The 281265-nt window shown below is 42.6% G+C and overlaps 7 protein-coding genes across 13 annotated transcripts in view; 3 read left to right on the top strand and 4 right to left on the bottom strand.

The window, feature by feature from the left end:
• Positions 1 to 16591, top strand: part of LOC102786038 (ubiquitin-conjugating enzyme E2 E1-like) — a 16908-nt gene extending 317 nt beyond the window's left edge. For 2 of the 3 annotated variants that reach the window (XM_087835189.1, XM_087835190.1), the window contains exons 2-6: positions 540 to 701; positions 869 to 919; positions 14148 to 14280; positions 14573 to 14720; positions 15915 to 16591. In XM_087835189.1, the coding sequence (XP_087691315.1) occupies positions 547 to 701; positions 869 to 919; positions 14148 to 14280; positions 14573 to 14720; positions 15915 to 16012 (585 nt within the window). In that variant the 5' untranslated portion in view covers positions 540 to 546 and the 3' untranslated portion in view covers positions 16013 to 16591. Of the gene's footprint in view, positions 125 to 539; positions 702 to 868; positions 920 to 14147; positions 14281 to 14572; positions 14721 to 15914 lie in introns of all 3 variants that reach the window. The other variant, XM_087835188.1, reaches the window with a different exon arrangement.
• Positions 16592 to 16605: 14 nt separating this feature from the next.
• nkiras1 (NFKB inhibitor interacting Ras-like 1) lies at positions 16606 to 21525 on the bottom strand. The gene is made up of 4 exons (XM_006808593.3): positions 21410 to 21525; positions 21126 to 21226; positions 20682 to 20923; positions 16606 to 18362 (listed from the first exon to the last, which is right to left on the bottom strand). Exons 2-4 carry the CDS (start codon positions 21217 to 21219, stop codon positions 18120 to 18122), a joined length of 579 nt encoding a protein of 192 aa, XP_006808656.2. The 5' UTR covers positions 21220 to 21226; positions 21410 to 21525; the 3' UTR covers positions 16606 to 18119.
• A 350-nt stretch (positions 21526 to 21875) lies between these two features.
• On the top strand, positions 21876 to 24518 carry rpl15 (ribosomal protein L15). Its single transcript, XM_087835187.1, has 4 exons — positions 21876 to 21979; positions 22721 to 22902; positions 22988 to 23124; positions 24157 to 24518. The coding sequence occupies exons 2-4, from the start codon at positions 22731 to 22733 to the stop codon at positions 24460 to 24462; spliced, it is 615 nt and encodes a 204-aa protein (XP_087691313.1). The 5' UTR covers positions 21876 to 21979; positions 22721 to 22730; the 3' UTR covers positions 24463 to 24518.
• Positions 24519 to 37905: 13387 nt separating this feature from the next.
• On the top strand, positions 37906 to 45463 carry nr1d2b (nuclear receptor subfamily 1, group D, member 2b). Its single transcript, XM_006808594.3, has 8 exons — positions 37906 to 38270; positions 40411 to 40641; positions 41108 to 41196; positions 41460 to 41604; positions 42147 to 42835; positions 43092 to 43277; positions 43355 to 43565; positions 44301 to 45463. Exons 1-8 carry the CDS (start codon positions 38252 to 38254, stop codon positions 44495 to 44497), a joined length of 1767 nt encoding a protein of 588 aa, XP_006808657.2. The 5' UTR covers positions 37906 to 38251; the 3' UTR covers positions 44498 to 45463.
• A 9206-nt stretch (positions 45464 to 54669) lies between these two features.
• Positions 54670 to 171935, bottom strand: thrb (thyroid hormone receptor beta). Of its 5 annotated transcripts, none has more exons than XM_087834982.1 (11): positions 171555 to 171935; positions 104430 to 104493; positions 83031 to 83100; positions 81199 to 81249; positions 65865 to 65965; positions 65634 to 65781; positions 64849 to 65054; positions 63962 to 63988; positions 63689 to 63835; positions 63296 to 63554; positions 54670 to 59997 (listed from the first exon to the last, which is right to left on the bottom strand). In XM_087834982.1, the coding sequence occupies exons 3-11, from the start codon at positions 83035 to 83037 to the stop codon at positions 59756 to 59758; spliced, it is 1188 nt and encodes a 395-aa protein (XP_087691108.1). In that variant the 5' UTR covers positions 83038 to 83100; positions 104430 to 104493; positions 171555 to 171935; the 3' UTR covers positions 54670 to 59755. The 5 variants fall into 5 exon arrangements, with proteins under 5 accessions (XP_087691108.1, XP_087691109.1, XP_087691110.1 ...); XM_087834983.1 differs by lacking the exon at positions 171555 to 171935 and adding an exon at positions 122430 to 123421; XM_087834984.1 differs by lacking the exon at positions 104430 to 104493.
• A 68253-nt stretch (positions 171936 to 240188) lies between these two features.
• LOC148096861 (stonustoxin subunit alpha-like) lies at positions 240189 to 242801 on the bottom strand. The gene is made up of 3 exons (XM_087834675.1): positions 242770 to 242801; positions 240930 to 240976; positions 240189 to 240781 (listed from the first exon to the last, which is right to left on the bottom strand). Exons 1-3 carry the CDS (start codon positions 242799 to 242801, stop codon positions 240189 to 240191), a joined length of 672 nt encoding a protein of 223 aa, XP_087690801.1.
• Positions 242802 to 262638: 19837 nt separating this feature from the next.
• Positions 262639 to 270015, bottom strand: LOC148096860 (protein NLRC3-like). The gene is made up of 5 exons (XM_087834668.1): positions 269964 to 270015; positions 268723 to 268858; positions 266828 to 266904; positions 264857 to 266711; positions 262639 to 263352 (listed from the first exon to the last, which is right to left on the bottom strand). Exons 2-5 carry the CDS (start codon positions 268830 to 268832, stop codon positions 263175 to 263177), a joined length of 2220 nt encoding a protein of 739 aa, XP_087690794.1. The 5' UTR covers positions 268833 to 268858; positions 269964 to 270015; the 3' UTR covers positions 262639 to 263174.
• Between the last annotated feature and the right edge of the window lie 11250 nt (positions 270016 to 281265).

Below are 281265 nucleotides of genomic sequence, written 5' to 3'. Positions count from 1 at the left end.
TGAGATCAGCTTGACAGACCGAAGCAGCTTCCTGGCTCCTTTATCCGAAAGTTCGTTGAGGTGTAGCATCGGGGTTCGACTGCGACATCGCCCCGCCGATGCGTTTCTGCTTTTCCGCTCACAGGTCGGTGTGAGGTGGTGTTTTGGTCCCTGGTGTTGACCAGAGCCGGGCCCGACGGCTCCATCAGTTTCCTTTGTCGCAGCTAAAAACAACAGCCGACATTAGGTCAGGTCACAGAGGGTTCCTCACATGGGGAGGATTTAAACCAGTCCAACCAGTTTACTCGGCCAGTGTCGCTCCAGGCCTGTAATGTGATGGAGGCAGCCATGGCTGCACACTATAGCTTTACATAGATAGAAAACGCCAACCTGTGACAGTTAACGCGTGAATCCTATGAACGTTTCTATGCTTCAGTGCAGTCAGAGCTTGAACTCAGTGGCAGCCGTGGACATGCTAGTGGACAGTGTCAGCTGTAGTAGGTGGATTTAACACGTCAGAGTCCTGAAATGTCATTTTAAAATGAATGCTCATTTCCCAGGCTCGGTATGTCGGATGAAGATTCCCGTGCCAGCACAAGCTCTTCCTCTTCTTCCTCTTCGACCCATCAGCAGCAACAGCAGGAGGCGAACCCCCCAAAGAAAAGGGACAGTAAAGCCAGCATGAGCAAAACCTCCAAACATCTGTCCACCAGTGCTAAGAGGTGAGTGCAGTGGGTGGAGTGGGAGAGCTCCACGGGCGCCTGTGATGTCACACAAGATAAGCTGGCAGGTGGAAAGTTTGTGGTGATTTTTGCAGAGCAGCTTCGTTTCTGGTTGTCGTCGTTCCTCTTTGCAGTAACATTTTACTGACTCCGATCTGATTTTGCAGAATTCAGAAGGAATTGGCTGACATCACATTGGACCCTCCACCAAACTGCAGGTGAGTCGTTTGTAACACCCGGCTCTCTGACGAGTGTTTCTCGTGTTTTAGCTTCTCGATTACAGACTTTATGATCTGTCACAAGTTAGTTTTTCAGTGCACAGAATTCTTTATCACGTTCATGTCGACGTCTGTGTGCGAGAGAGGAATAAACATAAGATGTTTGTGGGCTAACAAACGATTGATGAGCACTTCCTAATCAGATCTGTTTTATTTGTGGTTGTTGAGCAAGAAAAACCAACTTCTAACCTCATGATTATGTCAGGATATCACTGAGTCATTTAAAAATAAAACAACCAGCTACACTGAAAGCAGGCTGTTTCTAGCTGACTGGAGGGGAAAGCTGTCCAGGTGGAGGTCTTTATCTACGGGTGCATCTGTGGAACCTGGAGGTTTGGAGGAGCAGGCTCCTGGTGAGGGTTCAGGTGTCCTGCTGGTGGAACAGCTTGTTTGCCAAATGTCAGACAGGTCTGGCAGGTTTGGCTGCAAAAGTGAATGATGAGCATGAGCTGCAGCTACTGGAAGTCTCCTGCTATTGTTTACATCCTGTATGCTGCAGAGCAGGTTCAGTCAGCACAGAGCTTTGCAGAGCTTCCTTAAGTCTGTTTGTTTGGCGTATCATCATGGGAGGATTCTTCTGTGCTGCTGACGTGAAGCCGGCACAGGTTTTTGTTTTTGTTGACACAGTGAGTACTCGAGCCGAGCCGGGTGCTGGAAGGTACCAGGCTGTGGCTGACGCGATGCTCCCTGCTGCTCCCAGCAGGTTATTGGCTGCAAAAAGGTGTGTGTGACCCTTGTACCCCTCGTTTTTTTCATACAAACCAAGTAGAAAATAGCTCCTCATAACCCGAACACATTATCATAACACATGTTCATGTCAGTGCAGTGACTCATTGTTCTGCTTTCTCGGTTATGCGACTGATCGTGACCTGTAGTTGGAGCTGTTGTAGGAGTGAAATCCTTTTACTCTCTATTATCTGCAACATGTAAATGGTGCATAACAAGACCTGTTTACCCGCTGACCCTTAAACTATGTTTAACTGTTCCTTTAATGTCCCGAGAGCTCATCAAACTGGTCCACACTGGCACTGAACCAGTCTTTGTTCAGCCTGCACCAGTATCTCCTTCAGCCGGTGAGTTGAGGATGTGATGAGCTTTTTATGGGATGGGGACTCTGCTGGGCGTCCAGGGGAACAACCTGGACAAGTGTGTGAATGCTTTTAGCTCAGGGGTTTAAAGTTGATACCACAGGTGCATCGACTAACAATCTGGGGCGAGGTTGAATCCCAGCGACCTTGACCTGGAGGTCAGAGGTGGCTGAGTGCGGCTGGGCAGTGATCAGTCATGTTCCCGGGCTCCTCCACAGCTTCTTGGCTGTTCAGCATCATCCTGTGATTTACTGCAGGTTCAGTCCTCAAGTTATTTATTTTGTTGTGTGTAGAAATAAAGGGTCGAGCACGTCAAAGAGAACAAAAGAAGAAGAAATGTGAGGTGTTTAACATTCTCACCGTGCTCCTCAGATTAGCTTCTAATCTGTCACAATGCGTCTTTGTTCTGACTGAGCTGCTGCTGCTGCTCTCGCTTTGGTTTAGACGATTTAGAAACTTTTCATTTCAGACAAAACTCTGTTTGGTGACATCAGCGACTCTGTTTACACCGACTGAGCAAAATTAAGATGTGTGTGTGTGTGTGTGTGTGTGTGTGTGTGTGGCAAGGTGTTTCTGCGCAGTGTACCAGGGGCACGGAGAAAAGTTGTCGTACCATAGGCACGAGGAGTGTGTGTGTGTCCTCTCAGACTGAATCATTCTGTTCATCATGATCAGTGTGTTTGGGTTCTTCCTGCTTCATTTGGAATCTGCACATCAGACTAGGCCTGTTTGATATAATGATATGTATCTGATGACGATATAAAAACGTCTGTCGTTTCATTTTACGCTATCGTTTGTTTCGTGGTGTCGCAAAATAAACTGTTACAGCAATATTTGTTCATCGTTCTGATGTCACTGTAGTTATTATTAATTTATTAAAGTTCTCTCTTTCTCTTATATTTAATATAACCACAGTACAGACGGACAAGCAACTGTTTTTATGTGTCGTCGTTAGCAACAACGATGGTAAAACCATCGCGTGTCCGCTTGTTTATGTTCCACATAAACCTTTCACAATAAAGCTCAAGATCCTGTTGAGACTTTTCAAAATAAACAGTTTACAGCAACATTTTATCACGTTTTGATGGTCACTGTAGTTATTATTAATTTATTAAAGTTCTCTCTTTCTCTTATATTTAATATAACCACACTACAGACGGACAAGCAACTGTTTTTATGCATTGTCGTTAGCAACAACGATGGTAAAATCATCATGTGTCCGCTTGTTTATGTTCCACATAAACCTTTCACAATAAAGCTCAAGATCCTGTTGAGACTTTTCAAAATAAACTGAATCACGTGAAAGAGCAGATTATTTACGGATGAGAAGTAAAAAAGATGTCAGGTGCTAAAAAATCAACCTTAGACTCAAACGTTAGAACAGGCTTTTCCCCGCAGCACGCCGTGTAATAAATACAAAGGAAACGGCGCCGTTACAACTTATGTCTAAAAATGTGTCGTTTCATGCATCGTTGAAACACTCGACTCCAGCTACACGACGCCCAGTCGAGCTGCCCGAGATTCACAGAACTTACAGAAAATGTTACATTGTTGTGATTTACATCGTTATCAGATGATAGATGTCTTATATCAGGATATGAGATTCTGGTCATATCACACAGCCCTACATCAGCGTGTGAGCCAGCTGTGCGCTGCAGATGTTGCTCACATGCTGTTGAGTCACTTTGTTGTCGTCTCATTTCTGTCAGAGTTCGTCAGCACCCCGTTTCCCCTCTTCAAACGGACGTTGGAGAGACGTCTTGTGACTAGTTCCCCTCGTCGTCAGCGCTCCTCTGTTAACAAAAAGACACTGACCACTGGGAGCGCTGCACACGCCCCCTCTTCCTTTACTGCAGCCGTCACAGGCGCAGCTCCTGCTCTGTGCTGCTTTTATTCACTGTTTCTCTCCATGCTGCCTCTGTGATTTAGTGTTTACTTCCCAATTCTCTCATCCTGTGCTTGCAAACATCATATCTCCTCTTGGGATGTTGCCAGATTCCTGACGTTCCATAGTCGGTGCACAGGGAAGCTGAGGAATGTTTCAGGCTGTGTACAGTAGGGTAATCACACAGCTACAGAAACAGGCAGTTCCTAATGTGAGCCACGTGTACACGAGCCCTCTGTTTAATAGCAGTGGTCATCTCGCTGCACGTGTCTGCAACAGTTTCTCCACAGCTATAAACAAGCTCCAGTCTTTACACGTCCTTCACCTTTGACAGCCTCGTAAAGCAGCGCTGAGCTGCTGCACAGATACAAGTCTGCACATGGAGACTTTCACTTCCTCTGATAGCTTCTTTGGACCAAGTAACATCAATGTGTGACGCATAGTCTGAGCATTAAATATGAACCAGTTTAGAAGCCGTATAAACACATCTGAAGGTCTGAGTGCTGCGAGCGACAGACGGGTTTACGATGGAGGTGGGACTGACCCCGAGCACCTCATTGTTTGCAGGGGTGAAGGACAGGCTGACAATGGGGTCAGACGGGTGTAACAGCCGAGCTGCAGTAGAGGAAGTGAAGGTGGGTTTAAAAGCTGCGAAAGAGAAAGTTTACAAGGGGGAGATGGTGAAGCTGGAAGTAGCAGAGGTGAAGATGCTGAGATCTACAGACTGAAGAGCTTAAGAGGGACGGCTCAGGTGGAGCATTTCAGAGACCCTATCAGAGGTGACGTGGTTTGGACGTGTGCAGGGAGGGATGGTGGATGAATACGGAGCTCCATCCTCCCCTTGTTGATGGGACAGTTAATGAGACAGGAAACAGGCGCGTGAGGCTCTTTGTTTTATAGCCTGTGAAATGTTTTGTGTGGTTCGATGTACGTGTCTGCACGTTTCCCTCGGTTATTGGTTTCCATTTTATTTGAGCCTAAAATAGTTTTTGTTTTAGGACGATGTATCAGTCTGGATCGTTTTCAGTGAGGCAGCATCAGCGAGATGAGATTCGTTTTGCATCGTCTTCATAAAGCAGAGAGAACATCTACAGGCTGATCCGGTGGATTAAGCTGGAGGTTCTGTGGGGAGCGTGGAGCTGCTGCATCTCCTCTCTGCAGTCGTTGGACTCATCAGGCAGCTTATTACAGAGTTTCTGAGCGAAGCTTTGAGTTGGAGCAGAATAAGAGGCTCATTCAAACACGAGCGTTGGTTAATGTGGACTCAACGTGGGCTTTGAGTGAGACAAGAAGGCTGCACAGGTAACAACGCCAGACGACACAGCCTGATACAAGATACACAAGATACTGAGTCACGTCAGGGTTTATTGGAGGTTTATGTAATCCTTCATTACCCAGATGTAACTAATTACAGCTCAGCTCAGCATTAGTCTGGATGAATGAGCTGCATCCTGCCACATGAAGCAGCGTCCCTCCACTTTGTGCTTTAAAGTCGGATCATCAGGTCATGAATGACCCGTCCAGCTCTTCCTGTCAGTGCTGACAGTATCACAATCCTGCCTTTCTTCAGTTATTGAGAGAGAAACATGTGCAGCGCTGTTTCAGTCTGTGCCCAGGATCAGCTGTGATCAGTGTTCATTTGTTTACACAAACAGACACTCGAGGTTGCAGAAGTGCTGCGTGTGGACGCGCTCGCTAACGTGGACGCGCTCGCTAACGTGGACGCGCTCGCTAACAGCAGCGAGGTGCTGCAGTCGGTTTTGTTCTGGAGCCTTTGAACCATCCGGATATTTGTTATGGCAGCGTGGCCATAATAAGAGACTGTGCGCTGCATTTACTTTGTTAGACACACACTGATGTGTCTCAGTTTCAGGGTTCGTACGGGTGCTTGAAATCCTTGAAAATGCTTGAATTTTAATATTGTCTTTTTAAGGTTTGAAAAGTGCTTGAATTTCAGATGTGGTGCTTGAAAGTGTAGCTGCATTTCATTCACCACAAATAACTATCTGATTGAATAGTGTTTAAATAGATAAAGAAATAAAATGAGTAAAATGTAAAAGCAAAGTGTCTCTGCCTGGGCTGCGTTGCACCTCTGTCTGTTTCAATATGTGACCCCGCCCCTCCCCCTAACTGTCGGGATGAGTGCGCTAACATACCTGCAGTCGCTGTTTTAAGTTTGATGGAAAACGACAATGGCGGAGTTTGCGCTCTCCAGTCACATGATAGGTGAGTCCTAGTAAATAATTGTCCAGTACGTGTACGTTACACACGCTAATTTTTAAAATCATGATTATTTTGTGTCAAACTCGCTGGAGAAATGATTGAAATGCACTGAGTGTGATGTTAAACAGTTAGTTATGGAGATTTATGGAACATGCTGTGAACTTAGCTAACATTACTCAGCAGTAATATGAGTTACTTAAGATAAGATAAGATAACCTTTATTAGTCCCACACGTGGGAAATTTGTTTTGTCACAGCAGGAAGTGGACAGTGCAAAAGTTATGAAGCAAAAATTAGAACACAATAAGAATAAATACACAACTGTACAGAATAGAATAAAATATACAATAAGATAAAAATAGAATACAAATGTTTTATACAACTGAGTAAAAATACAACGATGCCAGAAAAGATTATTGCACATGTGTGTGTTTGATCAGTTAAAGTCTTTGTTGTGGAGTCTGACAGCAGACCTGTGAAATCTCTCCGTCCCACACCGTGGGAGCTGCAGCCACTGAAGGAGCTGCTCAGTGCTGTGAGTCTCCTGCATGGTGGGAGATGTTGTCCAACAGCGATGACAGCTTAGCCTCCATCCTGTCACTCACCACCTGCACTGGGTCCAGAGGGCAGAGCAGAGCTGGCCCAGATCAGCCTGTTCAGTCGCTTCCTGTCCCCGGCAGAGATGCTGCCCCAGCAGACCACAGACTACTTTACTCAAGTGAAAGCTTTCAACATTAGCCAGTTACATAACTCGCCAACTTCAGGCTCTCTGATGAACCCTCAGGGTCGACGGACCCAGAGGGTCAGTTTCTACTTGGGTTGAAATAAAACAGTAAAAACTGTTTTCTACGGACAGCGCGAGCAAACACTCTGCTTGGGAGGGGAAAAAAAGAAAAAGTGGGAAAATGTACCATGTGGACCAATCAAAAAATGATGTGGCAACATGTGACATGTGGTTGTTGAGGAAGAGGGGGAAGTTTAGGAGTGACACGGGCGAGAGAGAGCGAGTGAAAGAAAGAGAGAGCGAGTTTTGATACATGATAGATTTGTGTTTGGAGTCAAGTTAGTGTGTTGTCTTGTGTAGTTCGTGTGTTGTGTTGTGTAGTTAGTGTGTTGTCGTTGTTTTGTTTTGTGTGTCACAGTTGCTGTAAAAAAGGCACCGAAGGCAGCCTGCAGTGTAAACGCTGCCTCCTCATGGAGAACAAGTACACAGCACCATAAAGCTTTGTTGTTTGCAAAACTTGTGCATATTGTAACGATGGTTAAATGTTATTTTACAGTTATCTCTGCACACTGTTGTTGTTGTTGTAAGATACATGTGTGGTTGTGCTGCAGGGAGTTAGTGTGTGCAGGAAGGGGAGGGGCGTCTTCGTTGTTGTGTGACTGTGCGGGGCTGAAGTGAGGTGTTGTAGGAGAGTTAACGGCCCGTTTGCCTGTGTTACCGAATAAACGGACAAACTGAGATCCAAACGTCTGGTTCTTGTGAACCTTACAATATTTTATAAAAATGTACAAAATGTACAATTTTTATTTGATTTGTAAAACATGTTTGTGGTTTTTAGTCAAAAATATTTTCTACTCATATTTTAAATTTAGTCTGAATGTAGATAAATTGTGCTGATGTGTTTGTCAGAATGAGAAAACAACAGATTGGCAAGATCAACCGTTTTTAAAGGTGAAATATAGAGAACAAATCAGCCCTGAACACCAGAGGGTTAGAGGCTGAAAGCAAAGCTGTCACCAAGTACTGTTCATATTTGTGTTGCTGCAGCTTCTTTGAGCATTAACTTGGTGCCTTTGGAAGAATTAACGGTAATATGACTGATCCATGTGGTCACTTGTTTCTGTGCTACCAAACTTCCCCGGCTTTCATTCAAAATGTGTTTATGGTCAGCACCGACACATTAAACTACGTAAACATTATAAATGTCTTCAAGCTCACACTGACACAGTACATGTTGAACTGAACGATGTGATGTGTTCAAAGCCTCCCAGTCAGTTCTGTTCTCCTGCCTGTCTGACATGTTATCAGCACAAACACTTTAAAGGTGACGTTAGGACTTCAGCAATAATACAGACAGCGTGTAGTCAAACATTTAGTTAGTTTTAAATGGACTGGTTCTTATAAAGCGCTACAACTTGTGCATTCACTCATTCACACAAGCACATTTGTCTAAGTGCTTTTTTTAGCTAACATTCACACACATTCACACTCTGATGGACGCATTGGAGAGCAATTTGGGGATAATATCTTGCCCAAGGATATTTGGCATGCAGACTGGGGGAAGCCAGGAATCGAACAGGAATTCGATTCCTGGAATCACCTACTTCCATCAGCAGGTGACCTGCTACCACCTGAGCTACAGCCACCCCAATAAAGATTTGTTCACATTTTCTTAATTTTTAAGAGAAATTTGCATTTTGAGTTTATACACAAAAAGCTTGAAAGTGGACCTTGAAAGTGCTTGAATTCGACCCTGAAAAAGGCGAATGAACCCTGTAGTTTGTGGTCCTGTTATTTTGCAGTCAGGGAAAACCTGTGCCACTCCAGACGCTCATCCCATAGCTGATTAAAAACAAGTTGTCAGTTCAGTCACACATCTGTCCTTCCTTCCTTCCTTCCTTCCTTCCTTCCTTCCTTCCAACAGTTAAGAGGAGATAAATTGATGAAACAGGGACCTGTGTCTGGAATCAGTTCAGCCTGAGCAGCTACGACTGCCTGATTTATTTGATTTCACACAGAGTGGAGACACTTTAGATGGAGGTCATTGTGTTGCTGTGGATGTTTGCAGCGTGTCGTCCTCTGCTCCGTGTTGGTTGGACGGCTGCACGTCTGTTAAAGGTCAAAGAAAAACACGCAACAGCTGAAATGTTCTCGCATGTTGCAGAGAGGTCAGCAGGAAGCGCTCCCAGACTGAATGACAACAGTGATGGAGGATTATTGCCCACAGAGGAGGTGCAGCCTCACCGGTACATTTAAGGTTGTGTGATGTGTCGAATATACTCGCTGTATCACGATGGTTACTGTGGCTTTCTCCTAACCATCGAGTGTAGGTTACCATGGAAATATTAAGCTTCCTGCACGTCGTTCTGAATGCATCAATTAACCCCCCTCCCAACCAGAAAGTGTTCTACGCTGCGCTGAGCGTTTCTCAGTCTGGAGTTTGTCGCATTTTGTTCGACATCAATCTGCAGAATATGCTGTGAAAGTATTGCTGCAAAAGGGAGCAGCACGAATGATTCCACCAGCTGAAAAGCTGCAAAATGATGAGTTTTAAACATGTGAGCGTCTCCCCACACACCAAAGAAACCTGTGAATAAACCAGCTGTGATACGAACTATTGCTGAGTCCACGTTATTGTTTATCAAATGTGACGTATATTTGTGCTCTTCTTTTGCTGAGTGTGACGAAACCTGCAGCTTCAGAATCTGTGCGAGCTTTTAGACAGCGTGCCGTTTGTTTGGCTGCATGAAGTCAAGAGTTCATGGCTTTGTTGTTTGTGTTTACATACGTGTTGCAAAACATGACTGCTCTTTAACTGTTTGCTGGTTGTAGAAATGCTTTATATGAGCGTTTAGCTGAGATTCTGAGGTTTCTGTGGTTACCACACATGTTGATATTTACATCAAAAACTTCACTTGATGGAGGCTTAAACTGCAGCTCGCCCCCTTTGCCCCCGGGACTGCAGGTATTGGGGCTCAAGACATTATAACAAGTGTGATTCAATGCAGAGAGGTCTGTTAACACATAGTGAGTGAAGAAGAAAACCCCAGTGCATCATGGGAATCCCCCAGCAGCCTACATCTATTGCAGCATAACTAAGGGAGGATTCAGGGTCACCTGGTCCAGCCCTAACTATATGCTTTAGCAAAAAGGAAAGTTTGAAGCCTAATCTTGAAAGTAGAGATAGTGTCTGTCTCCTGAATCCAAACTGGAAGCTGGTTCCACAGAAGAGGGGCCTGAAAACTGAAGGCTCTGCCTCCCATTCTACTTTTAAATACTCTAGGAACAACAAGTAGGCCTGCAGAGCGGGAGTGAAGTGCTCTAATAGGGTGATATGGTACTACAAGGTCATTAAGATAAGATGGGGCCTGATTATTTAAGACCTTGTATGTGAGGAGCAGGATTTTGAATTCTGGATTTAACAGGAAGCCAAAACAGGAGAAATATGCTCTCTCTTTCTAGTCCCTGTCAGGACTCTTGCTGCAGCATTCTGGATTAGCTGAAGGCTTTTCAGGGAGTTTTTAGGACTTCCTGATAATAATGAATTACAGTCGTCCAGCCTGGAAGTAATAAATGCATGAACTAGTTTTTCAGCATCACTCTGAGACAGGATATTTCTAATTTTAGAGATGTTGCACAAATGGAAGAACGCAGTCTTACATATGTGTTTAATATGTGCGTTGAAGGACATATCCTGGTCAAAAATGACTCCAAGGTTCCTCACAGTGTTACTGGAGGCCAAGGTAATGCCATCCAGAGTAAGAATCTGGTTAGATACCATATTTCTAAGATATCTCGATATATGTCGCCATAAAGCCTAAAAATAGATCTTCCTCATCTCGCCCAGCCCTGATAGGAAGTAATAGAATATCTGTTGTTGGCACAATCTGGATCTTGACTGATGCCTCGTGTCAGTTAAAGGACATTGATGTGGTGAGTTGACAGCAGAGGACGCTGTCAGTCAGTTTCAGTGTTAATGGAAATAAGAACAGCTGCAACAACGAGACAGGAAGTGCAGGTGGAGCCCACTGACATGCTTCCACTCTCACCTTTTGAATGTTTTTTCTCTAGTTTCATATTTGGTCAGGGTCACTACTGGCAGCCTGAGGCGATACCCTGGAGAGGTTAGACATACAGGAACAAAGACAATCATTTGTGCAACCTTTGATTGGACAGCACGGGGGTCAGCTTTGGTTTTTGGTCATTTCAGCTGGAGTTAGAGACATGATTATTCAATGACGTACAATAACTCCTCCTGACATAGATAACCAGCATTTATCAGACGTTAGCCATCAGTTAATCCTGCAGCTTTCACCGATGGGGTTCACTTTGTGTTGCTTGATAAATGTGTTGCATGTCTTTATCCTGTCTTCCTTCTCTCACCCCAACCAATCACAGCAGATGGCCCCGCCCCTCCCTGAGCCTGGTTCTGTTGGAGGTTTCTTCCTGTTAAAAGGGAGTTTTTCCTTCCCACTGTCACCAAAGTGTTTGCTCATAGGGGGTCATATGATTGTTGGGTTTTTCTCTGTATCTATGAAGCGCCTTGAGGCGACTTTTGTTGTGATTTGGCGCTATATAAATAAAATTGAATTGAGTTGAATTGAATTGCTCTGCCTTCACAGCAGTCATGCTGAAATATTGAGGCAGTGGGCCCTGATGTCAACCCAACCAGGGTTTTAATAGTTTTGCAATTTTCATTAGTTTTTATTTTTATTTAGTTTTGACTTCAGATTTTCAATTTTATATCAGTTTTAATTAGTTTTTACCAATTGTTTGCTAGTTTAGTTTAGTTTTTATTTTTTTGAAAATCCTTAGTTTCAGTTTAGTTTTGATTAGTTTCAGTTATAGTTTTAGTCGTGTTTGCAATAATTAAGTGTAACAAAATCCCAGTTTCATCATATCAGTCATTCTGCTCATCCTTGGGTATGTTGCTATTCCAGCTACCATACTGCACCCTGGACAGGTCGCCTGTCTGTCGCAGGGCTAACACGCAGAGACAGACAACTCACATTCCCACCTATGGGTTCTTTAAATAAATAAATAAAGGCAGATGAACAACCATTGATACCAGGCAACTATAAAATGTATATCTTGGCCCCAATGAGACTATTAACTCTCGCAGCACCGGGTGTTCGTAATTTTGGTTCAAGTGAATTGATAAACTTTTTGAAGGTAATTGACTCACACAGTTGTGTAGATATCCCCGTCCTGTTGTCTCGGGATGCATCACGCTGCCTTGCCTGGGGTTAGCTTCTGTTTTCTGGGGATGAGGGTTGAGTGTGCTCCCTTACCTTCTCAAGCTAAGCTAGGTTAGCCTTCTTGTGTGAGCTTTTCAAGTGCACTTTAAGGTTTGTGGGATTTTTTCCCTTTAGAAATGTCCCTCATAATTTGTCTGTTTCCACTACAAGACACTTGCTTTATCCAAAACACAGTCATATTCAAAGTAATCCCAAATTGGACTCTGGCTCCCGACTTTTCCTGACATGATTCTGCGCGTGGACGGAGCAGCGACACAGACGACTCGACTAACGTGCTGCCACCTGCTGGCATAATGAGACACAGCAAGAAAAAAATCTGGAAACTAAACTTCATTTTCACCCTTGACTCTTGTATGACACGCACACATCAATGAAAACTAAACACATTTTTGCTATAAATTCAGTTAATTTTAGTTAGTTTTGTGAACACTCATTACAGTTTTAGTTAGTTTTCCTTTTTTTGTTTTTATTTTTATTTCCGTTAACAAAAATGTTTTTTCACTTCTAGTTTTCGTTATTTCGTTAGTTTTCGTTAACGATAATAACCTTGAACCCAACGATGAGGTATGACAACAAGGGACAGTCCAACAGCAAATACTGCGTTAACTGTGCTGTGTTGCATACAAATGACGCCACAGCAGGTGCTCGTGGAAAAGAGGCAGCGGTGATCTGAGTGATTATGGGGGTGGCTGTAGAGCAGGTCATCTGCTGATTGGAGGGTTGGTGGTGGCTTAAGCTGTCATGTTAAAGCAGGTTTCTCTTGTTACCTGCACTCGCTGTCTCACCTGTCTCCTGTAGTCCAGTCTGTGTGATTCTAGCTGCGACGCTTCAGATGACGATTCCCTCGTTCCAAGTTTTCATTTAAGAGTAAAGCAAACATCAGCCTGCAGAATCATGCAAGAAGGCAAATATTTAGCTCTGATTTAGCTCTGATGATATGACTCATTGTTTTACCTGTTCTTTCTTTAATAGCTTTGTTTTAGTGTGGAAGGAGGAGCGGCTCATAAATGCCCTTCATTGTCCTGTGTCTGTCAGCACTGCCTGACATTTTCTCCTGTCGCCACCAAGAACAGACGCGGTGACCAAATGCTGTTTGTGTCCCTGAAACCTGATTTGTGCGTCACATGAAGTCCATGTCCAGTCGACTGACAGTGACTCGATGGTTGTGATGAGCAGTGATGTGGGGATTACAGAGGAATTAAAAACAGGGCTCTTAGATGAAACAGTTGGACTCGTGGTCTTTTCCACCTCCTCACGTGAGCCGGTTTATCTTTTGATCGTCTGGTTTGTGCACGTCTGTCATTTTGAAAGTTACACAGTTGATGCCGAGTGTTTGTTGCAGCCTGTTGGTGTGAAGTGTAACGAGGAACGACACTGTGACGGTTGGATATACTGATGCTCAGTCCGTGGTCCCGCTGATGTTTCAGGTGTTTCCAGGACCGGCTGTGTCATCTTACATCCTCTGCAAAAACACCAGTGTACTTCTTTATGTGATATAAATGTGGAGATATCATTACTACAACAGTACCTCGTGCAGGCAGAGACGAGCCCAGACATGCCCGAGAGTCGAGCAGGTGCCCCCCCCCCCCCCCCCCCGTGACCATTTAATACACACCTTCACACCTTACAGAAGTCATCAGCCTTTAAACACACAGCACCAGTGTCAGAGGTTCCTGATGAGTGGAGAAACTGCAGCGTAGGCGTGCTCTGACTTCACTGTTTGTAGAACTTCTTGTCTTTCAAGTGCCAGGAAGATGATGTTGTTTTCACATTTGGTGAAATGAAAACTGATGCCAAGTAAAGATGAACAAACCTTTATGAAGGTGTGGGGTGTCTGAGTAACACACTGTGGTAAACTGTGCTGTGATACTGTTTTAGTTTGAAAGTAACCGTTTCATTTCATTCCCAGAGTGAAGACTGAAATAAAACCTCAGTGCTGAGCTTGTGTATCACTGCAGTATCACTCAGTACTTGTTGATTGTGTTCTCCAGCGCCGGCCCTAAAGGAGACAACATCTATGAGTGGAGGTCCACCATCCTGGGCCCGCCAGGCTCCGTGTACGAGGGGGGAGTGTTCTTCCTGGACATCGCCTTCACACCAGACTACCCCTTCAAACCACCCAAGGTGAAACTCTGAATGCTCGCTATTCAAAAGACATGAACTAATGTTTTATCTCAGATTGTTCACTAGAGGGCGCCTCTGTCCTGTGGAGTAGCTACATTAACTAAGTTTCAGACCTCATGTGGAAGCAGTTTAGCCTCATGTGTGTAAGAGTGGGGGGGGTAAAGAAATTAGTGCTGGCCTTTAAACCCACGAGCTGCTGCTCTTCTGTAATGCTGACTCTTGAGTGACTCTTGATTATAACGAGCTGTTTTTATGGCGTTCAGTTAAACCCGTGAGCTTTCTGTGTGATCAGGTGACGTTCCGTACGAGGATCTACCACTGCAACATCAACAGTCAGGGCGTGATCTGTCTGGACATCCTGAAGGACAACTGGAGTCCCGCCCTCACCATCTCCAAGGTCCTACTGTCCATCTGCTCCCTGCTCACTGACTGCAACCCAGGTGAGAGCCTCACATGCTTACAAACTCGGTTAGACTTACAAAACCGAGATATCGAAGCGTCGATCGGGTACGTGGATCAGATCCTGGCCAGTGTCTTCACTGCAGTTGTAGCTTCTCCTCTGACCTGCAGCAGAGCGCTAAGTCATCAGTTTAGATGCACGTGTGGCTTGCTGCAGCTTTACCGTAGTCAAATGAATCAGCAGGTCTGAAAAGCTCGACAGCAATGCTGTTTCTCTCAGTCGCCCTCAGTCATTAGGAAAGCTTCTCTTGTACTTAACATAATGTGCAGTTCTGATACTCCACGGTATGTTCAACAGCTGCCACATAAAAACTGAAAATAGCACCATTTTTATGTGATCCGGCTTTAAAATGAATAAAGACCTTTTGTCCTGCTGTTTTCATGCTTTACACATGTAGGACTTCACAGGAAGCTGTGATACAATGTAACTGATCAGGTTAAACTCCTGTGGCGTGGTGGTGCAGTGGGAAGTATTGGTTTGACCACTGGTTTCTACATCAGTCATGACGTGTAGCTTCAATGGTAGAATAACTGTGAGCGCTCAGTGAGGCAGCATTTCAGACCAGTGCGTGTCCACGGTGAGCACTGTGGAGCGTCCGGGGCCAGAAGGGTTTTATTCTACGTAACAACAAATAAACACACACGACATTCAGCCTGTGTGTGTCTGTGTGTGTCTGTGTGTGTGACCGGTTCATCCCAGACAGGACTGTCACCCACACACGATCTGATATCCTCGTGTTGGTGTTGTTCCCAGATCATCATACTAAAGGTTGTTCCAGGATCAACATTGCAAGTGACCAATCAGAATGTTGTGATGTCATACTTTTGCGACTTTGGGAAAAACCGGCGTAAAACAAAAAACTGTAGTTAAGCTGCGAGAAACCGCCTTTGTCCGCCGATCAACGGACCCTAACCCTTTAATAAACGCTAAGCAGAACTGATATCGTCCTTGCAACATTGGAATTTCATAAATGCACGAATGGGTTGGTGCGCAAAAGAATAACGTCACAATAATGTGATTGGTCACTTGCAATGTTGAACCTGGAACAACATTTTCATGATGATCTGGGAACAACACCAACACGAGGATATCAGATCATCCGTCACCCACACACAGGTCTGCGTGTACAGCTGAGGTGTGTAAATAAAGTAACGTGTTGTTGTTTTGTTGACAGCTGACCCTCTGGTTGGAAGCATCGCCACACAGTACACAACAAACAGACCCGAACACGACAGGATAGCCAAACAGTGGACCAAACGCTACGCCACATAGAGCCGCTGCTGATTGGACGACCGGGAGGCGGATTTGTTTTTAATCTTGGAACTGAAGTCTTCAATCCTGACATTATGTTGTTTATTGTATTTTAAGTTATCCTTTGACTATAATCAGATCTGGCAGTAGCACATTTAGCGTCTTTGACTAGTTCGCCCGTGCTCGACGACGGGCATTAATACTTAACTAGATGAAACGTGTCAGCATGATTCCCAGTCAGTGGTGTCAGTGTAAATTTCCACTTGTATTAAACTTCCAGTTAGTGTTGCGAGCTGCAGCCGTCGTTCACAGGCTGCACGTCTCAGTATTTGTGTGCTGCTGAGAATAAAGAGAAGCTAACGTTTACCAGCATTTCTGCTTCAGCTCATCCACATATTGAAGTGAACGTCTGACGGTTTTCTGTCACAGCGAGCAGCCACTCACACTGGGATAACTGCGCTGGGACCCGAGGGCCGCTCAGACTTAGAGGAAGTTGTTTCCACATGTAGACGTGTTTAGATGGATGTGGTTTGTGTTCTGTACCGATGAAGAGCAGCACTGTTTCTCCCTTTAAGGATTAAACATGACCAACCAAAGCGACCCACTTGTTTCCCATCATTTCAGGAGCTGATAACGTTTTATTCAGTGCATCCTCAGCCTGTTACACAGCAGAGTACGTTAGCTAAGATATTCCACCTCTGTTCTACTAGCAGCACATTAAATGTTATTACTGTTAAAACACTGTAAGGACACGTCAGATCATCCATCACCATTTTCACAAAGAGGCTCAATAAAGTGACAAAAATAAATTAAAAATATTTCCTCTCGACGTCGTCTACAGTTAGAAAGGCAAACGCATCCCTGTGGGATTAAACCGACTGCACGTGTACAGGAAACATCATGAAACATCGCGAGAAAAGGCAGTACCACGACTATTATTGCTACCAGGCCATACTTGACCGCCGCAGTCGTGTCAGAGGACAGGAAGGACGCGGCGTTCACACTCAATGGGAAACGACAGGTTTGTACTGGCTTCCTGTTTCTGAAGGGAGCGCTCAAATCTGAAATCTAACAACAACACGTCTGCTTAATGTGTAACGCTGGGGGTCAAACTCTGCCAAATCTTTGGTTCTCCACTGTTAAGATGGTTTGAACCTCCCCGTGTGATCACGCAGCTTTCAACGCCTGCTTCTCTTCCAGGTTTGGGCCCTGACACCTCTCTAATATTTGGTTCAGTTAAAGTCACCGTCCACGTTAACAGGTACAGACGATAAAGGATCCATCCAACAGAACGTTTCATCACCACAGCAGAGACGTTTCTGACGTTTTAGCTCCAGATGTGCCGCGTGAAGCTCCCTCATGTCCAGACTCCTGAGCGATCATTCGTAGCTTCCTGAAGTTCTTTCAAAGCTTTCTTCAGATCTGCTGTTTAACACTGATCTGTGAATCATTCAAGCACACAAAGGTGCCTAACTCAAAGGACGAACAAGAGCGAGCACAGGTTTAAACCAGAAACAGCAAACCTGCCATCTTTTTCACGAAAAGAGCCGCCTGTGACCATAAACACCTGGATTACTTGGTTTCACTTCAGTGGACACATAATCTGATTATTGTAGCTCATTAGCTAACTACCTGCCAATCATGTTAGCCAATGAGGTGTTACAGTGAGCTCCACCTCTCGCTGTCACCACCTTCGTTTCATAATCCTGACAGCAAAGACACGTCTACGGCTTCATAATGAGACTTGATGAAGTGGTGATGTCACAGAGGCTGCGTCCATCCGTAGTTTCATCAACAAACTTGGCAGACGTCATGATGAGCACGAGAAACTGCAGTCAGAAGAAACTATTTAAATAAAAATACATAAAATTCTTCTGCGCAGAGATCAGTGACCGCAGCAGCGCTGGGAGGATGACCTGGATATTTCCAGCGTGTCGTTACCACTTAAAAAGTTAAAAAAGAAAAACGGTACATCCTGTATCAGAGGAGTTCCTGTGTGACCTTCCTCCAGGCTGTACTCGAAGCAAGCCATCAATTATGTCATCAGCAGACGGTTAAACGAGTCCCACTGCTGAACCGAGATCCCGTCCACGGCGTGCTGCTGGCAGTGAACGCAGGAAGGAGTGTGTCAGATGTCATTGGATGGGGACCCCTTGCTTTTACGTCCAGGCAGCGGGAAGGCCGACTTGCTCTGAGGCTGCGTGAGGCGGCTGGTGAGCTGCGTGAACGGTTCGATGAGCGAGGTGCGTTCGGTGACGCTCACCTCCCACAGCTTCACCTTCTCGCCTCGCGCCCACTGCTGCGCTGCCTCGTGCTCCACCTGACGACGCTCCCGCAGGTCTGTTTTGTTCCCCAGCACTACGACCATCACCTGCACCCAAAACAAAGCCGCGTCACTTTTTAGTGATCGACATTTACACAGGAGGAAACACGAATACATGCAAGTGTGGAATTTTAGAGTCCAAGTCTCTGAAGTTTGTTTTTCCCAAATATCCGCCTGTCCGAGAATATTCGAAAGTTGGACTCATCTACACATTCAAGGTTTTTTTTATCCAACATTATAGAAACATGTTTTTATCTCTGTATATCAACACTGTGTCTACTCGCAGTCAGGAGGCTTCACGTTCGCTTCTTACTGCGTTTCAAACAGTCGATATAAAAGCTCACACCCAGCTGCGACTGTGGACGCTCACTGGAGCTTTTCCCACACATGTCAAATTGTTTCTGGGCGAGATACCCAAATTGCACCCGATGCATCCATCAGTGTACGAGTCTGTGCTTAAAATGCATTTGTTTTAATGCTGCATCGACCTAGCACAGCGCAGGTGTTTCGAAACATCCTTGTCACATGACCACGGCTAACTAAGGTTTTGGTCCATCCCAGTTTGAACATCGACTGCTTTTAGGTTTGGTTGACAGCGTGCAGAACAAACCTGATGACCCTGCAAAGTCACAGAAAGCTTAGCAGTAGCAGCGAAAACACCCACAGTGGAGCTGCTCATGGCACTTTGCCCTAGAGCTGCTCAATTAATCGAATTTTAATCTCGATTACGATCTTTCAACGATCATTAAAAATGACTGAGCCGATTATTAGCCCCTCCCTCGTGCTTTACTCTCGCGCTGCTCCGTGTGGCAAATCGAGCGCACCCCTCTGCATTTTGAACACGTGTCACAACAATTAAGAGCAGCGGTCTCCAACCACGGACCGGTTTATGCCCGACAACATTTTCACGGACCGGCCTTTAAGGTGTCGCGGATAAATACAACAAAATAAAACTAGTACCGGTACCGAAAAAAAGAAAATTTATTCATAACACACGTGAAAAGACCCAGGAAAACCGAGTAAACGATAAAAACGATAACAAAATAACGCTGAAAACCGATAAAAACCCTGAAAACTATACATTTCACACCTGAGCCTCAACTCTCGCGGCCCGGCACCAAACGACTCACGGACCGGTCCGAGGCCCGGGGGTTGGGGACGCTGATTAAGAGGACCCGAGGGAAGCTCGGGAAGCTAAGCCGAAGTTATTTGGAGAGCAGAGTGATGCTGTTGGTTGAAGAGAGGTAAAAAAACTTGAGTGGTGTGGAAACATTATGGGTTCATGAGTCAGACGTGGATCAAGTAGACACAGTGTGTAAACTTTGCTACAGTGTCGTAGCTGCACCACAGAGCAACACTGCAAAGTTCACTAAACATAGAGGTTTACATTTATTTTTATATTGCAAACATTTGCACTGTTATCAGTATTTGCACTATTTTATATTATTTTTTATCTTTAAAGTCATTATTCAACACATTGTTATTGTTAAATAAATATCGTCAAATAATCGTGATTATCATTTTTGCCATAATCGAGCAGCCCTACTGTGGAGGTGCACAGACGCCTCACTGAGGCCTTTGTTTCAACAACACGTGATCCACTAATTTAGTGATCAGAGATCAGGCTGTCAGAATGTGATGGCCGGCGAGGATGACTACAGCGAAGCTGAAACTTAAGTCAGTTTAAAACTCAAATGCTATCAGAGTTCAGGTTTGCAGCTTCCTCTGTGTCTAAAGAACATTCGGTCAGAGCAGATAAACTGTGAACTATGGAGAATAAAATGCTGTAATGTTAAATGTGTCAAAAAGGCTATCAGGCCCTGACGCTACCCTCTCCACCCGTGACATTGTAGCAACATAAAGTAGCTTCTCTAAGTGTTACACATCGACTCCTTTCTCCACCTTTATCTTCCTGTTTGGGTCTGCTCTGTCTGTGCTTTGTTATTTGTGTACTCCGAGGGTCTCTTGGTGCTGCTGCTCATGTTTTTTGGAACAGTGACCTTTTATTATATGCATCTTTAAAACGATACAATTCACTTTTAAGAGCAAACATGTTTTATACTGATAAATGTATAGATTCGTCTATATAAAACCATTCAGATGATTTCTAGCAAGTTTTAAAGACACATCCAAACATGTGTTTCTATTCTCCATGAGGTCCAGTTTACACTGTTTAGCACGAGACTCACTGTAAAGCAGCTAAGAGGTGGAAACTAGAGCTGTTAAGAAATACTCTAAATGTAATTATATTATTTAATCAGGCAAAAACTGGACATCTGCTCACAGACAAAGAACTTGTGAAGTTCTGGGATGATATGGCAGCAATCTGTGCAACGTTTGCCCGAGCAGACTTCAACCCAGCCTCACCTCTTTTTTATCTCTGGACTTATCTATCTCTTTCTTCAGCACGTCCACCCTCTTGAAAGACTCCAAGCTGTCAACACTGTAAACGAGCACAAAGCCATCTGCCACTGAGTAGTAGTGCTTAGGGAGGTCTTGCCCATCATTCAGCCCCTTGGTGTCATAGAGCCTGAGCTGCTCCTTCACACCTCGGTCGGTTTCCACAGAGGCCACGTACACGTCCTCCTGTGTCTCGTTAGACTCTGACCCTGAAAGGTACAGACGGAAAGTAAAAACAGCAAATGAGGATCTTGGCAATGAAGCATCTGAATGCTCTCATGCAGCATGATGTATCAACACCATGTAATATAAATATACCAAACAATTCATGTCCTGGAAGAATGTGCGTATGTTATGCCAAATAAAGAGTGTTCAAAGCTAGCATCACGCCCCTGCACGTCCAGTCCTCACCTACAGTGTGGTTTCCGTACAGCAGCTGTTCCAGAATAGCAGTTTTCCCCACAGCCGCCTGGCCGCACACCACGACTTTACAGCCTTTTCCCATGTCGAGTCTGTGACATCAAGACAGAAGGTCACAGTAACATCAAAACGACCGACAGCCCCTCAAAACATCAACAGACATGTTCACCTTTAGCTTGTACCTAGCTGGCTAAAGCTAGCTATTGTTTAGCCAGCTAGCCGAAATACGAACACGTATTTTTAAATTCTTTGTATGTTTGAGAAAAGTCGCTAACTTTAGTGAGGAAGATACGAGGCTTCCGTCAGGTCTGCAAGCGTAGAACCACGACCGGAGGATCCATTCTGCTGCGAGATTAGAGAGCGACAGGTTCTGTCAGAGCGCATGCGCAGTTCACCATACGTCAGAGAACTCGAAGATCACCAACTTTGCTCGCATATACGTTATTATTTATTTATTCATTTATTTATTTATTTTATCTGTAGAAAATATGAAGGCTGATTAAAGACAAGTTAAAATTACATTTAAAAAAAAGTTTAACATGTTGACTTTGTAATTGACTCTTAATTAATATGCAGTTCGACGCAGTAAACTATGGCTCCGGATTTGTCTTTATGTTTACAAATATTTTTGCTTCATATTTGTAGGAATGAAATCACTCGAAACTGGACAATGAGCGCGTGTTTGACTCTGAAAATTACCACATAAGTGACAAGCGCGAAAAGTCGAAGAGAAAAGAAGACCACATTTCCCAGCAGCACTGCGAAAAGCGGAAGTACGCCACTGCCGTTTTCCTTAAGGCATGCTGGGTACTTGCCCTCTCTCTTTCCGGCTAGTACGCCATCATGTAAGCGAGTTTTTCTGTGCTTGTGACCAAATAGTAATCCGTTAAAATCATCACGTATACCCGTTCATCTGTATCTGTGACTCGGGCTGTAGCTTCGTGCTTTGTTATCGATCTGTCCTCTGTGACTATTTCGTGGAAAAAGGTTAAAGGCTTTGATTAGGATCCTGTGCTTTAGTGGCGATCAGATGCTCTCTATCTGCTAGCCAGGGACCGCTAACGTGTCGTTTCCACTGTGTGATATTTATGTAAATGTAGAGTTCTCGCGTTTGGATCACTGGTCCACGTACGCGGGCATTTCTGTGTATTATGTGGGTATTTATGCGACAAAGAGCCGGCAAACTGCGGTGTGCTGCTGCCGGCTATGCTAGCCTTGTATACAGTTTATGCTAAGCGTGGAGAGGCTACATCTGCTGTGTCGCTTTTTCATTCTCTTCATGTGTCTGAAGCATGGACGTGTTTGCGTAGCCTTCATATTCTGAAGGTGTCCAGTCCAGGTCGCGTCCAGCCATGTGTTTGAAATGTACATGAATCTCTATTTAAAATGTGCCGGACTAATCTTGTAACCTGCAACAGTTCAGTGATTTAAAGACTTGTTAGACCGTTCCTGTTGGGCTCTTCAGTGTAGCTGCCGTAAACGATGTTGCTCTGCTGAGCTGTTTGTTGCACTGTGAAGGGAGATGGCGCCTAACGAGCTTTTAATGAACAAGCTGACAAAAATGACCAAAGTTTCTTTTCTCTCAGATAAGTCAACATGGGGGCATATAAGTATATGCAGGAGCTGTGGCGTAAGAAGCAGTCCGACGTGATGCGCTTCTTGCTCCGCGTCCGCTGCTGGCAGTACCGTCAGCTGTCCAACCTCCACCGTGCTCCCAGACCCACCAGGCCAGACAAGGCTCGCAGGCTGGGCTACAAGGCCAAGCAAGGTGAGTGCCGTGCCTGTGGTTGTTCGCCTCCACGTCTGTCACCTGTCATCATCTATAATTGCATATTTTTGTTCGATCGAAACAGGCTACGTGATCTACCGTGTTCGTGTGCGCCGTGGAGGTCGTAAACGCCCCGTGCCCAAAGGTGCTACCTATGGCAAACCAGTGCATCATGGTGTCAACCAAATTAAGTTCGCCCGCAGCCTGCAGTCCATCGCTGAGGTACGTTCATACCTGCTGCTCCAGCCTTGGTTTCATGAAGCTACACCAAGCGTCAGATAGTTCAGTACTGAATGTGACGTTGAGCATCATGAAGCCTGTTACGCATTTTATTACATTAATGTGAATATTGTGTTAGTAACATGAAAGGATGCCTTACTTTACTGCCCACAGTAGCTTAGTCTGATGGTGGATTAACAATGTTAAAGGTCTGGTTGCCACTCACACCCCAGCAAATAGTTTTCATCAGTGGTCGTATCTTGTTTTGAAACCTACAGAATGATGTGATCTGTGAAATGAAAAGTGTTTGGCTTCCTGTTTGTTTGTTATAAAATATTCTTGGCCAATATACTGAACCCCTCAGCAGTCCTGTATAAATGTGGCGTAGACGCTGCATTACTTTAGTGTGTGCTCTCTGTCTTGATGTAAAACACAAAATTGGCCGCTTACAGATTGGACAGGTTCCCTGCAGAGAGTGTTGAGGGAACACTAACTGCACTGGTCCTCTTCATGCAGCTGGTGGGATGAGTGGGCACATTGGCTTATCCACAATCTTTAATCACCATTTAAAAAAACGTGCATCTGTTTTTGGAAGAAGCAAGAATACTGCACGCTCTCTTGTGCAGCAGCTTTCATAACGTTATCACGTTTACCTGTGATGCTGCAGCTAGCTCTCTGACTGAATGAAACTAACATCACAGGATGTTGGTGTGGAATCTTCTGAAGGAGAAAACATCCAGTGAACGTGTCTGGATGTGAAATGGGAAGTTGCAGTGGTTGGAAGTTATTTTTCCCAAATGAAACTGGCGTTGGTGAGGTTTGAGGAATTCTCAGTGGTGAAGGCTGCTTGCTTTTGTTTTCCTGACGTGAGCACACAAAGGTTAGCGGTGTGGCGAGTGGCTCGGGCAGGTCTGACGTTGTCTGTGGGTTTTGAATATTGGATTTAAAGCTTGTTGCCAACAGGAGCTAGCAGATATTGACTGCTTTAGATTGTGATTACCCTGCTAAGACTAATCGTGACCTTTTTTTTTGTAGGAGCGTGCTGGCCGTCACTGCGGTGCCCTGCGAGTGCTCAACTCCTACTGGGTGGGCGAGGACTCCACCTACAAGTTTTTCGAGGTGATCCTGGTCGATACCTTCCACAAGGCCATCAGACGCAACCCAGACACCCAGTGGCTCACGAGAGCGGTGCACAAGCACAGAGAGATGCGTGGCCTGACATCGGCGGGTAAGAAGAGCCGCGGCCTGGGTAAGGGCCACAAGTTCCACCTGACCATTGGAGGCTCCCGCCACGCAGCCTGGAAGAGGCGCAACACCCTGCAGCTGCACCGCTACCGTTAGAGCGTGCCAGGCGTGCCTGTACATTTACAAAAATAAACAGCTCTTTTTATGGGTGATCTGTGTCGTCTGTTTCTTTGTGCTCTTTACTGATGCTCTATCAGAGGGTTATCACGAGTCCTCATGCCAGACCTGTGCAGGTGAAGACATTCACACTTTACTGGATTAGGAACAAGGTTAATTTAAAATAACTGGGAGCTTTCTGTACCTGTGGCTTCACTCAGATGAGCTGCAGCTCAACGTCTTTGAAAATGTAAGTTAAAAACTAAAGAAAATATCATTTTAAAAGTCTTCAATCATTTGCAATTAGCAAAGATGTGATTAGTCTCAACCCTCACTGAGCAGCAGTGAGTGCACAACAAGAGTTCACCTGGGGTCAAACTGACACCGATGCTCAAAGTTGGTCAAAGAAAAAAAGAAATATATATAGAAACAGGAAGCAAATGATTATTTGTTGCAGTTTTCAAACAGGTTGAATATATTTTTAGTCATTCTGTGCTCAAACATCCTGACTCTGACGTTTGATCATGGAACGACTCAACAGGAAAAGAAGTTCGGTTTTCCTTACGAAGCTTGTGGTTGATCCAGAGCGCTGCAGGTAGAGTCTGACGGGGACTAGCAAACAGAGACCACAGTCCTCCCATGTGGACGTCACCGGTTCCCCGTTAAATCCAGAATCAGATTTAAGATCTTTAACGAGAGCTCGACTGATGTAAAGACTTCACAGTGTTGTGCTTCTGGAGCACTTTGCTGTCAGACTGCAGGCCTACCTGTGGTTGCAAGAGTTTGGACCCCTCACCATCAGTGTTGGGCAAGTAATTAGTTACTAATCACTGATTACATCTCCAAAAAGTAATCCTGTTACATTGCTGATTACTTATTTTCAAAAGTAATTAGTTACTTAGTTGAATAAGTAACAAAGCAGCAGTGTTCCCTTTCAGCCGTGTTCGACTGTTTCTGCATAATCCATCATATGAAACTGAATCTTTTTTAAACTTGTTTTATTAGTTTCATCTTTTTAACTTTATGCATCAACAAATATTAAATTATCTGCAACACTGGAAGAAATGTGTTGAACATGGAAACCTGTTGTCTGCATGTCCCAGCAGATCAATCATGTTCTGTGTTGACACTCTTTCAAATAGATGCGAGTAAAACACAGCAGAAAATCAATAGAATCAAAGACTCAGCAGCTCTGAAATCTACTGCCACCTGTTTATCAGGAGTGGGGCGGGTGGAGGTTTGCCCACAGCGGTCATGTCAGTGGGGGGGTCCGGGGGTTTCTCTGTTGCCGTGGCGGCGTGCTCGCTGCGCGCTCAGATTTGAAGTTTGATTTTTTCGCTGCAGAAAGAAGTTTTGTTCCCACAGAGTGAACAGCAGACGCTGATGTTTGTCACTTTTAACAGATTCAAACTCACAGTAATCTGATTACTTCCACACTTTAAAAACTGCACGCTCGTACTCTCTCCATCACTCCATCCTCGTCTGTTGCTGCCACGGACGTCACAGCGTGCTTACGGGAATGTAACTGTAATGTAACTACTTTTTCTGCAATAGTAATCCCTTACTTTACTCCTTACTTGAAAAAAGTATTCGGATTGTGCTACTGCATATATAAGACGTATCTCACCACACGTCCTCTACTTCCACGCAACAAATCCCAGCTGCTTTTAATGGCGTCCTACAGTCCCAGCAGCTGTGCAGGGAATCACACCTGATATCAGTCACATGTTTACATTTGTTAAAAACTCTAAGGTTCTCCCTCAGGATACATTCTGCTTTGGAAATATAATATATAGCATGTGATGATATATGATGTATGAAATGCACAAGAGGAGGGAATTCTGCAAGAGCTCGAGGCCAAATCCTAAATGTCCTCTAAGAAGTTAAAAGCTCGGTCCTGCTCCGTTTAGTGATTCAGTCTGACGTGCAAGAGACCTTTTCAGGAGTTTAAGATAGATGTTACCTGTAACTGGGCCAGTGTTTGTATTAAATGTCTCGGTCATTTAAGAAAAAAATCCTTAATAAATTATCTCATTCATGCAAATACCAGAAAAATAAAAATTAAAGTTTCATTTGTGCCATCAGGAGTGGACTGATACATAACTAATATACAGCTTACTACGATCTGTGTGCAGCCATAAACATAAAAGCAAAGGTTCTGGATGAAAATGTATCCAGGTCAAACAAGATAGCTACAGTATAGATAAGATAAGGATTCCTTTATTGTTGCTGTACTCGGGCATTTCAGCAGACTAGCACACATAAATTCATTCATTCCTTCCACAGATTAAAATAGTGAATATAAAAGTATAAATACACATAAAATGCAATTCAGCAAAAAACGATATTGCGCTACAGCAGCAAGCAGCAGCCGTCATGTCTCCGTGTGCTGCTCCTAAAAACAAACTAGAGGAAAGACTCCATCTGTTGGTGAAAAGGTGAAATTAGTTTTATGATTAAAAAATGATTAGACACAACAATGCCTCTAATATATGTATATATAAGGAAAGATATGGATATATTTACTGGTGTGGTGTAGTTATCAATAGGAAACTTGTGAAAATACAGTTAAACAGCAGGTAAAATATTGAACATGTCACTGATGTTCTAATGTGTTTCTGGAGGTGTGTTTGTGTTTGCTCGTGTGGTCTGACGTGCATATTGAGTGACATCCCGTTCTTCATCCCTGAGGGTTAATGCGACGTCCACCCACCCTTTGCGAGGTTTAGGAGGAGGCCTGGCTCACAGCCTCTGCTCTAATTATTCCCAGTGGTGTTCTCTTAGGTTGATGTCAGGACTCCACTTCTCCCACACCAAAGTCATTGACCCACAGTGCTTTGTGCACTGGTGCACAGTCATTGAACAGGAAGGAGCCATCCCCAAACCGTTCCCTCAAAGCTGGGAGCGTTAAATTGTCCAAAATGTCTCTGTATACTGAAACATTAACAGTGGCTTTCACTGGAACTATGGACCGACCCCGTCTCCTGAAAAACAACCTCACATCAAACACGTCAAATTTGGCAAACAAAACACTGGATTCTCTTGGTGAAAGAAAGATGATGAATCTAGTTTAAACTTTGAGAACTGATGTAAAAACCAGATAGAAACCAAGTAACTATGTAACAGTTCATGTGAGTCAAACGTTTGAAGACATCGCTAATAGGCAACGCAAGTTTATTTATATTTAACAGCAAGGAGATTCAAAGAGCTTTACAGAGACATTAAAAAACAGAAACAAATAAAAAGCAGGATTTAAAATGAAAAAAAAGAGTAAGTTTTAAAATTTAAGCTTAAAAGTAAAACAGTGTGGATTTGGTGTTTTATTCAAATGCAGCTGAGAACAGGTGAGTCTTCAACCTGGATTTAAATAAACTGAGTGTTTCAGCTGATCTGAGGCTTTCTGGGAGTTTGTTCCAGATATAAGGAGCATAAAAGCTGAATGCAGCTTCTCCGTGTCTGGTTCTGACTCTGGGAGCTGATAAAAGACCGGATCCAGATGACCTGAGGGATCTGGAAGGTTCATACTGGGTCAGGAGGTCACTGATGTATTTTGGTCCTAAACCATTCAGAGCTTCATAGACCAGCATCAGAACTTTAAAGTCTATCCTCTGACGGACAGGCAGCCAGTGTAAAGACCTCAGAGCTGGACTGATGTGGTTGTTTGGTCTTAGTGAGGACTCGAGCAGCAGAGCTCTGAATGAGCTGTAGTTGTCTGACTGATTTTTTAGGTAGACCTGTAAAGATGCTGTTACAGTAATCAAGCCTACTAAAGATGAATGCATGGACTAGTTTTTCCAGGTCCTGTTGAGACATCAGATCTTTGATCCTTGAAATATTCTTGAGGTGATAGTAAGCTGACTTTGTTATTGCCTTAATGTGTTTAGTTTAGGTCTGCATCCATCACTACACCCAAATTTCTCGCCTGGTTTGTGGTTTTTAGGTGTATAGATTGAAGTTCTCTGGTGACCTGTAATCGTTTTTCTTTGGCACCAAAGACTATTACCTCAGTTTTGTTTTTGTTTAGCTGGAGAAAATTGTGGCACAACCAGTCATTAATTTCCTCAATGCATTTACCAAGAGCCTGTACAGGGCCTCGGTCTCCTGGTGACATTGTGATATATATTTGTGTGTCATCTGCATAGCTGTGATAGTTTATTTTGTTGTTCTTTATAATCTGTGCCAGTGGGAGCATGTAAATGTTAAACAGAAGGGGTCCCAGGATGGAGCCTTGGGGAACTCCACATGTGATACTTGTCTGCTCAGATGTGAAGTTACCTGTTGATACAAAGTATTTCCTGTTTTCTATGTTTGAACCAGTTTAGTACAGTTCCTGAAAGACCTGTCCAGTTCTCCAGTCGTTTGAGTAATATGTTGTGGTCATTGTTCCACTGTCTGTATTCAGACATGTATCATTAAACACTTTGGTCAGAGCAGTTTCAGTGCTGTGGTTCTGTCTAAAACCTGACTGGAAGGCATCACATTAACCGAGCGGTCGTCCTGTTCCCGGTCTCCTGCTAGCACTATCATGCAGGACCCTCGCTTGAATCAAAGCGAGTAGCCAGAACAAATATGGACGTTCTGTGCTACCGCTGACATCGTTGGACCATAACCTGATCCTCTGAGACTTTCCATGGTCAACTGGTGAAAAAGGCTAATGACGTAAATACGAGGCCACTTCGTCCCCATTAAAGTACTGGTATGCTGACTACGTGAACAAACCTTCTAGGTCATGATGACAACACCTTAGCTAAAACATTGTTTTCCTGACCTACATAGTGAAAGAGTCACCTGAGAACAGCAGTCAGCTCTCACGTTACTGCCTCTCTATTGGCTGCTCGTAAACTAGTCTGCATAGTAGTGCTAACCCCTGACCTGTCCTGCAAGGCAAAGCAAATCAAACAAACAACCACAAAAGAAAGAAAGAAATTAGAGAATGAGACGGTGCAGTGTGTGTGTTTGTGTGTGTGTGGGGGGGTGTGTTTGTGTGGGGGTAGTCAAGTCCATCCTGATATTTGGAAATGGAGCATTTCCATGTCATGCTAGCTTAAAACGATGCAGTGTGTGTATTTGCAGAGATGTTGCACGATAAACAAAAGCTCCACCCAGGCAGCTCCACCCTCCAGGCCGTATTTACTTTTAATACTTTTATTATATTTTGAACATTCACTGTTCGTTGTTGTTTTCATGTCCTGTAAGGACTTTGCACTGAAAATAATACATTTTGGAAGTCAGATGTAAACGTGAGATCAAACGTGACATGAGTCCCCATGCACAGGTATCATTAACATTACTGATATAAACAACAGCAGTTTTAAAGGTGACAGTTTGACCTGTGGGCTCACAGTAGTGGTCAGATCGTTCCTTTATGCTGATATGTTGTCAACACAAACAATGGCAGTAAGAAGCAGAGCTTTACATGGCGTGATTATTATCACTTCGACCTTCAGAAGTACAGGTCAAAGGTCAAAGGTGACATGATACTTTAAATGTGCCTTCATAATTGTTATTATTAAGATGGATGATTCCACTTTGCACTAGTGCTTCAAAACTTTGTGAACTGTGGTGTTCACAGGCGAACAGAATGACAGATCAAACCCCCCACTCTCTTTGGCGGAGGTAATACTATTCCCCAAAGTTTGATTCTGTTCATCTGGATGTTTTCAGTGGGAGAAACGTTTCGTCATGAGATGAAGGAACTGACCTCTCAGCCCATTGTTCCCTCAGTGGTTTCAGTCATTGTGCAAATGTCCTGTTTAAAGGTTGGAAACCTGCAGTCAGCTGAGACTGAAGACGTCACCTGATGATGAAACGTTTCTCCCACTGAAAACATCCAGATGAACAGAATCAACCTTTGGAGATTTACCTAAATAGATGACTGAGCACCGAGACGTAAACATATTCTTCTTATAGTTATTATCTGTCATTGTTTTTGACTGAATCTAGTGTGAATTTACTTTCATCCTTATTCCCCTTACTGAATTTCCCAGAGGAACCCACCCGAGGGATTAATAATGTTCTATCTTATCTTATTTCCCAAGAAGTCCCCACAGTGGGTGGATCTATTAGATTTGGTGTAAGTTTTACACAGGATGCTCTTCCTTATGCAGTGCTTGTATTTATGTGGGGTGAGACTGGGCTGACCTTAGCTTGTGACCCTCTGAGGCGAGGTCTTTCATGTGTACACTGTGCAGCCAAAACCTATTCAATTCAATTCAATTCAATTCAATTTTATTTATATAGCGCCAAATCACAACAAAAGTTGCCTCAAGGCGCTTCATAGATACAGAGAAAAACCCAACAATCATATGACCCCCTATGAGCAGCACTTTGGCGACAGTGGGAAGGAAAAACTCCCTTTTAACAGGAAGAAACCTCCAGCAGAACCAGGCTCAGGGAGGGGCGGGGCCATCTGCTGCCTAAAACATCATCAGTTTGAATTCAATTACATTTGATTTATATTGCGCTAAATCACAACAACAGTCACGCAGCCACTTCATATGGTAAAGACTCTGCAATGATACAGAGAAACCCCAACAATCACATGGCCCCTCTGAGCAGGTGCTTTGGTGACAGTGAGAAGGAAACATTCATTTTTTTATAAATACAGATTCACAAAACTCATTTCCTTCCTCACAAGATTGATGTTCTTTTTAATGTATTTACAGAACACAGGAGCAGAATGCAAAGACGAATACAAAAGCATCCACAGGTGTTCACATGGTGCCAAACAGTGTTGGTCAAGTTACTTGAAAAAAGTAATCAGTAACTAATTACTGATTACTTATTTTCAAAAGTAATTAATTACTTAGTTACTTTTTAACAACACGATTTACAACCTGAATAGGTGATAAAGCGATAGATCTTTCAGCACAATTCTACTTTTTCTACATAATCATCATACAAAATGTAATCAAATGGAAAAGTCTCTTTTTAAAACTTGTTTTATTAGTTTTAATCTTTTAACTTTATGCATCAAGCAAACATTTAATTATCTGCAACATTCTCTGACTGGAAGAAATTAGTTTAACATTTAAACCTATTTTCTGCACATTCCAGCACATAAAATAAAATATTTTTTGTGTTTACACTCAGTCTTTCAAATAGATGCAAGTAAAACACAGCAGAAAATAAATAAAGTCAAAGACTAGCGGTCCTGTTGCTCTATTTTCACCTGTAAAGCAGGAGTGGGGTAGGCGGAGGGTTACCCTGGTGCAGGTGTGCAGCGGTCAGTGGAAGAATCCGCGAGTTTCTCTGTGAGTTTCCCATTACGTCGTAGCTACTCGGTGCTTGCTCGGAAGTTTAGGGTTTTTTCGCTGTAAAAAGAAGTTTTCTTCCCACGCACAACGGACACTAATGTTTTTGTCACTTTTTATGGAATCAAACTCAAAGTAAGGTCAGTACTTCCACGCTTTAAACGCTGCACGCTCATACTCTCTCTGCACTCGATATATGATCCATTGTTGATCTGCACACAGCTGTTGTCACGAACGTCGCACTCGCTTACGTCACTGTCATGAGACACTCTCGCAGAAAAATCACAGTTTTAGTAACGCAGTAACGCAGCGTTCCTACGGGAAAGTACATTTTCACTGCTATGCAGATGACACCCAGCTCTATCTGTCCATGAAGCCAGATAACACACACCAATTAGTTAAACTGCAGGAATGTCTTAAAGACATAAAGTCTTGGATGGCCACTAACTTTTTGCTTCTTAACTCAGATAAAACTGAGGTCATTGTACTCGGCGCTGAAAAGCTTAGAAATATGGTATCTAACCAGATTCTTACTCTGGATGGCATTACCTTGGCCTCCAGTAACAATGTGAGGAACCTTGGAGTCATTTTTGACCAGGACATGTCCTTCAACACACATATTAAACAAATATGTAAGACTGCGTTCTTCCATTTGCGCAACATCTCTAAAATTAGAAATATCCTGTCTCAGAGTGACGCTGAAAAACTAGTTCATGCATTTATTACTTCCAGGCTGGACTACTGCAATTCATTATTATCAGGATGTCCAAAAAACTCACTGAAAAGCCTTCAGTTAATCCAAAATGCTGCAGCAAGAGTCCTGACAGGGACTAGAAAGAGAGAGCAGATTTCTCCTGTTTTGGCTTCCCTTCATTGGCTTCCTGTTAAATCCAGAATTGAATTCAAAACCCTGCTCCTCACATACAAGGTCTTAAATAATCAGGCCCCATCTTATCTTAATGACCTTGTAGTACCATATCACCCTATTAGAGCACTTCGCTCTCGCTCTGCAGGCCTACTTGTTGTTCCTAGAGTATTTAAAAGTAGAATGGGAGGCAGAGCCTTCAGTTTTCAGGCCCCTCTTCTGTGGAACCAGCTTCCAGTTTGGATTCAGGAGACAGACACTATCTCTACTTTTAAGATTAGGCTTCAAACTTTCCTTTTTGCTAAAGCATATAGTTAGGGCTGGACCAGGTGACCCTGAATCCTCCCTTAGTTATGCTGCAATAGATGTAGGCTGCCGGGGGATTCCCATGATGCACTGAGTTTTTCCTTTCCAGTCACCTTTCTCACTCACTATGTGTTAATAGACCTCTCTGTATTGAATCATATCTGTTATTAACCTCTGTCTCTCTTCCACAGCATGTCTTTATCCTGTCTTCCTTATCTCACCCCAACCAATCACAGCAGATGGCCCCGCCCCTCCCTGAGCCTGGTTCTTCTGGAGGTTTCTTCCTGTTAAAAGGGAGTTTTTCCTTCCCACTGTCGCCAAAGTGCTGCTCATAGGGGGTCATATAATTGTTGGGTTTTTCTCTGTATCTATGAAGCGCCTTGAGGCGACTTTTGTTGTGATTTGGCGCTATATAAATAAAATTGAATTGAATTGAATTGAATTGAATTGAATTGAATTGAATTGAATTGAATTGAATTGAATTAACGGTAATCTAATTACCCTTTTTGCAATAGTAATCCCTTACTTTACTCGTTACCTGAAAAAAGTAATCAGATTACAGTAACGCGTACCTTGTTACGCGTTACTGCCAATCCCTGGTGCCAAAGCCCTCCAGGAGTAGACATCACAGGAAATCTACCAAAACTTAAATTGCAATAAATAAATAAATGAATAAGATAAAAATTAAAGGTGTCACAGCTGTTACTCTTCACAAACAATACTACCCCAACTGTCTCACATGGTGGCAGAGAGGTGATATAACAAAGTGTTCTCGAGTCAGATGTGAGGCCCTGCGTCTGTCATGGTTGAGTTGAGGGCAGGCTTGGAGCAGTGCTAGCAGTTAGACCAACTTTATTGTGGAGTGGGCAGGTGTAAAGGGGCGGGGTTATGGGGAAGTTGGCCAGGCACGAGGGAGTTGGCAGCTGACAGTAATGTTCAATAAAGTGCAGCTAAGTGGAGAGTAAACAGGTAAGGACGGGCTAGCAGAAGCTTTGGCAGAGCGGTGATGTGCAGGTGAAGTGAAATGAGGTCATTTCAGAGAAATCTTGAACGAGGTTCCAGACGAGATGCTGTGGATGAGCCGACCAGACAGGTGAGGGCGAAGCACGTGAAACCACGAGGAGCCAATCATCACCATGACGGTGGAGAAGAACCAGGATATCATTAAAAGATCTGAAATCATACATTTCTACACTGTGTTATATTCCTGAGTGGCTGACACGTGTCTTTGCTGCAGCATACAGCTGTGAGTGTGGCCTCTGTTGGCTGAAGAGGAAACTTTTAATTCTGTTTACAAGAAACATTGTGAAGAATCGGTTTTTCCAAAACAGCTGCCATGTGGTTGTCAAAAGTCCACAGTGTTCATTCTTAACGAGACTCTTTTCTCGTAGGTTTATTGCTCAGCTTTAAGGCGTGCCCCGTGCTTCTGAAAACAAGATGAAGGCGTTCACAAACCGCAACAACGACGCGCTGTAGACCATGCAGTGAGCTGCAGGCTCGCGGGGAAACCACAGAAACGACTCAGATGTTTGTGTGAACATCTTTAACCAAACAAACAGAACAGAGCTGTGATCAGAGGGACAGAAATCTCCATCACACATGTTTAGTATGTTTTAACTCTCGTTTTGACTCAATGCTAAGTGAGTCTGACAAAGCTGTGACTCTTCAGTTTTTGAATGTTCCAGTAAATCTACGTGCTTCATATGCTGTAAGCAGTAGAAGTGGTTTAGAGTTGGATACAGCTGTTTTCATATGCATGTAACGGCTTGGTTCATTTACTGCAGGATGCAGCAGATACACTAGTACACTGCTGTGTAACAGCAGAGATTTGTGCAAGTGTCACACTAGCTCTTGGTAAACCTCCACCAACACCAACCCACAAAAAGCAACCCACAGCTGATAAAACCAAAAGCTTTCATGTACCCTAACGCACAACCCAGTCATACAACGACGCATTTAGTCATTTATTCCATCCACGTTTTTCCGCTTATCCACTTTAGGTGTCAGGTGGGGGGTGGAGCCTATCCCAGCTGCCACCCTGGACAGGTTGACAGTCTGTCACACAGACAACCATTCACACTCACATTTTGACTCACCAGTTAACCTGTCCTCACTACCTGCATGTTTGACCGTGGGAGTAAACTCCACATGTAAAGGCCTCGGCCAGATAGACGTAGATGGTTCTTACCCAGCGCTTGCCTCATTCACCCTTTATACAAGCACTTTTTATAAGCCTTCTCTGTGTAAGTGCTTTCTAGCTAACATTCACACGTTCAGGGATGTTCGGCATACAGACTGGTGCAGCCAGGGCTCAAACCAGTTAGCTTTACCTCCTGAGCTACAGCCAACAAGGTCCTTGGATGGGAGCCTTCTTGCTGTGACTTAACAGTGCTAACTACCATGCCAATGGGCTAGCTACTCATTTAAGTATAAAATTAACATCTCTTTGTTTTCAGTATCCTGTGGGACAACTTTGTGAAGTAATAGCTAAACAGTTCTTGTAGCTGTTCAGTCCTCGATGGCTTCAGCTGTAAGATGTTGGTGGGCTTCCTCACATGTTCTCCATTTTTACTGGATAAAGATCGTGACTCTTAAAGTCAAAGCTTCTACTTTTTTCTCTTTGACATCTCTTTGTTAGGTTGCTGTTTTGCTGAAGACTTCGTTTAGTGAAAGACGTTCTGAGATTTGCCTTTTGAAGCTAATGGGACCAGTTTCGTAATATGATCCCATTAAGTTTTTATCTTACAATATGAAGAGTTGTCCACGCAGCATTGTTCCAGTAGCCTTCTAGTTTGTTACATAATCACAGAGTGGTTGCTTTATCCTTCAGCTCCTTACAAGCTTCGTCCTCCCAGACTACAGACTAATCTTTGTTGGTTGGCCAGCCGGGGAAACATGGTCATCACGCCCATCATTTGTACAAAATCTAAATGCTTTAGTGACGGTTCTGTATCATTCTCAGCCTGATAAAGATCACCAACAGAGGTGCCCACTCAAACCAGATTGTTATCCAATCGCAGAACACGAGTTCCTCAACTGTTAGATGGGCTGGTTTGCAGTTAGAGCCATGCCTGGAAATCAGCCAGGGCGTCTTAATAATTCTTAAACATGACTTCATTCTGACCACTTAATGCTTGAGTGTCAAAATGGGGATTTTTTTAAAACCCTGTACAGACTAAACTTGTTATTACTGCTCTCATTTATAAAGTTGTGTTTCATCAATATGAACATTATACCTAACAGGTGGATTTTGGGACAGTATGTCCTGGTTTCTTAACATAAAACTCATTGCTGCAGCCAGAGGCAGCACAGATATGGTGCTCTTAGACCAGGGGTGGGCAACTCCAGGCCTCGAGGGCCGGTGTCCCTGCAGGTTTTAGATGTGTCTTGAACCAACACAGCTGATTTAAATGGCTAAATTAGCTCCTCAACATGTCCTGCAGTTCTCCAGAGGCCTGGTAACGACCTAATCGTGTGATTCAGGTGTGTTGACCCAGGGTGAGCTCTAAAACCTGCAGGACACCGGCCCTCGAGGCCTGGAGTTGCCCACCCCTGTCTTAGGCTACGTCCACAGGATGATCTGATATCGTCGTGTTGGTGTTGTTCCCAGATCATCATGAAAATGTTGTTCCAGGTTCAACATTGCAAGTGACCAATCACATTATTGTGACGTTATTCTTTTGCGCACCAACCCATTCGTGCATTTATGAAATTCCAATGTTGCAAGGACAATATCAATTCTGCTTAGCGTTTATTAAAGGGTTAGGGTCCGTTGATCGGCGGACAAAGGCGGTTTCTCGCAGCTTAAGTACAGTTTTTTGTTTTACGCCGGTTTTTCCCGAAGTCGCAAAAGTATGACATCACAACATTCTGATTGGTCACTTGCAATGTTGATCCTGGAACAACCTTTAGTATGATGATCTGGGAACAACACCAACACGAGGATATCAGATCGTGCCTTAGGCTATGTCCACACGTACCCGGGTATTTTTGAAAACGCAGATTTTTCTACGTGTTTGCACCTTTCGTCCACACGTAAACTGCGTTTTTGGTCACTGAAAACTGAGATTTTTAAAAACTCCGGCCAGGGTGGACGGGATTATTTTTTAAAAACGAAAACGGAAAATCTCTGTTTTCAAAAATACCCGTGTACGTGTGGACGTAGCCTTAGACTATTTTTTAGTTTTAGTCCCCTTGTTTTCCAGTGAGTTATCGGTTCTGTCAATAGTTTGCTAACGTAAACGAATGTAAGTCTAAGAGCCGTAACAAACCTACTGACCCTGTGATGCCACGTTCTGGCAAAATGGTGCTAAACGTGTTCTAAAAAACGTTAACTTAAATCCAGCTTCCCAGAAACTGTTGCATCTACGTCAGCTTTTAGAGCTCCATGGTGTAAATCAGCCTTTGTAGTGTTTCACGACTGCTTTAAAGTACCAGTGTTTTCACTTTTCAGACGCAGAAGATATTACATCTTTTATACTAACGGTATCAAACTCTTTGTAGCGTGAGTGGACCGGGGCAGAAAAAGCTTTGCTCAAATGAACCGTCCATTTACAAAACAGATTGAAAAAATGTCCATTTCTCTAGATTCAAACTTGAAGTTGACTTTGAGAAAAAAAAGATATTATGTTGCAGCTGAACTATATGTGAAACATTTTAAAGAGTAATGCTGGTGTCCCTGCACGACTGTGTTCAATCTAATCAAAATGGTCTTTTCTGCAGGTTTTAGACTTGCAGTGGGCCACAGTGGAAGCTTTAGCAGGAACATCAGTGTCACATAGATAAATATAAGGTGTCCTGAAACTTTTGGACTTCACTGAAATGTTTCAGCATATAATAAACGCTATCAGGAGGAGATGCTGTGTCGCAACCCGCTCGTCTTTTCTGACATTGCCGAGTATCTTTGCTCCGTTTCACTGGTGAAAGTATGTCAGTGGGTTACATTGACACAAGTGCAAAGCTGCAGGGAGGGGAGGGCGGAGTCAGTGAACTGGGTCACATGGTTTTCACACTGATCGCTACTCGAAACAGAGCAGAAAGCCGTCGCGCACACGCCTGGACTGGAGCTCCAGGAGCGAGTGAACACTGCACATTTGACCGTCGTTGAAGCCGCTCTCTGAGACGCCGTCGCCTCGGCCGACTTTCTGGTTGTTTTAGGGGGAAAGTACATCTCCGCCGGGCTGCTTGTAAAGCCGAGCGTAGCGTGTAGGGTCTGAACTAGGCTTCTGTCTTCGGTTCAAACTTAAAGACGGTTAGTTTCTCTTACTGGGACCAATCAGCGACTTTTCAGTTGCTGAACACTAAAGCTGAGAAAACGGCTTTGGCACCGAGGTAGCGGAGGAGGAAACCCCCAGACTCACAGGACATGGAGTCCACCAAAGCTGGTAAGTACGCCTGACAGCGTCTGCAGCCGGTGACGGGGGGCGTACTGTACTTCCCTCCTGCCTTTGGCTTCACTCGAACCGGAAAAGTAACACGACCGGTCACATCCTGACTGTATTTCCTGACTATTGTGGACTTTCTGTCGAACCCACTTGTTACTGTAAGTGGGTTAGGACCACCGTGGGCGGTTGTTGTTACACCAGTGTTTGGCTTCCGTGGCACTGCAGTCATCTCGGCTCACATGGACCCGCCAGCCTAGCCATGTGCACTTGTGTTTACGCTCCCCGTGCGTCTCAGCTCATTGGCCGCGCGGTGCAGTGACGTAGGCGTTGCATAATTTCTCCCAGCTCGAAGTGTGCAGTCTCGCCGTGGATACACGTGAGGCCTCTTACGGCAGCGCGAGCTGACCTAGTTTTCCCGGGGAACGCGCATGCGTGCTTCAGGTGGGGGTGCGTTTAAACCCCAACATCAGCGGCTGTAATGCTTTGCTCATGCGACGGGGGAGGCTTTTTGTGTAAGAGCCGTACGTTAGTAACATCATTAATAATAAACGTCGCGTTATGACCCGCTGTGTTCAGTTTCTATGTTACCATTGATTAAAAAAACAACATTGAATATAAAAAAATAAAAAACCGGAAGTCCACAGTTGTCTTCGTTTGCTCAACGCTCGAGCTCATCGTCTGTCCTGCTGACAGCACTCGAGCTAAGATATTTCCCGAGGGCCGTAAACGCAGCCTCAGCTTGTATAAAATGATCTAATTACGCACAGTTAGATAAACATTAGAGCTGGAGACGGTCACTGTGTTACTACTGTGTTAGTTACACGTCTGACTCACAGTTTCCTGTTTCACTCATGATGCTGGACACACAGTAACCTGATAATCCCATGAACCAAACCTCATTATTGAAGTATTCAAAGAGGCTGCGTGAGTCACCAGGTCTGTGACACGTCACGTCACAAGACCAGTTTTATATATGTAATGAAAACTGTATAAATGAAGGCATGTATTAGATCTGTTTTTACGGCTGTGAACGACTGAACTACATACACACCCCTGCCAGGCTGACATTATGTAATCGCTGTTACCTAATCAAAGAACGGGAGGAAGAAATCAGGTCAGCCTGTGCTGAGGGCGGAGCTCCCTGCTGCAGCAGCCTGTCTGCGGCGTTTACTGGCCCAAGAAGTGTTTGTCGTATTCTCGTCTGCCCTCTTTACCTTAAGCTGGTTGGTTTTCACACAGGGAAGGTGTCTGTAGGGGGGGGGGGGGGGGATAAGCGCCACCTACAGAAACCATGGCGACATCGCAGCATTCAAACAGGGCTCAGGTTATACCGATGAAGTAAACGATGTAACTGACAACGAGCAAAAGACACGCACATCTGCTAGCTTCTTGTGATTGCAGTAGAGTGAAGATGAAGAGTTTCCTTTTTGTCCTAATGCAGAAAAATCAGTAAAGTTTGATAAAGTGCACATTAAAAACAAATCAGAAATGTTATCAGGCACGAGATGGACCCATTACTGAGGCGTCTCTGTCAGGCCCTCAGCTGAGCACGGGGTGGGTCCTGAACCACACACTCATCCTCTCATGGTTGTGATGGAGGAGTGGTTAGCCTGGGTGAGCGTCCTTATTCACTCTAATAAAGACCATAATTGACTGAATGGATTCATATGACCTGAGAGTAAAGTGAGGAAAGCATTTACAGAGGTCACAGGGTCACGAGGGCTGTTCTTCTGGTCGCAGACCATCAGACCAATACAGGTTTAAGGTATCGGCTTCACTTTTCAGGAGCTACATTCATCTTTGATACGTCTATTTTCCTCATAAAATAAATGAGAAGTTCTCAATTCAATTCAATTTTATTTATATAGCGCCAAATCACAACAAAAGTCGCCTCAAGGCGCTTCATAGATACAGAGAAAAACCCAACAATCATATGACCCCCTATGAGCAGCACTTTGGCGACAGTGGGAAGGAAAAACTCCCTTTTAACAGGAAGAAACCTCCAGCAGAACCAGGCTCAGGGAGGGGCGGGGCCATCTGCTGCGACCAGTTTCAGTGCAAGCTCACACAGTAGGCTTTGAAAGCTTCGTTGTTACCCTGTTCTCACCGTTTCCTCCCCTCTCTGCTGATCGCTCACCAGGAGGCGTAATAGCCTACATCAGCTCGTCCAGCTCTGCCTCCAGCCCCGAGTCATGCCACAGCGACTCCTCCAACGGCAGCTACCAGTCGTCCTCCCCACCCCGCGGGTCCCCGCCTAGCCGCGGACAGCCGAGGCAGCCGCTCGACCCCACGATGGCCGTAGGAGGCCAAAACCTGCCACGGACTCAGAAAGGTGGACGCTCGTCGTCCACAGCAAAGACTGGCATCACAAGTAAGTTGGACGCTCTCGTACGTGTCTTCAGATGCTGCCTGTGTTAATTCTGGGAATCAGTGAGAGAAGGCGTCAAAGACCATCATATGAATCAAACATCTCAAGGACATTATTGGAATCTGCCCAAAACAAATGTTGACATTTTAACTTCCAGGTCGCTTGTTTCAGCCCCGCCCATCGGGTTATCATATAGCCCGACGGGCGGGGCTGAGATATCGCGAGCTCTGGGACGTCGGGCTAGTGATTTTGCGAGCCCTGCACATAATATAGCACAGCAGGTTATTTGAGCGTGGTTTAGTTTCCTCTTCTTCTTCTATACCAGGACTGATGCAGAGGGTTTGGGGTTTTTGTGAGTGGCGACACCTACTGTTCAGGAGGAGCGCCGGCGTAATGACTCGGTGACCTCGTTGGGAATAGTCGTTTTTTTTTCAGATGAACTGTAAGAATTTGTTTTTGTATTTCTCAGAAATCAACGGCCTGGTGCTGCTCTGTAAAGTGTGCGGTGACGTGGCCTCTGGATTTCACTACGGCGTCCACGCCTGCGAGGGCTGCAAGGTGAGGCTGCCTCTTTGATACGACGCAGACACGAGCGCTGCGGCGTCTTTGGTTGAAGTGGGTCACTTTAGCCACTGACTGAAACTAGTTCAGTCTTTATTTATATCTGTTACCCATCATGCTTCACGGCGCTGCGTGGCCCAGTTAGCTGGAGAACAGCGTGCTACATACCACAGCGCTCCTTAGAGGGCAACACACAATCAGACAGTTACAAGTCAAACTGTAGAAACTCAAAAGTAAGCTGTGTCTGTGCACACACTCAGGGCTTCTTCAGGAGGAGCATCCAGCAGAACATCCAGTACAAGAAGTGCCTGAAGAACGAGAGCTGCCCCATCATGAGGATCAACAGGAACCGCTGCCAGCAGTGCCGCTTCAAGAAATGCCTGCTGGTGGGCATGTCCAGAGACTGTGAGTACCCGCTCGTTCACCGACTGTGTTTGCTGAAGAGGTTAGCGAGGCTAGTTTCACAGATTAGCGCTCAGCACGGCGTTTTCTAACACGTAGAACAGGTTACGGCCAATTTCAAGGCTATAAAAGCTAATAAGTGTCATTTTCTGCTCAGACGGTTGGTGGTTAGATTCCCCCGTCTGCTCGTTTGAGTGTTAGCAGAGAAACAACGCACCTGTGTGACTGCGTGTGAATGGAAAATGAGGCGTTCTGCAGGAGAGTTCAAAAATACAACATGAATAAAGAAATGCACACAAAGCTCCAACTTTTAATGGAGCGTTTATGTTATTTTAGTTTTAATAAGATTCATTAGTCCTTTAGGCTCAGTCAGTAATGACAGAGATGGAAACGGTCCAGCATCGCTGACTGTGGGAGGACGGAGTTTAATAACGACGTAGTTAAGGTGGAGACTGGTTTTATTTTGAAGGCAGTAATGATGCGGTGTGAAGCTAACGGGTGGAGCAGAGTAAGATAATCACGGAGCTTCTCTTCTCGCTCTTCAGCTGTGCGCTTCGGCCGGATCCCTAAGCGAGAGAAGCAGCGCATGCTGCTGGAGATGCAGAGCGCCATGAACAACATGATGAACAACAGCCAGCTGCAAAGCCAGCTGTACAGCAGCCAGAGCCTGCCCGTCGTTAAACCGCTGCCAGCCAGCGCCACCGAGCCTACCTCAGACGACGCCGTCCCCGCCGCCTCCCGCTCTCCTTCCTCCTCGCCTCACTCCAGCCAATCAGACTCCGGCTCAGACCCAGAACCCGCCGCGGCGATGGACACCAGCCCCAGCTCGGCCTCGCCCAGCGCGTCGGACAGCAGCGAGGAGGAGGTGATCGGCTCGGTGACCAGGGCCCACCAGGAAACCTTCATGTACAACCAGGAGCAGAGCAGCCCGCCGTCCCAGGCCTCGCAGCCCGCGAACACCCTCGCCAAAAACCCCACCGACAACCAGACGCAGGAGCGGCGGGACACCTGGGACCGCCGCGAGAGCCCTGTCACGGTGGCCCGCCACTCCACCTTGAGCCTTGACCCCCAGGGGCAGAAGGTCAACCAGTGCCCCTTCGGGCTGTCCAGGACGGCCGCCACCAGCCACTTTCCAGCATATACACACGGAGCTTTCAGGGCGCCGCCCACAGAAGCCTCCACCAACGCATCGTGCAGCTTCGCCCTGTGGAGAGGAGGCAACAGGATGCATCTGGTAAGCTGAACAGAGGGCAGTGGATGGTAACAGTGTAGGCGAGACGTTAAAAATCAACGTAAAGGTGCAAAAGCTGACTTTGTAACATAAAAAGCCTTTAAATAAGTGTCTGTTTGTAGTTTGGACAGATGCTCCTGCCTCTGTGTGCATGAACAGCTGCTGTTAGAGCAGAAACAAACTCGTTAGTGAAGTCAGTGAAAAGGTTTCAGAGGTGTGGATGCACTCGTGTCCAAACTGAGCACGCTCTGATCCGCAGGTTTGTCCGATGAACACGTCGCCTCACGTGGACCCTCAGAAGTCCGGCCACGAGGTGTGGGAGGAATTCTCCCACAGCTTCACCCCGGCTGTCAGGGAGGTGGTGGAGTTTGCCAAGAAGATCCCAGGCTTCAGAGAGCTCTCCCAGCACGACCAGGTCAGCCTTCTGAAGGCCGGCACCTTTGAGGTAATTCATTGAAGTTTCTTGCGTATCGTCGTCTTGTTCAGTCTGTCTGTAGTAATCTGGCTCTCTGTGGCCTGCAGGTGTTGGTGGTTCGGTTCGCCTCGCTGTTTGACGTGAAGGACCGCACCGTCACCTTTCTTGGAGGGAAGAGGTACAGCGTGGACAGTCTGAGGGCCCTGGGGGCCGGGGACCTGCTCAACTCCATGTTTGACTTCAGTGAGAAGCTGATGAACCTGGGTCTCAGCGAGGAGGAGATGAGCCTGTTTACTGCTGTGGTTCTGGTCTCTGCAGGTGGGTGATCAGACCATCCACTGATAACGATGCATAAAGTCAGTGTTTGTGTCCAAAAGGATGAAAACAGGTAGAAAACGTTGTTTTCCTGCCTGAGCTGTGACTGCACGGGCTTAATGGTACAGAGTGGCGAGTTGGCGCCACCTGCTGTTGACTGAGCTCAGCTGTTTCTGTGTAAACACATTAAACTAAGTCAGGCTTTAAATATTCCTCTTTGGTCAATCGTATGCTGCAGAGTCCATCGTTGTAGTATAGTATTAAGTTGTAGTATTAAGCTTTGCTTGTTCCATATTCAGTTTTTCAGCAAAACGTGTTTGAGTCCATAAGTATGGAACACCAGGACTGCCATGAATTAATTAAATACACCATTAAATAATTAATTAAATGTGGCAATAATTAATTAAATAAATAGTTATGACACATGTAATTAATTAATTATTGACACATTTAATTAATTAATTAATGGTGTATTTAATTAATTCATTATGGCGTTCCTGGCGTTCCATACATAAGAAAAGATTCATTCTTATATCTGGAGGAAGATTTTATTTTTCAATAAATATTAACGTTAGCCGCGACCTTGTTCCCGTTTTGAATTTTGGCCCACTGTGTATTTGAGTTTGACACCCCTGCTGCAGAGTGACAGTCCGTCGTTGTCATCATCACAAACACGTTAACCTGACACGTTGTTTGCAAACGTATCGCTAACCGAGGCCCCTCCTCTTCCTCTCCCAGATCGATCCGGCATCGAGAACGTGAACTCCGTGGAGGCCCTGCAGGAGACGCTTATCCGCGCCCTGCGCAGCCTCATCACCAAGAACCACCCCAACGAGGCCTCCATCTTCACCAAGCTGCTGCTCAAGCTGCCCGACCTGCGTTCCCTCAACAACATGCACTCTGAGCAGCTGCTCGCCTTCAAGGTCCATTCCTGAACTTTCCTAAAGTACTTGACGCCCTCCGCCCCCACTTCACCTGAAAACATTGCACCTGAGACAAAAGCAGCCCTAAAGGCCGCCCGGAGCACCAGCTCCACCCGACCACGCCTGCACGGGCCTTTGGGTTTAGCTCTTTGTCTAAAAACAAGTGGAAGTTGTACTGTAGGGCGCGACGGGCTGTGTGACGGTAACGCACAGACTCTGACTGGTGTACATGTCTCTCGTGTTTGTGTGTAGCAGCTGTACAAAGATAGAAGCACTTTCCTGTTTAGTGTCGTTGGTATGTTTGCATTCATAGTGCAATATGTGACTGCTTCTGGCTCCTGCAGAACGAAGTCTAAACGGTTCCCTGCGTTCGTTAAATTGAACTGGTGCTGGATGAAAAACACGCTGGAGGTGACGTTCTCTTTAAAAGCAGCTGAGTCTGTGCAGGAAAGCCGTCTTCAGTCGGAGCAGCAGGGAAATCTGAACGTGGCGAAGCAGACGCTTGATTTCATCCACGTGTTCGTGCCATGATCTGTGTTTGTTTCTAAGTTATTTGGGCATTGTGACAAATCGAACGTGTCCGAGTCGCTCGCTTCACTGAGATCAGGATAAATGAAGACTTTGTCTTCTTTCTCTCGTGACGTCTCCAAGAGTCTGGACAGAAATGTCACCTCGTAGTCGCCAGCAGCGTCTGCACGCTTCGTTACACGTCTCTGCGTCTTTACAGACTCTGTTCTGCAGCTGATGCAGGTCCATGTATGATGATTTCACATAAGTCTGATTGTAAAGTGTTTGTAATGTAAAGACAGGAGCAGAGCTGCTGGGGAAACACTATCAGCCTTTTATTCTCCGACTTTATTGCAGTGACATGTTCTGAAAGGATGCAGTATGCATAGATTTCTATAGAAATATATTATCATATAAACATAACTGTATGTGTATATATATATAATATGAATGAATGAATAAATTTTCTAAATGGTGTACAAGCTGTGGTTATTTAACACGTGTCCCGATAATCATTCAATTCAATTCAATTCAATTTTATTTATATAGCGCCAAATCACAACAAAAGTCGCCTCAAGGCGCTTCATAGATACAGAGAAAAGCCCAACAATCATATGACCCCCTATGAGCAGCACTTTGGCGACAGTGGGAAGGAAAAACTCCCTTTTAACAGGAAGAAACCTCCAGCAGAACCAGGCTCAGGGAGGGGCGGGGCCATCTGCTGTGATTGGTTGGGGTGAGAGAAGGAAGACAGGATAAAGACATGCTGTGGAAGAGAGACAGAGATTAATAACAGATATGATTCAATGCAGAGAGGTCTGTTAACACATAGTGAGTGAGAAAGGTGACTGGAAAGGAAAAACTCAATGCATCATGGGAATCCCCCGGCAGCCTACATCTATTGCAGCATAACTAAGGGAGGATTCAGGGTCACCTGGTCCAGCCCTAACTATATGCTTTAGCAAAAAGGAAAGTTTTAAGCCTAATCTTGAAAGTAGAGATAGTCATGACGACTGCAGCTGACCTATTTGCAGGAAAATGTTCTCTTCGGCAGTTAAGAGGCTTTTTCCTCCTCGTCTCCATCCTCTGACCTGTGACCTCTGACCTCTGACCTGCATCTTCATTTTCAAAATGCATCATGAGGACGGGGGAGGCCGAGGAGCTGTTCCTGAGCATGATTCAGATAATCAAACTTTCTGCTTGTTACTGTTTCTCTGTGATTAAAAAAAATCATGTTTTTAATTTAGAAATATAAAAAAATATGCACACTTTTATCTAACAACACGTGCAGCTTTAGTGCAGTTTGAGTAAAACTGTGATCTCTGAAGCCAGCGACCAGGGATGGGTATCGTTTAGGTTTTATCCGATACCGGTGCTCAAACCGGTGCTTAAAGAATGGAGAACACAAACTTTGTCCAAAAACCTCTCATGTTCAGCTGTTTTTTTGTAAAAAGATAACAATGTTAGCCTTTTCTGCAGCTATGGGGCATATATGGTATCACTCTTGGCTGGAAGCAGCTTAAACAATGGAAAAAACACAAACTTTGTCCAAAAACCTCTCATGTTTAGCTGTTTTCCACTTTTTCTTTGGTCATTTTAGCCTTTTTGTCCAGGGTGAAGGGAGTATCTGCCATCAAACAAGAAGACAGCTGCATGTAGCTATGATGGTGTTTGCTAGTTCACCTTACATGCATTAATGTAATAACGTGGTTAGCCTACTCAACGTAAATTACACACGAACAACATGAAGCTACTCACGCAGAGAAGAACGGCTGCTGCTGCATCATCATCCTCATCATTTCTGCTACACTGGCAGGGCTAGGGGCCAGGACTCTCCTCTTCGGGTTTTTGGGGGATGTTGCTAACTCCGGGTCGATAACAGGCACCACACCCGCAGTAGATGTGCTCGGTGTGAGGTCTCGCAGCAAGCTATCAAATATGGCGCATTTCTCGGCTTTTAAAAAAACGCTATGCGTCGCCAGGTGTTTCATCAGATTTGAGGTGTTACCTCCTTTGACAGCATCACAGTATCAGCTTAAAGCACTTGTTGCAGCTGCTGAGTTTGCATCTTTTGCTGTGAAGTACAGCCAGACTTTGACCGCTTCGCCTTGGGCATTTTTAATCTGTAGCTCTGCTCTAAAAGAACGTACGTACCTGGACCCGCCTACTATCCTCGGAAACGTAAAATGATTGGCTAGAATCTAAAGTGTATCACAGCTCAGGGAAAAAAAAGCACCGAAATGTGCGCTGCTTTTCAGTCTGGTTACTACCGTTTATGTCAGAACCGGTACCCATCCCTACCGGCGACACAGAACTCAGTTTGATTGGAATTTTAATCACACGTGAATATTCTCTTCTACTTATCCTTATCTATTATCTACTATTCCTGGGGGCTGGAACCTGTCCCAGAGTGAGAGGCGGGGCCACACCCTGGACAGATCGCTAGTTAGTTGCAGGGACAGAGAGACCGCACTCACGATCACCAGTTAACCTCACCCCACTAACTGCACGTCTGTGGGAGGAAGCCGGAGTACCCACACAGACACAGGAGGGAGAACGTGCAAACTCCACACAGACCCCGGCCTGCGACGCTGAACCAACCGCCTTGCTGCGAGGCAACAGCGCTAAGCAGAAATACTTGGATGACGATACTTCCTGTGGTAACCGCGACTGATTTAAAGCAGTTTCAGCTTCACGATTGTACGAACTGTTCTGGCCGTCTGAGCTGGCCTTTCTTCTTTTAAACAGTGTACTGGATCAGCCACAGGTGTGTCATGTGATTTATTTCTAACGACATGATGAGGGAAGAACAGACATTTCCTGTCAGTCAGCTGTCCTTCTGAGCCTGTGAAAATGGGAGGTTATGTATAAAAATGCCTGTAATTCCTAAACAGTTGAAATAAACGCCTCAAATTAAAAATGAAACTGCATTTTAATCACATTGATGAAATACAGATGCAAAATCACACTTTTATCCTCTCCTGTGCTCTAGAAAAGTAAAACGTGTGATTGACCAATAGCTGATTAATCATGTGAAAGATTCAGACAAGAGTAGAAATTTCAGACGGTTTTACTCGATGCCTCGAGGTGTATCTATGTAATTCTCTCTTAAAAATGCAGCACTGAATGAAGGTTTGACTATGGCCTTAATACGTTCTTGTGACACAGAGGGATTCAGTAACAAAGTAACAAGTAAAGACGACGTCTGAACCAAGTCGTGCTTATCATCCATCAGCAGATGGCAACAGAGCAGCTCCGTCTGCGTCCCTGGCTTCCAGGAGTGGCACCGAGTAAACAGACACTAACATTCACTCGACCAAATCACACAGAGCTCCAGTGTTACCACCGAGTGATGGTGGTAAAACTCAGACCTCTGTCTGCGATAATCAGTGAGAACCATCGTCTCCACCCACGTGTCCGCTTGATTGCTGTCCTGTAAACAGAGCAATCTGAAACCTGTTCAAACATCGTGTGTTCACTTATGACTTCACAGGACAAGAGCTAGACTCTATTAATGTAGTTCCGTGTCTTTATATTTTCTATTTTGCAAGGAAAACAGGAAATTAGTTCATAAATGTATTGAAATGTGCAGACACATCAATGATAGTCAATTCAATTTTATTTACACAGCACCAAATCACAACAACAGTCGCTTCAAGGCGCTTTATATTGTAAGGCAGACCCTACAATAATACATACAGAGAGAAAAACTCAACAATCATATGACCCCCTATGAGCAGCACTTTGGCGACAGTGGGAAGGAAAAACTCCCTTTTAACAGGAAGAAACCTCCAGCAGAACCAGGCTCAGGGAGGGGCGGGGCATCTGCTGCGACCGGTTGGGGTAAGAGAAGGAAGACAGGATAAAGACATGCTGTGGAAGAGAGACAGAGGTTAATAACAGATATGATTCAATGCAGAGAGGTCTGTTAATACATAGTGAGTGAGAAAGGTGACTGGAAAGGAAAAACTCAATGCATCATGGGAATCCCCCGGCAGCCTACATCTATTGCAGCATAACTAAGGGAGGATTCAGGGTCACCTGGTCCAGCCCTAACTATATGCTTTAGCAAAAAGGAAAGTTTGAAGCCTAATCTTGAAAGTAGAGATAGTGTCTGTCTCCTGAATCCAAACTGGAAGCTGGTTCCACAGAAGAGGGGCCTGAAAACTGAAGGCTCTGCCTCCCATTCTACTTTTAAATACTCTAGGAACAACAAGTAGGCCTGCAGAGCGAGAGCGAAGTGCTCTAATAGGGTGATATGGTACTACAAGGTCATTAAGATAAGATGGGGCCTGATTATTTAAGACCTTGTATGTGAGGAGCAGGATTTTGAATTCTGGATTTAACAGGAAGCCAAAACAGGAGAAATCTGCTCTCTCTTTCTAGTCCCTGTCAGGACTCTTGCTGCAGCATTTTGGATTAGCTGAAGGCTTTTCAGGGAGTTTTTAGGACTTCCTGATAATAATGAATTGCAGTCGTCCAGCCTGGAAGTAATAAATGCATGAACTAGTTTTTCAGCGTCACTCTGAGACAGGATATTTCTAACTTTAGAGATGTTGCACAAATGGAAGAACGCAGTCTTACATATTTGTAAGACACGTTGATGGTTTGGAGGAAGTAATTATTGAAGTTAACTCAGAAAGATCAATTGGAGAAAAAGAGTCTAACTTAACATCAATGGAACTAAGAGTAGCTGTAGATAATATTACATCTGTGGGATGATTATTGGTAATTTTTTCTCTAATGATAAAAATTTTATTTGTGAAGAAGTTCATGAAGTCATCACTAGTTAACGTTAAAGGGATGGTTGGATCAACAGAGCTCTGACTTTTTGTCAGCCTGGCTACAGTGCTGAAGAGAAACCTGGGGTTGTTCTTATTTTCTTCAATCAGTGACGAATAGTAAGCTGTTCTGGCTTTGCGGAGGGCTTTCTTATAAAGCAACAAACTATTTCTCCAGGCTAAATGATGATCCTCTAAATTTGTGACACGCCATTTCCTCTCCAGATTACGAGTCATCTGCTTTAGGGTACGTGTTTGAGAATTATACCACGGGGTCAGGTACTTCTGATTAGAGACCTTAGTTTTCACTGGAGCTACAGTATCCAGAGTCGTACGTAGTGAGGAGGTGAAATTATTAACAAGATAATCGACCTCTGTTGTTAGTCAGGATTTGCTATGAGCACCTTTATTCTTCAGCACAACCTGAACTCTCTCAGGCAGGGTTCGGGTTAGCTGTCTTTAAGCAGCCTTCAGGAACAACGCTCTTGAGTTTCACTCCAAAGTGCTTCTTTGTAGGTTGGCTACATTTTGCTCTCTCTCTGTGATCCACACTTCTTCAGGGACGCTGGCTCCCTCAGAGTGCTCCACTGTCTTTGTGTTTGCAGCTATTCTTTTATTGCATTGGAATCATCATCATTGCCAATAAGGTGATTTCCAGATGGTCTCACATGCTGGATCAAAATCTGGCTTTTCTGTTTATAACTGGGTCAAACTATGAAAGAGGCTCCACCATATTTTATACACGACTGTAGACCTTCACCTTCCCTTGTCCTCACTCACACATATTGATGACAATTCAAAACAAACATTTAAAATTTGACTGATTAGTTATAGTGTAAGGCAAACCTCAGCCTATTCTCCCCGTTTCCCTTCGCTAAGAATGACCTCTTGACGGCCCCCCTCCAAACGAGACCATACCTTATAGTTCTACAGCAGCAGGACCGTGATCACCCCAATTCTCATGGACTTCACTTTAAGACGCTCTTCAGTGTTTTTTAGGTCTGATTTTTTTTGTTCTCTGCTTGTCTCATTTTAAGTACTGCACAGCTGCTGACAGAGCTCTTTATGCAGAATCACCTTGCTGTTGCAAAAATACTATGTTGTGCTTGTCAAGCACTGTGTGATATTTAAAATATATTTGGGATTTTATGGAGATTCACCTAAAGAAATGGGAATAAACTATATAATTTTAACGTTGTCCCTCGTGTGTAGACAACACTGGTTCCTCTCTTACATTAAATTCCTGTTTTATGCTTTAATGATCGATAGGTCAGTGTTTAATGGTTTAACTAACAACAACAAAGAAAACGTCTTTAAATCATCAGGAACAAGAACTGGAATGAAAATTAGGAGCCAAAAAAAACATTGAAAGACCATCAGAAAGCTCAGGGAAATATTACTTAAGACCACTTTTTACATCCATCCATCCATCCATCTTCATCCGCTTTATCCGAGGCCGGGTCGCGGGGGCAGCAGCCTAAGCAGAGAGGCCCAGACCTCCCTCTCCCCAGCCACCTCCTCCAGCTTATCCGGGGGAACACCAAGGCGTTCCCAGGCCAGCCGAGAGATATAATCTCTCCAGCATGTCCTGGGTCTGCCCCGGGGCCTCCTCCCGGTGGGACATGCCTGCAACACCTCACCCAGGAGGCGCCCAGGAGGCATCCTTGTCAGATGCCCGAACCACCTCAGCTGGCTCCTTTCGATGTGGAGCAGCAGCGGCTCTACTCTGAGCCCCTCCCGGATGGCCGAACTTCTCACCCTATCTCTAAAGGAGAGGCCAGTCACCCTGCGGAGGAAGCTCATTTCTGCCGCTTGTATCCGCGATCTCGTTCTTTCGGTCACTACCCACAGCTCGTGGCCATAGGTGAGGGTAGGGACGTAGATTGACCGGTAAATTGAGAGCTTCACTTTTACACTCAGCTCCCTCTTCACCACGACGGACCGGTGCAGCGTCTGCATTACTGCAGCTGCAGCCCCAATCCGTCTGTCGATCTCCGGCTCCCTTCTCCCATCACTCGCGAACAAGACCCCGAGATACTTGAACTCCTCCACTTGGGGCAGGAACTCATCCCTGACCCGGAGTGGGCACTCCACCCTTTTCCGGCTGAGAACCATGGCCTCAGATTTGGAGGTGCTGATCCTCATTCCCGCTGCTTCCCACTCGGCTGCAAACCGTTCCAGTGCGAGCTGGAGGCCCTCACCCGATGAAGCCAACAGAACCACATCATCCGCAAAAAGCAGAGATGAGATTATGAGGCCACCGAAGTGAAAGCCCCCCGCGACTTGGCTGCGCCCAGAAATCCTGTCCATAAAAATTATGAACAGAACCGGTGACAAAGGGCAGCCCTGGCGGAGCCCATCACCCACCGGGAACGAGTCCGACTTATTGCCGGCAATGCGAAACAAGCTCTTGCAACGGTTGTATAGGGATCGAATGGCCCGTAGCAATGGGCCAGACACCCCACACTCCTGCAACACCTCCCACAGGACACCCCGAGGGACACGGTCGAATGCCTTCTTCAAGTCCACAAAACACATGTAGACTGGTTGGGCAAACTCCCATGCACCCTCAAGTATCCTTGAGAGGATGAAGAGCTGGTCCAGTGTTCCGCGACCAGGACGAAAACTGCATTGTTCCTCCTGCATCAGAGGTTCGACTAGCAGACGAACTCTCCTTTCCAGCACCCTGGCATAGACTTTCCCAGGGAGGCTGAGGAGTGTGATCCCCCTGTAGTTGGAACACACCCTCCGGTCTCCCTTCTTAAAGATGGGGACCACCACCCCGGTCTGCCAGTCCAGGGGTACGCAACATTGTAGAGGCGTGTCAACCAGGACAGCCCTACAACGTCCAGAACCTTCAGGAACTCGGGGCGGACCTAATCAACACCAGGGGCTCTGCCACCAAGGAGTTGTTTAACTGCCTCAGTGACCTCACCCCCGGAAATTGGCGGGTCGTTCCCCTCATCCCCAGACTCTGCTTCCTCCTCGGAAGACGCGTCAGTGGGATTAAGGAGGTCCTCGAAGTATTCCTTCCACCGCCTGACAATTTTCTCAGTCGACGTCAGCAGCGCTCCACCAGCACTATACACAGTGCAGGTGGAGCACCGCTTTCCCCTCCTGAGACGCCTGACGGTTTGCCAGAATCTCTTCGAGGCAGTCCAAAAGTCTTTTTCCATGGCCTCTCCAAACTCCTCCCACACCCAAGTTTTTGCTTCAGCCACTGCCCGCGCCGCATTCTGCTTGGCCTGTCGATACCAGTCAACTGCCTCCGGAGTCCCACAGGCTAACCAAGCCCGATAGGACTCCTTCTTCAGCCTGGTGGCTCCCTTCACCTCTGGTGTCCACCATTTGGTTCGGGGATTACCACCACGGCAGGCACCAACCACCTTGCAGCCGCAACTCAATGCAGCAGCTTCGGCAATGGAGACGCTGAACAATCAATGTCCCCCGCCTCCCTCGGAATGCTGTTGAAGCTCTGCCGGAGGTGTGCGTTGAAGATCTCGCGGACTGGGGCCTCTGCTAGTCGTTCCCAGCACACCCTCACTACACGTTTAGGTGCACCGGGTCTGTCCAGCGTCCTCCCCCGCCACCTGATCCAACTCACCACCAGGTGGTGATCAGTTGACAGCTCAGCCCCTCTCTTTACCCGAGTGTCCAGAACATATGGTCATAGGTCTGGTGATATGATTACAAAATCGATCATCGACCTGCGGCCTAGAGCATCCTGGTGCCACGTGCACCTATCGACACTCTTATGTTCGAACAGGGTGCTCGTTATGGCCAAACTGTGATTAGCACAGAAGTCCAATAACAAAGCACCGCTCGGGTTCAGATCAGGGAGGCCGTTCCTCCCAATCACGCCCCTCCAGGTCTCGCTGTCGTTACCCACGTGAGCATTGAAGTCTCCCAGCAGGACAACAGAGTCTCCAGGTGGAGCACCTTCCAGCACCCCCCCCAGGGACTCTAAGAAGGCTGGGTACTCCGAACTGCCACTCGGCGCATAAGCGCAGATGACAGTCAGGACCCGTTCCCCGACCCTAAGGCGCAGGGAACAAACCCTCTCGTCCACCGGGAAAAACCCCAACGTACCGGCAGCAAGCCGAGGGGATATTAGAATACCCACCCCAGCCCGCCGCCTCTCACCAGGGGCAACTCCAGACTGAGACAGAGTCCAGCCCCTCTCCAGGAGACTGGTTCCAGAGCCACTAGAGGTGAGCCCGACTATATCTAGCCGGTAACTCTCAACCTCACGCACCAACTCAGGCTCCTTCCACACCAGAGAGGTGACATTCCATGTCCCTATTGCCAGTCTTGGCAGCCGGGGGTCAGTCCGCCAGGGCCTCCGCTCCTGGCCGCCACCCGGCACACAATGCACCCGACCCCTATGGCGCCTCCTGCGGGTGGTGGGCCTGCGGGAGGATGGGCCCATGTCTCCTCTTCGGGCTGTGCCCGGCCGGGCCCCATGGACTAAGGCCCAGCCACCAGACGCTTGTTCTCAGGCACCCTCCCCGGGCCTGGCTCCAGGGCGGGGCCCCGGTAACCCTATCCCGGGCAGGGTAAACTGTTCCCTCGATGTTTTCTTCATAAGGGTCTTCTGAATCGCTCTTTGTCTGGTCCCTCACCCAGGACCAATTTGCCATGGGAGACCCTACCAGGGGGCAAAAGCCCCCAGACAACATAGCCCCTGGGATCCCTGGGACACACAAACCCCTCCACCACGATAAGGTAGCGATTCACGGGGCAAAATTAAAGCAAAATACAAAAAAAGATGGGCTCAAGTCTTTTGCGCAGCACTGCGCATTAACCTGTGTTTCATAAAATGGGCGCACAGTGAACCATTCAAACAGCCATACAGAGCACCTACAAAGTCTGAATAAGTGAAGACACCAAATCAAATTCTCTCAAAACCATCTTTATTCTTAAGACCCAAATCACAAATTCTGCAATCATCCCCCGTCAGGCAAAATCAAAATCATCAGTCCTCCGAGCTGAAAATGTCCAACAGCCGTTTGAGGAACACAATATTCTTTGTTCTACCTTTTTTTCTGCCACAGATTCACTTTCACATTTCTCTGCACCTCCTGGCCGAATTCCCGGTTTGCATTAAACAGATGACTTAAACAAGAAGACACTCAAACACACAAGGAGAGAAGAGAAATCTGTGCCGACTGTGGATGACCGCCTCCTTGTGACCACGCTGTCCCTAAACGTGCTCATGTGTGGTTTCTTTTGGACGTGAATCCAGCTAATTTAACTGTTTTTATCATTTGTTTTTTTTAAATACGTCTCCATCAGACGTGGAAATACATTTGAGAGCAACACTGTATCTTTTTAACACTATGCAAAAACAATATGTTCATATTATGCTAACATCTGTAAAAAAAATCTGCAGTCTGAAAATATACATCCTTTTCCTTTGTACTGTAAAATAGCTTCTCTATGGCGCAACTCTTGTTATTGGTTGTAACTGAGAAACCTTACGAGCAACAACTCACGGGAGAGCTCACGACCAACGTTCACCTCCTCAGGTAAAATAAACGTGTTCCTAACCAGCGGCGAGCAATGACGACGTTTACGTGCACCACAGCTCTGCGTATGTGCTCAGTGAACACAGCCAGGATACAAGATTCCCAATTTATAGCCGTCCCGCAAAAAAGGAAAAAAAAGTGAAACTATGTATCAAAGTGTAAAAAAACATGTCGATTATTTTGGATTAAAGCTGCATTCATCATCCTGCTGTGAACTATTTGACTGTTGCAGATCTTTGCAAGTTTTAACTCCTTGTTTTGGTTTCACTTCCTCAGTAAAACGCTCAGATAACTGATCAACATGCCAACAAAGTCATCGGGAGAACCCAGAGGAACGTGGAGGAGCTGTCAAAGAGCCCGGCTGCTCTTCAGCTTTTTAAGCTAAACTTTCAGGATTCATATTAGAGCGTCCACAGACTGAAATAACTTTACAAGTTTGATGATATATTACTACATCAAGGCCATCATTTGCCTCAACCATAAAACTGACAGGTTTATTGTTATGAACTGCTCGACTTTATTACATTTATGAGTGAAAGTATTACTGACAGAAACCAGGTTTTTATCGAGGTCACCGTTTCAAACTGTTTCTTCTTCATGATTCCTGATTATTGTGTTCTTCAGCAGTTCTTTAACCTGCATTAGTTTTACAGTATCTATGTGACTTTTATGATAACTGTGAGATGTCTCTACCTTCAAGTTCATTCTCTGACAACGGGGCTGGCTGCACAGACAGGCTGGCTCCATCCATCCAATCACAGGGCTAGGCTTTAGATACAGTACTGTGCAAAAGTTTTGAGCCACCCTTGCCTTTATGTTTTGCCTCCAACGAGTAAGCCTGCAACGCTTTCAAAGCGTTCAAACTGTATGTTTAGCATGAGGGAGGTGGTCTCAGTAATCCCCTTGTTGTAGCTGAAGTCAGCAAATTGAAAAATGCAACAAACTAGAAAGTAAGGAGGAACACGGGCTGATGTGAAAGAAACTGACGGCTGTCGCTGTCCTGATCACACAGTGGCTCATTTTATGCTTATGATGAGTATCCTGAACATGAAGCCACAAATATCATCAGCCTGTTAAAGAAACCTTTGTTCAATCTAAAGCACGCTACAAAAACACATTAAACATAGAGCTGTTAATCACCTAATTTTGGACTTTCAGTGGTTAAAATCTGTGCAGCTTTCTTAGTGTCTCTTTACCTGCACAGGAAAACAGAATCATCTGCACAAACTCGGGAACTGTTACATTTGACAGCAGTAACAAAGTTCCAGTTTTGATTCCCAGGCCAAAATTCCCTGCTCATGAGGTAGCGGCTAATTACAGCCCAACAACTATCCTGGTGGAGGCCTGGCAGGCCAAATCAAGAGCAAACACAGCTTTTTGTTTTCGGGCTGCATAGTTGCTGCTACTTTAGCTGAATGTCTGAAAAGTTACTCTGCCAAATTCCTGAGACTAGACTAAAAGTCTTTAGTTAAAAAAAGACGTGAAAGAGAGCCTAAGAACCGGGAACGTGCAACAACAAACCATGTTTACCGCATAAAAATGATGCTTTTTACATGACTTTGTTCAATCTGCACGTTCTAACCAACAGAAGCACACCAAAGGGACATTGAGGTCCTGAGCTGAGATCCTGGGACTGTTGGGTTGAACATTAGATAGTCAGCTAACTTCTGATGTGTTTGTGCAGCCAGCCCCTGCTACTGAGACATGAAGACATTCATTTCATTAGAAAAACAGCTGATGTTACGTTAATGAGTGTAGCACGTTGATGTTGGATGCGCGTTCTGACAGCTTTCGTCAAAGGCTTTCGTTGGCTGCAGACGCAGCGGTGCATGTAAACGTGGCCAACCGTTACGTTTCTGAATGGCTCCGTCTCAGCGGGGCCCGGCCCGGCCCTTCACGACGACGGGGACCAGCCTGAGCTCGGGTGCCTCTCCCTCTGATTGTCTGTGCATTTATCTGTACAGTTTGCGAGGTGTATATGTGTGAGGTCCGGGTCATTCAAACACTGCAGCAATTCTATTGCTTTGATAAAAAGGCATCACTTCACAGAAATGAGAAGAAACAAAATAAAATACAAGCTGCTTTGAGGAGTAGTGTGAAGCTCGAAAAAGCGACATATAAAGAGTCGAGGTCTGTCACATTGCAAACGGCAATACCGTACTGAGGCTTTTCCAAGAAACGAAACAAAACCAGAGGCTACAGAACGAAGAAAGAGCTCTGCGTTTCACAATCTCACCAGCCTCGTCAGCTTGGTGGTGGCGAAGCGTACAGTTTACTTGGCCTCCGAATGCCACCGGTCGGTCACAGTCGTGGAGTCGGACCCATGTGTTATCTGTGTGAGCGACACACCAATCAGCCACATCACTAAAACCAGTTACAGGTGAACACTGGTAAACCCTCCCATTTACCTCCAACCGAGGCAGACAGAGGCCCATGAAAACCACCAGTACCCGAGTGGGACCAGCATCTGTGCCAGTCTTATTGTTGTGGCTGATCAGCTGCTGCACAACGGCTGCACTGATGTAATGTGCATGTGTGTTACTGTACTATATGCCGGGCTCTTATTCACACATGTAAATAACAATACGCTTCAATCAGCCATAGCCCCAACTCACCATAGCACCATGACTTCACTGTTTTAATAGAAAGTCCACGTCCACTCACGGAGACACAAACAGAAAAAATGGTGACTAATTACTTGCTTTGAGGCAACATGGCTGAGATGAAACACTGAAATCTTGCTGGTCTTGAAGTTCCAACCGCAGACAGCGAAGAGGACAGCCTGTGTGGCAGGACCGACAGTTCATACTCAACTAAGGAAGTGGAGGGAGGATGCAGTGAGGGCATTGTTCACCTGGTTTTGGCACAACATGCAGTACTGTGGCACACAGTCGATCCCGGCCTCAGTGCCGCCGTGTGACGAGTCTCCGGCGCGACGAGCGGCTCGTTTTAACGCTGCTTCTGCATTCCATTCGCTGTCGCTCACGTCTACGTCGCAGTTTTGGTTTCGTCGTTTCCTCGTTTTGTTTCTTGTCGAAATAAAGACAAACAAACAGAAACTCGAGCAAGATTTTTTGCACTGTACAGGTTTGAGCGCACAGAACCTCTGCAAGTTAATCTGTCAGAGTTGCATATGAAATGCTTTGAGGTTGTGCTAATTAATCAAGTCTATAAAGTATCAAAGCACCGGTCATATCATGTTGTCTAACAATAAGTCCAAAGGCATTTAACAACAAGCGAGAGACACTCTCTCAGTTTATTAGTGTCCACACTCTGATTTCATAAACATGCTTTGCTTTCAACCAGACACAAAGATGCTTCCTGCTCATAAACAGCTGACGTTTGACTATTTTGGCCCGTATATTTATGCAATATCCTGCAAAATGCCACATATCATTTTAAGGGTGAGTAAGTAGACTTACTGTTAGCTGAAAGCTCAGTGTGTGTGTGTTGTGTTTGCAGCGTGCACTGCCACCGTGTGAAGTTTGAGGGGACTCAGACTAGTGTCCTTAGATTTGTGCGTCATGCAGACTGTCGGTTTCTCCTGTGTAGCTCTGCCTCGTTAAGGTTCGCCTTACCTAACGAGCCACTTTCCTCCAATAGGACGGCTTCGGGAAGCCTGGCTCAGGACGAGCTCTACTGCCTGCAGCAAACGAGTGTCACAGAAGGTGCGAGAGAAACCTTTGGAAACCTCGATTTAATAGCAGCAAGTGCTGCGATTGTTTTTCCATATATTTAAATGATTTGAAACTTTGGTCATGTTTAATAGGAACAATCAGCATTGCAACATCAAATGAGAAAAGACACACAGGTCCGCTTTAATATCGCAAAATCCTGCTCAGGTTTCTCGCTCGGAGCGCGTCTCGAGCTGGCGTTTGTTTTTCCGACAGCTCTGGAATGCAGCGTTGCAACTTAACCTCGTAATGTGCGGCTGCCGAGAGACCTGCGAGCTGCCGTCCGTTAGAGTATGCGTTTTTAACGGTCACAGTAGGATGGCGAGGCACCGGACAGACTGGACGCTCACCGGATGGACGAAGGTTGATATATTAATGCGGTAAAGTGGAGCGGGTTCGCTGACGGCGTCTCGTGTCGTGGACGAGGCGAGCAGCCGAGTATTTAACATAAAGGAAGGAATATACAACGTATGCTTGGCTTCTAACGAACAGACAAGTGTTGATAAGATTACCATGAATGAAAACAAAAAACCTAGAGTCAGATCTGAGGTGAGATGTTATATCCATGACAACAATGACAGAACAAAAAGCTATTCACATGTACCCGCACTGTCAGGAATGGTTTCATCCAAAAATAGACCAGAGAGCTACTCTAAGGTGGAATGAAGTGACACTCAGTAGTGCTGAAGGTTCGTTGTGACGGGCTTCTGCTGGTTCCACCCTGAGACCACCAGGGTGCCCAGGCGCACACACACACGCACACACACACAAATCCACTGGTCAGTCCTCGAAGACCTCCAGAAACAGAGGAGGGAACAGCTCGGTGGGACACTCCACTTTCATGTGGAGGAATCGGCTGGCGTGGCAGGTGCCGATCATCCGCAGGTCCGTCACCTTCATTAGCAGCTTGGGCCAGAAATGTGCCACTTTGTGTTTGCGGTAGTTGATATAATGTTCAAAGGCCAACAGGAACTCCTCTTGGCAACGCTCGATTCGCTCCACACTGGTTAGGCCTGGACGATCTGCAGACACAAGCACACCGACAGTGTTGTTATGCAGCGTCCTGCAGAGCTCGTTTGTCCCTGAGGAGCAGTGCTGAGAGAAACCTGATAACAATAGGAAGGATGGCTTACAATAGCTTGATTACAACTCACAAGGCTCCATCTATGACTGATGTGATTATGTGTTTGGGATCACTGTCACACTGCAATATGAAGATCATCCCAGTTGGATCCAAATCTGACTTAACAGGATCTCTGGCTGCAGTCCCAGACCACGACACATGTCTGCTGTGCGGACGCTCCCTCACCTCCTTCCACCCAGTTATTGTGTATTTGGCATATCTGAGCCTATTCCTCCTGTTTCCCTTACTTAGGCATCACTTTTTCTTCTGTGATGAAGCCCTGTGCATGAGGAAGCAGCCTCAACACGACTGTCAAACACTGTTCTTCTTCTTCTGTCCTCGTTGTTTTTAAGGTGCACAGTTTCATTTAAAAGCTTGTTATGGGGAATCACCTGGTTGCTGTATTTGTCAGTTCCTGTATTATTTGGGATGGTTTGGAACAAACGTGGTGGAGGTGGGGCTCTGACCAGGTGTGTGGATATATCTGTAAACGTATATCTTTATACGTGTTACTGAGGTTATAAAAAAATCCATAAGAAATGATGATGAAGAACTTGTGATGGAGACGGCATGAACAGGAGGTGGGATTAAATGAGCTCATGCTGCTTCCTGCTCGTTTTTGAACATGTAAGTTATTTATAATTAGGGCCCTATTGTATCTGCTCCGTTTCTTCTTCTTCTTATTATTATTATTATTATTCAGGCAAAACAAGGGCCTTTTTGAGGGCCTAAACATGGTCAAAAACTCATGTGCCGGGGGTGCGAGGGCCCTCATAACGCTGCTTGCAGCTTTAATTATTATTGTTTTGTTTGTTTTTTCTCTGTTGTTGTTGTTATACTATTTAAACATGTCCAAAATAAAGATCCAGGACAAATACACCGTGTTCATGTGTGCACACACTGGGTCATGCACTTGAATGACTCTCATGTCATTTTTGACTGAAAACGAGTTAAACACAGGCGCAGCTGTGGATACACTACAGCATAGGAGTCAAACTCTGGCCAAATTTGGCCCACAGCCTAATGACAATTGGCCCGCGAAGCCAAAATTATTATTATTACTATCAGAGCTGGCCTACTGGTATTATACAGCTAATATATATATTGTTTAGTATTAAGCTTTGCTTGTTCCATATTCAGTTTTTTAGCAAAACATGTTTGAGTCCATAAGTATGGAACACCAGAACTGCCATAATGAATTAATTAAATACACCATTAAATAATTAATTAAAATGGGAAATAATTAATTAAATAAATAGTTATGACACATGTAATTAATTATTTATGTATTTCACATTTTAATTAATTATTGACACATGTAATTAATTAATTATTGACACATTTAATTAATTAATTATTGACACATTTAATTAATTATTTATGTATTTCACATTTTAATTAATTATTGACACATTTAATTAATTAATTATTGACACATTTAATTAATTAATTATTGACACATTTAATTAATTATTTATGTATTTCACATTTTAATTAATTATTTGACACATTTAATTAATTAATTATTGACACATTTAATTAATTATTTATGTATTTCCCATTTTAATTAATTATTGACACATTTAATTAATTAATTATTGACACATTTAATTAATTATTTATGTATTTCACATTTTAATTAATTATTGACACATGTAATTAATTAATTATTGACACATTTAATTAATTAATTATTGACACATTTAATTAATTATTTATGTATTTCACATTTTAATTAATTATTGACACATTTAATTAATTAATTATTGACACATTTAATTAATTAATTATTGACACATTTAATTAATTATTTATGTATTTCACATTTTAATTAATTATTTGACACATTTAATTAATTAATTATTGACACATTTAATTAATTATTTATGTATTTCCCATTTTAATTAATTATTGACATATTTAATTAATTAATTATTGACACATTTAATTAATTAATTATTGACACATTTAATTAATTATTTATGTATTTCACATTTTAATTAATTATTTGACACATTTAATTAATTAATTATTGACACATTTAATTAATTATTTATGTATTTCCCATTTTAATTAATTATTGACATATTTAATTAATTAATTATTGACACATTTAATTAATTATTTATGTATTTCACATTTTAATTAATTATTGACACATGTAATTAATTAATTATTGACACATTTAATTAATTAATTATTGACACATTTAATTAATTATTTATGTATTTCACATTTTAATTAATTATTGACACATTTAATTAATTAATTATTGACACATTTAATTAATTAATTATTGACACATTTAATTAATTATTTATGTATTTCACATTTTAATTAATTATTTGACACATTTAATTAATTAATTATTGACACATTTAATTAATTATTTATGTATTTCCCATTTTAATTAATTATTGACACATTTAATTAATTAATTATTGACACATTTAATGAATTAATTATTGACACATTTAATGAATTAATTATTGACAGATTTAATTAATTATTTAATGGTGTATTTAATTAATTCATTATGGCGTTCCTGGCGTTCCATACATAAGAAAAGATTCATTCTTAAATCTGGAGGAAGATTTATTTTTCAATAAATATTAACGTTAGCCGCGACTTTGTTCCAGTTTTGAATTTTTGCCCACTGTGTGTTTGAGTTTGACACCCCTGCCCTACAGTGTCAGTTATTATTTATTGCAGTACTCACAATTATTTTTCTTTTTTGGTACAAATAGTACGAAACAAATTTTTTAAAGATGATCAATAAACACAAATAATTAACTTTCTATCCCAAAGCGACTCGTTGCCCTAACAGCAGTGTTATCTAAGCGTCAGTGGATACTGTGAAGTGTCAGGACAGATGGGTCTGCACCATAAAGAGTATTGATCTTCAATGAGAGTATTACAGAGAAATGCCAGTGGAGCCAAAAACAAGCCAAAGCCCCTCACAATGATGACGCTGATTAATTGATTAAACTGTGGTTTGATATAGATTTCATGTCAAAACCAAGTATTCACACAAGCTGTGCAGCTGCAGATTCGCGCTGTTCCCTGTAAGCCGCCGTTACCAACCGTGTAATAAGAACGCAGTAACACCGCTGCGCTAAAACAGAGCGAGACCTAGAAGAAAGAAAACCCTTTAATAACCTCTTATGTACTCGGTAAGTGTGCACTCAGGCGATTACCGGATGAAAGCAGGATAACAGCTTGCAGAAGAGCCACCTCAGAGTCATCCAAGTTAAAGGAGGACAGTGACACGCCAAGGTCAAAGATGGCGTCTGAGACTACGCCCAAGCCTCCGTTCTTGAGCTGACCTCGTGTCACTGCCATCTCGCCGTTGAGCGTGAGGGTCTCGCTTTCTGGATCGTAGCGAACGGCAGCTCGCAGCGACATGATCTCCATGCAACAGCCTTTCAACAGGATGATCTGGTCTTCACAAGGCAGCTGGTTAAAGAGAAGAACGGCTTATTCAGGGACAGTTACGTCAAAGACTGTGAAAAATTCATATTCAATTTAAATATGCAGCTCTGTAACCACTCAGTGACACATCCACAGTCACCGTTTCCACTCAAACCCACCTCACAGAACATAGGCAGTTTTTTGGCAAAGTCCACCACTCGGGTTATGGCAGGGGTGATAATTTTTGTAAACTGACTGAAGGCTTCTATGTCCACTTTACTTCCTTCAGGTGCATTTTCCGTGGACGCTTGACCAATATCCTCAGGCTGAAAGAGCGAGGAGTGGACATCAGCTGGTTTCATCGCATCATTTGTCATTTACCATCGTTTTACACGTAAATGGCTAAAAAAGCCGTCGTTAGGCTCAACCGAAGCGTGTGTCTGCTGTCTTACCTTAGTTTCCTTCACCCCCGCTGCACTCTGGTCAGAAGTATAGAATAAATTACATGTTATTTCATTAAGAAGCATTGCTTCCTCGACCTGTTGGATAATCAACAGGAATCGTGAAGTTTCAATGAAGAACCCGTTTCAAGCCAACTAAAATAAAACAAGTTAAAACTGAAGACAGATGAAAGAGTGCGCAGACAGAAAACAGGTAAAGACAGAAATAGGACACGAGTTTCCACAGCAAGACTCGGGACCACGCATCGAACGGGTCCTCGGGAACGCTCTTCGTTGGATCTTTGAATGCGACCTGGTTACGTTTTCAACACTTTTTGAAACCCTTCTTTTTTTGCCAAACCCTGCCGATCAAATAATTCTGCGATTAATGAGCGTTCCCTTTAATCGTGCCATAGAAACTCAGTACAACGCCAACAAACAGCTCCGGACAGAGTAATCAAACTTAACAGAAAAAGCAAAATTAGTCAAAAACAGAGTGAGGTGTGAAATCAAAAGCTACAAACAGAAAGAGAGGAAAATTAAACAGCACGAAAAAAAGCAAGTCATTAGTATTAGCGATTAAGAGTTGCAGCTCGGCAAAACATAAGACAAGAGTAAGATGTTCCAATATAAATTAGTGCTGCTGCGTTGAGGAAACACTTTTCTCCATCGTCCAGCTAATTCTCCCCACTCTACAAGGAGATACAAAAAAACACATGGACATATTAACATAGGGAACAGTGGAACAATGGTGGAAGAGGAGGAGACGGGGACGTGAAGGGGGCTGAGATGGGCGGGAGGGGGAGGTAGGTGGGGGTCGGGGGGGTTGGTGGTTTGAACGAGGCACAGTAATCGATACAATCAAGGCTTTGGTGAGGAGGAGGAGGACGATGTCTCACCAGGAATTTCCGCTTCTGCTTCCAGTGGTTGCCCTGGGCGTTTGTGGCCATGTGGGCTTCGGTCACCATGCGGATGAGGTCCCACTCCTCTTGGGTGGGCTCCAGTCGGTCCCACGCCGTCTTCTGCAGTTCCTCCTTCCGACGGCGCTCCCGGTTCTCCTCGATTAGCTTCCGCTTGGCCAGCCGCTTGCTGTCATCCAACACCACTGGGGCAAATAAAGGGGGTCAGCAGGGGGCCAAGGGAGGCCAAGAGAGTAGACGGGAAGGAAAAGGAAAGAGGGAGAGGAGGGGAGAGGGTAGGGGGGCATAAAATGATGACTCGGTGAGTTGTTCCAACACGAGAACACGACATCCCGCTGAGGTGACACGTGTTCATGATTGTTCTTGTGTTTTGAACCGTTTCATGTTTTGGACTTTCAGAAAGCTCACGCTCAAAAACGATACAGATACAATGTAGCAGGAAGCTTTAGAGCCACACATGGAAACAAACTTTCCATTGGATGAAAAATGTGAAACAATCAAACAACACGTGAATAAACCATTATTTGTTTTTCCATGTGGTGAAAAATCATCACTGCGTTTATTTGGAGTAAATATATTTCAGGTGATGACAAACCCTTTAAATGCAACTTTTCTTTGTTGATTTTGTTACTAATTCTGCACTTTCTTTATAAATGTTTGTTTTTGTAAATAAATGTCAGAATTCGTTTTTTCCAATTGAAGAACAGGAGAAATTCAAAAGTGACATAAAAGATGACAAACATCCTGTTGCTGAGGCCACTCACAGTCTGTTGCCATTCCCACTGCGATGCACTTCTTGAAGCGACATTCCTGGCACTGGTTCCTGGTCACTTTGTCAATAACACATTTGCCCTCGTACTTACAGGCATAAGTTGGATTGAGATTCTTCTGGATGGTCCGCCTGAAGAATCCCTGGAAAACAGAAGGCGACGTGATCAGAACGGGGAGACGGCGAAGGCCGACGGAAGCTGAGGCCACGTGGTCACATGGTTTACCTTGCAACCTTCACAGGTAATGCAGCGATAGTGGTAGCCTGTAGCTTTGTCCCCACACACTACGCATAGCTCATCCTTGTCCAGGTAACTTGGTATGTACCCTAGAGAGGAAAGAAGCAGAAACTGGATTCATTTTAAAAATAAGTCAAGTAAATTTGACGACTGGCGTTCTCAATGTTTTTCCAAACACGTTCATTTTTTATTAGATTTTAATTAAAATTGGGGCGATGTACTATTCTTTGCACAGTAGTAAAAAATAAATGTATACTCACACACACACATATATATGAATGAATGTGTGCATTTGCATAAAATACACACTACATGATGTAACATGACCCCCCCCAGGACTCAGCAGTGGGCACGTCTGTCGCTGGCCCCTTCTTTATAATATTTCTTCACTTTGTTGAGATTTGCAGCTCTGCCACTGCCTTTCAACAGAGTTGAGGTGTAGATTTTGATCAGGCACCACTCCCCCCAAGGCCGAGCCTCAGCTTTAGCTTGAGTCTGGGACACTTTGGTATACAGAGACGTTCGTGGTCAGCTCAGAGACTATCAGGTATTCAGGTGGCTGCTAAACGAGTGGCTGCTAAACGAGTCCGAATCATCACTGCTCCACTGCTGTCCTTGACAGTTGCTATGCAGCATTTGTGCTGCCCTGCTGTGTTTGGTTTTCTCCAAACAAGGTGCTTTATCTCCAGACATCGCTGCTTTGCAAAGTTCTCGAGGTGTTGAGGTTTGTTCCTAAGTCTAAGCCACGCTGTCATGTTATTTTAGAGGCTTTCTTCTGGCGATAGTTGTTCAGTCTCTTTCTAATTCTGCTGCTATGAACATGCTAACTGAAGCCTGTAGAGTCTGACATGCTAGTCTTGGAGTTTTGGCATTTTCTGAATATGACCATGGGGTGAATTTGTTGAGACCTGGGAACCTGTGGGATCGTTTTAGTAGTTACCTGAATGCTCTAGTCACACTTGCTAACAGCAGAGTGTGGAGTGGCAGGTAAACTCTGATGCTTCGAACACACAAATCTTTGGAGACTCTAATATTGTGGAGTCTATCTAGATTGGGTTGAGTGAGTTCTGTCACCAGGACAGCAGGTTAACAAACTGATCAATATCTTTTGTCAGCCTTCTGTTGCCTCAACAGCAATCAATAAGGAGCCCCGTCTACCTCAATCAAACACAGCAACAGGCCCTGATCACAGACCAGCGCACGAGGCCTTATGTCCTGGATTTATGCTCATCGGACTTAATTCGAAAATCCCAGACATCATTGATCGACGATCAAGAAGGACCAATTATCAGTTTGAGCAAGTGTATTACAAGTCTGTTATATTATAGACACACACACACACACACACACACTAACCCAGTTAATTACAGACAGTGGAGACTCTTTAAGTTACTCGCAACTTCAACAACTTAACTTGAGCCCGTCCGAGCTGCAGCTCCAGCCCCTCAGGTACTTTGTTAAAGAGCTAAATAATCACAGCCTGCATGTCGTACCTTTTCTGTGCGCACTCTGCATCCACCGCAGGTGTGAAAACTCAGGTTTGATCTCGGGGAAGTACTCAGGCTGGTGGAAGTGACTGAGAGGGACCTCCATGCTGCAAAACTCACTCTTAAAAACAGAAGGACCAGCGGCGTAGGAACACGAGTAGTGCTGGCTGGGGGACCAAGCCTGCTCCATGCAGGGTGGATGATGAAGGGGCTGAGGCTCACAGTTGCCATACCCGGACCCTTCGTCCGAGTACATGCAATATTCCCCACCTCCCTGCACCGGATAGCTCCCGACGCCGGTGTGAGGCATCTCGTACATGTCGGGAATGCAATAGTTCATGATGAAGACCTTCAGCAGAGCACCATAAAAACTTCTGGGTCTACCCGGAGAACTATCTGCTCTCAAAAAAGAAAAACCTGAGCTGGCATCAAGCCACGAAATGAAGAAAATAGCTCCTGATCTAAAAGGACGTGATGGAGTTGACCGTACTTAGGAGCAAACGCTTTATCCAACAAATCCACAGACCACAAACAACACCTTGCAACTGCCCCACCCGCCACCACCCGGCCGAATTGGGAAGCAGAGATTTATGACGACATAGGGCTCTAATCTTACACTTCACAAATCCGTGATGTACCACAGACAGTGGCGATGTCACAGATTAAGACATTACATGATGCACCTACTGTAAGAAACATCTAAAGCTGGTCCACGAAAACACAAATGGTCAAAAAACCTGACAGAGGAGGCGTCGCATATGATACAAGAATGATCTTAACCGCGATCCTTTCCTAACCTCATAACCTTTACATTTTGACCATTGCTTATCCTCTGGGTATTTTAACAGAACCGACTAACAAGTTCCCTTAGGTCAGTTTATTCTTGAAGCCTCTTGGTGAGTAAGAAGGTTCTAAGAAGGGTTTGAACACATGGCCCTGATTTTTCACCAATAAGACTCTAATGTGTATTTAGATCCTGCTGTGCAGCTTATGGAAAGATGGGGCACATATTAGTGCAATTATTTGGGATTTACTTAGAATAATGAATACCTGCACAAAAACCTGAATAACATTTTGGTTTAGGTCAGCAGCTAAATCAAATTCAGGGATCGCGCCATGAAAAACTGTGCACATGTAAATGTACAAAATAGCACATTTATTGTCTTTTGTTGCGCAAAGAAAAACATTTAGTGTGGAAATTTGTAAACCAAAAGTCCAATTTTTTGTTTTTCTTGTCACTTTTAGACTCAACTAATTGTTATAGAATATATTTGGAATATATTTATATCTCTATATATCTATATATATAGATTTAAACAATGAAACATTGTGTGGTCCGTTTCTGTAAAGGCACTTATTAATCCCAGAGAGGTTACGCTCAGTCATACCAATGAGGCGTCCTCGTCAATAATGACGACAGCCTTGAGATTTAAATGCATTTAAACAATATTTTTTCACACACACACACACACGTTTGCTGTGACCCAATTTCATTTTAATAGTTACTTTCACTTAACTTTGCACTTTTTTCCTGTTCTGAAAACTCAAATTTAGAGACAAACAGAAACACTTTTTTACAACAGTTAAGAAAAAAACAAAAACTGATGTACTGAGGATTACTAGAAAATCGTATTTGTATATTTGTAGTTAAAAAATTATGGAAACACTTGCAAAAAAATACTAATTTTCACTGAAATACACTGCCTGATTCTTGGAGAAGGAAACGATGCAGCGACGGTGAGCGGAAACCAAAATCAGGGCCCAGTTATAACATTTAAAGTGACAAACATGTCCACCTCTGGTTGGAGGGACAGTCTGACTGTGAAGCGTTCGAATGTCAGTCTTATTAGTAGCGCGACAGTTCTGCGACGTCTACAAGCTTTAAAGAAAACTTTTTGGTTACACAGTAGCAGCTGTGCAGATTTAACGCCTCACTTATTGTGCAAAGTTTAACCATGAAATGAACAGATTTCCTTCTCTTCTGAAGCAGAGCTAATATAACAGCATCAAAGCTTGTTTATCCGTTTAGATTATGACAGAAAGCACGAGGTCATGGTACCAGAGACTGCTCCCTCCGGGTTGGGGAAAGTGGCTGCATCTATGCAAAGACATATCTTAGGATCTTATTCAGGAGTGATGGGAAGGTGGAGTGAGAGGTGGACTGGCAGATTGGTGTGCGTCAGGTTGGCAAAGGAAGGCAAAACTTTGGCCATGAGAGAGAGCCAATGACATCTACAGGGACTGTGCTGTAGAGCAGCTGCTCCTCCATGTTGAAAGGTCTCATGTGATGTGGTTCAGGCATCTGGTTAGGATGGCTCCTTTTGGAGGTTTCTCAGGCAGACGCTTAGCTCGACTAACTATCATAGTTTACTTAACGACTGACTTGGTTGTTTTCTGATGATGAGGCTTTCCAGACACCTGGAATCACAATTAAAATGGGAATGGTCAAAAATTCCCATAAACCAATTTCTAGACCTCATGGAAAACCTTCCCAGAAGAGCTGAAGGTGTTATAGTGGCAAACAGCAGGTCAGCATCATTAGAAAATATGAATTAAGAATGGAAGTCACTGACATTAATATGCATCTCGAGGCAGATGACCAAATATTATAGTTCATTTATGAATTACGGTAAATTATCATTTCATGTCAAACCATTGAAACTCTGCATGATGCCACGGACGAGCTTTTAAAATAAAAATTATTTTTTCTTTTAATTTAGCATCACCAATGTCTGTAGTTAAGACTCACCAAAAACAGTAGACCACCTGAAAATAGTAACAGTGCCACAATCACCTGTTACAATCTGTTAAAAGTCTGTTTTGGTATGTTGCATATCCATCCAAGTCAACCAAAAGATGTCATCTCTCCAGCGTATCCTGGGTCTACCCCGAGGTCTCCGCCTGGTGGGACATTACTGGACCGCCCCACAGAGAAGATGCCCCTGGTCATCGTCCCATCCCAACTACCTCCTGTCGACACAGAAGAGCACGGACTCTACCCCAAATGTCTGGACTCTACAGCCCGTCTCTGTGGGTGAGCACAGCTCCAGTACAAGCTGGCAGTCATGACTCCATGAAACAACAAAACCACGTCATCTGCCAGAGCTAAAACTGAACCAGACACCATGTGCCCATGACTGTGCTTACAGTTCTGTTCATAACAATGATGCAGAGCATTGGTGTCAAAGAGCAGCCCTGGGAGAGTCCAACACCCACCAAGAACCAGTCAGACCAATGCAGACCAGACTGGTGTTGCAGGGACAAATAGCTTGCAACAACGAGCATGATATCCCATACTCCCAAAGCACCTGCACAATAACTGAAGGGATGTGGTTGAATGGTACTAGTACGACTACTCCCATCCACGCTTAAATATTAGAGGTGGGAATCACCATACATCCCACGATACGATATTATTGCAATGTTTAAAATATTTTGCGATATTCAGATTCTGTACATAAAGGTAAACTTTATCAATATTCATTTTCTCTAATATCAAAGTCTCACACTCAGTCTTTCTCTCATTTCAGTTTTATTGTTGACAAACTGAACGGTTTGTATTACAGTCTAGTCCAACTTAACTGAATCAACCATCTGGTACAATTATAGCTATTCTGAACTATGCAGTTTATGAAAACTATGCAGCCCCTTCAGCAACTGAAGAATTTGAAAGTAAATTAAAACAAAATATAATTTTACATTAAATAAAAAAGTTTTAAACTTAATTAAAATAAAACATGTCTTAAATTAAAATAAGTAAACTGTCATGTTTATTAAACACATTTGGACAGTGAAGGAATGTCAGGATTCTTGCTCAGAAAAAGGATCAACATGCTCTGAAGTCAGAGCACAAAAACCTTTTTGTAACAAAGTATCGATTTCTGCTGTCCCTGTATCCATACATTATTAGAAACAAAATATCACCATGCTACACAGTATCCATTTTTCCCCCACCCCTATTAAATATCCTTGACAGGATGAAGAGCTGGTCTCAGTTTCTGTGACCGAGACAAAAGCTGCTTCTCTGAGGTTTGAGTACCAGGTGGATACTCGTCTCCAGCACCCTGACATAGTCCCAGGGAGGCTGAGAAGCACGATCCCCTGAAGCTGGTACACTTTCTCCCATCCCCCTTCTTGAAGAACTACCACACCGTGTACCAAACTTCACACTTAATTTTATATTTAATCAAATAGGTAAGAAATAATATTATACATCTGACACACAAGACATAAACACGTGTAACAGACGTCTCCCATCCAAGTACTAACCAGGCCCGACCCCGCTTAGGTCCTGAAACCAGACAAGCTCAGGGTGGTACGGCGGTAAGCTGACAGATGTCCAAAATTATTACATTTTAATCTGAAACGTGGTGGTGGGAGTAGAGAACCACTTTTCTATGATTTTAATTTTAAATATTTTTATATTGTCTATTCTGTAAAACAGTCAGATTGTCTATTCTTATTTAATTCACTTAATGTACAGAATTCACCTGCTTGCTGCTACTACTGCACATTCACCCAATGTGTATATATATATATAATGTTCTTCCTCTACCCATTTTTGCACATGTCGAGCAGCGTGTCAGGCTACATTTCACTGTGTGTTATACTTGTATAACTATGCATGTGACAAATAAAGAACCTTGAACCTTACATAAAATAATCCTCATATACTGTAGCATCTACACGTGTGTACGACCAGCATGAGTAAAGAGTTAATGTGGAAATACTAGAAAGCTTTGCTGCTGTGCTAAAAGAAAAACGATCTACTGTGTTATTAATAAACTTTCCTCATTAACATTTTTCTCTTTCTCTGTAAAAGTCTTCTGGATGTCTGCCTCTCTGTGACTGACCTTGACCTTGATTGTTGTTTATTTATGGAAAGCTCTCTAAGTGTTAATTGGTTCTTCATTAAAGACAGGAACAACAGATAGAACAGTTACTGTTAAATACAGGCGGCTGTCAAAGAAACACAAACATGTAAGACTCAAAGATTTCTTATTTAAATGCTGGAAAACTCCTGAGATCAGCTGGAGATCAGTAATAATAACAACAACAATAAGGCTTTAAAGACAAGTGATAAGTAATATTAATATATAGCTAAAATAGCTGTCGTGGAGGTGAGTTATAAAGCTGCTTTATTAAACAAAGAGCAGTGAGTGCGTAATAAGATTGAACATTTTGACTTGTTCTGTTAAAAATACGTTTCAGCGTTTGATTGATCTGCCTGCACGAACAGTTACAAAGGCTTATGGTGGGATTAGCAGCTCCATTAATGTAATAAGTGTGAGTGTGTGACCAGTAGATGTGATCAGCATGCAACAGCTGGTAAGAGGCTGGTCCTATGAGGCAAATCTTCTTGCAAAGAGGGCTTGATACCAGTTTAACTTTTTGATGAGGTGATGTCCTGGTCCTGAACTAATCTTGTTTGTAGTTTCTTAACAACTGTTAAGCGTTTGTCAGACAGAGTTTAACGCCTGTCAATAATGAAACAATCTGTTGTCTGAGTGGATGGTGTGACTGTCTACGCTTGTTTCTATGCCAGACTTTTAGTGACGAATTTAATTCATTTGTCACATTTTTTAATCTCCAACTCTTTGTTTTCTTCGTCACATAAAGTGAAGCTTTATTAGTAAAACTGTTTAAATGCAGTATTAAAACAGCATCAATAGAAAATCACCTTAATATGTGCATATGACTCACATAAACATTCATTATAAAGTAAACAAATTATATTTATTAAGATATTTAAATATATATTTATTTAAATATATATTTTTGTCACTGAGCTTTGAGGAGACAATACAGCAAGTGCAGCAGATCTGAAAGCACTTATGTCTATATTAAAATTAAAATATTAAAATAGAGAAAGTTGATATGGTAAAATGCTCAGATGCCCGGTGTGTCACTGTTAGTAACTGGAAACAACAAGTACTACGGTTGATCTAAAAAAGGAACATCTACAGTAACTTACGCGCCTCTATGAATTTTCCTACTTACCCGGGGTGCTCACATAAATGCCAGCTGTCTCTTTTTTCCTCCCCTATGTAAAAAATACAAATACAATCCAGCATGGTCTCTAATAGACGACTCGAGGTATTCCTGCCAACAGCTGAAGTAACCAGCGAGGCCTTTGACCGCGCCGTGCACCTACGAGGCTTCGCTCCCGGCGGCTCTTTGCCACACTGGCCCTGCGGCGGGCTTTTGTACATTCCCTCCCTTGATCGTTTGAGGACTCGGGGGTTCAAAGCTGGTCATGAACAATTTTTGGGTGTGAGGAATCTCTTTTATCCAGAGGCCCTCAGTTAACATGATCTCCAGTGCCAGTTGTCCCTGGCTACTCTTTGTTACCTGAGGAGGCCACATTAGTTGGTTAACCTTTCCCTTAAAGTTCAGGGTAAGCTGAGGGGAACAACAGAAGGCTACCCTCAGTAAAGGTTAAAGTTGGAGAGGATTATCCGGCACTTTAGGATAAGGTGGGTGAACTTGTTTTGAATCCTGCTCTTGCTTTTTTCTCATTATAAATACTGTCATTGCTTCTCTACACAACTCCACAAGGATCAGACGCCCAGAACTGCAAACATTTGCTGAACGAATCATCATATTGTTAAAGAAATATCACCTTGTTTACGAACACGAATCACAGAATTTAGACAAACTTGTAGGATTGTGTTTATATTCCACAACCTGATCCTGTTATGAGGGATCGAGTGCAGATCAGCAAAGTCCAAAAAAGGTTTTCCAGGCGAGACAAAAAATGCTTTCAGCACCGTCTAGAGAGGAGCGACTGCTGAGAGGCAGTGTGCAAAGCATCATGGGAAGAGAGTTTAAGAGCCAAATATTACTGAATGCAATTTTGCATAATACACAACTGGAAAATGAAAACAAAGATGACAAAAACATTTCAGGTAAACTTAAAACGCTCCACATTCAGGACATGATACAAATGCATGTGGGGGCAAAGGGGGGGGGGGGGGGGGTCATTTGTTTTTGTTTACGTTTGGAAAAATGGAAAAGTGATGATTCATATTATTCATTCAGAAAGAATACAATCAAAGCTAAATCTGCAAAAGGGATTTTTCTTATTAAAGCATCTGTCTGCGTGCTTCATGTGTTAAAGGACAACTCTTTAATTTGGAGTTGAACTGTTTAACTGTGCGCTCAACCTAATTTCCAATTAAACATTCGTTCCATCTGCCATCAGTTCTGGCTTTTAGTCCAAAAGAATCATGAAAACTTCCTGTTTGACGCTAAGACGACCTTTCAGGAAGTGGTGATAGTAAGGTAAGGGATTATAACCAACCAGACTGAATGCAGCACAGATTCCAGGTGAAACTACTAAAAGTGGTGATACAGTGATGCGTGAATGCAAACTCTTTAGAGTCAATGTTTCTGCTTAAATACGACCTGAGACATCCACAGGTTTACAGAAAACTGTCACAAAAAGTAGACAGAGAACAAAGTTAATCAAATAAAAGAAAAATGTTACATTATTTCTTTATTTATTGGGAATTAAATCTACATAGGATTTATAGAAAATATAGGAAGCTCCAGGATTAGATTTTCACTTAAAACTAAAGTCAAAAACAACAGAAAGTCAAGTGTGAGTGGATGCCCAATTTTTATTAAAAATTGATATTTAAGACTTATAAGGAAGTGAATTATGACATAAACAAAGGAGATTTCTGAGAACTTCATAAATGGGCAGTTTTTGCTCTTTTTGGAATATGTATATATGTATATATATATATACATATATACATATACATATACATATATATATGTATACGTGTATATATATATATATATATATATATATATATATACTAGGGGTGCAACGATACACAAGATTCACGGTTCGGTTTGATACTTTGGTGTCACGGTTCGATATTTTTTCGATACAAAAAAAATGTTCATGCCTTTTTAATTTGTCATTTATTAAAGTTATAAATATATATTTTAACTCAAAAGTACAGTTTTTAAATTTAATGTTGCTGAAACAACAAAGTAATAAAAAATAAATCTATCGGATGGAGAAATCCCTCATCTTTGGAAAAGAGAGTTTATTACAGAGACATGGCTCTTTCCAAAATAAAAGCTATACTATACGCTTCTTCTGGGCTATATTCTCAGCAGCATATTAAACATATCAGGTCCCCATAAGGAGAATCATGTGCTAACGGCTGTCTAAATGACTCGGGTAAAGTTTGTAGCATGCGTGCTTGTTGTTTTTGTCTGCTTCCACTTGTCTTTGCTCGAGGATGATGTCGGAGTAAATGTGCAGTCATATTTGTTGTGTTCCCACTAGTGCTGTCAGCGTTAATCTGAAATGAGGTTAACGCCACAACACGGCAAATCTCCGTTAACGAGCTACCGCGGATCGCCCCATGCGTGGGGCTGGACGGCCAACACGTTAACGAGCTAACTGCACTAACACACTAGTTCCCACCCATGTAATTGAGCATTGCTGGCACATCCAACATACTGTTTTACTTTAGTCCATGACGTGCTTACCTTCAGGGTCATACGTCACATGAAAACCAAAATAGTTCCAAACGCCAGATCTGAATGAGGGTGGGGGAGGTTCAATTTGCCATGTTGCAACGAGAGCTTAGCTTCTGTCTTGCTAGCTTGCCCTGAGCTCAGTGGATCTGTGCTCGACAGTGCAGCCTAGGCAGAGTAGTCGAGCGCAGATCCACTGAGCGCTCAACACAGACAGCATCGTCAGAAGAAAAGTTGTTCAAATGAATGAAAAATTTTGTATTGTTCATACATATGCGTACAGAACCGAAAGCACTGTATCGAACGGTTCAATATCGATACGAGTATCGTTGCACTCCTATTATATATATGTATAGATTTTTTTTTTTGATTAATTGAGTGAGCCGAAGCATGGCTACTGTTTTCTGTTGTGTCCACAGTACCTACAGAAAGAAACATCTACCTTAAGTCAGATCTGTGAATTTGAAAGGATTAGACAGCACGGTGCATTGTCATTAAGACACAATGTGAGTCAAGGACACTGCATGTTTCCGTTCTAAATGAACTATTTGTGAAGGTGATATTAAGTATATTAATAGTAGAGATGGCACGATGCCACTTTTTTATGTCCGATACCGATATCATAAATTTGGATATCTGCTGATACCGATATGAATCTGATATAGTGTTTTTTAATCAATAAAACTGTTTTTTTAATATCTTCTGCATTTTGTATAAGTTCATACTCAAGTTTAAATAAATAACAACACTAAAGCTATTCTGTTATACCTGTATGTAAAAAATACACTGCACCCAAAATATTTCATAGTTCAGCAACACTGATCAATCTAATAAACTTAAACCTGCTCCATCCTCCCTATTCTGGTATTTTAAAGAGTACTTAGCAGAAATATTAAACAACCTAACTAATAGGGTTGCAAACTCCCAGCAGATAAATAAATAGGGAACCACCCCCCAACCTCATGATGATTAATCAACGTAATCAACTTTAATTTAATGCACATGTAAAAAAAAAAAAAAATGCATAGAAATAAATTATTTTTCAAGAATAATTAAACAGATTCAACATCTTTCTTCAACAGAACTGCAGACTGCACAGATGGTTCCCAAAGGAAAAAGTAGTATAGCTTACTAGGGTATATTAGACTTAACAGTTACTATATACAGTAATGGACTTCTATACATTTTACATCAGATTAAAACTTTGGGTGTAAGAGTCAGATAATTATTTATTAAAAGCTCGACATTTTAAATGAGAATAAGAAAGAAAAGTATGTCTTTGTGCCCCCTTTTCCCTGTTCATGCCCTATCGGCCCCCCTGGCTAAACTTTGCTAGATCCGCCCCTGCACAGTTACGTCAGCTGTAGAAAAAGATCCTGGTGTAGAAATAATATTAAATAAATTCTAACAACAGCTGATCAAGCTTAAACGTGCTGCTGTTGTTCAGCTGCTGGTTTCCTCTTTCTGGTGCAAAGTGGGACAAAAACAAAGAAGAGAGACGATCAGCTGATCATTGATCAGTTTATGATTGAAGCAGCAGCAGGAGAGAGAGAGAGAGAGAGAGAGAGAGGCAGTCGCTCCATATATCGATTGTTAAGCTTAACGTGGGAATGCTTTACAAACATTCAGAGATGAACTTACACACTTGCTTTACTTCTCTCTGGGAAAACTTCCTCAGAGATGAAATGCTGGTTTGAGGCTACAAACACACACAGCTGCTCTATCACGTGACCACACTGCTGCAACGTGCTACGGTTATGAGCAGAGTTACGCCGTGTCGCAGGTTTTGTGAGGAGCTTTTTTGATATTTAATGGATCGATTACATTTTTTATTTCTCTCTGATATCCGATCCAGTAATTTATGTCAGTATCAGACCATCTCTATTAGTCCATCTCTAATTAATACACCTAGTTCTGAGACTTAGGATAACCCCATTATCAGCTGTTGGGGGATCACTGTGAACTCACAGCACAGATTAAGCACTGTTGTGGGAATATCCTTTAAGACATCACACGGTTTTTGCAGAGTTGGCTGCACATGCCACGATGACAGATTCAAACACATCCCAAAGGTCCTCTGTTGGGTTTTAATCATGTGACTATGGAGCCGTTTAAGTATGATGTTCAAGAGTCCAGGTGGAGATGATCTGAGCTTTGCTACAGCGTCTTATCCTGTTAGGCTGTTTAAATTATTGGTACTAAGGGGCCCAACTATCCCCCTCACCATTACGTCACCACGAGCCACTGACAGCTCGCAGGACTCATCCGTGCTTTGTTATTCACACTAAATCTAACCCCACCCTCTGAATGCGACAGAGTTACATGGAGAGGATAAAACATCGTTTCATCAAGCATGATGGAAATGCAGACTGAAACTCTTCCCTGCTCGTGAGGCCTTGCTGTCCTGCATAAAGTTCATTCATACTGGAAGTTTGTGGTAACAAGCATAAGTCAGATCAACCAGATTAACCAGTGTGTTGGGGACTCACCAACACATTTGGATTTCTAAGAAGAACCGCGGGTCTTTAACTCAAGTGTAAATAGCAGTTTTCTTTTTTCAGTGATCTTAATCGTTAGCATATGGAAGAAATTTAACGTAGTTCTTGAAGATGATTGACACGCTGAGGTCATTTGAAACTTTATTTTATAATTAAAATTTGACCTTACTTAGACAGAAAACCCCAGATGACCCCCAATGAGCAGCACTGAACCTAATATAGAGAAATCTACCCTCTGTTTCTAGTTCCTGTCAGTACAGAGGTTTATTCTACTCTACTCTACTCTCGCTGCAGCATTTTGGCTCAGCTGCTTATCAGGAACCTTAAAAACCCCCAAACCCTGATAATAAAGATTCCTCACAGTGTTACTGGAGGCCAAAGTCATGCAGATGTTTCTACAATTTTTAGGGCTGTGATGAATTCTGAATCCTCTTCTAATAAACCACTGTCCTGCATTTGATCAGTTACTTCAGGAACTTTAGAAATAAAACAAAGACTGGCCATGTTGCTGCTTTTTAATGAACCATTTTTAAGTTCTGGTTCAGTTACCAACACCTTAAACCCTGAGGTACATGACTCTTTATCAGAGATGAAGCATCAGTTAATGACAGAACCTGTTTGCGTCTGATGTCAGCAGGGGTCTAAAGGATGCTGATGGTGAGTTTGAGGTTAACTCAGAAAGATCATTTAAACTGATTAATTTAACATATTTAGTTAAATGTTTTCATCATTGATCAGTAGGGTCTTAAAAGACAGACTGAATTCAATAGTCCACGTATAAGTGATTCACTCTTTGGAGCAGCTAAGAGACATGCAGTTAGTGGGGATGGGTTCACTGAAAAATCTAAATTGCCCACAGGTGTGAATGTGAGTGCGACTGGTTGTCTGTCCCTGTGTGTTGGCCCTGCGACAGACTGGCGAGCTGTCCATGGTGGACCCCGCCTCTCGCCCTGTGACAGCTGGGATAGGCTCAGACGATGGTGATCTGAGCGGATGAAAGAAGTTCCATGCAGGCGTGTTAAACTGCAACAGTTTGAATATATGTTCAATGAATATTTCAACAACGTGGTGCACTCTTATACAAAAAAACACCCACTGACCTGTAGCTTTATTACAAACATGTTTAAATGTAACTTTAAAAAGAACAAAGACTTCTCTTTGTAAGCTTGTATCAGCATCAGAGTGTAACAAAGTGATCTGGTCACACGCACGGTGGTGAAAGCAAACCAGGCTGGTGTCCATAAACGCAACAGGGATTTAGTGTTGGTAAGAACTCACCATCAAATCTATCACACGATTACTTATGAAAGGAAATCAATGTGTTGCCGTGGCAACGTCTGAACCTGACTGAGATGCTTTCATACAGAAAATGATTCCTCGTTTTACTGCTGCACACTTTAGTTTTCACACATGGCTTTTGCTGCTTTCCTTCATTTCTATTAAAGAAATAATAATAGGATATGATAGGTCATGTGATATATTAGGTCATGTGATATGATAGGTCATGTGATAAGATAGGTCATGTGATATGATAGGTGTGTTGTTATCATCTGAGGTTTTTGACTTTAGGAGCTGCTAATGACCTGATGATTTGGATTACTTCCTGATATGTGAACAATGAGCACACACACACACACACACACACATTGAACAGCACTCTGTAAGGAGACACTTTAGAGCCTGATGTGTTGTCATAGTTGCTGACGCAGCGTTTCATCTGTGCAGCAGTTCGTCGACTTCTTCAGCTTCCAGCGGGTGTCAGGGCTGCGTTGCTGTGTTGGTATATGTGCAGAATGTGGTCAGCACTGTCTCAGGAGGAAAGCTCCTTCTGAATATAATAATAATTATGGGATCTTTATAGATTTTCCATGTGCACTCATGCAACCCTGTCGCCTTTTAAGGACATTTCTTATCACTCCTTAAGCCCCAAGATGATTCCAAGCTACAGATCCTGCACAGCTGCTCAGACTCTGTTAAAGCTTGGATGGCTGACAGCTGTCTGCGACAGACGTTTGTGCTCCTGACAGTTTTGTGTCTAAGGTAACAGAAACCTTTGGTGCCCTTGCATACGTCTGCTAAACGCTCGGTCTCTGGGTAACTTCACACTTTTGATGCTCTTGTCAAATCTCTGCATCCTCTTGTTTTTAAACCACTTCAGAAATATTGCCCAGTCAATCCCACAGTGTCACACTCTGAACTAAACTGTTATTGGTGCATATTTCATCACATGTGTATCTCACAAGCCAAATGTCTCCAGCATGCTGCGGCGAGGCTTCTTCGTCCTCACATATCACGTTTAGAGCTCTGCATGGAAAAGGACCTGCACACATGTGAGTATGTGCTCAGCAGGTCCCTGGGTCATGTGATCAGGGCTGTGCATTACACTGAAAATGACCCCAGACTCTCTGTGGGCTCTGCCACACAGCTGAGTCAGCTTTTTAGACTCGTGTTCGACTGACGTTTGTTTTCAGGGTTCTGGTTAACGGTGCAAATAAAGCTTTACTTACTTTATTACTATTGTTATTATAATTACAATAAGTGAAAGTCCCACTTTTTGAAAGCAAACTCTAAATGAGCTGATGTCCTTCAAAAAGAGCAAAATGTTTAAACGTCTGACTTCAGTCACTCTACGTGTTGTAACGTGATGTGTGCAGCTTCCCAACACCGGTGAAACTGAAACGACTGGGATGTGATTGATTTTGAACTGAATCTACACTAAAATGTTCTTCAATCAAATAATTTTGAAGCCCTTTCGAAGTTTTTCCTAAACAAACCCAAAGCTGCGCCATGCTGACAGGAGAAGGAAACAGTGTAGAGAGGGAGGAGAAATATTACCATTTTGAATGGCCTCATCTTTCCAGCGGGGGGAGCATTTTTCTGCTGGCTCTAGAACAGATGGGAGAGGCACGTTAACACACATGCTGCTCTGCTTCGTACATGAACTTAAAAGCTTTCAGAAGTCGTTCTAACAGAGCAGCAGTTCATGCAAAAACTAAAACAGCATCTCAGATACCGAAGCGGTCGTTGAGCTTATACGCTGAATGAAAGCTCGAGTTTATTTTGTCAGTGTGATAACATGTGAGTGTGTCGGCTATGCAGGGATGGCCGGGTCGCTGAGGTCGCCAGGCTGGTTAAATCCAATTCCAGCCGCGCTGACCTCACTGATGTGAAGTAAATAAATGCAGAGCTACATCCTGTCTTGGCTGATAGGGCAGCATGGCTGCGTCCTGCCATCTTCACATTTCTTTGGTTGACTTTTGATGCTTTGATTTGGCCGAATGAAGCGGTGCTGCTGTGTGAACAGGGATGGACCACGTTATAGAAATGATGGTTCATATGTGTGTGTGAGAGGATTTTGCCATGAGGCTCAAGCTGAGACCTTTTCACAGTTTAACACTGATCACCTTGATTAAAACATTGTTATCACTCTAACACAACGTGGACCTCTGGTGGTGACAGCAGACTATCACTGTCCAAGTGTAGAGTTTACACTGTGTGACATGCAGTGGTCGGGGTTTTGGTCACTGATCTCTGCTGCTCGAGGGGCTTTCCTGCTCCGAGTGTGAGCATCGTCTGTCACTTACAGCTACCACGTTAAAATGTTAGGTTATTGAGACCTGACCATGTTTTTAAAGACATTTCCAACAGATACAGTCAATCATTTAATAACAGGTCAGGAAATGGAAACAGTGGATTATTTCTAAGACCAACACTGATATTTGTGATTTCTTGTTCACTAGCGTTTGTTATGCGCTTGTTTCTGTTTCTTTGCTATCGTAATATGAAAATGTTTAAAAATAGGTTTTAGAAAAGTTTCATGGTAACGCAGCAGCAGTTTTAACTGCAGCTATGATACGAATCAAGTTCCTGTTGGTGCAAACTCATTTGTTGTACTTTCCAGATCCCTTCTTGTAAACGGACGGTCATAATTCAAACACTTAAACTTATTATTAGGTCTCGACTCCCTTTAGCTTCCTCTCTGCTTCCACAGCTCGTAGCACTGTCATGCAGTCGGTCCTGGATCTGACTCAACTCTGTCACACTGTACACGTTAAAGCAAAGATTATCTTAATGGAGTTGAACACTACTAATTTGATCCTGAACTGCAGTAAAAACTGATTTTTAAAGAACTGTTAGGAGTTAATATCTCAGTAGTTTAACACCAGGCTGAATGACTGACTGCTGTCACATTATGTGTAGAAGCTGTTCGCCGCCACAGCAAACCTCACACTTCATTTCTGACCTCGTTGCCGAGCAGCTGACAAATAAACTGTGAACCAGAGGTCCTGATGTCAAACCGGCTCAGTGAGAAGTGACACAAAGTCAAATATGTTTTTACTTCTGTTGTCTAACACAGTGTAATGAGAGTACTCGACGTTGGATTACTCGCGCTACAACAGTGCTAACCTGTGCTAACCTGTGCTAACCTGTGCTAACCTGTGCTAACCTGTGCTAACCTGTGCTAACCTGTGCTAACCTGTGCTAACCTGTGCGCGTGTACTTAACGTTGTTTCCCTGACGTGATCAGAATCAACGCGTAAAACAGAGTGTTTGCTGTTTTTTTAGTTTTCACATCAACTTTCACACCAACTAAAAACATAGAGAATAATCAGACTTTTCTTTAGGTTCCATCATGTTTGGAGTGAAGCTGGCAGTGTGAGCCTTACCTGACATACTGGTGGGGCTTCAAGGCAAAGACGTCATCCTCAGAGCCTCATCAGACCTCTGGGTTCCTACCTGTCCAAACACAGAAACAAACTCTCAGTCGTTCTTTATCTAACAGAGCAGCTTCACACACATCACAGCTCGTCATTTTAAAAACATAAAGTGTACAGGAGTGATCACCCAGTGTTTCTGTCATCGTTAGATTAAATGAAACTCTGCACAGGCTGCAGGATGACATCTAGTGGTTACATGCTGACACTCAGCTCAGGTATCCTTTCTTTCCCTCTGAGGTTTTGTTAGAGTGCACCCGTTTTTATCGTTGACTCTGTTTTCCTGGGTCTTTTCACGTGTGTTATGAATAAATCTTCTTTTTTTCAGTACCGGTACTAGTTTTATTTTGTTGTATTTATCCACGACACCTTAAAGGCCGGTCCGTGAAAATATTGTCGGGTATAAACCGGTCCGTGGCGCAAAAAAGGCCGCTGAGCTAAAGGTTACTCTCAGTAGCAGTTCTTATTTGCATGATGTGATCATGATTTGATGTTTCCTGCTCCTTTATGTAAAATAGGTGTTTATAACGCATGCAGCACTTAAAACAACTGCACTCATGCAACAACTTCATGTGCCAACAAAGATCATGTGACATCATCACAATCATGGTGTCCAACATAAGGCCCGGGGCCCAAGACTCCGCCTCTGCCATCCACACGACACCACAGAAGAGAAACACAAACACTTAGACGAGAGACAGGGTTTCTGTTGTCCATCATCTACTATAAAATGTATGTTTTTGTTCGTGTGGTCTCACAGTTAATTAACTAAACTGGGGGAGGAGCTAACTGTTACATCGTTATCATGTAAAGAAACTGTTATATTAAAATATCTGAGGGATTAAATGTTTTACACTGACAGGATGACTCATCCTTTGAGCTTTTAATGCTAGAATGACTCACAGGCTTAACAGCCAACGAGACCAACAAGGACGCACACAGAATGTTAACTTCACTATTTGGCTTTTAAAATTCAGATAATGTCTCTTTTCCTTTCACTGGGCGACACATCTGATAAACAACTGTCAGTGCAACGGTTTAATAAAAATGAATATTAAATAAATGAATCAAAGCCACAGCAGCACATCCACAGTGCAGCACGCTGTCTGGCTGCTACTGTGCCTGACCCAGGGTGCAGCTGAAACTGTAACTCGCTACAGTAAGACGAGAAAGCAGGAAGCTGAACATCCTTGAGCAGCTGTCCTCAGGACGCCGCATACGCATCACACTTTCCTGTAGCTGAAGCCACAACAAGAGGACTCCACCTGATTGAAGGCCGCTCTCTGCTCACACGAGCGTGTATCCTCTCACTGCACGCCGATCAAACCTCACGTACTGTCACCGTGCTTTAAAACATCCACACCTGACACTCGCACAGCCGATAAAAAAGTGTCAGCATGAAATATCTTGAAGGTTTATTAATAAAACGATTGGAGGATGCAAATATCATCATGAACAGGTCAGGGTGCAGGCTTCAACACATTGTAACTAAAAAGAAATGAATAAAAACTGAAGTCAGGCAGAGGTCAGGTCAACTATGACATGATTAACACACTGAACACGCGTGTGGGATTTCCTGGATCACCAAAGGTCTGCAAACAGGAATACTGAGTGTATGTTTCCTGGGTGGTAGGTGCCTGAGGTTACGTGTGGTGGTAACACCTTTTGGTCAGGCCCTCTATACAACCTGCACTTAATTCATTATATACCTGAAACTGTTGTGTTAAGCAGTGGTAGACCGAGTATTAAAACAGCCAATCACGTTCCAGTTTGTAACTCTATACTCTGTTTCTAAAACTCATTCCCAAAAAGCTCAGGAAAAAAAATCAGATGCCTCACAGCAGCGGTCCCCAACCCCCGGGCCTCGGACCGGTACCGGTCCGTGAGTCGTTTGGTACCGGGCCGCGAGAGTTGAGGCTCAGGTGTGAAATGTATAGTTTTTAGGGTTTTTATTGGTTTTCAGCGTTATTTTGTTATCGTTTTTATCGTTAACTCTGTTTTCCTGGGTCTTTTCACGTGTGTTATGAATAAATCTTCTTTTTTTGGTACCGGTACTAGTTTTATTTTGTTGTATTTATCCGCGACACCTTAAAGGCCGGTCCGTGAAAATATTGTTGGGCATAAACCGGTCCATGGCGCAAAAAAGGTTGGAGACCTCTGCCTTACAGCATTATGGGAAACTTTGCTTCAGTTTGATATTTTTTTTAACCCTAAAAAACATTTAATATGACAGAACAGCTGTGAAGGCCTCACAACTGGATCCATCCTACCACAGGTCTCTGGCTAAAACCTTTTTAAAAAAGAAAGATGGAGGAAAACAAAAAGCTTCAAACCAGCCAAGAAAATGACTATTAACCTAAGCAAACTCTTCCTGCGGCACATTTCCTCCATAAACAACCTTTTAACCACAGAAACAACAAACTCAAAGTGGAATAACCAGTTCAACAGCAAGCAATAACCCTGATCAGATATGCTAGTTATCAGTGTCTTGGGTTTAGTACAATCGATCAATGATGTTGCCTCTAATAAAAAAATAAAATAAATAATAGAACTATGGATAAGACTAATATGACACAGTGAGGAAACATGGTGGTATGAGGTGTGAAAGTAGCAGAGCTTAATGAGTCTCTTAGTAAATGTCGTGGTGAGCGGTGCGGAGGATGATCCATGATGGATAACAGTGGTTCTACCACGGTCTTGTTTCTGCTTGGATCATCGGACTAATAAGGTGACATCACTGTGACAACTTCAGTTCAGGTACCAAAACAACTTGAGTTAATATAAGTGCAGATCTGAGACTGAGAATGAGTCTGTTTGTTGGATGATGAATTTTATGCTGTTGATAGTGATGCTTAACAAACCCCTGCTAGAGTCTTACTCTATATTTATACTATGTATTAACAGACCTCTCTGCATCGAATCATATCTGTTATTAACCTCTGTCTCTCTTCCACAGCATGTCTTTATCCTGTCTTCCTTCTCTCACCCCAACCAATCACAGCAGATGGCCCCGCCCCTCCCTGAGCCTGGTTCTGCTGGAGGTTTCTTCCTGTTAAAAGGGAGTTTTTCCTTCCCACTGTCGCCAAAGTGCTGCTCATAGGAGTCATATGATTGTTGGGTTTTCTCTGTATCTATTATTGTGCGATCTACTGTACAATATAAAGCGCCTTGAGGTGACTTTTGTTGTGATTTGGCGCTGTGTAAATAAAATAGAATTGAATTATATTTAACACATAAAATGTACGGACACCGTGTTGGAGTTACTGGTGTGAATTCTGTCACCCTGGAAATGTTTTCCACTGAAATTTCCCTTTTTTACATTTACAGCGGTCCCTCGTTTATCGCAGGAGTTATGTTCCGAAAATAACCCGCGATAGGTGAAATCCGCGAAGTAGCCAACTTTTATTATAGATGCTTTAAGGCTGTAGAAGCCCTCACTGCACACTTTATACACTTTTCTCAGACAGGCAGGAACATTTTCAAACTTTTCTCTCTTGTACTGTACAGGAGATACGACACGAGATTGATTGACAATGGTCTACAGCCAATCAGGACGCAGAACACAGTGCGCTTTAAAACAAAAAAGAAAAGAAAAAAAGAAACAAACATAGAAAACTGCACAAAAAAAATCTGCGAAACAGCGAAGCCGTGAAAGGTGAAGCGCGTTACAGCGAGGGACCGCTGTACCTGATATTATGTAACATTTTTAAGTTGTTACACTGGAACAATTTTCAGTCACAGAAGTGTTTCAACTCTGGCTTTGATTCATCTGATACTAAGTATAAATACAAGAGACATGAAATTCTTTAAGCAGGAGAATTTAGCATGAAAGCTGATTGTTGATGTCAGTCTGGCACCTGCAGCTGCTGCCTGGCTCAGCGGCACGTCTGCTCAGCCTCTGACAAACTATACTGGACCTGAGTCCTTTACTCCCATATTGAAGGAAACCTTGATCTTTTTAGACAGATGCTAACGCTAACCTGTTGAATAAGCGCGAGCTAATTTCAATGTGACTTCTGTTAAAATGACTGAAGTCCTCTGTGAAATAACAGCCGCCTGTGTTTGTGCCCTTTTAGCATGAGGGCACAATGAGGCTATGAGAGGGAGGCTGGGTTAAGACATTCGATTGAGCAATCCAGTGGCATTAATGAACTAATGGGCTGCTGTCAGTGCTTGTACATCCAGAGCGCAGCAGCCCTTTAAACTAAACTTAAACTAAACTAAACTTAAACTTAACATGAAATTTCCCACTCGTGGGACTAATAAAGGTATCTTATCTTATCTTATCTAACCCATCAGCCCAAAGGGTTGTCAAATGCCCAGTATGCCAGGTTCCCAGTCCAGCCCTGGACTAGGCTAAAGATGTGATTGTGTCACATGAGCAGGTTCCTTAATGGTGGAGGGTTATGGTGTGATGTTGCTGTGTAAGTAAGTGATTGATTCCTTTTATGTAAATGCAGTTTGGGTTTAATGGACAAATGTTATACAGTGACGTTCCAGGAGCATCCAAACGGGTCATGTTTTGTTTTTTAAAAACATGATGCTGCATGAGGAAATGCATAATGTTCATTCGACAGTCACATGTACTGCACTCTTCAGAGGAAGTATTTGAGACAACCTGATGTGTCCTCAGTGCTCTTTATGACTTTCTATAATTACAATGTCTGCACATTACTGTCCCGACTTCCACTGCAGGCAGCATCAGCTGCGATAGCTGAGAGCAGAACAGCCTACTAGACACTTTTTCTACCTGCTTTTGAAAAGACAGAAGCACTGCTACCGGGATGGAGCGATGATTTCTCATATTTCTCTGCTTGAAGTGCATGTGCAGGTATTGATTTTTACTCTTGAGTTTCCTGGAACAACTAAACGCCCCACTGAGGTCCTGAAAGAATCAACCTTTTGTCTTTTGCTTGATGAAAATGCACCAACTTGTGATGATCATCAATTTAAACTGTAGCCTTTTGTTTCTCTGAGTGTCAGGTTGTGTACAGAGTGCTACACAAACACCATAAATAAATGTGAAATTCTCTCATAGCTGTACTTTCATCAGATAACTGAAGTCAGAAAAGTAAAAACGCTCGGGTAGGGACACAACATGCTAATGGCTTCAATACTAGGAGTGCAACGATACTCGTATCGATATTGAACCGTTCGATACAGTGCTTTCGGTTCGGTACGCATATGTATCGAACAATACAACATTTTTAATTTATTTTATCAACTTTCCTTCTGACGGTGCTGTCTGTGTTGAGCGCTCAGTGGATCTGCGCTCGACAGTGCAGCCTAGGCGGAGTAGTCGAACGCAGATTCACTGAGCGCAGCACAAGCTAGCGAGACAGAAGCTAAGCTCGTTGCAACATGGCAAATTGAACCTCCCCCACCCTCATTCAGATCTGGCGTTTGGAACTATTTTGGTTTTCATGTGACGTATGACCCTGAAGGTAAGCGAGTCATGGACTAAAGTAAAACAGTATGTTGGATGTGCCAGCAATGCTCAATTACATGGGTGGGAACTAGTGTGTTAGCGCAGTTAGCTCGTTAGCGCAGTTAGCTCGTTAGCGCAGTTAGCTCGTTAACGTGTTGACATCCAGCCCCACGCACGGGGCGATCCGCGGTAGCTCGTTAACGGAGATTTGCCGTGTTGTGGCGTTAACGTCATTTCAGATTAACGCTGACAGCACTAGTGGGAACACAACGAATATGACTGCACATTTACTCCGACATCATCCTCGTGCAAAGACAAGTGGAAGCAGACAAAAACAACAAGCACGCATGCTACAAACTTTACCCGAGTCATTTAGACAGCCGTTAGCACATGATTCTCCTTATGGGGACCTGATATGTTTAATATGCTGCTGAGAATATAGCCCAGAAGAAGCGTATAGTATAGCTTTTATTTAGGAAAGAGACATTTCTCTGTAATAAACTCTCTTTTCCAAAGATGAGTGATTCCTCCATCAGATAGATTAATTTTTTATTACTTTGTTGTTTCAGCAACATTAAATTTAAAAACTGTATGTTTGAGTTAAATATATATATTTATAATTTTAATAAATGACAAATTAAAAAAGCATGAACATTTTTTTGTATCAAAAAAATATCGAACCGTGACACCAAAGTATCGAACCTAACCGTGAATTTTGTGTATCGTTGCACCCCTATTCAATACGTATGGTGGATTTAAAGATCACATGTGTTGTGCTTCAGCTTGACTGGGCTGATGGAGACCAGGTTTGGGAAAATCCAGACCAAGACAGAATCACCCACAGTTAGGCCAATACAGTCGAACACAAAGATGAATGAAACTCAAATGGGCACCAAAGTCATCGAGTTTCAGATGAAAGCAGCTTCTGTCTGTTGGAGTCAGATTTGAGCCACAGCTGGAGTCAAATCACAATCATGTGATCTCCGGTCACAAAGTGAAACCGTAGTCAGTGCATACTGTCCTTTACAGATGTCACACCTCACGACTGCAAGCACACTGAACTCTGTTTGCTTGGAAGCTAGGTTTATTCGAGGGTTTGCACTGCTGTGAGGCTGTGTTTTTCCTCCTGTGGATGAAGACAGAGTCGTTTTCTGAAGACGACGGGTCTTATTTACAATCCTAAATAAGCCTTTGTGTATATTTATCAGCTATAACAATCAGACCCTTACGAATTGATTAGAGCCTTAAAAACATAATGATAAAATCTTAACTCCTGTGCTGTGGTATGGTTTCAGCATCAGTCCTTGTTCATGGAGAACCTTTGGTGAGGGTGAGTACTGCTGCTTTTCCACAATCTGAAGTCTGAATTAGGGATTCGATAGATTTCCATGAATTACTTTCAGTTTGCGTGTAACATGGAAGTGGACACTGTGTGACTACTGATGGTGTTCGTCTTATTCAACCTTATCTTATTATTGGATATTTTACTGTTGGTGTTAAAATAATTTCTTCTCCAAAATGTCCAGATAGACACGCTAACAAAGCAACACTACATCAGGTACCATTACTCTGAAATGCTGGTTCTTACTCTATCAAAGCGTTTTACACAACTTACATTCACCCATTCTTCTATGCTGCTTCCTGTCTAACATTCACACTCCGATGGACGCATCGGAGAGCAACATGGTCATATTTGGCATGCAGACTGGAGCAGACTGGGATTGAACCACCAACCTTCCAGTTAGTAGGTGACCTGCTCGACCACCTGTCACTTACAGCCAGGCCACAGACACATCTGAGGCAGCAACAGAGGGAAAACAGAGTGGCTATAAAGAACGAGATGTGACTTACATGTATGTGTTCAGAGTCCTGAGGTAAGGCAGGAAACAGGAAATAGGCCTGTAATAGGGCACATGCTGTACACTTCCTCGCTGCTATCATCCAAGGACCAGATTAACTGATAGTTACTGACGAGTACTAAATGAGGCTGTATACACTTCATTGTCCATTTTTATTTCCTTTATACTTTTATATAAAAGTTCAGCTGATCTATGTCTGAACTTGTAACCTTGTTCTCTCAGCATTGAATTGGAGAATTGCAGATTTTAACTGCTGAGCATTTTAATTTCCCTTCATTATCTTCATTGTCTGTTATTAGTTAGTTTTACTTATTTTCTTCCAGTGTAATTACCTTGTAAAACCTTTAGGCAGAGGGTAACGGATACGCAAGAGACACAAAATAAATGAAAATCATGCTCGTGCATCACCATGCTCCACTTTTAACCCTTTAAGACCTACCATAGAACCAAGTCCGCCAGAGCTTATATTATATGTTTACATGCTGTGGAGCCATTTTTGGGAGCATTTCAAGTTGCTATACATCAATACAACCATTATAGCCCAGATTTTAATAATATGTCTGCATTAAGTGCATAGTAATTACATAAATTGCAAAAAAGTACAATAAACTACAAAAAAAATTAAAATCGTTTTTGTTTTTTAACATATATTTCTAGTTAGAGAAATTTAAGAGGCTTATCCCTCAAAACTGTAAATACAAAAAAGTTGCACAAAATAGTTTCCCACCACAGGAAATTTATTTTGAGTGTCTTCATAGTTTTATTTTTGAAATACACCAATTTTTACACACTGCAGGAAAAACGAAAATAAATATTATAATGCAAATTTGCAAAAAAGCAGCATGTGCATCAAAATAAACTATTTCCAGCAGTGCAATATGAATCCTAAGCATCCCAGAAACGACACAGAAAGTCATAAAGTCAAACATAACTTTTAAAAACACCAGTATAGGCTCATGAGGCCCTGATGGTAAAAAAAAAACTACAATTCCGCGAAAATGACGTCATTTCCGGTTTCGGGCAGGTCATGGCAGACATGCAAAGTTCGCTGACGTCTATTCCAACATAGGAAGTGTTACAAACAGCTGATCGGATCGGCAAAGCCCGTTTTTGGAATATTATGTTTTTGTTGCTGCAAGTGCTTTTTATGCAGTTTTTGCAAAGTTATATGTGGAAGGAAACTGTGACCGAGGACAAGCTGATGGCATAAGATGTAAGTACAACTCCTCCGGTTTCATATGCAAAACAAATTATTGTGCTAGCTCACGTGGTTGCAGAGCTACCGGGATTTAAAAAATAGTTATGCAAAACAGAGAGTGCTGCTTGACCGGCTTTAAAGGGTTAAACAAGTTTTCTATCTGATGTACCGTCACCACATACGTCCTTCAAACCAGACCCAGCTGACAGAAACTGAAGCTGCATGAAAGTCTGGATCAAAGGTTTGCTGCACACACTTAAAACTGTTGTTGTGGTGTTTAGCTAACAGAGCAGCACAGAATCATACATTTCCAGGTTTGCCTACATTAACATTCATGCCAACTTTTACAAGTGCTGAAATGTAAACATGCCATTACTATCATGTTCATAAGCACGTTCACTATCAAAGTGTAGTTTGGTCACACCTTAATTCATTTCCTTGTACTGTTGTGCAGCTAATTATTCTTTTGGCAAGTTCAGTAGCCCGAGTCTCGGTTTGCTTTGGTCAGTAGCTCCTTTTCTGTGTCTGAGTTGGCTACCAGCACAAAAATCAATCAATGATCAGGTGTCCAAGTGCAGTAATTTATGACCACCACTACATATTTCTACTTGCAACTGTCCATCCATCTGTTATCTTCCACTTACCTGGAAAGTCTCCAGTACTCAGGAAGCATCCTTACCAAACCCACCTATTAACACAGAGGAGCAGCGGCTATACTCTAAGATCTCTCTGGATGTCTGAGCTCTTCACCCTATAACTTAAAAGTTTGCTCACTTACCAAGAAATGAACAATCTCTAACTTTTAACATAAGTTCAAACTGTATATCAACCAAAAATCCACAAAAAATAATGATACCAAAGTCATAATTTGAGTATCATTACTACCTTTGGAGAAACCGTGTTGACAAGCACGTAAGACGTTTCTTGTAGTTGGTCTCTGGCCCACTCCTCTTTATAGGAATGAAATCTTTCAGGTTTCTTGGCTGTCGCTTGGACATTTGAAGCTTCAGCTCTCTGCACCTACAGACCTGAGGTCTGGAGACTGGCTCGGCCACTCCGTCATGGCTTCTCTGAGTCATTTGAATATTCCCTGGAAAGTTTAAGTTGGGCCTATACCTGAGCTTTCTTAGGCACATGACCTGGTGGATGCTGCAAGATTTCAATTCATTAAGGCGTAGTGTGTTATCAGTTTTTGGTTGTAGTCCCGACTGCCATCATTGAGATCACTGATGAGGCTCAACCCAAGCGGTTTCAGGCTGATCCCTGACATGAGGTAAGATTTTGTATGGAGTCAAACCAAAAGCAATTTAAAGTCTTTTTTTCTTCCATCTCTGTTGTCACAGTTGTCACTTTTTCACCAAGCTTCTTGCTTCTTGTGGTCTACAATGTTTTTCATTGACTTTCTGGTCTGACCATGGAGGTGGGGAGGTTGGAATGGAAGAAGTCTGTGGACAGGTGTGCTTTATGAACACGGAGTATTTCTAATTGATTGATTGTAATTGTTGGGCTATAGGACATCACTAAATTTTCTTTCATTTGATTGAATAATATGCAAATGTAATGTGCTTTGTCTGCACTTTAGATTGATATTTTGACTCTCTCCATTACAGTGACCATTAAAAATCCGAGTCTGTTAATTGTTTTGGAAGTGAGCAAAGTTACAGACTCTCAAAGTGAATCTCGACCAGCGCTGCTACCAGGGAGCTTCTTAACTAACGCAGCGACCTCTGTCAGTGTAATAGATGTGGCTTTCCATGAGTTTTCAGGCTCTGCTTTCTCTATACTGGAGGTTTTGCCTCGGATCATCAAAGTGCTTTTTCCACTGCTCTACAATATCCCAAATCTGGGTCACCAGTTCTTCCCTCTGGCTGAGCACAGCCTGAGCCAAGCCCTGGTTTCCCTTCCTGAGTCCACGGAGAGCTTGCCAGAACAGGGCTCCCAAAAGTCTTCTTCTGTGACCTCCTCTACCAAAGCTGACGTCCTTTTGGCCCTTTAATACTGTCGCTGCTTTCTTCAGCTTCAGCTTCGTCTAGCAGCCGCCCTGCCTTTGATTTAACTCACTAGGCAGTGATCAAATAACAGGCCTGCTCTTATCAGATGATACAGCAGCAAAGTCGATCATTGCCATGTAGACTATGTGCACATCTTGTGCTTGAGCATGGTGTTTGTTATGGCTAACCCATGCTAGCACAGAAGTCAAGATTTGGATCAAGCAGACTCTTCCTTCCATCATGCATCTCCAGGTCTGTCAAAGTGTTAAAGTCTCCCAGGAGAACTATGGAGACTCCAGGTGGAGCCTCTTCAAAGATCCACCAACACCCAAATAAAATGTCTGTGGGTGGTGCATCCACGGAAATATCTCACGTTTTGACATTTTCGAGCAACAACACAAGCAACAAGAATTTCCCTCTTTTTTCCATGAATTGGCCCACTGGTGTAGTCAGTGTGACTGAAGTTGTGAGAAATATACTTCTTCTGTTTTTTAATTACCTTCTAATTATTCTGTTATAGGACATCTCATTTTAACTTTTCTCATTTTAAGGGTTCATGCATCAAATATTTGAACTAAGCATGGAAATAAAGGATTTAAAAAACAATGAAGACCTCGTTGTTGTTTGTTGTCACAGCCCATGTGGCCTCACTTGTTACTTGTGGCCTTATGTGAGAGTGAGAACAAGTAACAGCTCTCTCTTCACCACACCACACCATTACAGTGTCCAATCTCGCCGTCATTTCCCATTTATCCTTTTCATACTTGTGAGCGTCCTCCAGATACTTGAACTCTTCTGCCTCGGACACCAACACTAGGGGTGGGGAAAACTAGATACTGTGTAGCATGGTGATATTTTGTTTGCTAATAATGTATCGATACAGGGACAGCAGAAATCGATATTTTGTTACTGTCATGGCCAAACCCGTGGCCACACTCTAAAGTTGGTAACTTTTGTATTTTCATTCTTCATTTGAACATAGTAATACATTTTAGTTACCAATAACTTTATTGATTGGTTTGGATACATTTGTCCTATTTGTAAGCACATTTAGTTTACTTATGTATTCATACTTCATTTCTTTGATTTCTGACTAACCTTTGTCTTTTTATTTCTTACCTGCCATCATCCCTGGGAGTTGCTGGACAAAAGATGGTAGCCAGGGTTTGAAACCATTAAATACAAAGAGGGATAATTGGACCACACCACCACTTCCTGCTGAAGGGGAGAATGTGTGTTTTCTTTAATTTAAAAACAAAGTATTTGTATTTAATTAAATATTTGAGTTTAGGGTTTAATGGGGTTTTTGATTTTCATCTTTGGTGTTTAGTTTATTAAGAAACTAGATTGTACTGCATCGTTTGTGATTTATGATTGTGTTTGTTTGTTACCCCTCATGTGTCACAATGGTCTGATCAGCCATTATATAAACCCTTTAATAACCACCTAAGTAATAAATGTATATATATATATACACTGTCCAAATGTGTTTAACTTATTTTTGGCAGCAATAAACATGACAGTTTACTTATTTTAATTTAAGACATGTTTTATTTTAATTAAGTTTAAAACTTTTTTATTTAATGTAAAATTATATTTTGTTTTAATTTACTTTCAAATTCTTCAGTTGCTGAAGGGGCTGCATAGTTTTCATAAACTGCATAGTTCAGAATAGCTATAATTGTACCAGATGGTTGATTCAGTTAAGTTGGACTAGACTGTAATACAAACCGTTCAGTTTGTCAACAATCAAACTGAAATGAGAGAAAGACTGAGTGTGAGACTTTGATATTAGAGAAAATGAATATTGATAAAGTTTACCTTTATGTACAGAATCTGAATATCGCAAAATATTTTAAAAAATTGCAATAATATCGTATCGTGGGATGTATGGTTGTGCAAATTCCCTGCTGACTCAGCCTCAGGATGTCTAGAGGCAAGAATCAAGCGCACCAGTGATCATGTGCGCATCAGGCAGAGGGAGAGTGAGAGACGAAAAGCAGCAGCAGAGCATGGCAGTTGTATCGCAGTTTGTGTGATTCCGTGTGCGTTAATGAGACTGTAAGTGTTATTACCTTTGACAGGTTAACTGGTATGATAATAGTTATAGTTGTTTGTGTGTTTGTGTTGTTTGTTGTTCAAGCTAAAGTTATGCCTCAGTACACTGCTATCATGTTAGTGGGTTTATTTAATTATTTAATTAATTAGCACTAAGTTAATACCAGTGGCCAGAATCTCCTCCAATGACTATATCCCGCGGTTAAAGGATTCGGTTGTTTATTGTTTAGTTTAGCTGTTGTTAGCTTGCCACATTCTTGCCTTAGTACTAGCAACTGGGAAGATATGTGCTATTTAGCTAACTTCTGGTCTTACGGCGACCCCTTGTGGACATAGTAAAATATTGCTGTGTCTGAGTAGATGATGTGTTCTGATTGTTGCTTAGTTATCTTTGACCCTGCTAATTATAGTATTACCTGTTTCTGTTTCCAGACAACCATGCTTATAGTCACCTATACTGCATCTGCTACAATTATAAGTTCATATCTGGCTGTATCACAGTTGGATTTATCCTGGCAAGCCCTGCTGTAACCAGTTCTTCTGTGAAGCTTCATTAAAGACGGTGAACTAAACTCCTGGACTGCTGCAGTCTTTCTGACCGAAGACTTAGGCCAGACTTGTATACCCAGCACTTCCAGTATAAATATATTCTACAAGTATGGTGATTCCCACCTCTAACCAACACGGAGATGGCATGGGGAATTTTTCTGTCTGAGGACGATGATCTCAAACGTGCTAATTCTCATTCTGGCCGCTTCATCTGCATACATCAGACATGAGATCATACGGCCACGAAACACAACACCTTCAGCCTCAGGCTGCCCCGAGACAATCTGTCCACAAACATTATGAACGTAATCAGTGAAAAAATGTTAACAGAATTTTCAAATGTTAGAATATCTGTCACAGATAGGGGTGATAAAACAGTATTCCTGCATAAAATAATAATGGGAGCATAACCAGTTACACTTGTTGTATATGAGAGCTTAGCCTGAGGTTTAAGTATAGTTTGCTGCTAACTGCTTCTGAGGCAGGATTGTCAGTTTTAGTAAAACAAACGCGTAGCTTTCATAGTTCAACCATAGTTCAACCATAGTTCAACCATAGTTCAACCATAGTTCAACAGTTCATCTCTGCACTGAATTTGTGTCGCTTGACAATTTAAACTAATGCACAAAACAGACAAATACATGATAATAAAAATGATAACTGCTCTAAAGCCAAATGTCAGCCCTGCCCAGTCTTCAGTTTACCTCCATCATGCATCATGAATCAGCACCGACGAGGAACAGTCAACAATAATCGTCATATTGACCAACATGCATCTTATTTGAACTGGCATTTAGATAAGAGTCCATCTTCATCGGGCAGCCACTGCGCCTGGAGCTCTAATACTTGATTTACAAAGCTGCAACACACAATGCAACGTGATACACGCTCATCATCATGGCAACCTGCATCACACACGGCAGAGCAGATGGTGCTTTCATTAAAGAATTCAAGCTGACAGAAGAATCAGCTGAATGATCAAGTCTCCAGTGCACTTATCATATTACATTAAGTTCTCTGTACACAGAGGCTGACCACGGTGTTTTGCTATACTGCGTGCACCGTGAGTTGAGTAGGTCCACATAATCTACTGGGAGTACTGGGACCAATAAGTCATGCTCAGCAGCAAGAGCACACTCATCATGGATGACAGCTGGAGCTGCCAATCACCTGCAGACCCATGAATGATGTTTGGTGCCTAAAGTCATCATCAGTAAATATTCCTATTTAAGTGAAACCTTTTTATTTTCACTTACTAATCTCCTCAGAGCAACACAACCCATCTGTTAGGCTTCATTTGAATAGACAGACATTGGCAGGCGAGCTGACGCACTGGAGCTGCATCGGTTTATCACGCCGACCTGCATAAATGGTACTTGGCCCTGAGTGCGGGGTTTATTGTTGATGTGAGTACGGCTGGCAGCGGGAGAGCTGCGGCCACTGTGTGTGTACAGCAACCGTGTGCATAAATCGTGTGGCGAATAAAAGATGGACATGTGGTCAGGTCTGCTGTGCATTCACTAAAGTGGTGCCGAAACCCAGGATGGGGGCGTGGCAGCTCCAGGACTGGGCCAGCCAAGGGAGGAGCTGGCCAAAATGGTGGCCACGCAACAGGAGCAGGCAGCGGTGTCACGCTGCAGGACCAGACCGAGCGTCATATGGAGGCGATTAAGAATCTGGCAGCTCGGATCCAGTCCTGGCCGCCACCGCCGCCACCCCACCAGCGTGGGTGTGGAGGAGGTCCGGACTGTTCAGGCCCCCGTGCAGGCCCCCAGGGTGCAACCAGCCCCACTCCTCGGGGTGGGAGCGGCTGGGGCACGGCAGGTGCCTGCACCTTGGATTGACCACAACCACGCCCGCCACACAGTCACGTGTACAGCAGGTAAAACAAGTACTGTACACGTCTTTCATTTTCTAAGTAAATGTATTTCTAAAGGTGCCTCTGACCTGAGATTCTCACCAGATGCTGGTAACACGACGCACATGCATTATCAGGTGTGATTTCGGCCACATAAACAGTCCTATAAACGCTGAGCTTCAGTCCTTCCACAGAGTTTCAGTGTGAGCTGATTGGCTGGGCCATGCTTTATGTTCTTTCTGTAAAACCAGCTGAGCCCTCGGATGTGTGGGATCATTGAAATCAATCATTGTTTCAGCTTCATCATCCTGGCAGCAGATTTTTATCAAGACTGTCTCAGTACACTCTTCATTTTTATTATTAACATACAATAATATACATAATGACCAATGTTCCCTCTAAGCTGCTGGCATGCTCTCTGCGCACAGAAAATCTGCGTTGTGCACACAAATTTTTTTTAACCTGAATTGAAATTAAAATCAAAACTTTAACAATTTGTCATGAACAGCTGTGTGCAGGAGGGAATAGGACCCAGGGTGCAGACAAACTCAAAACAGCTTTAATGCTAAACTCAAATGCAACATAACTGGATATATCAAAATAAACTTACACCGGAGGACTGACAGAACACACAAAAAGATAAACGGTAGATCACGACACAAAGAAACACAGAGAAACAGAGAAACACAGAGAAACACAGGGCTTAAATACACAGAGGGAGCAATCAGGGAGTAACAGGAGGGAAACACAGCTGGGACAAATCAGGCCTAACGAGACAAAGGAAGCTAAACCAGATACATTAACATCAGACATAGACCTTCAAAATAAAACAGGAAACATAACACAGACTGAACTAAAGACACAGACTCACATGCAGGCACTGCAACAGAGGGAACAAAGACATGGGACCAGGACAGACACAGACTGGACAGCAACTAAGGATTACACAGAGACATAAACCATAAGACAGAGGTCGCCAACCCCCGGGCCTTGGGCCGGTACCGGTCCGTGAGTCGTTTGGTACCGGGCCGCGAGAGTTGAGGCTCAGGTGTGAAATGTATAGTTTTCAGGGTTTTTATCGGTTTTCAGCGTTATTTTGTTATCGTTTTTATCGTTAACTCGGTTTTCCTGGGTCTTTTCACGTGTGTTATGAATAAATCTTCTTTTTTTCAGTACCGGTACAAGTTTTATTTTGTTGTATTTATCCGCAACACCTTAAAGGCCAGTCCATGAAAATATTGTCGGGCATAAACCGGTCCGTGGCGCAAAAAAGGTTGGAGACCGCTGCTATAAGACAGAACTCTAACAAAGAAACCAAAGAATAGAAATGATAAATAATACAATAAACTCAAAACCCTGGGTCAACGACTATCCCAAAGTCCAGCCAATGATGCGATTCACATTCGTATATACGCAGCTAATCAACGTCACTGACAGCCTATGACAGCGTCCTTATGTGCGACACCGATGTTTTAGCAAAGCGGCTGATGTGGAGTGAAGCCACGTTAATGACAACGTGTACAACCATTGGAGATGTGAGCAGGACAGACGGAACTATTGGCGGGAAAAGTGTGGACTTTATACCAGTTTTTAAATTGTGTTGATCGGCCACGTAAAACCAGAGTTATGATAAAATATCTGCAATGTTTGGTTTTCTTCCTGAATACTGTCGTTGTTTATATTTACTGCAGGAAGAAACGGTGAAAACTGCGTTTTATAAGGAAAACGCTCGAAAGCCTGTGAGCAAAAACAACACCAAAAAAACCCCCGCCTTTCCTATTGGTCGAAAAATGTACCATGTGGACCAATCAAAGAATGATATGGCAACATGGCATTTAGTTGTTTAGGACGGAGGAAGTTTTAGGAGTGACGGCGTGTTTGAGATGTGAGAGATTTGCGACGTTTAACACAAATCTTGTGTAGTTAGTGTGTAGTTAGTGTGTAGTCTTGTGTAGTGTAGTCAATAGTGTTGTTGTGTGTCAGAACAATGAGGCGACTGCTGAATGTTACAGGTGTTACAGCAGTGATACATCTGCTGTTGTCAGGCCTGCAGGTATCAGGCTGTTGTTCTCCTTCATCTCATAGTGGACAGAAATTATTTTTTGGAGTGGCACAAATAATTTGTGTGGCATCAGATTTGATGCAGAACAGCTGATTGTTCTGTAAATAGTTTGAAATGTTTATTTAAAAACGCCTTGGCTGCATTTTTAGGTAAACAGCTGCAAAAAACTTTGTTGTTTGTAACTCAGTTACTTTTTTGAAGAAGTAACTATATAATTAATTGCCCAACACTGGTCATTATTTACTGTATTTGCAGACAGAGTTACAGACTCTCTCCCAGACCACAGACTCATCATACAAGTCAGAGCTTTATGAAAGAAAAGAAAGTTGTGTTTTCAAAATTGGAGTTTAAATTGTTTTTACTTCCAATAGTGTTAACATGCTACACAGGTCATGAACAAGATTTATTTAATTTTCATTGTAAGTGGGATAAAGTAGTCTAACATAAATGCTGTAATTTGATTACTTTAATAAACATGTAACTTGGATGATTCGATGCTGGCGTGACCACAGTGCACACGTCTGCTGTTGCTCAGTGGTTCAAGGGACGCTCAGGGAGTTTGTGTGTTCAGACACATGAAACATTAGAGGGAACATTGATTATGACACGTGTCAGTGTCGTACGCTGAAGAACAGCCTCACACTATGATGTTCCCACCTCCAAACGTCACTGTTGGTGCGGTGTTTTGGGGATGAGGGCCTTTTGACCCATGACCATGGCGAGCATTACAGCATCCAAAGCGTTCGGTTTTGGTCTGATGTGACTATATTCTCCCCGTGTCTCACAGGCTTGTCTAAGTGCGATGGATCCTGCATGAGTGAGCACATGTACAGGCCCTCTTAGCTGAGTGCACTCATCGTTTCCTTTAAAATAATCTGTCTTCCTGTTTCTTGTGTGACGTGTTGGTAATGAGACACCTTCTTACAGACCTGCTGGTGTCATGACTGTCCTGCCTGTTTGCACCTCCCTTTCTTCATGTGTTCAACACTTCCCCCGTTTCATTTCTTATTATAAGTTAATTTATGGACTTGATTTCTTTGGATGGGTTGTTTCCAACGTCTGATGAGAATTTCACATCAATAGCACCTTTACAAATATGTAATACAAAAATATTTACTTAGAAAACTGTGTTCTATATGTACTGTTGCATTTCCTGCTTGCAATATACTGTACACAATGCTGGAATGGCCACAGTTTAATTATATGTTGCAGACGTCTGTGTCTGTAGCTGGTGGCTTTATATAACTGTCTGACTGAAATCTGTGTTTCTTTTAATTAGAGGATGTTAACATGCAGCTAGTGCATAGTCACAGACAGCTAGTGCAGGGAGACATTTACTGAACTATTTACTGGGCAGTAGCATCTTACCCAAGGAAACCTGGCATGCAGACTGTTTTCTTTTTTTCTTTTTTACTTACTTCTGAAAACAAAGCCTCATTTCTGCTGTTCAATACTGAACAAATTTAAACTTTTTAAAATTATGCAGAATTGCAAAACGCTGTGTCTGTAAACCTCTGTAACTTTGCTAGAAAACCCAGAGCAGGACAACTGCCTTCATGTCGTTCTGTGTTTCTTCAGTTACTTCAACACAGAGGCGTCTGCTGTGACGCTCACACCTTTGATAAAGTCTCACAAGTGTCAGCTTCCTTTTTATAGATATAAACATATAGATATGTACTGATAAGTGATCAGAATTATAATATTTCTGACTGTCAGAGGCAAAATTTCCCCGAATCGAATCAAATCGATTCCAGAAATCAGTGAGGACACCAGCCCTACTTTAGTGAGGAGCTTAACTTTCAGATCTGATTTACATGAAATGTTATCTGACAGAATTATTGTGAAGTACAGCCAGAGCTCAGCATCACAACCTGCTTCTTGATTAAAACCTTTTATTGATTTAATAAAAAGAAACTGGGTCCCTATAATTTCACTCTTATTCTGTTTCATCATTGCAAATAATATCAGCACATCACTTATCCAATGAAATATTTCAGTCATTAAATCCAAAATGCAGTGTACTCGGAGCTCTGTAACCATAACTTCATTAAATCAAGTGACAGCTAATAATTTGCATTTATGAATCAGTGATATGGTAAATGGTTCTTACACAGAGCTTTTCTGCTCAAAGCCCTTCATACAGCATGCCTCACACAACCCCAGTTCTTCCTAACATTCACAGTCTGATCAGCGCAGAGAGTAACGGGACACTTGGACTGGAGCACAAAGCTTTCGATAAGAAGCTGAGCTGCTGTCTCTGAGCTACAGTGAGAATAAAAGAGAATCAGGAATCGTTTGTTTTTATATGTTTTCATATGTTTGATGGCCATCTCCTCCTAACCTTAGCATCATTGTTCAATGTGCAATGCAGCACTCCAGCCCAGCGCCCTGCTACGATGAATAAAAGCTTGTCTAATTAGCAGGCTTGTAGCACAGTAGCATAAACCAGCGGACTTCCACCCAAACGAGTTAGCTGCAGCTCTTTGTAGACGCGTGTCTGTGATTTGGATTTTTGATCCATGTTTAAACCAATGAAACCAAAATGACCTTCAGGTTGACAGATTTGCTCCACTGTATAGTTTCAGTTAAAATATGTCCTTTCACAACAACCAAGTATAAAATATTGATGCAATTTGTCTGAAAAGAGACACTGAAGCAAATGTGCCCTGAACTCTTTTAAACGTCCATCAGGGACGTCTGTGGCTGCAGAAAAGCCTCATTGTCCTGCAGACAGGAGAACAAAGCTCTGTGCCTTCAAATGTGATGAGTCCATGTGCTCAGTCTTACTATTACACACAAAGTCTCTGTGTTTGTTTCTTCAGGTGTATCTTCAGGCCCTGTGGGGGAAATCTCTATTTGATCAACCTTTATAATGACTGACAAGTAAGGTCTGTGTACAAGCTGCCACAATGAAGTCTGGGCTCAGACATAAAGACACAGTGAGGGAAATAATTATTTGATCCCCAGGTGAACTTTAAAATTTGCTCATTAAAAAAACAAAACCAGTCTGTAGTTTTTAATTTAGAGAGAGGGACAGAAGATCAACACAAAGCAAAGAGCCAGTATTCGATCTCCCATCGACCTGTTACAGTCACTCTTGATCTCAGCTCATTCTGGGTCCACATGATGAATTTCCTCCACTCCAACCTCTCCACCTATCACAGACCAAAGCGCGGTCAAAGGACACCAGGGACAGGATTGGTATTTGGCTTGGTAGAAAGCGCTACGGTCAGATGAAACCACAATCAAGCTCTCTGCCACCGACTCAAGCAGATCCGTTTGGAGGAAAGAAAAAGCCGAGTATGAACACAATCCTCACAGGGTGGAAATATGCTTTGGAGCTGCTTTTCTGCCAAGGATACAGGACAACCTCACCGAGGGGCCAGCGGACGGGGCCACGCGCTGTAACCCTGGAGACGGGGAATGGATGGGCCGTCCAGCATGACGACGACCCAACATGTCAACATCTGGTATGTAGAATAAAACTTTTCTACATGATGGTCAGGAAAGAGGATCATCCAGGATCGACCTCGTGCATCACATCTGATCTCAAGACACCAAAGACTTTGTGAGGAGACTTTACAACAGTTTCAATGCTTCTTCTAAACTGTCTCTGCGCTGACCACATGTCCTGGGCCCATCACAGCTCCTGCATTACTCGTGCAGTGACACCACAGCTGTTGTCAAGCCTTTATTTTGTTGAATGAACTGCAGTGCTGACACAAGCACACCTGTCTGTAGTTCATGTCTTCATGAAGAATGCAGCAGGACTGTTATTATTATTATTATTGTTATTATTATTATTGTTATTATTATTATTATTATTATTATTATTATTATTATTATTATTGTTATTATTATTATTATTATTATTATTATTATTATTATTATTATTATCAGGACTAGATTTGCTTTTGTGGTGGAAACACAGTTAGTTCATTTACTGCTACAGATGATCAGACTGTTAGTGGAGAAACAGAAGAAGCAGGTAAACATGACAACATCGAGTTCTTCAGCTGATGTATGTCTTTATTTACCACGTACACACACACACACACACACACACACACACACACACACACACACACACACACACACACACAGGCAACAAACAGAATAAACAGAATAAACTGAGCCTGCTGTGGCACATAATGACTTAGGCTAAGATATAAACAAAGATTTGAGTTTAATTATGTGTGTGTGTGTGTGCGTGATGCTGTGTGTGTGTGTGCGTGATGCTGTGTGTGTGTGTGTGTGTGTGTGTGTGTGTGTGTGTGATGCTGTGTGTTGGCATTCTGCAGCTTGCAGGACTCTGACTGTGCAAAATGAAGCAACATGAAGGTCTTACCAAAATAAGTCAAGTCTGACTCGGGGCCGTGCTGAGGAGCTGCTGCGCTCCCCCAGAGAAACACCTACGAAAACACAAAGAAACACACACTGAGATCTGGGAGAGTAACGACAAACTAAGATGATAATCACAGTCTAGCTCCCAGTAGGGTCCCAGTAAGACTTTGAACATTGGAATTAAATATTTAACTAAAGCGTAGGTACAGCTGAAACAGACACAGTGTGGGAAACTCTTCCCTTCTATCATTTGGATTTCCTTTTTGGACTGGCTGCATGAAATGGATCCATTTGTCTTTTTTCTCTGTGTCCAGCCTTGAAGTCAACAACGGTCGTGAACATCACAGTGATGACAACACAACATGTGCAGGGAAGCAGAAACAAATCATTTGTTAACTTCATGCTGAGATCACGGGAAAGATTAAAGAAGCTGATGAGTGAGAGGAACACATTCATGCCTCTGCAATGAAACACTAATCACCTGTAATCAGACTTACAGCTGATGTTCTGTCTGCAAACAGGAGTGTGTGTGTGTGTTTTTCACATCTGCATCTGCACTGGGAAACTGCCACACTTTCATCTGACAGTAATTGTATTAATTCTGCCGTCTATTCACAACAACAGTGCACAGCCCTGATTAGTATGTAGTGTCTACAGATTTCATGCACATGCATGACTCTGAGCTGCACATGAATGAATATTCATGTGCAGCTCAGAGTCAGCTCAGCTCTGTTGTGTTAGCTCACTGTTCGCTGCAATCACAGGTGACAACAATTTATTACAGCAAGTTATTATAAGGACAACATATATATACTCGATATATCGAGTTTTTAAATATATCGATATATTTTTATACGAGATATAAGATCTGACACTATCGTTTATATCATATAGTCTGTGTTACGTTATAATTCTACTTGTGGAGTTGCAAGTTTGCCTCTCTTTGCCTCACCCATCGCTTCACCTGCAGGCAGCACAAGACGGACACGGCAGCTATCAAAGAGGAGCTGCTCGGTAAAAAGAAAACATTTGGAGATTATTATTTTAGTGCTGGTAGCGTTAATCTCGTTAAAATGACGTTAACGGCATAACTGCATTAACACGGCAAATCTCTGTTACCGCCGATCGCCCCGTGCGTGGGGCTGGACGGCGTCAACGGGCTGACCGCGCTAACCGTGTTAACAGTTAGCGTCTTTTTAGTTTACATTTTGGCTGCACAGTTGTGAGCTCTTTGTTATGCACAAAAACAACATAGTTTTATTTTATTTATGCAGCATTATTATTTAATAAATGCTGATAATTTATTTTCTTCATGCACATCTGCGCTGTATGCAGGGCTCGCAAAATTTCAAAATCCCTGGTAGCCCTTTGGGCAGGGACTCTTCAGTTTTTGGTAGCCCAAAATAAATTTAAGTAGCCCGAATAAAAAAGAGCAATTTTTTGATTGATGTTTTGTTTCCTGTTTTGTTTCTGTTACAATATTATACATTAAAGTATAATATTGTAACAGAAACAAAACATTAATCAAAAAATTACAACATTGTATAAAAATTACAATCATCATCTCAAATACTTGGTTCTAAGTGAACAGAAAAAGCATTGACATATATTTTTCCTTCCTACGATAGCCCGACCGGCAGGGCAGAGATAGATTCTGGTAGCCCGACTGGAAAAATTGCTAGCCCCGGGATGTCGGGCTAGCAATTTTGCGAGCCCTGGTATGTTAATAAAAGTGCCTGTGTGACATCTGGGACACAGCTTTGTTTAAGAACTCTCTGTTTGTTCTTACTTTATGGTAAGTAAAAATATCGAGATATATATCGTAGATCGCCATCCAGCTAAAGAATATCGAGATATGAATTTTGGGCCATATCGCCCAGTCCTAGCTGCAGCCTTAGCGTACTTTCCACTTTTATATACACTCAGCAAGTAAAAGTCCTGCTTTAGGATCATATTTGTAAATTAAGGCTTGTAGAACTCATTTTTAAAACTTGCTTGCAGCAAACATTCAAAGCAGGAATGAAGTTGGTCCTGGAAACCTGTGACTTGACGATTGCTCATTAGAGAGCACAGGGAGAGGACACAGTTTAATGACATGTAGTCGTGGTGTGTTCAGTGCATCACGGGGAGACGGACGAAACGTATAATAAATTGATCGTTCAGAGTCACCTGACCACAGGGAAGCAGTCTGATTATTGGCATTATTAGCAGAATATAGATCTAATATATACCTGTTGGAGCTAATGAAATGTAATTACAGCCATGGCTGCGTCTTTGGCTGGTTGATAATCCAGAGTGAAAGACTGATGCTGTGCTTCGAGGATGCTGACACACGCAGTGTTGCCAACTTAGCGACTTTGTTGCTATATTTAGCGAGTCGCTAAAAAAAGACGTGAAAGTGCATATCGCTTTTACTCTCAACAAGCAGCGGGTGCTGTAACGCAGTCAGTTCTTCTTTTACTCTTATGCTGTTTTGTGGATCAGGTTTAAAACTACTTATAAACACACACACAAAGTAACTCCACCAGAGTGCCTATTTCGGGTCACTTTTGCCGGTCCAAGCCCGGGTAAAGGAGCAGGGTTGGAATTGTGACATTACAAAAAACAATAATTGCTAAAAGAAATTTAATTTGTAGTTCTAAATAAATTCTAAATGCATTTAGGACGTTTTTTGCTCACTTTATGTCTCTTCCACGATGTTATTTCTCTCTCCAACAACGTAGGTTACAATTACATTAGCATGACCAATTATGCAAATTAGGCGATGACGTCATTTAGCGACTTCTAGCGACTTTTAGGACAACCAATAGCGATTTTCCTTACTGAGGAGTTGGCAGCACTGGACACACGTCTTATTGCAACTATAGGACAAATACGACTGTTCACCAGCAGGTTCAATCATGCACATGTTATTGTTTGGCTCTGAGCTGCTGTTGAAACTGTTATTCTTTGGTTACGTCGGCTGATATAAGCGGACACGGCTTCTTTCTCACAGCCATACTGAGGAAAGTTATCTGTGAAGCTCACATTGTTTTCTAGACAGACAGCTGTTGGAGGATGACCTGCGGCGACACGTGTCGTCACTGGTCAAACTGGGCAGAGAGTCTGACCTTGTTCTGTCACACAGTGATGCTACTATTAATGTTAGTGGTCACTGATTGAACCAGGTGGTGTCATTACTGCTGAATTATAATTCTAATTTTACTCATTTTACATTGATCCATTGATCCAGTAGTTGGCCACAGGAATACTCTGGTCATTCAGTCTTTAGTGCCACGTTTGTAAGGATAGTGACGCCAGAATGTTTCCTGGGCAGGTGAAGAAGGAGAAACCCATTTAAAAATGGCTCATGGCGGTGCATCGAGGGCTTCGCCGTGCTGGCCGCCCAGCTCGGTGCTGAGGAGGACCGAAAGACATCAACATTAGACTGTCTCTAAAACGTCTACACTGACTGGTAGGTAGGTGTTCATTTTCTATGTTCATGTCAAAGATAACCTGCTGTGGAGAAGGTCAGGTCTGCAGAGTTACTCTCCTGTGTACATCTGTAAGAGTGTAAAACTGCAGTTCAATCCAAAGCTTCAGACTTTGGCTCCCTGCTGGATTTGTTCAGCTTTATTACAAACGTCGTGTTCATGACCTCAGCCTGGTGGAGCCTACAGCGTGTTTGGACTTCAGCTGTGCCTCATGTGACCTGGAGTCCTCTTGGACTGGTTAATGTCAACAGTCTTTGTGGTGTAGTAAGAATAAAATCTAATATATATATTGTTTGTATGAAATTGCTCTACTTTGTGAAACTTGAAGCTACAACTACAGTTATAGCGTCTGTGTACATATGGGCCCGGAGAATTCTGCTTCCAAAATATGTTCAACAAACAAGTGTTTGTGGACCGAGGGCCATCTGTTGTTAGTCAGGAGTGCGTGTGTGTGTGTGTGTGTGTGTGTGTGTGTGTGTGTGTGTGTGAGAAGCAAAGACATGACAAGAAGGTGTGTGAGTGTGACTGAGGGGGGGAACCCTAGACGATACGCTCAGTTTCCATAGTGATCGGAGTTATATTTGAAGATGTGACGCACATTTCAACATCCACTTTTGCCTTTTGCTGTTAGTCATCTTCATGAGTTAAATGTGTGAAAGGTTTACAGAGAAGAAAAGTGAGATAAGAGTGACCTTCTCTCTGGGCCTGGAGAGAAAAGTCAACGAGGGCTTTGATGAGCTGTAACGGTTGTGAATGGTTAAACATCTGTTGATCCTCCATTGATAATTGATTGCATTTATATAGCGCTTTTCTAGGCACCCAAAGCACTTTACAATGCCACTATTCATTCACTCTCACATTCACACACTGGTGGAGGCAGCTACAGTTGTAGCCACAGCTGCCCTGGGGCAGACTGACAGAAGCGAGGCTGCCATATCGCGCCATCGGCCCCTCTGGCCAACACCAGTAGGCGGGAGGGTTGATCCCAGGTCGAAACTTTATGCTTACAGCCTGATGAGTACTGAGTGCTCAGTTCCTTCACTATTAGCTCGCAGACTCTGTGCGCTCTGACCTACTGTGCTTTACACAAGACCCAGGGATCTACTCTGCAGTGTCCTGTTCCTGAATGTCATGTTATGCAACATTACAACATTTTGGAAGAAACCAGTTTACAGACCAGAGACATACTGGACAATCAGGACGCCTACACAACTTTTCTGAACCAATCTTGATCAGCGGTCCCCAACCTTTGTCGCTCCACAGACGGTTTCATGTCAGACAGTATTTTCACGGACCGGCGTTTAAGGCGTGGCGGATAAATACGACAAAATAACAGATACGATAAAAACTGGTAATTTGTAGATATAACAATAAACGCAAATTCAGTGTGTAAATGTGTAACTTTATTAGCAGCGTCCTCCTGAAATGCACCAACAACACTGAGAGTAACATCCTCCTCTCTGCCCCTTAATGCTCTCTGGTCGCTATGGTAACGCGTAAGCATTTCTTTCAAAATAAGACGCACAACTACAACACGGGAAAGACCCAGGGAAACCGAGTTAACGATAAAAACCCTGAAAACCATCAATTTCACACCCGAACCTCAACTCTCATGGCCCGGTACGAAACGACTCACAGACCGGTGCCGGGCCATGGCCCGGGGGTTGGGCACCGCTGAATTAAATGACCTTTGAAACATTTTTTTTATCAATCCTGAAAAGAACGCAAAAAGGAAAAAAAGATGCTCTCAGTACAAACTCTAGAAGCAAAACTCATCATTCAATTCAACAGCTCAATAAAAGCCCTGAAAAGACTTTTTACAACAAGAAAAACGAACAAACAATAACAAAAGGAGTTGAAGGCGACTAAACTATCTCTATATTTAAACTGTGGTAACGGATGAAGAATGGGAACCACAGAGACGCAGTAATCTGATTAAGAATGAAGACACATAAACCTTATAGGAACTCTGAATGGACAGCGAGAGTGTCATGGGCCAATGACAGACCCAATCAAACAGCGAGAACCACAGTGAGTTAGGCTGGTCACCCTGAACAAACCAGCAAGTGAACATGCACCAACACTGACGGCACTAAAACTGGTTCCTAATATTGTGGCAGCTCATAAGAGCGCAGCAATCTGCTAAAAGTCCAGACACTCCAGGAACAAACAACATAGAGAGCAGCTCATCAACCCAGCCCTCAAACTTTCCGAATCCCAGTTCGATGACATATCTGAATGGGATTGGACTCACCGAGAGCCCCGCAGCCTTCTTACACCATGTCTACCAACATGTGATTGTCCTACATTAAGTACTGAGAACACTGTAAACCTGGAGTTGGAGTCACTGTGTGGTAAAAACCATGGTGTGACCAATTTCTGCATTATGCTCTCGAAAAATAGGTTTCCTATTTGCACATAGTGACATAATTATAATACCAAGAAGAGGCCAGTATCAGTCAGTACTATCAGCCACGCTTAATATCTACAGCTCCAGAGGAGACAGTGTGTGGATGGAGTGCACACACTAAGACATGGACATGCTAAAAATATATGCAGGCAAGCATGTCATGCATCAGTTTGCCTGCTGAAAGCCCCACGTGCACTCACACACGTGCACTCACACACATGCACTCACACACGTGCACTCACACACAGACGCCTCCCTTCGAGCTCGCTGCTGCCTTCGCCTCTGTGAGCGAGCGCGGGTCGCGTCAGGACAATACCCCTGCATGCAGACTGTTTGCAGCCATAGCGTGTTTTTTTCGCCTCATTTTTTCAGCCTCGTGGACACTGAGGGGCCAGAATGGGGAAAACAGGAGGGAAGGAAAGAGTCCTTTTCAAATTGATGACAGCAGTGAGCGCTAAGGGAAACTATTGAAAGGAATATATAAAGCAACATCGTAGCATCTACCCGCCACACAATCCTCTCTCCAACATCAAAGTGCACACCCATCTTGAGCTGACAGAGCTCCAGATCACTCCAGTGCAGGCTGGGTACGAGAGGACAACTAAGGACATAAGCAAGGGACTTTAAGGATACTGCAGTAAGCTGCTCACAATGGAGGGAGAAAGGAAGAAAAGAGCGAGAGAAAGCTGCAGAGGAAGGATGGGAGACGAGATGAGAGGAGGGGGGGCAAGATACTGGATTAGTGAAGGACGGGATAAACTAAGCACAAATATATCATTTGGAATGAACTACTGCTTCTGCTACTCCCTAAATATGAACAATTACCTAGATTATTTCTACCATACCATTACAGGGCGGCCAACCCTAATGAAACGTATGTCTTCACACACAGAGGATCTCCACTTAGACGTATAAGCCACAGTTTGATCTGTATCTCCTTCAGCCTCATGTCTTTTTTTTGTCTGGCACCTAAAGACAGTTAAATGGTAAATGGCCTGTATTTATATAGCGCTTTACTAGTCCCTAAGGACCCCAAAGCACTTTATACATCCAGTCATCCACCCATTCACACACTGGTGATGGCAGCTACATTGTAGCCACAGCCACCCTGGGGCGCACTGACAGAGGCGAGGCTGCCGGACACTGGCGCCACCGGGCCCTCTGACCACCACCAGTAGGCAACGGGTGAAGTGTCTTGCCCAAGGACACAACGAACGAGACTGTCGGAGCCGGGGCTCGAACCGGCAACCTTCCAATTACAAAGCGAACTCCCAACTCTTGAGCCACAATCGCCCCACTCGGTTAAAGTACCCAGTGTCAAACGATTCACCCCAAACACAGAGCAGGTCTCTTTAGACCGGACAGAACTACTATCCACACGGGAATACATGTATAAAATAATAAGAATGGATCAATTAATGAAAGACCAAAAAATGAATAATTAACTTCCAGATTTTACTTTGATTTGATTAGTTTTATCTGTTTACATCGATTTCTGCACAGTTTGATCTTATTACATGTAATAACGTCATAAGATGCCAAAGACACGCAGGTACTGTGGTGTAAAAAACAGGATCTGATGAACTGATTGTCCTACAGCTGCTGATCGTATCTTTTAAACGTTTAGCCTCTTTTACACTGTCCGTCGAACCTTGTTTACACCGTTTTACCCGGCAGTGTTGTTAACATTGACCTTGTGTGCCAGCTCGCTCTTTTCGGTCCTGCCGCTGGCCTTTAACAGTCCAGCTCCACAGCTCCGACACAGCAGCATATGCTGGATGTTGCTACGTGAGATGGAGGAGTTGTGCGCGCACTGACATAGAAGTGTGAATTATTTTTCTGTTGATTCTGAGGATGTATGTCTGCAGCTCAGTGCAGTGACAGTGTTAACAACGTTACCTTTGTATCATAAACAGCTAAGAATACGGTTCAGTCTGGTTGGGACAAATGGATCCAAATTTGCGTTTTGATGTTTTTTGGCTTGATCACGACCTGCAAGTGGGAAATGACACATCGTTTACCCACTGAACCAATTACTTAAACCTGTTTTCACTCAGCTAATCATGGGAGCTTTTCATTTAATGCTTCTTCAGCTGATCATGCCTCAGACCCACCGGCCTAGAGAACGGTCAGCAATCTCCCGACAGCCCCTGCTGCAGGCGCCTGCCGTTTGCCTGGAAGTCGCCATTTACAATTTGTGCTAGTGTGTCCGCCGCAAACACAAGAAAGTCTGCCTTCAAAGTAAAAGGTGCACCTTTTATGTTTGGTTGCAGCCACTGGTTACCGGTGGGTCACTGACCAGTCTCTAGGCCTGTGTGAGTGAGGCTTCAGCAAACTGTTTATTCACAGTGACTCCCAGCAAAGTCCAGCAAACACCACCAACTGGTTGGAGAATACAGCGTTTGTTCTGCTGTTTCCTGCCTGTCTGTAGGCCTGTGAGACTTGGAGCTTAAATTAAAATAAAAAATGATAATAAAATACAAAAGTTAGAATTTTCTTTTTTGATGTAAAAATTATACAGAGTCACTCAGCCTCCCTGGGAAAGTCTATGCCAGGGTGCTGGAAAGGAGAGTTTGTCCGCTAGTCAAACCTCGGATGCAGGAGGATCAATGCGGTTTTCGTCCTGGTCACTGGACCAGCTCTTCATCTTCTCGAGGATACTTGAGGGTGCATGGGAGTTTGCCCAACCAGTCTACATCTGTTTTGTGGACTTGGAGAAGGCATTCGACCGTGTCCCTCGGGGTGTCCTGTGGGAGGTGTTGCGGGAGTATGGGGTGTCTGGCCCATTGCTACGGGCCATTCGATCCCTATACAACCGTTTCAAGAGCTTGGTTCGCATTGCCGGCAATAAGTCGGACTCGTTCCCGGTGGGTGATGGGCTCCGCCAGGGCTGCCCTTTGTCACCGGTTCTGTTCATAATTTTTATGGACAGGATTTCTAGGCGCAGCCAAGTGGTGGAGGGCTTTCGCTTTGGTGGCCTCAGAATCTCGTCTCTGCTTTTTGCGGATGATGTGGTTCTGTTGGCTTCTGTCACACTGGAACGGTTCGCAGCCGAGTGTGAAGCAGCGGGAATGAGGATCAGCACCTCCAAATCTGAGGCCATGGTTCTCAGCCGGAAAAGGGTGGAGTGCCCACTCCGGGTCGGGGATGAGTTCCTGCCCCAAGTGGAGGAGTTCAAGTATCTCGGGGTCTTGTTCACGAGTGATGGGAGAAGGGAGCCGGAGATCGACAGACGGATTGGGGCTGCGGCTGCAGTGATGCGGACGCTGCACCGCTCCGTCGTGGTGAAGAGGGAGCTGAGTGTAAAAGCGAAGCTCTCAATTTACCGGTCGATCTACGTCCCTACCCTCACCTATGGCCACGAGCTGTGGGTAGTGACCGAAAGAACGAGATCGCGGATACAAGTGGCAGAAATGAGCTTCCTCCGAAGTTCGGCCATCCGGGAGGGGCTCAGAGTAGAGCCGCTGCTGCTCCACATCAAAAGGAGCCAGCTGAGGTGGTTCGGGCATCAAGGATGCCCCCTGGGCGCCTCCTGGGTGAGGTGTTCCAGGCATGTCCCACCGGGAGGAGGCCCCGGGGCAGACCCAGGACACGCTGGAGAGATTATAACTCTCGGCTGGCCTGGGAACGCCTTGGTGTTCCCCCGGATAAGCTGGAGGAGGTGGCTGGGGAGAGGGAGGTCTGGGCCTCTCTGCTTAGGCTGCTGCCCCCGCGACCCGGCCTCGGATAAAGCGGAGGAAGATGGATGGATGGAAATTTTACAGAGTATAAAAATAAGCAGTATAATATGTCTGGTGTATCAGCTTCTATGTATTTATTTGACTACATTTAATTACATGTCTAAATAAACTGTCTGAATAAGACTCCGCGCCCTGAAGTTGTTGCACTTGAAGCAGCGCCTAACTCAAGTACTTGTTATTGTTAGCTTAAAAAAAGTACGTCAACACAAAGTAAAGAACTAGTTTATCACTGACAGCCAGGATTAGCTTTAACTACATCGATTTAAACAGAAAGCAGAATTTAAACACAGAGCTAATCTCCACAGCTATGATTGGTCACATCGCTCAGGATGTCCTCACCATCACCACACAGTCATCCTTCCTTTTTAAGAGAAAAATGAGACTGGATATACAGAGTAGCTGGACAGGACGCACAGCTGCACAACGTGTCAACGATCCATTGGGTTGTAGATAGAAGATCCACAGTTTTCACGAATGCATTTACAGCATGCAAAGCCCCTGTTGTAGCACCAAGTACTACTGTCAGCATGTACTCTGTGTTTCTTGTTTTGTTTAAGATAGCACACTGAAATAACACCCAAATTCAAAATTTGGGATGGAGAGTATTTAAGACTGATACTAAGATGTGAGTCAGTCAGGTTACTGGTATTTGTGCCATTATCTACTATTAAACCATCTGTTGGATCATTTAATGCAGCTGTTGAAAGAAAATCTGGCAGGTGGGTCGTCAGAAAGGACGGGGCGCACCAAATGTTGCAGGAAGGTGTGTGGACGTCCTTAACCCTTTAAAACCGGTCGGAGCGGGCGCGCTCTGTTTTGCGTAACTATTTTTAAATCCCGGTAGCTCTGCAACCACGTGAGCTAGCACAATAATTGTTTTTGCATATAAAACCGGAGGAGTTGTACTTACATCTTATGCCATCAGCTTGTCCTCGGTCACAGTTTCCTTCCACATATAGCTTTGCAAAAACTGCATAAAAAGCACTTGCAGCAACAAAAACATAATATTCCAGAAACACGCTTTGCCGATCCGATCAGCTGTTCATAACACTTCCTACATTGGATTAGACCTCAGCGTGAACTATCGCATGTCCGCCATGACCTGCCCGAAACCGGAAGTGATGTCATTTTGGCGGAAATGTAGTTTTTTACCATCAGGGCCTCAATGAGCCTATACTGGTGTTTTTAAAAGTTATGTTTGACTTTATGACTTTCTGTGTGGTTTCTGGGATGCTTAGGACTCATATTGCACTGCTGGAAATAGTTTGTTTTGATGCATATGCTGCTTTTTTGCAAATTTGCATTATAATATTTATTTTCGTTTTTCCTGCAGTATATAAAAATTGGTGTATTTCAAAAATAAAACTATGAAGACACTCAAAATAAATTTCCTGTGGTGGGAAACTATTTTGTGCAACTTTTTTGTATTTACAGTTTTGAGGGATAAGCCTCTTAAATTTCTCTAACTAGAAATATATGTTAAAAAAACAAAAACGATTTTCAATTTTTTTGTAGTTTATTGCACTTTTTTGCAATTTATGTAATTACTATGCACTTAATGCAGACATATTATTAAAATCTGGGCTATAATGGTTGTATTGATGTATAGCAACTTCAAATGCTCCCAAAAATGGCTCCACAGCATGTAAACATACAATATAAGCTCTGATGGACTTGGTTCTATGGTAGGTCTTAAAGGGTTAAAACACAGACACACACGGGGGCATAGATGTTTTTAATCCCACCTCTGCACAGATATCGGTCCATATGACTTTTTGCATGTCTTCAACATATTTCTCATCGGCATTACAAATCAGCTGTAATGTCTGTCACAGTATGTGTGTTCAAGCAATACGATGGGTAACCAGCCTCATACGTTTGATTGTAACAACCAAATTACATAAATACTACAGAGTACTGATGTACTCTAAATGAATTAGTGTCACATTTCGGTAGCAGAGCACACTGAGTTTAGAAAAGGAATAAAAATGAGACCATGTGACCGCGTGTTAGAGAGCAACAAACACACCGGCTGGAGAACAACAGCAGTACCGAGTGTGGTTACGAAAGTCGACACAGACAACGCTGTCTGCAACAGACCATAGCTGATCATAGCAAGACAATCAAACACAAAATACAGAGTGCAGTGTATTTGACAGCCTGTCTGCAATATTTAAGAAGAAGAAGAAGAAACTTGTAGTGAGGCATTGAAAGCTTAATGACTTTTTCACTGTGTTTGCAGCATTTTTAGACTGGCTGAAGTTTCTTAGTGCTGTTTACTCAGAAAGAAACACAGTTTATGAGACGTTTGTCCAAACCCTCAGTATGTAACCATCATTCAATACTGTAACATGTACATACTGCCAACAATGAAACGTCACAGAGCTGTCAGAGACGGAGGCTGGCGTGGTTTCTGAAACGGAAACAAAATGCTTCAGTGGAGAAATGTGGACGTACTGTGGAAGAAAGAAAAGTGGATTCATTCTTTCAGATCCATGGAAATATGGGAAAGGATCCTGCTGCCTACTGGTACCAGGTACAGGTCAGAGACGAAAGTTACTCAGGAACATCTGAAACATGTTAGAATAATGTTTGAGTCGCACAATCATTCACTGGATTAGTCCGATGTGGTGGGAAGTAATGTTGAGTCTTCTTCTACACAGATTACAGGTTTATCCAGAGGAAACGCTGAGCTGTCGGGGTTCAACTGCAGCTCTGGAATGGGAACAAACGTTTCTTCCCAGTAACAGAACATACTCGCTCCGCTCTAACTCGGCAAATTGTTGCTGATGGAAAACACATACTGGGTTATATGGTGAAAGATTACAAATAACAAACTGCACCTTTGTTAGCAGGTTATATGTCCTGTCAACCTTTTAATCTGAGCTAGTCTTGGTAGATGAACCATCACGAACATGAACAGTCTGTGTTTGTTCATAAAATGAAATCCTGTTGGCAGTTTATGCAGAACTATCAGTGCAAAACAACCACAGGACCAAAAGCTAAAGCATAAATAACTGCAAGCATGTGACACCATAGCTTACAGTCACAGTTAGCTTACAGCCAGCGTGAAGTCTGGGAATCTACCCAACACAAAAACATGAGGAGAGCATGTTTTTTCATTATATGAACACAATGTACATTAAAAAACATTATTTCTGCTGATAAACAACAATAAAGTCCTCAAACAAAAACTTCTGCTGTTACTTGTGTGCAGAAAAAAACTGATTTGAAGAAAGGACCTTTGGACTCGAACTGCTGACTTTTTTTTTTTAGCTCCTTTCATTCTGTAATTGTTTTATGTAAGAGCAAAGACAACCAGTAATATCAGCTCAAAGTCTGTTCACAGAACATGCTGCACTTTGACCTACGTTATAAAACACATGGGTAAGAAAAACAGGGTCCAAGGGCCAGAAATGCTCTGTGGAACAAGTCTAAGCCGGGCCTGCGATCATACAAGGAAAACTAAACATTTATCAGCGTAGCAAGAAGGACGGCGCCTACCCAAGGCATCACCGGGCAAATGGCAAGACAGACCCCGGAAAGGAGGCCAATCTGCTGCAGCGCTGACACAAAGACATGACACCTGTGGCCAATCAGCAATGAACCAAATGCCATGTATGACTTTGCACTGTAGAAGGAAAATCTCTGCTAACTCCACCATCATCCAGGCTAGTGCTGCTCGATTATGGCAAAAATGATAATCACGATTATTTTCACTGAAATTGAGATCTCAATTATTTGACGATATTTATTTAACAATAACAATGTGTTGAATAATGACTGTAAAGATTGTCAAAAATAATATAAAATAGTGCAAATACTGATAACAGTGCAAATGTTTGCAATATAAGAAATAAATGTAAACATCTATGTTTAGTGAACTTTGCAGTGTTGCTCTGTGGTGCAGCTACGACACTGTAGCAAAGTTTACACACTGTGTCTACTTGATCCACGTCTGACTGAACCCATAATGTTTCCACACCACTCAAGTTTTTTTTACCTCTTTTCAACCAACAGCATCACTCTCCTCTCCAAATAACTTCTGCTGAGTTTTCCGAGCTTCCCTCGGGTCCTCTTAATCAGCGGTCCCCAATCCCCGGGCCTCGGACCGGTACCGGTCCGTGAGTCGTTTGGTACCGGGCCGTGAGAGTTGAGGCTCAGGTGTGAAATGTATAGTTTTCAGGGTTTTTATCGGTTTTCAGCGTTATTTTGTTATTGTTTTTATCGTCTACTCGGTTTTCCTGGGTCTTTTCACGTGTGTTATGAATAAATCCTCTTTTTTTCGGTACCAGTACTAGTTTTATTTTGTTGTATTTATCCGCGACACCTTAAAGGCCGGTCCATGAAAATATTGTCGGGCATAAACCGGTCCGTGGCGCAAAAAAGGTTGGAGACCGCTGCTCTTAATTGTTGTGACACGTGTTCGAAATGCAGAGAGGTGCGCTCGATTCGCCACACGGAGCAGCGCGAGAGTAAAGCACGAGGGAGGGGCTAATAATCGGCTAAGTCATTTTTAATGATCGTTGAAAGATCGTAATCGTGATTAAAATTCGATTAATTGAGCAGCCCTACTCCAGGCTCCAGTCGCTGACCATTATGCTCTGCAGCTTCTATTTGTTTTGGGTTTTTTTAATGTGTGACCTTTTGCTTCAACCAGGCGCAAAGAAAAATGTTACCCAGCCCTTCCCCATTCATCTAGAACAAGCAAAGAGTAGGAAGTGATCGAAGCACTAAACTGAGACACCTATAGGAGAGCCCACACTTGTGTTGGAAAGACAGGCAGGGACAGGATAGAAAAACGGTAAGCTAATAAGTAAGATGGGTGGCAACCTTCCCGTACCAAAGAACTGGATAAACAAGCTGTTTTTTCATGGCGGTGGATGCTTGGTGGAGCATTTCAGGCACCGCAAATCCAACAGACACGTAAAAACAGAGAAAACGAGTAAAACGAGTCAGTTTGAAAAAAGGTTCATGGGGAGAAGGCCGAGCTAAAACTAAAGTAAAGAACCTCTACGAGTCATTCACAAAGTGTTGGTTTGACTTGTGTTCGATGAGTGCCAAAGCCTGCCTGACTGCAAATAGGTCAGTAATGGTCAGCCTACGATTTTCTCCACAGCTCCTCCTCTGATTGGGTCGTTTCCATGTCTCTGGGGCAGAAACCTGGATATCACACAAACACAACCCCTGCTTTTTCTAGGAGCCCTGCCAGATTTTAGGAAGCACATGTGTACGCACACATTTAGCTATAACTCTCCACAACTTTACATGCATTTGGTTGCACAACAGCTCCCACACACACCCAGACAAAACATTCAGTATCCAGTCTCATCACATACAAGTATGTGAACGCGATGATGTCAGGATGAAGTGTGTACTTCAAACCCTGGAAGATCTGCACGTTATTTTCAGGCTCAGAAAAACAGCTGTACAGTTAATGCTGGTCCTTCACGACTACATCAGATCTCTGTGCTCTTGTCTGGAGACAATCGTTACAGTTACAAGAAAGACTTTGTCAGGGACACATGCAGGAATGGACAGCTGCCACTAACCAGTCTTTGCCCCAAGGTCAGGACAGACAGTTTACTACACAGACCTGTAAACGAGCCTTTTATTCAACTTTGCCCTGCTGTTCTAATGCTGTACAAATATTGTATATAGGTCACGTTTGACTTTAATGTCAACATGAAATCTGTACTTTTGACCAACAGAAAACTGTCCTCACATCGATAACCTCCAGCCTGAGTCATAGATGTACTTGACGAATGTGGTGTAACGAAGCTGTTTTGTTGTTGTTGTCTTGTCCTGCATGCACTGGCCTATAACAGCTGCTCCTTCACCAAAGTGACTAAATGCCAATAAATGTGTTGCTGCTTCCTCTGGCAGCCGATCGTGTGCTTCTGACCTCGATGTGTCTCAAAGCAAACGCTTCAGTGGTCTTTACTGGCACAAAGCCGTACTAATCATCCCCTCTCTTTGTCAACTACCTTTAACAACCCATAGCTTCTTGGTACGAGTCATCAACTTTATCCCACTGTAGATACTACACCTTTGTACTTCAGCCTAGTTCTTAGAAATCTGTACGGGTACGTTAATGTTAAACCTGGAGCTGTTTTGTGGTTATTGACATGAGGATACAAGCCCTACAGGAGTCTCTGCTTCATTCTAAAGTATGGCATTAACTAAGTTAGCTTTAGTTTTAGATTACAACACGTTGTTGGGTATGAAAACAGTTTACCTTTAGTTGTTTTATAATGAGCTGTATCGCTGTACAGTTGTCAGTTGACAATCTGTTAAAATCATGTATTTTGTGCTGTGGTGGTCAGTGTTGGTCAAGTTACTTGAAAAAAGTAATCAGTAACTAATTACTGATTACTTCCCCAAAAAAGTAATCCAGTTACTTTACTGATTACTTATTTTCAAAAGTAATTAATTACTAAAAACACGATTTACAACCTGAATAGGTGATAAAGTGATAGATCTTTCAGCCCAATTCTACTTTTTCTGCATAATCATCATACAAAATGTAATCAAATGGAAAAGTCTCTTTTTAAAACTTGTTTTATTAGTTTTAATCTTTTAACTTTATGCATCAAGCAAACATTTAATTATCTGCAACATTCTCTGATTGGAAGAAATTAGTTTAACATTTAAACCTATTTTCTGCACATTCCAGCTCATAAAATAAAATATTTTTTGTGTTTACACTCAGTCTTTCAAATAGATGCAAGTAAAACACAGCAGAAAATAAATAAAGTCAAAGACTAGCGGTCCTGTTGCTCTATTTTCACCTGTAAAGCAGGAGTGGGGTAGGCGGAGGTTTACCCTGGTGCAGGTGTGCCGCGGTCAGTGGAAGAATCCGCGAGTTTCTCTGTGAGTTTCCCATTACGTCGTAGCTACTCGGTGCTTGCTCGGAAGTTTAGGGGTTTTTTCACTGTAAAAAGAAGTTTTCTTCCCACGCACAACGGACACTAATGTTTTTGTCACTTGGAATCAAACTCAAAGTAAGGTCAGTACTTCCACGCTTTAAACGCTGCACGCTCATACTCTCTCCTGCTCAGACGCAGGAATAAGTAGTAGGATTTAAGAGTGTAATAACGGACTGAAACAGAAGATGGCAGCACTGCATGTACAAGGATGCCAGCTGCCGTTAAACCCCGAAGAAGAAGAAGCTGTGTCCCAGAATTCATAGCGCAGCCCAGCTCAGTTTCCAACAATGGCGGCAGCTAGTTAGTTTTAATATTACTCTTATTATTCTTTCTGGGTCACAAAATAAACGTTTAACATATTTTCAGGCGAGAATGTAGCTGTGTAAACCTCAAATATCTGCTCAGTTTATCAAGACACCACATATTTTCAAAAGCGCTCCGACGTTTTCGGAGCCGTCTGTTAGCCACTAGCTCGATAGCTAGCCGGGGGCTAGGCTAACTAGAGCCGTGAGAACACCGGACTCCCGCTAATCGTTTTCAAACCCACCGCCGTCTTTCGCTACTCAGGTTAAACATGATATATAAGTCACTTAGATAACTTAAAATGTTATTGTTTGGCTTTTTTAGTATTTTATTTGTTCCTGAGTAAATCGGTTTGGCTGAGATTAAAGTTTTAGTTTTTACACAGCTGAATAAACATCAAGCAGACAGCTGATTATCAGAAGTGTGAGATGCTCGAGAATTTACTCCGGTGTCCCGTTATATTTTAGATAGCAAGGAGTTTATTAAACTTCACCGAAACAATCTGCAAATTTCATTAAAATGTAATAAACTATCATCTTGTCTTTATTGTTAGTTAGCACATACCTTAAACACTTAAAGCTGTAAGCTAATGATAGTTATATAAGAGCAGATGCTGCTGGTGCAATAAGCTGTACGTTTTATGTCCAATGGATGATGATCTGATTAGTCGACTATCAAAATAATGGTTTGGGGCAGCTCTAATTCTAACCCAGTACTCAAAGTGCTTCATACAACATGCCTGAATCACACAGGGACTTCTTTCTACACTTCAATCTAACATTAAACACCATCATATTCAGCTTTACTTAGATAGCTCCTCCCAGTGAAGATCTGAGCCTCTTCATCTCTTCCACCAGCTCAGCTTCCTGTCTTTTCGTTAAGTGCTTTTTGTTGATGGAATTACAGATACAGAGAGGGACTGTCAGTACTGGCATCAGCTTCATTTTACAGCAGGCCAATGAGCCAAAACAGAGTGTGGGTGCAGTAAAAGCAAGTAGATCCCCATCAGTCACAGACCGCGACATTACTGAAGCAGCATCAGCCCCATTTGCTCCTGGCCAGCAGATAATCTAGTGATTCCTCCATGATAGTTACTCTGAAAAAATATTACTTTATTAATCGATTTAGTTTGAGTAAGCGAGCTCATGCCTGCTGTGTGAGCCTTTAAAGAGGCCCCATGTATTCTTTAGACGGCACCAATGATGTGGATGATCCATGACATGACTCCGATCTCTCTTTGGTGAAGTGTGCAGCTGATTTATTCACTGAGATGGACGTACAGTCTCAGACCAAAGCACAATTTGAAGACGATCATTAATCTGAGCAGAAACAGACAAAATAAAAAGACATTATTACAAAAACGGTGCTAAAGATCCAAATGAGGGTTTCTTCACATGAACCTTTCAGTCTTCTTCCCCTTTAGGGGATGAGCAGATCACCTGCCATTCTGTCACACCAACCCTCTGCTTCATCACATGCATGAACCTGTGCTTTGCACTTACTATTTTACTCCTGCTGCCATTTCCATCTTCAGCATCCTTTGTGCAGCAGATCCACTTTCCCTCCTCTGCATGTCCAAACCAGTCCAACCTTGACTTTGTCTCCTCTGATGTACTCTTTCATTATTGTGTCCTTCCCAGTCACCGTCAACAAAGAGCCCTGCATGTTTTCATACTTGGATCGTGCTTCTCATGAGATTTTGTTTGGACTGAAAACTGATTCTGGATCTGGGATTTTTTCTGATAATGTAAAGTGTGGTGAAGCATGCTGGTGCTGTGGTAAGCAATGCTGCCTTACAACAAGAAGGTCCTGCGTTCAAATTCTGTGTGGAGTAGGGATGGTTATCGTTTAGGTTTTATCCGATACCGGTGCCAAACTGGTACTTTTGAAACGGTGCCGGTGCTTAAACGGTGCTCAAACCGGTGCTTAAAGAATGGAGAACACAAAATTGGTCCAAAAACCTCTCATGTTCAGCTGTTTTTTTTGTAAAAAGATAACAATGTTAGCCTTTTCTGCAGCTATGGGGCATATATGGTATCACTCTTGGCTGGAAGCAGCTTAAACAATGGAAAAAACACAAACTTTGTCCAAAAACCTCTCATGTTTAACTGTTTTCCACTTTTTCTTTGGTCATTTTAGCCTTTTTGTCCAGGGTGAAGGGAGTATCTGCCATCAAACAAGAAGACAGCCGCATGTAGCTATGATGATGTTTGCTAGTTCACCTTACATGCATTAATGTAATAACGTGGTTAGCCTACTCAACGTAAATTACACACGAACAACATGAAGCTACTCACGCAGAGAAGAACGGCTGCCGCTGCCATCATCATCCGTCACCACCACACCCGCAGTAGATGTGCTCGGTGTGAGGTCTCGCAGCAAGCTATCAAATACGGCGCATTTTTCTGCTTTAAAAAAAAACGCTATGCGTCGCCAGGTGTTTCATCGGATTTGAGGTGTTACCTCCTTTGACAGCATCACAGTATCAGCTTAAAGCACTTGTTGCAGCTGCTGAGTTTGCATCTTTTGCTGTGAAGTACAGCCAGACTTTGACCGCTTGGCCTTGGACATTTTTAATCTGTAGCTCTGCTCTAAAAGAACGTACGTACCTGGGCCCGCCTACTATCCTCGGAAACGTAAAATGATTGGCTAGAATTCAAAGTGTATGACATCTCAGGAAAATAAAGCACCAAAATGTGCGCTGCTTTTCGGTCTGGTTACTACCGTTTATGTCAGAACCGGTGCCATCATGGCACCGGATACCGGTACCCATCCCTAGTGTGGAGTCTGCATGCATGTCCCCAAGACTGTCCCAGGGTACTCCAGCTTCCTCCCACAGTCCACATACTGTTAGTGGGGTCGGGGTAACTGGGAATCTAATGTGCGAGTGGTTGTCTGTGTCTCTTAGCCATGTGACAGACTGGAGACCTGTTCAAGATGGGGTGAGATCTGTAGTGGGAGAGGTGGAGGTACACACTGGAAACTCAGTGGAATCAGAGATAATACGTGTGCGAGCAAGAAGGAGACCAGTGGAAAGGTGAACACGTGCAGAGCAGAGGCAGTGAAAGCAGATACACGTGTCAACGAGGGCTGCACGATTTTGCATAAAATGAGAATCACGATTTTTTTGCTTAGAATTGAGATCACGATTCTCTCACGATTTTCTTTCCCAGTATAAATATTTATTGCACTTATTAACTGCACATCAACTTTGTAACAGTTGAGACTGAACATAAAAACAATAAATAAACATAAAAACAACAAATGTCTCACATTTTGTCGTTGCAGCAAAATGTTGTACTGCTTGAAATTGCGTCTCCACCGTTGCTCGACACTGCGTGTATAGAGCAGGTAGTGCAACAATAGAAAAATAGTTGCGGGACGGCACTGTGTAGCGTTTGTCTAGGGTGTTGATCATTTTCCTAAATCCCTCGTTTTGCACAGTGTTGATGGAGCCATATCTTTGCTCAGGTGATAAGTGATAGCCTCCGTAACTTCTTTGTGCCTGCGGGAGTTTGACGGGTATAGGGAAGCGCTGTATAAGGTTCCCGTTATTGATGTTTGGGTGGTTGACCGGGACGGATTTTCTCCTGTCACTTCCTCGTCATCCCTGACGTGCTCTCCGTTGTTTTTTCCTGCTAATTTTAGCAGCCAGCTTCTGTATCACGTGGTATAAGCTCCGCCCTCGTCATTTGTTGAGCAGGAAGAGTGAGCGCTTGTTTTCATGCAGATTACGTCCCGGATCAAAATGCGGTACAATCGTCGTCATCTTTTTTAAATCGTTGTCATTTGAAAATAAGATCGCACATAAGTATGAATCGAGATCGCGATTTTCTAACGATTAATCGTGCAGCCCTAGTGTCAACCATCTAAAGCATCTGAAGAAGAGACTGTCGGCAGGGTGGAGTGGGTGGACATGAGTGTCAGGGGTGGCTTGTGACAGACAGGATAGTGAGACCTGCTGTGATATATGTTTGGAGACGCTGGCACTGATAAACAGGAGGCCAGTTTGACAGAAGATTTTCACTTGGAGTGAGCGGGACAGACAGAATTAGAAACGAGGATATCAGACAGACTGCTCAGGTTGAGCAGCTTGGAGACAAAGTTAAGATCAGGCTGACTGATCTGAACATGTGCAGCATGCAGAGAGCTGTATGTGACACTAAGACAGGAGAAAGGATACGGAAAGCTTCATATGGAAAATTCATGGATGTAGTGGAAGAGTTCATGCAGAGGGCTGAGCTGGAAGCTTCTGCTGTGGCAGCCCTAAAGGGACCAGCTGAAAGAAGACGACGATGATTACTGAGAAATTTCTCCTCGTTTGCTTTTTTTAGATAAAGAAAGAAAACTCTGCTAATCTGTGTTAACAGAGATAACTGAAATGAATCTGATTTATTAAACACAAAATTAAATAATGACATGTTCAAAACAATAAGATAGTTTAATAAGTTCTTTATTCTATTGTATATAGTATTTTATTCTATTATGTTTTTCTTAACTTTTACTGCTTTTAAAATTGTACTTTCTGCCGTGACCAGAACATTTCCCACGTGTGAGACTAATAATCCAAAACTAATAATAATTATCTTAATAAAAGCCTCCATACGTTTATTATCCTAAAATATAAAACAACAGAAAAGATACTTTTTATTCAGAATTAATGAAAGAAATGTAAATATACTGAAGTGGACACAGTAAAGTAAAACAGTTACATTTTTAACTTGAAGCCACTAAAAGAAGTATAAATGAAATGAAATAGTCATCATCATCATCATCATCATCTGTGTGGATGGAGCTGATAACACATTTGTCTAAAATGTAAATCGTCTCCGGCTCAGACATGAAGCGGATCCTGTAGCAGTCGTGTCAGGAACGCTACCCGACCTCATAATCTACCAAACGACTCTTTCAGGTGTTTTTTAAACTCTACTGGACCAATCAAAGTGATTCATACAACTGCATTCATCCTTTTGTGCTTTCTAACATTCACACACTGACAGATGTATCGGAGAAACTTGGAGTTAGTATCGTATCCAAGCATATTTCCCACACAGACTGAACCCCCAACCTGCCAGGGTGTAGATTACCTGCTCTGCTCCACCCTCTAAAGTGGTGACTCTGGAATAAGACATTTTAAGTGACCACATTAAAGTGGATTTAAATGGGAATAACTAGGAAACCTGATCCAGATCACCTGAGGGAGCTACCTGGACAACAGCTGATGGTCATTCCTTGGACAGCACAGGCATTACATGTTTTTTAAATCGCTCCTATTTACTGAAAGCTGAACGAACTTCCTTAGAAATATCCACTATTAATTAATTCTACATCTGTATCTGCAAACGACAACGTCACAACTGCTATGATTAGAAGAACCTTTGTGTTCCTCTTACAGTCGTTGACCTCACCAATCCCGTTTGATCAGAAGCCATAACAGCCCGACTGTTTCCTGTGTGGGTGTGGTCTGTGCTCCTCCAGGCTGAGGTACCACCCTTCAATGCAGCTGACTCCTCTCAGCACTGAGGCCTGGGAGTGTGGAGCACTTCAGTCCTTACAGCATGCTGCAGGTTTATGGCTGCTCTGTGGTGAAGAGCGTGCTACACTAACTACATCCTTCTTTAGAAGTTTTTTTTAAGCGTTTCTCTTTGCTTTTGAAAACACAAACAGGCTGAAGGTGTGTTTGTTTCCTGGGTTTTGATTTTGCTCTGATTCTGCCTCCTCGTGTCCTCGACACTCGTTGTTACTTCCCGTATCCCCTGGACATCCATTCTGGAGAATGTAACAAAGACATATTGAGTCATATTTCTGGATCTGCGGCTAATTAACCCTTTAAGACCTACCATAGAACCAAGTCCACCAGAGCTTATATTATATGTTTACATGCTGTGGAGTCATTTTTGGGAGCATTTCAAGTTGCTATACATCAATACAACCATTACAGCCTAGATTTTAATAATATGTCTGCATTAAGTGCATAGTAATTACATAAATTGCAAAAAAGTGCAATAAACTACAAAAAAATTGAAAATCGTTTTTGTTTTTTAACATATATTTCTAGTTAGAGAAATTTAAGAGGCTTATCCCTCAAAACTGTAAATACAAAAAAGTTGCACAAAATAGTTTCCCACCACAGGAAATTTATTTTGAGTGTCTTCATAGTTTTATTTGTGAAATACACCAATTTTTATACACTGCAGGAAAAACGAAAATAAATATTATAATGCAAATTTGCAAAAAAGCAGCATATGCATCAAAATAAACTATTTCCAGCAGTGCAATATGAGTCCTAAGCATCCCAGAAACCACACAGAAAGTCATAAAGTCAAACATAACTTTTAAAAACACCAGTATAGGCTCATGAGGCCCTGATGGTAAAAAACTACATTTCCGCAAAATTACGTCACTTCCGGTTTCGGGCAGGTCATGGAGGACATGCGATAGTTCGCGCTGACGTCTATTCCACCGTAGGAAGTGTTACAAACAGCTGATCGGATCAGCAAAGAGTGTTTCTGGAATATTATGTTTTTGTTGCTGCAAGTGCTTTTTATGCAGTTTTTGCAAAGTTATATGTGGAAGGAAACTGTGACCGAGGACAAGCTGATGGCATAAGATGTAAGTACAACTCCTCCGGTTTCATATGCAAAAAGAATTATTGCGCTAGCTCACGTGGTTGCAGAGCTACCGGGATTTAAAAATAGTTACGCAAAACAGAGCGTGCTGCTCTGACCGGCTTTAAAGGGTTAAGGGACTGCAGAGACTGAGAAGAAATCAGTTCTGACCTGAGAAGGGTGGAGATAGTGCCAGGGCAGAGCCAGCCTCCAATTAAGACCAAAATAGAAAAACAAACATTGAAATCAACGGGCTCTAATGTGTTATTAGAAGGCAAAAAGCTGCTTCTGCCACCAGCCTGATGGCTGATACAACATGTGTGTGCTTTGATTGTGATCTGCGATCCCAGCATTTGGAAAATAGCTTCACAATATGTTTCTCACCCTTGTTTTTTTAATCCAGCACTTCCTTCATTCCCTGAGCCTTTCGATCGCCTCCTTCCTGCACATAGTTTGGCAGGCGCTTTGCTATTTTCCCTCTCCTGCTCAAGGACTGTATCCACATCAAATTCTGCTTTTGTTTTTACATCAATGGACCCAAACTATTTTTTTAAACTAAGAAAACAAACAAATAAACACCTAAGATATTTTTTCTCACACGTAAAATTATTAAAATGTCAAATTTCAGCATTAAAAAACAAAACAAAACAAAACCTGGCTTCAATTCAATTTAACTGTATTTATACAGCCCCAAATAAAAGCTTTGTGTCAAGCAACTTTATATTGTAAGGAAGAGACCCTACAAGCAAGCACTTTGGCGACAGTGAGAAGGAAAAACTCCCTTTTAACAGGAAGAAACCTCCAGCAGAACCAGGCTCAGGGAGGGGCGGGGCCATCTTCTGTGATTGGTTGGAGGTGAGGGGAAGAAGAAAGGACAAAAAACATGCTGTGGAAGAGAGACAGAGATTAATAATAACTAATGATCAAATGCAAAGTAGTGTATAAACACAAACAGTGAATGATAAGACGTCAGAGAAGAAGAAACAGCCAGTGCATCATGGGAATCCCCCGGCAGCCTACGTCTATTGCAGCATAACTAAGGGAGGATTCAGGGTCACCTGGTCCAGCCCTAACTATATGCTTTAGCAAAAAGGAAAGTTTGAAGCCTAATCTTGAAAGTAGAGATAGTGTCTGTCTCCTGAATCCAAACTGGAAGCTGGTTCCACAGAAGAGGGGCCTGAAAACTGAAGGCTCTGCCTCCCATTCTACTTTTAAATACTCTAGGAACAACAAGTAGGCCTGCAGAGCGAGAGCGAAGTGCTCTAATAGGATGTTTAATGTGTGCGTTGAAGGACATGTCCTGGTCAAAAATGACTCCAAGGTTCCTCACAGTGTTACTGGAGGCCTGTCATGGGGGAGGAGGCTATTCGGGCTCAGATGACCCGGATAGCCATGGCTAACCCAAGGTTTCTGGATTTTTTGCCTGAGGGTTAAAGAACTTTGTTACCGCCTCAACATGCTCTAACTCGCCATTATCACCACAGCCCTGCGGAGACTCGCCTGCCACGACCCAGCCAGAGGTTGACGCCACGCTTCTGCTCGTCTTGCCTGCCAAGCCACGTCCACGTCCAGCATGGCTGTTTCCGGGGCCTGTCAAAACAGCCTGTCCACGGAAACCCACCAGACCACCTGAGAGGTCACGTCCACATCCACATTACCGTCGACCGCCCGGCAAGCCACCCGAGGGGTCTTGTCTACGCCATTGACCACCAGCCAAGCCGCCCGAGGGGTCTCGCCCATGCCCACGTCGCCGTCAGCCAAGCCGGCCGAGTGTGGCCAGCCATATCTGCTTCACCACTGCCACCTTCCACGTGGTCGGCCCCCTGACCCATTGAACTATGAACTGCTGTGCTGTCAACCTCCAGGTCGACCCCCTGATCCGCCTGACTGTGGACTCCTATGGCCTTGTGTTTGGACTGAGTGCTTCGGTTTCTGTGTTTTCTGTGGATTTGTTTCAGGCCCTCCATCCTAATTTGTACCATTACTGGATAAAAGTACATAATGAGATTTACAGAAAACGTCTCTTTTAATATTTCCCAGTGTACCCATAATTTCATTTAACATCAGCCTGTGCTGACAGATAATGGCTCTCTAACCCAGAACAGATGTTTTAGTGAGGTAATAGTTAATAGTCAGAGTTCATTTCCAATAATACAGGGCAGCTTCTCAAGTCTTAATGAATGTACAGTTTCCTGTAATAAGGCAAATATATAAGAAATGTGGAGCCTTGTATAGACGTTAAATATTTCCGTAAACAGATACAGATGAGCTATTTCACCATTGCTGTGCACAGCCAGACCTGCTCTGTCTGTAATCACTCTGCAAGAGGAGATTCCAGCAGACAACACCTGTCCAGTGGAGCTGGAGAGGGCTCCTTAACTCATCAGCAGGACTGGTATCTTCTCTTTTGTGCAAGAAGGAACAGAATGATCACTACTAGGGGTGCAACGATACTCGTATCGATATTGAACCGTTCGATACAGTGCTTTCGGTTCGGTACGCATATGTATCGAACAATACAACATTTTTAAATTTATTTTATCAACTTTTCTTCTGACGGTGCTGTCTGTGTTGAGCGCTCAGTGGATCTGCGCTCGACTACTCCGCCTAGGCTGCACTGTCGAGCGCAGATCCACTGAGCGCAGCGCAAGCTAGCAGACAGAAGCTAAGCTCGTTGCAACATGGCAAATTGAACCTCCCCCACCCTCATTCAGATCTGGCGTTTGGAACTATTTTGGTTTTCATGTGACGTATGACCCTGAAGGTAAGCGCGTCATGGACTAAAGTAAAACAGTATGTTGGATGTGCCAGCAATGCTCAATTACATTGGTGGGAACTAGTGCGTTAGCGCAGTTAGCTCGTTAGCGCAGTTAGCTCGTTAACGTGTTGGCCGTCCAGCCCCACGCACGGGGCGATCCGCGGTAGCTCGTTAACAGAGATGTGCCGTGTTGTGGGGTTAACATCATTTCAGATTAACGCTGACAGCACTAGTGGGAACACAGCGAATATGACTGCACATTTACTCCGACATCATCCTAGTGCAAAGACAAGTGGAAGCAGACAAAAACAACAAGCACGCATGCTACAAACTTTACCCGAGTCATTTAGACAGCCGTTAGCACATGATTCTCCTTATGGGGACCTGATATGTTTAATATGCTGCTGAGAATATAGCCCAGAAGAAGCGTATAGTATAGCTTTTATTTTGGAAAGAGACATTTCTCTGTAATAAACTCTCTTTTCCAAAGATGAGGGATTTCTTGATCAGATAGATTTTTTTATTACTTTGTTGTTTCAGCAACATTAAATTTAAAAACTGTACTTTTGAGTTAAAATATATATTTATAATTTTAATAAATGACAAATTAAAAAGGCATGAACATTTTTTCGATACAAAAAAAATCGAACCGTGACACCAAAGTATCGAACTGAACCGAACGGTGAATTTTGTGTATCGTTGCACCCCTAATCACTACCACAGTCGTATTAAAGGATGTTGAGCAGGAAATTCGCGTGACTGTTTAATTCAATTCATGCAATTTTATGAAAATGAGGGCCAGCAAACACAGGAGAAAATGTTAAAAATGTCACCTTTAGATTGTATCAAAAGCACATTAGTTGTAACCTTACTCGTAGCATTGAGCTTCACTGCTTTTGTAGCAGCAGCTGAACTGATGGGAATTTACTATTGAGAGTTCTTCTGGATGATAAGGAGGTTTGAAGTTTGCCGAGCCATAGCAAGTACATATAATATGTGTCAGCCATATACCATTTAGTGTTATAAACAACCTCTTCTGCTGTGGCAAACATTGGATGTCGTCTCTCAACATGAAATGCTTTAAACAAATTCGTTTGAGCTTCTTTCAGGTCTAAATCCATTTCGCCTTCTGTGCCGGCACTTGAGAGTGAATAATGCATCCCATCCTCCAGAAGATGGCAGTAATACTACTACTGCACTGAAACCTTAAACCCAAAGTGAAACTGCAGCCATTAAAAGTTCTGAAATTCAGTGCAAACCATCAGAGAGAGCTAGCATATCACCATATACCATCACACAGACGTGCCCGAAACACCTGAGCTAGGAGGTCCATCCTAGTCGAACACACAAACTGCCTCAACAGGCTTCTGATGTAGAGAAGAGCAGCAGCACTTCCCTGAGTCCCTCCCAAATGACCGAGCTCCTCACCGACATGCTTTGGAGGTCACCTGCTTGCATCAGCCGTCTGATTCTGTTGCTACTGGATTGTTGGAGTCAGGCGAGCGTAGGAACCATTAAATCTGTCAAATTCCAACTGCCTTCTTTTCTCATGAATAAGAACCTGAGATAATGTCCTCTATTTAGAGCACCACATAATTCCAATGCAGAGTGGGAGGAACAACTCATCGTCTTTCCAAAGAATAGTTTTTAAGCATCTTAATAAATCCACGTTATAGAGATTCACGTCAGTTTGATCACATATGCTCGTAAAATTAGGATGCTTAAATTACCAAACGATGGAAACCACCACAGAGAACTCCCCTCAAATATGCTCCTGACAGATTGTGCATGAATTTTCTTTGGGTTTTGAAACAAGTTTTGACCATTCAAGCAAAAGTCATATTATTCTTAAAAACAATTCCTTTTTCCAACCCATATCCTCTTGGAAGTGACTACAACCACTCTGGCAAGATGTAACTCATTCAAGGCATCTTGGAGCCCCGACAAAAATGCTGGTTTTAACCACAACACCCAGTTTAGGAAATCTGGAGCACATCATAAAAGTAATGACAGCAACTGCAACAAGTAGGACAAACGGGTCTTTTTTAGTCAGCGTGGATGTTCAGTGTTTTCACATTACTTGTTTAACCTGAAAGCTTTGTGTCACTCTTTCAATTGTGTGTGTGTGTGTGTGTGTGTGTGTGTGTGTGTGTGTGTGTGTGTGGCCAAACTAGGGCAGTAAGTCCAGCTGAAGCCTCATGCACAGCTGCAAGTCTAGAAGAGGCCTTTGTGTTGGGCTACATTCACGGCCCCTGAAGGAACAATAAAACTGTAAGTCACTACATAAGGCAGGGTGGTATAGCAGAGTAATGAGCACATTTTGAATATCTAAAGCCAAGTGTAAGGTCTTCACTGCTGTCTTCCCTGATAAATATCCCCATTATCTCATTCTACATTAGTGCTGGGTCACATTACTGCCTCCCCCGGACTCCCAGCCAGGGAAACTGCTCACACCATCAACATCAGCGAAGTTAGGTTTGCTGGTAGTGTGTGAGCTCGTTTGTTAGTTGAGGAAATTTGACTGTGCCCAATCTTTTCTTGCCAACAGGCTGCCAATAGTAATTCACATTTGTATTCTGGTCTGGTGCCAATTTGTTTTCATCTTCCTTCATGAAAAACAACAGTTTGATCACTTAAAAGGGAGTGAGTTGCAAACATAAGCAATTTTCGCTCTAATCTTTGTCAGCTGCATAGAGTGCATCTGCACAAAAAGGTGACATTAGGCTAATAAGTAGACCTTGACTGATTAACTTTCTTTAATGAAATGGAAAATATGGAGGGAAGAAAGTTCAATCCAGGCTATAAAACCCATCCCAAAGGCTCATCTCAGCAAACTACAAAGACACTAAAGAGGTTTCTCCATATCTTCACTCAACTACCTGGAGTTTTGGACAGTGTTAATATAAAACCCCAATCTCAGAAATGCTGTGCAAATGTAAATAAAAACACAAAGCAGTAATTAGCAAATATTGAATCCATATATGAATCTCACAGAAAGCACAGACAATGTATTTCATGTAAAATGTTGGCTGATTTTCAATGTGATGCAGCAACATGTCTCAAAAGTTTGGACAGGGCTACAAAGGCTGGAAATACACATCTACAAGAACATTTTCCAACTCTAACTTTGATTCTTTGGCAACAGGGTATTAAAATAACTGAGTACAGAACGTGTATCTTAAAGAGGCAAACTACTTCAGAAGCAGATTAGCAGAGATTTAGAAATATGCAAAAACTCCCAAAATTCAGATTAAAATACATCAAATATTTGGAATCTACAACAATATCACAAGAACCCAAGAATCTAGAGGAATCTGTGTGCACAGTGGACGAGGCCAAAATTCAGTACTGGATGCCCATGATTGGGTCCTGAGGGAAAAAAGCATTATTCTGGAATGAAAAGACAAATATGTTTTTCTTCTTTTAATGCACAAAACTGTTCTACGGTCAAAGGAACTAAAATCTGATTTTGGTGAGACATGGACGCTGCGTCCCGCAGGCTAAACAGGAGGCTTGTTAGCGGCACTCATTTCAAAAGCCTGCATGTTGGCCGGTATGAGGTTGACAAGTATACACAGGTTTCAAAGCAAAGTATGCTCCCATCAGATTACATCTTTTTACATATGTCTGCATATGTCAGCAAAACAATGCTAAACCACATTTACTACAACAGCATGACCTCATAGTAGAAGAGTCGTGGTGCTGGAATGGACTGCCTGAAGCCCAGACCAAGGGTGGAAATTAAAAACTGATGCAACACAACACAGCCTGTTTTCTCCAGGACCGCAATTCCTTGAATGATGCATTTCAGCTCCTTATGGCCTTTAGATGATCCGAGGTCTTTGATGACCTCTAATTTAGAGTATTTTGTGCCTACAGTAAAGCTATCAGTCTTGCTGCCGTGTCGTGTATCTCACGGTTGTCACCTCGTTTCCATTTTTTCATTTTAAAACTGCCGTTTAACGTAAAACCTCTTGAGAAGCGTGTTTGTTTCTGCCACCTGCTCAACTCCACAAATGCAACGCCACATTACTGAAGTTACTGCTTCCTTTTAAAGCCCCTTTTCCATTAGCACCTGCTCGGATCGAAGCTGCGTGGTTGTCGCCATAGCAACGCATCCAAGCGTCCTGTTACGCAGTTAGTAAGCGACACAAACGCTACAAAAAAGATGGACGTCGAGGCGACGACACACCTGCTGCTCAGTCTGTGGCTTTGTGTGCATTGGTTTTTTTTTTCCCCTCGCTGCCCAGTTTCAAAACTGGCCGTTTAAATTTTCGTGAAAGAGACGCGCTCACGACTCATCGAGTGACGCTACTGACGCCACATTTTAGTACCTGCTCGGATCACATGACGGCATTTAGAGCAGACTAGCAGCAACTCAGGCACATTGCTGCCCCCAGCAGGTCAGGAGTCATTGAACTGTTCAAACTTAAACCCACCACGGTGGTTTGTGCATTGTTCAAATTTACACGCCACTTTATAAATTTTACCCGCATTTGGCCAGTGGCGGGTGCTAATTTCCACCCCTGGTCCAGATCGTTCACATATTGAAAACATTTGGAGTATCATGAAAGAAAATTATGACCACGAGCGCCCAGGACTGTTGAGAAATCCGTCTCAAACCTGGAACAATTCCTAACTGTTTATGGATGTTTATGCTAAAAGAACATAGGATGCTAAACACTGGTAACAAACTGTACTAAGACATGTTGCTGCCATCATTTCTAAATACTTTAACATTTTTATTAAAATTACACATTTTCTCAGTTTGATTTTTCCATTGTTCAATTGTGAATAAAATACTGAGTAAAAAACAAACAAAAACTGAATACACTGATTAACAATGTATCAATACACCACAAAAATTACTGATCTGCACTTAACTTTAAAAACTGATCATAAATTGATCAATTCTTAACTGCAGGTCTCCAGTATAAAAAGACACTACTACACTAGAAGTACAACTGCAGTTGGTGAATAAAAGTGCAAGGTTTAAACACATGCAGTATAATATTATATTACACTAACGGGATGTTATACAGGTCACATTAATCTGTCCTGTTCTACTCTCCCCCATTCATGAACAAGACATCGAGATACTGCAGCTCTTCCACCTGGGCCAGCCCCTTGTCCCTGACCTGAAGGGCTTAATCCACCCTTTTCCCAGACACCTATGTCACACCTATGCCACACCTATGTCACACCTATGCCACACCTATGCCACACCTATGCCACTCCTATGCCACTCCTATGCCACACCTATGTCACTCCTATGCCACACCTATGTCACACCTATGTCACACCTATGTCACACCTATGCCACACCTATGTCACTCCTATGCCACACCTATGTCACACCTATGTCACACCTATGCCACACCTATGCCACACCTATGTCACTCCTATGCCACACCTATGCCACTCCTATGCCACACCTATGTCACACCTATGTCACACCTATGCCACTCCTATGCCACTCCTATGCCACACCTATGCCACACCTATGTCACTCCTATGCCACACCTATGTCACACCTATGCCACACCTATGCCACACCTATGCCACACCTATGTCACTCCTATGCCACACCTATGTCACTCCTATGTCACTCCTATGCCACACCTATGTCACACCTATGTCACACCTATGCCACACCTATGCCACACCTATGTCACTCCTATTCCACACCTATGTCACTCCTATGCCACACCTATGTCACACCTATGTCACACCTATGTCACACCTATGCCACACCTATGTCACTCCTATGCCACACCTATGCCACTCCTATGCCACTCCTATGCCACACCTATGTCACTCCTATGCCACACCTATGTCACACCTATGCCACACCTATGCCACACCTATGCCACACCTATGTCACACCTATGTCACACCTATGCCACACCTATGTCACACCTATGCCACACCTATGTCACACCTATGCCACACCTATGTCACACCTATGTCACATCTATGTCACTCCTATGCCACACCTATGTCACACCTATGCCACACCTATGTCAAGTAGTTTCCTAAGGTTACTGCTGCTCAGATTGGGACTCGTAATGTCATAGCCATTGTTCCTAATGCCATTAGGAACAAGTTGACAAAGTCACAAAAAATGGACCCCAGTTGGTGAGATGAAGGTTCAAGTACTCTGAAAATTCTGCTTAATTTGTATTTAAATGAACATATACAAACAAACATCCTTGGCTGCATGTTTAATTATAGAAACACAGAATACCTTCTCAGGTGCTTCAAGAGTTTGGGGTATATTACACATTCATACAAGCCAGTCAGTGAGAGCTCGGTCGGCATTGCTGCCAACCCGATCCCAGTGGGTGTTGCACTTCGTCAGGCCTTCCCCTTTGTCACAGATTCTAGTCATAATTTTTATGAACTGTAGGGGTAAGTGGAGCAAGGCTTCTGTTTTTTAGGCTCAGAATTTTATCTCTGCTTTTGTGGATGCTGTTGGCCTCGTCAGGTGATGACCTCCACACTGAAGTGGTCTGCAGAACAGTTTAAAGCAGCAGAGATGAGAATTAGTCCAAGTGTGAGGCAGGAAAAGGCTGGAGAGCTTATTCTGGGTCAAGGACAAAATGTATGTCAGGGCCTGATCCCCGATGATCTATGTTCCTGTTCCACGAGCTTTGGTTAGTGACCAAAAGAATTAGATTTTGGGCAAAAGAGGTTGAAATCAGCTTGGAAGGGTGTCTGGCCTCTCCCCTTAGAGACAGGGTGAGAACTTCAGTCACTCTCAGCTGGAAAAGCCTCCGTCCTCCCACCTGGATAAGTTGGAGGAAGTGTCTGATGAGAGGGAGCTGCGGGCTACTGTGCTTAAGCTGCTGTCCCTGTGACCTGGCTGCAGTTAAGTGGAAGAAAACAGACGGATAAAAAGGTGGACGAATATGCTAACCCTGCAGCCACCTTTCATGCCAACAACGGACAAGGAAGCTAAATGTTTCTTCCCCACACTGTGACAGCTGAACTGGTGCGTGGATAAAGCCTTAATGGGTTTAAACTGGTGCTCTGCTGCCATGATGGCGACTGAAATCATTATGTTATTGCAGACCACCACCAGGGAAAATGATTCCCAACCTTCATGTTCCCACTATAACGAAAACTCACTTGCTTCCACCATTATAACCAAATCTGAGTGTCTAATCCACGCTCACAGGTTCTTGTCAGGCACACTCTCAGTGAAGTGCAAACCACAGAGGACGAGCAGATATAAAACCAAAATGGTGCAATAACACTGTGTGTGTGTGTGTGTGAGTGTGTGTGTGTGTGTGTGTGTGTGTGTGTGTCTGTGTGTGACAGACAGAAAGGGAGTCGGCTATTTCAGTGCATTATAATTTCAGAGAGTGCAATGAGTCAGCAGAAGAGGAGAGCAAATGAGGAGAGGGTTTAAAAGAGAGAGACTACTAGGAAGGATGACAGATGGCTGGTGTAAAGGAGAGAGGAAAGGAGGCAAACTAGGCAAACTACAGAGCAGTGCTGAATAATATCCAGAGTCCAGAGGGCCCTTTGAAACAGCAGGGTGATGAAACCTCCTGTGCTTGTTGGCGGTGGAACAGCCCAGGGACCACGCAGCTCTGAGCGCCACAGCCAAGCTCTTACATAACAGGCAACGGCGCTGAAAGCTCCCATTGCAGCACCTCTTAAAGGTGAAGGCACATCAGCCACGAGCCAAAAAGACGGACAAAAGCGCCTTTCTAGCGGCACATCTATGGTTAACGTTACATGTTAGTTACACTTGGAATGGAAAAAGTGTACGAAGCTAAGATAGGAAAGAAGAACGTGAGTTTGAATATGAAGCTGCACAGTGTTCAGTAGATGTTGTGAAAGCATATTTATACAGCTCCTTCCACTGTCCTTCAACCTGCTCTACAACATATACGATTAAAAACGCATCACAGTGACACAGCTACCAACACATTTGTCACCATTACAAACACACATATATGTATCTGCATACATAGGAAGAAAATACAAAAGCCTGAAAAACAAAGAACAAATCCCTGTTTACATTTTGTACAGCTGGGTGAAAAACCCAATAAAACAACATCCTGCTGCTTTGTTTTGTTTGCTGTCTTCTTCAGTTTAAAGTATCCACAGTGTCTCAATGGAAACACTCGACGCCATTTAAAGGTCTTTTCACACCTCGTTACATTTGGTCTGTTGATACGTTTGTAAACTTGTAGCTTTATCCCAGGGTTTTCTTCTCAGGGACAAAAACAGGAAAATGTGTCACTACACACCACATTTAGTCCTCTTATTGGTCAGATTTGTCTGTGGCAAGAGAAAGAAAGGCGGGTGCTGTGTCCCAGAATGCAAAGCATCCCTGGCTACAGGATGGCATTGAGCTAAAATACACCAGATACCTGGTGGACGGCTCAAACCCCATCACACTATAAACCAACCGCTCCACAGACCACCAAAGGGTCTCTGCGTGGGTCTTTTGGTCCACATCAAAGTGCAGTCCCCACGTTCACAGGTAAATATGGCCTGTAGTGCTGTTACAGTGCACACCTAATACTGACTTTTACTGCTGAGCCTTTTTATGGGCTCAAAATGTACTCATAAATATTTTATATATACTTGTAAATCAGGATTTGTGTGTGTAAAAAAGATTTGTGTGTGGACTTAGCCAAAAAAACCTGCAAGTTACAAGCATGGATTTTGACCCTATTTTTCTTCCTTTCATCTGATTGGTCAATGTCATGTCAATCACAAATGTAACAATCCAATCAGAGAACAGATGGGTTTGGCTGTCGGAGGGGCGCTTTTTTGAACTGCAGGTCCTTGAAGGGAATAAATGCCCTTTTACATGCCAGCCCAGCGTTTTCCTTCATCACCACGAAGGAAAACAGTCTGTGGTCGTCCAAGTTTGGTGATTTTTGTGTCACAGGTCTACGTGTTTAATACAGGGACTTCCACAGCCTTTTCAACAGCGCTGCGGACCGCGGGGCGGGGGGGGGGGCAGTGTTTTGGAAATGAGAGTCTTCATTACAAAGCTTTCTTCGTTATTAATTAGCATACATGTTTTTATTGAATATTTGAAGAACTAGCAAAACTCTTGTAGAGGACATAAAGTCAGAGATAGAAAAGACAAGGAGCAGGTGCATCTAGTACAGGTAGAGCTGCTGCAAAACCCCACAGGGCTCAGCAGCCAGCGCAACAAACTCTGGATCCTTTGCTTTTAGTTAGCAGTTAGCATTAGCAGCACATGCTGCGTCCGATGTGAAAGGACCTTTATGCTGCGCACTGTGACTCACAGCAATGGTCCCGGGTCTGCCCTGACTTTGTGTTAAACTAATCCTAAAGTAATAATGGTGTTTCTAACCACTGATATAGCACAACTTTATCCTTTCAACAGCTGCTGAAGGTTAGGGGACCTAGCTGCTATCAGATATTTATATAGAGATCCTCCAGCTTCAAACTGTATCACCCTTCAAGGACCTGCAGTTCAAAAAAGCGCCCCTCCGACAGCCAAACCCATCTGTTCTCTGATTGGATAGTTACATTTGTGATTGACATGACATTGACCAATCAGATAAAAGGAAGAAAAATAGGGTCAAAATTCGTACTTGTAACTTGCAGGGTTTTTTGGCTAAGTCCACACACAAATCTTTTTTACACACACAAATCCTGATTTACAAGTACAAAATATTTATGACCACATTTTGAGCCCATACCTTTTCATTAGTAATGATACGCATCACAGAATATGACAGACTTCACTGAAACTTTCAGGACTGAGCACTGAGGTGGATGAACACATCAACTGTTGACCATTTGTTAATACCAACAACAACAACAACAACTAGAATTATGATTATTATTATACAGTATTGTAGAAATATACAAGTGAGCTTATTTATCGTTGATTGATTATTTTGCCTCCTCAACAGGTGAACTGAGCATGTGCAGTACAGACAGAGGCTGTGATTATATAAACTGTGATGGACATCTTTCACAAAGATGGGGCAGATTTGTTGAGGTGCAACCTTTGCTCACAGATTTGAGCAGATGACCCGCAGACTGTAAGGCTGCTGCACAGCCCCACACAAAAGCATATTCGTAGTTGTGCTCTGGCTTTGTTTAAGGGCTATTATATAGTGATATTCACCTACTTGTTTATTTAAAAAGGTAAACGGTGTCCTTTTAATCTGACTGCTTTGGCTAAGCCTTCTCTTTAACTCTAACAGTAACTCCATTACAGCCTGTGCTGGAAACACAATTCAGAAAGACGGTTTTACTGCACATCACATCAGGTAAATGTTGAACTTTATGTGCTAGAGAGAAAATTCAAGAAAGAGATTCAAAGATTTGAGTTATTTTGTAAATTTACAGCCAAAAGTACAAAATGAGCCCAGAACAGTTCGTTCTGTTCAACAGAAAATCTCTGGTTTGGGATAAACTGACCAGTCTAGACAAATATATACAGGTCATAAACAGTCATGCACATCAACAGGTAACAGGAATTTTACATCAGGTCCATTCTGTGCCAAAGCCAGAGACATCAAGCCTCCCTAATGGTAGTGAATCATTAGTAATTAGCTAGAGCAGCCAGCCATGTTGCTTGTGGTTAATCAGTATCCTCCACATCCTTCACAGCTCTTACAGACTGGTACCCAGTGGGTTTACTGGGTCTTAATACCCTCTTAACGCTCTTACCCTGATAGTCCATGTGGTACTGATACTCTACAAGCATAATCATGTGCCTTCTTACCCCTACTCACCCAATCACACCAAAGAGCAGCACAGTCAGGGGCAGAAAGCAAAAATGAAGGCTTTTACTTCTCCTCTCACTCCATCGCCATGAATAATTCAACTCCATCTAAGCCCGAGACCATTTTTTTCTCCAACGTTCCCTGAAGCATGAAAAGACAGCGCAGACTCCACGGTGGCTGCCAGGGGGTTCATAAGCTCCTCATACCTAACATAAATCCACTCCTGATTACAATAAGATCACATCAGGCCACACAACCAGAGCACAGATGTGCATATAGTGTTTAAAAGGCACACAGGGCCCTGTGTTATCTGCTCAGGAATACTACAGAAACTGATAAACCACGTGACAAATCTGCTGACAAAACAGTTCAAGTGATTCTACAAAAACAACCCATTTAAATATCAGAGAGGTGAAAGTGACGGGTTAAATGATCTGAGCGGACCAGCAACTCCCGTGACCTGAAACTGAAGAGTAAAAAAAACCTTTCCAACTCATCCTTTACACTCGAGCATCAACATATACCACGCAAGCAAGAAACTCAACTCCAAGCAAATTAAACTTGAATATGAGGAGATGCTAAATGTCAGACTTCAAACTTTTTACCATTTTGCACAAATGTCACATTCCAGCTGGAAGCCAAACAACCATCGAGGACAAACTCAAATTAACAGCAACACACAGAAATCAAATGGGAATATTTCTTGCAGCACAGCAAACACAACACCTGCCAGCTGAGGTGCTCGGTTCTCCTTCAACATGAAAGGAATGAAGAAAACTTACCTGTGGTGGTGTCAGTGGATGGTTCCCATTATCCAATCACATAGAAGAAGAAAGAAAACAAACAGACATCAGTTTCTTGTGTCAGTCAGCCCTCCTGTTTCAGATGCATAACCTCACTCGCTGCATGACAAATTATTCTTTGCTAAGAACTCGGGCTGTGCGATATGATCAAAATCTCATATCCCGATATAAGACATCTATCGTCTGATAACGATATAAATCACAAAAATGTAACATTTTCTGTAAATTCTGTGAATCTCGGGCAGCTCGACTTGTGTGAAGTGTTTCCAGCTGCGCGTCATGTAGCTGGAGTCGAGCGTTTTAACCGATGCATGAAACGATACATTTTTAGACATAAGTTGTAACGGCGCCGTTTTCTTTGTATTTATTACACGGCGTGCTGCGGGGAAAAGCCTGTTCAAACGTTTGAGTCTAAGGTTTATTTTTTAGCACCTGGCGTCTTTTTTACTTCTCATCCGTAAACACTGCATACTCTTTCATGTGATTCAGTTTATTTTGAAAAGTCTCAACAGGATCTTGAGCTTTATTGTGAAAGGTTTATGTGGGAAATAAACAAGCGGACATGCGATGGTTTTACCGTCGTTGTTGCTAACGACAACCCATAAAAACAGGCGCTTGTCCATCCGTAGTGGTTATATTAAATATAAAAGAAAGAGAGAACTTTAATAAATTAATAATAACTACAGTGACCATCAAAACCATGAAAAAAATATTGCTGTAAACAGTTTATTTTGCGACATCACGAAACAAACGATAGCGTAAAATGAAACTATGTTTTTATATCGTCATGCGATATATATCGTTATATCGAACAGCCCTACTAAAAACGATTGGCTTTGGTCAAAGAAACCAGTTTGCTTATTCCAATGAATTGAGCGTTAAATACTAGGGGTTCAATGATCCTCGTATCGATATTGAACCGTTCGATACAGTGCTTTCGGTTCAGTACGCATATGTATCGAACAATACAAAATTTTTAATTTGATCAGCTTTTCTTCTGACGATGCTGTCTGTGTTGAGCGCTCAGTGGATCTGCGTTCGACTACTCTGCCTAGGCTGCACTGTCAAGCACAGATCCACTGAGCGCAGCGCAAGCTAGCAAGACAGAAGCTGAGCTAGTTGCAACATGGCAAATTGAACCTCCCCCACCCTCATTCAGATCTGGCGTCTGGAACTATTTTGGTTTTCATGTGACGTATGACCCTGAAGGTAAGCACGTCATGGACTAAAGTAAAACAGTATGTTGGATGTGCCAGCAATGCTCAATTACATGGGTGGGAACTACTGCGTTAGCGCAGTTAGCTCGTTAACGTGTTGGCCGTCCAGCCCCACGCACGGGGCGATCCGCGGTAGCTCGTTAACGGAGATTTGCCGTGTTGTGGCGTTAACGTCATTTCAGATTAACGCTGACAGCACTAGTGGGAACACAACGAATATGACTGCACATTTACTCCGACATCATCCTCGTGCAAAGACAAGTGGAAGCAGACAAAAACAACAAGCACGCATGCTACAAACTTTACCCGAGTCATTTAGACAGCCGTTAGCACATGATTCTCCTTATGGGGACCTGATATGTTTAATATGCTGCTGAGAATATAGCCCAGAAGAAGCGTATAGTAGAGCTTTTATTTTGGAAAGAGCCATTTCTCTGTAATAAACTCTCTTTTCCAAAATGAGGGATTCCTCAATCAGATAGATTTATTTTTTATTACTTTGTTGTTTCAGCAACATTAAATTTAAAAACTGTACTTTTGAGTTAAAATATATATTTATAATTTTAATAAATGACAAATTAAAAAGGCATGAACATTTTTTGTATCGAAAAAATATTGAACCGTGACACCAAAGTATCGAACCGAACCGTGAATTTTGTGTATCGTTGCACCCCTATTAAATACATTTATGTATACATAAAGATATCTTTGGACCGACTTTGGACTAATATCTTCTTCAAAGCCCAACCCAACTGACAGGCGCCAAAACCTGAAACATTTCATAAGCAGTGAGACATGAAAATTTTCCCGTGAAGAATATTATTATCAAAAACATAATTCTGGGTTACAAGAGACAAATATCTTCAGAAATCAAACTTCTGAAATATCAGTACTGGCGTTGGCTGTCTGGTAAAGGCGAGCTTTGTGCAGCTGCTCTGCACGCGGTGAACAGACAGCACATCTATGATGAAATGCTGCCGGCAACAACAGTGAAGGAAGTGTGTGTTTGAACCCCACCACACAGGGTTCGCTGCCGTGGACGAAGCAAACACGTCTGTTTGTAGTAAATGACAGATATAACATTTTCCAATCACAGTCGGGTTGGTACTCATTTATTACTTATCTCTGCAAAAACTGATGATGTAATAAAGCCTCCATTTGTTGCACAACACAGTTCTTCATAAAGGAAGCTGCACAGCCTGTCTGTCTCGTTAACACAGTTATCGTTGTGGTCGCTTAGTTAACATTATATAAACGGGCACATTTAGATGAATAAATGGATCCTGACTGCAAGGAAAGAGTGAATTGAAATGAACATGACTGCACCACTGTACGTAAAGCACAGCGCTGCTCCTGCCTCCACTCACTCCACAAAAATAACTATTTGTTTTAATCTGCTGAAGTAAACACATTTCCAAAAACAATTTCCCTTTCTTGAATGTTTCACCTTGAACAGGCTCGATTATCAAACTCCTCAGGATACTGACGTGCTGTTAGAAAAGATTGTAAAGTCAGCGTCCCGCTGGCCATCTTTGTCTTTTGTAAATGAAGTCTATAATTTGAAAGTGCTAAATCCCTGCGACAGTATCTTCCCACACACTTTGGTTAACAGAGCTGTCCCAGTTGAAAGCGAAAAGATTGTATAACGACAACAACGTTGTCTGTTACATTTTTGTGGTAACCCGTTTCTTCAGAACAGATATCACAACAGAAATCTCCTGGAGTATTTATTACCGTCTAACAGGCTTTACAAAGATTACAACTGTAAAAGTAATCCCAGCAGAAGCTTAACGACACATGCTTTATCAGCATACTACTCACTGAGGATGTCTCAAGCTTGACAGCACTGATTAAGTTTCAGTGGCAGTCATTTACTTCAGTTTATTTACTGAAGACCAGTAAATAAACTAGCTAACTGGAAGAACTTAAGGGATACACGTGGAAAAGAGCCATCATCAACGTTAATAAGTAAATATCTGCTCACTCCCTTTCTTACATCATAAACTAGGGTTCTTCATAAAGGACAGGAAGCTGTCCCACAGGCTACATGGTCCTGATACACAAATCAACATTTCATTTGCTGTTTTCATTTATGTCCTTTTTAGTTTGCATTAAATCCCGTAACACAGTGGATAAGGTCGACTACAAAGAAAGAGCCACAGAGCCAAGAATGATTAATTCACGCTTTACTTTCTATACACGCTCATACACGCCAAACTTGTTTTTAAGTTACAAGGCGTTTTGTCAATATTTGCCCAATAAATAATGAAGCTAACCTTGAGGGCCGTGGTGGATGTAAGCCAGGTTTGAATGGACAGTTAACACGACCCCACTCTACGTCCCTACTGAGAATTTATTTTAAAATTTGAGCCATCATGTTTCCTGACAGAATTATAACATGCAAGCACAAACAGACGCTACCAAACGCCTCTCTGGTGGAGGTAATAGACGTCTTTCTACCTGAGGCGAGCGCTATTGTAATTTATTGATGTGCTCCAGGCTTTTTAGGAACATTAGAAAGCTCTTCTTTTGAAGTTTGCTGCCTTTTATTCCATTCTGTCAACACTATCCCAAACTCTTCAGTACCGTTGAGCTCTGGGAAAGCCAGTCCATGACAATGTTCCACTGCCAACAGCTAAAAGCTCTTTGGGAATCACATTCTTACACTATGGAAAAATACTGTTTTATACCTGTCAAACTAATCTTTGGGAGTGTTCATTTAGCCAAAGAAACGTGTTTAATGTACCTAAAACCTTGTAACCAAAAAAAGAGATCTTGACTATTTAAATATCCAAGTTAAGACAAATCAAATAAGTGGTTTTATGTGTAGATAAAACACTGGTTTAGTCTTTGAGGCAGGTTAAACACAAACAAAACAAAAAAGGAGCCAATGTCCAAAGACTTCAGGAAGTCTGGGGAACAATTGGCCAAGACCACAAGTTACTAAAAAAATCTGTTTTTTTGGAAGCAAAATACAGAGAAATGAGTGTCTCGAGACTTTTTGCACATTACTGTATAAGTCCATGAGCTAAACTACACTTAGAAATGTAGGTGTGAGGTACTTGGCTTTCCAAATTATGGTGTGATTTAGCAGCACTAGCCTATCTAGATGTTAGCCTTGCAGGTTTTAGGAAGAACAACAAATTACAGAAAGCTGACAACAACAAAAACAACCGGGTGCATACAGACTGAAACTACAAACATCAACAATTCTAAAACATGGCTGTAGGGGCCTACATGCAGTTTACTTTGAAATGTATGCTTTTATTTTGATAGTGCAGCAAAAACAGGAAGTTAGGTGAGAGGAGATTGGAGCCACATGGTTTTTTGTCCTCGCAATCTCTCTTTTGAATTGAGCTTCATAAGTTTTCATAATTTGGAAATCTGTTGCTGTGCACCTGTTTGGACTTTTGAAGTAAATATTGAGAAACTATCAAGGACTGTTGGTTTTTTTTGGATATGGAAAGAGGGACTAAGAGGAGCGTCAAGCTAAGGCTCCATTTGCAGGAAACCTACAACGGCTACATCTTTTACTTAATGTATCCAATCTGGTCGTAAAGTCTGAAGTCACTAGCCGTGTCTGGGCCTCAACTCCGCTGCAGGTCCATATATCAAACGTTCACTGTGGCATTACTGGGAGTTGAAAAACTGTCTAAAGTCTTTCATCTTTAATAAAATGATCAGCGTTCTGCTCTACCAGGTGTAACAATTGATTTTAACATCCAGGCATCCATGAAAACGGAATTTATGACATTTAACGGAGTTAGAAGTTAGCAGGAAGTTAGCTCGCTAGCTTCTATCTAAATACAATATAGCATGTCCTGACTGCAGGGTTTTGGAAACAAATTAAAATGTACAGCTCTGTTATCACTTCCAACATAAATGAAGACAGAAAACTAAACAACAGTGATGTTTGTAGGGTTACTGAAGTTTGGCTAGCTGGTATATAATGATGTGCTACGTGACCGCTAGCGACACAGCTATGTTAGCATAATATAAACAAGCTAACTTTTTTTCCCACTCGATAAAAGTTAACGTGAGTGTTCTCGGTGGTCAGGAACAAATGTAATCGCATGGCAGGATGCTGTAAAAGGACCAAACTTCAGCCAGGAGAACAACTGAGATAATCCATCCACAATACGAGGTTAGTCATTCATATACTGCTGCATGGGCTGGGCTGTAGCTACATGCTAAGGTCTTAAAAACTGAGCTTAAATAAATGATTAGCGGTAATAAAAGCCGAGGGAGGTCAACAGTGATCACTGACTGTTTTAGGAGCTTTTTGAGATTAAATAGAAGAAAATACAAAACATTAAACATGTTAACAACACAAAAGCCATATTAAACGCAGACTACTTTAGGCCCGGAAGTAGGATTCGTCACGTCATCACTTAACGACCGTATAGCACTTCAATGTTTTCTTTGACAGTGTGTGTGTGTGTGTGTGTGCTTTCTGCAAGCTGTTGCAGTTTAATAACTTACATTTGTATGCTGCACAGTAACCTCTGTGCTCAACATCAGTGTTTTTAAAATCTACAGGGGTTACACTTAAAGAAATGTCAAAGAACTTTTTCTTTCCAACAGAATAAAGGACACATTAGTTCTGAGCCATTTTGCTGAAATGCTAATTAAAAACCACCCTGGAGGCTAAGTAAGCGGAGAATGCACTGCTCAACTGTTAGAAAAGGACAAAAGCCATAGCCTCATATGACAGCCTCAGTAAACAGGACGTTCATTTAAATTAATATATATATACGTCTGCAGAGACACTAGATAGACAGACACTACTTTCCTGCTAATTTGCTTAATTTAAATGATTAGGCTGAATGATTGCACAGAATCATCTTTAAGGAGCTTAAACAAGAAGCACTGGGTACACAAGTTTGTCCTTTGGTCAGCTGGCCATGTGTCACTTTACTCTAACACAGCTGACCTACAACCACTCCAACTACTGTTCTGTTTACTTTCCCTGCTTGTTTTCATCCTACTGCCACAGAGAGAGAGGCCACATGTCTGCAGGCAGGTAGGCTTAGGTAGTGACTGCTGCACTGCAACATCTTCATACTCACAGGTAACCACCATCGACTGACATGTTCACAGGTGATTAGCAAGGGCAGCAACATTTAGTCAAGCAAATGATCCAAACTGTTGAGTGACTCAAAATGATCAGTCATCATAGAATATTTAAAGCTTTGTGGTTTCAGAAGAAGAGTCAGGCTGTGCTTTCGTAGCAATGCGGTGCACTGTTGTCTAATTTACATGGTTTGCAACTGAACATGACATCTATTTATCCCATTTACTCCCAGTTTTATCAAGGCATCTACAGTACACACACACACACACACACACACACACACACACGGGCTTGTACCTGGATTTTTGGACGCCTTGCATAGGTTACAACCTTTCCTAGCACATTCCCAGGAAAACTAAATCTAAATGTTTCTGTTATTTTTATTATTATTTTCCAAATGATTACACTTTTTATTGAGATTTTCAACTTCCATATTCATTTCCTGTATCAAAGGAAAAACCAAAGCAGGTTTAGCTCAAATAAAACCACTTGGAACTAATCGCAGTGAAAAGGTTAAGGTGTGAGGCCAAATCTGATTTGCTCTCAATCCAACATTAAGAGCAGTTGGAGAGCCGCGACAGAAGCACCAAAGCCTTTTGTTTACTTCTCAGCCATTTCCTCCAAATCTGGCTGAGTCATCTGATTACTTGGATGCCTGTAAATCTAATTAGCCTTATGTCTCTCAAAACCCCAGTTACTGAACACTGACACTGAGAATTTTCTCTCCCAGTATCCCAGCAGCACCAGTTTGGTCCTTTGGAATTTTGATACATTTTTTGATTAATTACAAAAATACATTTTGTCACATCTTCATATTTTATTTCCTGTTCAGCCGGTTTTATAATGAAAAGACGCCCACACTCTTCCTCTGCGCCTCGCTGTCATGTGCACTTTCTTCTGATTGGCTGGCTCAGTGATGAGCTGAGGAGGGGGGAGCAAATGCAATACGAACAATAAAACTTCTCTGAAGATCATAATTAAATGAAATCCTTTTAAACTGTTTAGTCGGCTGACTTTACACTTAACTTCTCAGGAAACTTTTCTCCAAGTGAGCCCTCACCCCTTTAAACCTGTGGACTTCACTTCCTGTTTCCTGTTAAGGCTGTGACACGATCACAGAGCGATCAGCTGTGATTTAACAGAGATGATTCTCCTCTAATATGAGAAGCAAAAGAAAATGACATTGTTTACATTAGAGGTCGTTTGGGTCCAAAGTGGCCCATCCTGTGGCGGATCCACTACACTAACAGCTCTGTGACCATGCAGAGAGGACGTTTAAGTGGATGCTAGACTGCCGTCAATAAGCATTTCTACAGTAAACTTTCTCTTACATCATGCTGCTCAAACATGACTGCTACAACTCAAAATGCATCATTTGTTTTATAATACAAGGTAAACTGGCTCCCAATGTGATGCTTGACTTCCGCCTCAGTACTCTGAGGTCAAATAGATCCAGTCTGCAGCCCGACTGACAGACTGATCACCGATCAGCGTCTCGTGATCTGCAGTCAAATATCAAAAGAATGCTCTCTTTCCCACATGTCCCGCCTTTCTGAAAAACTACCCAATAAAAGGCAGAGAAAATAGTTTGTTCAAGTTTTTTAATTTCTCTGGTCTCTTTCTGTTGAAGGAAGCTATACTGTTGCTATTACACATCACCTACTGTTTCAGGAGTAGCCAACAAACCTCCTGACACCATTACAGATGATACGATTTCTATCTGACTCAACAACATGCAGTTAGTGGGGTTAGGTTAACTGGTCAGTCTAAAGTGCCCGTAGGTGTGAATGACTGTCTCTGTGTGTTGGCCCTGCGGCAGACTGACGACCTGTCCAGGGTGGACCCCGCCTCTCACCCTGTGACAGCTGGGATAGGCCACACTGAGGTTCAGAAGGTTCTTGTCCATGCATTTGTGTCCTCACGTATTGATTGTTGTAACGCTCGTCTTTCTGGGCTACCAAAGAAAAGTTTCAGAGGTCTGCAGATGGTGCAAAATGCAGCTGCTCGCATTTTAACAAGAACTGGGAAATGTGAGCACATTAGCCTGTACTGAGATCTCTGCATTGGCTACCTTGTCAGGTTCGAGCAGATTTTAAGGTCCTGCTGCTCACCTACAAGGCTTTAAACGGACTGGCACCTTCATACGTCTCCGACCTTTTACCCCTTTAGACTACGTCCACACGTACACGGGTATTTTTGAAAACGGAGATTTTCTGTTTTCGTTTTAAAAAATAATCCCGTCCACACGTAAAGGCAGAAATGAAGGAAAACGCTGCTAGGAACATGCCAAAGCAGCAGGTGGCGCTATATTCCTAACCGTGCAGAAATGTTGGCCAATCAGAAGTCTAGAAGCCTCGGTGGGAAAAGTAAACAGAGCTGGGGCATAGAAGCAGAACCGAGTCGTATGTGTGGAGGGACAGTAACTGTGTGTGTATATGTAAGCATTTAAACACTGCAGAGACAATTAACAGTAACAGTATTGTAGAAATTCATTTCACCGAAACAATAATGTGGCGCACAGTGTGACGTCAAAAAGGCGCACACCTTTGACGCTGCGTTTTCTCCGTTTTTCTCGTCCACACGTAAATGCAAAAACTGAGTTTTAGAAAATCTCCACCCTGGCCGGAGTTTTTAAAAATCTCAGTTTTCAGTGACCAAAAACGCCGTTTACGTGTGGACGAAAGGTGCAAACGCATAGAAAAATCTGCGTTTTCAAAAATACCGGGGTACGCGTGGACGTAGCTTTAGTTTCCATCCCGTGCTCTCCGATCTCAGGACTCTGGCTTTCTAAAGGTTCCTAGAGCCAGAAAAAAGACTATTGGAGAGATTTTTCCTGTTTCTGTGGAACAACCTCCCTCAAGATGTTAGGCAGGCTGCTCTGTGGAGGTTTTTAAAACTAAGCTGAAGACACATTTGTTCACCCATCTTACAGGTCTTAATTCTGTGGCTTTTAGATTTTAGATTTTTACTGTTTTTAACTTGTATTGCTATGTATCGCTTTTATTTATTATTATTATTATTATTATTATTATTATTATTATTATTATTATTATTATTATTATTATTATTATTATTATCCAGTCATTGCTTTCATTCTAGATTTGCCTTCACATTTGGTTACAATTAAATAAAAACATTTGAATAAAGTCATGATTGTTTATCTCGAGCACTGTTTACCACGACGCCTCGTCACTGGACCTGCAGCGTCCCTCTCTCTCATCCTCTGTCCACATTGTTCCACACCGGTCCATTTCAGATGCTCCATATTGTATTCTTGGCCAGAATCAGACCCATCCTAGCCTCACTGTTCAGTGCAGCTGTTTCCCTGCTGCTCTGCAGCCAACAACCTGCCCGGACCTTCATGGGTTCTGTCACACATTCCCCCGTTCTGGCTTTGTCAAGTTTCCATCTGCCCTGCGTTCACCCCAGAAGTATGTATTTATCGTCTACCTGCAGACAGGCCCAAATATACATGGATCTGTCATAGCCAGCTAGCTCTGGCTCAGATAATCGCAGCCTTCAGATCACAATGTGTGTAAACAATACAGGTCGCTAGGAAGTTTAGCATGTTAGAAATGTTCTTATACCTTAATTTATATTTCAATTTGAATTGAATTACATTTTATTTATGCAGCACCAAATCACAACAACAGTTGGCTCTTTACACAATAAGGTAAAGACTCGACAATAATACAGTAAAAACAGACCGTTGGTCCAGACATCTATGAACATCCTGATGAGTTTATGGGCTTTGAACTTTTACTGAATAAAGTAAGAGCACAACTGATCTATATCTATATTGTTAAGGTGTGTATTATTCATTTACACTTTGTCCCATCAGTCAGATCAGAAAAATAGTAAAGTCATGGCTTTATAACGGGACTGTACCAATGTAGAAACATATATATTTATTTTTTCAGGGTGGGAGAACTCCACACAGAAAGACTCGGCCTGATGGTGGAATTGAACTATATATACACACTTACTTACTCTGACTTTGTACTATTCTATTATGAATGACACTGGCAGGAAGTCTGGTCAGAACTGAGGGCACTGCTGTACATGCAGCCAAACATACAGATATTAAGCTGCTGCTGAGCGCAAACAGCCAACAGCAGAAAGGCAGAGCACGAGTGGCTGAGGCAGTGAGCCAAAACAAAGCTGGACGAGCTTTAAGTTTGAGCGTCCTTACATGACCCAGCCGGAGTTTGGACTCGGCTAAATGCACTGAGACTCAGAAATCACACTGAAGTAATGATTCGCTTCAACCGTGGAAAAAAACTCTTCTGGGCAAAAATGCGAGTCATGCAGAGGCAAACTCAACAAGCCTCAACCTTCCACTGTTACCCACGATTACTATGATTTCCTACTATTACACATTAATGAAAAAGCGCTTCATTAATCAAACTCCTCTAAACTAGTGGAAAATAGAAATGTTACAAAACACCTACAGGAAGCTCAGTCACGTTTGGCATTTAGTAACTGACCCAACAACACAGCAGCAGGCTGTGCTGTCTGTTGCCGGGCCACAGCCTCGTCAGCTCTCTGTAAAAGAAGACTCCTTAATGTTTCTGGGCTTCAACATTTTATAACATTATGTCCCAAATATTTGGGCTGTGCAATGTTGGAAGAAACTAAATCTTCTACAACTAAACACTTAACAGACTGGTTGATGATGTTAGCACAGGCTGTCATACAGGCTGTCATTTTCATTTGGATTTTGCAGGATATTTAAAAAACACTTTCATCCTGCCATGTCTTATAATAAAATATACGTACGCTTTTTTGATAAATGGGAACATCAGCTGACCCGATGTTCATGGAGTCACTGCTCATAAATGAAGCCGATGTATTTGTTTTCATATCATTAGAAAGAGTTTCTGAGGGCTCAGATCAAGAGTCAGGAAAAAGAAAACATACTTGGATACTAATTGGTACAAAAACTAGATACAAGATACTTGTTTGCAACAGTATCAACACCAACAGTGTCGTGTTGGCCTCCTCCAGCCGACACACAACTTTGCAGAGCACCACTGCAGACAGACGCTAACAGCAGGCGTAGCTAGGTTTTGACATTTTATAAAAACTATTAAAACATCAATAGTTCTGAAACAAAACCAACATATGACCGGCGCTAACATTAGCCACATTAGCATTAGCCACATTAGCATTAGCCACATTAGCATTAGCCACAGCAGTTACTCGTGTTATGCTCGTGTTGTTTAGGACATAAAGATCCAGCATTATTAGCACTACTACTAACCATAACTTGAGGGGGAGAAGAGAGTGAAAGAAAACTAGGTGCTAATCTTTAACCAACAAGTGACTGAAATTACAAACACAACACAACCAAATCCAAAGAATAAGGACACCGCCGTTGGGTGCCTGAAAGAGCCTAGCCTGCTGGGAGGAGGACTACCATCCTGGAAGAAACCCAGCTTATATCGGCCCAAACACATGACGTCATCTCTTTTAATAGATAAAATAACAGCCAATAACAACGAGCCCAGAGTCGTGAAAGATTGTTAGTTTCCAGTTTCATATCTCTACCAGCAGATTTCTTTTTCAGTCGTTTCTTTGAAAGCGTGTTCTCTGTAAAGCTCCTTCATTCGTTAACTCTTGTCTATGACAACATTTCAAGTTCCTGTAACTGAAATCAACATTTCTGATGTGAAACAGACATTAAACCCATTATTTTAAAGGTTTCATACACTTTGATTACCTTGTTTATCCAACCCAAACACCATACACTATTAAATACAACAAAACAATGCTAAGATCCCAGTTACCAATTTCTTTGTATAACCAATAGCATATATGCAAAAAACAAGATTCTTCCAGTTTCCCCTAAACTGCAGTCAAACAGCTGAAATACATCATGTCTGCAGGGAGATTCACATGCAGACAAAACAAAGTTCAGACACTTGCACAAGTTTCAACCCTTTGGTCTTTTTTCATTCACTGGTTTTTACTGCTTTGATCCTTTGATCCTAACATTGCTTTTACTGAGGCTGCAGCTTGTGGCTGTCTCTCTTGTTTCAGCGATTTTCCCTTATTAACTTGTCTTTCCAGCTGGGCGAGGGTTAGTGCCCAGTTAGGTTATGAACACTGGTCCACCTACACTTTACTATGGGGAAGTTTGCGTCCACACTTACGGTGAGGAGCTCCAACAGGAACGACATGTTAGCGTGTAGCTGTGAGGGTGTTGTGTATGAAAGAGACCAGCTTATAATCCGACATGTGTCACTGACTGACCAATTATCGCTCTGTGCTGTGAACACTGACGATTGGACGGCTCAGTTTTAGGGTCACTGCTGGTAGCATGAGGCCTGGTCCTGCTGAGGACCGTGCCATTGTCAGCAGGTTTGCTGCACAGTCTCAAGAGAAGAGCTTCCACGGGACAGGCAGTTAGTCGAGCTGCACAGAGCCATACAAGCTGTTTAACCCACCAGTGGGGTCGCTATTTGCTCCAGAAACCAGACCCTACAAAATGACCACATGGCAGCGTGAATATGATCAAATAGTCAAACTTGAGGGTGTCCCGAGGGCCCGACGTCCTCATTGGCCCTGTGAGCACTGCCCAGCACTGGTATTGAGAATGTGCAGGTCCACCAGTGGCTCCCGCTGCTTTCCACAGACAAGAGCAGCTTCACCCCAAGCACAGGTGACAGATGTGACGGGGTCTGGAAAAGCCGGAGAGAACGCCATGCTCCCTGGCTCAAACGTGGGAGGCCGTCCCCCAGGACACATCTGTCATCTCACCAGGAGCATGCCCCAACCCCACAACACGCAAGCACGTGGGGGCCACACAAAGCGCGTCTTTGAATTTCGCCCTGTTTGTTAGTAATTTATAACTCGGCTGCATCAGTACCAATATCCAGCTTTACTCTTCACTGACATGTGAGGTGTCTCCAGTCTCCATCATCGTCCAGCTGATTATTACTCCACGTTTCCAGGTTGGTAAATGAATAATTTAACCCTTTATATAATGCCTTTGGGTAAGCTGATGTGTTAAGGATTAGAGTATTAAAACGTAAAGTATTACTGAAATATCTGCTAAAAACACAAACCAATGTAGTTCTACAGATTCAAAATCCTGCTGCCTGACGACCAACGGCACCAACGTCTGAGATCTAGCTGACTCGTTCTGCACATCTTTAAATGCGATAACGATGTTTCTACTTTTGTGTATTTAATGCAACTTAACTGGGTCAAGAACTCAGGCTGCCTGTGACCTTGTATATTACTGAGCACCAAAGCATCAGTTTACCAGGAGTAATATAAATGCACAAAAAAGGAAATATGATCCAAACTAGGGTGAAGCAGCAGTCACGCCCTGAAGCTGCGTGTCTATGAAAAATAGGACTTTTCCAAAGGCTTGGTGGTTTCTGCCTGTTCTTCTGTCCTGATGAGGCTGATGTTAAATAGACAGGGACTGATACAGTATGAATACTCACATTGACACTGCTCATCAACACTTACTGCTGTTCCTTTAGTTCACAATAGGCCCGTAGCTATTAATAACTTTAGTAACTGAGTATTATATCGATTATGACACCGACTAATCTGATAATACGTTTGTCTTATTAATGAGCAATACTAAACATTCAAAAGCGAAATAAACTGTTCATTGGTTTTTGTTCATTTTATATACAGTTTTTTTTAATTTAACCTTTATTTATACAAGTAGTCTCACTGTGTCTCGTTTACAGGACAGACCTGTTTCAGACAAACATGCTTTATAAAAGTTACACAATTAAATCCTTTCACTGTTTATGTGCCAAAAACATCATTTTTATTTTGAAGAAAATATTTTCTGAACTTAAAAATAGCGCAGTGGAACTTCTTGGAATCTGTTCCTATATTAAAAGAAGCAAAAAAGAATTTTTGTGTGAATCTTTTGTGTCTCCAGGATGAAAACAAATAGCAGCAGATGGAAGCAGCTTTCCTTCACGCTGGAGCTTGTTAACCAGGCGCTTTGATTAGGGACTCCTGGCAGCTGTTCTCAGTAAAGGCCTCAATGCTGATTATAGTTGAGAACAAAAAAAGTTTCCCTTCACACCACTCGAGCTCATCGTCTTGGTAACGGTTGGGCGTTTTGCTTTTTGCAGTTTTAAACTACAACAGCATCTTCACAGCTGCTGCTGTGCGATCACACATTCGGTTGAGAGAACGCGGAGCTGCTCGGGCTCAACGTCGCACTCTTCATTCAAAGGTTTGCTCCTGGATACTTTTCACCTGCATGTCTGTGCAGATGTGGGTGAAACACATGCATCATATGAAGCATCAAGTCACTCAATGAACCATTGCAACCCAAGAAATAATTACAGTTCTGTTACAACAGCTCACAGTGAGTTTGAACGAGGCCCCTCTGAGACACACCCCAGCCTACGAGTATTAAGAGAACAAGCCTGTAGGCAGGTTTACAGGGAGCTGCCAAAACCTGACGTTATGTGTCAACTAGCGCTGCCACAAACGATTATTCTGATAGTCGACTAGTCACCGATTATTTTTGCGATTAGTCGACTAATCAGATCATCATCCATTGGACGTAAAACTACAGCTTATTGCACCAGCAGCATCTGCTCTTATATAACTATCATTAGCTTACAGCTTTAAGTGTTTAAGGTATGTGCTAACTAAAAATAAAGACAAGATGATAGTTTATTAAATTTTAATGAAATTTGCAGATTGTTTTGGTGAAGTTTAATAAACTCCTTGCTATCTAAAATATAACAGGACACCGGAGTAAATTCTCGAGCATCTCACACTTCTGATAATCAGCTGTCTGCTTGATGTTTATTCAGCTGTGTAAAAACTATAACTTTAATCTCAGCCAAACCGATTTACTCAGGAACAAATAAAATACTAAAAAAAGCCAAACAATAACATTTTTAAGTTATCTAAGTGACTTATATATCATGTTTAACCTGAGTAGCGAAAGACGGCGGTGGGTTTGAAAACGATTAGCGGGAGTCCGGTGTTCTCACGGCTCTAGTTAGCCTAGCCCCCGGCTAGCTATCGAGCTAGCGGGTAACAGACGTCTCCGAAAACGTCGGAGCGCTTTTGAAAATATGTGGTGTCTTGATAAACTGAGCAGATATTTGAGGTTTACACAGCTACATTCTCGCCTGAAAATATGTTAAACGTTTATTTTGTGACCCAGAAAGAATAATAAGAGTAATATTAAAACTAACTAGCTGCCACCATTGTTGGAAACTGAGCTGGGCTGCGCTATGAATTCTGGGACACAGCTTCTTCTTCTTCGGGGTTTAACGGCAGCTGGCATCCTTGTACATGCAGTGCTGCCATCTTCTGTTTCAGTCCGTTATTACACTCTTAAATCCTACTACTTATTCCTGCGTCTTTCAGGATCTTACAAAGCTTCAAACGACGCGTCGACTATTAAATCAAACGTCGACGATTTTGATAGTCGACTAATCGTGACATCCCTGGTGTCAAAGAGGAGTCAGAGACACACAGACAGCACTGCTTTTGTTATGCCTCACTACAGTGCTGTGGTTGTGTAAAACATAGAGCAGTGGATAGGATCAGGACAACAGTAATGTAACTTCTTGAGATTTGAGTGCCCAAACAAAGGAGTACTTTGGTTGTCTCGGGCAGTGCTGTGCTGCCAGTCTAGTTGTTGGTAGGCAGCAAATGTTAATGCTGCTGCCTTAATGTTAACCACAGCTTCTCCTTTAATAGTGACTTCCCATCAAAGGCCACTTAAAGCCAATTTTAACACCACGTTTTTCACAGCTTATAATTTGCAATGCCAAGGTGTGAAGCATAATCCCACATGTACACGAGTACCAGACCTCTTAACATTGTTTTTTTAATGAGCACACTCAGCCAAATGCACATTATTTCTAAGCACGGAGCACAAATGATACTGACGTTCTTCTCACTCGCAGCAGTGATGTTTGATAGCGTGTGGCATCACTGTGTGTGTTACAGTGTAACATCTAACTACAACATTTTATTTTCTGATTGTTTTTCATGAAAAATAACGTGTAAAGGACACGTTTCACCATTAAAATTCAACGAACTTGCTACACTTGATAACACGAGGGCGCATGTCTTCATGACTTCACAGGTTGGACAGTTGTGTCTGCATGTGAGCAGTTGTTTCTGACAGCTGCAGAGTACAGTATGTACAGCCAGGCACAGCAGAGTTTGTCAAGACTTATTCCTCCTCGTCACTATGACAGATTCACACATTATGCCAACCAAATACTTTCTATAGACAACGAGACCGTGAACAGGGCGAGACCTACATTGCCAGTATTATGTAATCAAATCCTGCAAACGTAGCACTTGTAATGCGGGAAAATCCCACAAAATGACAGCAGTCTTATTATGTTCATGCTTTCTCTCCGTCCCTCGTAGGATCCCTCAGCCTTTGATGTTAAACTGAACAGGGACTCAAACCAACAACCTCTGGCTTCATTTCAATGAAGAGCCCCATTATTTGTTAACACACAGACAGAAACTGTCCAGTTACCCCCAAAGTGTAGAAATGCTTCCACGGGGAGCACAGAAGGGGAAGTGTATGTCAGGCTCAGATTAAATAACACATGGACTCATGTAGTAATAAAAAGAGTGTAAAAAAACTAAATGTACTGTTTGTTGCAATTATGAAGCAAGAAAAGAAAATCCCAGAAACAAAACCGAACTTGTCCCAGTGAAGCTGCAGCACCCAAATGAACAGACGAGATCTTTGCTGATCAGCTGACAGCTTTGCACGCCATTGGCAAAAAAAGCAGAGGCAGGATTTCTACCCCTCGACATTTTAATAGCAAGCAGACGTTTGCAGTGATCCGTATTATGAAAAGAAGTTTAGTTGGAGCGTTTTAACTTAGCAATCAGAGTTCAGGCTCAGATCCAGCTGAGCATGTTTGCAGTACTGAAAGAAAAGCAGCCAAATATTAGTGTTAGCATAAGTGTTAGCTTTATTAACTGTTGGAACACCTGCAGGTGACACAAAGAGCTCGTTACAGATGTGGCAACTCTGACAGGTTTGCTGGACTGATGTCATCCAAACAGACACTAGCTGTGCCTGACGTCACCCTGCCTGCTCACACACTGCCTTTAACCTTTGCTATGTTAGGTGAGATTCCAAAGGTAAACATCTTGTTTACTTGACGCCCTGATAACGACCAATGCGACACAAAGGTTTGTGTTTATGACCAGTTCCTGCCATAAAGGACATCATCAAAGACCCCAGTCACCCATCACATGGACGCTTCACCCTCCTGCCCTCTGGGAGGCGCTACAGGAGCCTCCGAACTAAGACCACCAGGTACCGGAACAGCTTCTTCCCCACAGCTGTCAGACTCCTGAACTCTGCCTCCTCACATCTGACCCACGTTAACACATGGACTGAACATACACACACCCACAACCACCTACACACACACACATGGACAACTGTACCCTCAAACACACAATAATAACATGGACTGAACCACCACTCACAACCACCAGCACTTTATAGCCTCTTAACTGCACTACTGTATAGCTCTGTGTAAATAATCATACGATCATTTTTAATCCTATAACTGTTTATAACCTGCATAGTTCACATTTCTGTATAGTTTCATATTTATATCCTGTTCACAGCCTGTACATACTTATAGTTATAGCATATTCATAACATACTTCATACCGTGTACATTATAACATACCATAATAGACCCATTTCTGTAATATACTCACATATCTATTAGAGGTGGGAGTCACCATACATCCCACGATACGATATTATTGCAATTTTTAAAAATATTTTGCGATATTCAGATTCTGTACATAAAGGTAAACTTTATCAATATTCATTTTCTCTAATATCAAAGTCTCACACTCAGTCTTTCTCTCATTTCAGTTTGATTGTTGACAAACTGAACGGTTTGTATTACAGTCTAGTCCAACTTAACTGAATCAACCATCTGGTACAATTATAGCTATTCTGAACTATGCAGTTTATGAAAACTATGCAGCCCCTTCAGCAACTGAAGAATTTGAAAGTCAATTAAAACAAAATATAATTTTACATTAAATAAAGTTTTAAACTTAATTAAAATAAAACATGTCTTAAATTAAAATAAGTAAACTGTCATGTTTATTAAACACATTTGGACAGTGAAGGAATGTCAGGATTCTTGCTCAGAAAAAGGATCAACATGCTCTGAAGTCAGAGCACAAAAACCTTTTTGTAACAAAGTATCGATTTCTGCTGTCCCTGTATCCATACATTATTAGAAACAAAATATCACCATGCTACAAAGTATCCATTTTCCCCCACCCCTAATATCTATATTATTGCTAATATACATTGTAATATATCCATATCATGGCTAAAGCACTTCTGGATGGATGCAAACTGCATGTCGTTGCCTTGTACCTGTGACATGTGCAATGACAATAAAGTTGAATTCTATTCTATTCTGCATCTCTGCAAACACTGACAGATTTGATCTTCTAAGCAGCTGCTGCAGCACGCTCCAGCTGTGTCCGAGCATTCCTGAGCAGAGTGGCAACACCACTATCTGAATTCCATAAAAGAACACATAATCGGAGCGTTTTGGACACAAACTGCTGCATTAGTCAGACTTTTAGTAACTGTCAAAGATGTTGCAGCAGGGAGGAAACGTTAGGAACAACAATCCCGACCATAGTGAAATGCAAAATGCAACAGTTCTGCCATGAATTAATGAAATCCACAACACGTCCATAGAAGCCCGTGCTGGGTTCACAGCGATGAGGCTTCAGCTGTCTTTTGAAGATTTCCCAATCGCACATCCCTGAGGCGTAAAGCTGAGCTTTAACTACGGTCAAGAACAGCAGAGGTTTGCAAAGAAAGAGCCAGTGTGATGAAACACAACATCTGAGCCATCAGCTGGATGCTTTGATCAGAGCACAGACAGATGTGGGATATATGAAGTATCAGGTACAAGAAAAAGAGCCGAATGTTCAGACTCGTAGAAAAGCTGTTCCTGAGCTTTGTCTCTGTCAGCTGTTTGGTTTGTACAGAAACTCAGTTAATCACTCAGTCATCCAGGGAAACTGTGTTTCTACAGAAACATGAAACACTTTATCAGCTTTCTTTCATCCTGACATACTTTCAAGTGTTTTAACGAGAAAACTAGCTGCCACTAGTTTAAAGGGTTTACAACCTACAAAATACTGCGTGTGTGAGTACTGCTTGCAGGTCTCGCCTTCAGCTTCAACAACACGCCACATCTACTTAGGGCAATAAGTAAGAGCAGCCAACAGTGAGACAACAAACCTAAGGCTCAGACGTCACCGTGCCACTTACTGCTGCTCACTCAGGTCATTGCTGAGCTGAGGCATTCATATTTTACCAGCTTCTCTCAGACACACGGAAACTTCGTGAATGTGTTGATCCTGAAGAACATTTAAGGCATCAGCTCACTGACGAGAACGAGTGCAGGAAAGCTGCGTTCATGAGGATGGAACTGAGATCAAAACCTTTTTAAAAACACAACACAGCAGGTTAAAGCAACAACGTGGGACCACAGGGAGGTTGGGACTGATTCACCACACAGGATCATCTCTACTATGCTCCGGCTCATCTGACTCCTCAAGGCCAGTTAGTGAGTTAGTAGGACAGGGCGATGAAATCAAAATAACTTTCCCTCTATAGAAATATGAGAGACTGTCATAATAAAGTCGACACAACTCGTTCCAGCCACATTGTGACAGACGCAGCGCGCCATGAAATAAAGACTTATTTAGGTAACTGTTCTGAGCACTGCTCCAAGCATTCGACTCCAGGCACACGACGCTCAGCTGAAAACACTTCACACAAGTGTCAGGCCAAAGTATGGGAGGAAACCCACAACGTGGCCCAGTACACAGCAGCAACACACAGCAACAACACACAACAACAACACACAGCAACAACACACAGCAACAACACACAGCAACAACACACAACAACAACACACAGCAACAACACACAGCAACAGCGTGTCCAGAGACAGACGGGCTGGTTTCCTGCACGGCGGCAGTGATGACAGCTCGTCTGAGAGCTCAGCTGTGCATGTGCGACAGATGAGGAGCGTTTATGACATTTTTGATGGTTTAATTGAAATGTAAAAAAAGAAGAAGTTACAGAAAATGCACGGCACTGATAAATATGTAATTATTGAGATAAGAACTGACTTACATCAGGATTCTTTTCTATTTAAAGTCAGACACAGAAGCAGAATAGCGTCCTCTGCTACTCTGATGCAGGTACAGTTTGTGCCTGAGCAGAGCGGACAACAGCTGCAAACCTCTCAGCCTGAGACAGATAAGCTTTATTATCATTTATTGATTCAGCCTGACAGTCCTCAGTTTTCTTTATGCTCCTCTTCGTTTACGTCTCACAGTTCATTGAATATATAGAAATGCTGTTATGTACTAATATCTACATGACTTATTTGGAAGTGACCGAAGAATTTAGTTTTCCATTTTCTTTGTTTTTGCTCAGAATTTATTTATTTTAACATTTATTTTGTTCAACTTCTATTTTTTATATTCAGAATTCTGTGATGTTCCACATTTATCTGTAACTGTTTCACTTTGGACAGAAAATAAATCATATTTAAATCAAATGAGTTAGACTTCACTTTGGAGTGAAAATGAACTTTCAAGCTTTCCAATCATTTGATTTATAGGAATTATTGATTCTCATTGGCTCCGTTTTGCGTCTCCTTCATCACTAATCAGCAACGAGGAAATTCCACTCATGCAAATGAATCTGATGCTGTGCGTGTTTGTGGAGGTACGCTGCTTTCTAGGGCTGCTCAATTAATCGAATTTTAATCTCGATTACGATCTTTCAACGATCATTAACAATGACTGAGCCGATTATTAGCCCCTCCCTCGTGCTTTACTCTCGCGCTGCTCCGTGTGGCAAATCGAGCGCACCTCTCTGCGTTTCCAACACTCGTCACAACAATTAAGAGCAGCGGTCTCCAACCTTTTTTGCGCCACGGACCGGTTTATGCCCGACAATATTTTCATGGACCGGCCTTTAAGGTGTCGCGGATAAATACAACAAAATCAAACTAGTACCGGTACTGAAAAAAGAAGATTTATTCATAACACACGTGAAAAGACCCAGGAAAACCGAGTTAACGATAAAAACGATAACAAAATAACGCTGAAAACCGATATAAACCCTGAAAACTATACATTTCACACCTGAGCCTCAACTCTCGCGGCCCGGTACCAAACGACTCACGGACCGGTACCGGTCCGAGGCCCGGGGGTTGGGGACCGCTGATTAAGAGGACCCGAGGGAAGCTCGGAAAGCTCAGCAGAAGTTATTTGGAGAGGAGAGTGACTGCTGTTGGTTAAAGAGAGGTAAAAAAAACTTGAGTGGTGTGGAAACATTATGGGTTCAGTCAGACGTGGATCAAGTAGACACAGTGTGTAAACTTTGCTACAGTGTCGTAGCTGCACCACAGAGCAACACTGCAAAGTTCACTAAACATAGATGTTTACATTTATTTCTTATATTGCAAACATTTGCACTGTTATCAGTATTTGCACTATTTTATATTATTTTTGACAATCTTTAAAGTCATTATTCAACACATTGTTATTGTTAAATAAATATTGTTAAATAATCGAGATGATCATTTTTGCCATAATCCAGCAGCCCTACTCCTTTCTATTTGTCACGATTACACATATTACACACAACACTCTTCTTAAAAGTAATGCAGTAATCACTCCCAGGGAAAAGTAATTCATTACACTACTTGTAACGTTTCATGTTACTCTGTGAAACACACTCATGATTTAACAATATAAACCTGAGGCTGCACCCTCACACACGTCTCTAAGATCTTAGTGAAGCTGATCGCACAACGTGAAACTGCACAGCAGCACACAAAGCTGATCGACAGTGATTCTGCTGTAGGAACCTGAACAGGTAGAAGAGGCTGTTTGTTACCTGTTGGCGTTCAGGCTCTGCTGCTCGTGTTCAGCATTCACTCAGGTTTCACTCTGGGTCCTTGGCTAGCTTAGCTTAGCGTTAGCATGCTGTCTGTGCAGATGCTTGCTGAGAACCAAAGTTGTGTTAGCAGCACAGTGCAGTTGTTTCTGTCCTGGATGCAGGACATTTACCGTTTATCGTGTCCTTTTGTGCAATAAAAAGAATCCATGCTTTGGCCTGTATCGCAATTTCCCTCCTCTGACACGCCAACTGAAATCAGCTGATTGCAGCACGAGTGTAAGACCTGATAGGACGGACACTTTGTTTCCCCCGTGTAGTCACAGCATACCACGGCCCAGCTGCTCGGGCCTAAGCAAGGTTCTGTTGGACTACGAGCTCTTACCAGAGCCAAACAGGAAGCTCCATAACAACAGCTGCCACATCACTGTGTTCAGTAATAAACAGACAGCAGGCAGCTAGCTCATTTTAAAGTGGATACCAGTAGCCTGTCTAAAATCCTGTTATACCCAAACATCACAGGATCAAATAACAGTAGTGATGTAGCAGATGACAGATTCTCCCTGTCACTGCACACATGCTGTGGCTGTGCAACCATGAAAGCCATAATGCAGCGATTAGAGCCATCGTTCATTTGACATGTTGCACAAATTCAGCATTTCATCAGCTGTAATCCTCCCTCACTGACCGAGGGAAGTGCCGTCAAACCCGCCTCAGTGTGGACGTTTGGGTCCCTGAGCTCCCCGTTGATGTGTCACCAATCTAACACCTGCAAAATGCATGAGAAGTTGATTACAGCCAGACAAAGCTGTGTCTATTAGATCGAATAACCAGACAAGCTCTCCTTACAAGTCCCAGTGCTGGACGGCTCGGACAGCATGAACTCGTGCACATTACTGAATATTGAACATTGCAAGACAAATGAAGGTAACTGCAATAAATTATTTTAGGACGGGAGAGGGCACATTAGGCCTCATGATGACACAATCATTCATTTTATTGGACTATGAGAGTTTCAATCACGACTTCCTGAAGAGGAAATTAAACCCTGTGGTGAGCCTTCAGGCAGCTGGCTGAAGAAGTCCAGTATATTTATCCATCACATCGAGCTTCATATCAAAATGTGTGCAAATAATCATGTTAAGTAACCCAGTGGCAGCAGCAGGTTGACATTTGTATTGGATCAAAATGACGTGGTTCGCTGTTCTACGTAAAAATGGTTTGTTTGTTTTTTCAGCCCACACACCAAAAACTACATTAACTTACATTTAAAGCTTTAGCCCATTTTAGCAAAAGATGGGTTTATTTGAACAGTTTTACCATTTTTAAAATACCAACGGGTCAAAATGTCCCCTTAACAACAACAATTAAAGGTTTTTTAGTGAAACTCTAAAGATAAACTTCACAGAAACAGTGATTTGTTTTATCTCAATATCAACTGATATGAAAATAAAGATTAGAGAATAATTTTCCACATCACTCAGCCCATCCAGCGTACATGTCGGTACCACTGCATCATTGTTTTAACTTTGCCTTCTGTCAGCTTTGAGCTTCCAGACTGTGTTTACACTGAAACGTGAGTGTAACTGTGCTGTGACAGGATCTCTTCTGTAGTGATCTTGTAAGTCAGTTATTGTAGTAGGCCATGGTTAGGTGCAGTTCAGTTCTTCTCAGTACATGATGATGATGATGATGATTGATTCCTGGACTAATTCAGGGACTGGAGTATTGATTTTAGGCCGTGATGAAGCCCTGACATCCAGCTCTCATCTTCCAACACCGAGCTCACCACAAAAACAAACTAATATCTTAAACTCTTGGCTTAAGATATCAGGCCAACAATTGCACTTAATATCTTTTCAGCTGTCAATAAATAGATAATAAATACAGGCTGATCCAAACGTTTCTGCTACCACAGAATCACATTTTCTCTTTAAAACTGATCAGTTCATATCTGTTGGAATGAAACAAGGTTATGACATAAGAACCATAATGAGGACTGCACAGCTTCAACCAAGTGTGCATGCACGTGCATGTAAACACACACTCTGACCTGCAAAGACAACAGCACTCAGAGCAGGAGAGGAGCAGGTGCACAGCACGGGTTTGAATGGCCAACTGAACCTTTGAATGAGACAGTGAAGGCCTCCATTACATCATCTGAGTAAGGGCAACCTGGTGAAGGTCATCCTAAGTGTTTAATGCAGGGACACTGGAGACTCTGGAGATGCACCAATCAGACGGCCAGAATCAGCTGATTTCACCGTTCCTGGACCGGCGCTCAGCCTCCCATATGACTATTTATAAGCCAGTCTGTTTCATCCATGCACAACACATGCACAGTGGCACGAGCAAGTAGCCTCACACACACACATGCACACACACACACACTAACATGTCCTTAGCATGGCATTTCCTCATTGTGAGCAAAGACACAAAATAACTTGTTTGGTGAAGTAAAATGCTGAAGTTGCCTGGACAACGACTCATTTTCAGTTACAATTGAACCTCCTCCCAGGAGCAGGTGACTTTATTATCTGCTGTTTCAATGAGAGGAGATGCTTTCAATTAGAGCAATCTGGGATACGTTTAATAATTTATTTTACAATGAAAATGAGATTTTGCATTAAAGAAAATAGAATTTCTTGGTGTATGCTGTCAGGTTTATTTCTTAGAAAGACAACTGGAATTTATACACTTTATACACTCAAACAAATTTACAATTAGTGCATTTCCATGAACGCTGAATTTCACTCCAACCCAGACCAAACCAAACGTCTCATTCTGAGAGCAAAAATGATGATTACGACTCCCACAGCATGGTGGCACCAAAAACAATCAGGCCAAAGTAATAAAAGAGTTAGCTAAGATACTGAAAGTATCCAAAGACTTCGCACACACCACACTCAATAAATTTAACATAAGCAGAGGAAACAAGAGAAATGTGCGTTTTAGCTGCACACTGGATGGGTTTCAATTAACCAAACAGTCCTTTTTTTGTCTACAGCAGCGGTCTCCAACCTTCGTCGCTCCACGGTTTCATGTCAGACAGTATTTTCACGGACCGGCGTTTAAGGTGCGGCGGATAAATACGACAAAATAAAAGATACAACACAAACTGGTATTTTGTAAATATAACAATAAATGTGAGTCGAGCAGAGCGATATGATCAAAAATATTTATCACGATATACATTTGAAAATTTGCGATAACGATATAACTGACGATATAATTGACACGAGACAAAATACTTTACAACTCCACAACTTTATTAGTGCAAAAAAAAAAAATCAATGTATTTTCACTTCAACAAGCAGCTGTTTTTATGTGCATTAAAGTTATATAAAAATGTAACAGTGCAAATTCCTCGCTGACAGTTTAACCAAAAGGCATTTCCAGTGGAAACTGGCCGACATATCCTCAGCATAACCATGTATAATATCCACAAAACTTAAAAAGAGGTTATACACACACAATACGGTAACATTATGTTGAAGCACAGTACGTATCACTCCGCGAGGCTCCGCCTACGATAGCCGTAATGCTCCGACAATCCATCAAGCGGTGCGGCTTCGTAGCTTAGCAAAGTCGTACTGAAACATTTGACAGATTTTCGAGCGCCGTGCACATAAAATCGTCTCGAGGTCAGTAAACACAACCAGAGTTCATACATAAGGCACACGGGATTATAAGGGGCTCTGTCGACTTTCAGAAAAATCAAAGGATTGATTTTAAGTGCGCCGTATTTTCCAAACAACACGGTAATAACGACGGCCCGCTAGCATGCGCTACCAAAAATAGTGCTTTGTTGTGTATCTGACGGACGAAAGCTAAACCAGTTCCACCACTGAAGCTGCAGCATTTTTACAAACCAGTTCAGGTTCATCTGTTTCATTCAACGATCCACTTTCGCTCTTCTCATTCTCCATCGCCGCCATGTGCGTATGAAAACAAAGGCACTGCGCATGCGCGTGTTACCCATATTCTATCGCCATATTTCATTTTCCTATCGTTGCCCAAAATTACACCGGTGTTACCGTGAACGGTGATATAGCCCAGCCCTAAACGTGAATTCAGTGTGTAATTATTTAACTTTATTAGCAGCGTCCTCCTGAAACAATATTGAGAGTAACATCCTCCTCTCTGCTCCTTAATGCTCTCTGGTCGCTATGGTAACGTGTAAAGATTTCTTTCAAAATAAGACACAACTACAACACGGGAAAGACCCAGGGGAACCCAGTTAACGATAAAAACCCTGAAAACCATAAATTTCACACCCGAGCCTCAACTCTCACGGCCCGGTACCAAATGACTCACAGCCCGGTACCGGGCCGTGGGGCGGGGGTTGGAGACCGCTGCTCTAAAACATCCATTTTCCTCTCATTCTTACCGTTGCCTGGTGAGATACGATGATCTGGTGGCAATGGAAAGTGGCACCTAGCAAAGCTGTTTGCAAACAACACAAATAAAAGAATGCACGACCAACTTCAAGCAAATATACTGTGAGATGGTGGGACACCGATTAGATTTATTGGCACTGTGCAAACATGAAAAGAGTAAAAGTCTAAAACCAGAGGCAACCACAGCTTCAATAAGCGCTGTGTGCAACTTCTTCACATGATCATTAGTAAAGGAGGTCGAGTGCGAACTGTCAGGTAAAGCTAGCCAGTCTGCCACAGCTACGCGCAGTCATCTGGGAGCAGTTTGAGGTCTTCGGTGGTAAAAAAGTCAATTCGCTCCCATTAGATTCAAATAGTATATGTGGTTCAAATGTGGCTTGTTTGCATTAGCTGCCCATTAACTGCGTACGCAGATGAGTTCACGCAGTCTTGCTGTGTGAACTCATCACAGGGGCTTTGTTGGCTGGTCTGTAATGTTATTGCTCATTGTTAATAATGGACAAACAAGAGACTGCATCACAGTTTCCTCAGAACTTGGAAGTGTTTTCAGTCCCGAGTTTGTGCGTTCAAAAGAAAGCTTCTTAGTAAGGTAGTAAGGCATCACAGCATCAGACTCGTACTGCTGAAGTACATGATAGAGCCTGGTCAGTGCTTATTTAGGGAGTCGCAAACAGAAAAAGTGGCATTACTGTTTATGTTCACTGCCACCATCTTGGATTGTTGGTAGTGTTGCTCTGACTTCCCAAGTAAGAAAGCCTATTCAGACTGGGAACTCTGAAATTCCACCTTCTGAATTCATCTGGTTGATAAACACGAGTGTGACCCAGAAACATGTCGACTCTACAAACAGGAACATGCACAGTCACTGAGCACAGTAGCACAATAGTGTAATGCTTTACACAGTTGTCTAACATGCAGAAGGTCCCTGGCATTGCATCAGGAAGAAATCGGGTAGAATTATCTGCCAAATCAAATATGCAGAGCCCCCTTCTGAATAATGCAACAGCTGATAGAAGCTTCTTAGAAATGAAATCTGCACAACACCTTTGATCTCTCAGAATTTTATTACCAGACTTGTCAGAAACCAACTTAGCGGCGCGCCATATTACGCCTCAGCTTTCCTTTATTAGGGGACAAAACTGACGACTGTCAAGGCTCCACCTTAAATACATTCAAACAGGTTTCAACAGGTTTCAACGCACACAAATGCTTAACAACAGCCAACCGACACATCGCATCTATTTGCTGTAGCTGGTTCTGCTGCAAACAGTGCAGATTAGATATGCTGATATCACGAGTGAATACTGTCCTCGCACGCTCTCGCAAAACGTCGCAAAGACACAATGACCTTAAATACCATTCAGTCAAAACCACTGCTTCCTTTACTTTCTCCCTTTTCAAAATAAAACGTGCTTGAAAATGTCTGTTAATTCTGAATTTTATAATTGAAATGATCTTTCCATGTTTTGCACAGAGGGCAAAGTTTTCACTCGGATTAATGATGTCACTGTTTACTTGGAACAACAGCTGCAGTCATATAGTAAGTGCTGTGCAACATAAAGCCTCTCACCACAGCATCAAGGCAAAAACGAAACAAAAACAAAAGAACACAAATTCCCACAATCAGCTGTCTCGCTCAGCCTTCCACGCGTTAGCCCCCCAACAGTGCGTGAAGGAATCACTACAGCTTGTTAAACGAATATCGCACTACGGCGAGGCACATAGGACAGGTGCTGTTTGTAAATAGCTTAACACTTGGGAACGACTCTGTCCACTAGAGCCAATCATCCAGCGCGCCGACTCTAAGTAACCCCAAACACTAAAGTCGCTAATGCACTGTGGAAGGGTCTGCTCGTTTTACACGCCAGATGTTAGCTGGACACGAGTGAAAGTTCCTGTTGTTAAACCGAAAGCAAAGGTTAAGGCGGAAATCTCGGCGACATACATGCATTTAAGTCAAGCGACAGAAGTAAACCGAGCCGTGCTCACTGCTCGTGGGATACTTTGAGCTATGAAACGATAACTTGGGCCCGAAAGCAACTCCCTCAAGTCTTTATCAAAGCCATTCCGGGGTACGTGCTGTTCTGTTTTCCTGACAGAACCTCGAGCCAAATATCTGACAACTGCGCGGCCTCAGCTTTCTGTTGACATTAGCCAACTATGGAAAAACGCGGATGAAAGTTTCTGCATTATTACAAGCAAGTGTGCAATTCGGCGACGGTAAAACACGCCGGGAACGGAAGAAAACTTTAACTTTTAGCGAAATTCTCCTTTTATTCGTGCTGCCTCACTCCGACAACACAACCCGCCGTGGACGCGGGGAGCAGCGTCAGATCGCTGTTATGTTTAAATATTTGTTATGAAACGTCGCTGTTTCAGAAAGAACTGCGCACCGAACTGCTGCACAGAACCCCACAGTTCTGCTGAGGTCCAAGTCACGTTTGTCCACGAACCAACAATCCCGCGATTAGCACGGCGCTTGAATTGCACGAATTGTGAATGAAGTTCGTTATACGCCGTCCCTTCATAGGACATGAACACATTTGCGGCTATGTTAAAAATTAATATGAACATTAGCTTAGGAAGCGCGACGCACCGCGATTTAGCTCCCACAGTGGCGCACAGCTAGTTTTTGGAGAGGCTGCTGTTAATAGCGAGACTGCTGTCAAAAATACCCCCAACCCCACCCTCTAAAACAAACATACCGCATATGCAAGACGAAGCCCGTGTCCAAATATCACTCGGAGTCCCAGTGGGTGTGCATTCCGCCTCAACTGGAACCAGCGTTGATCTCCGTCGGTTAAAGTGAACGGGACACAGCGCCAGGGTTTAACCTGAAATGACCCGCGCCAGTGCAAATCAGGCGAGGTCTATGCGCGCGGAGTGGGCTGAGTGCAGGCTGAGCTAACGGTGTGAGCGACTGTGTCAGTGTTTGCTCTGGACGCGGAAAACTTCAACGTGGAAGCGAAAACAAACGCTGAAAAGAAACAGCTCGGACACATTACAGACGACACAATTGCAGCTCTGCGACTGAACGCTGTGGGGAATTAGAGAGCAGAGCAGGAACTGAGCGAAATAAGCCTCGCCCTTATTACAAACTCCAAGTTTTTTTTCTCCTCGCTCTTTTTCGATGGCGGTTGGCTGCTGGTACAGTAGGCCCGCCCGGTACATGAGCAGGGCAGGAAACGCTGCTCCGGCTTGATTCTGCACTCGTGTGAGCTGGGCTAACACACTACTGCTGCATATACGCAACACTGGCCTAAATACAGCACATGTATTGGACTCTGTTCCGCTTTAGTCATCTTTGCGTCACTATAGATACATCAGAATGCAAGTTGTGCATGTGCACACAAGTATGTAACAAATGCTTTATGCAGAAACATGAATACTGTTTCTTTGTTTCACATAAACTATCATTTACTCGATTCATGATTTCATGTGTGTGGAACATTAAGTAAGGTTGAATTTCCACAGCAATGCTCTTGTTTTCACAGACTGCAGCAACAGCAGTGAAACTATTAAAGTATAAACCACTGATGAAAAGAAGGACGTTAATCTGGCTGTGTCATAGAGAATTAGGTCGAACTTGAATGTCAAAATACTGTGATGTAATAAATGTGTGACTTCAAAAGTTACTCTGTCTACCAGAAATATAACATCTTGGGTTTTTCCTCGCTGCTTTCCTTTTGGCGGGGATCCTCCTCACCGTGCCAGGTGGGTGGGCAACCCTCCAAGTTGTGAGTGTAATGACTGGAGCACAAGGCGACATCGGATTTTGAAATCGACACCACAGGTGGATCTACTAAAGTCTCGGATGAGTTTGAATCTCAGTTACCGCAGCCTCAAGGTAAAGGTCAGAGGTCGAGTTTTCTGAAAATCTGGTGAATGTGAACATCTGAGAACGAGACAATGCAGACATGTGAAATTATCACCAGGTTCATCTCAGGTACTTTGATGTCAAGTAATGAAAATTACTGCAGGGTTTCACATTTATACCACAGGTGCATCTACTACGTTCTTAATAGTTTTAAATACAATACAACTTTATTTGTATAGCACATTTAAAAGAGCAGCGGTACACCAAAGTGCTTTATAATAAAAACAGGAAAATTAAGACAATAAATAAAAGAATATTAACAAAGTACCACATATGTCATCAGGTTAAAGGCACTAATTATACAACAATAAAAGGGAATATAAGAACAAAGTTACTAAGAACAGATATAGCTAAAAGATAAAGTACATAAATAAGAAATTGAACCAAATATAAAACAGGGACGCTAACTAGATGGAAAAGTTATGTTGAATAAATGAGTTTTTAAACAGGATTTAAAAGATAAAACGGAGTCTGACGCACAGATAGCGATAGGAAGGTTGTTCCACAGATTCGGTGCAACCAGGGCAAAAGCACGGTCACCCCCAGATTTAAGTCTAGATCCAGGCTGAGCCAGGAGTAATTGGGCTGAAGACCTGAGGGCTCGCCCAGGGACATGTAGACTAAGAAGATCTGCAAGATAACGAGGGGCTAAATTATTTATAATTTTAAAGGTGAGCAACAATATTTTAAATTCGATGTGATGCTTTATGGGTAACCAATGCAAATCAGTAAGAACTGGGGTGATAGAGGCTTTCTAGTGCCAGTCAGGAGGCGAGCCGCAGCATTGTGGACAAGCTGAAGTCTGTGAAGGAGAGCGGAGTGAAGACCAAAGTAGAGGGAGTTACAGTAATCCAATCTAGAAGTGACAAAAGCATGAATGAGCTTTTCAAGATCTTTGTGAGGGACATAGTGCTTAGCCTTAGCAATAAGGCGCAGCTGGTAAAAGCTAGATTTGATTACTGAAGACACTTGTTTGTTAAATTTGAAAGAGCTGTCCAGCAGGACACCTAGGTCACTAACTGAGTCAGACAAAGAAGTAGCAAAGGAACCAAAGGTATCAGCTGATAGGCCCCGGGGGATATGGTTGCCAAACACCACAATCTCCGTTTTCTTTTCTTCAGGGAATTGTCTGAAAGCCATTCTCTGACTTCTCTCATGCACTCGAGGAAGCAGTGCAACGAAGGAACAATGTCGTCATCCTCTAATTGAAAATAAATCTGTATATCATCGGCATAGAGGTGATAAGAAATGTTATATTTTTCAAAGATTAAGCCTAGGGGGAGCATATATAATGAGAATAACATTGGGCCAAGCACAGAGCCTTGGGGCACACCACAGCATAAGGATGCAGTTGAGGAAGAATAAGTAACCAAGGTAACGGAGAAAGACCTGTTCAAAAGGTATGATTTGAACCAGTTAAGGGCTTCGCCCCGAATGCCCACAGTGCGCTCTAACCTCGTTAATAAAATATAATGGTCAACCATGTCAAAGGCTGAGGACAAATCCAATAAGACTAATACAGCAGACCTGAATCAGTAATTAAGAGAAGATCATTAAGGACTCTCAGCAAAGCTGTTTCAGTGCTGTGGCGTGGTTTAAAACCAGATTGAAATTTATCACAGATGGCATCCAGGTAAGCCTGGAGTTGCGAGAGAACTATCTTCTCTAGGATTTTGGAGAGGAACGGAAGTTTGGATATCGGCCTATAATTAACGAAATCACAATGATCAAGACACCTTTTTTTAAGAACAGGTTGCACTATAGCATGTTTAAAAACAGAGGGAACGTAGCCAGAAGACAATGATGAGTTCATTAAAAACAGAATACTGGGCCCAATTACATCAAAGCCGTCCTTCACAATGCGAGACGGAAGAGGTTCATATGCAGAACTAGTAATTTTCAGTTGCTTGACAATTTGCTTAAGTGCACAGAGTGACACTGGCTCAAACTGATGAAAAGTTGAAGCACATTCTCCAGTGAGAGCAGGGCTCACCACTAGGGGGAGTGAGGATTTGAGAGATAGGATTTTATCAGTAAAGTATTTTAGAAATTGTTCACAGAGAGCTGAGGATGGGACCATCGGCATATCAGGGCAGGGATTAACCACTGAATTAAAGATTAATTAAAATGAATATTTTGCAGGACTGAATATTCAAACCTTGGACAGAATTCTGTCTGATCACAACTTGACAGGGACGATTCATACAACTGTAAATGATCCGTTAACCATTTTAAGACTAAGAGTCAGTGACATGTGGGTTTTGATTAGTGATCAGTGTAACTGTGGTTTGTACAAAAGACTTGGTTTGGCACTTATCACAGCGTTCACAAGGCTTTTGCTTCTAGTGAAGTCGTGTTTGTTCTTAATTCCTGTAGATCACTTCAAGCATATAGTCAGATGGCCTTACAGCGCAGCGTTTTTAAGGTCTCATTTTCACTGATGAGAAGAGTCAGCCTCACTCCAAAGCTCCAGTTTGCAATTCTTGTAATTATATTAAACCAGCTTTTTTTCACTTCTACTTTCACACTCTTAACCTCAATTAGTTGACTTGACTTAAACCATTTAAAGCTTCACCTGCTGCCTTCTGGCAAGAGGCATTCAGGCCAGACTACGAAACAGGCCGTCAGACTCCTGAACACTCACACACACACACACACACACACACACACACACACACACACACACACTCACACACACACACATGTACCTTATGTACCTTCATACATTTCATTACCTCAAGTACCTTTTGCACAACCCGCTGTCATTATTGCACTTTCCTGTTACACTGTTGTGCGCCTACATCGTTCTGTTCTTTCTGGTGTTGCACACGTGCACTTTCTGTCGTCCTGTGTTGATTTACGCCGTCTTTTCTCACTGTGTTCTGTACCACTGTATGTGGTTGAAATCACAATAAAGCCATTTGACTCTTGACTCACATTTTTATACAAGACGAAGCTACATTTGTTAACTGGATGCAGTAGAAAAATCATCATCAAATGTTGCTCGGCTATGAAGAAAAATGCACCGATTAATAAAACATTTTCAACTCTGTTTGAGTTCAAATATAATCTAAACATACAAACTTAAAATAGTTTAAACAACACAAAACCTAAAGACTACAGGATGGTTTTAACAAGTGAATGGCATATACAGCACATTTGTCCACCTTCCAAAGTACAAAATATAAAGTTTGAATATCTGGTCCAAGCAAAGAAGATCAGCTCAGCTGACCATCTGCCTGGAGATTCATTCTTCATGGTCTGTATTTATTTTTACTCTGATGTGGAGTTTCATGAATGATTTGAGTAAAATGAAGTATATTTTGAACTAGGGCTGGGCGATATGACCCAAAATTCATATCTTGATATTTTTTACCTGGACGGCGATATAAGATATATATCTCGATGTTTTTTTTAAAGCCATAAAGTAAGAACAAAAAGAGAGTTCTTAGTCAAACAGAGCATAGATGTACATAAAATTTACTCAAAAATAAATTATGAGCATTTATTAAATAATAATGCTCCATAAATAAAAGAAAACAATGTTGTTTTTGTGCATAACAAAAAGCTCACAATTGAGCAGTCAAAATGTAAACTAAAAGACGCCAATCATAGTAATAAAGACAGATTTCACAGCTGCTCTGTTCCCAACTTCTACTGTGTGACTGACAGCATTGAGTTTGAAATCCTCTTCGTAACCACGTCTCTTAACAGGTGCCATTTATGGTCCTTATACACAGTAGGGTAATATTACGTTGAAGCACAGTATGTATCACTCCGCGAGGCTCCTCGGTCGCCGTAATGCTCTGACAATCCATCAACCGGCGCAGCACCGTAGCTTACCAAAGTCGTACTAAAACATTTTTGACAGATTGCTGAGCGCCGTGTTCCACATAAAATCGGTTCGCGGCCATCAAGCACAACCAGAATTCATACATAAGGCGCACTGTCAACTTTTGAGAAAATGAAAGGATTTTAGGCTGTGCAGCGCCTCTGGGCTGCATGGCGTTAGCGTGGTTAGCTCGTTAGCGTGGTTAGCTAGCTAACGCGTTGACGGCGTCCAGCCCCACGCACGGGGCGATGCGCAGTAACTCGTTAACGGAGATTTGCCGTGTCCATCTTGTGGCTTCCTGCAGGTGAAGCGATGGGGGAGGAGGGGGAGTTGTGTTCAGTGAAGGAGGGGCGAGTAATGTTGCGTAAAGACAAAAGTGGACGAAAGAGAGGCAAACTTGCGGCTCCACAAGTGTAGTTATAACGTAACATAGACTATATCGATATAAAGGATATTGTCACATCTTATATCTCGTATAAAAATATATCGATATTTTTAAAAAACTCGATATATCGCCCAGCTCTATTTTGAACATGGCGAGGCAGTTTAGAGCAAGTAAGGAAAGCGATAAGTAGATGGCATCAGCAGACTGGTACTTTATTTCCTGGCATCTCCATCCTGCCATCTTACAACAACCCCAGTTGTCAAAATCTTACAGTTTTACACACACCTGAACCTCATTAGTCTCTACCATGAAGAAATAGGTTAGACCAAACAATGCAACCTAAACAAAGAAACAGGAATAAGATATTCACCCCATTGACAAACACATTCACACAGCTAAATGGTCTGAAAGGTACAACACTGCATAAACTCAAAGGCTACTTAAAACAAACAAACAATACTATACAAAAGGAAAAACCCTTCGTTTGGTTGTACCCAGTGAGGCAGTCAATGACATGGTGACCCTATATAAACAGGAAGTGATGGGTCAGCCCCTCCCACACACCTGTTTTGAGTATATGACCAGAACAAAGGGACAAACAAAGGTAAGTATAAACAAAGCAACATAAGCAAACATCATTTACCAGACATTTACCTGTCAACACAAGACAATTTAAATCACCTGAAGGTTGAGTAGTATTAGCTCTAAAAGCAAATGCATGGATGTAAACTGTGCTGCCACAAACAAACCCAGGATGGTATGTAGAGCAAAGTTACACCAGCAGTGCCTGAACTAAAGCATTATGGCCAACTGTAAAATAACATGGGAGAAATTATCAATATGTTTAAGGGACAAGTGGTAGATAAGTTCAAGCCTACCACTTTGTCACAAGCATCTTAGGAGGCTGACGACTGCCCTGTTTATGCAATTTTATGCGAGTTCTCAACACGCTGGATCTCTGCATTGGAGGCCGTGATAGCAATGTTAGCACAACTATCAGACAACTTTTTTGGGAAATACAGTTGCTTTAAAAGTAACAAATGTCCATTAAAGTCGATGCTTAGGAAGGTTTCCAATAGCAATGTGAAACGATTCACTGGAGTTGCTGTCACTTGGTATTTCTATCACTATGATGTTGGTTAGCCATCACCAGTTTGTCCGCCTGTATCTGGAAGTCCCACAGGATCTTGGCTTGGTCATTCTCCACCACCCTAGGGGGGTGCTTGGACTTGCAGGCCATACTCGGCACAAATGTCCCTGTATATTATGCCGGCCACTTGGTTATGGTGTTCATTCTATGCCCTGCCTGCTAGCATCTTGTGTCTTGCTATTATGTGCTGGATTGTCTCGGGGGCATCTTTGCCTGGTGTGGTAGACCTCAGGCTCTATAGATCTTGTTCTTTGAGCTTGTTCTTGTGCTATGATTAGTGCCTCTGTGTTGTCTTTCAGCTTTGTCCAGCCACTGGTGGGATTTCCTCAGATCAGCCACTTCTTCTATTTGCCAGCAGTAAATATAATGCTTCCAGCAGCTCCTGAACAATGTTCCCTCTAATGTTTCATGTGTCTGAACACACAAACTCCCTGAGTGGCCCTTGGACCACAGTGAGCAACAGCAGACGTGTGCACTGTGGTCACTCCAGCATCGAATCCATCCAAGTTACATGTTTATTAAAGTAATCAAATTACAGCATTTACATTTATGTTAGACTACTTTTAATTAACTGCTTTAGCCCACTTACAATGAAAATTATAAAAATCTTGTTCATGACCTGTAGCATGTTAACACTATTGGAAGTAAAAATAACTTGAACTCCAATTTTGAAAACACAACTTTCTTTTTTTCTTTTCTTTTCTTTATATAAAGCTCTGACTGTATTATGAGTCTGTGGTCTGTTAGAGAGTCTGTAACTCTGTCTGCAAATACAGTAAATAATGACCAATGTTGGGAAATTAATTATATAGTTACTTCTTCAAAAAAGTAACTGAGTTTTGCAAACAAAGTTTTTTGCAGCTGTTTACCTAAAAATGCAGCCAAGGCGTTTTTTTAAATAAACATTTCAAACTATTTACAGAACAATCAGCTGTTCTGCATCAAATCTGATGCCACACAAATTATTTGTGTCACTCCAAAAAATCATTTCTGTCCACTATGAGATGAAGGAGAACAACAGCCTGATACCTGCAGGCCTGACAGCAGCAGATGTGTCACTGCTGTAACACCTGTAACATTCAGCAGTCGCCTCATTGTTCTGACACACAACAACACTATTGACTACACTACACACTAATTACACACTAACTACACACCAACTACACACTAACTACACACTAACTGCAGACTAACTGCACACTAACTGCACACTAACTACACACTAACTGCACACTAACTGCACACTAACTGCACACTAACTACACACTAACTGCACACTAACTGCAGACTAACTGCACACTAACTGCACACTAACTGCACACTAACTGCACACTAACTGCACACTAACTGCACACTAACTGCACACTAACTACACACTAACTGCACACTAACTGCAGACTAACTGCACACTAACTGCACACTAACTGCACACTAACTGCAGACTAACTACACACTAACTACACACTAACTGCACACTAACTGCACACTAACTACACACTAACTGCACACTAACTGCACACTAACTGCACACTAACTACACACTAACTGCAGACTAACTGCACACTGACTACACACTAACTGCACACTAACTACACACTAACTGCACACTAACTGCACACTAACTGCACACTAACTACACACTAACTGCAGACTAACTGCAGACTAACTGCACACTAACTGCACACTAACTGCACACTAACTGCACACTAACTACACACTAACTACACACTAACTGCACACTAACTGCAGACTAACTACACACTAACTACACACTAACTGCACACTAACTGCAGACTAACTACACACTAACTACACACTAACTGCACACTAACTGCACACTAACTGCACACTAACTACACACTAACTACACACTAACTGCACACTAACTGCAGACTAACTACACACTAACTACACACTAACTGCACACTAACTGCAGACTAACTGCACACTAACTACACACTAACTACACACTAACTGCACACTAACTGCAGACTAACTACACACTAACTACACACTAACTGCACACTAACTACACACTAACTGCACACTAACTGCACACTAACTACACACTAACTGCAGACTAACTGCACACTAACTACACACTAACTGCACACTAACTACACACTAACTACACACTAACTGCACACTAACTGCACACTAACTACACACTAACTGCAGACTAACTACACACTAACTACACACTAACTGCACACTAACTACACACTAACTGCACACTAACTACACACTAACTACACACTAACTGCACACTAACTGCACACTAACTGCACACTAACTACACACTAACTACACACTAACTACACACTAACTGCACACTAACTACACACTAACTGCACACTAACTGCACACTAACTGCACACTAACTGCACACTAACTGCACACTAACTGCACACTAACTACACACTAACTGCACACTAACTGCACACTAACTGCACACTAACTGCACACTAACTACACACTAACTACACACTAACTGCACACTAACTACACACTAACTGCACACTAACTACACACTAACTACACACTAACTGCACACTAACTGCACACTAACTGCACACTAACTGCACACTAACTACACACTAACTACACACTAACTGCACACTAACTGCACACTAACTGCACACTAACTACACACTAACTGCAGACTAACTACACACTAACTGCACACTAACTGCACACTAACTACACACTAACTACACACTAACTGCAGACTAACTACACACTAACTGCACACTAACTACACACTAACTGCAGACTAACTACACACTAACTGCACACTAACTGCACACTAACTGCACACTAACTACACACTAACTGCACACTAACTGCACACTAACTACACACTAACTGCACACTAACTGCACACTAACTGCACACTAACTACACACTAACTGCAGACTAACTACACACTAACTGCACACTAACTACACACTAACTGCACACTAACTGCACACTAACTACACACTAACTGCAGACTAACTACACACTAACTGCACACTAACTGCACACTAACTGCACACTAACTACACACTAACTGCACACTAACTGCACACTAACTACACACTAACTGCACACTAACTGCACACTAACTACACACTAACTGCAGACTAACTACACACTAACTACACACTAACTGCACACTAACTGCACACTAACTACACACTAACTGCACACTAACTGCACACTAACTACACACTAACTGCAGACTAACTACACACTAACTGCACACTAACTGCACACTAACTACACACTAACTATACACTAACTGCACACTAACTACACACTAACTACACACTAACTACACACTAACTGCAGACTAACTACACACTAACTGCACACTAACTACACACTAACTACACACTAACTACACACTAACTGCACACTAACTACACACTAACTACACACTAACTACACACTAACTGCACACTAACTGCACACTAACTACACACTAACTACACACTAACTACACACTAACTGCACACTAACTGCACACTAACTACACACTAACTACACACTAACTACAGACTAACTACACACTAACTGCACACTAACTACACACTAACTGCACACTAACTACACACTAACTACACACTAACTACACACTAACTGCACACTAACTGCACACTAACTACACACTAACTACAAACTAACTGCACACTAACTACAAACTAACTGCACACTAACTACACACTAACTACAAACTAACTGCACACTAACTACACACTAACTGCACACTAACTACACACTAACTACACACTAACTACAAACTAACTGCACACTAACTACACACTAACTACAAACTAACTGCACACTAACTACACACTAACTGCACACTAACTACACGCTAACTGCACACTAACTACACACTAACTGCACACTAACTGCACACTAACTACACACTAACTACAAACTAACTGCACACTAACTACACACTAACTGCACACTAACTACACACTAACTGCACACTAACTGCACACTAACTACACACTAACTGCACACTAACTGCACACTAACTACAAACTAACTACACACTAACTACACACTAACTACAAACTAACTACAAACTAACTGCACACTAACTACACACTAACTACAAACTAACTACACACTAACTACACACTAACTACACACTAACTGCACACTAACTACACACTAACTACTCACTAACTACACACTGACTACACACTAACTACACACTAACTGCACACTAACTGCACACTAACTACACACTAACTACACACTGACTACACACTGACTACACACTAACTGCACACTAACTACACACTAACTACACACTGACTACACACTAACTACACACTAACTACACACTAATTACACACTAACTACACAACATTTGTGCTAAACGTGGCAAATCTCTCACATCTCAAACACGCCGTCACTCCTAAAACTTCCCCCGTCCTAAACAACTAAATGCCATGTTGCCATATCATTCTTTGATTGGTCCACATGGTACATTTTTCCACCAATAGGAAAGGCGGGGTTTTTTTTGGTGTTGTTTTTGCTCACAGGCTTTCGAGCGTTTTCCTTATAAAACGCCGTTTTTACCTTTTCGTCCCGCAGTAAATATAAACAACGACAGTATTCAGGAAGAAAACCAAACATTGCAGATATTTTATCATAACTCTGGTTTTACGTGGCCGATCAACACAATTTAAAAACTGGTATAAAGTCCACACTTTCTCTGTCAGTTGTTCCGTCTGTCCTGCTCACATCTCCAATGGTTGTACACGTTGTCATTAACGTGGCTTCACTCCACATCAGCCGCTTTGCTAAAACACCGGTGTCGGCCGCGAATGAAACGGCTCTTAGAGCCGTATCTTTGACGTGAACGACGCGAGCCGTGGGTTTCTCTTTCTTTCTCTCACCCTCTCTGTCTCACTTTTTCCTGCTTCACTCCGCACGCGAGCCTTGTACTTTACGCTGGGCAGAGGGGGGAGGGGCGGTAGTTACACTCAGTAGCACAGGAACAGAGCGGGAGGGAGAGAGAGAGAGAGAGCCAAGGACAACAACGTCACATTATAAAGGTATAGTAATCATCCACAACTATTTTCAGTTGCGGATGATAAAGGATTCAGAAAGTTTATTCATGCAGGTCCATATGACAGAGAATGTGCATCTTCTTTTTGTTTTCATATTTTAATTTATATTTAATTGTGTTGTGGTTTGCAGTGTTTTGTGTTGTTTCACTTTCAATTTATTTAAAAGGGAAAAGCTGAAAATGTAAATAGTTAAAAGTTGAAATGTGAACAGTTGGTTTTTGTATTAAATTATTTATTTATTACATTTTATGTGGAGTGAATAAATAAAAGTATATTTACGGTGGCCCCTAAAGACAAAACAAGTACAAACTCTGAAACACGCAACAACTCAAAACACGTACAAAACACAACAGAAGTGCTCCAGGATGCTAGGGCGCAGTGTTGAGCTTTTGTTACCTAGTGGCTACACAAGCCAGCAAGTACCAATGACCGGATTTGGTGTGTGGTAGTAACAGGTAAATGAACATTTAAAAAAAAAAATTATTATAATATATATGAGTGCTTGTGTATAAATACACAAACAAGACACATATGCTTTCAATTGTGTAATTTAAGTGATCTAGGTAGCTCTGTTTTGAAGTTCAGTTCATGTTAGAAATGTGTTTTGGAGTTTGTACGTGTTTTGTCTTTAGGGGCCACCGCATATATTTATATAAAAACACAAATAAAACCACTTTTGTGCATAGTTTTATATTATTGTTGTTAATAAATTAATTAAAGCAACAAAACAACCTGAAGAGCCGGTTCTCCAAAAAGAGCCGGAAATTCAATTCAATTCAATTCAATTTTATTTATATAGCGCCAAATCACAACAAAAGTCGCCTCAAGGCGCTTCATAGATACAGAGAAAAACCCAACAATCATATGACCCCCTATGAGCAAGCACTTTGGCGACAGTGGGAAGGAAAAACTCCCTTTTAACTGGAAGAAACCTCCGGCAGAACCAGGCTCAGGGAGGGGCGGGGCCATCTGCTGTGATTGGTTGGGGTGAGAGAAGGAAGACAGGATAAAAGACATGCTGTGGAAGAGAGACAGAGATTAATAACAGATACGATTCAATACAGAGAGGTCTGTTAACACATAGTGAGTGAGAAAGGTGACTGGAAAGGAAAAACTCAATGCATCATGGGAATCCCCCGGCAGCCTACATCTATTGCAGCATAACTAAGGGAGGATTCAGGGTCACCTGGTCCAGCCCTAACTATATGCTTTAGCAAAAAGGAAAGTTTTAAGCCTAATCTTAAAAGTAGAGATAGTGTCTGTCTCCCGAATCCAAACTGGAAGCTGGTTCCACAGAAGAGGGGCCTGGGAAATCCCATCACTAGTGTCGCACATAAGGACGCTGTCATAGCCTGTCAGCGACGTTGATTAGCTGCGTATATACGAATGTGAATCGCATCATTGGCTGGACTTTGGGATAAGGTGGCATCGTTCTGATCCCATAATTGTTAAAGTTTTAATTTAAATTTTAATTCAAGTTTTGTTTTCTGTGATTTTCTGTGTGCAGAGACCGTGGCAGCAGTGCGCGATTGTGCACACGCGCAGCTTAGAGGGAACATTGCTCCTGAGTCTACCCTGGGGTGCAGATGGACATTTTTAAATTCATGCATTGAGTGGCCTTGGAAATTGGTAATTGCATTAAATTCTAATTTTGCTAATACATTTGGTTCGAGTAGTTGCAAACTCAAGTCAGGTTGTAGAGTATAGACTGCACTGCATCTACCTGTCATTAGTACCAGGGCCGTGCAGAGAGGTTTAAAGGGGCGGGTGCTCAAAGTTAAAAAGGGGCACATTGAGCCAGGCTGAATAACAACAACACACATTCATCAAGAATCTAATATGGGAAGGTGCAGGGCTGTGTTGATCTGAGACTGCAGACATTAAAAAGTCCATAGGAGAGATGGTAGCTGATTAAACAAGTGTCATGAGATAATAACAAAATGCAGAGATTGGTGACAGCGCTTGGAACCATAAGGCAACAAAAAACTGTGAGGAATAATTTAGGCTCTGCCTGTGAATCACTCTTTGCTTCTCTTCTTCCTTCCATCCCATCATCTCATATATCACTCTCCACTTGCTGTCTATCTGAGAACAAGGCACAACTTGCTATTGCAATAAACTATAATCTAATTATCCACACCTAACAACTCTTGCACTTAATGATGACAGAAAAATGTTATATCACTGCCTTTAGTAGCCTCACACAGCTCCTACTGTTTCCTCCTCATGTCCTTACCAGCCATGTCTGGACAATGTTATATCATGAGTAATATTTTTTTTAAAAATCCATCTAAATAAAACACACACATGCACGCACACACAGGGACATTTTAGACCTTCTTCAGAATACTGTATATACTATGGGCATCATGGTGCTGATCCAGAATCCTCACATTATTATTTATTACTAGAGCTACAATAATAAAGCAATGAGGAGGGGGAAGTAATAAATATGAAATAATGTATTTATGATGATTCCATTTGTTTCACTATCCACTCTGTGCAGGGCAAAGCTTATTACATTTTAAACTGTAGAGATACAATCATTTTACTGCTGTAAAATCCTAATTTTGTGTTATTTAAAATATAAATCTAATATAATCTGCTTCTTAATGTATATTCTTTAAAATACAGCGTGTGTTTTTTAATATAATTATAATACTGCATAATTATGTGGACATGCATATTAGATCGTTTTTTAGTGAAATATAATCCCTCCAGAAAGGCAGGAAAAGCTCTGTAACTTACTTTAAAACTAAATATGTTCTAAAAACTTTAAAACTAAATATGTTCCCTAAAACGGTGACAGAGCTACAGACCCATGACAGCCTTACACAGGTAGCCAGCAGCTATGACCAGCACTAATTGTGCAGTTAATAAAAGGACAGGTAATGTTTGTCACGCTGTTGCACACACAGCACGCTCGTTTGTTTCAGTTCATCAGTTGCAACAAGACAGCTTACCAACGTGTACGTAATAAGCTAATACTCCTGTGTGCTTTACACTACAGTGTACGCTGTACACCTACTTACTGGTTTTGTCGCATCAGTCTGTGTCTCTGAGTTAACTTGTGTTTCTCCTACAGCTCTGGACCGCAAAAAATGCGCGTGCTCTTTGTGAGCTCATTCCCGGCTCGTAACCAGCGCGTTCTGCCGTCAAGGGCGATCATTGGTTAAATGTGATCATGTGACAGATGCAAGCCAGATCCTTTTATTTAGCAAAACTGTGATTAATAGTTAAATATTATTGTTGAGGGGCACAGACAGGACTCCGCACACACACACACATTAAAAAAAATATTTTTTTAAAAAAGTTGCCTCAACAAAAGGGCACTTTGGGCACCCATCAGGAAAGGGGCGGGTGCTCAAGCCCCTCTAGCCCCCCCCCCCTCTGCACGTGCCTGATTAGTACCACATTTAGTCACAATGTCAAAATCACAGGTGAAGTGAATAATCTTGATTATCTTGTCACAATGTTATGTTGTATATTGCTGAAGACCAAGCACGTCACCCAAGCATACTCAGTGACGGTGGTCACTTGAACCTGTAAGGAAATACCACTCACCACAAAGAAACATCCCAGGGTTTGGGCCTAGCATCTGCATCACAATCTGATCATGCAATTGATTTGATTTATTCATTATTCCAGTGAATAATCAGATAAAAATACTTGAGCAATAATAAATATTCAAAACAAACCCTTTGTATTTACATGCCATATTTGATGTTATCTTTTTAAAGAATACATTTTCTTAAATTAAAAAAAACAACAACTGATAAATAATTAATTCATTGTCCATCTTAAAATCCTTCAGGTCAGTGGCTCAGCGTATGTGACCTGGCAGGACGTGGACGTGCAGGCCTTGATGGCCTAAATGGGCCAGACTGGCGTCGACCCCAGGCTGCTCGGGTGGAGCACGTCTTAACGGCGTGCAGCCCTCCAAGTTGAGCGGAGCAGGTCCTGGCGGTGTGCAGGTCCGTGGCACATGAGCTCGGGTGAAGTGGGACCCACCACCTTGGTTTCTGGAGCAGGTGGCAGTGTGGAGGCCGCAGGAGACTGGACAGGCTCAGCTGAACCCCAGCCTGGTGAAGCAGGATGCTGGCTCTCCTGAGCCTCCAGCTGCCACAGGAAGAAAACACGGCTGTGGAGGATTGGCCATCTTCTTCCTGGGATCTGGTGCAGGTGGCGGGACTGGTCGAGCAACAGCTGCCCCCACCCAAAGAGCACGTATGGGTGCAGGGATGGGCTGGGTCCTGACCGCCCTCCCCCTAGGAGCCGACGCAGGAGCTTGCTGGGTGCCAGCCACCTCCACCCAAGGAAGAAATACTGGTGCGGGAGAGGACTGGGTCACAGCTGCCCTCGCCCTGGACACAGTTGCAGGGACCCACCAGACACCAGCTGCTTCCACCTGAGAAATGGGCACAGGTACTGAGTAGGACTGGCTTACGATTGTCCTCACCTGGGGAGCCGGAAATGACTGAACACCAGCTGTTCCTACCTGAGGAACTGGTACAGGTGCATCCGAGCTGCCCAGGGATCAGGGATACAGACGGACAGGGAGAAAGTTCAAGCGGGACTTCAGATTAAAGCAAAGTCTCTTGCGAAACAGTTTTTAGATTCCCAGTCCATACATTCATGTCTGTGACTGATTTGAAGAGACAGAGAGAGCTCCTGGAACACGGAGGCACTAAAAACAAGAAACACCAGGACGGCACAGAGACATTAACAAAATGGTGGCTTCCCTTAGCCAAATTAGTATAAGGCACCGTTCATCCTGTATTTAGTGCCCAGAACACGTCTGTTCTTTGCACAGCTGCATTTCTGTGGAGGGTTTATAATCAGCACTCTAGCCTTCCACATCCCAGGACCAATCGGGGCGATCGGAGCACATTCTTGACTTCCAGGCAGATATTGCTTTGGCCTCTCGAGATCTGTGTTCGGCTGCTAGTCTATTCATTACACCGCTACCATATTCCCACGCTGTCCATCTCAATACTGTCATCGTTACTCTAGTCCAATCATCTTCCCGCCTTCTTCTTTGAGTCACAGCCTCCGTTCTGCATGGTTTAAATCTGTGCTCTCTCTTATTCTCCTTTGAGATTCACATGTGTGTTTAGAGAGCGGTACTAAGAGTCAATGACGAATACAAACAGAGGAACATTTTCCTGGGCTTTTGTCCATTGACTGTCTGTGATTCTCGTACCAAGGTCACGCTGCCAGGCCTCTCTCAGATAGTCAAGTGTGGCAGTTCCATCCAGTTGTGACAATGCATTGTGAACTTTTGTTATTAGTCCTTTCTTGAGTGGATCAAACTGAAGTAAGTTATCTAAGGCACAGTCTGGGGGCTGATCTGGAAAAGATGGAAAATGCCTCCTTACAAAGCTTCTGATCTGTAAGTATTTGAAAAAGTCGTTACTGTGCAAGTCAAATTTTTCTTTCAGTTTCTGGAATGTGGAAAAACCCTTGTTGATGAATAAATCCTTTATTGAGTGCAGCCCTGTGTGGTTCCATTGGAGAAATGAGATGTTTGAAAGTGATGGTGTGAATGTTGCGTTATTCATGAGTGGAGTTAGTATGGAGGCTTCCTTCCACCCGTAATGTTTCCTTATCTGTGTCCAGATTTTAATTGTATGAGAGACTACAGGATTTTTAAAGCCGTGTTTAGGGACAGGGAGAGCTGAATAGATCATAGCCTCTAATGAGGAGGGGTAACAGCTTTCATTCTCCATCGTTGTCCAGTCGGCCCCCTTAGTGCACAACCAAAACGACATGGAACGAACATTACATGACCAATAATACAGACGGAAGCATGGCAACCCCATCCCTCCCTGACATGTCGGCCACTGCAGGTAGCCTTTCTTGATTTTTGGGTTCTTTCTGTTCCATATGAAACAGGATATTTCTAGTCTAATTTATTAAAAAAGGCTTTATTAATCACAATAGGGATACACTGAAATAAAAATAAGAATTTGGGAAGAAAATTCATTCTAACAATGTTTATCCTCCCTGCTAGTGGAATCGGTAGATTAATCCATTTGTCTATGTTATTTTTGGTTTCATCATATAATTTAGAGAGATTATGTTTGAATAAACCATAATAATCCTGAGTGATATTTATTCCAAGATATTGGAACTGATTAGAAACCCGAAATGGTAAGGTATTGAAACTACTTGGTTTATGCAATGTCCGAGCATGGCACAGTTTAAAAAGCGGTTTAAGGAGATGGTTTTTACAGGGTACAGGGAAGAGGTAGAGATTTGATAGGGTGTTCTTGTCTAATATTTTCATGTGTGTGCGGGTGCACGGGTATGTTGGTATGGGTATATATATATATTTGTAGGTTGTGTATCCTTTGAGGTGTTAATGGGGTTATTGAAAATGTGTATATGTGCGTATGTGTAAATACGTATGTATGGATAGATACAAACATATGTATATATATTAAAAAAAAGAATAATAATTATAAAAAAAAAATAAAAAAATACACATTACATATAATGTGATTGCAAGGAGGTATTTCTGGAGTCTATAAATTACTAGATAGTGGAAAAGGGGTGGGATTAAATAAGCTCATGCTTCTTCCTGCTCCTTTTTGAACATGACAGATATTTGTAGTTGTGGTTGCTCGTGTTCTTTTTTGTTTTGCTTTGTTTATTTGTCTCTTTTAATTCTATGTTGTGTACTTTTTTAACATGTTCAAAATAAAGATTCAATCAATCAATCTATTGCTTTAGAGTTGACTGGGAACACCACACTTTTAGATAAATTAAATTTGTATCCTGACACTTCTCCAAAATTCTGCAAAATTTCCATGATGACTGGGACTGATTTTGCAGGGTTAGAGATATACAGTAGTAAATCATCTGCATAAAGCGAGACTTTATGTTCTGCTTTTCCCCTTCTGATTCCTGTATATTCGTCTGTTGAGCGCAGTAGAAGAGCTAAAGGTTCAATAACTAATGCAAAAAGCAGAGGTGAGAGAGGACAGCCTTGTCTTGTTAAGGGATTCAGATTGAAATAGTCGGAGTGGACATTGTTTGTTTGTACGACACATTTGGTTGGATGTAGTTTAACCAGAGAATTAAATTTAGGGCCAAATCCGAACCTCGACCCTGTCGAAGGCCTTCTCTGCGTTCAAAGAAAGCAAAATTTCAGGATCAGGATTATGCTTGTCTTGCGTATAGATAATGTTTAATAGTCTTCCAATATTAAAAAACAGCTGCCTGTTTTTAATAAATCCTGTTTCGTCTTGAGATATAATTGTTAGCAGAACCATTTCCAGGCGTGTTGCCAAAATCTTTGCAAGTATCTTATTATCTACATTAATTAAGCTGATCGGTCTATATGAAGCTGGGTCTAAAGGATCTTTTTCTTTTCTATAGATCAAAGAAATGCTTGCCTGATATAGAGTCGGCGGTAGGGCTTTTTTGTCCAGCCCCTCATTATATACTTCTAGTAACAGGGGTGAGATATGGTCTTTAAAGGCCTTGTAAAATTCCGAAGTATAACCGTCTGGACCCGGAGCCTTGGAGTTCTGTAAATTATCTATTGCTTGCTGTATCTCTTGTATAGTTATGGGTTTTTCGAGTTGTTCTACTTTGTCTGGGTTGATCACAGGTACATTAAACTTATTAAAGAACATCTCAAATAGTGCGGGGTTCTTTTTTGATTTGATATAAGTCTGCATAGAAACTTTTGAATGTGCTATTCATCTCCTTTGGGTCCCTCGTTATTTGTCCCGTATTGTTGTGAATTTCTGTGATCAATCTTGTTGCTGCTTGTCTTTTGATTTGTTGTGCTAGAACTTTACCCATCCTTTCCCCCTGTTCATAATATTTATATTTTGCCCTGGTTAGAAGCTTGACTGTTATACATCGATTCTAAATCAGCTTGCAGGGACAGTTTCTTCTTGTGCCGCGCCGTGTGTTGTCTGTCTACTTCCTGTATCTTGTCTTTTATACAACTTTCTTCTTGTCTTTGTTGTTTATTCATTAAACTTTTCCGCAAAATTAACTGCCCCCGAATGTACGCTTTTAGCACTTCCCACAAGGTAGACTTGGTGATATCTGGAGTGTTATTAATTGACAGGTAAAAATCAATTTGGTTCTTAATGTCTTCTATCCCCTGTTTATTTGATAATAAACTATTATCAAATCTCCATATCTTTGTTGTGTGATTGTACCACATTAGGATTCTGACCTCTCCACGGGTCAATTATTCCATAATTTCCCATAAATTCCTGGATGGCCTTTGCTGATTTAGATATTTTGGCTGGTCTACTTGATGATCTATCAAGGTTAGTATTTAACACCAAGTTAAAATCACCTCCTATGATTAATTGATGAGTGTCGATATCCGGAAGCTTTGATATTAACGACCGTATAAATTGCTCATCGTCCACATTTGGAGCGTAAATGTTTACTAAGATAACTAAATGACCATAAAGTTTGCCAGTTACGATAACATATCTACCCTGAGTGTCTGGTAGTATTTTTGCTGCTGTAAATGGTACTGATTTTTTGATCAGTATGGCTGTGCCTCTGCTTCCTGCATTAAACGTAGAGTGAAATATTTGTTCTATCCATTTGCATCGTAATCTGTTGTGCTCTTGTACTTTTAGACGCGTTTCTTGCAAAAAGATTATGTCCGCATTTACTTTTGTTAAGTGAGCTAAAATGTTTCCTCGTTTCACTGGTCCTCTGAGTCCCCTACAGTTCCATGTTACAAAGTTGACAAGATTTTGTGGCGCTCTTTCAGCAGAGGTGCCAATAGTTATTAACTGTTACTGGATGGTTGATGGATCTTACTCTGAGCTTTCTAAATGTGATCCTATGAAATTCACAACTTGAACCAACCTAAAGAACAACCTCATGAACTCAAACCAGAACCCTTTCTTCATTTGCAGCAAAACTGAGCTGCAAGTGGAAAAGAAAAGAAAAACACTTTTTGTCCAGCTTTTCACAGGCTGTAGACATCAGACTTACCGCCAAACTCCTTAAGATTGTCTATTATTATATACTATTCCCTCCCGGGTCATGTTGTTTGTAGAGATGGCACCCACTATCCCTCCTTGTCGGTAGACGTGGCTGGACTCTGGACGTGGGTACTGACAAACTCTGCTTTGCACGGATCTGTGAATGAGTGCTTGGCATTGTTCACCGTTATAGTCAGCTTCGCGGGGTAGTACAGACTTCCGCAGTTTCCCTTTCACGGGGTTGAATGATGCTCGACGTTTGCTGACCTTGGGATTCATGTCAGGGAAGATGTGTACAGGTATTTCTTTGTAGAAGAGGCGGCCTTTTTCCCTGGACAATCGCAGAATCTTCTCTCTGTCAGTGTAGTAGTGCAGGAGTGACGCCCACAAGTGTATGGTCACAATTGTAATTTTTTGTGAATTATCTTGATGTAAAAGATCTGATTTTATGGTGGTATTGCACTTTTCATTTAGAGTTAGGGACAATGTAATTGCGTGGCATTGCCACAAGGGGGAGATAGTGGTGAGTGCGATAGGCCGTTGCAACGCTTCTCTGCCTCAGGCGAGGAAGAGCCTGCAGACCGAACGCAACTGATGTCGCCTGTCTCTGCTTTTCTGTTAAAAAACAGGTCAGTAGTTCAAGTTTGTTCGCTGTAATGTACATATAAAGGCAAGAAACCTTTTTCTGTCTTAGTTTAAAGACCGCGAATGTTGTGTGAGAGTGTGTTTTCACCGATTGAGAGAAAGCTAACTTTACCGCCATTTGTAATGGAAGCCGCCATTTCACTCGTAGTCTAAATAGGTAGCTGGTCTTATTACCTGTTTTATTTTGTGACAAATGCAGCTCTTAGACACTTCTTGTATCCTGACATTATTGGAAGTTACAGTTGATTAGGACCTACCCAGTTCTTATGTGTGAAATGTAAATAGTCTGATGTATACTGTTTGTGGATGATTGTAAACATTTTATGAGCAATGGAAGAATATTTTTGTTTATTGGTTAAAAATGTAATATATTGTTGAATCTGTTAAAGTATAAAGAAAGTATAACGGCGACATAAGCAGGTTAATTGCAGTGTTAATGGTGCTGCACAGAAATATTTTTGATGCTAAAATGCAGTAGAATTGGTTACAGATTTACTGTAAAGGACACTCATACAATGATTATTTTGTAAGTTTATTCTTGCGAGAGTGCAAGGTAACCAAAAGGGTTTGAGCTATGGACCTAATTGAATGTGTTTGTGTTGTTAAAAGAGAAAGGTGTGTGTCTAAATGAAAAGAAAAGGACGTTAAATTCTGTTAATAAATCAGACGAGGAAGAGCCTGCAGACCGAACGCAACTGATGTCTCCTGTCTCTGCTTTTCTGTTAAAAAACAGTTTAAAAACAGACCCCATCGAAGGCCTGTAACATAATTTTGGTGGCCCGTACGGGGATCAACATGCTACGAGGGCGACTGCTGATCCTTTAATCAACGAACCCGAGACAGCCATCACAGGGCAGGCGTGTTGGAACAGCAGACGTGCAACTGAGGCAGCAGCGGGACCTGTGTCGAGGAGGGGAACCCCTGCTGGAGAGGTGACAGGCTGCGTGTTTGAGCTGACTGCACTGTGAGGAGTTGCTAGCCAAAGAACACACAATGGAGGACAGTGAACGAAAAGAACTGGCTTGGCAGATCAGAAAGAGTCTTTATGCACTGACAGCAGAGGAACTCTTCCAGATTGCTACAAACATCACAGCAGTACCTGATGTGGACCCCGCAAGTGTAAGACGTGGTGATGAGGAAAGTTGTTTTGATTATGTTTGTGCTTATCTGCGCTGTAAGACATTGCTTGACTTAGAGGATCAGGGGTTTTCACACCTACTGTTGTTGAAAAATGCTATTATTCATCTCATTGATAGTCGTACCGCTGAAGTATCTCACCCTGTAGTCTCAGAGGAAAATGTTGTTACTCTCAAAACACTTAAGCACCCTGAACAGAGTGATGTACTTACCTCAGCTATATTGCCTCATGAGTCTGTTAATCCTCAAGTAACAGAGTATGAAATGCTAAAGGCTAACTACGAGGCACTTGGTAAAAAGTTAGCAGATTTACAAGTGACATCCGCAACACAAGACACACCCACCCATCCACAGTCACCCCAGCCTCGAGCTGAGAGCGTGACAAACAGCCGCTCCACCACAGACATGCGACAATCTAAGCCTGATCACATGGTTTCCCTAAGAGACCTGCCATTTTTGCAACGCAGAGAGTTTAAAGTACACGGGGGTCAGGTTGGGGACATTGCATCTGACATTAGCTACCATGGACTGTGTAAGCAGATTGAGGAGGGGCTCAAGGTGAAGCACACAGAGGGAGAGATCATTCAAGGTGTGCTCCGTATTATCAAGCCTGGACAGTTTAAGGACATGTTGATCAGTAAAGATGACTTGACCCTCATTGAACTCAAAAGCTTACTACGTTCACACCTGAGTGAGAAGAGTGGGAGTGAGTTATTTCAGGAATTGTTGAGCACTAAGCAACATGACCATGAAACTCCACAACAGTTCCTCTACAGGATGATTGGACTGAAGCAGAAAGTCATGTTTGCATCCAGGCAGGACAACATGGACGTTGTGTATGAGACACGTACGATCCAAAATGTGTTTCTACGCACCATTCATCAAGGTCTTCTACCAAAATATAGTGACATTCGTAATGAAGTCAAGCCACTACTATCAGACTATAGTGTGCCAGATGAAGCCTTGATAAGGCAAGTGAACAAAGTGTCAAGTGAAGAGAGTGAGCGACAGCGAAGACTGGGATATTCCACTCGACAAAAGGTAACACACGCTCATACTGCTCAACTTGAACCTGCTAAAGACACTGAAATGACTGACTGTAAATCTAAGAGTAAGAATAAAGTCATAGAAGAGCTGGCTGCAAAGGTGGAAACCCTGACCAAAGTGGTGGAGTCTCTCACAGCCAGTCAGGCTCGTGAACCTACTTGTCAGTGTGCACACCCAAAGCAGAAGCCCAGACAAACTGCAAAACAGTTTGTTCAAACGAAGCCAACACAGAAGCTCTAGTTGGCCTCCTGCTGATATACACACTCCCAGAACCAGTGGACAGCCAGACCCAAAATCACCAGGTATGTGCTCAGAAGAGTTTGCTCATGTCAGAAGTAGTTGGGCGACCCTTCCAACGAAAAATGCAGACACAGGGGCAAGTGAGAGAGTGGCAGAGCTTGTTGGAAAAACATGGAAAATCAAGTGTTACATTCATAGCTGTGCAGTGGACTGTTTATTGGACACGGGTGCACAAGTGAGTCTCATTGATCGCCAGTGGGCAAAAACCTACCTCTGACCACAAACTCCGGCCACTGACAGAACTTATTGGAGATAAGGCTCTTAGTGTGCTTGGTGTTAATGGCCAGCCATTACCCTACGACGGCTGGGTGGCCGTGATGGTGAGTCTCCCAGAGAATAGTGACCCAAACTTGACTGTACAAGTCCCCTTTTTAGTAAGCAGTGTGCCCATGGACTGCCCCCTGATTGGTTTCAATGTAATTGAACAGCTGATACTGGGGCCAAATGCTAGTACAAACCTCATACCCACCATTGTGGGCCTCCTGTGCAGCACAATGAACCTCCAGGATGATACAGCGACGGCACTGGTCAACTTCATCCAGACCAAGCTTACCAGTGATAACGGGGTCAGCCAGAGTGTCCTAAAAGTGGGCCTGCACGATGTAGTAATCCCAGCTGGTCAAGTTAAGTATGTTAAGTGTAAAGTCTCTTCTACAGTTGTCTGTACATACACTAAAATCAATTTTAAATGAAACAACTCAGATGTGTTTGAAGTGCAGACTTTCAGCTTTAATTCAGGGGGTTGAACAAAGAAACTGCAGAAAAATGTGAGGAACTAAAGCATGTTTAACACAATCCCTTCATTTCAGGGGAAATGTAGAGGAAAAATTAGAAAAATTAAATAACCTCATTAAATTAATTAAATAATAAGATTGTCAGCTGATAACCAGCTTCATGCGACCGCTTATCCTGGTCCCAGTGTTAGGGTCAGTGAATCCAGTTAACAGAAAGATATCCTGGATATACTTGACTGACTTTTTAGACTCAAGATTAATAATCATAACAAAAATTATAGTCTAACATCCAGAAATCTGCACGATGTGTTTCATTATGTCTAACAAGCCTTGTACAGTTAAAGCTAACAGTTACTACATGACTGAAACACCAACATTATCTCTTTTATTAAAACATGCATATTAGGGCTGGGTATCGTCACTCATTTCTAGAATCGATTCGATCCACGATTCCATTCAATTTGATTCAATTTGAATCGGGGAAATTTTGCCTCAGACAGTCAGAAATATTATCATTCAGATCATGCATCAGTACATTTCTATATTTTTATATCTATAAAAAGAAATCTGACACTTGCGAGACTTTATCAAAGGTGTGAGCATCACAGCCTTTGTGTCAAAGTAGCTGAAGATAAAACAGAAAAACATGAAGGTTTTCCTGGCCTGGGATTTTATACAAATATTCTGCAGTACATCAAAAATGAAAGAAAACCATTAATGAACATATGAACATGACCTGATGCTGCTGACATGAAGCAGAGCAAAGCTACAGAGGTTTTATTAGAGACACAGCTGAACATTTTGCAATTTTGCATCATTTTAAAAAGTTTAAATTTGTTCAGTATTGAACGGCAGAAATGAGGCTTTGTTTTCAGAAGTAAGTAAAAGAAAAAAAAACAGCGGCCGACAGGCTGTAAGAACGGTAGACTTGTGCATAACAAGCAAGCGAATAATGCAGAAAACAGATTTTTAGACGGGAAACTGTTCTTGAAGTACAGAGAGAGAGAGAGAGAGCTGTGCATGAAGTGTGATTTTATCCTGGTGGCAGCAAAACAATCAGAGTGAAGTCATGACGATGTTTATGTGAAGCGTAGTTTGGATCTGCTTTTGCTGCTGGTTCGGTCAATATTGTTTGGAGAGAGATAAACTAACAGCTTTAGAATCGGCGCAAAAAGGGCGTAAACACAAAGCGCCGACCCGCCGAAACATCAGAGTCAGCGAGCTGTCGGCTTTCAGCTCGTGTCCGTGCAGTCAGGTGAGAAAGTCACAGCTCACTGATTCTGATGCGTCGGCGGCTCCGCGCTTTGTGTTTACGTCTTTGTGCAGAATCCGTGTTCCTGCTCTCATTTACTGTTTTAGCTGTTTGGTGGTTGTTGAAATTTTGGGAGGTTTAACCTGAGATTCTGGCGTTTTGGCCAAAAGAAATTTATATTAAAAAATCGATTCAGGATTTTAATGAATCGATATCACGTTATCCAAGCCAGAATCGATTTTAATCGATAAATCGATAATCAAAACCCACCCCTGATGCATATACACGGGTCACACTGCTTATTGAACCCCCCCCCCCCCCCCCCCCCCCCCCAAAGATCAGATCTGAATCAGACAGGTTTTTGTTTTTTGTTTTCAAAGTTTAGACTTTGCTTCTATTGGACTTTTTATCAGTAACACGTGCTTACTTTTTGCAGGAACAGTTGAAACTAACATAAATAACTCAAGAGCTGATCGTCAGCAGGGGGTTTACAAGTTGTGTGCCACGTTGTCGGCGGTATAAGCTCGACCACTTGCAAGGTGAGCTGGCAGACATCACTGAATTCATCAGAGATGATTAGGTTCATTTTGACAAAGTGAGCAGATATTTAACCTCCTAGGACCTGGCGTCCACATATGTGGACATCACATTTTGGGTTGTTTAGACCAAAATACTCAATTTTGCTCTACAAGGGCCTGATGTCCACTTACGAGGATGTTATACTGCCACTGTGCTATCGAAATTTTAGACAAATATCCTCATATGTGGCTCTCAGAAACAAAAATTTGGTAAAAAAAAAAAAAATGTGGTAATTCTTTGTTTTTACATTCATCAGGTCCCAATCAGCCCAAATATCAAAGAGAAATTAAAAATGAATGCCACAGAGGAGTTCGGGTCTTAGGAGCTTAAAGATGATGCCACTACATTCTTGTCTAGAAGATATTAAAGTGTATTTGGTGACACACAAGAAAGGGTAAAGTTTAAGTATAGTTTGGGTCCACACATGTCCAAACCCTGGTGTGTAGGCCTACTTAGCTTTGAGAAATTGTCATGCACAGCAAATCCAGCATGTCCAAATTAACACTGTCAGATTTGATTTCAACACTTTTAAAGTGTCTATATGGGTCCACACCAGAGAGTGTTAATTTAACTCTTTTTGGAGAGTTGGTATGTTAACTCTGATTTAGTGTTAAACACCAAATCTCTCTGGAGTTGATAATTTAACACTTGGTGTTAAGAGTTTATATATTAACTCTCAAAGAGCATTTTAGTTTAACTACGTAAGAGTTATCTTCTAATTAATTCTAAAAAGCGGGAATTTTACTGTTCTGAACTTCTAGAAATTTCTTTTGGAAATAAACATTTACTAAAAAGACGCAATGGTTTTTGAAAAACATTTATTCTGAACTGGGCACCACAATTTCAAAACATTTTCTGAAAGATGTAACAGTGTACATGTTCGCACTTTCATTAGAATTTCGTTTATCAAAAGGTCTGACATAGGTGAGCTGGTAAATGCAAATAACAGCATTCTCATCACTTATTTCAATAAATACAAAATACAATATGCATGTCCTTCATTCTTCACTTTGTGGAACTTCAACGCACTTCTGCTCTCCCCCATATTCCATCTTCACAAGCATATCCTATGTGGAGATTGAATAAAAATTAGTTGACACTAATTAATGGCACAAATCAATTGCAGCACAGTAAAAAAAAAAGGAATCCTTTTTGAGCCATTACTTGTGTAAAGTATTTTCCCAAAAGACAAGGACACAGACAACAGGTAATACTGAACTAAATGTAAAACCTCAACCTTTTTCATTTTTACCTAAACCGTGTGTACAAAACTCTGGAGGAATCTAAGTGCTAACGTAGAACTCAGTCGGGACTCGGGACGTCTGCTACTGCTGTTTGCTAGTTTTTTATGGGAGATCGTTTTCAGGCTTCAAGTAGCACCATTATATCAACATTTCACATTCTAGACATTGTTTTAAGTGTATTTGACCAAGAAATTTGACTGAAAATTCACATGCAAGCTTTTTTTCAAGGCTGTGGTATTTGCCCGCAAACAATACCTTTCAGCTAGCTAAAACAGAATATTATGCTATCACCGAGCAACATGGCTAATGCCTTTCACACAGCTTTGTCTCAACTCCAAAGAGCCACAGAAGTAAAAGCTAATAACAATAATTGAAACAATCTTTGAAAACATGACTTACCAAGCATGGCAAACAACTCAAATATGTAGAGCAAAATGTTCTGAAACGGCTTCACTTCAGCTTCGATCGGAGCCGTGCAGGGGGCGGAGTCTGTGAATTTACTCTATTGGTGTCATAGCCCCTGTAGGAGTTCAGAGTTAAGAGGTCAAGAGTTAATGTTTCCATTGTAACACCTCCAGATTTGAAATAGAAACACTCATTTTTAACACTCGATTTTAACTACTATCATTTTACACCTCAGAGTTACATTAAAAGAATGTGACTCTACTTAGAGTAAAATTAACTCTAAGACTACTAACACCAAAACATTTAACACTTTTGAATTTGCTGTGTGGGACCGGGGTCTGGGTGACCCAGGGCCTGTAAGAAGTTATGGACATGTGTGTTTTTGGTGCTGCTGTCTCCTGTTTCCATGTTTGTGTATCTAGGTGTGTGTGTGTGGGTGTGTCAGCCAGGAGCCTGGCCACACCTGTGGAGGAGAATTACTCACACCTGCAGCTGATCAAGCCTCGTCAGAGGAGCTACTTAGGAGTGTGGTGGAGCTCTCTCCGATGCTGGATCATTGCGTAACTTCACGTTAGTCTCTTGGCAAGTTAGTTAAGGTTAGTCTGCCGCATTGTGGCGTTGCTGACGGCTGCCTCTTCTTTATTCCCCAGGAGGAGTGTGGAGACGAGAGGGCAGCGAGCACGGGGTGCTCAGACACTGAGGAGCGGAGACAAAGAACACTAACACTGGCAAGAGGACATGTCAGAGTCGGGAACGCACTGGGGATTTATTGTTGTTTGGAATATTTTGCATCACTGTAAATAAATGCACTGACCTCATCAAAGAGTCCAGCATTTGGGTCCTCCTTCCCCTCATCATAGTCTGCCACGCAGGCCGTGACAGAAAAGCCCACTAAAAGAACGCCCACCAGACCAAAGCAATGGTTTTGACTTGATCAGCATTAACCCCGCCCCCTGACTTTGATGGGTGAAGCTGACAAATAAAATGTATTTATGAAAACCGATGCAGGGCCAGGAGTAGCAACGTGAATTAAATAAATACATCATTAAAAAATTCATTAAATGTGTCAGTAAAATAATTAAAATAGAAAACAAACCAATAATTGATTAAATATGTAATTAAATAATTTGAATTGTATATAAACAAATAATGAAACATTTTAAATGAAATTAATGGATAATTCATTATTAATATATTTCTTTAATTAATTATGTACATTTTTTAATTAATTACTGAAATAGTTAATTCATTAGTGATGTCTTTATTTAATACAACCATAAAATTATTGTCTAGTTTACATAAAATCAATTTAGGACATCATTATTAAAGGTTAAATTATGATAATGAATACATGCAACTATAACTGATGACATTTACATAAAAATGAGGATTTCTTGAGCTAAAGCCAAAGTGCTGACTCATTTGGCATGTTACTCTCAAATGTTTTCCCTAATAACAATAACATAATTACACTTTAGCCACAAGAGGGCAGCAGCATTAATATAAGTCGCATGTATATAAAGGTACAGTGATTATATTACAGTGATTTTGACAAAAACAAAACAGAAGTTGATGGCAGTGTGTTTTTCCATGACACGATAATTACGCACACCCCACTTTGCAGTTATTTATTTGTAAAAAATGTTTGGAATCATGTATGATTTTCGTTCCACTTCTCACGTGTTCACCACTTTGTGTTGGTCTTTCACGTGGAATTCCAATAAAATTGATTCATGTTTGTGGCTGTAATGTGACAAAATGTGGGAAAGTTCAAGGGGGCCGAATACTTTTGCAAGCCACTGTAAAGTTCACTATCAGTAGCATCATAGCATCCACCCAGCTGTATAGAAACTCCGTCATGCTAGCTAGCACGCAGTACGAGTTATTGTAACTGACTGTAAAAAGTCAGCACAAGGAAAATAAACTCCACCTAAACTTGGTATATATCTGACCCAGATAGACTGCAGCTCATAACTTCTTACCTGAAGCCGCCTCGGGTCTCTGCTCCTCCTACCTCCCCTTTCCCTCATCCACCTGCTGCCTCTGTGGAAGCTCCGCCATAGCCACCACCAAACAACTGACTTATTTTTACACATCGACCAGCATCCGGCCAATCCACCACCTTTCATTGTTTATACCGTTACAAAAAAATAAAAAAACATCATCGGCTCATAAAAACGAAAAATCACCATCGGTATGCCCGATGGCCAGTCCAGCTATGGGCGTGCCATCAGTTAACCCTTCACGTGGCAGCTGTAACACGCGTGCCCAGGGTTGCCGACCCGTGCTCTAAAGCATCTCATTTGGATTCCTGAGATCAAATATATTTTCCTTTGGGTTTGTTTTCTTTCCATTTGTGGCTTTAATGTAGTGTTACATCCTGTTTGTTTGCTTCCATCTGTATACATGTCCAGATTCACTGTTATGTTTCTATTCTTACATTGCTGTGTGATCACTGTTCCCTCTGCTAACTGATTTGACCTTTTGTATCGTACACTGATACTTGTCATATTTGTATCTGCGCCTAAAAGATAAAAATAAAAAAGTTTTCCATGCTGAAACACAGCTCCACCTCCTGCAGTTCTCCCTCTGAACCACTAGATGTCTCTGTTATCTAAATGAAGACGTGCAGCACAGCAACCACAGCAGCGCTCAGATCACACGTGTCCTGTTATTATGTATAAAAGCATGAAACAGGTGAGACAGGTGGGATCAATATTAATGTTGTGGAAATATATGAAAAAGCAACAGAAGAGACAAAACATTTCGTGTTTCTAGAAAGATCTTTCAGCTCATAGCTGCTCACAGACTGTATTTACAAGTGACAAACTGCAACTCTACATTACATCTACAGTATATATCAAATATATTCTGTATTCAAATCTATTGAGTGATGTTTGAAAGTCTTTCCAGGTGAGTTTGATCCAGGAGGGTCTGAAGCCAGAGTCAGACAGAGACTGTGCAGAGACTGTAGAAGGACAGAGCAGCAGCAGAGCAGTCCAGATACACTGATGATCCTCTGTCAGATCCAGAGGGACACACAGGGATGATGCTGGACTCTACATTGTGTCTGACAGTGGAGCTGTTCTCAGAGCAGTTCACTCTGCAGCACTGACAGTCATCTGCACTTCATTCCTCTGTCAGTCACTGCTGGATGAAGCTCTCCTCTCCACCTCCCAGTAACATGGCCCAGTCAGAGCGTCTCTACACACAAGCTGCTGCTGCTTCAACCTCTCTGGATCATCAGGACACAGCTGCTCCTCTCTCAGCACACACACCGTCCTGTTTACCATCATCACCACCTGCAGAGAGAAGAAGGAAGAGCAGAGGAGATAAACGAGTGTTTCCAGAGACTCTTCATCAGCTGTCAGTCAGTGATGCAGCACATCCAGTATAAAGAGCAGCAGGGACTTCAGTGCTGGGACTGTACTAGGACTCATTGTTGCTTCACTTTTTCTAATCTTTGGATTTTTATTGAAGTTGATGGAAATGTTTTTCCCTCCTAGTTTGAGTTTGGACTTTCATTCATTAGAAGAACCTTGGTGTGTCCACTCTGAGCTCTGTAGGAACCCCAACAACAAGCCCAACAATCCAGATGGACGGTTCCAGCTGTTAACTGGAGGAATTCCATCCAAACATCTGCTCTCACTAAATTCTTCCTCACCTACAGACTGTGTTCTTCACTGCTTTAAACTTGGAAATCAATGCAGTCATTGGTCTGCGTGCTGCTTTGTTCAGAGAGCTGATTGGCTGTTGACAGTGTTTGATCAGAGCGTGTCAGCCGTTACTATGGTGACCATAAAGGTGACAAAAAGGCAGAAACAGGAAGTGTTTGTGTCCAATCCTGAAGCCTGTCACCGTTCTCCTCTCACAGCTTCACTGAGAAGCTGCAGCTTTACAGGAAACACTGGATCTTTGTTTCATACTGACTGTGTTTAGTACAATACTGCTGACAGCACCACCCACTCACTCCATCACTCTACTTACTCCAGAGTCTCCAGTCTGTAGTCTGGACTCTTCTTAAGATCAGACAGCTGCTTCACATCTGAACGCCACAGGTGGTTAAGTTGTAGGTACAGCTCTCTCAGATGGGAGGGGTTGGACTTCAGTGTTGCTGCCAGATAATCACAGCTGATCTTTGACAAACCACAGCGCTCCAATCTGTATAAAGAATGAAAGATGTAAGTTTATTAGACAAAGTGCTTGAAATCATTCAGTGTTTCATCATCTGTTCAGAGCTGAAGAAGGTTCAGAATGTAGAAGTTTAGAAAATGGAAACTCCAAACAGCTGAAGCCAACAGGAAGCAGCTTCAAACAGGAAACTGTGCAGAGTTTCAGACTATATGTCCTGATGCAGCCAGTTGGATTTTGGAGATTTGAATCTCTGTTCTGTGACTAAGTCCTTGAATCATTTCTTCCAGTTGGTCCAACAAGACAGACTAAGTATTGGACATGTGTTGTGGCTCCATTAGGGGAGCTTCTAAATGTGATGTGATGGCCCCTCTGGGTCTGTCAGGTCACAGCACTGAAGAGAGCTCAAACTGGGCACACAGTTGTTCCAGTCTGGACCAAAGACTCTATACTGGGACTGAGGGACTGCTTTGACTGCACCCACTGGGACTTTTTAAAGGCTCATGTTCTCACTTAGATCATCGATTTCTACTGACATTTCTTTCTGGGAAAAATGGGGATTACTTTGGAAACAGGAAGTATTTTCCCCAATAAGCAGCCCTGGATTAGTAAATCACTCCAACATGTTCTCAGGCAGAAGAAGCTGTCTTGTTATGAGGGAGAGAAGAAAAAGATTGAGGCACAGAAACTTGTTGAAAGAGAGATAAAGCAGCTAAAATCAGGTGTAAAAGTAAAGCAGAGGATGAGCTGAATAAAGGACACTCAAGGCTGGCTTGGAAAGGAATGAAGTCCATGGTGGGGATGCAGAACAAGGAGCAAAGATGAATGTGATGCTGAATCAGCAGAAGACTTGGACTCATTTGATTCCAGCTTTGATATCATTGATTTCAATGAAGAGCTTTGTGATTGTAGCAAAGGGCTGGTAGCTCTGAGAGTCCCACTGATGAGGTGTTTGTGTGGAAATCTCTTAGTGGGACCAAAGAGAGAAAAAGCCCTGGTCCTGATGCTGTGGGAGGGAAATGATTGAAGTGTGCTGTGAGGAACTGACTGGGAGATTTTCACACATTTTCCAGTCCTCATTGGAACAACAGGAAGTTCCCAGCATATGGAAACAAAGGTTAAGTGTCCTATGGCACTCAGTGATGATGGTGCTGTGGCCCCACCACCTCCACCTCTTTGTAAAGGAACTAACTGGAATCTGAAGCTTCAAATGGAACTAAGACTTCCTCCACTAGGTGGCAGTGTGTGATGAGAAAGTGTTAGTGGAGCTGGCCTGGAGTCAGAAACAGGAAGATGCAGGATTTGGGCTGAAATGGGGAAAAGTGGTTCGCACTAGTGCCTTAAAGCAAGAAGGTTGTAGGTTGAAGCTTGTTGGCCTTTCTGTGGAGGTTGGATGTTCTCCCACAGTCCAATGAAATGCTGCTTAGGTTCATTGGTGCTTCTAAATTGGCTGTAGGTGTGGATGTGAGAGAGTGCTTCTCTGTCTCTCTCTGTTGGCCCTGTGATGGACTGCTCACCTGTGCAGGTGGACCACGCCTCTTGCCCTATGACAGCTAGGGCACAGGCTGCAGCCCTGTGAGCCTAAGCTGAATAAACAGTTAGCAAAAATGATCCATAGATGGCCTGAAATCCCCCAGTTAGCAGTTTGGTAGATAGCTATGACATGCTAATCCCATCCAGCAGCTGTATTCTACCTGTAAGCTGATCCCTGCTGAGCCAAAGCACTTTTTCATATACAAATTACAACCTTTAATAGAAACCTATTGGTCAGCATCTTATTAGCCTGCTGTTAGCTTCATTCCACAGAAAACTGAGAGAAACTAACAGAGTTGATAAAGAATAAAGAGAAATGTGCTGATTTAAAGCCTTTGAAGTGCTTCAGATGATCTCTGTCCACTTCTGTCCACTCATTCATTCATGTAAGCTTTCTAATGCAGCTTTGATCTTCACAGTCTGCTTCATGAAACTCATTCTAACCCTGAATGTCAGAGTGTTCCTCCTTCTCTTTCCCATCATTCATGCTGGCAGTGGAGGAGATTTGGATGTTGGACTGTGTTTTGGATGATGTGTGTATGTTTGTGTTGGACTGCTGTCTGTAAAGCAAACGCACATTTTGCTTTGGATTTCAGTGTCACACAGACTTTAAGGTGGAATGAAGAGATGGAGAGTTTCACAGTGAATTATCCAGTGGAGGATTTTTCTTCTTCTTTGAAGGTTTGAAATGTGAACATTGTTCTGCTGCAGTCAATGGACTAAACCAGAGAAGAAGAAAACAGACTTTACCATGAAGATCCTCAGTGTGGATCAGTATAATATCAGCCTGATGTCTGCAGTTTAGTGTCAGCACAACTTTCACATCATATTCATCTCAGCACAACTAAAACATGCTGACTGACCTCAGAGTTTCAAGTTTACATCCTGGACTCTCCAGGAAACCACACAGATGCTTAATTCCTGAATCCTGCAGGGTGTAGTTCCTGCTCAGGTCCAGCTCTCTCAGATGGGAGGGGTTGGACTTCAGTGCTGCTGCCAGATAATCACAGCTGATCTCTGACAAACCACAGCGAGTCAATCTGTATAAAGAATGAAAGATGTAAGTTTATTAGACAAAGTGCTTGAAATCATTCAGTGTTTCATCATCTGTTCAGAGCTGAAGAAGGTTCAGAATGTAGAAGTTTAGAAAATGGAAACTCCAAACAGCTGAAGCCAACAGGAAGCAGCTTCAAACAAACACAACAAGAGAAAAAACTCTGAATGTTTCACATTAAAGTCGTACATTTCTCATAAAAACAGGACAAAGACTTGAAAAAGTCGTGTTTTTTCCTTCCAGGAACCACAAGGCTTCACTTTTAAAGGTGAAGTGTGAAAGAAATGGACATATTTGAAGTCCAACACCTTTTTCCAGTCACATTATTAAAGCAGACAAACTACAAGCTCATTTTCATTCCAACAAGTCATCTTCTGACCTGGACTAACAACACTGGTCTCTATGTGCAGCTGGCTGTGAGACCAGTGCTCAGGGAGCGTCTACAAAGTGCAACACTGAAAGAACATCACACACTCATTTGCTTCCATCATCCAACCTGAAGAGGAAACAGAGACGGCTCCCCTTCAAAGTAAAAGCTGCTCCTTTTGGACACAGTATCAAAGAAAGTCTACAGTATAACATAGAAAAGACAGAACAAAGTTTGGGTTGTTTTTAAATTGTGCAGAAATGAAACTACACTAAGCTCAATTATGTGACAGACATTTCATCCCATGTCAGTTTGGCCTCATCCTGGGCCGGATTATCCAGCACACACTCTGACCACAGGCCCAGGGGCCATGCACAGCTGGGCTCCATCCAAGAGACAGGAAACAAACCAACACAATAAGAAAAAGCACCATGTGATCTTCTTACATCTTCAAGACAAACACAGTAAAAACATGAGCATATTTGTTTCCTGATAAAATGATGTGACAGGTAGAACAGAGTAAAGTGGTGGTGTTACAGCCTTTCTCCCCTCTGCTGCCGAGGCTGTTAGTCTCTCCCAAACTCAGCTACAGGACTTCCACATGAATGAAAGCAGCAGAAGTGGCTTTACAAATGAAAGAGGAAGAGGAGAAGAAGAGGAGAGGGAGGCCACCCTGACCATCACTCCAGCTGAAAACATCACACTTCCATTAAAGTTGGTGAGAGAATGTTGAGCAGGATGAGCTGCTGGCTAATCTGGAGGCTGTAGCAGCAGCTCACAGTCACCGTGGATTTCCACTCATGAAAAAGCTCTGGCTGCTTCATTTCTCATCTCATATCAGAGACTTTAAAGCTTCACTGAAGCTGTACTGTGATGCTTCCATATTCCAGTGAGGCCTCCATAATGATTTCAGCTGTTCTGTACACACTGTGTGCCCTGTATGGCTCAAAGTCTCTGCAGCCTGTTTTTATCTGCTATCATCAGATCTTCATCATCCTCATTCACATCCCTCACACACTCTACAGCCTCATCAGCACTGACTTCATCTTCACTGACTGATGGAGCACAACATGAACCTGTGGAGGCTGAAACACTGTCCTGTCAAACATCTCCCCGTCACCACTCCACTTCTGTCAGCCTTTAAATGAACCCTGCTCAAGTCTGTCACTTCTGTTTGGAGCCAAAAGGAAAAACTGTTGTTCAGTCGTTTGGAAAGACAACATTTCTGAAAGCACTCAAACTTCTTCACATTTGTCTTCAGACACATCCTGAACATTTAGGAACTAAAGAGAGTTTCAAACATCAATCAAAGACCTGAAATATAGAAAAACAACAACAGCCGCAGTCAGTGAACTCACCTCAGAGTCTCCAGTCGACAGTTTGGACTCTCCAGTCCAGCACACAGAAGCTTCACACCTGAATCCTGCAGGTTGAGGTTGAAACTCATGTCCAGCTCTGTCAGATGGGAGGGGTTGGACTTCAGAGCTGAGGCCACAACTTCACAGTGAGTCTCTGAGAGTCCACACAGAGTCAGTCTGTGATGATAGAAAATATAAAATGTGTTATTATAAAAGCAGAAAATCTGCATTTTCATAACATTTCATGTTAACACTCACCACCTTCCTGCTGCTGCTGCTCTGAACGGAGGCTCAATACTTTCACTTTCACTGCTGCTCCCTAAACACAGAGGATGCTGGGACTTGTAGTTTTGTCCTTCCGGTGCGGTCTTCCTCTTTGTTTGTTTGTGTTTGTGTTCAAGTTATTTCGATCATGTAAACATCAACAGAACACGTGAAGCCACACAGAGTTTGTATGTCGAGGTGGGTAGGCGGGTTTGAGGGTTTGGGGAGGGGTCAGAGGGAAGAGGTCTCTCAGTCTTGACAATCCACATTGATGGCACAAGAGCATCTGGCTGCAGCCATTAGGCAAGGATGTGGAAGCTCTCCGTTGTTATTCATAATGGTTGTGGAGATGCTGCAATTCTAATTAAAAACAGCAGCGTTGCCGGAATTGAGATTATGGATAATTTTTTAATAATTAGTCAACTTGCGGATGACACTACTCTTTTCTTAAAAAATGAACATCAGATTCCCCTGGTAAAACAAATAATCACTACATTCTTAAAAGCTTCAGGCTTCAAGTTCAATTTAAATAAATGTGAACTATTGGCATTAAAGGAGTGTCATTCACAATTACTGTACGGTATAAAGGTGAAGAAGGAGGTCAAATATTTGGGCATCACAATTTCAAAAGATCACAAAGTCTTAGAAAAAGTAAATATTTCAGATAATGTTGACAAATGTAAGACAATCCTAAATAAGTGGTTACAAAGAGACATCACAATTTTTGGAAGAATATTATTAACCAAAATGGATAGTTTATCTAGATTTATATATCCAGCTTACTCTTTATCAATATCAAATAAAGTTATTAAAACAATTAATAGCTTGAATTTTAATTTTATTTGGAGGAATAAGTGCCATTATATATCTAAAGATGATTTGGTTAAACCATACATTGAAGGTGGTGGAAACACAATTGACTTTGATATAATGAATGGTGTTTTGAAACTTAAATGGTTAAAATCCTTCCTAAATAATCCACACTCCATTTGGTTTTTTATACCAAGTAAGGTCTTTAACACACTGGGGCAGGGCTGGACTGGGACAAAAAAATCGGCCCGGGTATTTTGACTAGAGACCGGCCCACCAAAAATGTGACGTCATTCAGGGGTAAAACCGCAAAGGATTCTGGGAACTTGTGGCAAGAGGTACTAGCGCACGCAGGCTTTCAATTGAAATCAGTTACACAGCGATAAAAAGAAACACAAAAAATGGCAAGAAACTGTTGTATTATTAACTGCAATAGCCGGTATTTGCCAAAAACTGAATGCTCGTATTTAAATTGCTATAATGACTTTTATATAACCTTTATTTATGCCGTTAAAAAAATCGAATTAACATTAAAAATGTCCTTTGTAAGAAGTAGTTGGACAGCAGAAATGGTTCAAATATTACAATAGTTCTGTAAAAATATTTAAAGTGGGGATAAAGGACCGGATTGGTTATAATGTAAGTACAATAACACAGAGTTGTAAAGATACTTGAAAAAACAGATAATTTTTTAATTCCATATATAGCCCCTTTGTAAACGCTGTTCACCGAAGTCTATTTACCAACACACGTAAAGATATTACACATAAAAAATACACGCAAAAATTGGAAATCACTTTTTGGCAGGCAATCACTTTTTGGCACAACACCTGTTGCATGACAGCCACGGGAAAAGACATCGGTTGTTATCGGATTATGTCGTGGAAGAGAAATTGTTTAAGCCATGTTTCCGAAGTGACAAAGAGCCGACGGCTGGCCTGGATATACCAAATATAACGTCCCAGAACACTCCAGCTCACATGTTAGTCTGCTCCAAGCATTCACACAAAGGTCAGTGTTTTGTAGTAGTTAATACGTCATTTTTCATAACATAATTGGTGATATAGGTCACAAGCAAGTCTGGCGCTGAACAGAAATTGTTGCGCTGTGCTCCTTTGTTTATTGTGCATAAGTAGTGAATTTTCCTGACACAATATTGCGTTTCGCTTCTGTTATTACCATGGTACATTGACAAAAACGTATACTTTTATTCACAGGGTAAAACAGTTGTTTTGTATCACTAATAGCCCAGTACGATTACAGCATACAGTATTATTGTCACTGCTACATTTCTGTAACGAACCAGAAATTATTTCCACTACTAATTAATTACCGTTGAGCTCGAAGGTCCTATTAATAAATGGTTAACGAATGTGTGTTTATGAAGATGATTTCTGAGACTGGTAAACTTATGATACGTACGATGGTCTTTCGTTCTACACGGTTCATTTCAAGGTCCTGTACCCATCCGTCGGTAAACTGTACCTGGGCTTGTTGCAGTGACCTGAAGTTACTAAACTTCATGAGTGTATGCACTCACTCCAAGAACGTATGATTATAAATATGAGCGTGGTGAAAGTTGGGCAGCACGCTGACGTATTTTGTCCCTCTGTGTGCTCGTAAGGGTCTAACCCTTTCACTCCTTTGATTTTTTCCTCGTATCTTTTCTTTGCTTTTTCGTCGAGTCTTTGTACGGACTGGCATTGTTCTCCTTCGTTTTGTACATTCCTTTTTTGGGGGGCAAAGAAAAACCAAGAAGGTATTGGAACCGGAGAATGAACGTTTTGCGGTGCTGCAAATGCTTGCATTTGATGCGGTACTTGGATTGTTTTGCCACGAGTTCCCGGCATGCAATGCGTGAAAGTCACGTGGTCTGTCAATCGCTATAGGAAAAACCATAAAGCCTTTGCATGAAAACAACTGCTTTGATGTACACTGCCTTGTTGGTATATATGTATCAATGTAATAAACTTAAACCTACACCATTCTCCCTATTCTGGATTTTAAACAGTACATAGCGGAAACAAAAAGACTGCTTGGTAGAGTTAACCTCCTGAACTATCTACAACACATGGTAGAAACCTGAAATTAAGACCAAGAACACTAGAGGTGAGACATGATCATTAATTAATATTAAAATTAATAAATGACAGATTTAGGGATATTTTCATAAACTATTTATTTACCAAAACAATACAAAACAGCATGGTAGCACAATATATTTTTTAACACAGCAACCTTCAACTATGAAAGGAGACAGAGAAAGAAAGGTGAGAAAGAAGAATAAGAATAACACTTAATTGAGTTTTTGATGGCATTTTACACACAGTACTAATACAGTATCTAGAAAATATGGGAAAATACTGGCATCATATGCAGTACTTACTTCTGAAGAAATTATATGGGACCCTGAAAAACAGGACACAAGTGAAAGGCCTCCACCACTTGCTGATGTTGCTAAATCTGTGGAAGCTATGCCATAGCTACCACCAAACAATTCAGTTATTTTTACACATTTGGCAGCGTCTGCCTGAAGGGCTTGTTTCTTTTTGGCCCTATTTTTTTCTGCACCTCCTTTCCTTTTTTTGTTCTCCATTTTCTTTAGTTCGTCTATAAGATTGCTAAACAAGAAGGCGGGTGCATCCGACCTCCTCGGCTGTAATTGGTCCAGCCCAGAGTCGATCATGACCAATTGTCTGTGAAGGTTCTCAGTCATCAAGGTCATCGTAGTCAAAGGAGCTTGCAAAGAAAAGCGTCTGGACTTCTTTAAGTTGCTTGAAGACGTTTCACCTTCATCCGAGAAGCTTCTTCAGTTCTTAGAACTGAAGAAGCTTCTCGGACCTAAGATGTAGACAAAGCAGAGTTGTTCCTAAGAGCCTGCGCCTTGGATCCACTGTCAGGGGATACAGAGCAGACTTGATTCTACAGAGAGCACAAAATCACCTTTTAAGTGAAAGGATAAGACAGGTCCACTTCACTATAGATGCCCTCCAGATCAAGATCAGCCAGACTCTGCAGGAACTGGAAACCCTTCTACCCTCTCCAATCTTAGAAGGTTTAAAAGTTTGTGGACAAGGCTCAGCGGGCCCAACACTCTAAAGGAAAAGAAAGACAACGCAGGAAATTTCACACCTTGCTTTCAAAAACACACACTCCTCATTCTGAACCTACACAACCCAGAGATGAAAACACACCTGAAGACAGTCAGGAGAAATGGGTGAAGAACTTTTCAGACAGGAATCTCACTGAACCTGAAAAGAGAGTATTAGCCAAAGGACTCAATTTTGCCATTTCTCCACAACAGTTGCTCATAGTGGACCTCATCACAGCCACAGAATCTGCCATACGGATTAATAAATTATCACAGACAGAAGCAGAGCAAATCAGGATGAAAGTCTCAGCCACCCTCTCTAGTGCCAAAGTCCCTCCGTCCAACCTCACAATACAGGAAAAGAAGGCCGTCGCTTCCCTGAGCAAAGACCACAACATCACTGTTTTACCAGCGGATAAGGGAAGATGCACCGTGGTCCTAAACACTACAGATTACCATACAAAGATCACTACTCTCCTCAGTGACAACAATACCTACGAAGCCTTAAAGCGAGACCCCACAAGCAGCTACAAAAAGAAAGTTATAGCTTGCCTTCAAGACTTGGAAAAGGACAAAATCATTGACCGCCTTACATATCACCGCCTTTACCCAGGGGATGCCATACCCTGCATTTACGGACTTCCTAAAATCCACAAGGAAGCTGTCCCACTCAGACCCATAGTCAGTAGCATAAACTCAGCCACTTATAACATTGCAAAACACCTTGCTACCATCCTTGCTCCTCTCGTGGGGAACACCCCACACCACATCAAGAACTCCACCTACTTCACCGACAAGGTCCAGAAACTTACCCTGGATCCAGATGAAACCATGGTGTCCTTTGATGTAGTCTCTCTCTTCACGTGCATACCCACCACGGAGGCAGTGGAGACTGTCAGAAAACGACTACAAGAAGACAGCTCCTTGGAGGACAGGACCAACTTCACACCCGATCAGATCTGCACACTATTAGACCTCTGCCTCACCACTACATATTTCAAATACAACGAAGGCTATTACAGACAAAAACATGGCTGTGCCATGGGCTCCCCCGTGTCACCTATTGTAGCCAACCTTTACATGGAGGAAGTGGAAAGGAAGGCTCTTGGCTCTTTTAAAGGAAGAGTACCCAGCCACTGGTACAGATATGTAGACGACACCTGGGTCAAAATCAAGACACAAGAAGTGGAATCCTTCACTGCGCACATCAACGCTGTGGATAAAAACATCAAGTTCACCAGGGAAGACACAAAGGACGACTGTTTGCCTTTCCTGGACTGCGCTGTGCACATTGAAGAGAACGGCAACCTCAACATCGAAGTTTACCGGAAGCCCACACACACGGACCAGTACCTCCTGTTTGACTCCCATCACCCTCTGGAACACAAACTTGGAGTAATCAGGACCCTACACCACCGGGCAGAACATGTTCCCTCTAAGCCTGAAGGGAAAAAGAAGGAACACACACATGTAAAGGAAGCACTCAAAACGTGCGGCTATCCTAAATGGGCGTTTTTAAAGTCAGCAAAGAGGCACAGAAAAGAAGATCAGACACCAGCGAGGGAGGATAAGAAGGACAGACGCAACAACATTGTCATCCCCTATGTAGCCGGTGTATCAGAGAAACTCAGGAGAGTTTTCTCCAAGCATAACATCCCGGTGTACTTCAGACCCAGCAACACACTCAGACAAAAACTGGTTCACCCGAAAGACAAAACTCCAAAACACAGACTTAACAATGTGGTGTTTGCTGTACAGCAGCGAGGAATTCCCAGACCTCTACATCGGAGAGACCAAACAGCCACTTCATAAGTGCATGGCAGAACACAGAAGAGCCACCTCCAAGACTCAGCTGTCTATCTGCACCTAAAGGTCAAAGGTCACTCTTTGAGGATGCCAATGTTCACATTTTGGACAGAGAGGACAGATGGTTTGAAAGAGGAGTGAAAGAAGCATCTATGTCCACTGTGAGCGACCATCTTTGAACAGAGGCGGTGGTTTACGACACCAACTCTCTGCCATCTATAATCCAGTTTTGAGATCCCTCCCCAAACCCTTAACGCCCACTCACATCCTGGGCCATCTGACCTCAGGAATTCGCGTGATAAGGTGGGGCCAGGTTTCACAATGAACTCACCTGAAACTCTGGCTGATTGGGACCCACACCCAGTTTCACACCTTGACTCAGGCGATTAGAGGATCATCAGGGGGTCCTTTTGTCCCTCTGTGGGGGGAAACTCCCACTACGTTTATATCTGGGACTCTCCACCATTTGACCTTAGAACTGAAGAAGCTTCTCGGATGAAGGTGAAACGTCTTCAAGTAACTTAAAGAAGTCCAGACGCTTGACCAATTGGCCAATCCAACACCTTTCATTATTTATACCCTTCCAAAAAAAAAAAAAAAAAAAAAATCGATCGGCCCATAAAAACAAAAATGGCCAGTCCAGCTATGGAGGGGCGGTAGTTACACTCAGTAGTGATGTGCGATACCACTGATTTTCTTTCCGATCTGATACCAAGTAATATTCAGGGTGGTATCGACGATACTGATCCGATATCGATACTTTGTACAAAAACATATTTTATTTATTGTATCTAAAATGATAGCGTCATAATGATTACAGGACATCAGATTACTTGTTCTTATCACTTAATAATGTCGGGTTCATCATATAGAAATAAAAAACTGAAGTTGTGCTATTTGAACACGTTGCCTGCCTGCAGCACTAAAGGACTCAGAGACGTCTGTCTCACCCTAGCAGCACCTGTCCCTGTCCCCCTCCTCAGTTCGCCTCAACATACGCTCGTCATATTCTGTGATATGATTTACTTTGAGGTGTTTGACGAGGTTAGAGATGTTGCCACAACCATACATGCCAACCCTCCCGATTTTTTCTGGGAGAACACCGAATTTCAGTGCCCCTCCGGAAAATCTCTGGGAGCCACCATTCTCCCAAATTTCTCCCGATTTTCCACCCGGACAACAAAATTGAAAAACCATATCGCAGAATTCATAGCAAGGCCCAACCAATTCCAGTTTCCAACAATGGCGGCAGCTACTTAGTTTTAATATTTCTCTTATTTCTCTTTCTGGGTCACAAAAAAACATATTTTCAGGTGAGGATGTAGCTGAGTAAACTTCAAATATCTGAGCCGACCGACACATCGTTTTCAAACCCCCGCGGTCTTTCACTACTCGGGTTAAACATGATATACAAGTTCAATTCAATTCAATTCAATTCAATTTTATTTATATAGCGCCAAATCACAACAAAAGTCGCCTCAAGGCGCTTCATAGATACAGAGAAAAACCCAACAATCATATGACCCCCTATGAGCAAGCACTTTGGCGACAGTGGGAAGGAAAAACTCCCTTTTAACAGGAAGAAACCTCCGGCAGAACCAGGCTCAGGGAGGGGCGGCCATCTGCTGCGACCGGTTGGGGTGAGAGAAGGAAGACAGGATGAAAGACATGCTGTGGAAGAGAGACAGAGATTAATAACAGATACGATTCAATACAGAGAGGTCTGTTAACACATAGTGAGTGAGAAAGGTGACTGGAAAGGAAAAACTCAATGCATCATGGGAATCCCCCGGCAGCCTACATCTATTGCAGCATAACTAAGGGAGGATTCAGGGTCACCTGGTCCAGCCCTAACTATATGCCTTAGCAAAAAGGAAAGTTTTAAGCCTAATCTTAAAAGTAGAGATAGTGTCTGTCTCCCGAATCCAAACTGGAAGCTGGTTCCACAGAAGAGGGGCCTGAAAACTGAAGGCTCTCCCTCCCATTCTACTTTTAAATACTCTAGGAACAACAAGTAGGCCTGCAGAGCGGGAGCGAAGTGCTCTAATAGGGTGATATGGTACTACAAGGTCTTTAAGATAAGATGGGGCCTGATTATTTAAGACCTTGTATGTGAGGAGCAGGATTTTGAATTCAATTCTGGATTTAACAGGAAGCCAATGAAGGGAAGCCAAAACAGGAGAAATATGCTCTCTCTTTCTAGTCCCTGTCAGTACTCTTGCTGCAGCATTTTGGATTAGCTGAAGGCTTTTCAGGGAGTTTTTTGGACATCCTGATAATAATGAATTGCAGTAGTCCAGCCTGGAAGTAATAAATGCATGAACTAGTTTTTCAGCGTCACTCTGAGACAGGATATTTCTAATTTTAGAGATGTTGCGCAAATGGAAGAACGCAGTCTTACATATTTGTTTAATATGTGCGTTGAAGGACATATCCTACGGTGGCCCCTAGAGACAAAGCACGTACAAACTCCAAAACACTTGCAAACTCCAAAACACTTGCAAACTCCAAAACACTTGCAAACTCCAAAACACATGCAAACTCCAAAACACATGCAAACTCCAAAACACATGCAAACTCCAAAACACTTGCAAACTCCAAAACACTTGCAAACTCCAAAACACATGCAAACTCCAAAACACTTGCAAACTCCAAAACACATGCAAACTCCAAAACACTTGCAAACCCCAAAGCACATGCAAATTCCAAAACACAACGGAAGTGCTCCAGGACGCTAGGGGCAGTGTTGAGCTCAATTTGCAAAATAAACGGCAAGTTTGTCTGTATGGGACGGTCTAGTCTCCGTCGCGCTTCCCAGGTTGCCTAGCAACCATGATACTAACCGCTGGAAACGTGTCATACAACTTTGTTTGACAGAAATGAAGGAAAACATATTTTGTTCATTTGTTTGTTTGTTTCTACAAGAGCTTTGTGTGATTTGATAAGTATCTGAGGCTGAGACCACAGGACAGTAAAACATGATTTTTGGGCTTCATTTCTGTACCGAACAGTCATTTAAGATTAGTTAGTAAATAACAATTAGCTAATGTTGTTCATGAGACTAAAGTCATATCACTTTGGTAATGTAACTATAATATGGCCAATATTATAGTTATTATATTAATCATTATGAGCTATTACAGCAGTGAACAACTCTGTGTCAAATACTGAGCCTCAGTACAGATTCAAGTTGCAGTTATTTATATGTCTTATCACCTTAAATCTTCACTCAAAGACAAGTATCTTTGACAGTGCATATATAGGTGTATCATATATAAGAGACAAATGTTGTTCCTTCAGTATGTTGGCATTACTAAATTTGGCTCATTGCTTACATATATTTTTAAAAAGAAAATGTACAAGCTGTGATAACTGTTTCTGATAAAATGAAGAGTAGACTGATATATTGAATATTCCTTTATTGGGTGAGAAAATCAGACCATGTCATAACTGCTTTAAGTCATACAGAATAGATATCAGAGCCTTACACAGGCTGACTTCTGCTAAATGGGTCAAACTGGGCAGAAAGTATACAAACACATAACATCCTTATAGAATATGATGTAACACTATAGATCAACTTACCTCAGAATATATAAAGCATATAAACAATTACAGCAATATGATGCAACAAACACAGCAGTGCTACTAATCCAAAATACTCAAAGCTTCATAGAACTGAAACAAACATTTATTTTTAGGTCCATTCTGCTGCTGATACATACTTTAGGTTTCTGAACATTAAACTTGTTGCTGCCTTTCATAGTGTGTAACTTGAAGGCCCTGAGTACTTTCTCCCACACTGAAAACACTGGAATGATAAAATTATTTGAACATTACCTAATAAGACTGATTCAGGACAGACAATTAGTTATGTTAAACTTTCCTAGCAGTCCTTCACAAACAGGGAACAGTCTGTCTATTCTCTCCATCTGTCAGCTGCTGCTGGCTCTTCCTCCTCCTCTTCCTCACACACTGCTGAGTCCTGGTGGATCATCAGTGGTGCAAAGCCTCACAGATGATATGCAGCAGTGGGTCCCTCAGTCTGTCCTCACTCTGGACACTTGCAGTTGTCACACATGGAAATCAAATGTGTGGTAAGCTGCAGGATTCAAACACACGTGTAACTTATAAATACATGTTCATACTTTTATTCCACAATCAGAGAGAAAGAAAAAGAGAGAGCACAAAACAGCACAAAAGAAGGAGGATTGTGTTATTACGAAACGAGAAGAGTTCCCAGATGGTACAGTGGACACATGTGTGACTGCTGTGATTAAAGCATCTTTCTTTCAGCTTAACGAGTGAACCGTCAGCTCGTTCAAACACACGTTAAAGTCCGTTTGGCTCGACACCACCGAACAGAGGCAGCAATATAACAAAGCTAACATTAACAGTGCAGTGAATCCTGCTTGTGCCGTGATATTCAGGACTGCAAACCGAGCAGCATCACTGACTTTCAGCTTGTTGTGTTTGTGGATATATGATTGACTTTAATTATCCATAAAATCATCACATTCTCTGTAAGATTAAAGTCAAATATTGAACAGCGTATATTTTGAAGTAAAGGCTTTAAAACCAAGTTAGTACAAACATCGCTAATGTCACATAACTTTCCCGACATGTGGCCAACAGTAATGTTTTAATGTTCTTCATTATAAAAAACTTTTGCGCATAAATAAGTGACATAATATTCAGTACTTACTTCTGAAAGTTTACTCTTCAGCGGCTCCGCTTCCGCCGTTTTTTTCGGCAAAATTATCCACACCACAGCCGCTATGAAATCTGGGATATGTTGGGCCATGAAGGCTACACCGACCCATCCTTAAAATTCAGGGAAATTAAGGACACATTTGAGGGCCGCCTTTGAATTGGGACAGCCTTCGTCATGTCGCTGTGACGTAATCGGCCTTAAAATGCGGCCTTTAAGGCTGCAGACCCCAAATCCGGTCATTGGTACTTCCTGGCTTGTGTAGTTACTAGGTAACAAAAGCTCAACACTGCCCCTAGCGTCCTGGAGCACTTCCGTTGTGTTTTGGAATTTGCATGTGCTTTGGAGTTTGCATGTGTTTTGGAGTTTGCATGTGTTTTGGAGTTTGCAAGTGTTTTGGAGTTTGCAAGTGTTTTGGAGTTTGCATGTGTTTTGGAGTTTGCAAGTGTTTTGGAGTTTGCAAGTGTTTTGGAGTTTGCAAGCGTTTTGGAGTTTGCAAGTGTTTTGGAGTTTGCATGTGTTTTGGAGTTTGCAAGCGTTTTGGAGTTTGCAAGTGTTTTGGAGTTTGCAAGCGTTTTGGACTTGCAAGCGTTTTGGACTTTGCAAGCGTTTTGGAGTTTGCATGTGTTTTGGAGTTTGCATGTGTTTTGGAGTTTGCAAGCGTTTTGGAGTTTGCATGTGTTTTGGAGTTTGCAAGTGTTTTGGAGTTTGTACGTGCTTTGTCTCTAGGGGCCACGGTAATATCCTGGTCAAAAATGACTCCAAGGTTCCTCACAGTGTTACTGGAGGCCAAGGTAATGCCATCCAGAGTAAGAATCTGGTTAGATACCATATTTCTAAGCTTTTCAGCGCCGAGTACAATGACCTCAGTTTTATCTGAGTTAAGAAGCAGAAAGTTAGTGGCCATCCAAGTCTTTATGTCTTTAAGACATTCCCGCAGTTTAACTAATTGGTGTGTGTTATCTGGCTTCATGGACAGATAGAGCTGGGTGTCATCTGCATAGCAGTGAAAATGTATGCTATGTCTTCTAATGATGCTGCCTAGGGGAAGCATGTATAATGTAAACAGAATTGGTCCTAGCACTGAACCCTGTGGAACTCCATAATTAACCTCAGTGTGTGAAGAGGACTCTCCATTTACATGCACAAACTGGAGTCTATTAGATAGATATGATACAAACCACTGCAGTGCAATACCTGTAATACCCACAGCATGTTCTAATCGCTCTAATAGGATATTATGGTCAACAGTATCGAATGCTGCACTAAGGTCAAGAAGGACAAGCACAGAGATGAGTCCACTGTCAGAGGCCATAAGAAGATCATTTGTAACCTTCACTAAAGCTGTTTCTGTGCTGTGATGAACTCTGAAACCTGACTGAAACTCTTCAAATAAACCATTCCTCTGCAGATGATCTGTTAGCTGTTTGACAACTACTCTTTCAAGGATTTTTGATATGAAAGGAAGGTTGGAGATTGGCCTATAATTAGCTAAGACTGCTGGGTCTAGAGATGGCTTTTTGAGTAAAGGTTTAACTGCAGCCAGCTTGAAGGCCTGTGGTACATAGCCGATTATTAGAGATAGGTTGATCATATACAGTGGGGCAAAAAAGTATTTAGTCAGCCACCGATTGTGCAAGTTCCCCCACTTAAAATGATGACAGAGGTCAGTAATTTGCACCAGAGGTACACTTCAACTGTGAGAGACAGAATGTGAAAAAAAAATCCATGAATTCACATGGTAGGATTTGTAAAGAATTTATTCGTAAATCAGGGTGGAAAATAAGTATTTGGTCAATAACAAAAATACAACTCAATACTTTGTAACATAACCTTTGTTGGCAATAACAGAGGTCAAACGTTTACTATAGGTCTTTACCAGGTTTGCACACACAGTAGCTGGTATTTTGGCCCATTCCTCCATGCAGATCTTCTCAAGAGCAGTGATGTTTTGGGGCTGTCGCCGAGCAACACGGACTTTCAACTCCCGCCACAGATTTTCTATGGGGTTGAGGTCTGGAGACTGGCTAGGCCACTCCAGGACTTTCAAATGCTTCTTACGGAGCCACTCCTTTGTTGCCCGGGCGGTGTGTTTTGGATCATTGTCATGTTGGAAGACCCAGCCTCGTTTCATCTTCAAAGTTCTCACTGAAGGAAGGAGGTTTTGGCTCAAAATCTCACGATACTTGGCCCCATTCATTCTGTCCTTAACACGGATCAGTCGTCCTGTCCCCTTGGCAGAAAAACAGCCCCATAGCATGATGTTTCCACCCCCATGCTTCACAGTAGGTATGGTGTTCTTGGGATGCAACTCAGTATTCTTCTTCCTCCAAACACGACGAGTTGAGTTTATACCAAAAAGTTCTACTTTGGTTTCATCTGACCACATGACATTCTCCCAATCCTCTGCTGTATCATCCATGTGCTCTCTGGCAAACTTCAGACGGGCCTGGACATGCACTGGCTTCAGCAGCGGAACACGTCTGGCACTGCGGGATTTGATTCCCTGCCGTTGTAGTGTGTTACTGATGGTGACCTTTGTTACTTTGGTCCCAGCTCTCTGCAGGTCATTCACCAGGTCCCCCCGTGTGGTTCTGGGATCTTTGCTCATCGTTCTCATGATCATTTTGACCCCACGGGATGAGATCTTGCGTGGAGCCCCAGATCGAGGGAGATTATCAGTGGTCTTGTATGTCTTCCATTTTCTGATGATTGCTCCCACAGTTGATTTTTTCACACCAAGCTGCTTGCCTATTGTAGATTCACTCTTCCCAGTCTGGTGCAGGTCTACAATTCTTTTCCTGGTGTCCTTCGAAAGCTCTTTGGTCTTGGCCATGGCAGAGTTTGGAGTCTGACTGGTTGAGGCTGTGGACAGGTGTCTTTTATACAGATGATGAGGTCAAACAGGTGCCATTCATACAGGTAACGAGTGGGGGACAGAAAAGCTTCTTACAGAAGACGTTACAGGTCTGTGAGAGCCAGGGATTTTCCTTGTTTGAGGTGACCAAATACTTATTTTCCACCCTGATTTACGAATAAATTCTTTACAAATCCTACCATGTGAATTCATGGATTTTTTTTTCACATTCTGTCTCTCACAGTTGAAGTGTACCTCTGGTGCAAATTACTGACCTCTGTCATCATTTTAAGTGGGGGAACTTGCACAATCGGTGGCTGACTAAATACTTTTTTGCCCCACTGTATAAGATCGAAGAATTAATCAATGGCAGGACTTCTTTGAGCAGTTTTGTAGGAATGGGGTCTAAAAGACACGTTGATGGTTTGGAGGAAGTAATTATTGAAGTTAACTCAGAAAGATCAATTGGAAAAAAAGAGTCTAACTTAACATCAATGGAACTAAGAGTAGCTGTAGATAATATTACATCTGTGGGATGATTATTGGTAATTTTTTCTCTAATGATAAAAATTTTATTTGTGAATAAGTTCATGAAGTCATCACTAGTTAACGTTAAAGGGATGGTTGGCTCAAAAGAGCTCTGACTTTTTGTCAGCCTGGCTACAGTGCTGAAGAGAAACCTGGGGTTGTTCTTATTTTCTTCAATTAGTGATGAGTAGTAAGCTGTTCTGGCTTTGCGGAGGGCTTTCTTATAAAGCAACAAACTATTTCTCCAGGCTAAATGATGATCCTCTAAATTTGTGACACGCCATTTCCTCTCCAGATTACGAGTCATCTGCTTTAGGGTACGTGTTTGAGAATTATACCACGGGGTCAGGTACTTCTGATTAGAGACCTTAGTTTTCACTGGAGCTACAGTATCCAGAGTCGTACGTAGTGAGGAGGTGAAATTATTAACAAGATAATCGACCTCTGTTGGGGTAACGTTCAGATAGCTGCTCTGCTCTGTGTTGGTACAGGGCATTGACGATGATAACAGTGGCTGGATTATATTCTTAAACTTAGTTACAGCGCTTTCAGAAAGACATCTACTTTGATAAAGTCCACTCTCCACTGCTGCGTAATCAATTATTGTAAATGTAAATGTTATCAAGAAATGATCAGACAGGAGAGGGTTTTCAGGAAACACTGTTAAATGTTCAGTTTCTATGCCGTATGTTAAAACAAGATCTAGAGTGTGATTAAAGTGGTGGGTGGGTTCTTTTACATTTTGAGAGAAACCAATTGAGTCTAACAACAGATTAAATGCCATGTTGAGGCTGTCATTTTTAGCATCAACATGGATGTTAAAATCACCCACAATAATTATTTTATCTGAGCTCAGAACTAAATTAGATATAAAGTCTGAGAAATCAGACAGAAACTCTGTGTAAGGCCCAGGTGGACGATAGATGATAACAAGTAAGACTGGTTTCTGAGTTTCACAGCTGGGGTGGACAATGCTAAGCATCAGGCTTTCAAATGAATTAAAAGTCTGTCTTGGTCTTTCATTAATTAATAGACTGGTGTGAAAAATTGCAGCCACACCGCCCCCTCGACCTGTGCTTCGAGATTTCTGGTAGTTAGAATGACTCGGGGGTGTTGATTCATTTAAACTAACATAATCATCCTGCTGCAACCAGGTTTCTGTAAGGCAGAGTAAATCAATTTGTTGATCAATTATTAAGTCATGTACTAACAGAGACTTGGAGGAGAGAGACCTAATATTTAATAATCCACATTTCACTGTTTTACTCTTTGGTTCAGATGTGGATACTGTATTGTTCTTTCTTTGTAAATGTTTAAGTTGTTTGTTGCTGGTTTTTAGTTTGTTTTTTGTCTTTTTGGAAGCAGACACAGTCTCTATGGAGATGGGTTTTTGGGGGGGTAGCAGGGGGAGAGAAGCTGCAGAGAGGCGTGTAAGACTGCAACTCTGCTTCCTGGTCCCAACTCTGGATAGTCAGGTTTTGAGGGGTTTAATAAATTTGTCAATATTTCTAGAAATGAGAGCTGCTCCATCCAAAGTGGGATGGATGCCATCTCTCCTAACAAGACCAGGTTTCCTCCAGAAGGTTTGCCAATTATCTATGAAGCCCACATCGTTTCTGGGACACCACTCAGACAGCCAGCAATTTAAGGAGAACATGCGGCTAAACATGTCACTCCTGGTCTGATTGGGGAGGGGACCAGAGAAAACTACAGAGTCCGACATTGTTTTGGCAAAGTTGCACACCGATTCAATATTGATTTTAGTGACCTCCGATTGGCGTAACCGGGTGTCATTACTGCCGACGTGAATTATGATTTTATTGAATTTACGTTTACCCTTAGCCAGCAGTTTTAAATTTCCTTCAATGTCGCCTGCTCTGGCCCCTGGAAGACAATTGACTATGGTTGCCGGTGTCTCTAGCTTCACATGTCTGAGAACAGAATCACCAATTACCAGAGTTTGACCCCCGGCGGGTGTGTCGCCGAGTGGGGAAAAACGGTTAGACACATGAACGGGTTGGTGGTGTACCTGGGGCTTCTGTTTAGGACTACGCTTCCTCCTCACCGTTACCCAGCCGCCCTCTTTCCCCAGCTGCTTGGGGTCTGCCGGGGAACAGCTAGCGGGGCCTACGCTATCTTCGGCTGCACCAGCTACAGGGGCCTGGCTAGCTAAGGGTGAGAGCAGGGTGCAAAGCCGAGTCTCCAGATCAGTAATCCTGGCCTCCAGAGCTGCAAATATGCTACATTTGTTACAGATATCATTACTACTAAAGGAGGCCGAGGAGTAACTAAACATCTGACACAATGAGCAAGAAAGTGCAGAAGGGACAGGTGAAGTAGCCATGGTGCTAACGGGTCGGCTACGAGCTAAGCTAGCGAAACAGTACAGAGACAGTGAGTGAATACTTTGGCTATAAATTAGGTAGTGAGTACACAGAAAGTGTGCTTCGGATGAAGCACGTGAAGATTATTATACTGTGAAAAAAAGAATGTATTTAAAAGTTGTTAATTAAACTGCTAAGCAAATAAGCTACTCAGAAACACCACTGTGTTTGAGCAGGAACAGGAAGCGATACTATACCACAGAGCGAGTGAACACCCACATCACGCCGGCCGGACAAGTCACTTTGATAACTTAAAAATGTTATTGTTTGGCTTTTTCAGTGTTTTATTTGTTCATGAGTAAATTGGTTTGGCTGAGATTAAAGTTATTCGATTAGATTAAATTAAATTTAACTCTATTAATCCCTTGGGAGGGTTCCTCCGGGGTTTTCACACAGCTGAATAAACGTCAGACAGAAAACTGATTAAACAGAAGAGTTTACTTCAGCGCCCGGTTATATGTTAGACAGCAAGGAGCAGACGGCTCCTTGCTGAGCTTCACTCCACCGAGTTTCACTCCACCGAGGGAGCTCGTGACGTACTACCCGGCTTTCTTTAGACCGTGAAGGCCGGGTCCTCAGGTGGAAGCAGCCTCTGAATTTGGACACCCCCGCTGTTTCCGGGCCAGCCAATAATAACGGTGATATTTAACGTATTTAACATATTTTATCCGATAAATAAACCCTGTAAAATGTATCCCCCCCCCCCCCCCCCCCCCAACAGCCCTTTTGAATGTCTCCCTAGTATGGCCACAACACCTCACTTTTGGAGCACTTTTTTGCCACATGTATCCAAACCACGTCTCAGCTGTTTGTGGAGGTAAAATAAGTCCACACACGACGCTCAGCCATTGTTGTGAGTGCGCACACCAAGGGGCTGCGAGACATGTATACAGTCGTATTTCGCACATGACTATGAAAAGCGGAAGAGGAAGTAGTTCCTTTGAATGTAGACAATCCGAATGTTATAGTTTCTTTCCACTGTGTTCCTGTTAATGAGTTAACTACAAATTTACTCTAAATTACTAAAATATCGATATTTTCATGTGAGAATCAATTCTAGAACATAAATGACTGGTATCAGAGGAATCGATATTTCAGGATCGATCCGCACATCACTAACACTCAGTAGCACAGGAACAGAGCGGGAGGGAGAGAGAGAGAGAGCCAGGGACAACAACGTCATATTAGAAAGGTATAGTAATCATCCACAACTATTTTCAGTTGCAGATGATAAAGGATTCAGAAAGTTTATTCATGCAGGTCCATATGACAGAGAATGTGCATCTTCTTTTTGTTTTCATATTTTAATTTATATTTAATTGTGTTGTGGTTTGCAGTGTTTTGTGTTGTTTCACTTTCAATTTGTTTAAAAGGAAAAAGCTGAAAATTTAAATAGTTAAAAGTTGAAATGTGAATAGTTGTTTTTTGTATTATATGATTTATTTATTACATTTTATGTGGAGTAAATAAATAAAAGTATATTTACAGTGGCCCCTACAGACAAAACACGTACAAACTTCAAAACAGTTACGAACTCCGAAGCACGTAAAAACTCCAAAACTCCAAAACACGCAAAAACTCCAAAACACGTACAAGCTCCAAAACACGTACAAACTCCAAATCATGCAAAAACTCCAAAACACGTACAAACTCCAAAACGCGTACAAACTCCAAAACACATACAAACTCCAAAACACGTAAAAACTCCAAAACACGTACAAACTCCAAAACACGTACAAACTCCAAAACGCGTACAAACTCCAAAACACATACAAACTCCAAAACACGTACAGACTCCAAAACGCGTACAAACTCCAAAACACGTAAAAACTCCAAAACACGTACAAACTCCAAAACACGTACAAACTCCAAAACACGCAAAAACTCCAAAACACGTACAGACTCCAAAACGCGTACAAACTCCAAAACACGTAAAAACTCCAAAACACGTACAAACTCCAAAACACGTAAAAACTCCAAAACACGCAAAAACTCCAAAACACGTACAGACTCCAAAACGCGTACAAACTCCAAAACACGTACAAACTCCAAAACACGCAAAAACTCCAAAACACGTACAAAGTCCAAAGCACGTACAAAGTCCAAAACACGTAAAAACCCCAAAACACGCACAAACTCCAAAACACGTACAAAGTCCAAAGCACGCAAAAACCCCAAAACACGCAAAAACTCCAAAACACGTACAAAGTCCAAAACACCTACAAAGTCCAAAACACGTAAAAACCCCAAAACACGCACAAACTCCAAAACACACAAAAACTCCAAAACACGTACAAACTCCAAAACACGTACAAAAGACAACAGAAGTGCTCCAGGATGCTAGGGCGCAGTGTTGAGCTTTTGTTACCTAACCCTGATGCACCCGCCAGGGGGAGAGCGGCGGGGTCGGGGGATGCGGGTCCCCCGCGGAGGGACGGAGGGATGGAATGAGGAGGTCGGGGTCGCGAGATCCCCCGAGTGGATGGGGGGGGGGGGGGGGGGGGGAGAGAGAGAGAGAGAGAGAGAGAGAGAGAGAGAGATTGGTGGTCGAGAAACACCCCGGCGAAAGCACAGCGTGTCGCGTGGCGAGACGATAAGACCGTGGATGGCGGGTACTAAGTGTGTCGGGGTTTGGTTACGGAGGCGGCATCCGGGCGCGTGCTGTACTACAACAACAACAACAACAACTCTGGCAACAAGGTGCCAACGTGAAAGAAAAAGACGAAGAAGACAATGTCACGCACTAGACCGTGGGAGCCAAAGAGCACAAAGGTCGGTACAGGTGGACCGCTTTCGCCGGCGGTGTCATCGTCGTCCTCCTCCTCCTCCCGCTCACCATCACCGTCGCCATCACCATCACCATCGCCATCGCCAGCGCGTTTGGCGTACGCGGGGTGGGTTGCGGTCGCTCCGTTGTTGCGACCGGCCACGTTTCGTTATCGAGGGCTAGGGGTCGAGGAAGACCAAGAGCAGCAGCAGCAGCAGCAGCAACAACAACAAGAGGAGAACTCGGAGGAGGAGGAGCAGGAGGAAGAGGAGCAAGAGGCTGAGGGGGACGACGACACGACAGCCTGAACGCTCGCAGACGAGGAGCGCTACCGGGAGGATCGGGAGGAGGAGACCGAGGAAGAGGAGCAAGAGGCCGAGGGGGACGACGACTCGACAGCCCGAACGCTCGCAGACGAGGAGCGCTACTCGGATGATCGGGAGTCGGACGAAAACGATGAGGCGGCGGACCACCAAGGGTACGCGGCCACAGAGGATCACGGTTACGAAATGCCGTTGCAACTTTGCCAGGACGGCGGCTCGCCTCGCGAGCCGAAAGGCCGAGAGGAGGACGAAGAAGAAGCAGGCGCCGAACCGGGGCGGGGGGTTTCGGAGCTTTGGCAAGAGGACGCCGGCCATGCCGCAGGTGGCGTTCATGATCGTGGGCGCGATCGCCGCCGCGGCGCTGTCGGCGAAACTCGCGATGCAGATGTAGCCGATGATTATGACGAAGAAGAAGAAGAAGAAGAAGAAGAAGACTATGAAGAAGACGACGAACACTATGAAGAAAAAGACTGTGGAGGAGAAGGAGGAGGAGAAGAAGAAGAAGAAGACGACGATGACTACGATCTCGACCCGCGAGGACGAGGAGGCCACACCGAAGAGGCCGTGGTGGCGGCGCGAGACGAGGCCTCCTCGTTCATGGCCTACTTCCCGCCGGACATCGAGGACTTGGTGATCGCCATGACCAACCTGGAAGCGGACAGGCGCAGGCCCGCCATCGACGGATGGAAACCCATGGGCTGCGTCGAGTTCCGAGCCTACGTGGGGCTGCTCGTGCTCGCCGGCGTGTACAGGACCCGGGGAGAGGCCTGCGAGAGCCTGTGGGACGCCGAGAGCGGCAGGTCCGTGTTCAGAGCCACGATGCCGCTCAAGACCTTTCGAGCCTACTCGAGCGCGCTGCGCTTCGACGACAGAGAGACCAGACCAGCCAGGCGAGGCGGCGGCGGCGGCGATAGCTACGACAAACTGGCCCCTATCAGAGCCGTGTGGGACGAGTGGTGCGCGAGGTTGCCCGCCATGTACCGCACGGGACCGGAGGTCACCATCGACGAGAGGCTGGTGCCGTTCAGAGGTACGTGGTGTGTGTTGCGTGTGTGTGTGTTGCGTGTGTGTTGCGTGCGGATGAGAGGAGGAAGAGGAGCGGGAACGACGACAACACTAGCTTTCTGCTATTGTCGTCGTCGGGTTCTGCGTTTCTGCTTTTACATGACTTTATCGTCCACGCTTGCACGTGTGTTCTCTGTCAAACTCACGTCTCTCTCTCTCTCTCTCTCTCTCCATCTCTCTCGCCATCAGGAAGGTGTCCGTTCAGACAGTACATGCCCAGCAAACCGGCCAGGTACAGGATCAAGATATGGGTGGCGTGCGACGCGCGTTCCAGCTACGTGTGAAAGATGCAAGTCTACACCGGCAAGCCCGACAAGCGCGGCCCTCCCGAAAAGCACCTGGCCACTCGAGTGGTCGTGGACCTCACCGAGGGATTGACGCCGGGACGCAACGTCACCTGCGACAACTTTTTCACCTCGTGCGAGCTCGCCGACAGGCTCTATCGCGAAAGAGGCCACACCGTGCTGGGCACTCTGCAATCGAACAGGCCCGAGATCCCCAGAGAGCTGCGCTGCGTCAAGGGCAGGGCCGTGGGCTCCGTCGAATCCGTAGTACTCGGCGGCTCCGCGGGACGAGGAGGAGGAGGAGGAGGAGGAGGAGGAGGAGGACAAGGGCCCGACACGATTATCCTCTCCTACGTGGCAAAGAAGAACAAGAACGTGCTGCTCCTCACCACCGCTCCTCGCTACCACCACCACCGCTCATAACACATCATAACACAATCATCATAACACACATATGCCCCGAGGGGGGTCACCAAGACCCCCCCCCCCCCCATCATCATCATCATCATCATAATCATCATCATCATCATCATCAATACCATCCTAATAACAACACACACGCCCCTCGGGGGTCATCACAACCCACGCCCCGAGAACAGGCGGGCGCACAAGGGTTAAAAAATATATATTTTAATATATATGAGTGCTTGTGTATAAATACACAAACAATACACATATTCTTTCAGTTGTGTAATTTAAGTGATTTAGGTAGCTCTGTTTGGAAGTTCACTTAACGCTAGAAATGTGTTTTGGAGTTTGTACCTGCTTTGTCTCTAGGGGCCACCGCATATATTTATATAAAAACATATATAAATAAAACCACTTTTTTGTGCATAATTTTATATTATTGTTATTGATAAATTAATTAAAGCAACAAAACAACCGAAGAGCCTGTTCGGAGCCGAAGGACCCGGATCTTTTTAGTGAGCCGAGCCGAAAGAGCCGGTTCTCTAAAAAGAGCCGGAAATCCCATCACTAGTGTCGCACATAAGGACGCTGTCATAGCCTGTCAGCCACGTTGATTAGTTGCATATATACGAATGTGAATTGCATCATTGGCTGGACTTTGGGATAAGGTGGCATTGTTCTAATCCCATAATTGTTAAAGTTTTAATTTCAATTCAAGTTAGATTTTCTGTGCGCAGAGGCCGTGCCAGCAGTGCGCAATTGTGCACACGCGCAGCTTAGAGGGAACATTGCTCCTGAGTCTACCCTGGGGTGCAGATGGACATTTTTAAATTCATGTATTGAGTGGCCTTGGAAATTGGTACTTTCCAAAAAATAAATTTTGCAGGGATTCAGCCCACAGATAATTGCATTAAATTCTAATTTTGCTGATACATTTGGTTCGAGTAGTTGCAAACTCAAGTCAGGTTGTAGAGTATAGACTGCACTGCATCTACCTGTCATTAGTACCACATTTAGTCACAATGTCAAAATCACAGGTGAAGTGAGTAATCTTGATTATCTTGTCACAATGTTATGTTGTATATTGCTGAAGACCAAGCACATCACCCAAGCATACTCAGTGACGGTGGTCACTTGAACCTGTAAGCAAATACCACTCACCACAAAGAAACATCCCAGGGTTTGGGCCTAGCATCTGCATCACAATCTGATCATGCAATTGATTTGATTTATTCATTATTCCAGTGAGTAATCAGATAAAAACACTTGAGCAATAATAAATATTCAAAACAAACCCTTTGTATTTACATGCCATATTTGATTTTATTCTTTTAAAGAAAACATTTTCTTAAATTAAAAAAACAAAACAACAGATAAATAATTAATTCATTGTCCATCTTAAAATCCTTCAGGTCAGTGGCTCAGAGTACGTGACCTGGCAGGACGTGGACGTGCAGGCCTTGATGGCCTAAATGGGCCAGACTGGCGTCGACCCCAGGCTGCTCGGGTGGAGCACGTCTTAACGGCGTGCAGCCCTCCAACTTGAGCGGAGCAGGTCCTGGCGGTGTGCAGGTCCGTGGCACATGAGCTCAGGTGAAGTGGGACCCACCACCTTGGTTGCTGGAGCAGGTGGCAGTGTGGAGGTCGCAGGAGACTGGACAGGCTCAGCTGAACCCCAGCCTGGTGAAGCAGGATGCTGGCTCTCCTGAGCCTCCAGCTGCCACAGGAAGAAAACACGGCTGTGGAGGATTGGCCATCTTCTTCCTGGGATCTGGTGCAGGTGGCGGGACTGGTCGAGCAACAGCTGCCCCCACCCAAAGAGCAAGTATCGGTGCAGGGATGGGCTGAGTCCTGACCGCCCTCCCCCTAGGAGCCGACGCAGGAGCTCGCTGGGTGCCAGCCACCTCGACCCAAGGAAGAAATATTGGTGCGGGAGAGGACTGGGTCACAGCTGCCCTCGCCCTGGACACAGTTGCAGGGACCCACCAGACACCAGCTGCTTCCACCTGAGAAACGGGCACGGGTACTGAGGAGGACTGGCTTACGATTGTCCTCACCTGGGGAGCTGTTCCTACCTGAGGAACTGGTACAGGTGCGGGGAGGAGCTGCCGAGGGATCAGGGATACAGACGGACAGGGAGAAAGTTCAAGCGGGACTTCAGATAAAAGCAAAGTCTCTTGCGAAACAGTTTTTAGATTCCCAGTCCATACATTCATGTCTGTGACTGATTTGAAGAGACAGAGAGAGCCCCTGGAACACGGAGGCACTAAAACCAAGAAACACCAGGACGGCACAGAGACATTAACAAAATGGTGGCTTCCCTTAGCCAAATTAGTATAAGGCACAGTTCATCCTGTATTTACTGCCCAAAACACCTCTGCTCTTTGCACAGCTGCATTTCTGTGGAGGGTTTATAAACAGCACTCTAGCCTTCCACATCCCAGGACCAATCGGGGCGATCGGAGCACATTCTTGACTTCCAGGCAGATATTGCTTTGGCCTCTCGAGATCTGTGTTCGGCTGCTAGTCTATTCATTACACCGCTACCATATTCCCACGCTGTCCATCTCAATACTGTCATCGTTACTCTAGTCCAATCATCTTCCTGCCTTCTTCTTTGAGTCACAGCCTCCGTTCTGCATGGTTTAAATCTGTGCTCTCTCTTATTCTTCTTTGAGATTCACATGTGTGTTTAGAGAGCGGTACTAAGAGTCCATGACGAATACAAACAGAGGAACATTTTCCTGGGCTTTTGTCCATTGACTGTCTGTGATTCTTGTACCAAGGTCACACTGCCAGGCCTCTCTCAGATAGTCAAGTGTGGCAGTTCCATCCAGTTGTGACAATGCATTGTGAACTTTTGTTATTAGTCCTTTCTTGAGTGGATCAAACTGAAGTAAGTTACCTAAGGCAGAGTCTGGGGGCTGATCTGGAAAAGATGGAAAATGCCTCCTTACAAAGCTTCTGATCTGTAAGTATTTGAAAAAGTCATTACTGTGCAAGTCAAATTTTTCTTGCAGTTTCTGGAATGTGGGAAAACCCTTGTTGATGAATAAATCCTTTATTGAGTGCAGCCCTGTGTGGTTCCATTGGGGAAATGAGATGTTTGAAAGTGATGGTGTGAATGTTGCGTTATTCATGAGTGGAGTTAGTATGGAGGCTTCCTTCCACCCGTAATGTTTCCTTATCTGTGTCCAGATTTTAATTGTATGAGAGATTACAGGATTTTTAAAGTCATGTTTAGGGACACGGAGAGCTGAATAGATCATAGCTTCTAATGAGGAGGGGTAACAGCTTTCATTCTCCATCGTTGTCCAGTCGGCCCCCTTAGTGCACAACCAAAACGACACGGAACGAACATTACATGACCAATAATACAGACGGAAGCATGGCAACCCCATCCCTCCCTGACCTGTCGGTCACTGCAGGTAGCCTTTCTTGATTCTTGGGTTCTTTATGTTCCATATGAAACATGATATTAAGGAGTCTAATTTATTAAAAAAGGCTTTATTAATCACATTAGGAATACACTGAAATAAAATTAAGAATTGGGGAGAATATTCATTCTAACAATGTTTATCCTCCCTGCTAGTGGAATCAGTAGATTGATCCATTTGTCTATGTTATTTTTGGTTTCATCATATAATTTAGAAAGATTATGTTCAAATAAACCATAATTATCCTGAGTGATATTTATTCCAAGATATTGGAACTGATTAGAAACCCGAAATGGTAAGGTATTGAAACTACTTGGGTTACCTATTGCTTTAGAGTTGACTGGGAACAGCACACTTTTAGATAAATTCAATTTGTATCCTGACACTTCTCCAAAATTATGCAAAATTTCCATGATGACTGGGACTGATTTTGCAGGGTTAGAGATATACAGTAGTAAATCATCTGCATAAAGCGAGACTTTATGTTCTGCTTTTCCCCTTCTGATCCTCGCATATTCGTCTGTTGAGTGCAGTAGAAAAGCTAAAGGTTCAATAACTAATGCAAAAAGCAGAGGTGAGAGAGGACAGCCTTGTCTTGTTGAGCGATTCAGATCGAAATAGTCGGAGTGGACATTGTTTGTTTGTACAACACTTTTGGTTGGATGTAGTTTAACCAGAGAAATAAATTTAGGGCCAAATCCGAACCTCGACCCTGTCGAAGGCCTTCTCCGCGTTCAAAGAAAGCAAAATTTCAGGATCAGGATTATGCTTGTCTTGCGTATAGATAATGTTTAATAGTCTTCTAATATTAAAAAACAGCTGCCTGTTTTTAATAAATCCTGTTTGGTCCTGAGACATAATTGTTAGCAGAACCATTTCCAGGCGTGTTGCCAAAATCTTTGCAAGTATCTTATTATCTACATTAATTAAGCTGATCGGTCTATATGAAGCCAGGTCTAAAGGATCTTTTTCTTTTCTATAGATCAAAGAAATTCTTGCCTAATATAGAGTCGGCGGTAGGGCTTTTTTGTCCAGCCCCTCATTATATACTTCTAGTAACAGGGGTGAGATATGGTCTTTAAAGGCCTTGTAGAATTCCGAAGTATAACCGTCTGGACCCGGAGCCTTGGAGTTCTGTAAATTATCTATTGCTTGCTGTATCTCTTGTATAGTTATGGGTTTTTCGAGTTGTTCTACTTTGTCTGGGTTGATCACAGGTACACTAAACTTATTAAAGAACATCTCAAATAGTGCGGGGTTCTTTTTTGATTTGATATAAGTCTGCATAGAAACTTTTGAATGTGCTATTTAACTCCTTTGGGTCCCTCGTTATTTGTCCCGTATTGGTGCGAATTTCTGTGATCAATCTTGTTGCTGCTTGTCTCTTGATTTGTTGTGCTAGAACTTTACCCATCCTTTCCCCCTGTTCATAATATTTATATTTTGCCCTGGTTAGAAGCTTGACTGTTATACATCGATTCTAAATCAGCTTGCAGGGACAGTTTCTTCTTGTGCCGCGCCGTGTGTTGTCTGTCTACTTCCTGTATCTTGTCTTTTATACAACTTTCTTCTTCTCTTTGTTGTATATTCATTAAACTCTTCCGCGAAATTAACTGCCCCCAAATATACGCTTTTAGCACTTCTCACAAGGTAGACCTGGTGATATCTGGAGTGTTGTTAGTTGACAGGTAAAAATCAATTTGGTTCTTACAGTCTTCTATCCCCTGTTTATTTATTTATTTTATAATAAACTATTATCAAATCTCCATATCTTTGTTGTGTGATTGTACCACATTAGGATTCTGAGCTCTCCACGGGTCAATTATTCCATAATTTCCCATAAATTCCTGGATGGCCTTAGCTGATTTAGATATTTTGGCTGGTCTACTTGATGATCTATCAAGGTTAGTATTTAACACCAAGTTAAAATCACCTCCTATGATTAATTGATGAGTGTCGATATCCGGAAGCTTTGATATTAACGACCGTATAAATTGCTCATCGTCCACATTTGGAGCGTAAATGTTTACTAACGTAACTAAATGACCATAAAGTTTGCCAGTTACGATAACATATCTACCCTGAGTGTCTGGTAGTATTTTTGCTGCTGTAAATGGTACTGATTTTTTGATCAGTATGGCTGTGCCTCTGCTTCCTGCATTAAACGTAGAGTGAAATATTTGTTCTATCCATTTGCATCGTAATCTGTTGTGCTCTTGTACTTTTAGACGCGTTTCTTGCAAAAAGATTATGTCCGCATTTACTGTTGTTAAGTGAGCTAAAATGTTTCCTCGTTTCACTGGTCCTCTGAGTCCCCTACAGTTCCATGTTATAAAGTTGACAAGATTTTGTTGCGCTCTTTCAGCAGAGGTGCCAATAGTTATTAGCTGTTACTGAATGGTTGATGGATCTTACTCTGAGCTTTCTAAATGTGATCCTATGAAATTCACAACTTGAACCAAACTAAAGAACAACCTCATGAACTCAAACCAGAACCCTTTCTTCATTTGCAGCAAAACTGAGCTGCAAATGGAAAAGAAAAGAAAAACACTTTTTGTCCAGCTTTTCACAGGCTGTAGACATCAGACTTTGTTTTTTTTTTTTTTTTGCCTGTCCCGTTTGGCTCCTTTGCCATCAGAATTATTGTCTAAAGGCGAAGAAAGATGCCCAACGGATTTTCTTTACCAAATTGACCATCCCAGCTTTGCCGTAATGGTCCATTTGATTCACCTTTTATTCTTTATTTTATTTTCACTTGCTGAACACGGGACAGACTTGACTGGGGGAAAGAAAAGGGAGAAAGAAAGAGGGAAAGAAAAACAGTTGAGAAGAGGGACGGGGGAGAAGGGCAAAAAACAAAAAACAGAATAAGCAAAAAAAAAAAAAAAAAGAAAAAAAAATACATGTATCGATCACCTGGATCACCTGTTGAGAAAGAAAAAAGAAAACAAGCAGAAGAAAACGAGAGTAATACAATAAACAACATCACAATGATATATGGGAATATGACAGTAAATACTAAATATTAAACACTATTGTGCAGCACGCAAGATCGACAGCACAGTGTGCATTGAGGCAGGAGCCAAAAAGGGTGTAGTTTGTGTGTGTGATCACCCGTGTGCACACCTGTGAGCATGGACGCGCTTGTTTTCTTAAAAGGTTCCCTCATGTAATGATCTGCTAGAGGGTGTGGGGGGGCCACTGCCCCGTCCTCCAGGGCATGAAGCAGGTATGGAGGAGATCAAAACTCCAGACATCCAGAGGCCCCCAGAACACAAGAGACCAAGGAAGACCAACAGATGGGCAGCCGTGCCACTGTCCCAGAAAGAGCTGAGGAGAGTCCCAGATGAGGGGACACCCAGCAGCCACGGAGCAGAAGCCAGGGGGGGTTGCAGCGACGTGCCCGTGAGCTCCGCCGGCAGCCAGCTGTGCCTGAGTGACCGAGCCCCAGGCCGAGAGGCCGGGGGCACCCCACCTCCGAAGTGGCCCAAGCGAGCCCCAGGCTCCAGGCCCCGATAAGCAGCCGCCAAGGAGTGAGCCGGTGTGCACCCGGACGCCCACCCCCGGACACAAAGAACCACCAACGCACCGATGTCTGAGGGAGTCCGCCCCCGGCAGGGGAAGTGGTGGGGGGAGATAGGCCTCCAAACCTTGGAGGGCCTGAGCTGTCCTCAGAGAGGTGGCGTCTGATACCCAACCTGACATATGGACACAGACATACAGGCACACACAGATACAAACATCCATTCCCACCCTCATGCTCTCATATGCACTTACTCCACACTTAACCAACGTGGAGACAGACATAAAGAGACGCTGTACACACAATCACACTCCCCAAGCGTACTCTACAAACCGGGTCTAGGTACCCTTGCCCCTGGAGGGGGGAACTGCACCCAGACCCAGGTTGTGTTACCCTTTTTCCCTGCGGTGGGGAGAAGCAGACCGCCCCGACTCCGCAGCAGCAGGGAGGCCCCACATTCCGGACCCCAGTCGCACGGCCAACTCCTCCTCCTAGCCCCCCTGCTCCAGCAGACCGCAGAGAACGAGGGTGAGAGAAGACTCCCAACCTCCCTCCACCCGCTCATTGTAGTGTTGATGTATGTGTGTTCTAAGGTGCATTTAAAACCCAGGAGGGAATGGAGCTACCTGCCAGAGAGCAGCAGGTAAGCGCATAGTCCCTCCTGCTAGCCCTCAATGTCTACGTGTATTTAAAATTGAGAGGTGGGCAACGACGCCAGGGGTGAGGTGTACACCCTGATGGTAATTGAGATTCCGTGTAGCGTGCCCACCCCCAAGATCCTATATGTATGTGTAATGAGAGTGTGAGTAATGTGAATGTCTAAGTTGCGGGATAAAATTGAGGCAGAGGCAGCCAGAAGGGGACAGGGGGGGGGGGGGGGGGGGGGGGTTACCTCCTCTGCACCCTGGTGACACACCCCTACTCCAAGGCCCTGCATGTGTGGGTGGTTGTGGTGGAGCGGGAAGAGGGAGGCAGCTGGAGATGGGGAGGGAAGGAAGGGAGGGGCAAGTGACCCCTCCCTGGGGCCAGCTCCCCCGCTGACCCCAGTAGGCACCCCCATACTCCGCGACCCGCCAGAGAAGGGGGGCCCAGGCCCATCCGAACCGGGGCCCAGTGCAGCGGCGCCGCCCGGCCCCACAGAGCCCGGGGCAGTCCACCCAACCCCACCACAGAGAAAACTGCACCCACCCCATCATCCACTCATCTTCCAGACTACATAAGACAATAGACGCCCAGGCTGAGATCTTCCTCCACCTCTCCTGTATCTCCCCCTCTTGCAGAGAGAGTTCCTGAGAGAGGAAAGCTCCTGCAAGATGTGACAACCCCCCCCCCCCCCCCACCCCCCACACCAGTTGAAGAGCCCCCCAGGTGGCTCGGCGCACCGGCGGCACCCCGCGCCAGTGGTGGGCCCCCATATACCCACCGGCCCACAACCCCGGCAACACACCAACCAGGACCCAGGCCCCCGAGGCCCGGCCAGGGCCCCAGGCCAGAGCCGGAGCGCCCCCAGAACCTCACGCCCGTCCCGGACCCACCCAGGGGCAGCCAGGCAACCAGGTCAGTAACCCCCGTCCGTCAGCACAGACCCTCCCCTAGCCCCGCTGCACGTAGCTACGAGGAAACCGTCACCTAAGAGCCAACAGAGCCCCTAATTGGCCATGACCGCTACCCCGGGTTGAGCCCCCCAAGGAAGATGTTCCCGAGGAACCCCTCGACGCCCTAAGCCTGACCCTACCCCCACACCAATCACAACAGTGAAGGCGAGACCAAAATATGACCCCCCACCCCCACTAGGTGATGGAGCTGATCAGAGGAGCCCAGAGCGATTGATCTGATGTGGTGGCAGAGGCTGTATCAAGACTAATGTAATCTAATAGATAATTTCTATATTGGTTAGAATTAAGATTGTTTTTATTTTTCCAGTTCATGAGGACTGTTTTCTTGGCTATGCATAGGGCAGTGAAAACCATATGGGCTATATTCTTTTCTGAAGTGACATTATCTAAGCTGCCCAACAAACACACTAAGGGGGAAGTTGGAATGTTACATTTCAGACACTTTGATAAGTCTTCACATATCTCGCGCCAAAACATCTGAACTGGTGGACAGAACCAAAGAGCATGGATATAATTGTCCGGTGAATTGGTTTGGCAGTGTGAGCAGTTGTTGGTAGATGCAAAGCCCATCTTGAACATCCGATGACCTGTATAGTGCACTCTATGTAGTATTTTGTATTGAATTAATTGAAGACTGGGATTTTTGATTAGATGAAAGGTTTTTAAGCAAATCTGAGACCAGAAGTTTTGGTCTAAGTTAACTGATAAATCCGCTTCCCATTTTGCAATAGGAAGTGATATTGATTCATCTATTTTAGAAAGCATTCTGTATATTTTGGATAGTAATTTGGGGGTTTTAAGAGTAAAAAATTGAACCACACTTGGTGGTGTTTGTAGTTCAACTTGACCTGGTTTAAATTTCTTTTTTATTATGGATTTAATTTGTTGATATTCTAAAAATCTTTTCTTGTTGATCCCATATTGTGTAACTAGTCTGTCAAATGAAATAAATTCTGTTCCTTCTAGTATATGTTCTACATATTTGATTCCTTTACCATTCCAATCTGAAAAGTTTATCATATTATTGTTTTGTAATATGTCAGGGTTGTTCCAGATAGGTGTACGTTTGCATGGGATTAATGAAGACTCTGTCAACTTCAGAAACTCCCACCATGCTGTCAGAGAAGAGCTGATGTTGATGCTTTTGAAGCATTCATGTCGTTGGATGTTTGAGCTGATAAATGGTAGATCTGAAATCTCTAAATTATTGCAAAGTGCTTGTTCTACATCTAGCCAAGGTTCATCTAAAAGGGTATGTTTTAGCCATCCTGAGATAAACTGAAGCCTGTTGGCTAAGAAGTAGTGCTGAAAGTTAGGTAGTTCTAATCCTCCTTTATCCTTGGTCTTTTGTAGTGTTTTTAAGCTTATACGTGGGGGCTTATTTTTCCAAAGGAATTTGGACATATATGAATCTAGAGATCTGAACCAATCTTGCGGCGGTTTAGTTGGGATCATTGAGAATAAATAATTTATTTTTGGTAATACCATCATTTTTATAGCAGCAACCCTTCCCATGAGTGATATGGGTAGACATTTCCATCTAGCCAGATCACCTTCTACTTTCTTTAAAAGTGGGGTATGGTTTAATTTAGTTAGATCTGCAAGCTTGGGAGAAATATTAATACCTAAATATTTTATATTTCCCGATTGCAGTGGAGTAGAAGAGGAATTATGGAAGCAGCAATTAATAGGAAGGACTGTAGATTTTGACCAGTTAATTGAGTAATCTGATATTCTTGCAAAAGAGTTTATCAATTCAATCACCCTGATGTAGACATCAGACTTACCGCCAAACTCCTTAAGATTGTCTATTATTATATACTATTCCCTCCCGGGTCATATTGTTTGTAGAGATGGCACCCACTATCCCTCCTTGTCGGTAGATGTGGCTGGACTCTGGACGTGGGTACTGACAAACTCTGCTTTGCACGGATCTGTGAATGAGTGCTTGGCATTGTTCACCGTTATAGTCAGCTTCGCGGGGTAGTACAGACTTCCGCAGTTTCCCTTTCACGGGGTAGAATGATGTTCGACGTTTGCTGACCTTGGGATTCATGTCAGGGAAGATGTGTACAGGTATTTCTTTGTAGAAGAGGCGACCTTTTTCCCTGGACAATCGCAGAATCTTCTCTCTGTCAGTGTAGTAGTACAGGTGTGACGCCCACAAGTGTATGGTCACAATTGTAAATTTTTTGTGAATTGTTTTGATGTAAAAGACCTGATTTTATGGTGGTATGCACTTTTCATTTAGAGTTATGGACAATGTAATTGCGTGGCCTCAGACGAGGAAGAGCCTGCAGACCGAACGCAACTGATGTCTCCTGTCTCTGCTTTTCTGTTAAAAAACAGTTTAAAAACAGACCCCATCGAAGGCCTGTAACACTAACTACACAGAGTCACTGACTCCAAAACTGCCTCTCTACCTGTAAAGTATTTCATTATTTTCAGTTGCATTTGCATATGAAAGGAATAGTGAGCGCAGAACCCAAATCCAGGATAAAGAGGTTCAGTGAATGTGGTGTTGAAGGTGTGGAGGTGGATCAGAGAGTCAGAGGAGACTCTGTAGAAGGACAGAGTGCCAGCAGGACAGTCCACACACACTGCTGCTCTGTTAGAGACAGAGGAGGAGGAGGAGGAGGATGTGTTTCGTTTATTGTGCCACACAGAGGAATAATGATCAGAGCAGAAAAGACTCCAGGACTGATCATTTCCACCAAACACACACTCATCACTCCTTCCTTTCCTTTTCATTCCTCTGTAACTCACTGATATCCAAGCCCTCCTCGTCCACTCGACCTCCCAGTAACAGCGACCAGTCAGACCATCTCTACACAGCAGCTGTTCACAAACATCAAATCTGTCTGGATGATCAGGATATGACTGAACCTCCTCCACATGTGTCACCTTCCTGTTGTTGTCAGACAGTTGGAGCTTTGTGTTCACTGTGTTTGTGTCGATTGTGAGTTGACAGGAATCTGATGGAGAGAACAAACACAATCCAGCTGCAGTTATTGATCCATCATCTGTTCATTGATTGACACTTTGATGATGACTCCTGACATGATGAAGATGGTTGAATGTGTGCTGCTTTGTTTTCATGAATCCCATTAAAAACACACTTACACTTCCTCAGACCTGGTCTCAACCATCGGACTCCAGCAGGCTCCACCCTGAAAGGAGGAGGGGGGTCAGAGCAGCACAGTCAGCATGCACACATGGACATTACATGGCTCTCATACACACACTGTTACACACTGATAAAGGAACAGTCCAACATTTTGACACATAAATGTTTCAACTTCAAAAGAGCAAAACTCATAATCACATCACATTTAATCTCCTTTATTAAGCACGATGTCCAGGGAGCATTGACATGTGCCACAGTCAAGGTTCAACACACTGTGACATTCATGCTGTCAGGGAGTGGCTGCATATTAAATGTAAAGACTGGGACTGGCTACAAAAACTGATTCAGTACAGGTAGAGTGCAGCAGCCAGTGCATCACATATTTTGAGCTAATGCAGCGGTCATCACACCACATACTGCTTTCTATGTAAAGGAGCCTTCATTCTCAGATTAGGGCTGTTTGTGACCATAAAGTCTGTCTCACAAGGGCAGCCACTGGTCCAGGCGAGGAGGCCTCCACAGTGGGATGTCTGAGGGTGCAGACATGGGTGAAGTTAGGACCAGGTGCCAGTGGACCTGTGGACCTCTGGAGATAGGAGTTATTGTTTCACTCCACCAAAAGCTGGAGAGGAAGATGTTTATTAATAATCCTTCTAATTAATAAATGCTCTGTAGAGCAAATTTGTTGAAGGTAAACAAACATAAATGATGGAAACAGCATCAACCAATCACAATGCTGCACTCTTGCAGGAGGAGGTTGTGATTTGATGCATGTGATGAATATATTTATTTCTTATTCTCCTAACAGGAAAATGATCTTTTATTTTTGTATATTTATACTAACATAAGTGCATGTAAAGGCTCGTCATCTTGATTTATTTATTCAGAAATGATATCAAACAATAATACAGGGAAACCCTGAATTAAATGACACAATTCTTGGTCATTGATGGTTACAGCTAACAGTGTCTCTGGGACCACTTTTGACAGCATTTGACTGAAGTGCTGGTTGGCTGCAGGGCCACCATGAAGGCTCTTTCTGGAGCTCTCAGTGCTGCAACACATATCCTGCAGTGCAGGCTGCAGGGTAACAGGACCAGTGGTTGTTAGTGCTACATCCACTTTACAGTCAAAAACACCCACTAGTCTGGGCCTAACACCCAACCGGTGACCCGGTTTCCTCCACCAGCTCCATCCCTTTGTTTCTTAATCTCTTCTTTCTGTTGGAATGATTATTTCTTATTATAATTATAATTTTAAGGTTGATCGACCAAAGTTCACTTTGACTGCATTCTGTTTTTCTGTTGTTTTCCACTAACTATTATCACAAAGTCCAGAAGATCAATTTGATATTTTAGCACAAACAAGTTTCAGTAGTAAACGCTCAGAAGCAGCAAACTAGCAGTGCAAAATAGCCCATTTTAGTAGGTGGCCAGTTAAGTTGAGTGACCTAGTAATCCATTTACTTTTACTAATATGTTTTTCTAAGCTGGGGAAACAACTTCCCCCTAATTCTAGTTCATGCTGGGCCAGGCTAAACATGTCCTGGACATGGTCTCTGCACACAGATAAAACTTAAAATAAATAAAGAGAGTGAAAATGTCAGTTCCTTTCCAGAGATCAGTTTGAACAGGCTGCACCGTTGTTGCTGACAGAGATTTTGTCCTTTGAGACCCCATACAGACATCTACTGTTTAAGTTAGACCAGAAATGGGAAAAATGTTCCTATATGTGTGATTGTTCAAATAACACTGGTTTCCAGCATTAAGTAATCAGACAGAGCCAGTTTCCTCATCTATCAGACACTGTTTGTGGCTGTAACAGCCATCTACATACCTCAGAGTGTCCAGTCTTTGCTGCTCAAGCATCTTCACTCCTGCCTCTCCTGGGTTATTGTAGCTCGGTCCAGCTCTTTCAGATGGGAAGAACTGGAGCTAAAAGCTGAGACCAGAGACTTGCAACCTTCCCCTGTGATCAGGCAGCCTGACAGCCTGCAGACATGACAAATACTCTTAGAGAATAGCAAAATAGCTAAATGCTAACAGGAAATTGCAGCCAAAAATGAAACAGGAGTTAAAAATAGCCATTAGTCAATCTAAACCTTAGATTGTAAACCTCTAAACCTCATCTACTGATCATTTCAAGAACGCTGACCTGAGTGTTTCCAGTTCACAATATGGACTTTTCAGTCCAGAAGACAAAACTTTCACTCCAGAGTCCTTCAGGTCATTGTTACTCAGGTCAAGCTGTCTCAAACTAGAGGGCTGGGAGCTGAGTAGTGACGACAGAGTTTCACAGCTTCTCTCTGAGAGATTACAGACACTCAATCTGAAGAGACAATAATGAGAAAAATAATAATGTTAAACTTTCTGGTCTGAACCTTTGAAAAAAACACGATCTAGATAAAATATCATCTCTATAGAGGTTAAATCATGTGGAGGGTTAATTAATCATCAATAATTAATCAATTAGTCATCATTAAATAATTTATTAAATGTCATTAATGAATTAAGTTCAAAATACTTAATAAATTAAATATATACATCATTGATTTAATGCCATGTAATTTCCAATAAATGAATTTCAAATTGATTGATTTTTAAATATATTTAATTAAACAATTATTGACACTTTTAATTAATTATTTAAGAATCTATTTATTTCATTCATTTGGGCCCTTCTAGCCCTGCAGCTGTGCATGTGCTTACATATCCACTGGTATGTATCCTACAGGTATTCTCACAGCAGTGCTGCTGAACATTAAATGACCAGCAGATGTCAGTTCTTCATAATAAGCAGTTAAACGAGGCTTTGTGTGATCTGCCTTTGGGCGAAGCAACTGGCCAGAAAAATTGGACACATTCACAGAGCTTTACCACACCATCACTAGACAACAATGGAATTATTTGAACTAAAAACAAATAATCAGAAAGTCTTCTGCCTGGTCTCGTACCTCTGTGTTTCTGTAACATGAATAATGAGCTGAAATTCTCCTCACGACACCACCGATCAGCTGGAAGGGCCCTCGAGTTTACCTGCATGCATCCTGTTCACCTGTCAGCTGTTTACCACCTGCTGCTTATTCAGGAAACACGCCCACATTACCTGGTGACAGTCACAGTTTAATGTGGGCCGCTGTTTGTCAATATAAAAGAATTTCGTTCCAATATTGTGCACATTGGTATTGCAAACGCACCATATTTTACAGACCATAAGGCTCACTGGATTATAAGGCGCATTAAGCGAAACAAAAATGTTGCATAAGTCAAACTTTACTCAGCTCATTCTTCTTGCTTCCTCCACTTCCGTACCATTGATTCATTAATGTTTAATTCTCTCACAGCTGCTTTATTCCCATGTTGGGAAGGGCGATGGACACTAAGATAACTACAGAATACTTTATAAGTGAACCTGATGCTTTAATAAGGATTTGGGCTATTTGCATTTAAATTAAACAGATTTATTGACAGACATCAATTAAATAAGTAAACGTGTAGCTCAGTAATATAGTTCTGCCACTTATCTGCTCTAATGACTGGAAATCTGATATCCAGTCACCAGCACAGCTTACTCACTTACAGTCACTTACTTCACTGTTTTTGCTCCTGAGCAAATCAGTTTGTTTTAGATTAAAGTTGTTTCATAACTGCATCATTTTACTGAAGTTTAATGTGTCAGCGGAGCACATGTGGAACTGAACCATTCGCTTGTCTTAATTATCTGATGTTTATATGTGTCACACTTTTTTAATCTTTCATTTTAAATTGAAACTAACATTTAAAAACATTTGGTACAATGTGGAAAGAGGAAGAGTATTTCCACCAGGAGCAGAAACGTCTGACTCAGCATGACGATGCTGTTGGTGGATACTGAAGAGCTCAGCCTGTCAAGACAGGATTAGGTCATCGTTTTTAAAAATGTTTATTCAATTATATTCTGAGGCCAGTTATCTGGTAGAATTTTTGGAAGTCTATTAAAATAAAAATAAAATCAGATGTGTGGTCTTTTGGTTGTTTTGTTTTTGTTCAATAAGCAGATGTTGATGTTTCAGCAATGCAGTAACTTAAGTTTAAAAGGCTTGTTAGAAACTATGAAACACATCATACAGTCTTGTGGACATTAGAAGACAACTAATAATCATCATGAATAAGACTAAAGGCAGGAAGGTGTCCTTTATAACTAATAATATTAATAGTGGTTGGCACCTCCAAATTTATATCATAGTCTGTCTGCAGCTGAGACAATACAAACTCAAACTGTGGGGAGAAGATTATATCACTTCAGTTTAAATTGACCTGGAAGCGCCACATTTTCACAGACTTCTTTATTTATAGCATTTTTTAAGTGCTGTATAGATTATACAGTTAGGTCCATAAATATCTGGACAGAGAGAACTTAATTTCTAATTTTGGTTCTGTACATACACTAAAATCAATTTTAAATGAAACAACTCAGATGTGTTTGAAGTGCAGACTTTCAGCTTTAATTCAGGGGGTTGAACAAAGAAACTGCAGAAAAATGTGAGGAACTAAAGCATGTTTAACACAATCTCTTCATTTCAGGGGAAATGTAGAGGAAAAATGAGAAAAATTAAATAACTTCATTAAATTAATTAAATAATAAGATTGTCAGCTGATAACCAGCTTCATGCGACCGCTTATCCTGGTCCCAGTGTTAGGGTCAGTGAATCCAGTTAACAGAAAGATATCCTGGATATACTTGACTGACTTTTTAGACTCAAGATTAATAATCATAACAAAAATTATAGTCTAACATCCAGAAATCTGCACGATGTGTTTCATTATGTCTAACAAGCCTTGTACAGTTAAAGCTAACAGTTACTACATGACTGAAACACCAACATTATCTCTTTTATTAAAACATGCATATTAGGGCTGGGTATCGTCACTCATTTCTAGAATCGATTCGATCCACGATTCCATTCAATTTGATTCAATTTGAATCGGGGAAATTTTGCCTCAGACAGTCAGAAATATTATCATTCAGATCATGCATCAGTACATTTCTATATTTTTATATCTATAGAAAGAAATCTGACACTTGCGAGACTTTATCAAAGGTGTGAGCATCACAGCCTTTGTGTCAAAGTAGCTGAAGATAAAACAGAAAAACATGAAGGTTTTCCTGGCCTGGGATTTTATACAAATATTCTGCAGTACATCAAAAACGAAAGAAAACCATTAATGAACATATGAACATGACCTGATGCTGCTGACATGAAGCAGAGCAAAGTTACAGAGGTTTTATTAGAGACACAGCTGAACATTTTGCAATTTTGCATCATTTTAAAAAGTTTAAATTTGTTCAGTATTGAACGGCAGAAATGAGGCTTTGTTTTCAGAAGTAAGTAAAAGAAAAAAAAACAGCGGCCGACAGGCTGTAAGAACGGTAGACTTGTGCATAACAAGCAAGCGAATAATGCAGAAAACAGATTTTTAGACGGGAAACTGTTCTTGAAGTACAGAGAGAGAGAGAGAGAGCTGTGCATGAAGTGTGATTTTATCCTGGTGGCAGCAAAACAATCAGAGTGAAGTCATGACGATGTTTATGTGAAGCGTAGTTTGGATCTTCTTTTGCTGCTGGTTCGGTCAGTATTGTTTGGAGAGAGATAAACTAACAGCTTTAGAATCGGCGCAAAAAGGGCGTAAACACAAAGCGCCGACCCGCCGAAACATCAGAGTCAGCGAGCTGTCGGCTTTCAGCTCGTGTCCGTGCAGTCAGGTGAGAAAGTCACAGCTCACTGATTCTGATGCGTCGGCGGCTCCGCGCTTTGTGTTTACGTCTTTGTGCAGAATCCGTGTTCCTGCTCTCATTTACTGTTTTAGCTGTTTGGTGGTTGTTGAAATTTTGGGAGGTTTAACCTGAGATTCTGGCGTTTTGGCCAAAATCAATTTATATTAAAAAATCGATTCAGGATTTTAATGAATCGATATCACGTTATCCAAGCCAGAATCGATTTTAATCGATAAATCGATAATCAAAACCCACCCCTGATGCATATACACGGGTCACACTGCTTATTAAACCCCCCCCCAAAGATCAGATCTGAATCAGACAGGTTTTTGTTTTCAAAGTTTAGACTTTGCTTCTATTGGACTTTTTATCAGTAACACGTGCTTACTTTTTGCAGGAACAGTTGAAATTAACATAAATAACTCAAGAGCTGATCATCAGCAGGGGGTTTCCAAGTTGTGTGCCACGTTGTCAGCGGTATAAGCTCGACCACTTGCAAGGTGAGCTGGCAGACATCACTGAATTCATCAGAGATGATTAGGTTCATTTTGACAAAGTGAGCAGATATTTAACCTCCTAGGACCTGGCGTCCACATATGTGGACATCACATTTTGGGTTGTTTAGACCAAAATACTCAATTTTGCTCTACAAGGGCCTGATATCCACTTACAAGGATGTTATACTGCCACTGTGCTATCGAAATTTTAGATAAATATCCTCATATGTGGCTCTCATTTCTCTCAGAAACAAAAATTTGGTTAAAAAAACCCCAAAAATGTGGTAATTCTTTGTTTTTACATTCATCAGGTCCCAATCAGCCCAAATATCAAAGAGAAATTAAAAATGAATGCCACGGAGGAGTTCGGGTCTTAGGAGGTTAAAGATGATGCCACTACATTCTTGTCTAGAAGATATTAAAGTGTATTTGGTGACACACAAGAAAGGGTAAAGTTTAAGTATAGTTTGGGTCCACACATGTCCAAACCCTGGTGTGTAGGCCTACTTAGCTTTGAGAAATTGTCATGGGACCGGGGTCTGGGTGACCCAGGGCCTGTAAGAAGTTATGGACATGTGTGTTTTTGGTGCTGCTGTCTCCTGTTTCCATGTTTGTGTATCTAGGTGTGTGTGTGTGGGTGTGTCAGCCAGGAGCCTGGCCACACCTGTGGAGGAGAATTACTCACACCTGCAGCTGATCAAGCCTCGTCAGAGGAGCTACTTAGGAGTGTGGTGGAGCTCTCTCCGATGCTGGATCATTGCGTAACTTCACGTTAGTCTCTTGGCAAGTTAGTTAAGGTTAGTGTGCCGCATTGTGGCGTTGCTGACGGCTGCCTCTTCTTTATTCCCCAGGAGGAGTGTGGAGACGAGAGGGCAGCGAGCACGGGGTGCTCAGACACTGAGGAGCGGAGACAAAGAACACTAACACTGGCAAGAGGACATGAAATATGGACAAATTTATTAAACCCCTCAAAACATGACTATCCAGAGTTGGGACCAGGAAGCAGAGTTGCAGTCTTACACGCCTCTCTGCAGCTTCTCTCCTCCTGCTACCCCCCCAAAAACCCATCTCCATAGGGACTGTGTCTGCTTCCAAAAAGACAAAAAACAAACTAAAAACCAGCAACAAACAACTTAAACATTTACAAAGAAAGAACAATACAGTATCCACATCTGAACCAAAGAGTAAAACAGTGAAATGTGGATCATTAAATATTAGGTCTCTCTCCTCCAAGTCTCTGTTAGTACATGACTTAATAAATGATCATCAAATTGATTTACTCTGCCTTACAGAAACCTGGTTGCAGCAGGATGATTATGTTAGCTTAAATGAATCAACACCCCCGAGTCATTCTAACTACCAGAAATCTCGAAGCACAGGTCGAGGGGGCGGTGTGGCAGCAATTTTTCACACCAGTCTATTAATTAATGAAAGACCAAGACAGACTTTTAATTCATTTGAAAGCCTGATGCTTAACATTATCCACCCCAGCTGTGTAACTCAGAAACCAGTCTTACTTGTTATCATCTATCGTCCACCTGGGCCTTACACAGAGTTTCTGTCTGATTTCTCAGACTTTATATCTGATTTAGTTCTGAGCTCAGATAAAATAATTATTGTGGGTGATTTTAACATCCATGTAGATGCTAAAAATGACAGCCTCAACATGGCATTTAATCTGTTGTTAGACTCAATTGGTTTCTCTCAAAATGTAAAAGAACCCACCCACCACTTTAATCACACTCTAGATCTGGTTTTAACATATGGCATAGAAACTGAACATTTAACAGTGTTTCCTGAAAACCCTCTCCTGTCTGATCATTTCTTGATAACATTTACATTTACAATAATTGATTACGCAGCAGTGGAGAGTGGACTTTATCAAAGTAGATGTCTTTCTGAAAGCGCTGTAACTAAGTTTAAGAATATAATCCAGCCACTGTTATCATCGTCAATGCCCTGTACCAACACAGAGCAGAGCAGCTATCTGAACGCTACCCCAACAGAGGTCGATTATCTTGTTAATAATTTCACCTCCTCACTACGTACGACTCTGGATACTGTAGCTCCAGTGAAAACTAAGGTCTCTAATCAGAAGTACATGACCCCGTGGTATAATTCTCAAACACGTACCCTCAAGCAGACGACTCGTAATCTGGAGAGGAAATGGCGTGTCACAAATTTAGAGGATCATCATTTAGCCTGGAGAAACAGTTTGTTTCTTTATAAGAAAGCCCTCCGCAAAGCCAGAACAGCTTACTATTCGTCACTGATTGAAGAAAATAAGAACAACCCCAGGTTTCTCTTCAGCACTGTAGCCAGGCTGACAAAAAGCCAGAGCTCTTTTGAGCCAACCATCCCTTTAACGTTAACTAGTGATGACTTCATGAACTTCTTCACAAATAAAATTTTTATCATTAGAGAAAAAATTACCAATAATCATCCCACAGATGTAATATTATCTACAGCTACTTGAAATTCCATTGATGTTAAGTTAGACTCTTTTTTTCCAATCGATCTTTCTGAGTTAACTTCAATAATTACTTCCTCCAAACCATCAACGTGTCTTTTAGACCCCATTCCTACAAAACTGCTCAAAGAAGTTCTGCCATTGATTAATTCTTCGATCTTATATATGATCAACCTATCTCTAATAATCGGCTATGTACCACAGGCCTTCAAGGTGGCTGCAGTTAAACCTTTACTCAAAAAGCCATCTCTAGACCCAGCAGTCTTAGCTAATTATAGGCCAATCTCCAACCTTCCTTTCATATCAAAAATCCTTGAAAGAGTAGTTGTCAAACAGCTAACAGATCATCTGCAGAGGAATGGTTTATTTGAAGAGTTTCAGTCAGGTTTCAGAGCTCATCACAGCACAGAAACAGCTTTAGTGAAGGTTACAAATGATCTTCTTATGGCCTCTGACAGTGGACTCATCTCTGTGCTTGTCCTGCTAGACCTCAGTGCAGCGTTCGATACTGTTGACCATAATATCCTATTAGAGCGATTAGAACATGCTGTAGGTATTACAGGTATTGCACTGCAGTGGTTTGTATCATATCTATCTAATAGACTCCAATTTGTGCATGTAAATGGAGAGTCCTCTTCACACACTGAGGTTAATTATGGAGTTCCACAGGGTTCAGTGCTAGGACCAATTCTGTTTACATTATACATGCTTCCCCTAGGCAGCATCATTAGAAGACATAGCATACATTTTCACTGCTATGCAGATGACACCCAGCTCTATCTGTCCATGAAGCCAGATAACACACACCAATTAGTTAAACTGCAGGAATGTCTTAAAGACATAAAAACTTGGATGGCCACTAACTTTCTGCTTCTCAACTCAGATAAAACTGAGGTCATTGTACTCGGCGCTGAAAAGCTTAGAAATTTGGTATCTAACCAGATTCTTACTCTGGATGGCATTACCTTGGCCTCCAGTAACACTGTGAGGAACCTTGGAGTCATTTTTGACCAGGATATGTCCTTCAACGCACATATTAAACAAATATGTAAGACTGCGTTCTTCCATTTGCGCAACATCTCTAAAATTAGAAATATCCTGTCTCAGAGTGACGCTGAAAAACTAGTTCATGCATTTATTACTTCCAGGCTGGACTACTGCAATTCATTATTATCAGGATGTCCAAAAAACTCACTGAAAAGCCTTCAGTTAATCCAAAATGCTGCAGCAAGAGTACTGACAGGGACTAGAAAGAGAGAGCATATTTCTCCTGTTTTGGCTTCCCTTCATTGGCTTCCTGTTAAATCCAGAATTGAATTCAAAATCCTGCTCCTCACATACAAGCTCTTAAATAATCAGGCCCCATCTTATCTTAATGACCTTGTAGTACCATATCACCCTATTAGAGCACTTCGCTCTCGCTCTGCAGGCCTACTTGTTGTTCCTAGAGTATTTAAAAGTAGAATGGGAGGGAGAGCCTTCAGTTTTCAGGCCCCTCTTCTGTGGAACCAGCTTCCAGTTTGGATTCGGGAGACAGACACTATCTCTACTTTTAAGATTAGGCTTAAAACTTTCCTTTTTGCTAAAGCATATAGTTAGGGCTGGACCAGGTGACCCTGAATCCTCCCTTAGTTATGCTGCAATAGATGTAGGCTGCCGGGGGATTCCCATGATGCATTGAGTTTTTCCTTTCCAGTCACCTTTCTCACTCACTATGTATTAACAGACCTCTCTGTATTGAATCGTATCTGTTATTAATCTCTGTCTCTCTTCCACAGCATGTCTTTATCCTGTCTTCCTTCTCTCACCCCAACCGGTCGCAGCAGATGGCCGCCCCTCCCTGAGCCTGGTTCTGCCGGAGGTTTCTTCCTGTTAAAAGGGAGTTTTTCCTTCCCACTGTCGCCAAAGTGCTTGCTCATAGGGGGTCATATGATTGTTGGGTTTTTCTCTGTATCTATGAAGCACCTTGAGGCGACTTTTGTTGTGATTTGGCGCTATATAAATAAAATTGAATTGAATTGAATTGAATTGAATGTCAGAGTCGGGAACGCACTGGGGATTTATTGTTGTTTGGAATATTTTGCATCACTGTAAATAAATGCACTGACCTCATCAAAGAGTCCAGCATTTGGGTCCTCCTTCCCCTCATCATAGTCTGCCACGCAGGCCGTGACAGAAAAGCCCACTAAAAGAACGCCCACCAGACCAAAGCAATGGTTTTGACTTGATCAGCATTAACCCCGCCCCCTGACTTTGATGGGTGAAGCTGACAAATAAAATGTATTTATGAAAACTGATGCAGGGCCAGGAGTAGCAACGTGAATTAAATAAATACATCATTAAATAATTCATTAAATGTGTCAGTAAAATAATTAAAATAGAAAACAAACCAATAATTGATTAAAAATGTAATTAACTCATTTGAATTGTATATAAACAAATAATGAAACATTTTAAATGAAATTAATGGATAATTCATTATTAATATATTTCTTTAATTAATTATGTACATTTTTTAAATTAATTACTGAAATAGTTAATTCATTAGTGATGTCTTTATTTAATACTAGAGATGGACCGATCCGATATTACGTATCAGTATCGGTCCGATACTGACCCAAATTACTGGATCGGATATCGGCGAGAAATAAAAAATGTAATCCGATCCATTAAATATCAAAAAAGCACCTCACAAAACTTGCTAAACAGCGTAACTCGGCTCATAACCGTAGCACGTCGCAGCAGTGTGCATCAGAGCGGCTGTGTGTATTTGTAGCCTGCTAGCAAACCAGCATTTCATCTCCAAGGAAGTTTTCCCAGAGAGAAGTAAAGCAAGTGTGTAAGTTCATCTCTGAATGTCTGTAAAGCATTCCCGTGTTAAGCTTAACAACCGATATATGGAGCGACTGCCTCTCTCTCTCTCTCTCTCTCTCTCCTGCTGCTACTTCAATCGTGAAACTGCTTAATGATCAGCTGATCGGCTTTTCTGTTGCAAGTCCGTCTCTCTTCTTAGTTTTTGGCCCACTTCTCACCAGAAAGAGGAAACCAGCGGCTGAACAACATCAGCACTATTAAGCTTGATAAGCTGTTGTTAGAATTTATTTAATATTATTTTCTACACCAGGATCGTTTTCTACGTAGCTGACTGCTGGTAACTGTGCAGGGGCGGATCTAGCAAAGTTTAGCCAGGGGGGCCGATAGGGCATGAACAGGGAAAAGGGGGCACAAAGACATACTTTTCTTTCTTATTCTCATTTAAAATGTCTAGCTTTTAAAAATAATTGTCTGACTCTTACACCCAAAGTTTTAATCTGATGTAAAATATATAGAAGTCCATTACTGTAGATAATAACTGTTAAGTCTAATATACCCTAGTAAGCTATAGCACTTTTTCCTTTGGGAAGGTACCATCTGTGCAGTCTGCAGTTCTGTTGAAGAAAGATGTTGAATCTATTTAATTATTCTTGAAAAATAATTTATTTTTGTGCATTTCCCCCCTGCATCAAATTAAATTTGATTACATCGATTAAGCATCATGAGGTGGGGGCTCATGAGGTGAGCTTTTTTCTTTTTTTTTTTTTTGCTGGGAGTTTGCATTAACCCTATTAGTTAGGTTGCTTAATATTTCTGCTAAGTACTCTTTAAAATACCAGAATTGGGAGGATGGTGCAGGTTTAAGTTTATTAGATTGATCAGTGTTGCTGAACTATGAAATATTTTGGGTGCAGTGTATTTTTTACATACAGGTATAACAGAATAGCTTTAGTGTTGTTATTTATTTAAACTTGAGTATGAACTTATACAAAATGCAACAAGATATTAAAAAAAACGTTTTATTGATTAAAAAACACACTATATCGGATTCATATCGGTATCGGCAGATATCCAAATTTATGATATCGGTATCGGTATCGGACATAAAAAGGTGGTATCGTGCCATCTCTATTTAATACAACCATAAAATTATTGCCTAGTTTACATAAAATCAATTTAGGACATCATTATTAAAGGTTAAATTATGATAATGAATACACGCAACTATAACTGATGACATTTACATAAAAATGAGGATTTCTTGAGCTAAAGCCAAAGTGCTGACTCATTTGGCATGTTACTCTCAAATGTTTTCCCTAATAACAATAACATAATTACACTTTAGCCACAAGAGGGCAGCAGCATTAATATAAGTCGCATGTATATAAAGGTACAGTGATTATATTACAGTGATTTTGACAAAAACAAAACAGGAGTTGATGGCAGTGTGTTTTTCCATGACACGATAATTACGCACACCCCACTTTGCAGTTATTTATTTGTAAAAAATGTTTGGAATCATGTATGATTTTCGTTCCACTTCTCACGTGTTCACCACTTTGTGTTGGTCTTTCACGTGGAATTCCAATAAAATTGATTCATGTTTGTGGCTGTAATGTGACAAAATGTGGGAAAGTTCAAAGGGGCCGAATACTTTTGCAAGCCACTGTAAAGTTCACTATCAGTAGCATCATAGCACCCACCCAGCTGTATAGAAACTCCGTCATGCTAGCTAGTAGCAGTACGAGTTATTGTAACTGACTGTAAAAAGTCAGCACAAGGAAAATAAACTCCACCTAAACTTGGTTTATATCTGACCCAGATAGACTGCAGCTCATAACTTCTTACCTGAAGCCGCCTCGGGTCTCTGCTCCTCCTACCTCCCCTTTCCCTCATCCACCTGCTGCCTCTGTGGAAGCTCCGCCATAGCCACCACCAAACAACTGACTTATTTTTACACATCGACCAGCATCCGGCCAATCCACCACCTTTCATTGTTTATACCGTTACAAAAAAATAAAAAAAACATCATCGGCTCATAAAAACGAAAAATCACCATCGGTATGCCCGATGGCCAGTCCAGCTATGGGCGTGCCATCAGTTAACCCTTCACGTGGCAGTTGTAACACGCGTGCCCAGGGTTGCCGACCCGTGCTCTAAAGCATCTCATTTGGATTCCTGAGATCAAACATATTTTCCTTTGGGTTTGTTTTCTTTCCATTTGTGGCTTTAATGTAGTGTTACATCCTGTTTGTTTGCTTCCATCTGTATACATGTCCAGATTCACTGTTATGTTTCTATTCTTACATTGCTGTGTGATCACTGTTCCCTCTGCTAACTGATTTGACCTTTTGTATCGTACACTGATACTTGTCATATTTGTATCTGCGCCTAAAAGATAAAAATAAAAAAGTTTTCCATGCTGAAACACAGCTCCACCTCCTGCAGTTCTCCCTCTGAACCACTAGATGTCTCTGTTATCTAAATGAAGACGTGCAGCACAGCAACCACAGCAGCGCTCAGATCACACGTGTCCTGTTATTATGTATAAAAGCATGAAACAGGTGAGACAGGTGGGATCAATATTAATGTTGTGGAAATATATGAAAAAGCAACAGAAGAGACAAAACATTTCGTGTTTCTAGAAAGATCTTTCATCTCATAGCTGCTCACAGACTGTATTTACAAGTGACAAACTGCAACTCTACAGTACATCTACAGTATATATCAAATATATTCTGTATTCAAATCTATTGAGTGATGTTTGAAAGTCTTTCCAGGTGAGTTTGATCCAGGAGGGTCTGAAGCCAGAGTCAGACAGAGACTGTGCAGAGACTGTAGAAGGACAGAGCAGCAGCAGAGCAGTCCAGATACACTGATGATCCTCTGTCAGATCCAGAGGGACACACAGGGATGATGCTGGACTCTACATTGTGTCTGACAGTGGAGCTGTTCTCAGAGCAGTTCACTCTGCAGCACTGACAGTCATCTGCACTTCATTCCTCTGTCAGTCACTGCTGGATGAAGCTCTCCTCTCCACCTCCCAGTAACATGGCCCAGTCAGAGCGTCTCTACACACAAGCTGCTGCTGCTTCAACCTCTCTGGATCATCAGGACACAGCTGCTCCTCTCTCAGCACACACACCGTCCTGTTTACCATCATCACCACCTGCAGAGAGAAGAAGGAAGAGCAGAGGAGATAAACGAGTGTTTCCAGAGACTCTTCATCAGCTGTCAGTCAGTGATGCAGCACATCCAGTATAAAGAGCAGCAGGGACTTCAGTGCTGGGACTGTACTAGGACTCATTGTTGCTTCACTTTCTCTAATCTTTGGATTTTTATTGAAGTTGATGGAAATGTTTTTCCCTCCTAGTTTGAGTTTGGACTTTCATTCATTAGAAGAACCTTGGTGTGTCCACTCTGAGCTCTGTAGGAACCCCAACAACAAGCCCAACAATCCAGATGGACGTTCCAGCTGTTAACTGGAGGAATTCCATCCAAACATCTGCTCTCACTAAATTCTTCCTCACCTACAGACTGTGTTCTTCACTGCTTTAAACTTGGAAATCAATGCAGTCATTGGTCTGCGTGCTGCTTTGTTCAGAGAGCTGATTGGCTGTTGACAGTGTTTGATCAGAGCGTGTCAGCCATTACTATGGTGACCATAAAGGTGACAAAAAGGCAGAAACAGGAAGTGTTTGTGTCCAATCCTGAAGCCTGTCACCGTTCTCCTCTCACAGCTTCACTGAGAAGCTGCAGCTTTACAGGAAACACTGGATCTTTGTTTCATACTGACTGTGTTTAGTACAATACTGCTGACAGCACCACCCACTCACTCCATCACTCTACTGACCTCAGAGTCTCCAGTCTGTAGTCTGGACTCTGCTGAAGATCAGACAGCTGCTTCACATCTGGATCCTTCAGGTTGTTAAGTTGTAGGTCCAGCTCTCTCAGATGGGAGGGGTTGGACTTCAGTGCTGCTGCCAGATAGTCACAGCTGATCTTTGACAAACCACAGTTCTTCAATCTGTATAAAGAATGAAAGATGTAAGTTTATTAGACAAAGTGCTTGAAATCATTCAGTGTTTCATCATCTGTTCAGAGCTGAAGAAGGTTCAGAATGTAGAAGTTTAGAAAATGGAAACTCCAAACAGCTGAAGCCAACAGGAAGCAGCTTCAAACAGGAAACTGTGCAGAGTTTCAGACTATATGTCCTGATGCAGCCAGTTGGATTTTGCAAACAGGAAGCAGCTTCAAACAAACACAACAACAACAAAAACTCTGAATGTTTCACATTAAAGTCGTACATTTCTCATAAAAACAGGACAAAGACTTGAAAAAGTCGTGTTTTTCCTTCCAGGAACCACAAGGCTTCACTTTTAAAGGTGAAGTGTGAAAGAAATGGACATATTTGAAGTCCAACACCTTTTTCCAGTCACATTATTAAAGCAGACAAACTACAAGCTCATTTTCATTCCAACAAGTCATCTTCTGACCTGGACTAACAACACTGGTCTCTATGTGCAGCTGGCTGTGAGACCAGTGCTCAGGGAGTGTCTACAAAGTGCAACACTGAAAGAACATCACACACTCATTTGCTTCCATCACACAAACATCTACTATCATTATTGTCACCAAACTCTGTGGATCCTTTATTGCAAATTAAAATGGGATCAAATGGTCAGACAAAAGAGGGCTATGAGGAAATATGATGAAATGTTGTGTATTAGCAGCAAGTTATTGAATCATTTTCCTCAGAAACCAAATAAAATGATTGACAAACATGTTTTTACAAACTCAGTGTTGGACTTGGATCAGCAGGATAAGCTGATGTTTAAAGGCATTTGAGTCTCGCTGTATGAGAGTCCAGTTATTACTCAATATTTATGGATGATGTTCTTTCAGTGTTGCACTTTGTAGACGCTCCCTGAGCCTCACAGCCAGCTGCACATGGACCAGCTGACATTACCCAGCATTAGAGGCGGCTGTAAAAAAATGGATTTTCCTATTTAAATGGTTTTAATTTGAATAAAACGATGTTGATTCATTCAATCCTGAATCGATGTTTAATATAAATGTATTTTGCCAGAATCTCAGGTTAAAGCTCCCAAAAGTATTTCAACAACAACCAAACACATAAAACAGTAAATGAGAGCAGCTAAACACACAAAGATGGAAACACAGAGCGTGGATCGTTCACTCGACGGCACGTACACGGACACGCCGTCGGGGCTGAAAGTGGACAGCTCACAGATCCTGAAGCTGCAGGTTTCATCTGTCTCCAACCAAAACTGACTGAACCAGCAGCAAAAGAAGATCCAAACTACGCTTCACGTTTGATGAACATCGTCATGAATTCTCTCTGACTTTGACGTTTACTTCCTGCACAGCTCTCTCTCTCTCAGTGTACTTCAAGAACAGTTTACCTTCAAAAATCTGTTTTCTGCATCATTCACTGCTTATTACGCACCAGTCTGCTGTTGTGTTCACTGCTGTCGGCCTCTGAAAACAAAGCCTCATTTCTGCTGTTCAATACTGAAGAAATTTAAACCTTTTAAAATGATGACAGATTACAAACTCTCAGCTGTGTCTGTAATCAAACCTCTGTAACTTTGCTTCACTTCAGCAGCATCAGCTCATGTTCACATGTTGATTCATGGTTTGCTTCAGTTTTTGATCGACTGCAGAATATTTTGAAGGTTATCTGCTATAAAAAGCCAGAACAGGAAAATCTGCTTCATGTGTTTCTGTTTGATCCTCAGTGACTTTGACACAAAGGCCTCTGCTGTGATGATCACACCTCTGATCAAGTCTCACAGTGTCAGCTTTGTTTTATGCATATGGATATGTGCTGATAAATGATCACAATTATAATATTTCCCACTGTCCGCTGTGTGCCGTGACCTTTGACCTGCTAAAGACAGTCAGCTGTGGATTATTCATTGTTGTGTCTGATACTTAGAACTGTGAGGAAGAAGCTACACAGTTAATCAGGGTCCCCTCTCTCTGAATCAGGAAAGGTGGGCAGGCCGCGTGTGGGCCGCGGGCCATACGTTGAGTATCACTGTTTGAAATGTGAACATTGTTCTGCTGCAGTCAATGGACTAAACCAGAGAAGAAGAAAACAGACTTTACCATGAAGATCCTCAGTGTGGATCAGTATAATATCAGCCTGATGGCTGCAGTTTAGTGTCAGCACAACTTTCACATCATATTCATCTCAGCACAACTAAAACATGCTGACTGACCCCAGAGTTTCAAGTTTACATCCTGGACTCTCCAGGAAACCACACAGATGCTTCACTCCTGAATCCTGCAGGTTGTAGTTGGAGCTCAGCTCCAGCTCTCTCAGATGGGAGGGGTTGGACTTCAGTGCTGCTGCCAGATAATCACAGCTGATTTTTGACAAACCACAGCTCCACAATCTGTGTAAAGAATGAAAGATGTAAGTTTATTAGACAAAGTGTGAGCTTGAAATCATTCAGTGTTTCATCATCTGTTCAGAGCTGAAGAAGGTTCAGAATATAGAAGTTTAGAAAATGGAAACTCCAAACAGCTGAAGCCAACAGGAAGCAGCTTCAAACAGGAAACTGTGCAGAGTTTCCGACTATATGTCCTGATGCAGCCAGTTGGATTTTGGAGATTTGAATCTCTGTTCTGTGACTAAGTCCTTGAATCATTTCTTCCAGTTGGTCCAACAAGACAGACTAAGTATTGGACATGTGTTGTGGCTCCATTAGGGGAGCTTCTAAATGTGATGTGATGGCCCCTCTGGGTCTGTCAGGTCACAGCACTGAAGAGAGCTCAAACTGGGCACACAGTTGTTCCAGTCTGGACCAAAGACTCTATACTGGGACTGAGGGACTGCTTTGACTGCACCCACTGGGACTTTTTAAAGGCTCATGTTCTCACTTAGATCATCGATTTCTACTGACATTTCTTTCTGGGAAAAATGGGGATTACTTTGGAAACAGGAAGTATTTTCCCCAATAAGCAGCCCTGGATTAGTAAATCACTCCAACATGTTCTCAGGCAGAAGAAGCTGTCTTGTTATGAGGGAGAGAAGAAAAAGATTGAGGCACAGAAACTTGTTGAAAGAGAGATAAAGCAGCTAAAATCAGGTGTAAAAGTAAAGCAGAGGATGAGCTGAATAAAGGACACTCAAGGCTGGCTTGGAAAGGAATGAAGACCATGGTGGGGATGCAGAACAAGGAGCAAAGATGAATGTGATGCTGAATCAGCAGAAGACTTGGACTCATTTGATTCCAGCTTTGATATCATTGATTTCAATGAAGAGCTTTGTGATTGTAGCAAAGGGCTGGTAGCTCTGAGAGTCCCACTGATGAGGTGTTTGTGTGGAAATCTCTTAGTGGGACCAAAGAGAGAAAAAGCCCTGGTCCTGATGCTGTGGGAAGGAAATGATTGAAGTGTGCTGTGAGGAACTGACTGGGAGATTTTCACACATTTTCCAGTCCTCCTTGGAACAACAGGAAGTTCCCAGCATATGGAAACAAAGGTTAAGTGTCCTATGGCCCTCAGTGATGATGGTGCTGTGGCCCCACCACCTCCACCTCTTTGTAAAGGAACTAACTGGAATCTGAAGCTTCAAATGGAACTAAGACTTCCTCCACTAGGTGGCAGTGTCTGATGAGAAAGTGTTAGTGGAGCTGGCCTGGAGTCAGAAACAGGAAGATGCAGGATTTGGGCTGAAATGGGGGAAAGTGGTTCGCACTAGTGCCTTAAAGCAAGAAGGTTGTAGGTTGAAGCTTGTTGGCCTTTCTGTGGAGGTTGGATGTTCTCCCACAGTCCAATGAAATGCTGCTTAGGTTCATTGGTGCTTCTAAATTGGCTGTAGGTGTGGATGTGAGAGAGTGCTTTTCTGTCTCTCTCTGTTGGCCCTGTGATGGACTGCTCACCTGTGCAGGTGGACCACGCCTCTTGCCCTATGACAGCTAGGGCACAGGCTGCAGCCCTGTGAGCCTAAGCTGAATAAACAGTTAGCAAAAATGATCCATAGATGGCCTGAAATCCCCCAGTTAGCAGTTTGGTAGATAGCTATGACATGCTAATCCCATCCAGCAGCTGTATTCTACCTGTAAGCTGATCCCTGCTGAGCCAAAGCACTTTTTCATATACAAATTACAACCTTTAATAGAAACCTATTGGTCAGCATCTTATTAGCCTGCTGTTAGCTTCATTCCACAGAAAACTGAGAGAAACTAACAGAGTTGATAAAGAATAAAGAGAAATGTGCTGATTTAAAGCCTTTGAAGTGCTTCAGATGATCTCTGTCCACTTCTGTCCACTCATTCATTCATGTAAGCTTTCTAATGCAGCTTTGATCTTCACAGTCTGCTTCATGAAACTCATTCTAACCCTGAATGTCAGAGTGTTCCTCCTTCTCTTTCCCATCATTCATGCTGGCAGTGGAGGAGATTTGGATGTTGGACTGTGTTTTGGATGATGTGTGTATGTTTGTGTTGGACTGCTGTCTGTAAAGCAAACAAACATTTTGCTTTGGATTTCAGTGTCACACAGACTTTAAGGTGGAATGAAGAGATGGAGAGTTTCACAGTGAATTATCCAGTGGAGGATTTTTCTTCTTCTTTGAAGGTTTGAAATGTGAACATTGTTCTGCTGCAGTCAATGGACTAAACCAGAGAAGAAGAAAACAGACTTTACCATGAAGATCCTCAGTGTGGATCAGTATAATATCAGCCTGATGTCTGCAGTTTAGTGTCAGCACAACTTTCACATCATATTCATCTCAGCACAACTAAAACATGCTGACTGACCTCAGAGTTTCAAGTCCACATCCTGGACTCTCCAGGAAACCACACAGATGCTTCACTCCTGGATCCTGCAGGTTGTTGTTGGAGCTCAGCTCCAGCTGTCTCAGATGGGAGGGGTTGGACTTCAGTGCTGCTGCCAGATAATCACAGCTGATCTCTGACAAACCACAGCGCAACAATCTGTATAAAGAATGAAAGATGTAAGTTTGTTAGACAAAGTGCTTGAAATCATTCAGTGTTTCATCATCTGTTCAGAGCTGAAGAAGGTTCAGAATGTAGAAGTTTAGAAAATGGAAACTCCAAACAGCTGAAGCCAACAGGAAGCAGCTTCAAACAAACACAACAAGAGAAAAAACTCTGAATCTTTCACATTAAAGTCGTACATTTATCATAAAAACAGGACAAAGACTTGAAAAAGTCGTGTTTTTCCTTCCAGGAACCACAAGGCTTCACTTTTAAAGGTGAAGTGTGAAAGAAATGGACATATTTGAAGTCCAACACCTTTTTCCAGTCACATTATTAAAGCAGACAAACTACAAGCTCATTTTCATTCCAACAAGTCATCTTCTGACCTGGACTAACAACACTGGTCTCTATGTGCAGCTGGCTGTGAGACCAGTGCTCAGGGAGCGTCTACAAAGTGCAACACTGAAAGAACATCACACACTCATTTGCTTCCATCATCCAACCTGAAGAGGAAACAGAGACGGCTCCCCTTCAAAGTAAAAGCTGCTCCTTTTGGACACAGTATCAAAGAAAGTCTACAGTATAACATAGAAAAGACAGAACAAAGTTTGGGTTGTTTTTAAATTGTGCAGAAATGAAACTACACTAAGCTCAATTATGTGACAGACATTTCATCCCATGTCAGTTTGGCCTCATCCTGGGCCGGATTATCCAGCACACACTCTGACCACAGGCCCAGGGGCCACGCACAGCTGGGCTCCATCCAAGAGACAGGAAACAAACCAACACAATAAGAAAAAGCACCATGTGATCTTCTTACATCTTCAAGACAAACACAGTAAAAACATGAGCATATTTGTTTCCTGATAAAATGATGTGACAGGTAGAACAGAGTAAAGTGGTGGTGTTACAGCCTTTCTCCCCTCTGCTGCCGAGGCTGTTAGTCTCTCCCAAACTCAGCTACAGGACTTCCACATGAATGAAAGCAGCAGAAGTGGCTTTACAAATGAAAGAGGAAGAGGAGAAGAAGAGGAGAGGGAGGCCACCCTGACCATCACTCCAGCTGAAAACATCACACTTCCATTAAAGTTGGTGAGAGAATGTTGAGCAGGATGAGCTGCTGGCTAATCTGGAGGCTGTAGCAGCAGCTCACAGTCACCGTGGATTTCCACTCATGAAAAAGCTCTGGCTGCTTCATTTCTCATCTCATATCAGAGACTTTAAAGCTTCACTGAAGCTGTACTGTGATGCTTCCATATTCCAGTGAGGCCTCCATAATGATTTCAGCTGTTCTGTACACACTGTGTGCCCTGTATGGCTCAAAGTCTCTGCAGCCTGTTTTTATCTGCTATCATCAGATCTTCATCATCCTCATTCACATCCCTCACACACTCTACAGCCTCATCAGCACTGACTTCATCTTCACTGACTGATGGAGCACAACATGAACCTGTGGAGGCTGAAACACTGTCCTGTCAAACATCTCCCCGTCACCACTCCACTTCTGTCAGCCTTTAAATGAACCCTGCTCAAGTCTGTCACTTCTGTTTGGAGCCAAAAGGAAAAACTGTTGTTCAGTCGTTTGGAAAGACAACATTTCTGAAAGCACTCAAACTTCTTCACATTTGTCTTCAGACACATCCTGAACATTTAGGAACTAAAGAAAGTTTCAAACATCAATCAAAGACCTGAAATATAGAAAAACAACAACAGCCGCAGTCAGTGAACTCACCTCAGAGTCTCCAGTCGACAGTTTGGACTCTCCAGTCCAGCACACAGAAGCTTCACACCTGAATCCTGCAGCTTGTTCCAGGCCATGTCCAGCTCTGTCAGATGGGAGGGGTTGGACTTCAGAGCTGAGGCCACAACTTCACAGTGAGTCTCTGAGAGTCGACACTCAGTCAGTCTGTGATGATAGAAAATATAAAATGTGTTATTATAAAAGCAGAAAATCTGCATTATAAACACAGACTGAATGTATATGAAGACAAAACAGAGTGAGGTCATAATCTGATGAATCTGCTCTTCACATCTGTGCTTCAGCTCCTCTTACTGTGTTTGACATGACACAACGATTGAGTCTCTCTCAGACCTGCAGACTTTTAATGAGAATCTTTGTTTTGCTTTAATCTGCAGATGAAGGAGGAAGATGGTGTCACATTTAGGCTTCCATAATGTCCACAGTCTGTCACTGAGATCTGATCCAGAGTCAGAGTGAAGACACACATTTGGACTGTTTCCTGTTTTGAATCCAGAACATTTGAATGAGTTCAGCTCAGTGAAGAGTTCCAGCTGGAAAGATGATCTCTGTTTGCTACCTGCTGTCAGGTACGACTGTTCACGTCCACACGCAGGAAAAACCTGCTGACTGTTACCAAACGGAGCAGAAATCTCATCACTGGACAATAATGATGAATGAACTCAGAGCTGCTGATATCAGATCTGATTTCAGGAACTAAACACAGAAATGATTGGCTCATTTTAGCTTTCTGAGCCATTATCTGCTGGTGTGTCGCTAGTTGGCAGAAAATGATTTGTATTCCTGTTCAGGGCTTCAGTGTTTATGAGTCCAGATCCAGGTGACAGCAAGTCAAAATGATGTCACCTGTCTGTGTCCAGCAGCAGCCTGTATTCACTTTGAATATTGTTATCACCTGACATGGATCAGTTTGTCTTTGATTGGTTTGTAAATGTCACTGTTTCCATTGGACCTGAGTGACGGTACAAAGACAGAGAGGGAGAGAAAGGAGAGAGAGGATGGAGACAGCAAAGAGAGAGCAAACACACACAGGTGAGAGTGGACAGGTGACCAAGGTCAGCAACCAATCAGAGAGCTTCTGTTTGAGCCACAGTCACTGATGATGACTGCACATAACCATCAGTGTGTTACTCTGATATCAAATATGGATGCTGCTCTTATAATAATGATCATCAGATGATATTATTGTTATTTTGTAGCTGAATACGATGTTTGTGTGATTATCAGTGAAAGCAGCAGTGAGGAGGATGGAGAGAGAGAGAGGACAGAGGGGGAAGTTAGAAACACTAAAAGGATTTTTCATGGATTTCATGGATGATTTGAGTGATTTCCAGCAGGACACTTAAACATGTCAGTGGACGTCCTGAAGAACATATTCACTGATATGAAACGTGTCATTGAACAGGATCAATATCAGTGGAAACATGGTGGAAACAGCTGTGACTGCATGGATGTGACACACTTCAAATCTGTTCTCCACTCTTGGATTTGGGATCCATGGAGCTGCTGCTGAGTCTGTACGATAAAGGATGGTGTGGAAGGTTGCAGCGTACGGACACAAACACTTTGTGGTTACAATCTGATTTTATTTTCAACATTAAACTACTAACCTACACTGATCAATGATGTTAATGATCACATCTGGACTCACCCAGCCTTTCTGCAGTTCCTCACAGCTGGAATCAGTCTCAGTCGTCCCTGCTTTGATGTGTTGTACTTCTGCAGGTCCAACTCATCCAGAACCTCCTCTGACATCTGCAGCATGAAGGCCAGAGCTGAGCACTGGATCTCAGAGAGTTTCTTCTCTGATCTGTTCTCTGACTTCAGGAACTCTTGGATCTCCTGATGTACTGAGAGGTCGTTCATCTCCATCAGACAGTGGAAGATGTTGATGCTTCTGTCAGGAGAGATTTCATAACTGTTCATCTCCTTCAGGTTGTTGATGACTGTCTGGATGGTTCCTGGACTGATCTCTTTCTGACCCAGCAGACCTACTAAGAGTCTCTGGTTGGACTCCAGACAGAGGCCATGAAGGAAGCGAACAAAAAGGTCCAGGTGGCCATTTTTACTCTGGAGGGATTTCTCCATGACTTTAGCCAAAAAGGCATCCATTGATGGGAAGCTATAAGACTTGAACTTGTTCTTAAATAAAGATCTGTTTTTGTATTCGTCTCGGAAATTCCCTATAAAACCTTCTACCACCTCTGTCTTCCTGTTGGTGTGACAGTGGAACATGTAGACTGCAGCCAGAAACTCCTGAATGCTCAGATGAACAAAGCAGTAGACTGGTTTCTGGAAGATCACACACTCTCTTTTGAAGATCTCTGTACAAACTCCTGAGTACACCGAGGCCTCTGTCACATCCAGACCACACTGCTCCAGGTCTTCTTTGTAGAACATGATGTTTCCTTTCTCCAGATGTTCAAACGCCAGCCTCCCCAGCTTCAGAAGAACTTCCCTGTCAGCCTCCGTCAGCTCCTGTGGACTCGTCTCATGTCCCTCGTGGTACTTGTTCTTCTTCCTCTTTGTCTGAACCAGCAGGAAGTGTGAGTACATGTCAGTCAGGGTCTTGGGCAGCTCTCCTCTCTGCTCTGTAGTCAACATGTGCTCCAGAACTGTAGCAGTGATCCAGCAGAAGACTGGGATTCTACACATGATGTGGAGGCTCCTGGATGTCTTCATGTGGGAGATGATTCTGCTGGACAGCTCTTCATCACTGAATCTCCTCCTGAAGTACTCCTCCTTCTGGGCGTCAGTGAAGCCTCGTACTTCTGTTAGCCTGTCGACGCATGTAGGAGGGATCTGATTGGCTGCTGCAGGTCGGGAAGTTATCCAGACGAGAGCCGAGGGAAGCAGATTCCCCTGGATGAGGTTTGTCAGCAGCTGGCTGACTGATGACTTCTGTGTGACATCAGACAGCAGCTTCCTGTTGGTGAAATCCAATGAAAGTCTGCTTTCATCCAGGCCGTCAAAGATGAACAAAAGCTGAGAGACAGCCAGCTTCTCTGCTGTGACCTTCTGTAATGTTGGATGGAAAACATGGAGCAGCTCCAGAAGACTGTACTGCTCATCTCTGATCAGGTTCAGCTCCCTGAATGAAAGCAGAACCACCACACTGACATGTTGGTTCTCCAAGCCCTCTGCCCAGTCCAGAGTGAATTTCTGCACTGAGAAGGTTTTTCCAACACCAGCCACGCCGTTGGTCAGAACCACTCTGATGGGTCTCTGTTGGTCAGGTAAGGCTTTAAAGATGTCCTGGCACCTGATTGGAGCGTCATGGAGGGCGTCCATCTTGGAAGCTGTCTCCAGCTGCCTCACCTCATGTTGGGTATGAACCTCTTCACTCTGTCCCTCTGTGATGTAGAGCTCAGTGTAGATGGTGTTGAGGAGGGTTCTACTTCCTGTTTCATCACTTCCTGTTTCATCACTTCCTTCAGTCACACGTTCACATCTCCTCCTCAGACTGATCTTATGTTCATCTAAAACCTCCTGCAGACCAACATCTGCTGAAAGAAAGAAAAACAATGAGACTAAAGAGAAAGAAAACTCTTCAATGTCTGAACAACACAAGAAGTCCAGTTTTCAGAAATGAGTCCATCAGCAGACAGATGTTCAGTCTTACTTTGTACACAGCTGCTCTGACTGGCTGTCTGCAGTCCAGCTGTGCTTCTGGATCTTTCTCCACACTGTGCAGAAGCTCTGATGGTGACACAGAAAAGTCAAAGTGGAGATACTTCTGTCCACCTTTTGATTAGACTCATTATAAAAAGGAAAACAAAGTTTGAACACAGTCATGTTTCCAGTTCACTGACTTACATTTATTCCATGGACACTCACTCTAACCTGAAGCACAGCTACAACCCAACATTGTTGAGGCCTCATCTCCTCCTTTCCTGACTGTAGAGGTTAAATATGCAACAACCAACAAATAAAAGAATTTGGTTCATTTCAAAGAAATTCACACGGTGACCAAGTAAAGTAACCGTAGTAAAGGAGACAACATCCCGTTGATGGTGGGATTATTTGAAAGATTTGCTTTAGTCACGTCACCAAATGCAGTTGAAGCACCCGTGGATCCATGTTTGACCATTCTACCACTCTGAGCTCTGCTTTTTAATCATTTTATTATTATCATCATTCATTTATTCATTCTTTGGAGGGGGGCTATTTCCTAATGCCGCCCTAATAAGGTGATGTTCAAGGGGAAATAGAACAGAAACTCTTTCAGTGTTGTTCATTAATAAATTAACAGATAAACTGTGAAGAAGAAAAAAACTGAGATTTAAAGGAGAGAGTGAGAAACTTGATCATCCATCCTCATAATACATGTTTATGAGTATCTGCTGTGACCATACTGCAGTAATAACTACAAGTCTACATTTCTGTGACTGTTGATCAATCACAGCAGGAATCTGAGCTCATCTCTGCACACAGAGCAGCTTCAGCTCTGGGATAAACTGCTCGCTTCACGTCCTTCTCAGCTCACAGACACTCATCCTGATATTTTCCTTTAACATTTGATGGTATGATTCATCTGAGTTTACACTTTACCTGCAGAAATACAGAAAAACAGACCCAAACACCAGAAACCATCAGTTTCACCATGTAGAATATATTGTTGTTTCCTTGCTTTTAATTCAGAGAAAAACTCTGATTTAGATTTTCTCTGTTCTCTTTGCCACAGCCCATCCCAGCAGCAGCTGAAGCAGCTGACTGTCACAACACTGAACAACACTTTAGGAGGAATTTCAGAGGTCAGTAAAGCTCCAGTTTCAACATCAGTTAATTAATCATAGTTCATCATAAATGTTAACCTGGCTGGCACACATGTTAATGTTAGCCATTTAAATATTAGCAGTTAGCTGAGGCCACGAGAAGAAGAGGCCCTAGAAGAACAATGGATGATAACATTAGATTTTCAAGACTAGGCAGAGACGTGTTTTCCTTTACTGTCTCTTACAGAGGAGGGAGCAGATACCAGACGAGGTCACGGAGGTACGGGGAGGATTCGCAGCAGACAGCAAGACTGCCACGTCCATGCGAGAGAGCGATGGCTACGATAATCTCTGTTTTTGTCTCACTATATAATGTTGTACAGCCCATTTGAGGGTTATCCTCTCTGTGAACCAGATGCTTGATTTCACACAGAGGTCCACCAACTCAATTTGATCAGTTATGGGACGATTTACCTCGACAGGCTCCTTCACTCGCTCCTTTTAAACCTCTTTTAAAACACACTTTTACTCCCTGACCTTTGACCCAGTGTGACATGTTGACTCACTACCTCAGACAGCTTAAAAATAGTCTTTTTGTTTTTTGGTGCTGCCTAAAAGAACCGTAAAATATCTGTCCTATATACAGTTATGTTCATATATTTTTGTACTACATCAGGAAACTCAAAAATATAGTTTGTAATATTTTAATCCTTATTTTTAAAACTGTTTTTGTCATTTTTCTTCTCCCATTGCATCAAAAATCATTATTTACACTGAATAAATGAGTCAGCAGCTCTCTTACTTTGTTGCTGCAGGTTCATTCCTGAAGTGTGGAATTTTTCCTTTGGACCAGTCACTCCTCACAGACACACAGCTGGATGCTGCAGATCCTGCTCCATCCTCTTCCTCCATCTTCTTGATGTCAGGGTGCAGTTAGTCTGAGAGGCAAACAAACACACTCAGAGGTGCTGTTGTACTGGAAGCATCACACTGACGGGTTTCTAAAGCTCTCATTGATCATTTCATGGAGTTTCTGTGGTAAACACTGTCCTGTGACGTATGTGTTATGGTGAGGGTCATGAGGGCGAACCAGCCCCACTCCTTACTCCTCATATTTCAGCCTGAAGCACAATAACAGCCTAAACCTAACCAGGAGGCTGTAACCTCAAAGGGACTTCATGGTTAGAAATAAAGGTTCAATGAAATGAAGCAGATCATAAAAACACGAGTTCCAACTTTAAAAGAAGCATCCACACGATGACGGCACAGCAGAGGAGCACTTTCTCTAACACACTGATTCAGTTCCACTGACACAAGGACACACACACACAAGCCTTTATAAGAAACAACACAATCATCTGCGCTTGACTTGTCAATCCAAGTCCTTAGCCCATGAGCCCGCGGTATCACACCACAGATATTCCCTTACTTTGAAAAAATAAAGCCAGTTTTCAGAACAGACCTGATGTTTATGCTACAGCCTGTTTACCAATATAATCAATATCAGATATCAGAGCAACAGAAACCTCGGTGATCAGGACGCTGGGACTGAGAACAGGAAGTGGCTCAAACGTCACAGTTTCATAACGTCACCCTGAACTCCACTCACGGAGTTTCTGTCGCCATTGTAGTTTTTAAAGTCCCGTGATAAAGGCGGGTCTTTCTGTGAATTCGCACGCTCATTGGCTAATAACTTGAGATTGACAAGTCGTTATCCAATGAGCGTGCGGGAACTTCCGACATAAAGTTGTTTCCTTTGAAAAACCAAAGTCTGATTATTTTTGCCTCCACTGACGGAGCCTGTTGTTCCCGCCACAGAGACAGTAACGTCAGAGCGGTGTTAACACTCACCCTGCCTCAGCACAGCTCTCACTCTCCTCCTGCTCTCTCAGCTAAACGGAGGCTCAGCTAAACTCACTTCCTCTCTACTTACAGGAAACCAGCGCTCAGAGGAGCCGACCGGCCTCACATTTCACCCACAGACACGAACAGCGTGGAATTATTTTATGTCATAAGAAGAAACATATTCATGTTAACACTCACCACCTTCCTGCTGCTGCTGCTCTGAACGGAGGCTCAATACTTTCACTTTCACTGCTGCCCCCTAAACACAGAGGATGCTGGGACTTGTAGTTTTGTCCTTCCGGTGCGGTCTTCCTCTTTGTTTGTTTGTGTTTGTGTTCAAGTTATTTCGATCATGTAAACATCAACAGAACACGTGAAGCCACACAGAGTTTGTATGTCGAGGTGGGTAGGCGGGTTTGAGGGTTTGGGGAGGGGTCAGAGGGAAGAGGTCTCTCAGTCTTGACAATCCACATTGATGGCACAAGAGCATCTGGCTGCAGCCATTAGGCAAGGGTGTGGAAGCTCTCCGTTGTTATTCATAATGGTTGTGGAGATGCTGCAATTCTAATTAAAAACAGCAGCGTTGCCGGAATTGAGATTATGGATAATTTTTTAATAATTAGTCAACTTGCGGATGACACTACTCTTTTCTTAAAAAATGAACATCAGATTCCCCTGGTAAAACAAACAATCACTACATTCTTAAAAGCTTCAGGCTTAAAGTTAAATTTAAATAAATGTGAACTATTGGCATTAAAGGAGTGTCATTCACAATTACTGTACGGTATAAAGGTGAAGAAGGAGGTCAAATATTTGGGCATCACAATTTCAAAAGATCACAAAGTCTTAGAAAAAGTAAATATTTCAGATAATGTTGACAAATGTAAGACAATCCTAAATAAGTGGTTACAAAGAGACATCACAATTTTTGGAAGAATATTATTAACCAAAATGGATAGTTTATCTAGATTTATATATCCAGCTTACTCTTTATCAATATCAAATAAAGTTATTAAAACAATTAATAGCTTGAATTTTAATTTTATTTGGAGGAATAAGTGCCATTATATATCTAAAGATGATTCGGTTAAACCATACATTGAAGGTGGTGGAAACGCAATTGACTTTGATATAATGAATGGTGTTTTGAAACTTAAATGGTTAAAATCCTTCCTAAATAATCCACACTCCATTTGGTTTTTTATACCAAGTAAGGTCTTTAACACACTGGGGGGTATTGATTTTCTCCTAAAGTGTGACTTTGAAATTACTAAGCTACCTGTTAAACTCTCTGAATTCCATAAACAGGTCCTTCTTTATTGGAAAATGTTATTTAAACATAATTTCACTCCACATAATAGCCCAATTTGGAACAATAGATATATACTGATGAACAGAAAATCTATTTTTATTCAAGATTGGTTATCAAAAGGTGTTTGGGCAATTGCCCATTTTGTAGATGAGGAAGGACATGTTCTAGGACATCAAGATTTTTGCCAAAAGTTTAATATCCAATGTTCTAAAAGTAAATTTAATCGGGTTATAAAATCCATTCCATTGTCACTTAAAAACCTAGTTGTAAATGATATAATATATTCTGACATCTCCCCCAAGTTAAGGCAATTATATATAGATGGTATTTGATTTTGTGATGTTAAATGCAATAATAAGTTTCTAAGATCTTCATTAAGGAGTCTTTATTCTCCAAATTTACTTAGACGTAATTACATATTAAAAGATTTCCAAAGGGAAGAAATTGAAAAAATAAGAACTGATTATATCACCTTCCCTATCCCTCCTAAAGGGAAAGAAGTCCAATTTAAAATCTTGAATAAAATTTACCCCACAAATAGACTCCTTGCTGATAGATTCAAAATAGAAACTGGTAATTGTGTATTTTGTGAAACAGAAGAGGAGGATTTGGACCATCTATTCTTTTTGTGCAATTTTATACAAATATTTTGGTTGGATTTTCATACCTGGCTTTATTCCAGTGGGATTCAAATTACCCCATTTACCTTAAATATGATAATGTTTGGAGTGTTTTTGAAAGAAAAGAAAGCTAATTATGGTGTTAATGTGTTATTAATCTTGTGCAAGCAATTTATACATAAATGTCGTTTTTTTTAAGACCAAACCAACACTAGCTTACTGGAAAAACGACTTAAACCTGTTGGTTAAATCTTTGACCTTAGTTCAAAAGAAAAAAGCTGCTTTTTTTGTTTCCTTTGTGGAAGATTTTGATTTAGTGAGTTAATAATCTGTTAGATTATGTGACCCCATCTTTATATTTTCTTTTTCCTATGTAAGAAAGTTGCTAATATGTAAGGAATGTTTATTCTCTGAATGTGTAATATATGGTGCATTTTCTTTGTATGTTAATATTACTAATAAAAAAAAAAAAAAAAAAGCATCTGGCTGCAGCCACCGGAAAGTGCCATATTGCGACCTCCACAGTAACCGGAAACACGTAATTTCAGTTAAATCGACTTTGACAGCGAAAATTAAATTGTATTTTTGTTACTATTGATGCTGCTGATAAATAAATTTGATTCTAATTGTTTTTTTAACAATCTGGGTTCATTAAAAAAATCACCATCCCTTCAGCTTGTTTGTGGCCAAAAGTGTCCACGTGTTATTTTTTTGGTTGTTTTGGTTTTTGTTTCTTTGCTACTTTTTCTGCATAAAGTTGTTTCATAAATATAAAATAGTAATTAGTTTTTACATTTGTAATCCTTCAAACACCATTTTCTAGTACAATGCACTTGTTTGAAGACAACCTCAAAACTCACCATTTCATATATCAGCAGTGCTACTGGAAATTATTGTACAGTGGTCCCTCACTGTAACGCGGTTCACCTTTCGCGGACTCGCTGTTTCGCTGATTTTTTTTTTCTTTAACAGCACATTGTGTTGTGCGTTCTGATTGCTGTAGACCATTGTCAATCAATCTAGTGCCGTGTCTTCTGCACGGCAGCGGTCCCCAACACCCGGGCCCGTTTGGTACCGCGCCGCGAGAGTTGAGGCTCGGGTGTGAAGTGTATGGTTTTCAGGGTTTTTAATCGTTAAGTCGGGTTCCCTGGGTCTTTTCCCGTGTTGTGGTCGTGTGTCTTATTTTGAAAGAACTATTTACGCGTTACCATAGCGACCAGAGAGTATTTAGAAGCAGAGAGGAGGATGTTACTCTCAGTGTTGTTGGTGCATTTCAGGAGGACGCTGCTAATAAAGTTACACAATCACACAGTGATTTACAAAATACCACAGTTTTTGTCTTTGTCTGTGTAACCCAACCAGTGCAGGGGCCTCCCTACACCCCGGACTCTGCGTTGTGTAAGTTTGTGTTGGATTGGGGTGCACAGTAGAGAGACCAGTCGGACACAGGCGTTCAATTTGTGGCTCGGACCGCGCCATTTATTCAGATGCTGGGGCAAACACCACTCCAACTCTGCTGCTGGCCCTTTGCAAATCACAGTAAACACTGCGTGATTATCAACATAGTAAAAGCCAACAACAAATATATAAAACACACATTAAGAAAAAATAATCATGTCTTTACAAAATTCCTCAGTCTCAGGAATGTGTATGACACAAAACTAACATAGCTGGACTACCAGCAAATTGTAGCTGAAAAGCTAATGCTTCATCTTGCATTACTTTGCCCGAATGAGTGCTCTGCTAACAAGCGGGAATGTAGCCCAAAATTGCAGCAGATATTACAAAATGGAACATGCACACAAACTGCTCATACTCTCATCAGACAGCACATGAACCTCTCAATAAACAAAATATATGCTTAGCAAACCGCCATTTTACACAGTGGAACACTTATTCTTAAACAAAAAACCAATGCAGTACACCACTGACAGTGCTTACCTTTGCAAATCACAGTAAACACTGAACCAAGATGTCGCCCGCGCGAACGAGAAATCTGAACTACGGTGTCCTGCAGAGGACAAATGGTCAAAATTGCTAAAATTTACAATGTATATGCAGCTCATCAGCGACACCTTGTGACCTATTCCAGTCACTGCCTTACATCTGTATCATTTTATTTTGTTGTATTTATCTGCGACACCTTAAAGGCCGCTCCGTGAAAATATTGTCTGACATTAAACTGGACAGTGGTGCAAAAAAGGTTGGAGACCGCTGCTGTACAGTACAGAATGAGTTTAGTTTGTCGAATTAATATAAATCTTCGATCGCTAGCAGTGTAACTCTGAAGTGCTGCACTGTATGTTTGTAAGTTTTCTCCCCAACAAACACAACAATGCCGACGAAACGTTTTGCACAGTTTCATTGTATAATACTGGACTTATGTTTCGACCAAGGTTTGAACTTTAAGAGTGTTTAAACAAAAGAAAAAAGTGTGAAAACGTTCGTGCCTGTCTGAGGAAAGTGTAGAAACAACTCGTTCTCACTCCCGACGCGTAAAATACTGATGATTTGTCACGTCCCTTAACTTCTCATGCTGAGACTCATGCTTTTTATGAGACGCTGTGGGTTGTCAATTCATTCCAATATGAACACGCTCGCGGCGATAAGACACGCTTCGAGCAGAGGCTCCAGCCATCCATTTACTCCAATAATAACCCCGTCACGGCGAAACATGAAGCACAATCTAACTGGAGAACCGGGGACCCTCTCCCCCGACGTGTTTTTCTCCCTAATTCAAAGCTTTCTTTTAATGACATCGTTAACGTTTCTCAACAAAAACACATGAAAGTGTCACTGATAATTCAACAATAAAATCGCTTCATGTTGTGGCCATCTCACAGTGTTTTCCAAATTGATTCACGATCTGAAAGTGCGCAGATTTAACGTACATAAACCTTAGTTGGGGTTATTATTTTTATTTCACATGTAAAACACATTTATAGTTTTATTCACCATTCCTGTTAGTTTTGGATGCATTCGGCTCCAACCTACAGTGGCCCCTAGAGACAAAGCACGTACAAACTGCAAAACACTTGCAATCTCCAAAACACTTGCAAACTCCAAAACACAACGGAAGTGCTCCAGGATGCTAGGGGCAGTGTTGAGCTCGATTTGCAAAATAAACGGCAAGTTTGTCTGCATGGGACGTCTAGTCTCCGTCGCGCTTCCCAGGTTGCCTAGCAACCATGATACAACCGCTGGAAACGTGTCATACAACTTTGTTTGACAGAAATGAAGGAGAACATATTTGTTCATTTTTTTGTTTGTTTGTTTCTACAAGAGCTTTGTGTGATTTGATAAGTATCTGAGGCTGAGACCACAGGACAGTAAAACATGATTTTTGGGCTTCATTTCTGTACTGAACAGTCATTTAAGATTAGTTAGTAAATAACAATTAGCTAACGTTGTTCATGAGACTAAAGTCATATCACTTTGGTAATGTAAATATTGTGGCATGTTGGGGTAACAGCTAGTTCTCTCCCATCATGCCTTGGGACATGTGCTGCTGTTTAGATGTTCTTGTTTTATTATTTATGGTTACGTTACTTTTAACTGTTATCTTGAATGTTGTGTTTACGCTGTGGTGCAGAGTCACTGACAGTTGTTGTTTTGTAGAGAGAGTGCTGTACCATGAGTGACTTCTGTTGTGCTGTTGTTGAACCTTGAGGCACATTGTAGCACAAGCAAGTGTTTTATTCAAGAGCTCCCCCTACCAGCTTGGGGTTGAATAACAAGCTCAATCTCGCTCTGTGAGCTTCTTTGTAAAGATTCTTCTGCATGCCACAATATATATGGCCAATATTATAGTTAATATGTTAATCATTATTAGCTATTACAGCAGTGAACATGAACTCTGTGTCAAATACTGAGCTTCAGTAAAGATTCAAGTTGCAGTTATTTATAGGTCTTATCACCTTAAATCTTCACTCAAAGACAAGTATCTTTGACAGTGCATATATAGATGTATCATATATAAGAGACAAATGTTGTTCCTTCAGTATGTTGGCTTTACTAAATTATCTCAATGCTGACATATATGTGTAAAAACAAAATGTACGAGCTGTGATAACTGTGTCTGATAGAATGAAGAGTAGACTGATATATTAAATATTCCTTTATTGGGTGAGAAAATCAGACCATGTCATAACTGCTTTAAGTCACACAGAATAGATATCAGAGCCTTAAACAGGCTGACTTCTGTTAAATGGGTCAAACTGGGCAGAAAGTCTACAAACACATAACATCCTTATAGAATATGATGTAACACTATAGATCAACTTACCTCAGAATATATAAAGCATATAAACAATTACAGCAATATGATGCAACAAACACAGCAGTGCTACTAATCCAAAATACTCAAAGCTTCATAGAACTGAAACAAACATTTATTTTTAGCTCCATTCTGCTGCTGATACATACTTTAGGTTTCTGAACATTAAACTTGTTGCTGCCTTTCATAGTGTGTCACTTGAAGGCCCTGAGTACTTTCTCCCACACTGAAAACACTGGATGATAACATTATTTGAACATTACCTAATAAGACTGATTCAGGACAGACAATTAGTTATGTTAAACTTTCCTAGCAGTCCTTCACAAACAGGGAACAGTCTGTCTATTCTCTCCATCTGTCAGCTGCTGCTGGCTCTTCCTCCTCCTCTTCCTCACACACTGCTGAGTTTGTCCTGGTGGATCATCAGGGGTGCAAAGCCTCACAGATGATGTGCAGCAGTGGGTCCCTCAGTCTGTCCTCACTCTGGACACTTGCAGTTGTCACACATGGAAATCAAATGTGTGATAAGCTGCAGGATTCAAACACAAGTGTAACTTATAAACACATGTTCATACTTTTATTCCACAATCAGAGAGAAAGAAACAGAGAGAGAGTGCAGGACAGACACACAGGTGACAGTCTCAGGTGTATACACTGAAGGAGGATTTAGCGTTTGTGTTATTACGAGTGCTAAACAAGAAGAGTTCCCAGATGGTACAGTGGACACATGTGTGACTGCTGTGATTAAAGCATCTTTCTTTCAGCTTAACGAGTGAACCGTCAGCTCGTTCAAACACACGTTAAAGTCAGTTTAGCTCGACACCACCGAACAGAGGCAGCAATATAACACAGCTAACATTAACAGTGCAGTGAATCCTGCTTGTGCCGTGATATTCAGGACTGCAAACCGAGCAGCATCACTGACTTTCAGCTAGTTGTGTTTGTGGATATATGACTGACTTTAATTATGCATAAAATCATCAGATTATCTGTAGAATTAAGGTCAACTATTGAACGGCGTATATTTTAAAGTAAAGGCTTTAAAACCAAGTTAACGCTGAAAGTACAAACATCGCTAATGTCACACAACTTTGCTGACATGTGGCCAACAGTAATGTTTTAATGTTCTTCGTTATTAAACATTCGCACATAAATAAGTGAGGTCATATTCAGTACTTACTTTTGACAGTTCACTCTTCGGCCGCTCCCTCCTGCCGTATTGGCAAAATTATCCACACCCACCGCCGCGCTATGAATTGTGGGATATATGGGACCACGAAGCGCGCACCGGACCACGCTTGATATTTGGGGAAATCGACGGCGCATTCGGAGTATGCATTTGGAGTACACTTCGAATTGGGACAGCCGTCGTCGCGTGGCGGTGACGTAACCGCACTTGAAATGCGTACTTCAAGCGTGCAGACCCTGAATTGGGACACAGCCAATGGTTGTACCCAGTGAGGCAGTCAATGACATCGTGACCCTATATAAACAGGAAGTGATGGGTCAGCCCCTCCCACACACCTGTTTTGAGTATATGACCAGAACAAAGGGACAAACAAAGGTAAGTATAAACAAAGCAACATAAGCAAACATAATTTACCAGACATTTACCTGTCAACACAAGACAATTTAAATCACCTGAAGGTTGAGTAGTATTAGCTCTAAAAGCAAATGCATGGATGTAAACTGTGCTGCCACAAACAAACCCAGGATGGTATGTAGAGCAAAGTTACACCAGCAGTGCCTGAACTAAAGCATTATGGCCAACTGTAAAATAACATGGGATAAATTATCAATATGTTTAAGGGACAAGTGGTAGATAAGTTCAAGCCTACCACTTTGTCACAAGCATCTTAGGAGGCTGACGACTGCCCTGTTTATGCAATTTTATGCGAGTTCTCAACACGTTGGATCTCTGCATTGGAGGCCGTGATAGCAATGTTAGCACAACTATCAGACAACTTTTTTGGGAAATACAGTTGCTTTAAAAGTAACAAATGTCAATTAAAGTCGATGCTTAGGAAAGATTCCAATAGCAATGTGAAATGAATCACTAGAGTTGCTGTCACTTGGTATTTCTATCACTATGATGTTGGTTAGCCATCACCAGTTTGTCCGCCTGTATCTGGAAGTCCCACAGGATCTTGGCTTGGTCATTCTCCACCACCCTAGGGGGACATTTTGGGCTTGGACTTGCAGGCCATACTCAGCACAGATGTCCCTGTATATTATGCCGGCCACTTGGTTATGGTGTTCATTCTATGCCCTGCCTGCTAGCATCTTGTGTCTTGCTATTATGTGCTGGATTGTCTCGGGGGCATCTTTGCCTGGTGTGGTAGACCTCAGGCTCTATAGATCTTGTTCTTTGAGCTTGTTCTTGTGCTATGATTAGTGTCTCTGTGTTGTCTTTCAGCTTTGTCCAGCCACTGGTGGGATTTCCTCAGATCAGCCACTTCTTCTATTTGCCAGCAGTAAATATAATGCTTCCAGCAGCTCCTGAACAATGTTCCCTCTAATGTTTCATGTGTCTGAGCAAACACACAAACTCCCTGAGTGGCCCTTGGACCACTGTGAGCAACAGCAGACGTGTGCACTGTGGTCACGCCAGCATCGAATCCATCCTGTATGTACCAGCTCACTCCTGGTGGCCGATTGGCGGGGCCTGGCGCCTGTGGCCCGGCTGGGCCCCTTCCGAGGGGTGGGGTGCCCTCAGGCCTCTGGGCCTGAAGCTCGGTCCTCTCTGGCACAGCTGGCTGCCGGCAGAGCCCGTGGGCACGCCACTGCAACCCCCTCTGGCCTCTGCTCCGTAGCTGCTGGGTGACCTCTTGTTTGGGGCTCTACTCAGCTCTTCCCAGGAGGGTGACACGGTTCCCCCCCTTTTGGTGGTCCTCTTTGGGTCCTCGTACTCTGGGGCCTCTGGATGTCTGGGGCCTGGATCTCCTCCATACCTGCTTCATGCCCTGGGGGACGGGGCTATGGCACCCCACACTGTGCGCTGTCTATCTTGCGTGCTGCACAATATCGTTTAATATTTAGTATCCACTGTTATCTACTTCTAGCTAGTTTATTGTGATGGTACTGTTTTATTATGTTGCTCTTTTTTGTTTGCTTTCTCTTCTGTTTTTTTTTTCTCCATACAGGTGATCCAGGTGTTTTGTTTGTTTTTCTTTCTTTCTTCCCCCCTTTCTCACCGTCTCTTCCCCCCTCTGGTTTTCTTTCTCTCCCTCTCTTTCTTTCATTCTTTCTCCCTGTCCTATCCCCCAGTCATGTCTGTCCCGTTTGTAGCAACCGAAAATAAAATAAATACATAATTATAATAAAGGTCAATCAAATGGACCAATATGGCAAGGCCATGATGATCCACTTGGTAAAATAAATCCGCTTGGCATCTTTCTTGGCCTTCAGACAACAATTCTGATGCTAAAGATCCAAACGGGACAAAGAAAAAAAAAAAATCTGATCAAGGACCAGCTGGGCGAAGACTTCGGCCCACTCGACAACAAGCGTGCCCACCGCACACTAGGACCAAAAAGAAAAAAAAGCATTGAATCCATCAAAGTTACATGTTTATTAAAGTAATCAAATTACAGCATTTACATTTATGTTAGACTACTTTTAATTAACTGCTTTAGCCCACTTACAATGAAAATTTAAACAATCTTGTTCATGACCTGCAGCATGTTAACACTATTGGAAGTAAAAATAACTTGAACTCCAATTTTGAAAACAAAACTTTCTTTTTCTTTTCTTTATATAAAGCTCTGACCTGTATTATGAGTCTGTGGTCTGGGAGAGAGTCTGTAACTCTAATTAATTATATAGTTACTTCTTCAAAAAAGTAACTCAGTTATGCAAACAACAAAGTTTTTGCAGCTGTTTACCTAAAAATGCAGCCAAGGCATTTTTAGGTAAACATTTCAAACTATTTCCAGAACAATCAGCTGTTCTGCATCAAATCTGATGCAAAAATAATTTCTGTCCACTATGAGATGAAGGAGAACAACAGCCTGATACCTGCAGGCCTGACAGCAGCAGATGTGTCACTGCTGTAACACCTGTAACATTCAGCAGTCGCCTCATTGTTCTGACACACACAACAAAACTATTGACTACACCACACACTAACTGCACACTAACTACACACTAACTACACACTGACTACACACTAACTACACACTAACTACACACTAACTACACAAGATTTGTGCTAAACGTCGCAAATCTCTCACATCTCAAACACGCCGTCACTCCTAAAACTTCCCCCGTCCTAAACAACTAAATGCCATGTTGCCATATCATTCTTTGATTGGTCCACATGGTACATTTTTCCACCAATAGGAAAGGGCGGCGGGGGGGGGGGGGGGGGGGGGGGGGTTGGTTTCGTCTTTCGAGCGTTTTCCTTATAAAACGCTGCTTTTACCGTTTCTTCCCGCAGTAAATATAAACAACGACAGTATTCAGGAAGAAAAACAAACATTGCAGATATTTTATCATAACTCTGGTTTTACGTGGCCGATCAACACAATTTAAAAACTGGTATAAAGTCCACACTTTCTCCGTCAGTTGTTCCGTCTGTCCTGCTCACATCTCCAATGGTTGTACACGTTGTCATTAACGTGGCTTCACTCCATATCAGCCGCTTTGCTAAAACACCGGTGTCGGCTAGTGATGTGTCAGTCGCGAATGAAACGGCTCTTAGAGCCGTATCTTTGACGTGAACGACGCGAGCCGTGGGTTTTTCTTTCTCTCTCTCACCCTCTCTCTCTCTCTCACTTTTTCCCGCTTCACTCCGCACGCGAGCCTTGTGCTTTACGCTGGGCAGAGGGGGGAGGGGCGGTAGTTACACTCAGTAGCACAGGAACAGAGCGGGAGGGAGAGAGAGAGAGAGAGAGCCAGGGACAACAACGTCACATTAGAAAGGTATAGTAATCATCCACAACTATTTTCAGTTGCAGATGATAAAGGATTCAGAAAGTTTATTCATGCAGGTCCATATGACAGAGAATGTGCATCTTCTTTTTGTTTTCATATTTTAATTTATATTTAATTGTGTTGTGGTTTGCAGTGTTTTGTGTTGTTTCACTTTCAATTTGTTTAAAAGGGAAAAGCTGAAAATGTAAATAGTTAAAAGTTGAAATGTGAATAGTTGGTTTTTGTATTATATGATTTATTTATTACATTTTATGTGGAGTGAATAAATAAAAGTATATTTACGGTGGCCCCTAGAGACAAAGCATGTACAAACTCTGAAACACGCAACAACTCAAAACACGTACAAAAGACAACAGA

The sequence above is a fragment of the Neolamprologus brichardi genome, chromosome 22, assembly GCF_056152115.1.
Source record: "Neolamprologus brichardi isolate AB-2024 chromosome 22, ASM5615211v1, whole genome shotgun sequence".
Taxonomy (NCBI): domain Eukaryota; kingdom Metazoa; phylum Chordata; class Actinopteri; order Cichliformes; family Cichlidae; genus Neolamprologus; species Neolamprologus brichardi.
Note: the sequence above shows the minus strand (reverse complement) of the source record. Positions and strands in the feature narration are given on the sequence as shown.

Coding starts and splice junctions, on each gene's coding strand:
- nkiras1 (XM_006808593.3), bottom strand. CDS start 21,219: ATGGGAAAAGGCTGTAAAGTCGTGGTGTGCGGCCAGGCGGCTGTGGGG. Junction 20,924..21,125: donor GTACGGAAACCACACTGTAG/GTGAGGACTGGA, acceptor TGTACCTTTCAG/GGTCAGAGTCTAACGAGACA. Junction 18,363..20,681: donor AGTCCAGAGATAAAAAAGAG/GTGAGGCTGGGT, acceptor TTTTGGGTGCAG/GTGATGGTCGTAGTGCTGGG.
- rpl15 (XM_087835187.1), top strand. CDS start 22,731: ATGGGGGCATATAAGTATATGCAGGAGCTGTGGCGTAAGAAGCAGTCC. Junction 22,903..22,987: donor GGGCTACAAGGCCAAGCAAG/GTGAGTGCCGTG, acceptor CGATCGAAACAG/GCTACGTGATCTACCGTGTT. Junction 23,125..24,156: donor GCCTGCAGTCCATCGCTGAG/GTACGTTCATAC, acceptor TTTTTTTTGTAG/GAGCGTGCTGGCCGTCACTG.
- nr1d2b (XM_006808594.3), top strand. Junction 41,605..42,146: donor GGTGGGCATGTCCAGAGACT/GTGAGTACCCGC, acceptor CTCGCTCTTCAG/CTGTGCGCTTCGGCCGGATC. Junction 43,278..43,354: donor TGAAGGCCGGCACCTTTGAG/GTAATTCATTGA, acceptor TGTGGCCTGCAG/GTGTTGGTGGTTCGGTTCGC.
- thrb (XM_035915761.2), bottom strand. CDS start 67,703: ATGAACTATTGCATTCCCGACATGTACGAGATGCCTCACACCGGCGTC. Junction 63,555..63,688: donor AACTGCCTATGTTCTGTGAG/GTGGGTTTGAGT, acceptor CTCTTTAACCAG/CTGCCTTGTGAAGACCAGAT. Junction 59,998..63,295: donor TGTTATCCTGCTTTCATCCG/GTAATCGCCTGA, acceptor TTGTGTCTGCAG/ATCGTCCAGGCCTAACCAGT.
- LOC148096861 (XM_087834675.1), bottom strand. CDS start 242,801: ATGCTTGAGCAGCAAAGACTGGACACTCTGAG. Junction 240,977..242,769: donor CAAAGACTGGACACTCTGAG/GTATGTAGATGG, acceptor TCCTCCTTTCAG/GGTGGAGCCTGCTGGAGTCC. Junction 240,782..240,929: donor GAGACCAGGTCTGAGGAAGT/GTAAGTGTGTTT, acceptor TCTCTCCATCAG/ATTCCTGTCAACTCACAATC.
- LOC148096860 (XM_087834668.1), bottom strand. CDS start 268,832: ATGGAGGAAGAGGATGGAGCAGGATCTGCAGCATCCAGCTGTGTGTCT. Junction 266,905..268,722: donor AATGAACCTGCAGCAACAAA/GTAAGAGAGCTG, acceptor TGTCACCATCAG/AGCTTCTGCACAGTGTGGAG. Junction 263,353..264,856: donor AGGAACTGCAGAAAGGCTGG/GTGAGTCCAGAT, acceptor CTATCATCACAG/ACTGACTGAGTGTCGACTCT.